This window comes from Saccopteryx leptura, chromosome 6 (assembly GCF_036850995.1).
Source record: "Saccopteryx leptura isolate mSacLep1 chromosome 6, mSacLep1_pri_phased_curated, whole genome shotgun sequence".
Classification (NCBI taxonomy): Eukaryota; Metazoa; Chordata; class Mammalia; order Chiroptera; family Emballonuridae; genus Saccopteryx; species Saccopteryx leptura.
In genome coordinates this window covers 62636693-62917230 of record NC_089508.1, presented here as the reverse complement: position 1 = coordinate 62917230, position 280538 = coordinate 62636693, and the positions used below count along the sequence as shown (strand labels likewise).

Sequence of the window (280538 nt, the reverse complement as noted above, 5' to 3'; positions counted from 1 at the left end):
CTCTCTCTCTTATTATTTTTTTTCTTTTTTCCTTTCCTTTTCCCCTTTTTCTTATTTCTTCCTTTCTATTAGTTTCTTTTTTTCTCCTTTTACTTTTCCTCTCATTCAATCCTCAATCATGAACAAATTATTTAATTTGGGATTCAAGTTTTTTTGTGGCATTTTGGGTGCATTTTACTTTGCTTTTTAACTCATTAACATTCCTCCCAACCCAGGATCTCCATTCTAAATTTAGTCTTTGCTCCACTTAATACAAGAGTTCTTTTCCCCTTTTTCCTGTTTTCCTCTTATCCCTCTCATTATATCTCTTAGTCAACCATCACTAACAAGCAAATCATTTTATACTTCACCAAAATTTTTTCCTTTTTTGCATTTTGTGGGTTCCTACTTCCTTTTTTGCCCCTTGAACACTTCCTCCCAACTCAGGCCCTCTGTTATAGGCAGTTTTTGTTCCATTTAGCATAATATAATTCACAGTTCATCACAATATTTTCCTAAGGAGGAGGGGAGAAGAGGGAAAGAGAAGAAAGAAAAGGGGAGGGAAATAATAAATTATTATTGGGGGGGTTTCAAATTTTTTTCATTTTTTTACTTTTTTTCTTTATTAATTCTCATTAGTGCTATCAATAAGACCACCCTCAGATGCCATTAAGAAAAAGGAAATTGAATATCATGGATACAAAAGATAGAGAAGTAACACAGATAGAAGTGGAAAAATGTATGGAGAAAAAATTTAATATATTGGAAACCTTGGAGCTAAATGACAGAGAATTTAAAATAGAAATCCTAAAAATACTCAGAGATATACAAGAAAACACAGAAAGGCAATTTAGGGAGCTCAGAAAACAACTCAACAAACACAAAGAATATATTACCAAGGAAATTGTAACTATAAAAACAAATCAAACAGAGATGAAAAACTCAATTCATGAACTAAAAAATGAGGTAACAAGCTTAGCTAATAGAACAGGCCAGATAGAAGGTAGGATTAGTGACATAGAAGACAAGCAACTTGAAGCACAACATAGAGAAGAAGAGAGAGACTCAAAAATTTTAAAAAATGAGAAAGCCCTACAGGAATTGTCACTCCATCAAAAAGAATAACATAAGAATAATAGGTATATCAGAGGGAGAAGAGAGAGAAAATGGAGTGGAGAATTTATTCAAACAAATAATAGACGAGAATTTCCTAAGCCTGTGGAAAGAACTAAAGCCTCAAATTCAAGAAGCAAACAGAACACTGAGTTTTCTTAACCACAACAAACCTACTCCAAGGCTCACCCATAATGAAAATGGCACAAACCAATGACAAAGAAAAAATTCTCAAGGCAGACAGGGAAAAGAAGAATACAACATATAAAGGAAGGCCTATTAGATGATCATCAGATTTTTCAGCAGAAACTCTACAAGCTAGAAGAACCCAATATTTAAAGCCCTGAAAGAGAGGAACTTTCAGCCAAGACTACTATACCCATCAAAGCTATCCTTCAAGTATGAAGGAGAAATAGAAACATTCACAAATACAGAAAAGATGAGAGAATTTATCATCAGAAAACCCCCACTCCAGGTAATACTAAAGGGGGTTTTCCAACCAGATCCAAAAAACAAAACAAAACAAAACCACAAGTAAAAGCTCCACCAAGAACACAATAAAACCAAATTTAAACTGTGACAACAAAAGCAAAAAAAAGGGGGAAGGACGGAGATTAACAGTAGCAAAGGACGATGAAGTGCAGAAACACTCATAAGATAGGGTACTACAATGAATATGGTAGGTACCTTTTTCATTACTTAATGGTAACCACACTTGAAAAAACCACCACAGAAGCACATGACTTAAAAAAGGTAGCAACAGAGGAAAGAAGGATGGAATACAAACAAAAAAAAACAAATGATAGAAAAACAAAAGAGAAGAATCAAACAAGACACAAAACTAACAGAAAGCAATTTATAAAATGGCAATAGGGAACTCACAAGTGTCAATAATTACACTAAATGTAAATGGATTAAACTCACCAATAAAAAGAAACAGAGTAGCAGAATGGATTAAAAAAGAAAATCCAACTGTATGCTGCCTACAAGAAACACATCTAAGCAACAAGGATAAAAACAAATTCAAAGTGAAAGGTTGGAAAACAATACTCCAAGCAAATAACATCCAAAAAAAAGCAGGTGTAGCAATACTCATATCTAATAATGTTGACTACAAGACAGAAAAAGTACTCAGAGACAAAAATGGTAATTTCATAATGATTAAGGGGATGCTGAATCAAGAAGACATAACAATCCTTAAAATATATGCACCAAACCAAGGAGCACCAAAATATATAAGACAGCTACTTATTGACCTAAAAACAAAAACTGACAAAAATACAATCATACTTGGAGAACTTAATACACTGCTGATGGCTCTAGATCGGTCATCCAAACAGAGAATCAATAAAGATATGTTGGCCTTAAACGAAACACTAGAGCACCTGGATATGATAGACATCTACAGGACACTTCATCCCAAAGCAACAGAGTATACATTTTTCTCTAATGTACATGGAACATTCTTAAGAATTGACCAAATGTTGGGCCACAAAAATAACATCAGCAAATTCAGAAAAATTGAAATTGTACCAAGCATATTTTCTGATCATAAAGTCTTAAAACTGGAATTCAACTGCAAAAAAGAGGGGAAAAAACCCACAAAAATGTGGAAACTAAAAAACATACTTTTAAAAAATGAATGAGTCAAAAAATAAATAAGCGCAGAGATCAAAAGATATATACAGACAAATGAAAATGACAATAACATACGACATATCAGAATCTCTGGGATGCAGCAAAAGTAGTAATCAGAGGGAAGTTCATATCACTTCAGGCCTATATGAACAAACAAGAGAGAACCCAAGTGAACCACTTAACTTCACACCTTAAGGAACTAGAAAAAGAAGAACAAAGACAACCCAAAACCAGCCAAAGAAAGGAAATAATAAAAATCAGAGTAGAAATAAATGAAATAGAGAACAAAAAAATTATAGAAAAAAATTAATAAAACAAGGAACTGGTTCTTTGAAAAGATCAACAAAATTGACAAACCCTTGGCAAGACTCACCAAGGAAAAAAGAGAAAGGGCTCATATAAACAAAATCCAAAATGAAAGAGGAGAAATCACCACAGACATCATAGATATACAAAGAATTATTGTAGAATACTACGAAAAACTATATGCCACCAAATTCAACAATCTAGAAGAAATGGATAAATTCCTAGAACAATACAACCTTCCTGGACTGAGTCATGAAGAAGCAGAAAGCCTAAACAGACCAATTAGCAGGGAGGAAATAGAAAAAACTATTAAAAACCTCCCCCAAAATAAAAGTCCAGACCCAGATGGTTATACTAGTGAATTCTATCAAACATTCAAAGTAGACTTGGTTCCTATTCTACTCAAAGTCTTCCAAAAAATTGAAGAAGAAGCAATACTTCCAAACACATTTTATGAGGCCAACATAACCCTCATACCGAAACCTGGCAAGGATGGCACAAAAAAAGAAAACTACAGACCAATATCTCTAATGAATACAGATTCTAAAATACTAAACAAAATACTGGCAAACCGAATACAACAACATATTAAAAAAATAACACATCATGATCAAGTGGGATTCATCCCAGAATCTCAAGGATGGTTCAACATACATAAAACGGTTAACGTAATACACCATATCAACAAAACAAAGAACAAAAACCACATGATCTTATCAATAGATGCAGAAAATGCATTTGATAAAATACAACACAACTTTATGTTTAAGACACTCAACAAAATGGGTATAGAAGGAAAATATCTCAACATGATAAAGGCCATATATGATAAACCATCAGCCAACATCATATTAAATGGCATAAAACTGAGGACTTTCTACCTTAAATCAGGAACAAGACAGGGTTGTCCACTCTCTCCACTCTTATTTAACGTGGTGCTAGAAGTTCTGGCCAGAGCAATCAGACAAGAGAAAGAAATAAAAGGCATCCATATCGGAAAAGAAGAAGTAAAGGTATCACTTTTTGCAGATGATATGATCCTATACATCAAAAACCCCAAAGACTCCACAAAAAGATTACTAGAAACAATAAACCAATACAGTAAGGTCATAGGATACAAAATTAACATACAAAAATCCATAGCCTTTCTATATGCCAACAATGAAATATTAGAAAACGAACTCAAAAAAATAATCCTCTTCTTGATTGCAACAACAACAACAAAAAATACCTAGGAATAAACATAACAAAGAATGTAAAGGACCTATATAACAACAACTACAAAGCATTGTTAAGGGAAATCAAAAAAGATACAATGAGATGGAAAAATATTCCTTGTTTGTGGATAGGAAGAATAAATATAATCAAAATGGCCATATTACCCAAAGCAATATATAAATTTAATGCAATTCCCATCAAAATTCCTATGACATTCTTTAAACAAATGGAACAAAAAATCATCAGATTTATATGGAACTATAAAAAACTCCAAATAGCCAAAGCAATCCTAAGGAAAAGGAATGAAGCTGGGGGCATTACAATACCTGACTTCAAACTATATTATAGGGCCACAACAATCAAAACAGCATGGTATTGGCAGAAAAATAGACACTCAGACCAATGGAACAGAATAGAAAGTCCAGAAATAAAACCACATATATGGTCAAATAATTTTTGATAAAGGGGCCAACAACACACAATGGAGAAAAGAAAGCCTCTTCAACAAATGGTGCTGGGAAAACTGGAAAGTCACATGCAAAAGAATGAAACTTGACTACAGCTTGTCCCCTTGTACGAAAATTAATTCAAAATGGATCAGAGACCTAAATATAAGACCTGAAACTATAAAGTACTTAGAAGAAGACATAGGTACTAAACTCATGGACCTGGGTTTTAAAGAGCATTTTATGAATTTGACTCCAAAGGCAAGAGAAGTGAAGGCAAAGATAAATGAATGGGACTACATCAGACTAAAAAGTTTTTGCTCAGCAAGAGAAACTGACAACAAAATAAACAGACAGCCAACTAAATGGGAAATATATTTTCAAACAACAGCTCAGATAAGGGCCTAATATCCAAAATTTACAAAGAACTCATAAAGCTCAACAACAAACAAACAATCCAATAAAAAAAATGGGAAGAGGACATGAACAGACACTTCTCCCAGGAAGAGATACAAATGGCCAACAGATATATGAAAAGATGCTCATCTTCATTAGTTATTAGGAAATGCAAATCAAAACTGCAATGAGATACCACCTCACACCTGTTAGATTAGCTATTATCAACAAGACAGGTAATAGCAAATGCTGGAGAGGCTGTGGAGAAAAAGAACCCTCATTCACTGTTGGTGGGACTGTAAAGTAGTACAACCATTATGGAAGAAAGTATGGTGGTTCCTAAAAAAATTGAAAATGGAACTACCTTATGACCCAGCAATCCCTCTACTGGGTATATACCCCCAAAACTCAGAGACATTGATATGTAAAGACACATGTAGCCCCATGTTCATTGCAGCATTGTTCACAGTGGCCAAGGCATGGAAACAACCAAAAAGTCCTTCAATAGAAGATTGAATAAAGAAGATGTGGCACATATACACTATGGAATACTACTTAGCCATAAGAAATAATGACATCAGATCATTTACAACAAAATGATGGGATCTTGATAACATTATACGGAGTGAAATAAGTAAATCAGAAAAAAACAAGAACTACATGATTCCATACATTGCTGGGACATAAAAATGAGACTCAGAGACATGGACAAGAATGTGGTGGTTACTGGGGGTGGGGGGTGCCGGAGGGATGGAGGGAGAAGGGAAAGGGGAGGGGGGGCACAAAGAAAACTAGATAGAGGGTGATGGAGGACAATCTGACTTTGGGTGATGGGTATGCAAAATAGTTGAATGACAAGATAACCTGGACATGTTTTCTTTGAATATATGTACCCTGATTTATTGATGTCACCCTATTAACATTAATAAAAATTTATTTATTAAAAAATGAAAATTTTAATGTATGTAGATGTTATATGATATATATAACAATTATAACATAAAACAAGGAGGATAAAGGGAAATATGGTGGTAAGCTTTTGCATTCTACTTTAAGTGCTAGGATATTTATTCTACAAAAAAATGTTAAAAGTTAGGTATACAAAGTGTATGGCTACTCTGAAAAACAGTTTTTTAGCTTCTTATAAAGTAAACATGATTTAGCAATCATTTACCTAGGTGTTTACCCAAGAGAAATGAAAATAGGGTCACATAAAAATATGTACATGAATGTTTATACCAACTCTATGCATAAACACCAAACAAGAAACAACTCCAAAGTTCTTTAATGAGTAAATGAATAAAAAATTTTGATTTATTCACATAATGGATTACTACTCAGAAATAAAAAGAAATGAACTATTAATATATGCAGCAACTTACATGAATCTAATAAGCATTATGCTGAGTTTAACAAGCCAGTCCCAAAGAATACATATTCTACTTATATGATTCTCAAAAAGACAAAACTATAGTAACAGAGACCATACTAGTGGTTTTAATACAACAAAAATTAAAGAACTGAAAGAAGAAACAGATGAATCAGTGAGATTTTAACTCACATTATACCATAAGCAATTAAACAAGGAGACAAACATAATCAATTATGACATAAAAGACTTGAAATATAAAATTAAGAAAATTGACCTAATGGACATATATAGAACACTGTAGAATTATATAAATACATCTATACATACATATACATATACATATATGTATATATCTTTCAATGTATATGAAACATGAACCAAAATTGATAATATACTCATAAAGAAAATTTCAGCACATTTCAATGGTTCAAATCGTTCAGAGTGTATGCAGAGTGTATTCTCTAATATACCATTCAATAAAGATACCTCCACATACCCAGAATGGATAAAATTAAAGGTACTGAGCACAGCAAGCGTTGGGGACAATTTGGAACTGACAACCTCATATATTGCTGATTAGAATATAAAACAATGTAGCCCCTTTGGTAAGGGTTTACAAAGTTTGGCAATTTCCTAGAGAATTAAACATATACTTACCATATACTATGGAGGTATATGTCCATAGAAATATTTGCATACAATGTTCACAGCAGCTCATAATAGCTAAAAACTAAAAACAGTCTATATTGGTTTTCTGTGCTGAATAACAAATTACTAAAAATTCAGTACCTTAAAATAGGTATTTTATTAAATTTATTTTTGAACAAGTACTTCATTAACAAAGTTTAAAATGCTAACGGTATATAAGGATATAAAGTGTAAAGTCTTCATCACACCCTAGACTCTCAGGCGTCTAATTTCCCTTCTTCCTGCAGTCCTTGTTCAAAGAGCTGTTTTACGCATATAAAGCAAATCCGTGTGTGCGCGATGCGCATGCGCACTCAGGCGCAGTTATGTGTTTAAATGAGTACAACAGGAGAGTACATAACCAAAGTTATCATCATTGGCTACTTTGGGTTCATCAGGTAGGGGGAAAACGGAGACATGAAGAAGATCAGTTAACATGAATTTACTCAGAGTTTGAGAAAAACAGAGTAGAGCAGGAGCAAATATTTGAACACATAGTGTCTGAGAATGTTCCAGAAAGTCACTTCACAGATTCAAAAACCTTAATGAATCATTCAATATAATTAACAGAAATCCATACCAAAACAGTTGTGAATCCACAGATCACAAAAGACTAAAGATCTTAGAGATCCAGAGAGAGAGAGAGATGGCAGTTAGACGGGCAGCTGAATTAGCAGCAAACGTAGAAGTCATAAGAAAGCAAATTATTATTTCACCCTAACCCTGACCAAAATTAAATGGGTCTTTAAAATGTTGGGGGGAAAAATGAGTGTTCAATCTATAATTCTAAACTCAGAAAATTACTTCCCATAACAAGGATTAAAATAAAAACATTTTGATCAACAAAAACTGACAATCTGACATCAGAAACGTCCCCACTTAAGAGCATCATAAAGAATGTACTCAGGCAGAAGGAGAGTGAACCTGGTTAGACATTTGAAATACAAGAAGGAATAAAAAAGAAGAAACTAGTAAATATTACAATAAATCTGAGTGACCCTGACTGATGTTACTTTCTCTCATGGGAAATTTTTAGAGGCCTAGAATGAAAGTGGACGTCTTCTAAAGAAAATTAGTTCTACCCTGGCCAGTTGACCCAGTGGTAGAGCTTTGGCCTAGTGTGTGGATGTCCTGGGTTCAATTACCGGTCAGGGCACACAGAAGAAGCAACCATCTGCTTCTTCACCCTTCCCTCTCTCTTCTCTCTCTCTCTCTCTTTCTTCCCCTTCTGAAGTCATGGCTTGGTTGAAGCAAGTTGGCTCCCAGGTGATGAGGATGCCTCCATGGCCTTGCCTCAGGCACTAAAATAGCTCGGTTGCCAAACAACAGAGCAAAGACCCCAGATGTGCAGAGCATGGCACCAAAGGGGGCTTGCTGGGTGGAACCCGGTTGGGGTGCATACAGGAGTTTGTTTCTGCCTCCCTGTTTCTCAATTAAGAAAACAACAACAACCTTGACAGGCGGAGACACAGTGGATAGAGCATTGGACTGGGACGTAGAGGACCAAGGTTCGAAGCCACAAAGTCACCGGCTTGAGTGCAGGCTCAATCGGCTTGAGTGGGGGTTCACCAGCTTGAGCACGGGGTCGCTGGCTTGAGCGTGGGATCATAGACATGACCCCATGATCGCTGGCTTGAGCCCAAGGTCGCTGGCTTGAGCAAGGGGTCACTTGCTCTGATGCAGCCCCCCCCCCCAAGTCAAGGCACATATGAGAAAGCAATCAATGAACAACTAAGCTGTTGCAACAAAGAACTGATGCTTCTCATCTCTCTCCCTTCCTGCCTGTCTGTCCCTATCTGCCCCCCCATCACACACACACACACAAAGAAAACAACTCAAATAATTTATTTAAAAAAAAAAAATTAGTTCTATCAAGCATTGAGAGGCACTACTTATCAAGTAGTTAAAACAAAGCAAAAGATTGAGCACATTACAATTGTAGGAGCCTATAATTAGTCAGGGTTTACCAGAGAAACAGAACCAATTGGATATATGTATGTGTGTGTGTGTGTGTATATATTTACATGAAACGTGTATACACACGCACACACACATATACAGTGGTGGGATTCAGCCAGTTTGCAATATTTTGGCAGAACCAATACCTCATTTTTCATGATCTACAAACCTGTTGTTAAGATGGCACTTGTAATCAGGGTTCTCTCCAAGGTGGATGCCTGGGCAGCCGCTCAATGTGGAATCACAAATTTACATTCCTTACTCTTTTTTAACGTTCATCTATGCAACAGTGTATTCTAAGCACCCTTAGTAATGCTCATTCTGCCCACAAGTGAAAAGAATTGCAAGTGAGGATGTCAATCAAAAAACAATATAGAGCCTGACCTGTGGTGGCGCAGTGGATAAGGCATCGACCTGGAATGCTGAGGTTGCCAGTTTGAAACCCTGAGCTTGCCCAGTCAAGGCACATAGGGAAAGTTGATGCTTCCTGCTCCTCCCCCACTTCTTTCTTTCTCTCTGTCTCTCTCCTGTCTAAAATAAATAAAGTCTTAAAAAAATATATATGGAAATATCTTTTATTATTCTTTGTCAGGTATTAATATTTTTTCACTAGTATATTAAAACTTTCTTATAACATAATCTAATTTTGTGTCCTCTTTCATTGTTCTTATTTAAGTATTAAATACATGAAATTATAAACTACCTTTCTGTATATTGTTTTTTTATACTTAAAACAGTCATTAGGGCAGAGAACCAGTTTTTATATTACTTGAATCCCACCACTCTCATATATATATGAGAAAGAGATTTATTATAAGAATTGGCTCATGTGGTTATGGAAGCCGAGAAGTCCCATGATCTCGTGTAAGCAAGCTGGAGAATCGGGAAAGCCCATGATAAAATCCATTTCAATCCCCAAAGCCTGAGAATCTATGCACTGGTGGTGTAAGCCCCTACCTGAGTCAGAAATTCCTAAAGCCAGGAGCACGTATGTCCAAGGTCAGGATAATGGATGTCTCAGCTCATGCAGAGAAACCAAATTCACCTCTCTGCCTTTTTTTTCTATTCAGGCTCTCAAGGGATGAGATGATGCCCACCCACTTTGAGGAGGGCTATCTCCTTTACTCTGTTCACCAATACAAATGCTAATCCCTTCCAGAAATCCTCATATATACACCCAGAAATGATGTTTTACTAACTATCTGGGCATCCCTTACCTCAGTCAAGTTGACAACACAAAATTAACCATCACAGGGCCCAATAAACACTTACTGAATAAATGAATATTAAAATTAGTTTAAATATTAAAATTATTAGTTTCAAGTGGAAGCTAAAAACTGGCTTGTCAGTCATCTCTGGTTGGCAAACTTTGTATAGCTGACAACATACTGACCAAGGTAAAAACACCTGGACAAACAAACAAACGCAACTCCAGGAGACTAAACTCCAGAAGTGATCCTGGTTTCAAGTGTAAACTACAGCTTCCTCGCAGAGTTGCTGCCTTCCAAGGGGCTTGTATTCTTCCATAGGCCATTGATATTAAAGCGCTTTTACATCCTTGCTTGGGATTAGGTTAAAAGTAATTGATTAACTTCCTTAATATATTAAAGATACATGCTATAATTTCTGGAGTGGCGAGCAGGAGGCTACTAAAATTTTTCTTTTCATATGTAACAGGGGAAAAGCACCACTATTGTGGCAGAGGTCTTTGTGTGAAAACAGTTGCAACCACTACCAAATAAAGCCATCATGAAATTTCCTTTTTTGGTCTCAAACAAAGGCTTTTAAATACTGAATTGTCAACATGTTTTTGCTTTGTTCACTCATTTTTGCCCAACCTTTAAAAATCAGTAGATTTTGTATCCAAATCTGAGCTTTTCATTTCTGGTTGGCAGTAGTGGATACAACTGAGCAGCAGAAGTCCCCTTTAGAAATGAGTATATGGTTTCAAGTGGAATTTAAGTGTTTTTAGTCCTTGTTTGGGAAAAAGGTAAATAAAATTAACTTAAGATTTAAGTAAACTAAATACTACATTGTATAATTCCTAGGGGTACCCAATAAAAATTTTTTTTAAAAGACTACAGAGTATTTAACTGCCAACACCAATAATATAAAAATAGATGAGAAAAAAAGATACTTATAAAGAAGACAAGAAAGAAGATAAAAATATAGAAAAGGCAAGAGAAACAATGCTCAAAATTGGTAGTTAAGCATAAATATCGTGGACTAAGTGCTATAATTTAAAAACAAAGACTGCCTGACCAGGCAGTGGCGCAGTGGATGGAGCGTCAGACTAGGATGCTGAGGACCCAGGTTCGAGACCCCGAGGTCGCCAGCTTGAGCGCGGGCTCATCTGGTTTGAGCAAAAGCTCACCAGCGTGGACCCAAGGTCGCTGGCTCAAGCAGGGGTTACTCGGTCTGCTGAAGGCCCGTGGTTAGGGCACATATGAGAAAGCAATCGATGAACAACTAAGGTGTTGCAATGTGCAACGAAAAACTAATGATTGATGCTTCTCATCTCTCCATTCCTGTCTGTCTGTCCCTGTCTATCCCTCATTCTGTCTCTGTTAAAATAAATAAATAAATAGCCCTGGCCAGTTGGCTCAGCGGTAGAGCGTCGGCCTAGCGTGCGGAGGACCCGGGTTCGATTCCCGGCCAGGGCACACAGGAGAAGCACCCATTTGCTTCTCCACCCCTCTGCCGCGCCTTCCTCTCTGTCTCTCTCTTCCCCTTCCGCAGCCAAGGCTCCATTGGAGCAAAGATGGCCCGGGCGCTGGGGATGGCTCTGTGGCCTCTGCCTCAGGCGCTAGAGTGGCTCTGGTCACAACATGGCAACGCCTAGGATGGGCAGAGCATCGCCCCCTGGTGGGCAGAGCATCGCCCCTGGTGGGCGTGCTGGGTGGATCCCGGTCGGGCGCATGCGGGAGTCTGTCTGACGGTCTCTCCCTGTTTCCAGCTTCAGAAAAATGCAAAAAAGGAGATGACATCAGAGTAATGGCGGGGTAGGAAGCGATACCGATAAATCTCCCCCAAAACTCAACAAGATCTTCAACCAGAAACAGAAAAACCTATACTTGGAGCCTCCAGATGCTTCGCAATACACCCAAAGGTATGGTCGAGAGAAAAATTGGCTAAATATATAACCAAATCCCGAAGGAAATAGGGAGTAAGAAATGCTCCGCCTTCCTCACTAACCTAAACAGGGCGGCTTTCTCTGGTAACTGTGAATATAGAAACTGAGGCGGGCAAAGGGGGTGAATAGATTCAGGCCGTGGCACAAATGGCCGAACCAGGCTGTGGCACGGAGATCCAAGCCAAGGAAAAACTGATCCTGTGGCAACCCGGGCAATACAAGCTAACACTCGCGCCAAACCCAAACAAAGAAAGACAAGCAGGGCAGCCATTTTACCCGGTCTCCTGGTCGGCATGCGCGCAGTTAGTGGGCGAGAGATTTCTTCCTAGGCCCCGGGAGTGGGTGCCCGTGTTGCCCCACGGAGAGGTAGGGTCAGAGGCCTTTCTGTGGGCCGAGGGCAGAGTCTCTGGGCAGCCCCAGCGCCCTAGGAAAGCCACGCACGGGAGTGAGTGAGAACTAATTCCAACGGTGGAGATTTTCCGTGCTGGAGGGGGTTTCACTCAGAGGGAAACGCGGCTGGCCTCATATCCTGGTTTGCACGCGCAGATAGTGAATGAGAGATTCCTCCGAGTGCCTCGGCAGTGTGCGCCCGTGTTATCGCACAGAGGGGCAGAGTCAGGGGCCTTTGTGTGGGCCAAAGTGGAATCTCGGGCCGCCCCAGCGCCTTGCAAAAGCCGCGCACGGGGACGGAGCGAGACTCAATTCCAACGCTGCAACTTTTCCCTGCGGTTGAGGGTTTCACTCAGAGCGTGAGACTGCTGGCCGGATATCCTGGTCTGCGCGCGCAGCCAGTGAGTGAGAGTTTCCTCCAAGCGCCCCGGAAGTGGGCGCCTGCCTGTGTTACTGGACAGAGTGGCAGAGCCAGAGGTCTTTGAGTGGGTGGAAACCCCGCCTGATTATGCTAACAGCTCTGACTGACTGAGTCTTACCCAGAGCCCAGTGCTGAGTGGAAATAGAGTGGGGAGTTGCCAGCTCTTTGAGCCTCTTACTATCCAGGCAGAGGCAGCAGCAACCCCATAGCTGGATTATCAGGCTACTAACTGAGGAAGGAAAGACTAGGAGAAAGGCTCCAGGAACACGGACTCTCTCACTGTCGGAGCCTATAAATGCTAATGAGCCTTGACTGCCAACGAGACTAAAGCACAATACATGACATTGCCATAGAGACTTATCAACTGCAAACCTCTACCTGAGCGTGCCAAAGGGGCAGAACCCGGGGTACAGAGTGACCGACCAGGAAGAGGGAGAGAAAAGAAAAAGCAAGAAGATAACCTCTCAAAATCAAGAATAATCTGCAGACTTTATAACCTATCCCATTTTATTATATTTGTTCGTTTGTTTCTCTTATCTTCATTCTTGATACTTTTTTTCCTCCTCCAATTTGGCCGATTAACTCTCTGCCGGTCTTACTCTCTCCTCTCCTTGAACTACACTACCCATAAGTGTTACTTCTCCCATTATCTTTTCTCTTCTCTTCCTTTCTCTCTATGAGGGTTGCACTCCAAAACCCTTAACTCTATCTCTCTCTCTCTCTCCTTTCTTTTTTCTTCTTTTAGTGGATCCCTCTTTTTTTCTCTCTCTCTCTTTTTTTTCTCCCTCTATATTAGTTTCTTCCTTTCTCCTTTACATCTCCTCTCATTCAAACCTCAATAACAAACAAATTATCTTATCTGGGACTCAAACTTATGTTTGTGGCATTTTGGGGAGTTTTTACTTCACCTTTTTAACTCACTAGCAGTGCTCCCATCCCTGGCTCTCCATTTTATCTAGTTCTTGTTCCACTAAATACAATAGTAATTTTTTAATTTGTCCCCCCATTTTTCCGTTTTCCTCTTATTCCTCTCATCATAACTCTTAGACAACCAACACCTAAAAGCAAATCATTTTATTCTTGACCCAAATTTTTTCCTTATTTGCTTTTTGTGGGTCCATACGCTCTTTTTTTTTTTCTTTTCTTTTCTTTTTTTTTTCTTTTTTCTTTTCTTTTTTTTTTTTGCCCCTTTATTACTTTTCCCCAATTCAGGCCCTCCATCACAGGCATTGTTTGTTATAATTCACAGTTCACCACAAGATTTTCTCAAGAAAGAGGGGAGAGGAGAGGAGAGGAAAAAAGGAGGGGGGAATAATTTCCTTTTTGAAAAATTTTTATTTTATTTTATTTTTCTTTATTTCATTATTAATTTTTTTTTAAAAAAAAACAACTCTTTTAGATTTTTAATTTTTTTAATTATTTTTTTAAACTTTTTATTCTTTATTAAATCTCATTAATACTATCAACAAAACCACCCTCAGATGCCATTAAGGAAGAGAAAGTCGAATATCATGGATACAAAAGAAAGAGAGGTAACACAGCTAGATGAGGAAAAATCTATGGAGAAAAAATTTAATATATTGGAAAACTTGGAGCTAAATGACAGAGAATTCAAGATAGAAATCCTAAAAATCCTCTGAGATATACAAGAAAACACAGAAAGGCAATTTAGGGAGCTCAGAAAACAACTCAATGAACACAAAGAATATATGTCCAAGGAAATTGAAATTATAAAAACAAATCAAACAGAGATGAAAAACTCAATTCACGAGCTGAAAAACGAAGTAACAAGCTTAGCTAATAGAACAGGTCAGATAGAAGAGAGGATTAGTGAAATAGAAGACAAGCAACTTGAGGCACAACAGAGAGAAGAAGAAAGAGACTCAAAAATTAAAAAAAATGAGATAGCCCTACAAGAATTATCTGACTCCATCAAAAAGAATAACATAAGAATAATAGGTATATCAGAGGGAGAAGAGAGAGAAAATGGAATGGAGAACATACTCAAACAAATAATAGATGAGAACTTCCCAAGCCTGTGGAAAGAACTAAAGCCTCAAGTTCAAGAAGCAAACAGAACTCCGAGTTTTCTTAACCCCAACAAACCTACTCCAAGGCATATCATAATGAAATTGACACAAACCAACGGCAAAGAAAAAATTCTCAAGGCAGCCAGGGAAAAGAAGAATACAACATATAAAGGAAGGCCCATTAGATTATCATCAGATTTCTCAGCAGAAACTCTACAAGCTAGAAGAGAGTGGACCCCAATATTTAAAGTCCTGAAAGAGAGGAACTTTCAGCCACGAATACTATACCCATCAAAGCTATCCTTCAAATATGAAGGAGAAATAAAAACATTCACAGATACAGAAAAGATGAGGGAATTTATCATCAGAAAACCCCCACTCCAGGAATTACTAAAGGGGGTTCTCCAATCAGATACAAAGAACAAAAAAAAAAAACAGAGCCACAAGTAAAAGCTCCAAGAAGAACACAATAAAACCAAATTTAAACTGTGACAACAACAAAAAGAATGAGGGGGAGAAGATGGAGATTAACAGTAGCAAAGGACGATGGAGTGCAAAAGTACTCACAAAATAGTTCGCTACAATGAACAGGGTAGGGACCCTTTTCATTACTCAAAGGTAACCACCATTGAAAAAACCTACCACAGAAGCACATGAGATAAAAAAGATAGCAACAGAGGAAAGATGTATGGAATACAACCAAATAAAAACAAAAGATAGAAAAACGAAAGAGAAGGATCAAACAAGACACAAAACTAACAGAAAGCAAGATATAAAATGGCAATAGGGAACTCACAAGTATCAATAATTACACTAAATGTAAATGGATTAAACTCACCAATAAAAAGGCACAGAATAGCAGAATGGATTAAAAAAGAAAATCCAGCCTGACCTGTGGTGGCGCAGTGGATAAAGCATCAACCTGGAAATGCTGAGGTCGCTGGTTCGAAACCCTGGGCTTGCCTGGTCAAGGCACATATGGGAGTTGATGCTTCCATCTCCTCCCCCCTTCTCTCTCTCTGTCTCTCCTCTCTAAAAATGAATAAATAAATAAAAAAATTAAAAAAAAAAAAAGAAAATCCAACTGTATGCTGCCTACAGGAAACTCATCTAAGTAACAAGGATAAAAACAAATTCAAAGTGAAAGGCTGGAAAACAATACTCCAAGCAAATAACATCCAAAAAAAAGCAGGTGTAGCAATACTCATATCGGATAATGCTGACTACAAGACAGGAAAAGTACTCAGAGACAAAAATGGCCATTTCATAATGGCTAAGGGGACACTGAATCAAGAAGACATAACAATTCTTAATATATATGCACCAAACCAAGGAGCACCAAAATATATAAGACAGCTACTTATTGACCTTAAAACAAAAACTGACAAAAACACAATCATACTTGGAGACCTCAATACACCGCTGACGGCTCTAGATCGGTCATCCAAACAGAGAATCAACAAAGACATAGTGGCCTTAAACAAAACACTAGAGCACCTGGATATGATAGACATCTACAGGACATTTCATCCCAAAGTGACTGAGTATACATTTTTCTCCAGTGTACACGGATCATTCTCAAGAATTGACCATATGTTGGGCCACAAAAACAACATCAGCAAATTCAGAAAAATTGAAGTTGTACCAAGCATATTTTCTGATCATAAAGCCTTGAAACTAGAATTCAACTGCAAAAAAGAGGAAAAAAATCCCACAAAAATGTGGAAACTAAACAACATACTTTTAAAAAATGAATGGGTCAAAGAAGAAATAAGTGCAGAGATCAAAAGATATATACAGACTAATGAAAATGACAATACGACATATCAGAATCTATGGGATGCAGCAAAAGCAGTGATAAGAGGGAAGTTCATATCACTTCAGGCATATATGAACAAACAAGAGAGAGCCCAAGTGAACCACTTAACTTCCCACCTTAAGGAACTAGAAAAAGAAGAACAAAGACAACCCAAAACCAGCCGAAGAAAGGAGATAATAAAAATCAGAGCAGAAATAAATGAATTAGAGAACAGAAAAACTATAGAAAAAATTAATAGAACAAGGAGCTGGTTCTTTGAAAAGATCAACAAAATTGACAAACCCTTGGCAAGACTTACCAAGGAAAAAAGAGAAAGAACTCATATAAACAAAATCCAAAATGAAAGAGGAGAAATCACCACGGACACCGTAGATATACAAAGAATTATTGTAGAATACTATGAAAAACTTTATGCCACTAAATTCAACAACCTAGAAGAAATGGATAAATTTCTAGAACAATACAACCTTCCTAGACTGAGTCAAGAAGAAGCAGAAAGCCTAAACAGACCTATCAGTAGAGAAGAAATAGAAAAAACCATTAAAAACCTCCCCAAAAATAAAAGTCCAGGCCCTGACGGCTATACAAGCGAATTTTATCAAACATTCAAAGAAGACTTGGTTCCTATTCTACTCAAAGTCTTCCAAAAAATTGAAGAAGAAGCAATACTTCCAAACACATTTTATGAGGCCAACATAACCCTCATACCAAAACCAGGCAAGGATGGCACAAAGAAAGAAAACTACAGACCAATATCTCTAATGAATACAGATGCCAAAATACTAAACAAAATACTAGCAAATCGAATACAACAACATATTAAAAAAATAATACATCATGATCAAGTGGGATTCATCCCAGAATCTCAAGGATGGTTCAACATACGTAAAACGGTTAACGTAATACACCATATCAACAAAACAAAGAACAAAAACCACATGATCTTATCAATAGACGCAGAAAAGGCTTTCGATAAAATACAACACAATTTTATGTTTAAGACTCTCAACAAAATGGGTATAGAAGGAAAATATCTCAACATGATAAAGGCCATATATGATAAACCATCAGCTAACATCATATTAAATGGCACTAAACTGAAGGCTTTCCCCCTTAAATCAGGAACAAGACAAGGTTGTCCACTCTCTCCACTCTTATTTAATGTGGTACTAGAGGTTCTAGCTAGAGCAATCAGACAAGACAAAGAAATAAAAGGCATCCATATCGGAAAAGAAGAAGTAAAGGTATCACTTTTTGCAGATGATATGATCCTATACATCGAAAACCCCAAAGAATCCACAAAAAAACTACTAGAAACAATAAGCCAATACAGTAAGGTCGCAGGATACAAAATTAACATACAGAAGTCAATAGCCTTTCTATATGCCAACAATGAAACAACTGAGAAGGAACTCAAAAGAATAATCCCCTTCACGATTGCAACAAAAAAAATAAAATACTTAGGAATAAACATAACAAAGAATATAAAGGACTTATATAATGAAAACTATAAACCATTGTTAAGGGAAATCAAAAAAGATATAATGAGATGGAAGAATATACCTTGTTCTTGGCTAGGAAGAATAAATATAATCAAGATGGCTATATTACCCAAAGCAATATACAAATTTAATGCAATTCCCATCAAACTTCCAATGACGTTTTTTAAAGAAATAGAGCAAAAAATCATCAATTTTATATGGAACTATAAAAAACCCCAAATAGCCAAAGCAATCCTAAAGAAAAAGAATGAAGCTGGGGGCATTACAATACCTGACTTCAAACTATATTATAGGGCCACGACAATCAAAACAACATGGTATTGGCAGAAAAATAGACAATCAGACCAATGGAACAGAATAGAAAGTCCAGAAATAAAACCACATATATATAGTCAAATAATTTTTGATAAAGGGGCCAACAACACACAATGGAGAAAAGAAAGCCTCTTCAATAAATGGTGCTGGGAAAACTGGAAAGCCACATGCAAAAGAATGAAACTGGACTACAGTCTCTCCCCCTGTACAAAAATTAACTCAAAATGGATCAAAGATCTAAACATAAGACCTGAAACAATTAAGTACATAGAAGAAGACATAGGTACTCAACTCATGGACCTTGGTTTTAAAGAGCATTTTATGAATTTGACTCCACAGGCAAGAGAAGTGAAGGCAAAAATTAATGAATGGGACTACATCAGACTAAGAAGTTTTTGCTCAGCAAGAGAAACTGATAACAAAATAAACAGAAAGCCAACTAAATGGGAAATGATCTTTTCAAACAACAGCTCAGATAAGGGCCTAATATCCAAAATATACAAAGAACTCATAAAACTCAACAACTAACAAACAAACAATCCAATAAAAAAGTGGGAAGAGGATATGAATAGACACTTCTCCCAGGGAGAAATACAAATGGCCAACAGATATATGAAAAGATGCTCATCTTCTTTAGCTATTAGAGAAATGCAAATCAAAACGGCAATGAGATACCACCTCACACCTGTTCGATTAGCTGTTATTAGCAAGACAGGTAATAGCAAATGTTGGAGAGGCTGTGGAGAAAAAGGAACCCTCATACACTGTTGGTGGGAATGTAAAGTAGTACAACCATTATGGAAGAAAGTATGGTGGTTCCTCAAAAAACTGAAAATAGAACTACCTTATGACCCAGCAATCCCTCTATTGGGTATATATCCCAAAAACTCAGAAACATTGATACGTAAAGACACATGCAGCCCCATGTTTATTGCAGCATTGTTCACAGTGGCCAGGACATGGAAACAACCAAAAAGCCCATCAATAGATGACTGGATAAAGAAGATGTGGCACATATACACTATGGAATACTACTCAGCCATAAGAAATGATGACATCGGAACATTTACAGCAAAATGGTGGGATCTTGATAACATGATACAAAGCGAAATAAGTAAATCAGAAAAAACCAGGAACTGTATTATTCCATACGTAGGTGGGACATAATAGTGAAACTAAGAGACATTGATAAGAGTGTGGTGGTTATGGGGGGAGGGGGGAATGGGAGAGGGAAAGGGGGTGGGGAGGGGCACAAAGAAAACAAGATAGAAGGTGACAGAGGACAATCTGACTTTGGGTGGTGGGTATGCAACATAATTGAACGACAAGATAACCTGGACTTGTTGATCTTTGAATATATGTATCCTGATTTATTGATGTCACCCCATTAAAAAAATAAAATTATTAAAAAAAAAAGAAAAATGCAAAAAATAAATAAATAAATAAATAAAAATAAAAACAAAGACTGTCTAGCTGGATTTGAAGAATATATGTATATACCACAGAAAGGTTAAAAAAAAATAGTGAAAAACTATGTATCATGTGAATACTAACCAAAATAAACTTTTTACAACTTCGTCAAACAAAATAAATTTTAAGCAACACTGTAGATAAAGAGGGTCACTATAAAATAAGGCTTAATTTACCAGGAAAATAAACTGAAAACTTTCCAACTTTAATGTGAGATTATATTACATGCATACAAATATAATCTCACATTAAAGTTGGAAAAACTGCCTGACCAGGTGGTGGCGCAGTGAATAGAGCGTCAGACTGGGATGTGGAAGGACCCAGGTTCGAGACCCCGAGGTTGCCAGCTTGAGCGCGGGCTCATCTGGCTTGAGCCAAAAAAAGCTCACCAGCTTGGACCCAAGGTCGCTGGCTCGAGCAAGGGGTTACTGCTCGGTCTGCTGAAGGCCCACGGTCAAGGCACATATGAGAAAGCAATCAATGAACAACTAAGGAGTCCCTACGAAAAACTGATGATTGATGCTTCTCATCTCTCTCCGTTCCTGTCTGTCTGTCCCTATCTATCTCTCTCTCTGACTCTCTCTCTGTCCCTGTAAAAATAAATAAATAAATAAAATTTAAAGTTGGAAAAACTTTCAGCTATAAAGAGACAGATCCATCATAGTCAGAGATTTTAAAACATTTCACTAACTGATAAACCAAGAAGGAAAAAAATTAGTAAGGCTACAGATTTAAACACAGTTAAATAATTTGATCTTAGGTGTATCTTTTGCATATAGGACTTTTAGTATTTCTTATAGTACAGGTCTCCTGGTGATAAATTCAGAAAAAGGTTTGGCCATTGTTTTTGAAAATCATTTTTACTGGGAATATAATTCTAGGTTGGCAGTTTTGGCTTTCAGTACTTTTAAGGAAATCTTATATCATCCTTATCTTTTTTCCTTTGTATGTGGATATGTCTTTTATCTGGATGCTTAAATTTTTCTCTTTATTACTGCTTTTGAGCAAGTTGATTGTTGTTTTTTATTCATATATCTTTATACCTAGAGTTTGTTGTGTTTCTTGGATCTGTAGGTTTATGGTTTCCAAGTTTGGAAAACATTAGGCGTCTTGAGATTGTCCCATAACTCACTAAATGTGTAGTTTCCGTTACTGTCCTCAAATTCACTAATCCTTTCTTCTGTGTCTGATCTGCCATTAATCCAATCAGCATAAATTTTATCCCAGATATTGTTCATTTCTAAAGTTCAATCTAGCCTGACCAGGCGGTGGTGCAGTGGATAGAGCGTCGGACTGGGATGCAGAGGACCCAGGGTCGAGACCCCGAGGTCGCCAGCTTGAGCGTCGGCTCATCTGGTTTGAGCAAAAGTCTACCAGCGTAAATCCAAGGTCGCTGGGTCCAACAAGGGGTTACTCGGTCTGCTGAAGACCCGCGGTCAAGGCACATGTGAGAAAGCAATCAATGAACAACTAAGGTGTTGCAAGCTCAATGAAAAACTAATGATTGATGCTTCTCATCTCTCTCCGTTCCTGTCTGTCTGTCCCTGTCTATCCTTCGCTCTGACTCACTCTCTGTCTCTGTAATAAATAAATAAATAAATAAATAAATAAAGTTCAATCTAGGTTTTTTTCCCAATATCTTCTTAACCTTTTGAAGATAGTCATATAAACTGTTTTAATGTCCTGTCCTATTCTGAAATGTGTCAATTCTGCATTAAGTTCTGACCAGCTATTTTCCTCATTGTGGTCATGTTTTCCAGCCTCTTTGTATGCTTTGTAATCTTTTCTTGGTTGCCAGACACTGTGCATTTTACCTTTGTGGGTACTTGATGTTTTTGTATTCCTATGTATCTTTCTAAGTTTTTTTCTGGTATACAGTACACTAATGTGGAAATGACTCTTTCAGGTCCTCTTTTATGATTTGTTAGTTGGGTAGGGAGCAGAGTTCGGCCGAGAGCTAATTTTCCCATACTACTGAGTTAAGACCTTCCTGAGTTCTCTATGCAATGCACCATGAATTACAAGTTTCTTTCATTTTAGCTGATAGGAATAGGCACTGTTTCTGTCCCTGTTTAAAGTTCTAGGCACTATTTCCCCTAATTATTTCAGATTGTTCTGTCCATAGTCCCAGGTAGTTTTACATACAATGCAGTACTCTGCTAAATACTCCAAATCTCTCTGCGCACTCTCCTCTCTGGGACTTGGTCCTATAATCTCTGAGTCCCTAGCTCTCCCCAAATTCTCAGCTCTGCCTCCTTACCATGGGAATCTCCCAGTTTTTTGCCTCAGTTCCCATTCCCTGTGCTGCCTACTGCTTGGAAGCTCTCAAGGCAATAAGCTGAAGCAATCATAGGGCTCACCTCATTTGTTTTCTGTTTCTCATGGATCACTGTCTTTCATTCCTGATGTTATTGTCTGGAAAACCATTGTTACATATTGCTTTTGTTTGTTTGGGGCGGGGTGTGATTCCAGTCCTTCCTACTCCTGATTGGCCAGAAGTGAAAGTCCTGTAACTATTTTTCAAATTATGCAGTAAAACAATTCTTAAAATTGCTAGGGGAACTAATATGAAATTAATATACAAGATAATAGCTTGCACAGTAAAATAAATACTGAGTTAGACCTTAAAAGGTTAAAAAATTCTGAGATAGGTCCCCAGGCACTGGCATAAGAAGATTTTCAAGATGTTATTATCAGTCAGGATAGGTGAGAATTACATCATAGTAACCACCCTCAAATCTCAATGATGCAAAGCAACAAACACTTCTCACTCTTTATAAGCCTTCTGCAAATTAGAATGGTGATCCTTCTGTTCATTGTAGTTATAACACCATCTCAAGTGTTGCTAGGAAACTAATGAGAGAAAAAATAAGAAGCTAGGTCTGAAGTTGGCAGTTCATTGCCCCAGTTCAGAAGTGACACATGTCATATTTCCCTACAATTCACAGGCCAGACCAGTGGTGGGATTCACCTCCTTCACACCAGTTCAGTAGAACTGATACCTCATTTTTTGTTGAGTTTGGCGAACCGGTTTTTAAAATGGCACTTGTAATCAGGGTTCTCTCTAAGGTGGGTTCCTGGGAAGCCACCCAATGTGGAAACCACAAATTCACATTCCTTACTTCTTTTTTTAATGTTTATTGATTTTAGAGAGAGGGGGAGAGCAGGAAAGAGACAGGAACATCTGTTCCTGTATATGCTCTGACTGGGGATCGAACCGGCAAGCTCTGTGTGTGGGGATGATGCTCTAACCACCCCTGAGCTATCCAGCCAGGGCTCCTTACTCTTTTTTTAATGTTCATCAGTGCAATAACTATTCTAAGCGTCCGTAGTAATGTTCATTCCATCGATAGGTAAAAAAAATTTGACGGAACTATGCTTGTAATATTTACTTATTCATTTCATAAAACTCATTATATCTATAATGAAATGCTACATTTTAATTCCCTCGTGTTTGTTACTTCAGTAAACAAACATATAAAGAAAAAAGTGTCAAATAATCATAAGGTGACAAGCTGTCATTGGAAATATCTTAAGTTTTATGTACCTCTTGTATTGTTCTTATTTAAGTATTAAATGCATGAAATAATAAACTATCTTTTGGTATATCATTTTTTTATACTTAAAATGGTCATTAGGTTGTTAAATTATTGGAATTCCACCACTAGGCCTGACTATGACAAGGCCCCACCCAACCAGGAAGTATATAATCCTGTTATGTACCTGTTATGGGAGAACCATAATTATAAACTGAGTATCTAATGACTATCACAGACTACTCTTCTGGTCAATAGTTATTTAACGTACCCTCCTTTTTACAGTCAAATACACTCTTTCTTCACTGAGGAGAGATAACTCAAAAGTCCCATTAAGTCAATGGCACCAGTATCTCCCTCTAGTTCCTAAATCAGGGGATAATATGCGCTAGTCTCCACTAGCTCTGTTGAACTAAAAAGCTCTCTGTCCACATATAGATAGAAAACCGTAATAACTCTTATTCAGAAAGGGAAAGATGGGAGACACACAGTCAGTTACCAGCTCAAAAAAATTATCTGCTACAAAGACCCTCAACTCTGGTGGTACATAAATCCCTTGATTAGACCTGATTCTGCTTGCTGGGAGGAGATCCCTAATCAATTACTGTCAAAAGTATTAATACCCACATCCAGGAGGCCCTTCCTTTTTTTATCCTTCTTGACTACATTTGAGGCGGACATTGGGAAATACATTCTATTTGGGGACCAACCTTCTCAACCTGGCATCTAATACAGAAAGTTGGGGGGCCTAAGGGTCATTAAAAAATCTTGGAAGTCAAGAATTTTTAATCCAAGCTCATGGTTTGATAGTACAACTCTCAAACATTATAATTCTTATTTATATTATTTTAGTTAGCATTGAGCCAATAGTCACACCCACAATTTTAAAATCATGCTCCTCCCAGTTCCTCCCCACACGTAACTGGAGTACCTTGAACCCATCAAGGCATTGGCAGAGCACTGACACTTCAGCACTATTTCCTAAGTCATTTTGTCTAAACAGATTTACTGGGCATTGGCATTTCCCATTCCTGACAGATATTACTATTTAAGATGTGGGAATGAGGAATCAAAATATCTGGGAAATCTCAGGAATTCCCAAATTATACAGAATCATTATGTATTTATAACACTATACTTCATGAATTTTTAAACAGCTATAACCACAATAAACACCTAATCATTTTTCTATTACCTTAGTTTAGAAATTTTGCTAAAAAAGATGGTTTTAGTTTGAACAAGATTATATTTTTTAATTTATAGGGGTAACACTGGTTAATTAATTATATAAGTTTCAAGTGTACAGTTCTATAATACATGATCTGTATATTGCATTGTGTACCACCACTCAAGTGCAAATTATCTTCCATCACTACATATTTGGCTACCATGTTATTGGAGTTTGTTTTATATCCACGTATGTGTGAAATTATAGGGTTCTTAGCATTTCCTGACTTATTTAGTATGATAGTCTTATGATCCATCTATGTTGTTGCAAATGGCATTATTTAATCTTTTCTAATGCCTGAGTAGTATTGCATTGTATACTTGTACCACATCTTCTTTATCCAAACATTTATCGAAAGACATTTTGGTTGTTTCCATGTCTTGGCCCCCTGAATATTGCTGCAAAAACATAAGGGTGTATATTATCATTGAAAATAAATGTTGTCAACTTTTTTTGGATAACCAGAAAAAGGATTGCTGGGTCATATGGTAACTCTATTATTCATTTTTGGAGGAACCTCTCCAGTGTTTTCCATTGTGGCTGTACTATTTTACATTCCCACCAGCAGTAACAAGGGTGCCTTTTTCTCCACAACCTCTCCAAAATTTATTACTTGTCTTGTTGATGATAATAGCCATTCTAAAGGAGGTGGTATCTCACTTTAGTTTTTATTTGCATTTCCCTATTGGCTAGTAAAGTTGCACATTTTTTTCATGTATCTGTTCGCTATTTGTATGTCTTCTTGGGAGAAGTGTTAGGTCCTCTGCCTATTTTTTAATTGGTGTTGAATTGTATGAGTTCTTTATGTATTTTGGAAATTAAACCCTTATCAGAGCTGTTGTTTGAAAATATCTTCTCCCATTTGGTTGACTGCCTTTCCGCTTTGTTGGTGGTTTCTTTTGCTGTGCAGGAGCTTTTGTGGTTGATATAGTCCCATTCATTTATTCTTGCCTTTACTTCCCTTGCCTTTGGGATCAAATTCATAGTCTTCTCTAAGATCAAGGTCTGTAAATTTAAGATGATACATTCCTGTATCTGATAAAGATGTCTGTTAACAGAAAACATTCTACGAAGGAACATTAACATGTGCCAAATAAAAGTCATCTTAAAAATGGGAAGTACCACAAATATTTGTTTAAAAAGTTATTCTTAAAATGAAATTTAAAGTCACACAATGCATTAATGGTCCTATAGTCTTTATTTTGTAACAAATATTTCAGACACAGAAAATCCTCTCATTTTTGCATTAGTAAAATACTCAGGACTGTCAAAAGTCCTCTTTGAGTTTGCACTAAGTAACATGTGGCTTCAAAGAAACTCTTCCTTTATTAATGATAAAAATATTTTGTTAGTTTGCCCTGATTTTGGCTTCATAGTTTTGAAACGTTTGCTAAAGATTAGATTAGTTTCTGATTTCATTTCAGGATTTCCACGTTTACTTCTTTCCTTTGCATTTCTTGTTCAAGTATTTGCAAAGAACAGTAGCCTTTGGCAAATAATCATACACTGGGAAATGCAAAGAAATTTATTTGATAGTATTTGAATATAGCAGATCTCCCCTTAACTGAGGACACATTCCAAGACCTTCATAGTACCAAACTCCATATATTATAGTACAGGGGTCTTCAGGTTACGATACAGTTCCATTCCTATGACAGTGAAGTAACCTGAATTTTGGTGTAAATTGAAACACACCCTAGCGTTAAGTCATTTACCTAGCCTAACACAGTTGTAAAATCATAATCTAGAACAGTGGTAGTCAACCTGGTCCCTACCGCCCGCTAGTGGGTGTTCCAGCTTTCATGGTGGGCGGTAGCGGAGCAACCAAAGTATAAATAGAAAGATAGATTTAACTATAGTAAGTTGTTTTATAAAGATTTATTCTGCCAAACTTAGCAAAAATCCGACATAAAGTACTTGGTAATTATTATATGCTTTAATTTGCTGTAACTCTGCTTTATAAATTTTATAAAGTTACTTCCCTACTTTATAAATTACCATTACTGTGGAACCGGTGGGCGGTTAGAAAATTTTACTACTAACAGATACAAAAGTGGGTGGTAGGTATAAAAAGATTGACTACCCCGATCTAGAACATAAAAACACAACTAAGCCACAGAAAAAGGTAAAGAACATAAATACACTGTACTGTATACACTGCATTGTGTATTCTGCTGCATGCAAACAAAATATATAGTTCACCCACCTAGTCCATTAAGTATGATGCTAATGGCATAAGCTGAAACACGTCTCAATTTTTTAAAGCTTTTATGGGAGTGAGCATCATAAACTTGAAACATCTTATGTCAAGACAGTCATAACCCAAGAGCCCTCTACTGCTTTTCCTATACATAAACTTTTCACTTAAAAGAAACATTTTATGGGTTCTTTTTAGCATATCCAAATTGCCAACATCCCTATTTTTGTGCTTTGGTAAGGTGACCAATCATCCTCCTTTAGGGAGTACAGTCCTTCTTGTGTAAGTTCCGTCCTCCCTTGAAAAGTATCATCCTACATGTCCTCCTTTTTGATATTGGAAGACTAATCTGTAAATGTCCATATTCAATTGATGCAAAGTTGATCCATTGCGTGTGATGTGATGTATTTGTATCTAAATGAGTATTTTCTTACAATTATTAAAAATTAATAGGCATGTAAGCATAATTCCAATATAAAATATTGTTTTTATTATGCATTTATCATATTATAGTATATCATTGTTGCAATGAATAAGATGTTTCTTTTATTTATGATATTGTTTTCTTCAATTTATTTTTGTCCTTTTCACTGTAAAAAAGTTGGTCACCTTAGCTTTGGGGCTATTATTAAGTAAAATAAGGGTGACTTGACTACAAGCACTAGGCTACTGCAATAGTCAATCTGATAACTGAGATGACTACTAAGTGACTAACGGGCAGATACTCTGGACAAAGGGATGATTCGTGTCTGGATAGGACAGAGCAAGATGGCATGAGATTTCATCATACTACTGAAGATAGTATGCAATTTAAAACAAATTATTTCTGAAATTTTCCCTTTAATATATTTGGGTTGCTATTGATCGCAGGTAACTTTAGCTGCATGTAAGGGGTATTACATTTGGATCTCCAATGAAGAACAGCACCACACAGAATCACAAGTCAAAATGGCCAATTTAAGAGATTCTTTTGCTTCCACATACTATTATTATTATTTTGGAACACCACTGGAAGGCTTTATATAAACTATAATATTCTAACACTTTTACTTACAAGAATGACTTACTTTTAGAAGCAGACAGTTACATGAACATTCACTTATAACATGGCAATACGTACAAGACTATCAAATAAATTGATTACTAAGCTTTAATTCTCACCAGAATTACCTTTTCCTGTTTCACCAATTTCTTGACAGATTTGTCTTGAGATTTGGAAAAATATATACATTTCCCAAGAAATTCTGTTAAGGAATTCCACATAAAAACACCATTAGACATTTAACCTAACTTAATTAGAATTTAAACAATTAGTGTTGATGACTGTATTCTTGATTAAATTAAGCTTAGTTACTTAAAGGCTTTTTTTTTTTATTGGTCATTAAGAAGTTGTTGCCTCTTCCAACCTGCAATTACCTGAATTTCTGGAGCTTTTCTATTCACTTTTGTTCATATTTGCAATCCTACAATTTCTTTTCTTTAAAAAAAAGAACAACTATTTTTTTCATTTTAGAGAGGGGAGGGGAGGGCAGGAAGGATCAACTCCCATATGTGCCTTGACCAGGCAAGCCTGGGGTTTCGAACCAGTGATCTCAGCATTCCAGGTCAATACTTGATCACTGCACCACCACATGTCAGGCACTATTTCTCATTTGAATTCATCTGAATTCACTTTTTTTTCTTAAAATATTGTCAAATGCAGCTAATTTGTAAACAAAACATGCTATTACCATTTTGTTATCCAAACTTCCAAGATACAACTTTATTAAGTATATTGTTTGTCTTCCAATTACTGCAGGCGAGTTTACCAAGTCTTTCACCACAGCAGACTGTGGATCACACCAGGTAGCCTCGTCATGTCTCCAAAGCCAGTGCAATATAGTTTTATTTTTTATTTTATTTTTATATCAGCATTCTACTTTTAGGATTAATTCCAGCATCAGGATAGACTAGATTCTGATGTAGAAACAAAAATTTCCTAACTGCAATAACTTAAAACAAAAATGTTTATTTTTCCCTCAGGCTACATGTTCATGTGAATAAACATGGAGGTTCTGATCATACTCAGAAATTCAGCCTGTCAGAGCAATCACAACTTCAAATATAACAAGTCACCATGCCAGAGGGAAATAGTCTCCAAACCAAAAGTCACTGTCACTCACTCTCACCGACTGGGAAGTAGTCATATGGTCTCACACTAGAAATATTTGATGAGTAACAGAAATAAAAATTAATTTTTTTTAAGCAAGAGAGAGAGAGAGAGGAAGAGAGAGCATGCAAAAGAACTCAGGGACAGACAAGAAGGGACAGAGATGAGAAGCATCAATTCTTTGTTGTGGCACCTTTGTTGTTCATTGATTGCTTTTTCCTATGTGCCTTGACGGGGGGGTGGGGAGGGGCGGCTCCAGTTGAGCCAATGAGCCCTTGCTCAAGCCAGTGACCTTGGGCTCAAGCCAGTGATGTTAGGTGTCAAGCCAGCTAGTTTTGGGTAAAGTCAGCGACCATGGGGTCATGTCACTGATCCCCTACTCAAGCCAGATGAGCCCATGCTCAAGCTGGCAACCTTGGGGTTTTGAACCTGGGTCCTCAGTGTCTCAGGCCAACACTCTATCCACTGCATCATTGCCTGGTCAGGCCACGATTTTGTTTTTTTAAATGTTGATTTTGTTTGAAGAGTCAAAGAAAATAAAACTAGAGAAATAAACACCTAACTCTTAGGAATTCATTTGGGACAATAATCTTTCCATAAGTATTATGAGGGCCAAAATTGATCACTTCTGAGTTTCACTGTAGCGTTTTTGTTTATTTATTTATTTATTTATTTATTTATCTTACAGAGGCAGAGATAGACAGGGACAGACAGACAGGAATGGAGAGAGATGAGAAGCATCAATCATCAGTTTCTCGTTGCGTGTTGTGACTTCTTAGTTGTTCATTGATTGCTTTCTCACATGTGCCTTGACCGTGGGCCTTCAGCAGACCAAGTAACCCCCTGCTGGAGCCAGTGACCTTGGGTCCAAGCTGGTGAGCTCTTTGCTCAAGCCAGATGAGCCCGCGCTCAAGCTGGTGACCTCGGGGGTCTCAAACCTGGGTCCTTCCGCACCCCCGTCCGACGCTCTATCCACTGCACCACCACCTGGTCAGGCTTTTGTTTATTTTTTAAAAAATATTTATTGATTTTAATGAGAGGGAAAAAGGGAGAGAGGGCAGGGGGACGATGACATTGATCTGTTCTGTATATGCCCTGACCAGGGATCAAACAGGCAACGACTGTGCTTTGGTATGATGCACTAACCAATCAAGTTATCCAGCTAGGGCTCTTCTCTGTAGTGTTTATAATACTGAAAATAAAAGAAGTTATAAAATTATGATAGGCTCACATGAAAATAAAGGAGAGCGTTCACACTTTTTCTTAAAGTGCCAGATTGTACGTCTTAAAGCTTGCGGGCCAGATGGTATCTGTAGCACACAACAGTACTGCTGTAGTGCAAAAGCTAAAACATATAAACAAATGACATGGCTGTTTTCTAATACAATTTTGTCTAGAAAAAGGTAGCCGACTGTGGGTCATATTTTGCTAGCCCTTGATCTAGAACAATTAAAAATGTTTTTAAGGCTGTGGGTAAAAAACATTTTAAAAGTTTAAAACTATAGTTTATAGTTACCAAATTCTCCACAAATGGCAAGTTTTACTTTAATATTTAGAAAGGGGATCCATTTTAAAGAAGAGGTTGGTGAACAAAATTAAAAACAAACAAGCAAACATAAATGCCCTAAAATAGCCAGGCAATCTTGTGAAAAAAGCAAAAAGCTGGAGGTATCACGTCCCTGATTTCAAATTGTATCACAAAGCTTTAGTAATGAAGACAGTATGGCACTGGCATAAAAACAGACATACTGATCAATGGGACAGAATAGAGCCAAAAAATAAACCCATTCATATATTGCCGATTAATTTCTGACAAATGAGCCAAAAATAGACAAATAGGGAAAGGATACTCCCTTTAATAAATGGTATTAGAAAAATTAGACAGTTGGCCCTGGCTAGTTCGCTAAGTGGTAGAGTGTTGGTCCAGTGTTTGGAAGTCCCAGGTTTGATTTCTGGTCAAGGCATACAGGAAAAGTAAGTGCCCATATGCTTCTCCACACACCCTGTCTCGCTTCTCTCTCTCTCCCTCTCCTGCAGCCATGGCTCGATTGGAGCGAATTGGCCCTGGTCACTGAGGATGGATCCATGGCCTTCATCTCAGGTGCTAAAAAGAGCTTGGTTACTAGAGGAATAGAGCAATGCCCCAGATGGGCAGAGCATTGCCCCACAGTGGGTTTCCCAGGTGGATCCCTGTTGGGGCGCATGCGAAAGTCTGTCTCTGCTTCCCCTCTTCTCACTGAATTTAAAAAGAAACAAACAAACAAAAAAACCAAACAACCATATGCAAAAGAATAAAACTGGACCAGTATCTTACACCATACACAAATATTAACTCAAAATGCATTAAAGATTTAATGTAAAACCTGAAGCCATAAGAAGAAATCACAGGTGGTAAGTTCCTTGGCATTGATTTTTGTGACGATATTTTTCTATTTGAAACCAAAAGCAAAGGCAACAAAAGCAAAAATTAACAAATGGGATTATATCAAACCAAAGAGCTTCTGCACAGCCAAGGAAACCATAAAAAAAAATGAAAAGGCAATCTACTGAATGGGAAAAGACATTTGCAAACCATATATCTGATAAGGGATATCCAAAATATGTCAAGAACTCACATAACTCAAAAGCAAAAGACAACAAAACAACACTCAAACATTCCAATTAAAAAATGGGGAGGATCTGAAGAGATTTTTTTCCAAAGAAGACACACAGATAGCCAACAGGTACATGAAAAAATGCTCAACATCACAAACCATCATCATAGAAATGCAAATTAAAACCACAATATCACCCCACACCTGTTAGGAATGAATATTATCAAAAAAGACAGAAGTCACAAGTGCGAAGAAAAGGGAACCCTTGTGCTCTATTTGGGGAAATGTAAATTAATGCAGCCACTATGGAAAACAGTATGAAGGTTCCTCAAAAAAAATTAAAAATAGAGCTACTATATGATCTAACAATTCCAATTCTGGGTATTTCTCTGAAAAAAAACAATGAAAACACTAAAACTTGAGAAGATATATTCACCCCCGTGTTCACTGCAGGATATTTACAATAACCAAGGTATGGAACAATCTAGGTATCCATTGATGAACAGCTAAAGAAAATGTACACACACAGGAATATTATTCACCCATCACAAAAAGTGAAATCTTGTCATTTGTGACAACATGAATAGATCTTGAGGGCATTATGCTAAGTGAAATAAATCAAACAGGGAAATAAAGACCATATGATCTCACTTATATGTGAGATCTAAATGAAAAAAAAAAACACAACAAAATTGCTGAATTCATGCATATAGAGAACAGACTGCTGCCTGCCTAATGTGAGAGCTGAGGGGTGAGTGAAATGGGTGATGGGGTCAAAAAGTACATATTTCCAGTTATAAAATGAGTAAGTGCCCTGGCCGATTGGCTCAGTGGTAGAGCATCACCAACCATGTGGAAGTCTCAGGTTCAATTCTGGGCCAGGGCACACAGGAAAAGCACCTATCTGCTTCTCCACCCTTTCCCTCTCCTTTCTATCTCTCTTCTCTTCCCACAGCCAAGGCTCTACTAGAGCAAAGTTGGTCCCGGCACTCAGGATGGCTCCATGACCTCAGCCTCAGGTGCTAGAATGGCTCCAGTTGCAACAAGCAATGCCCCAGATGGGCAGAGCACCGCCCCCAGTGGGCTTTCTGGGTGGATCCTGGTCCGGCACATGTGGGAGTCTGTCTCTCTGCCTCCCAGCTTCTCACTTCAGAGAAGTACAAAAAAAAAAGGTAAGTCATGGGATGTAAAAACCCTGGTGACTATAGTTGATAATACTGTATTGCATACAGAGGCAAATTAAGATCAGCGGAGGCCCCGGGCACAGATGAAAATATTGGGCCCCATAAAAAAAAAGAGACAGGAAAAATAAAAATACATGTTAACCATATTCTTAAATAAATAAAAAATATTATGTACTATTAATGTTAAAATATGAAACCAAACTTGGTGTCATTAGAAAAAAGTGTAAAGTTGGGGTTTTGTGAGGCCCTTCAGAAGTCGGGGCCCAGGGCACATGCCTGGTGCACCTGCTGTTAAATCTGCCTCTGAATACATAAAGTAACAAAAAGAGTAGATCTTGAAAGTTATAAGAAAAGAAATTTGTAACCACGTATTATGTTGGTGCTAAGCAGACTTATTGTGGTGGTGATTTGCAATATATACAAATACCAAATCATTACACTGTATACCTGAAATTAACAACAACAAAAAAGGATGTATTAGGTGAGTAGTGCAGTCAATTTTTCCGTTCTGTCTTTGGAAAAGTCACGTGATCCCCGATGTACAGGGGCCATTTTCTGAAAACCAAAATCCACGGTAACTTCTATGATCAGCAATTATTCAAGCTATTAACATCTGTAGCTACAGCTTCATCATTTATAGTTTGATCCAGTAATCTTCATGACAACACCTTACGTAATCAAAGAAGACTAAATAATGCTTATTCTTTTAAATAATGAAGGTGATTTTATAACACATTAACAAGCAATTAAAAGTTGCCTTCAGCTAACTGTAAAATTAACTTCAGCCCTTGATGTTGTCACTGCAAATGTGTTTAATTTCTTACAAGATGATCTTTGTGAACTATCTTTCAATTTATAGCTTTTAAGTTGAAAATTAAACATCACTTAAAAATTTGACTATTCATTTTGTCTACATGGATCTGCATATGTTCCTCATTTATAAAAAAAATTTTTTTAAATAAGTGCTTCATTTATTTGCTGAAAAAATAAGACTTAATGTTATAATAATCTAGTAAAAATAGAACACTTGTAATCCTTTATGGTGCCTATATACATCATACAAGAGTCCTATTTCACTAAAGTCAGTAGGAATGATTGGTATTGAAGTAAAAATTTGATGGAACAAAAATGACATTACCAAAGCCTACAAAAATGTAATGATGTTAAAACTTCTATAATTATTATGTAAAGCATGTATTTAAATTACATGCTGTCTTTCCTAGTAATAAAATGATTAACCCTTCTTGAGGTAAAATCCCTCAGTTCCTATTAATAAAATGATCACTACTAGGTCCTTTCCTTTAGTTTAAGAAGTCCTCCATTCCATACACATAAAACCACTGTATAAATAATAAAAACAAACTATATTTGTACCATCAATGGGAGAGTTATTTGCAAAAAAAAAAAAAATTAATTTAAAAAGCAACGTTCAATATAAATGCCAAAAACTACGGATATTATAGAAAACAGTAACTTTAGAATCAGAGCAAAATGAGTTCAAATCTTGGCTTTGTAATCTTAGGCAAATAATTGCTCAGTTATTTTATTTCCTCATCTTTTTACTTACAGGGAAAACAAGGTAACTCATATTTTGCCAGTTCCTTAAAAAAATATTTAGAATGGTTCTTTAAAATTTTGTAAGGTGAAACAATTCCAATTTCCTCCCTAAAACATTGGAGAGATGCAAAGAAGAAGAAATAACACAAATAAATGTGGCATTCAGATTTTCAATGTAAATTAAAAGTACATATCACAACATCAATATAATCAAACTAATGTCACTGAACTGCATTTAGTCTATCATACTTCCAGCACTAGATAACAGGGAACCATAATATATTAAGGCACTAGTCATTAGTTAATTCTTAGACTAATAAATAGTCTACTAAAGTGCATTACTGGCTTTCATAGGCACATCAAGGGAATCTAAGCACACTAAAGCAGGCATAGGCAAACTATGTATCATGGGCCAAATCCAGCCAACATCCTATCTTCATAAATAAAGTTTTACTGAAATACAAACAGGCTATTATTAACATCATCATCTATAGCTGCTTTCGTTCTACAAAGACTTGAATAATTGTGACCACATGGTCCCACAACAGAAAAAGTTTACAGACCACTGTTCTAAAGCACTGCTACTAAAGCTTTGGTTTGCATACCAGAACTGTTTTTTTCCTGATCAGAAATGAGATAAGGATATTGTGTGAAAACATAAACCATGTGACCAAGTAAATGTCTATTTCAACTACACTTTTGTTTTCCTTGCCAGATTTTCTCAATGAAGGACTTAGTCTGGTATAGGTCCTTTTCTCATAGTGGATAGGTATAAACAGTTTATTGATCAGCTACTTTGAATACCATTACTCTAAAGCAGGGGTCCTCAAACTGTGGTCCCCTGAGGCCATTTATCCAGCCCCCCGCTGCACTTCTGGAAGGGGCACCTCTTTCATTGGTGCTCCTGGAGTACTGTATGTGGCGGCGCTGCAAAGTGTGGTGTCGCTCACGTACAGTACTACTTCCAGTGACGTGGGACACACATGTCACGGCTCCGGAAGCACGTCATATCACTTGTTACGACTAGCAGTGACAAATATGGAACCAGACATTGACCATCTCATTAGCTAAAAGCAGGCCCATAGTTCCCATTGAAATACTGGTCAGTTTGTTGATTTAAATTTACTTGTTCTGTATTTTAAATATTGTATTTGTTCCCGTTTTGTTTTTTTACTTTAAAATAAGATATGTGCAGTGTGCATAGGGATTTGTTCATAGTTTTTTTTATAGTTGGGCCCTCCAACGGTCTGAGAGACAGTGAACTGGCCCCCTGTGTAAAAAGTTTGGGGACCCCTGCTCTAAAGGAATACAGAGACAAAAGAAGGAACAACCCCAAAGCTCAAAAAGGATTAGTTTCACTTGGGAGACGTGGCACAGTGCTCTAGGAGTTTGTAGCATAGGCTTGGCAACTAACTGAGTGAGATTCAGAAAGTGGTCCTTACATACACATTTTTTTTACTCCCTGCACTTTTAAAATTTAAGTTACTCCCCAAATTTTTTCTCCTCTATAGATTTATGTTTCAACAAGGTGAAGATGACAACAAATAGTCTCCCTATCTTTTCTTGGGCGCAGGAAAGATGAAAATATTTGCCCCCACTCCCCAAATATTCAAGAAAATAAATTGACAATATATTTAGCCTATTTATTCTCTTTAATTTACTGAGAATATAGAAAACTATAATATTAAATTACATTTCTCTTGAGTGGAAGAACTTAGAAAACAAATCTATTCTCTGTAAATATTAGCATTATTTCCTCCTATATTTTAAGTACTAATTTAAAATACCATATTTTTCGCTCCATAAGATGCACTCCCCCCCCCCCCCAAGTGGAGGGAAAATGCCCGTGCGTCTTATGGAGCAAAAAATACGTTATTTTATTAAATATTTTAATACACCATTTGGTTCAGAATATTTTTTTTCTTATTTTCCTCCTTAAAACCCTAAGTGTGTTTTATGGTCAGGTGCGCCTTATGGAGCGAAAAATATGGTATATCATATATCAAAACTAAAGAATACAGAATAAAATCCTACCACTAACTTTATATATAAACATGAAATTTCCTTGAACAGGCATACAGTTTCTAAAGGTGCCAAAGGCAATCTGACTGAAGCAGTTTTCTGAAAAAGATAATTATTCAGAGACATATTTTTATTGCAAATATTTACTCAAAAACTACTATATACAGCAGAATTTTAATAGATATTTAAAACATTTAATATTCAGTGAAGCAAAAGAATTCAAAGTACATTTTAAGAAGTAAAAATGTAGCATTTTAAATAAAAATTTATTAGTACTTTAAAGCAAACTACTATTATTCATATTAACTTCTAGAATTGTAAATTTCTAGATGATAAAAAACAACTGAAAAATCAATTTAGCAGCCATCTTATGGATAAATTAGACTAAATATCCCAAACCAAATTTTTACATCACTGCTTTAGGTCCCATTTGAAGTTTGTATTTTACAATTAAAGAAAAAGTAACTTAAACATGGCTGAATTCATGCCAGGACATGTTTTCAATTTACTGCTTTACAATATCTACATTGTACAATACTTTGGTTTGGTTTCCAGACCATTTTTATGGATCTATTTCTAAAGATCATTAAAACAATATTAAAAGTATAACAGCTACAGGAGTTTCAACAATGGGTTTCTACTTTATACAACTAATACATCAAGGGATTTTTGCACAGCTCACACTGACAAAAAACACAAATATAGATTTATATTTTAGTATTTCACTTTCACTGAAAGTTTAATTAAGGAAAGCTTACAGTCTGGCAGGCTAACATCTGTACGGAGGTACAAAGATTCAAATATTCTGTTTGCATGCTTCACACTGTCTGGAATGTTATATTATATCCAAAATTAAGTTTATGTTCATCCAAATTCTCAAAAGATTTATAAATTTCACACTCTAATCATTTACCAGCATCATGCCCAAAATACCACTTTCATTAACAATGCCAATTAGCCTTTATTTTAAATCAATTATTCCCAAAATGTACATGGTTTCCACATTTCTTCCTTTGAGAAGCATATATAGGCAATAAGGATTTTTAGCTTAGGACTGATAGAAGTTTCAATACTTTATAAATATAAGTAATATTTAAATAATCAATTCATATTGGTAACCAAATTCCATTTCCTTGAGAACTGTTAGATAAAGCTTTTCTATTGTAAACTTAACTTTCATTAAAATACTATTTGTGTTTTAAAACCTCTAATCATGCTATTATTGATCCGACTTCTATCATAACCTAGGTCCTAGGATGAACATACAGATAAGGTGTATGAATGACCTCCCTCATATTTTTCTATTTCTGAACTCTGTAACAGACCTATTGAGCTCACCTGATAGCACTGTCTCAAATGCTCTTATTGTTGGTACACTGAAACTGAGAATGACTTAATTAACTTCAACTTCTTTCTTTTTATCTGCTAGGTCTACTGTTGTCTCTGTCGTGCTAGGGTTGTTTTCTCCAGGACCATCATCTGTTTGTTCAGATACTACTTCATCAGACTTGGCTGAAGGATCTCCACTACCTTTCTGAAGAATTTCTGTAGTTTCATACTCAAGTACCTCTGATGGAGTCAAAGGTTCCAGATGAATACTGCCTTGCTCACTAACATCAGAACTAACTGATTCAGGTTCATCTCTTTTTCTCAAAAACTGATCAATGCTAACGTCACAAGATGTTAACCGCAAATCTTTAATATTTTTCGAAGAAAACCTAGCTTCACTGGAGTTTTGATCTTTAATCTGATCACCTGAAATTATGCTTTCTGAAATTTGGCACATCTTCAACTCTGTTTCCTCACAAATGGGTTCTATTTGTTTCTCCTTTTCCACTTTGTCTTCACCAATGTTTGAATCATAATTGAAGATATTCTTTGAGCCGGTTTCCTTGTTTTCAAGACAGGTATCATTTTCCTTATCTGAAACTGTTATGCTTTCTTTATTTTCTGTTGCTGAAGAGCCTTCAAATGAATTTGCATCACATCCATTTTTTTCTTCTGCTGAAGAAGCTTTATCATGTTTACTGAAAAAATAAAGTCATTTATTATCTATTCCTTCATAATACAATGTTTTTGAACATTATCAAAATAAAGACAGGCTCTAAAATTTTTTTAAAAATCAAGGCTCACTTGTCCTTTCATAAAGGGGAAAAATCCAGATCCATAGTCCTTGCCATGGTGTTACAATTTAGGACAGAGCCATTTTCTTAGGAGAGAGAATAAAAAAACAACAGTCACGTGTTAAAAGTAGAGCTATCAACTGGCTTTAGTCCTGGTTATCATTTTTATCTGTTAACATCCTTACCTGTTTTTAGTTAAAATTTAAGCACTTTTATTAATTTCTGAGAGTACCTCAATAAGGAATAAATATATATTGGAAAAACAATTTTTCTTTTTTTGATTTAGATATTCTCTTAAGGTTACAGTATCTTTTCCTACCCAAAATCAGATAAGCATTCACAAACATTTCTCTAACATTTAACAGCTTAATTTAAGAAAACATAAAAATAGACCTGAAAAGCCCTGGCCGGTTGGCTCAGTGGTAGAGCGTTGGCTTGGCGTGCAGGAGTCCCGGGTTCGATTCCCAGCCAGGGCACACAGAAGGGCCCATCTGCTTCTCCACCCCTCCTCCTCTCCTTCCTCTCTGTCTCTCGCTACCCCTCCCGCAGCCAAGGCTCCACTGGAGCAAAGTTGGCCCCGGGCGCTGAGGATGGCTCTGTGGCCTCTGCCTCAGGCGCTAGAATGGCCCTGGTTGCAACAGAGCAACACCCCAGTTGGGCAGAGTATCGCCCCCTGGTGGGCATGTGGGGGGGGATCTTGGTCAGGTGCATAAGGGAGTCTGTCTGACTGCCTCCCCATTTCCAACTTCAGGAAAAAAAGAAAATAAACCTGAAAAATATATGTAAACATTCCTGCATCTATACATAGATGTGTGTTTGTATATGTACACATTTATGAGTGTTTGTCTATATGTTTACTCTTATCCTGATGAGTTAATAAAAACTATTTAGTGCAGTGGTTCTCAACCTGTGGGTCCCGACCCTGGCGGGGGTCGAACGACCAAAACACAGGGGTCGCCTAAAGCCATCGGAGATAAGTATTTTTCCGATACATAACAGGTTGAGAACCGCTGATTTAGTGAATAATAAAACAATAAGATTTCTAAAAGGATCTCTACCCTTTATCTAAGTGTAACAATGCTTATTTTAGCAAAAACAAATTTAATAACATGTCTTTTTTTTAATAATAACGTGTCTTATTTCTTACATTAATCTACCTGAAATTTATATTTTTTCCTAATGAACTGACAAATATCAAACCATGGTATCAAATATTTATCATTTAATAAATTATATTTATAAGGCCATTTCTCTACTATGCATTTTGTTCTTATATGTCTTTATGACTCTTCTTGAGCCAATACCAGTCTTAACAGTTGTAGATTAACTATCTACTTCATTATCTAATAGAGCAAATGACCTACAATATACTACTCTGCTCCCTAAATTTAATCATTTAAAAATGTAAAGGCTATTTGTACAAGGATGTTCATCAAAACAATATTCTAATAACAGATACAGAAATAACCTAATACCTAACAGGGCAATCATTAAATAAATTATGGTATTAATAGAAAAATATGAATCTTAAACTCTGTCAGTTTCCAAACTAAATTCCATTGGAATTTTGAACTAAATGTTCATTAAACTCATAAATTAGTTTGGAAAATGGCCCATCATGCAAGTTAATATAGTATTTTCATCTCAATAAATTTTTGTTTTTCATTTAGACCTTACACATTTCTCATTTTTGTTAATATTGTGAATTAACTCTTTTGTCCATTATATTTCATAATCACATGTTATTGGTATACAGAAAATATTCTTAGCTCATTTTCTTGGATCTTATAGGTCAATTACATCATCTGAAAAAAATCTATTGTCCTCATTTAAATTTGTATAGTTGTTATTTTTGTTCAGCTTTTATTGGGCTAACTACAATTTACAGAAAATGTTAAATAATATAGAAATGACTTGTCTGCTTTTTCTCTTTAGCTGAATTTTGGTAAACGCTTCCCATCACCTCCAGAGTTCTAGAAAAAATGTTTGGTGAAGAAAGGGCCAGGTAATTTTTACAGTTAAGTCTAAGAACACCTTCATAAGGCCTTATTCCATCATTTTCTTTTTAAAGGCAACAGATTAGTTACTCTCATCAGATTAACAAGCAACATACTGTAAAATATATACAGAATAAAGACAGAAATGGGAAAATCAGTTAATTTAAAAGGCAAAATAAAATTATGCATTTTAAAAAAATGTTCTAATTAGAATGTTGAAATTCTTTTACTAAAAAATTGTGAAATGTCTTGTACTCTTTAGTGTTCTACCTGAGCATTATATTTTTAAAAACCAATTCCTAAATTTTGAAACTTCTAAGTTGAAATATGACATAAGTAGCTTTATAGCTCTTTGAAAATACTTTTTAATAAAAAGATCTTAGGAAGGAGACTTGACTTGGGATGGTGAACACACAATACAGTGTAGACGTGATATGTTGTGGAATTGTTCACCTGAAATCTGTATAATTTTGTTAACCAGTGTCACCCAATAAACTAAAAAAAAAAAAGCCCTAAATAGTTAAGATTTTTAAATTACCTACTTGCAATAATTGTCCCCATGTTGTAATCTGTAGCAATTTGTAACTTCACTTAATAGGGCAATTAAAATCTGCCAAATTTTTACTTACTAGTAAGTACTTTAAAATTTTTGAACAAATTTATACTCTACATGTATACAAGTATTTCAAAACTAAGGATCTATATAGTCTAATCTTGCATTAAAGTTTCAAAATTTTATTCTAATTAAATGCCATTACTAAAACAATACCATATACAAACATTTTAATAGACCTTTACTGATTAATCAAGAGATTCAGTTCTTCCTTATTATTTACCTTTCAGAATCTGATGTTTCTCTTTCTGCTTCAGCCATATTAGGTCTTGCAATTTCCTGAAATGATTAATAATAATTTTCATTTATATTCATGAACAAGCTTAAACTACTTTTATTGCACTAAACTTTCCAGATAAAAGGAATTTAAGGGTACAATCTTATATACCAAGGAACTAGAAAAACAATGTGTATGTATGTATTAGAATATTTCTCATTATCAAAAGTATAATTTAAAAAAATTTTTTTAAAGAAACCCATAAGAAATTCTTCGTACTACAAGTTTCTGAATCAAGGTCATGAAACAGTTATCCAGTTATAAGAATACCTGCTTTCCTTAGACTGTTTCAAATATGGGCCATAATTACAATCACAGTTCCTTGAACAACACGGGTTTGAACTGTGCGGATCCGTTTACATGCAGGTTTTCTTCAATAAATATACAGTTGGCACTCTGTATCCCTGGGTTTCACTTCCGCAGATTCAACTGACCTTGGATCAAAAACAGTATTTTCAATCTGTGGTTGGGAATCCACAGATGTGGAAGGCCGACAGTATGCAATGCTCTACACCATTTACATAAGGGACATGAGCATCCATGGACGTTGGTATCCACTGAGGGGGAGTGAGTCTGGAACCAACCCACTGCAGATACCAAGGAACAACTGTACTACATTTAAGTTTGGGATATGGCAAAAGTTACACATGAATTTTCAACTGTGTGGGGTTCGGTGCTCTTAACCCACAGGTTGTTCAGGGGTCAACTTTAGTTGAGTAAGAAAACTAGTTGAACAGAAATTTGAACAAATTTCATTTAGTCTTTTTTATACAAACATATTAAGTACAGACACTTAAAAACATTTCTGAAATTATCATTTCATATTTGGAGTCATGATAAACCTTTCCATACTTGAAGTAATATTAAATTATAAATTAAATATTTTGCTTATTTCAAATCTTTTATGGGGCGGAAAGAATACAATAAAACCAAAAGTTAGTGTAACATTTTATAATAACTAATTATTAAGCACATATGAATCACATAGTATGTTAGGAATTTTACATTAACTATCTCATTTAATTCTCGTATTAGATATCATAAACTCCATTTTTACAAATGAAAAATAAGACTGCATAGGTTAAGAACCTAAAGCAGATGCCATTAATAAGTGGTGAAGATTCAAATCTAAATCCAACTCTTAGCTACTACAGTAATTGACTCAAGCCTGTAAAATTCATAGTTTATTAATCAAATATATTTATTTCTTCCCTCTCCCAAAACCCTGCTAAAATGAGGACAAAGAAACAAAACATTTTCACACATAGAGATCAAGAAAACACCAAAGGAGACTTATTGTCAAAGAGATTTCAACAAATTTTTAAATGAAAGTGGCTGGAGGAGCGGAAACTGTCTTCATAATGTGGTGGCAGTTACAACAAAACATCTGAGAGTGTGAAGTGTAAGAAGACAATCAGTTTGTCCAGGCCACCCAAGAAATCTAGTATTTGGAGGAATTCAGTACTATATTAGTACCTAAAATCTAAAACTGAAACACAAAGACTGCTGAGAAATCTAAATGTTTTTTCTACAACTCACACATCCAGATACCTATCCTTACCCTACCACAAAAGCTAAAGGTTAACTCTGAGCTGGAGGCAATATAAACTTGTAAACACCAGGTAGAGCAAAAGGTAGGTATGAGGTACTGAGAGAAAACAAACAAATAAAAGTAAAAAGCCATAAACTGAGTAAAGGGGCCCACAGTCCCTCTTCCAGCATGGATCCCAGAATGCCAGCAGCCAGGGTAATCACTCTGCATCCTGCCACCCCCAACTGTAATCTAGAAGATTTCCTCTTTGGAGAAAAACACCAGCCCCAAAGAAAAGACTTCCCATAATGATTTTGAAAGTATACACCCCACCAAAGAATCAGTCAGCTGAGCTCCTAATTTTCTTATGTTAAAGTCTAAACAATTCCCATGCAGACTATGTAGGGTGGAAAACACAGAAGCCAATCTTTACATACACAAATCTGTGTCAGCAGTTGTTCAAGTGTGGTTCACAGACACATGGGGTCTCCAAAACATTTTCAGGGGCACATGAGGTTAAAACAAAAGCAGTGGTGGATAACAATGCTGGCATCTTCACGTGAATGAAGAGAGTGGCACCATAAAACTGTACTAGAAATCATTGTATTACTTACCAGTATACATCAGCAGTAAATTTTATTATATACTATATAATTTTACTATGTATCAATCCTTGCAATTATATCTTTTTAATATTCTGTGTGATGAAGTAGGATACATGCATAAAGCACTGCTATTGTTGAAACTGCTTGGGTCTCTGATTGAGCTATGAGCTTAAAGCTAGCCACATATTTTTCCATTTAACATCATTTTTATATTAAAAAATGATTGTCAAACTATGGGTATTTTGACTTTGCTATTTAGTAGACATTTTCTTAAAAATTGACAAAGAAAGCCTGTCACACCAAAGAAAACAACTGACAACATTTGTTGCCAATAATAAAATTAAAGCAAAAATTAAATTTTAGGCCCTGACCAGTTGACTCAGTGGTAGAATGTCAGCCTGGCATGTGGATGTCCCAGTCAGGGCACACAGGAGAAGCAACCATCTGCTTCTCCATTCCTCCCCCTCCCCCTTTTCTCTCTCTCTCTTCCCCTCCTGCAGCCATGGCTCCATTGATTCGAGAGCATCAGCCTGGGCACTAAAAATAACTTGGTTGCGGGCATGGATCCCAGATGGTCAGAGCATCAGCTCCAGATGGGGGTTGCCAGGTAGATCCTAGTCGGGGCGCATGTGGGAGTCTATCTCCCCTCCTTTACTCAGAAAAGAAGAAAAAAAATTTAAAAATTTAAATTTTAGGAAAATTTGTGCCCACCACTGATGAGATTAACAATAATCTTAATGGACATAATTACTTCATATGATAAGATGCCAACACTTGGAAGATTTAAGTAATTCAGTGAACCATATTTTCCAAATGACCAATACCTGACATGAACATGGATAAAAGATTCAATCAAAATCTAAGACAGATTAATAGATTTTAATGTAACAAAGTACAAAATATTTAGCTATATGGAGTCAGATTCCATATTGCAATAAATCTTTTGCAAGAAATCATATTGCAAAAAAACTTCTAGTTGTCTACTTTTGATATAATATCAAAGGAGAATAATCAGAATTATCTGAAAAGATGTTTAAAGTACTGGATGAGGCTGGATATTCTTGTACTTCACCGAAAACAACATTATCACAACAGACTGAATAGAGAAATATGAGATTTAGTTTTCTTCTATTTAACTTGACATTAAAGAGACATGCAAAAGTAGAAAGCAATGTCATTCTTTTAAGTTTGCTCTGGTAAATATTTACTTTTTAGAAAATATTTATGCCCTGGCTGGTTGGCTCAGTGGTAGAGCATCGGCCTGGCGTGCAGGAGACCCAGGTTCGCTTCCCAGCCAGGGCACACAGGAGAAGCGCCCATCTGCTTCTCCACCCCTCCCCCTCTCCTTCCTCTCTGTCTCTCTCTTCCCCTCCCGCAGCCAAGGCTCCATTGGAGCAGAGTTGGCCCAGGCGCTGTGGATGCCTCTGTGGCCTCTGCCTCAGGCACTAGAATGGTGCTGGCCACAACAGAAAGACGCCCCAGATGGGCAGAGCATCGCCCCCTGGTGGGCTTGCTAGGTGGATCCTGGTCGGGCGCATGCGGGAGTCTGACTGCCTCCCCGTTTCCAACTTCAGAAAAATACAAAAAACAAAAAAATTAAAAAGAAAATATTTATGTTAAATTATGGGGTTTGTTGTTTCATAATATTTTTTAAATTTCACAATTTTAATTTCTAATATGACAAATTTCAAATAGTGCCATCTCGAGTTCTAAGTGCACAACTTTTATGGCTATGCAAAACAGTCCTTGTCCCCATCAAAAACCATAGGGTTTTCAATGAACTCTTCAATGTTACCTTTCTCTAATACATAAGGATCACAACACAACTGAAGACATCCTTTAAAACTAGAAAGATCAAAATCAACAAAAAGAAATAAAACAAGAGCTTGGAGACAACAGAGACATTACTGGGAACAAAAGAAAAACACATATAGTATATAATTAATACATATCTAATATCCCCAGAAAGGTATGAGTTGTTACTATATCCATTAAACAAGGGGGGAGGAAAAAAAAAACTATGAAAGAATCGAAGAATAAAAAACTTTAAAGCTCTTCAAATAAATATATGACACTAAAATAATTAATTTTAGAAAACTGAACTAAAAAGACAAACAATTTAAGGCAAAAAGAAAATATACAGTTGGAGTTGATGTAAGAAGTACAGTATCAGATCAAACAGAAGTTTCCAAAAAGAGAGAGAGAACAGAGAAAATGACAGTAAAATTTTACCAAATAAATAATACAGAAAAACTTACCCCCAAACAGAAATATCCCAGTTGCAAAGGCTTATCTAATGCCTATCATAATGAACGATAAAAGGATGATGGGTGATCACTAAGAAATTTCAAAACACCAGAGATAATCATTAAAGTGGTCAGAAAGAACTAAATAACCTGTACACAAAGAAACTAGAGCAAAAATGGTATCAGACTCACCAAAAACAAGACTTTTAGAACTGCATTGTAAAATTGTTTTCTATATACTTCAGCCAAATTATCTGCAAGTCAACAGTTTCAAGTACACAAGAAGTGAAAAAAGATATACCCCTTTTGATCGAAATAAGGAGTAAATATGGAAAGAAGAAGTCATGGTTCAGAAAACAGGACATCCAAGACAAGAAAGCTAAAAAAATCCTCACACAAAATAAAATAAGGTATAGAGAAGAAAAAGATGTAATACATTTCCTGAGTATGGAATAGACTCAAAAATTGTGATGTAACTATGTTGAGATTAGCGCTATGCCAAGCCATAATACATCCTGAAGTACAATAGTATACAATTTTTAAGTTTTCATGAAGTACAATTTGACTTTTTTTTTTTGGTTATCTGTACCTTTGGTGTGAATGCAAAAAACTCCTGCAATATCCAATGTTGTTAAGCCCTATGTTTTCCTCTTAATCTTATTTATTTAGGTCTTACACTTAGGTACTTGATTAAGTTCATACATGGTTTCAAGTATCCAAATTAATTCTTTTGTATGTGAATAGCCAGTTTTCCTAGCACTGTTTGTTTAAAAATTGGTGGTGGTTCCCTAGTCAAAAATCACTTGACCATATATGTGACAGTTTATTTCTGGGCTCTTTATTTAATTCCATTGGTCTGTGTGTCTGTTTATGTCAGTCAATACCACACTGTTTTGACTATTATCACTTTGTATTAAGCTTTGAAACCAGAAAGTGTACCAGTTTTCTTTTTCTAACTTGTTTTGGCTATTTGAGGTCTCTTGAGTTTCCATGTAAATTTTAAGAAGAGTTTTACTATTTCTGCAAAACATATTCCATAAGTTTTAGTAAGTTATATTTTGTTTTCATTCTTATCTAAGTAAGTATTTTATAATTTCCTTTGTGATTTCTTCTTTGACCCACTGGTTGTTTCATTTCTACAATCTCATAAATTTTCCAGTTTTCCTTTTGTTGTTGATCTTTTTTTTTTTTTTTTAAAGTAAGAGGAGGGGAGATAATGAGGCAGGCTCCTCCATGTGCCCCGACCAGGATCCATGCTGCTGCCCTGTCTTAGGCCAATGCTCAAGTACTGAGCTATTTTTAGTACCTGATGCTGACACACTCAGACCAACTGAGCTATCCTCAGCTTCTGGGGCTGACACGCGAAACTAGATATCTAGCCTCTGGCTGTGGGAGGGGAAGAGGGAGAGAAGCAAGGAGGGGAGCAGATGGTCACTTCTCCTGTGTATCCTGACTAGGAATATAGAACCTGGGACATCCATTTGCTGGGCCAACGCTCTCTCCACTGAGCCACTGGCGAAGGCTGTTGATTTCTAATTTTATCCTGAGGTGGTTGGAGAAGACAGTTTGCATGATCTTTTAACATTTTTAAATGTATTGAGACTTCATTTGTGGCTTAACTTTTATGTTCTACTCTGGAAAATGTCCCGTGTACACTTGAGAGAAATGTGTATTCTGTTGTTGCTGGGTAGAATGTCCTGTGTCTGTCCTAACTGATTTACTGTGTTAATATCCTATTTTCTTTATTTATACTTCATTGTTCTGTCCATTACTATTAGTTGGGCTTTGAAGTTTCCAACTATTATTGTAGAACAGTATTATTTGTCCCTTCAACTCTGTTTTCACTCAATATATACATTATAATATACATTAAAATCTTTAAATCTGGAAATACAAACCAGTTATATATATATAATATATACACACTTCATATATACTGACTGTTTATATTTGTCACATATATATATCTTCTTGCTGTATTGACCTTTTATTAATACAGGGGTGGGCAAAAGTAGGTTTACGATGTTCAGTATGCAAAAATTTATTCTTGTATTGTTATTATTGTGTTATTTATATAACTGTAAACCTACATTTGTGCTCCCATGTAATGTCCTTTTTCTTGTAAAATTTCTCTGATTTAACATCTATTTGGTCTAACAGTAGTAAAGCTACCCCTGCTCTTTTCAGTTACTATTCACAGAGACTTTTTTATTTGCTCACTTTCAAGTTTTGTCTTTGGATCTCAAATGAGTTTCCTGTAGAAAGCATGCAGTTGGGTCATGTTTTTTTTCCCAACCTCAGTCTTTTAATTGGAGACTTTAACCATTAACATTTAAATTAATTACTGAAAAGGGACTTACTTCTATCATTGTACTATTTGTTTTCTATCTGCCTTAGAGTTTTTTGTATTACTGAATTCTTTTGTGGTTAGTCGATTTTTTTTTTGTAGTGAAATGTTTAAATTTCTTTCTCATTTTCCTTTGGGCATACTGTATAGCAATTTTCTTTGTGGTTACCATGGGATTACATTTAACATCATAATGTTATTACATTCTATTCTGAACTTATACTAGCTTACCTTCAATAACATACAAAAACTCTGCTGCTTTTATTTTAAAGCTCCATCCCCACCCCTTTCAATTGGTGATATCACAAACTTATAGCTTTATACACTGTGTGCCTCAAAACATAGACTAATAATTCCTTTAAATGTATTAGTCTCATAAATTATGTAGAAAAGAATATTGGAGATACAAACCAAAGTTATAGTAAAACTAGCTTTGACACTAGTAATTTTTTTCTTTAAATGTATTTGTATCTTAATCATGTAGAAAACAAAAAATAGTTAAAAACCATTGTTACAATAATACTAGCTTTTATAATTGCCCATGTATTTACCTTTATGGACATGTGTATTTCTCCACATAGGTTTGAGTTAAAGTGGAGTGTTCCTTCCTTTCAATTTGCAATCTCTCCCTTGAGCATTTCTTGCAGGGCAGGCCTAGGTATCACAAACTCCCTCAGGTTCTGTTTATGTGAGACTGTCTTAATTTCTCTCATTTCTCTCGCCAAAAATAGGATTCTTATTATTTTTTTAAATTACTCTGAATATATTGACCTACTGCCTTCTGACTTCCAATGTTTCTGATGAGAAATCTGCTGAAAATCTTATTTAGGATCACTTGTATGTGATGATCCACTTTTCTCTGGCTGCTTTCAAGATTCTTTAACTTTGGAAAGTTTGATTATAATGTACCTCTGCGTGGGGCTCTGAATTCACCTTACTTGAAGTTGGATATTTACATTCATTTCTTTTATCAACTATGGGAAATTTTCAGTCATTTCTTCAAATACGCTCTTGACCCATTTCTCTCTCTCTCTCCTCCCTATGAGCATCCGATGATGTATATATTGGTCAGCTTGATGGTGTCTCACAGCTCCCTTAGGCTTTGTTCATATTTCTTCTGTTTTCTTTCTGTTCCTCAAACTTAATAATTTGCATTGTCCTACCTTCAAGTTCACTGTTTCTCTCTCCACTTTTTTTTAAAATTGTTTATTTTATTGGGTTTAGAGAGAGGCAGGGAGAGAGCAAAAGAATAATAGGAACGTTGATCTGTTTCTGTATGTGCCTTGACTGGAGATCAATCGGGCAACCTCTGCTCTTTTGGGATGATGCTCTAACCAATTGAGCTATCTGGCCAGGGCTGAGTCTTTCTTCTGTCTGCTTAAATTTGCCTTTGAATCCCTCTAGTAAAATTTTCATTTTCAGTTATAGTACTTTTCAGCTCCAGAATTATTTTCTAGCTTCCTTTAAGGTTCTCCCTTTATTGAGATTTCCATTTTGTTCACATTGTTCTCTTGACTTTCCCCACATATTCCTCTAATTCTTTAGGCACCTTTAAGACAGCTGTTCTCATTTCTTTGTCTAGTGTATCTGTCATTATGTCTTTTTCAGGAAAAACTTCTATAGGATTTTTTCCCCTTTGAATGGGCTGTACTTGCCTGTTTGTATGCATTGTGACTTTTTTGTTGAACACCAGAATTTGAATATAATAATGTGGTAACTGTGGGAATCAGATTCCCCTATTACACAACATTTGCTGTTGTTAGTATTTATTGTTTTGTTGTTGTTGTTATAAGCTGTCTCCATCCATAGGATGAGCCTCAGGTGTAACACTAAGGTCTTCTCAGGTCCTGGGTATATGCGATCACTTTTTAATTTTAACCATTTATACAATAGTTCTTGAATGTTTTAATCTTTAATGTCTTATTCCTGAAAGGGTAAAAAGCAAAAGATAAAGAGGGGGAGGAGCACTGTTATTTATTTAATTAATTTTTTTACAGAGACAGAGAGAGAGTCAGAGAGAGGGACAGAAGGGACAGACAGACAGGAATAGAGAGAGATGAGAAGCATCAATCATCAGTTTTTCGTTGCGACACATTAGTTGTTCATTGATTGCATTCTCATATGTGCCTTGACTGCAGGCCTTCAGCAGACTGAATAACCCCTTGCTCGAGCCAGCGACCTTGGGTCCAAGCTGGTGAGCTTTGCTCAAACCAGATGAGCCCGTGTTCAAACTGGCGACCTCGAGGTCTTGAACCTGGGTCCTCTGCATGCCAGTCCGATGCTCTATCCACTGTGCCACTGCCTGGTCAAGCGGAGAACTGGTTTTTAAAATCCCCCTTGAAATCATTCCAGCTGGAGAGCCAGTGGAATGCAACAATAGGGAGGTGCAAAAACAACACCTGTCTACCTCTTGGTTTGCAATTCTGTGATAAGCAACTATCAGTGATAGACCACAGGTCCCCATATAGTTGTAATACTGGGTCCTTAGTGCCCCCCTGAACTCCCATATGCAGTGGGCAAGATGCTCAGGGACATTGGTGCACAGCTGCCTGCCATGTGGCTAGGGATGGACAATGAGTATCTGCTACAGTGCTAAATGCTTAAACTGACCAAAATTAATGACAATGTACTATCCAAGACTTTCCCTGCAAGTTGTAAGCCTTCAACACATTCTACAGAGTTCCAAAAATAATTAAATTTCCCAGATTTTGCTGATGCAATTATTGCCTGGGTGAGAAGACAGATTCCTGGTGCTTTCTACTCTGCCATCTTCCCAGAACCCTAGGAAAAGGTTATTAGTTAAAACTTTGAAAAGGACCTATATAATGAAAACGACAAGGCATTGTTAAGGGAAATTGAAAAAGATACAATGAAATGGAAAAATATTCCTTTTTCCTTGATAGGAAGAATAAATTTAGTCAAAATGACTATATTACCCAAAGCGATATACAAATTTAATGCAATTCCAATGAGATTTTTTAAATAAATGGAACAAAAAATCATCAGATTTATATGGAACTATAAAAAACCCCGAATAGCCAAAGAAATCCTAAGGAAAAAAGAACGAAGCTGGGGGCATTACAATACCTGACTTCAAATTGTATTATAGGGCCACGACAATCAAAACAGCATGGTATTGGCAGAAAAATAGACACTCAGACCAATGGAACAGAATAAAAAGCCCAGAAATTAAACCACATGTATATGGTCAAATAATTTTTGATAAAGGGGCCAACAACACACAATGGAGAAAAAAAGCCTCTTCAACAAATGGTGCTGAGAAAACTGGAAAGCCACATGTAAAATAATGAAACTCGACTACAGTTTGTCCCCTTGTACTAAAATTAACTCAAAATGGATCAAAGACCTAAATATAAGACCTGAAACAATAAATTACATAGAAGAAAATATAGGTACTGAACTCATGGACCTTGGTTATAAAGAGCACTTTATGAGTTTGACTCCAAAGGCAAGGGAAGTGAAGGCAAAGATAAATGAATTGAACTACATTAGACTAAGAAGTTTTTGCACAGCAAAAGAAACTGACAACAAAACAGACAGCCAACTAAATGGGAGATGATATTTTCAAATAACAGCTCAGGTAAGGGCCTAATATCCAAAATATACAAAGAACTCATAAAACTCAACAACAAATAAACAATCCAATAAAAAAATGGAAAGAGGAGATGAAAAGACACTTTTCCCAGGAAGAAATACAAATGGCCAACAGATATATGAAAAGATGCTCATCTTCATTATCTATTGGAGAAATGCAAATTAAAACTACAATGAGATACCACCTCACACCTGTTAGATTAGCTATTATCAACAAGACAGGAGATAACAAATGTTGGAAAGGCTGTGGAGAAAAAGGAACCCTTATCCACTATTGGTGGGAATGTAAAGTAATACAACCATTATGGAGAAAGTATGGTGGTTCCTCAAAAAATTAAAAATAGAGCTACCATATGACCCAGCAATCCCTCTACTGGGTATATACCCCCAAAACTCAAAAACATTGCTACATAAAGACAGATGCAGCCCCATGTTCATTGCAGCATTATTCACAGTGGCCAAGACATGGACACAACCAAAAAGCCCTTCAATAGATGACTGAATAAAGAAGATGTGGTACATATATACTATAGAATACTACTCAGCCATAAGAAATGATGACATTGGATCATTTACAACAAAATCGATAGATCTTGATAACATTATACTGAGTGAAATAAGTAAATCAGAAAAAACTAAGAACTATATAATTCCATACATAGGTGGGACATAAAAAAAGAGACTCAGAGACACGGACAAAAGTGTGGTGGTTACCAGGAGCGGGGGAGGGGGCGGAACAAAGAGGGAGGGGGTGAAAGGAGGGAAGAGGCACAAAGTAAACCAGATAGAAGGTGATGGAAAGACAATTTGACTTTGGGTGATGGGTATGCAACATAATCAAATGTCAAAATAACCTGGAGATGTTTTCTCTGAACATATGTAACCTGATTTATCAGTCACCCCATTAAAATTAAGAAAAAAATTTTTGAAAAGTATATTGAATTCACAAGAGTAGTTTAACTCCTAACATTTTATATCAGAATTTATTATCACTTTACTTCTCTGGCTTTAATGGGACCAAACACATCAATAACACTTTCAACATCTAATTCTCTCTTTATCTTGTTTTCATTTTTAAATAATTTTAAATTAACTTCAGATTACTGACACTTCTTTTGCAGGGTGTTACTGTGGCTGGTATTATTTTAAAATTCTGAATACCATTTTGTTAATCAGTTTTAGAACACTCAAATATGATGCTTATTATATATTGCAATCTTTGATACTGTATTTATATGTTAATATTTAACAATTTCAACTCTTCTAGTCCATGAGCATGAAATATCTGTCCATTTATTTGTGTGTTCTTCAATTTCTTTCATTATGTCTTATATATAGTTCTTGTGTATGTGGCAAATTTTATTCCTAGGTATTTTATTCTTTTTTGATGCAACTGTAAATAAAATGGCTTTCTTCATTTCTCTTTCTGATAGTTCATTATAAAAAAACAAATTTTTGTATATTGATTTTGATTTTAAAAATATTTCAATTTTTAAAATGTATCATGATAAATATAAAATTTTATGATCACAAATTCTGGTCAAATCTTTCCAATCTTTGAAATCACTCTTTGAGTTGCAAATATTGAACCCTGTTGTATTATTCCTTAAAAGTATGAACAGGAAACAAAATAAAAACATGGATTCCTAGTAAAAAATACTTTTTCAGAAAAATCTGACATCTGATCATATTTCATTAATGAAAGGTCAAAAAAGGAGTTGTGAAAAGTAGGGTTATGGTTGTTTATATGGAAAAAGATATGCAGGTTATGATTATTACAATAGCTTTATCAGCTCAGAAAGAATGTCACAATGTAACTAAACCTTTTTGCCCATTCCTGTAAGTTAACAATTTGTATTACCTTCATATTCTTAATAATAGTGTAAAAAGCCACAAAAACATGTTTATGTAATTAAGTGAAACATTCATTTTTGTTTAGCAGTATTTGGACTGCAGCTATAAACAATGAAAACAACTTGTCAACTTCCCTCATAACTGAACAGGGACCATCAGAAAAAATGGCAAATTAGACACTAGCATTTTACATGCAACCCCCAAATGTGCATGACTCGCATGGTCAAACAAGTAGTAATGGGTTTGATCTCATCTTTAAATTCTGATATTATGTTCACCATGGATAATTTTTCATTAATTTTGATTGTTTAAATGTTAAATAAAAATATTATTTATCTGATAATTGCAATTTTGGGGACCCTTAAATTTTGTACCAGAGGTGAGGGACTGACTCACTTGCATTATTCTAATTCCGTCCCTGTCTAGAATGCTGGTGGTAGGGCATAAAGGAAAGCAGGAATAATGGTCTAGTAAATTCTTAATTATGAAAAGTCAGTTGCCTGACCAGACCCTGGTGCAGTGGATAGAGCATTGGCCTGGGATGCTGAGGACTCAGGTTTAAAAGCCCGGATCACTAGCTTAAGCGCGGGCTCATCGGGCTTGAGCATAGGGTCGCTGGTTTAAGCGTGGGATCAGAGATATGACCCCCTGGTTGCTAGCTTACTCAAGAATCATTGGCTCTGCTGGAGCCCCCCAGTCAAGGCACTTAAGAGAAAGCAATCAATTAACAACTAAAGTGCTGCAACAAGTTGATGCTTCTCACTCATCTTTCTTCCTTCCTTTTTGTCTGTCCCTCCCTCTATCTCTCATGCTTAAAAAAAAATCAAGAAAGAAAGAAAAAGAGAGAGAGAGAGAGAAAGAAAAAGAGAGAAAGAAAGAAAAAAAAGACAGAAAGGAAAAGAGTCATAGTGTTAAACAAATGACAACTCAAAAAAAAAATATGACATTATTTAGAAATATGGAAATAAATATTAGATCAAATTGCTAAAAGAGCTGAAAATGGGTCCTGGCTGGTTGGCTCAGTGGCAGAGCAACGGCTGGCATGTGGATGTCCCAGGTTCAATTCCCAGTCAGGGCATACAGGAGAGGCAACCATCTGCTTCTCTACCCCTTCCTCTCCTCTCTCTCTCTCATGGCTTGATTAGTTCCAGCAAGTTGGCCCCTGGGTGTTGAGGATAGCTCAGTTAGTGGCATTTGCCTCAGGTACTAAAAATCACTTCATTGCAGAGCAATGGAGCAATGGCCCCAGGCAGGCTAAGCATTGCCCTATAGGGGGCTTGCTGGTGGATCCAGGTCAGGGCCCATGAAGTCTGTCTTTGTTCCTCTCATAAAAAAAAAAAACCCTGTAAATGGCTGCTTCTAAAGAGATTTTTGGGCCGTGGCTAGTTGGCTCAGTGGTAGAGCATCAGCCAGGATATGAATGTCCTGGGTTCAATTCATGGCCAGTATACACAGGAGAAGTGACCATCTGCTTCTCTACTCTCACCCTCCTTTCCCTCTCTCTCTTCTCCTCCTGCAGACATGGCTTGATTGGTTCCACTAAGCTGGCCCCCAGCACTGAAAACAGCTCTGCAGCCTCTGCCTCAGGTGCTAAAAATAGCTCAGCTGTAGAGCAATGGCCCAAGATGGGCAGAAAATCCCCAGTATGGGATTTGCTGGGTGAATCCCTGTCAAGGCACATGGGGGAGGTTGTTTTTCTGTCCCCTCTCCTCTCACTCAAAAAAATAAAAGGTTTTTGAAAAAGGGTGAGGCAGATGAACAACTGGTTTTATGCTAAACATTCCAGCACATTTTAACTTTTAATTTGATAAAAAATAAAAAAATTTACAAATTCTGAATTCTCAAGTGTCTGAAAAACTTACAATTTAAAACTAAAAAAGCCCCTTAAAAACAAAAACAATAATACTAGAATTTCTTTTTTTTTTTTTTTCATTTTTCTGAAGCTGGAAACGGGGAGAGACAGTCAGACAGACTCCCGCATGCGCCCGACCGGGATCCACCCGGCACGCCCACCAGGGGCGACGCTCTGCCCACCAGGGGGCGATGCTCTGCCCATCCTGGGCGTCGCCATATTGCGACCAGAGCCACTCTAGCGCCTGGGGCAGAGGCCACAGAGCCATCCCCAGCGCCCGGGCCATCTTTGCTCCAATGGAGCCTTGGCTGCGGGAGGGGAAGAGAGAGACAGAGAGGAAAGTGCGGCGGAGGGGTGGAGAAGCAAATGGGCGCTTCTCCTGTGTGCCCTGGCCGGGAATCAAACCCGGGTCCTCCGCACGCTAGGCTGACGCTCTACCGCTGAGCCAACCGGCCAGGGCCTACTAGAATTTCTTTATGGAGAATCAATCCCAGAATAGAAGTAAGAACTAGAGCTAATTTGTCATTTCCTTAATAAAATAACAGGAATTCCTATTCTGCATATTTAGGTGTATGTCTGAATTGAGAAACAAATATTAACAAAATGAGAGAAAAATAATAAAGTCACCCTGAAGGGACTACTGGTATACCTACTATACCTGAAATACTTAGAATATGGTACTTATTTTTACTGGATTACAATTCTCTCATGTCTAATTGTCCTACTAGATGCTGACCACTTTAAGGATAAAGAAATAATATTATTGTCTTTGTTTCCAAATATGAAGATTCCTGGAATGTCCTATCAAGTGTTTCTAATAGCTAAGGAAGGAAGCAAAAAATAAGAAAGGCATCTGTACCTATCTCTTCTTTCTTATCTCCTACTTAGTTAAAATGAAACCAACCATCAGACTGGAGCAGATGAATCATGATGTACATAGTGAAGAAATAAAAGCAGTGTAATATGGCAATATACAGAGTAGCAGAAAAGGGTCTATTTTAGAAGCCAGTGTATAATATCAATTCCAAATACTACCTAGTATATAAAAAATGCATTTTTAAAGAGAAAATGGAAAACTAAACCAATTAAAGTGATAACAGTAAACTAATACTGAGGCATGACAATATTGATTCCACTATAATGCACCTGATAAAAATCTTGAAGATTAACTCAAACTACCCACCACATCACATGCGTACTTAAACACCTGGATCTACTCCAGGGCCTATCCATATCACATATACACTTCAAAGAAAACCTGGACCAACAATGCTCAATATGACCATTCAATATGGCGTCCTTTAACTCTATGTATAGCCTGCTAAATTTTTAACAAGGCTACTTCTCTTTTAACAAAAAATAAATTTAAGAAATTTGTTTCTGTACAAAATGGTTGGTTTCACTTGACACAGATGAAACGGCAATAAAAAGATAGAATTCAACGATCTCTTCTAGTCAAGTATAAATGCCTCAGGAAACAATCAATGGATGATGTTATAAAATTATGGATTCATAAATTTTCTTCATGTTTATGGCTTTCTTTTTATTGATTGATTTTAGAGTGAGAGAGGAAGAGAGGGAGAAACAGAGAGAAAAAGAGAAACACTAATTTATTGTTCTATTTAGCTGTGCATCCATTGGTTTCTTCTTGTATATGTCCTGAGCAGGGATAGAACCCACAACCCTGGCATATTGAGACAATGCTCTAACCAAATGAGCTACCTAGCCAAGGTCTGTTCATGGCTTAACATAGTGGAAAAAAAGGGAGGTAAACCCTGTTACCCCTGGGCATAGGGATTGACTACGGCTGGGGGATGGAAGGAAAAAAATCCTATTTTCAAGACCCAGAGACACTGAGCCATCTTAAGATGATGCTAAACCAGAACAAGAGATTATCACCCCATTGGCATACTCAACACCGACCTAGCAAACATCAAATAATAAGAGCAATACTGTTAAAAGAAAGGCACGAGTATATATATATATATATGGAGAGAGAGAGAGAGAGAGAGAGAGAGAGAGAGACATCCTCTGAAGCTTAGTATCACAGGAAAAGACTAAAGCTGAGTGTGGAGCAAGGACTTTAAGAAAAAAGCCTCCAGCAATATAACTCCCACCCTAATCACGTATAAATACTAGAGAAGAATTAAAACTCATGGTACATTGAAGGTAGCCACTGCAACAGGAAAATTAAAATCTAGGTCATCTCACTATTACATGGACCCAAGCACCACATTAATGACCTAATATAAGAATAAGTATACCCATTTTCATATATATCGTAAATACTTTTGAGTCCTACATATGTCTCACTTTCAAACAAATATAACAACACAAAACAAGAGTGAGGGAAAGGCATCATCAGGAGACAAAGAAATTGGCAGAGCCAGATAGATATGACCCAGCTGTTGGAACTATCAGGTAGAAAATTTTAAATTACTAAGACTAATGTGTTAAATGTTTTGGTAGAAAAAGGAGGACAAGCCCTGGCAGTTGGCTCAGTGGTAGAGCACTGATCTGGTGTATGGACACTTCAGGTTCAATTCCCAGTCAGGGCACACAGGAGAAGCAACTACCTGCTTCTCTTTCTATTCCTCCCCTACCTTTTCTCCCTCTTCCTGAGAGCTGATGATGATGGCTTGGTTCTCCTCCAAAGCTAAACATAGCTTGACTAGTTTGACTGACTCGAGCATCAGCCCCAGGCATGGTTGGGTCTGGGTGCATGTGGAAGTCTGTCTCACTATCTCCCAACTCTCACTTTAAAAAAAAAGAAGAAAAAGAAAGAAGGAAGAAGGAGGAAGGAAGAAGGAGGAAAAAGGAGGAAGAAGGGAGGAAAGAGGAAGAAGGAAGGAGGAGGAGGAGAAGGAAGAGGAGGAGAAGAAGAGAAGAAGGAAAAGGAGGAGGAGAAGGAGAAGAAGAAGAAAAAAAAAAGAAAAAGGACAACATGCATGACCAGAATGGGAATTTAACAGAGGGTCAGAAACTGTAATAATCAATGCAAATGCTAGAAAAAACAAACAAAAAAACAAACCACAATGACAGCGATGAAAAATGCCTTTGATGAGCTCATTAGTAGACCTAACACAACTGAAATTAAATCAATAGTTTAACAGATAGAAATTACCCAAATCGAATACAAAGAAAAAAAATGTGTGTGTGTGTGTGTGTGTTTTGAGGCGTGGGGAGTGGAAACCATAAGGGGCATCTAAGGACAGAAACTAACATCAAATGATATAACACATGTAAAATTAGAACCCCAGAAATAGAAGATACAAAACAGCTCAATGAACACCAATCAGGATAAACACAAAAAGCAAACAATTACAAAAATAAACATATAAATAGACAAATGAACAAACCAAACTTAGACATATCACATTCAAACTAATGAAGACTAAACACAAAATAAAGATAAAATATTGAGGGCAACCAAAGAAAAATGATGTATTATATACATACATAGAAACAAAAATCGAAATTACAGTAAGATATCTCATTAGAAAATATGCAAGCGAAGAGACAATAAAATGACTTCTTTAAAAACATGCTGAAAGAAATAAAACTCTCAACCCTTTATACTCATAAAAATCTTTCAAAAATGAAAAATAAATTTTAATTAAAAAAAGCATGGAAGAAATAATTTGCAATAGATCTGTAATGAAATATAGCAAATAAAGTTAAGTATAATACTAGTAAAAAAAAAAAGCTACATAAAGAAATGAAGAATATTGGAAATGGGCCTGACGAGGCAGTGGCGCAGTGGATAGAGCATTGGAATGGAACTCGGACGAGCCAGGTTCGTAACCCTGAGGTCACTGGTTTGAGCACAAGGTTGCTGGCTTGAGCAAGGGGTCACTCACTCTGCTGTAGTCCCCCGCTCAAGGCACATACGAGAAAGTAATCAATGAACACCTGAGGTGGTACAACGAAGAATTGATGCTTCTTATCTCCTCTCTCCCTTCCTGTCTGTCTGTCCCTAGCTGTCCCTCTCTCTGTCAAGAAAAAAAAAAAGAATACTGGAAATGGTAAACATGAAGGTAAATATAGTATTATTTTTAAAAATTAATAGCTCTAAAAAATAACTGACTAAAGCAAAAAAAATTACACTGTATTTTATCTTTATAAGTTAAAGTATATGACAATAGAAAACCCCCCACAAAATATACCACTATCAGGAATGAAAGAGTATTAATCACTGCAGAACCTACAGACATTTAAAAAATAAGGGAGTAAATACTATAAATAACTCTATACACATAAATTCAACATCTCAGATTAAATATACCAATTCCTTAAAAACCACAAACTACCAAAACTCAAGAATAAAAAGATAACCAAAATATCCCATATGTATTAAATAAATTTATCTGTACTTAAAAACCTTTCAAACAAAAGAGAATTTTCCATGGTATACTAAAAAGCCACTTGGAAGAAAACTGCTATTTTTGCCTAGACTTTACTTATTCATTGTACAAGACAGAAATGCTGTTCAAAAGCTAAATGCTGAACCCACCTCACTTTCATTACACTCAGGAAAAAACCCTAAATAATATTAATATTCAAAACATTAATACCAAGAAGCAAGTACTTACGCAAAATTATTTCTAACTTCAGAAATTAGTTTTTCATTTATTACACTTCCCAGTAACACTTACTTATATGATAAACCTAAGTATTACAGTCACAATACCTGTTTACGGTAACTAAAGCATAGTTACTATATATCCAAAATATTTCCATTTGAAATATCAGTTAAATCTTTGACAGTCTCAATTTCCCAGAAAATTATATCATATAGAAAGATTAATTTTCCAATGTACCAAATGTCTGAGGTTTTATTGATTTCAGAATTTTTAAATCATAAATTTATTTTCATTACTCACTTGAACTAAATAACAGGCAAGTGAAATAGGTAATGTCTTTGCCAAAAAAAAAAAAAAAAATCACCTTTCAGTTTTACTTAGGATAAGGTATTTTAAATATATCTCATGAAAATAAAGAACAAAATCTCAATTTTTCCTGATAATATGCCAATAGTTGCCACTGATGTATGCACATCAAATTGTTTTTTAAAAAACCATGCCAACAATATTTTCTAATGTATAAACCCTTTTAAATTTTAATTTAATTTAATTTTTTAGTCACAGGAGGAGAGGCTGAGAAACAGACTCTTGCATGTATCCTGACCAGGATCCACCCAGCAAGTCCCCTAGGGCAGTGGTCCCCAACCTTATTTGGGCCACGGACGGGTTTAATGTCAGAAAATATTTTCACGGACCGGCCTTTAGGATGGGACAGATAAATGCACAAAATAAAATTATGCGACCGGCGTAAAAACTGTGGTATTTTTAAATATAATTGTTGAACTTACAAGACAAGCGTCAAGAGTGAGTCTTAGACAGATGTAACAGGGAATCTGGTCATTTTTTAAAAATAAAACATCGTTCAGACTTAAATATAAATAAAACGGAAATAATGTAAGTTATTTATTCTTTCTCTGCAGACCGGTACCAAATGGCCCACGGACCAGTACTGGTCCGTGGCCCGGGGGTTGGGGATCACTGCACTAGGGGCCATTGCTCTGTTGCTCAGCAATGGAGCAATTTTTTAGTGCTTGAGGTGGAGGCCACAAGCCACTCTCAGCACCCGAGGCCAGCTTACTCAAACCAATCAAACTATGGCTGCAGAACAGGAAGAGAGAGAGAGAGAGAGAGAGAGAGAGAGAGAGAGAGAGAGAAGGGGTGGGGGAGCAGTGGAGAAGCAGATGAATGCTTCTCCTGTGTTCCCTGACTAGAAATCAAACCTAGGACATCTACACGCCAGGCCAATGCTCTACCACTGAGCCAACCAGCCAGGGCCAAGTATAAACCTTTAAGGTATAAAATAAAACAAAATTTACCTCAAGCACAGATTTTGGTTCCTTGGTGGGAGCTTCATTTCTTAATCTTGAAAACAAAATAAGTATTGAATACTTTATAAACACAATGGAAAAATATGAAAATTCTTTTTGTATGCTCAAAATAATTAAAATATAAATCTAACAATTGTACAATTTATACTATAATAGAAAATGACCTCTGTAAATATTTTAAGAAAAAAATGTATATTAAAAACATAAGCAGGTTCAATAAATGTGTTAAACAAATAGACATGTATTTCCTTCTCTAAAAACATGAGCACTTAAGAAATGTTCTCTATGCTAGCACAATTTAAAATAAATGACATAACACATCAGTAAAATAGTTTGAAAAGTTTTACTTTATAAAAAATAAAAGTAGGCTATATGGTATATATATATATACTGATGCATATCATATATATATATATATATATATATATGATATGCATCAGTATTAACTATTACAGGACTTAAAAAGTGAGAGAATATATTCTACCTATGGTGAAATTAAATAAAACACCATTTCAATACTTCTTACAATTAACATACTCTAGAGTTGATAAAAATCATAAAATTTAGAATTTTGGTGGATATGTTATCTTAAAAACCTTTATAAGCATAGCTCAAATATTAACTATAAAATTTTAAACTTCTTAGTTTCTAAAACTATACTAATTGTAACATATTACATTAATAAAAGCAAATGCCATCTATAAAATCTTTTAAAACAATCGATTCCATATAACAATAAGCTTTTCTTTTTCCAAGAATTTGTTTCAGAAACTGCTGATGAATAAATATTATTAGCTGTTATTACATATTAAACTCAATTTTAATCTGCATAATCTAGGTGCTTCTACCTGATGTGAAATGCCATTTACATAGTTCAATGTTTCATTACTTTATAAAGGTTTAATAACTATACTTAAGTATTAATACATTTAACATTAACAACTATACTGACTTAGATTTCATGAACACAACTGAAGACATCTAGTAGAATAGGATGTCAACCATGCTCAAATCTACTTACACAGTTAGTATCTGAAACATGGAATTGGCAAACACCTACCTTCTTTATCCATTCTGAGGGTAAATTTTAAAAATTAGGACTAAAATGCTAATGCGATGCTAAATATCATATTAATAATAATTTTACTTATATTTATATATATTTATATATCATATTAAATATAATTTTACTTATAAGTAATAAATTACTTATATTAATTATTACATGAAATTAAAATTTAAAATAGACCCAGTCCTTTTTTGCACAACCACTACATTAGTAATATATTAAAATAATTAGAACTAATTTACAAAACAAATTTAAATGAATAAACTTGCCCCCCAAAATAACAAAATGCCAAATGCCAATAGTTTCTGATTAAAGATTTGTAATTCTTTCGAGTATTTAATTGTGAAGAATAATATTCATAAAGATAAAATAGCATCAAGTGTACAGTACAAGTTCAATGCTTTAATGATTTTATATGGGAAAATAATCATTTTAAGAATAACATGCATAGAGTAGAAAGAAACCACGAAAATTAGTTTGATTAAACAAAAAGTAGATACTAGATTAATAACGTTTTGAAATAAAAATTTAAATTACAATTTACTTTTATTTCTAAGCATTTAATAAACTCAGTTTGTAAAACAGAAACAAACAGGTCACAAAGTAGTATTAAAGTATTTTATAAAAGCTTTCTCTGCCCTGGCCGGTTTGCTCAGTGGTAGAGCGTCGGCCTGGCGTGCAAAGGTCCCGGGTTCGATTTCCGGCCAGGGCACACAGGAGAGGCGCCCATCTGCCTCTCCACCCCTCTCCCTCTCCTACCTCTCTGTCTCTCTCTTCCCCTCCCGCAGCGAGGCTCCATTGGAGCAAAGATGGCCCAGGCGCTGGGGATGGCTCCTTGGCCTCTGCCCCAGACGCTGGAGTGGCTCTGGTCAGGGCAGAGCGTCGCCCCCTGGTGGGTGTGCCAGGTGGATCCCGGTCGGGCGCATGCGGGAGTCTGTCTGACTGTCTCTCCCCGTTTCCAGCTTCAGAAAAATACAAAAAAAAAAAAAAAAAAAAAGCTTTTTCTTTTTCTTTACTGTTGAAAACATCAAAAATCTTGTATTATTGGCCCTGGCCGGTTGGCTCAGTGGTAGAGCGTCTGCCTGGCGTGCAGGAGTCCTGGGTTCGATTCCCGGCCAGGGCACACAGAAGCGCCCATCTGCTTCTCTACCCCTCCCCCTCTCCTTCCTCTCTGTCTCTTTCTTCCTCTCCCGCAGCCAAGGCTCCACTGGAGCAAAGTTGGCCTGGGTGCTGAGGATGGCTCCATGGCCTCTGCCTCAGGTGCTAGAATGGCTCTGGTTGCAACAGAGCAACACCCCAGATGGGCAGAGCATCGCCCCCTGGTGGGCATGCCGGATGGATCCTGGTCGGGCGCATGCAGGAGTCTGTCTGACTGCCTCTCCGTTTCCAACTTCAAAAAATACAAAAAAATAAAAATAAATAAAAAATAAATCTTGTATTATTATAAAAGAAATACCATGCATTAAACCATTTTCGCATATGGCTATTTTAATAAAGTGGTTTTATGTAACAAAATGAAAGCTATTAAGCATGTGCTACTATTATCGCATTTCAGCTAGGGAAACTGAGTCATGATATCTCTGCAGGGGAGGTTGGTAACAAAGGTTTTTATTACTCTTCATTTTTCTGGATAAGAAACTGATATATGAGAACAAATAAATTATTGAAATAACTAGCATTGAGGCCTACCAAAAGTGGGATGTCAATTTTGTTTGGGTTTTAACCATGCTGGTAATTTGTTTAAAGAACAAAATTGTAACAACCAGTGAAAACATTTAGAAGAACAAATCTGAAGAAAAAAATTAGAAAAGCACGCTATATAAAATTTCATTATCACATCCATCACTAATATGTAGACTACATTTTTGTAACTACAAAAGCATACTTTAAAATTAGCAAACTATAATATACTATGAATACATCTTTAACACTTTAAAAAATTTTTTTTAAAATGTTTTTACCTGTAATTCTTATTCATTAAAGATACCTGCTGAAATAGTCATCATTTGAGATATTCAACTGCTTGGTAGAAGACTGAAATTTGCTAAGCTCAAAGTTCTGAGCAAATTACCTTTACATAATTTCACTTTTTACCTGTGAATGTCGCAATAGTGTTTTTTATAGAAAAACATAGTATAGCATTTAAAACAAACACTATTTAAGATTTTAACATAAAGAGAAGAGAAAGATTGGCTGATGATCAATTTCAACAACAAACCACCAGGGATCAAGATTGCAAGTATGTAATATTTCTTCTTTATATATATCTGCTAAAACAGATCTTTCTGATATACCATATTTCCCTATGTATAAGGTGCACCTAAAATTTAGGGTCTAAAAACTGGATGTTTTATAAAGTGGTTGTAGATTTTTTACTTGCATTTCCCATTTTAGTGCTTGTTTTTGTAATGATTGTTGTAGATGAATAAAACTTGAGTTCAATAACTTTATGTAATACTATGTTTTTTTCAAATTTTCAGCCCCAAAATTAAGGTGCATCTCATACATGGAAGCATCTTATACATGGGGAAATACAGTAGTTCTCAAGGACAGTCATTTTGCTCTGAAATTTAAAATGAAGTAAATGTCCCTATTTGCATTTTTCTGCAGGTCAAGATGTCCAATTCAAAGCTACATATAAAATTAATATTCTGGGTCAATTACTTTATTGCTCATGATTGAAAAACACTCTGCATGGTGAAAGATTGTTCAAATAAGCTTTAAGTTCCAAAGATATCTAAGAAAACCTCAATAGTTTTGTCATTGATGATAAAGGCTGATAAGTGGCAATCACCCTGAGCACAAGTGAATTCAACTAAGATCATTGGATCTATAATCTTTAAACAACATCATGGACTGGCTCAAAATTACCGGAGAACTGGCATTGGCCTGTGGACCTGCAGTTGAAAAACACTGCATTTAGTGTGTTCTTTTGTGAAGTGCCATTGACACTATAAACATACCATGGGATGGGGTTGGGAGGAGAAGCTATAAGAGGAATTATGTTCATATTCATTTCAGCCAATTCATATTCTCTCTTTCCAATAAAAAAGTCAAATATTTCAATGATTTTCAAAAATTAATCTTCAATTCAAAAATATTTGTATGTATACCATAAAAAAGCTGGAAAGAGGCTGTACAATAAACCAGTAGTAAAGTCAACCAGTCCTCAATGCCCCCAACTCAGACATTCAGGATTAAATTTAAGATAATCATCATACTAATAAGTAAAACATCTATTACACCACTTCTGATCATTTGTTCTGAGAGATATTAATAAATATTATGTGTGGAAAGGGTAACTGAGCTAAACATTTACCAGGTAGCACATACATCAGGTAGTGGGCTAAGCCTTCCAGTCCAAAGTTAAGAGACTTTTTTCAAGAAGTTCACTGGCACCTGACCGGATGGTGGCACAGTGGATGGCACATCCACCTGGGAGGCTGAGGACCCAGGTTCAAAACCCCAGGGTTGCCAGCTGGAGTGCAGGTTCACCAGCTTCAGAGTGGGGTTGCTGGCTTGAGTGTGGGATCACAAACATAACCCCATGGTCACTGGCTTGAGCCCAAAGGTTGCTGGCTAGAGCCCAAAGGTTGCTGGCTTGAGCAAGAGGTCACTCAATGGATCACCTGGAGCCTCCTGGTCAAAGCACATATGGGAAAGCAATCGATAAACAACCAAAATGCTGCAACTACAAGCTGACGCTTCTCATCTCTCTCCCTTCCTGTTTCTCTCTTGCTAAAAATAAAATAAAACAAAATAAATAAAATAAAAAGAAGTTCACTATCAAGGAAACATATCGAAATAAATGTTTAGAGAACTGTAAAAAGTGCTAGAAAAGGGACATCTATGTGAAGTGGCTGTATAAGAAAGCAGTAAGCCACCATGAAGGTGAAAGAGGCAAGGAAGCAGTGAAAACACTACAGTGAATCTGTTCTGCACCAAGAACAAGAGTTAGCAAACAGGGGAAGGGGATTCAAGACAAAACAAAGGCATTCAGACCTGCCTGGTCTTGTATATCCCATCCTTAGGCACCATTCCAATCATCACTTCTATACAACCCCCAAATCATCATCCAGAGCATGATCCCTTCAAAGTAAAATAGATAATATTATCTTAGATATTCACGAGCCCGAAAAATCCCATATTCAAGAACCTATTTAACTTGTGTTTCCTAAACTTATCTGACCATGGAAATTTATTTCCTCCAGATAATTTATAAATTACTGACATTCATTCTATAAAACAGAATTTGGAAAACACTGACCTAGTTACCTTATTTTATAGAAATGTAAGAGAATTATTTTTATAGGAGTATATGTAGAGAATTAAATGTACTGAGGAATAATGTACATGATTTAATTTTCTCAGGTCAAAAAGTGCCTTTGTTTCCACTACTGGGATATGTGGCATTCTGAATTCATCTTTTCAAAAGAACAAATTATGACATGAAGTATAACCAATATTGAGTAACAAAATCTCAGAACTCTAGAACAAGTCGGCACTCATGTTTACAAATAGGGAAGCAAGGCTCCAAGGACACCACCACTCCCTTGGTTTCCTCTTACTCATCTTCAGTTTCCTTTGACAATTCCTCCTCCTTCTCTCCCTAACTTTTTATTATCAGGTTCCCCAGAATTCAGTCTGTGGATCTTGCCCCCCCCCCCTCTACTGTATCCCTTGAAGATCTCATATAGTCCCACAACTTTTTCTCTTGAACTTTTTATTTTGGGGCAGTTGTATATGCACTTAAAGGTTTAAGAAAAAAGACAGATTCTGTGTACCATCTGACCAGTTCCCCTGAGAATAGCATCTTACAAAATCATAGTACAATATCATAACCAGGATAATGCCAGGGATTCAATACATTGATCTTATTCAGATTTCAGCTTTACTTGTATCTTCTGACATTTAAAAATACTAAATGATCTTTATAGCCTAGAACACTCCTCTAAACTCCTAACAATATCTGTACTTGAATTTCTAATAAGCATCTCAAACTAAAACGTAAAATAAACACTTTTCTGTGTTTAAGGTTTTAATGTTAACTGTGGGTTCTACTGAGGTATAAAATACTCCCCTATTCAAAATCTTCTAATGAAGATTTTATCTCAGGATAAAAGCCAAATGCCTTACAATGCTCTATAAGGTCTCATACACGTGGCCCACATTACTGTGCAGGCTTTATCTTCTACTTGTCTCCTTGTTCAATCAATCGCAATCAAACTAGTCTCTGCAGTTTCTCCTTCAGGTCTTCACCCATGTATCATCTCTCAGTGAGGCCTTCCCTGACCACTGCATTTTAAATGGGAGCCTACAAATTCTCACACTGTACTCCTTATCCCCCCTTCCCTAACTTCATTTTTCTCCATAGTATTGAGCACTATCTAACTGCTATATCTTTTAATTACATTTTATTCTTTATCTTTCACCACTGAAAGGTAAGCTTCATGAGGACTAAGATTTCAGTCCATTTCTCTAGCACCTAGAACAGAGCCAGGCACAAAGTAGTGGCTCAAGAAATATTCATGGAATAAATAAATGAGGACCAAAGATGTGGGGTGTTTTACCCAAATGTGACAAAATAGGGCAATAATCCATGTCTCCGTAGTTCAGGAGTCATTTTTTCTAATGGCAATGGACTCAAACTGACCCAATCTCACTTTTTATTCAGTGGTCATCAAAAGCATACATGCATGAAATAGCAATTTCTGATCAGGTGAATAAGGTCTTTAGAATAACTTGATCAGACTCAAGCTAAAACTTATCACCACCAAATTAAAATTCAACAAACTCTACAATAAGTAAGTTTTATACTAAGCACCTTAAGTGTTTTATTTAAACCAAATTAAAAGAAGTCATAGAAGACAGAACTGTAAAATTTGAAACTAGAAAATGAACTTGATAATACTACAAAATAAAGTCCTATAGAAAAACACAAAGCAGTACTTCTATACGGTAATATCAAGAATGTATTTTATCCTATTTTTGGACTATACCCAAGGAAGAAGAAAGATCTGTAAACAAAAATGGAACTTATGTTAACAATGGAAAGATGCTGTTTATGGGCAAAATTATAAAATGTTTTTAAAAAGCAAAGATAGTGAATGATAAAACTTTCCCAGAGATAGATAATAAAGACTACAATATCACTAAGTTCACCAATAAACCACTTTCAGAGCTTTTCAAAAATCATTAATTTACAGTAGAAATTACTTTGAAAGTTTAAAACTAATGGATTAAATTTTTTAAATAGGAATTGTAAGTAATACATTACTTAAGTAGTCATCAAATTGGCTTTCAATCTGTTTCAAAGTAAAATAGCTCTCAATTTAGAGTAAAAAAAAAAAAAGGACTGAGTCATACATTCAGAATCTGCCTATCTTTATAGCAACTAAGATCACAAAAGGTGTTTTGCTTGTCTTTAAAATTCAAGAAAGAGGCATAGTATAAATAGTGACCTTTCAATTGTGTCACAGAGAAAAAATGTTAAGTAAATGTTATTTACTAAGCAGACTTAGCTGTTACTCAGTGGGCCAAATAATAAGGCTCTCCTAAAACAAAGTAATGTACTTATGTATGTAATAAAATCTATGGTAATCATATAAAATTATTTATTAATAAATAATTTCTGAGGCATTTAATTAATATAATTTTTAATGAAGAAAATAGTAATTCAAAATTGTTTAGTAGATCTAACTAAAACAAGTGTCGATTTTTAAAAATATACAGGTATATTTGAAAAAAATATATATGAAAGAAACAAATGCATTACTGGTTCCCATTCTTTTTTTTTTTAACATTAACTTTACCCAAAAAAACTACATTAATGGCTAACTAGATACTATGTGTTAGTCAAACAAATATGGAGCTTTAAAACTTGTTTTAAGATCTGCAAAAGTTTTTATTATTTCTTTACACTTTAGAACTTATAATTATTAAGATAATGTTAATCATAGTCCTAAAACAAGACAGAGGATATAATAATGTCTAATGATCAACACAGCCAAATTAAAAAGCTCTAAGTAGGCAGCTATAGAGAATCTGTAGAGAATTAGAAATCTTTTGGAATTCTTAATAAAACAAAGCAAACACTAAACAGTTTTAAAGAAAAGAATGGAAAAGTAGACAACAAAATCAGTAAATTTGGAGAACGTAAAACCAACTCTCAAAATTAAATTATTAAAAGTAAAAAATCCAAGAATCAATATTGTTGAAAAACTACAGAATTAGAACTGAGTAATATATTATAAATGACAGTAAAAACAACTGCAATTTTGGAGCGTAATTGTAGAAACCTGTTGTTCCAAGGACATGAAAATTACCACGGTTCCCTAACAACTAGTTTTCATATTTCCTGAACTTAATTCACGCTAAAGGAAGAGCAAAGTGACTAAACTTCAACTTGGATGTGAAGCATTGATTTGATGGTCTTTTTTTGGCCAGAAGTGACCCACAAGCTTAAGATCAAGGGCCAAAGTCCCCAATGGAAAGCTGTGCTCAATTTAGTGGGCTTTGAGACCATCTCTGGCTAATTAGCATCAACCTTATGGGAGGCCAGCCACGAAGTAAGGGAGTCTCCCCAAGATCTGATTTCTTGAGACCACAACATAGAAACAGGTCCCAGTGTCAAATTATTCACATTCCTTGGAAAGAGAGAACAGGCATCAGTTGTGTCCATCGAAGAGGGACACTGTCCAGGTGTACACTGGACATTTTTTGAAATCTCTGGACTGCTTCTGCATCTGAAAAATAAGAAAAATAGCACAATGACAGACAACGAATGAGAAAAAAGACAAAAATTGGGCCTAAACACTTAAGACTTAAAAAAATTAAGAAAGCAGACAAAACAGATAGACAAACAGCCATATCATTTGGAATGTATAAGTATGAAGGGCAAGTATAGCAAAGAAAAACATAAATTATTTCAAGCAAAGTAAGAAATGACTATAGCAACAAAAGTTATTTTCCAAGGAGCCAACTGGAGAAAACAACGTATGTTAAGATATGTCAACCTGACACAAAGATAAGGTGGAATAAGTACCTAGTCCCATTTGAAGTTGAAAAAAAACTGAATAATGAGAGCTAGTGTCATGAACTTGGCTGCTTAACTGCCTTTGTGTAAGAAAACATCTCAGAACTTTGAACTTAGGAAATTCCAACTTGTCTTGCACCAGGTCACGAGCTCCATAGAGCAGGAACCTATTTCAACAAGCAGCTTTAAAGAAAACAAAACAAAATACTTTAATATTTTTCATTTCTATTAATGATATATTTTAAAATGCAAGAGTACTAAAATCCATCAAAGTAAAATTCACTGAATAAAAATTAGACTTACTCAGAAAGACGTTCAGAAGTTGGGATACAAATAGAAACTGAAATTAGAAAAAAAAAGTTTTATATTTAAAACAGCATACAAATTATGATGAGTGAGGATAATAATTTCATAAAGAACTCATATTGTGGCTGACCAAAAATAATGAAATAGAGTAAGTACAAAAAATCCAAAGTAACACAATTATATATATATATACGTACCTTTATCTATTACAACTTGGCAAGTATGCATCTCATGCTGACTCAAGTGCATAGCCATATTATCTAAGCCAGAAACATCAGCTAGGAAATCACAATTAAGGCACACTAGAGTAATGCCCCTATAAAAAAAAAAAATAGTATAAAAGAAAAAGTTTTTTTTATCCTTTGTGAAAATCCACATACAAATTCAATGATTATTTTTCCATGATTTTTTGTGTCAAACAGTCAATCCCATTTTGCTATATAAAGTTGGTATAACACAAAATGATTCTCTAGAAAATGGAATAGCCACATCCAAATTATGTTATCATTTATTTACTGAAACTGTTCTTTTTATAAACTTTTACTTCTCAAGTCCAGTTGCTAAAAGCTAGTAGGAGTCAAGAGACCTAAAGCCCAGTGTTGGCTTCCCTCAAAACTTGTGTTAATTCCGTAAGGCACAATCTACCTGTGCTTCTACCCATCTGCAATGCAATGGTATAGTATTCATTCACTCAATATATATTTACTAAGGCTGTCTTTAACATACTATACTACTATTGTATTGTACTATATTGTGAATATAAATGAAAAAAATACAGTTTGTGCTCTAACAAAGCTTACTATCTAGTATTTTATTTAGGTAAAAAAATAGAAATGTTAAGGCTTTAAATACATAGATCATATTATTTTGATTAATTCAATTCTCATCACAACCATACAAGGTTGGTATTATTCTTACTTAATACTGAATTAAAGTAATTATTAATTCACTACTGAAGTCCAAAGCTTGAGTTCCTCAACATCCCTACACTGTCAACTGGTCCACTTGCTGGGGCCTAAACTCTCATTTCCTTACTAAACACTGAGTGCTGTAGTTCTTAAAAGAAATATGCAACGATTATAGATTTTTGAAATGCCTAGGAAACAATTCCCACAGTCATCAATAGTCTTTGTAGCACCTGACCAGGTGGTGGCGCAGTGGACAGAACATTGGACTGGAACGCAGAGGACCCAGGTTCAAAACCCCAAGGTCACTAGCTTAAGTGCGGGCTCATCTGGTTTGAGCAAGGCTCTCCAGCTTGAGCCCAAGGTCGCTGGTTTGAGCAAGGTGTTCCTCAGCCTGCTGCAGCCTCCTGGTCAAGGCACATATAAGAAAGCAATCAATGGCCTGACCAAAGGGTGGCGCAGTGGATAGAGTGTTGGACTGGGATGCCGAGAACCCAGGTTCGAGACCCCAAGGTCGCCAGCTTGAGCGTGGGCTCATCTGGTTTGAGCAAAAGCTCACCAGCTTGGACCCAAGGTCGCTGGCCTGAGCAAGCGGTTACTCGGTCTGCTGAAGGCCTGCAGTAAAGGCACATATGAGAAAGCAATCAATGAACAACTAAGGTGTCGCAATGAAAAACTGATAATTGATGCTTCTCATCTCTCTCCCTTTCTGTCTGTCTGACCCTCTCTGTCCCTCTCTCTGTCTCTGTAGCAAAACAACAACAACAACAAACTCTTTGCTGCATTCAGGCATAGATTGTATAGTCATTAGCTCAAACTGTGTAGCATTAGCTATTTAAAATATTTAAACATAATTGGCATATTATACTGACCTTAAGATTCTCATTAAAAATGTATTTCAACTTTGATTTTTAGTTAAAATGTATTTTAAAATATTATTAAACCTGTAAAAGTGTGTAAATGTTTCAGAAAACTTATCCCCTATATGCTTAATTTATTGTATTATATTTGTAAGAGTTAAGAACTTGGGAGCTTGTTGGGTCAAGCATCTGGATACTGTTAAAAAGAACGGAAAATATAGCCTGAGCAGGCAATGGCACAGTGGATAAAGTGTCAGTCAGGGACACTGAGAACCCAGGTTAGAAACCCTGAGGTTACCAGCTTGAGCATGGGGTCACTGGTTTGAGTGTGGGATCTTAGACATGACCCCATGGTTGCTGGCTTGAGCAAGGGGTCACTATCTTGGCTGGAACCCCCAGGTCAAGGCACATATGAGAAAGCAATCAATGAACAACTAAGGTGCCGCAAATATGAGTTGATGCTTCTCATCTCTCTCTCTCTTCCTATCTGTCTGTCCCTGTCTGTCTCTCTCACAGAAGCAACAAACCAATATATATACAATGTATAAATGATGTTGTTTAAACAAACATGTACTGCAAGTAAGACTTTGAAAAACTTAAGTCTGTTCAACTGAAATGAACTTTATCAAACATTAAAGGCCCTACGGAAAGTGATCAGTAAAATGTACTTGATTTCTTAATGGAATGTTTTTAAGTTAAAACTTAAAAGCTAAGGGAAAGTCAAGATTTAAAAACTTATGCCTAACTATATAGTCTTTTCTATTAACAAACTGCCCTTTCAGACTAAAAGTAGTCTCAATGGTAAAATAGTAGCTAGCTAAGTGCTTGTTCTACTGGATATAGTTCATTGGACCAGGGTGGAATTCTTAAATCAAGCCTTTTCTAAACCGAGTTTTGTAATTGGGATTTTAATAAAATTTTAAAAAGGCTGGGAATACTGTATGGGTCATTAAGAGAGTGCTAGTTTGCAGAGAAAGAATAAACCCAAGTCTAAAGAAAATAATAAAGATAAGATCATTCTGCCTCTGTGAGAGGCAGAATGAGAGAGAAGCCTTGTCAATAACTGAAGTCTTACTGTTTCTCTTATTTGTTCTGGCTGTACCTCCTCCTTTTAATGGTCCATGAGATTCTCTAGAATCCTGCTAATATATTATTTTTGCTTAGGTAAAATAAATAAATAAATCATGTAATGCTAATAGTGTTGTCAATTTAACAAAACATAAATACAATTTTGAAATTCACCACACATTTTACTAATATATAAATACAAACAAGTAACATACCATACACTGACTTCTTCCCTGAAGCTCTAGACTAATAGTTTGCTGTGCATTTATACCTAGATGTTACATTGGCACATCAAAACTGACCATACAATTAAAATCATGCATTTCCCCCCCAAATCAACTTCTGACTATCTTATGATGCCATTATTTCTTTTAACAATAAAGCTCAAACTAGAGTTATCTCTGTATCTTCTTCCTTAAAATAATCACTATGTTAAGCATTTTATAATATTAATTTGTTGAGTACTTAATTCTGTTCCAGGATAATATCATCATCTTTAAACATATCATCTTAATCTAAATCTTACAACCAACCCAAAAAATAGGTGCTATAATTCATCACCTTTTTATAGAAAACAGTTAGCTTAGTATTCTACCAAAGACATAGAGATAGTAAAGGTCAGGAACAGGTTTTAAATTGAGCAGTTTGTTTCCAGAGCCCATATCCTTAAAGATAATGCAATACCTCCTCACCATTTTAAGGCAAGTCCTTACTAAATCATTCAAAACTATCACAAAAATCCTAATCTACAGGATTCATGCATCTATGACTCACTCTAACATTGAAGGTGAGAAGGGTACCTTCAATTCAACCTTTCTTCAGTATCACCTGATGCTATATAAAACAGCAAAAATTCTCCAGTGCCCTCTAAATCATACCCAAACTCCTTAGCCTTATTTTCAATGCTTTCATTGGCTCTAAGCTTAAAACTACAGTATTGCCCCAGACTTCAAACTTACTATGTGAACTTCATGCCCCATTCATTTACTACTACTATTTATTTTGTCTGCATACCTTCTACTTTTTACTTCTGCAACTTTATTCATGCTATTTCTTCCAACTTGAATGCTAATGTGCCTCTTCTATCAGTATAAACAACATTCAGCCTTTAAAGCAAAGTTAACTAACACGTATCCAGACCATTCCAAGTAATCTCTCTCCCCTTTGAAGTAAATAACTCTTAGTGCACTTATTAAAATCTTTCTTGCAGTATTAGTTATTTATGTTCACCTGTATCTTCCACCCAATAAACTGTACATTCCCTGAAGACTGGTTCTAAAACTTCATCACTTTCTCTTTACAGGAGCTGTACATCAGACATGATAGATGCATAATAAAGAGCTTAAGAATAAATATTCTATACCAATAAAGGACTAATTACAAAAATTATTGTTCTATACAACTGTAAGTACGCTATATTCCATTATCAGAAATTGACTAATTTTTCCCAATTTTCAATTTGCTACCTGTTCAAAATGAGAAAAAAAAATCCTAGATCTTTAAAATACTATGGTTCATTTAAAAACAGAACACGGCCCTGGCCAGTTGTCTCAGCCCAGCATGCGGACATTCCAGGTTCGATTCCAAGTTGGGGCACACAAAAAAAGTGACCACTTGCTTTTCTCCCCACTTCATTTCCCCTACTCTCTTTCCCCCTCCCACAGCCAGTGGCTTGATTGGTTTGAGCATCAGCCCCAGTGCTGAGGATAGCTCAGCTGATCTGAGCGTCAGCCTCAGGTGCTAAAAATAGCTCAGTTGATTCAAGCATCGGCCCCAGACAGGGGTTGCTGGGTGAATCCTAGTTGGGGCACATGCGGGAGTCTGTCTCATTGTCTCCCCTTGTCTCAAAGCAAAAGATAAAATATATAAGATAAAATATATATACAGAACATACAACTAAGCTTGATATTGTGAATGTAAAACCTTTTTAATGCACTCTTTTAATTCTGAAAAAATTTTTCAGTAAAGGCAATATCTAATATAGCTTAATCTATTTCATTGAATTCAGTAAATGTTTTCAAATTAGCACTGAAATACTTTTAAATTGAAACAAATTTTATTTCCCTGTGAGCCACTGGTCCAACATCATAGATGGGACCTACTGTCCACGTAAATAATTTTCACTATATACTTTAATTTATTCAACAAATATTTACTGAGTGTATTAATTATAGTCTGGCATAGAGAAAAGTCCAAACCACACAGATTCTAGGGAGAGGACACAGAAAATGAACAAAAAAGTAAAGCATACAGTATATCAGATGATGAAAGATGATCTAGAGAAAAATTAAGCAAAAAAAGGAGATGCCAGAGTGAAGTGTAGAGGAGAGGGTACAATTCTAAGTTTTGTTCTCATTTTACAACCTGAATGCAGGATGTCTTCACCTTGACACCACTTGTCACCAATGAAACACATTTAGCAATAGAATATAGGCTAGTCATACCTCTGAGGATATAATAGATGGCACTATGTAATACCCAATAGCAATCGTTTAAATTTCCAAATTGGATATCCCAGTATCAGGTTAAAAAAGTTATAATAAACTACAATCAGTTACCACTTCACTCCCATTAAGATAGCTATATAATCAAAGAGATAATAACAAATGTAGATAAAGATGTGAAGAAACTGAAACCCTCATACACAGCTGATAGGAATGTAAAATATTTGAGGTACTTTTAAAAAATGTCTGGCAGGCCCTCAAAGGCGCAACAACTACTATATAACTCAGCTATTTCAATCTCAGATATATACTAGATAAATGAAAAGGCATGCCCAGACAAAAAGTTGATACAGAAATGTTCACAGCAGCATTATTTATAATGGCCTCAAAGTTAAAATAAACTAAATAGATAAACAAACTATGGTATAGCCAAACAATGGAATATTAAGCAAAAAATAAAAAATAAAATGAAGTATTGATATACAGTACAACACAGATGAACGTGGAAAACATGCTAAATGAAAGAAGCCAATCAAAAAAGATCACATATAACATTCCATTTATATGAAATGTCTCGAATGGGCAAATCTATAGAGGCAGATTAGTGGTAACTCAGGGAAAGGCGGGGTTGGAAGGAAATGGGGATGACCATAATGGGTAGTTTCTTGTTGGGATGATGAAAATGTTCTAATATTAACTGTGGTGATGGCTGCACAATTTGGTGAATATACTAAAAACTATTAATTGTACAACTTAAGTGTTTGAACTGCATGGTATATGAACTCTATCTCATTAAGGTTATTATATAAAAAAATTTAAGTCATACAATTTTTCAATAGAAAGAATAAAAATAATCAACTAATTACCTGAGAGTTTCTGACTGCTTCTTAAAAATACAAAACCTTTTACTTGGACGGTTACTGTGAAAGCTGGAGAGACAAAACAGACTTTATTAATTTTACTCTATAGTAGTAGTATTAATTTATGCTATATTTCAAGTCTATACTTACATTTCTAGTTTTGAGTAAAAGATCATGATATAAATAAAATGTCTGTCATCCCTGTGCAACTCAATATTTTACCTTATATTCAACTTTATTTATTTTCCAATAACACAAATTTCCCTAAACATATGCTTATATGAAAAGTACCCTTGGCCCTGGCCGGTTGGTTCAGTGGTAGAGCGTCGGCCTGGTGTGCGGAAGTCCCGGGTTCAATTCCCGGCCAGGGCACAAAGTAGAGGCGCCCATCTGCTTCTCCATCCCTCCCCCTCTCCTTCCTCTCTGTCTCTCTCTTCTCCTCCCGCAGCCAAGGCTCTATTGGAGCAAAAGATGGCCCAGGCGCTGGGGATGGCTCTGTGGCCTCTGCCCCAGGCGCTAGAGTGGCTCTGGTCTCAACGGAGCGACGCCCCGGATGGGCAGAGCATGCCCCCTGGTGGGCGTGCCGGGTGGATTCCCCCGTCGGGTGCATGTGGGAGTCTGTCTGACTGCCTCCCCGTTTCCAGCTTCAGAAAAATACAAAATACAAAAAAAAAAAAAAAAAAGAAAAGTACCCTCATCATTACACAAAAGGAATTATTCAAGGCTTTTTAAACAGTAAAACACAAATTAATTTTTAATATAGTAAAATCTGAAAGTAATTTTAGTTTTTTGCTAATATTTTTGCTATAATATGAATAGTTATCAAGAATAATTATTTTTTAAATCGTTTTCCAATCTTAACATGCTCATTTTGGGAGAAGGGCTGAAGTGACCTTGGAAGTAAACAGTACTCCACCTAGATACCATTTATAAATCAAACATTTAGAGATTTCTTTGTAATTATTCATATAGGCATAAAAAAAAAATTAAGAACTCATGAACTAAAACAATGCTTCCCGTAAGCACAGAACAGAAAACCACTAACCAAGCTTTGTAACCAATTACAGCTTTTATATATCTTTTAAATCTGGTAAAGAAAGCTTCCCTGTACTAGAAAGACAGGATTAGTCTAACACAATGCAACTAAAAGTAGAGTCATGGATTTAAGATCACAACACCTGGGAGCTCATTTAGAAATGCAGTCTTGTATGTCCCCACAAACCTACTGAATTAATTTCTGACAGTGGGGCCCAAAAATGCCTTTTAACAAGTTTTCTCAGTAATTCTTATGCAAGCTAAAACTAGAGAAGCAGTAGCCGTAGTCTGCACTGACAGATCCCACCTGACCCACTCACCCCTGTAGCCAACTACCAAGTCACACTCACATACACGGTAACACTACAGAATATACACATGCATGAGAAAAGAAATATAATCCCAGAAGATATCCTCAGAAGATTTCTAATAGTAATTTCTTCAATCTAGGGATAATTACTATTAAAGAGTTTACAAATTCAAGACATTACAAAAATATTTAAATAGTATTTTTAGAAGAAAACATTATGGGGGTTGGTAAATACTAAAATTATATGCAAAAATTTGTGCACACTACTGAGTTTCCTCAGAGGAATGAGTTCAAAATTCTATCTGCCAAAGAATGTAAAGTAATTTTCAAACCCTGGCTGGTTAGCTGTCCATTAAGAGCATCATCCCAAAATGACAAGGTTGTGGGTTCAACCCTCAGTCAGGGCACATATGGGAAGCAACCAAAGAATGCATGACTGAATGGAACAGTTCCACTCCCTTCTCTCTGCCTTCCTCTCTCACTCTAAAACTCAGTAAATTCAGCCCTGGTCAGATAGTTGGAGCATTGTTGTGGAGCACAAAGGTTGCCAGTTTAATTCCCCAGTAAGGGCACACACAGGAACAGCTCGATGTTCCAGTCTCTCAAAAAAAGGGTTATTTTAAAAAATATATTTCTCTTATTCAAACTAAAACAAATAGACTGTTTTGGTTTACTTGTCTATTTAGTAAGAGAGGAAAATTAACACATTTTAGGGCCTTTATGATGTCTTCTACTTCTGTATAACTTCTGCCTTATTAAAACTTTGTTATTTTTAAAATTTCAGTTGTCCGAATCTAGTTTTGATTTTCCTATCTATAAAAAAAGACACGGTCTCTTTATTTGTACTAATTATATAAATTGCCTACTTATAGTTTTGTGTGTTATAGGGATGAATCTCTAGCTAACAAATTAAAATTACCCTTCCACTTTCAATTAGATCTGCATAAAGTTAATAACAATATGGAAATAAATCTAAAGAGAAAAAAGGTCAGAATTTTTATTACAATATAGTAAAAATAATGTTAAAATCTAGGTTTTAAAAATTCGCCACCTCATTATAGGACTATATAATTTCATTAAGTTATTCTTTAAAAATAGGTAAATTTTATTGTGTATTAATTATGCCTTAATAAGACTACAGGTAAGAAACCCCTTTTGACTGTATTTTCTTTCTTTTTTATTTCCTCTTTTTTTTTAATTCAGTGAGAGGAGGGGAGGCAGAAACAGACTCCCGGTATTTACCCAGACTGGGATTCACCCAGTAAGCTCACTAGGGGGCAATGCTCTGCCCATCTGGGACATTGCTCCATTGCTCAGCAACTGAGCTCTTCTTAGCGCCTGAGGCAGAGGCCATGGAGCCACTGTCAGCACTCAGGGCCAATTCACTCCAATCAAGCTATGGCTGCAGAAGAGAGAGAGAATTGAGAGGGGGAGGGGTGGAGAAGCAGATGGGCACTTCTCCTCTGTGCCTTGACCAGGAATCAAACCAGGGACATCCACACACAGGGTCGATGCTCTACCACTGAGTCAACCGGCCAGGGCTGACTATATTTTCTTAATAATCTTGATTCAATATAAGTAACAACTTTTATTTCCAAAGAAATATAAAAGAAACAATTTCTTAAAAATCCAACAATACTGATGATATGCCTACTGTATTTAAGATGCTAGACTAGAGGTTAAAGATACAATAGGAAAGAAGGTAAACTTGTCTGCCTCAGACTTTGGGGTTGGGAGCAGGGGGTAAAGAGTCAAACAGCAGCTGGCACAGAATAAATGCCTAATAAATATTATTAAATGAGTGAATATATATTAATAAATTATCAAAAGATAAACACCAATAATGACACATAATATATTTTGTGGTTTCAAGTTGATAAGAGAAGAAGCCAGGTACCAGTTAGTTCATTTAAGAACATTTCTACTGCCTCACTCTAGGCAAAGCAGAGCAAAGCAGAGATGAAAATAACAGTTGAAAGAATTGAAAAAGTAGTTAAAGTTAGATAGTGAAAGATCCTACATTCTTCAGAAAATTTGAGCTTCATCCTGTTAATGTTATTAATTGAGGAATAATACCGGTATTATACAGTAATTTGTTTGGATTTTTATATTTTTATTTATTTATTTATTTATTTTGTGACAGATAGAAGGACAGATAGGGACAGACAGACAGGAAGAGAGAGAGATGAGAAGCATCAATTCTTTGTTCAAACCAGCAACCATGGAGTCGTGTCTATGATCCCACGCTCAAGCCAGCGATCCAGTGCTCACCCAGGGGCCTCAGGGTTTTGAACCTGGGTCCTCTGCGTCCCAGTCCGATGCTCTATCTACTGTGCCACTGCCTGGCCAGTGGATTTTTTTTTTAGGAGACTTCTATTACTACCTAAAGCTATAAGCAAGTAAGGTACAATATAACCACAAACCCAAATAATGTTCCTCTTTAAAAAAAAATCATTTAAAAATTACATGTTTAATGATACTCTTCTTTGAAAATCTTATTCCAAAAATCCTCCAATTTCATCAGAATTTTTGAATATTCTCTTTTGAAATTTTATTTCGAGTCTTTTATAATTACAACAAATAATGACTACCATCTGCTGTTTGTAATTTAATAGGTGACATAGTGAATACAAAGAGCTCCTTCTTTCAAGGAGATGTACAGATACAAATACCATATTTTTTGCTCTGTAAGATACACCTTTCCCCCCCAAAAGTGGAGGGGGAAATGCCGTGGCTTATGCAGTGAACGTTCATTTTTTTTAGCTGCTGCAGGCTCCCGGACAACTAGAAGAGTATTTGAACATTAAAGTCTCTTCTCGTTTGTAAATAACAGTGCTAATGGTTGTTAACACTGCTGTTGAGTTTACATTGTTGAAATATTATTGTGGTATATTTCATTAAATATTTTAACACATCATTTGGTTCAGAATATTTTTTTTTCTTATTTTCCTCCTTAAAACCCTAGGTGATCTTATGGTCAGGTGTGTGTCTCATGGAGCGAAAAATACAGTAACTACAATAAAAGAATTGTTGAATGGTATACAATTCAAAGTAAGGAATGATCCTTGTGAGTGGTTGTGGTGATCAAACACATCAAAGGTTAACTGAAAGGATGGTCAAAGACATTCCAGAGACTAACAAAAAATAAGAAAAACCACGGTCAAAATGAATACGTGAGAAGAGTAGTCAATTTATGGAGATAGGAGTCTTTATAGAATGAGAAAGATTTGGCATCATAAGGGAAAAGACCAATTAAGAGTACAGAGGTGGTATGGATAGGGATTAAAGGTACTCATCCTTTGGAGAAAATGAAACTTCTATACATACAGAACTCAAGCTTATAAGAAGAATCCAAACTGGACAGAGGTATTGGTGGGCCATTCAATGGGAAGTACCACAGGCAGACACTGCTAAAGTAGAGAAAAAGGAAAGGGTATATCACACTAAGAGTGGCAATGGAAGTTTCAGCTCCCTATGAAACTAATAATGAGTAAGAGCTTAGTGTGTGTGATGACAATGAAATGCAGGGTTGGGGTTCAATGGGAATTGGGACAAGGGTGTGGAGGTAATCAGGCTAACTGGAAATGCCTTAGAATAGAATGGATTTGGAGATTGGATAGAAAAGTGGGATACCCATGAGAAATGACAACAGGAAGGGTAAGAGAACACAATGTATTTTCTAATATGATCCCCTGTAAATTAAGGTCAGAATTAAAGCACCATTTTTGGCAGCAGCACTGCTGTCACAAAATAAGAGACATTCCACACAGAAGTACCCTGGGAGAAAGAATGGGGCCTGGTTTTGAGGAAATGAAATATTGGTGTAGACCACAGCAGTAGTTGGGAGGCAGAGTGGCAGAATGCAGAGGGTGGGATGTCAGGAAGCCATGCAAAGTAGCAGATGAAGAGAACTTCATGAGGTTAAGAAACTTAGGACAGTAAATTATTTCCAGCTGGTATGCCACAGTCATACAAATGATGCCCTCAAAGAATATCTGTGTGGTAGTTGTGTGAATTCTGAAGATTATATAATGTTTGGCTTGTTGGTGTTCCTTTTAGATGCCAGTGAATCAAAGGTAAAAATATCTATAAAATAATTAGAAATATACAATTGGATCTCAAGAAAACTAGATTGAAATGGGAAGATTTAAAGCTGAAAGGTAAAAGTGACAGTGGTTATCAATAAAGAAAATGTAAAGAGTTAAGAAATGTTGAAAAAAGGGCAATGAAATAGAGGAACAGCCAAACGGGAAGAAAAAACATATTGGTAACAGTTTAATAGAAGCTGAGGAGAAGTTACAAAAGTGACTGACCACAATGTGAAAAACTCAGAAGTCATGAAATAATCATATTAAAAAGTGAATAAACTGTCAAAAGTACATGACATAATCTTTAAAGGGGCAGGAGGGACTGACAATCAAATTTAAGGTTAAAGAAATAAATCTTAAGTAAGCTAGTAACAAAACACTTTTTACAAATGTATAACAGTAAGAGAAAGACAAGGAATAAAAAAAGTAGGCAGTAGGGATAAATCTCTCTCATCTTTAAGAAAATAACTGAAAATATCTGTAAGAAAAGGAACCTGGTTGAAATAAGAGATGAAGTAGCAAGTTAACTGAATAAGGTTGGGTTATGGAAGAACTAGAGATAAAGAACAGGGTTAACTTTGTAGAAGTGAAACATCACTGATTTCTGATATTAATGTGTGAATGAAAGGTCACAGGAAAGAAATTGATGTTGAAAAAGACTGACTAGGCCTGACCAGGCAGTGGTGTAGTGAATGGAATGTCAGACTAAGATGCAGAGAACCCAGGTTTGAAACCCTGAGGTCGCCAGCTTGAGCAGGCCCTCACCATCTTGAGCGTGGGGTCACTGGCTTGAGCATGGGATCATAAACATGACCCCATGGTTTCTGGCTTGAGCCTAAGGTTGCTGGCTTGAGCAAGGGGTCACTTGCTCTGCTGTAACCCCTGGTCAAGGTACATTGAGAAAGCAATCAATGAATAACTAAGGTGCCGCAACGAAGAATTGATGCTTCTCATCTCTCTCCCTTCCTGTCTGTCTGTCCCTCTCTGTCTCTGTTGCAAAAAGAAAAAAAAAAAAGACTGATGAGACCCTGGCCAGTCGGCTCAGCAGTAGAGCATCAACCCAGCGTGTGGAAGTCCAGGGTTCAATTCCTGGTCAGGACACACAGGAGAAGTGACCATCTGCTTCTCCACTCCCCCCTCTCTACCTTCTCATTTTGCTCTCTCTCTTCCCCTCCCACAGCCATGGCTTGATTGGTTCAAGTGCATCAGCCTGACTGCTGAGGATGGCTCCCTGGAGCCTCTGCCTCAGGTGCTAATAGCTCCGTTGCAAGCATGGGCCCCAGATGGGCAGAGCATTGGCTCCAGTTGAGGGTGAGGGAGTATTGCAGGGTGAATCATGGTCAAGGTGCATGTGGAAGTCTATTTCCCCTCCTCTCACTTGGAAAACAACAACAACAACAAAAAGATTGATTTAAAGGATGACCTCCCAACTGAATAATTAGGCCAGTTAAAAAGTAACATTAAAATAAAACCTTTAGCATATTAAAAATGGCTTAAATAGATATTGTACATAAAAATAAAAAAGTACTGCCTAACTGGTGGTAGCACAGGGGACAGAGCATCAACCCGGGACAATGAGGTCCCCAGTTTGAAACCCCAAAGTTGCCAGCTTGCATGTGGCGTCACCATATTGAGCTTGGGACTGGTTTGAGTGTGGGATCATCAACATGATCCCAAGGCCGCTGGCTTGAGCCTGAAGGTTACTGGCTTGAGTAAGGGGCCACTGTATCAGCATGAGCCCCACTCATGTAAAGTACGTATTAAAAGCAATCAATGAACAACCCAAGTGAAGCAACTACAAGTTGACACTTCTCATCTCTCTCCTCCCCCCTTTCCTGTCTCTCTCTCAAAAAATAAATAAATAAAACTACTTAAAAAAATATAACACAATTGAAGTTAAAGATCATGAAGTCAGAGCTAGAACTGATTATATCAAGCACTGTTCAGTCTACAGCTGAACATGGTTTGGAAGAGGAAGACATTCAAGTCTCACATTAGCCTTTGCACCAGGTGAGCATGACTAAAGGTATAAAGAATTCTAGAACAAAAATAAAGAAGCAATCAAAACAGATGACCAAGGATGAATTTGACTATAAAGCTAGAAGAGTGATGTTGGACTTTGGAAAATGGAGTCAAAGCCCTAAAAATGATGGGAAAATTGGAATTCAAAAGAAATAAATAGAGTATATGATGAAATTAAAATGGTATGGGGTAAGAAGGTGGGATACAGTAACTTAAAAGTTGATATGAAGTGCTGGCACTAAAGAACTTAGGGCACCATAAGGTTAGGCTAGTCAGTCAATAGGTGGATAAAAACTGGGAGAGAGATGCTGTAGCATCAAGAAAGGTGAACTGCCAGTTTGATCCCTGGTCGTCGTCCCCCCCCCTCACATCTGGGAGGGAGTGAGTGAGGGAGGAAGAAAGAATCCTTGAAAGGAGTAGCTGGTAATGACCAGCAAGTAACATAAAGGTCATATTATGATCTATGAGAAAATCACTTCTATTATTCTTTAATTCTAACTTAAAAAAAAAAAAATGAAACAACCTCACTTTGAATAATCAACCTAATTAGTTTATATCTGAACAATTGTTTTTTACTATTTTTTAAGAAATTAACATATTTATTTTTTTACAACTTTATTGAAGTCTACTTCATACACCGTAAAATTTAGAATATTTTTTTTAATTGAATTTATTAGTGTAACACTGGTTAACAAAATTATGCAGGTTTCAGGTGCATAATTGTATAACACATCATCTATACACTGTATTAATATTTTTAAAATATAAAAATCCATGCTGAAAAATCTTCTGAGATTCATACAAATGAAAGTAATGAGTTGTGTGAAGGCTTTCTCTGCATAAATAGTAAGTACTCAAATACTCTAAGTTGAGTAAATTAATGAAAAACACTCCAATAATTGCATTGTAACTAAAACAGTCTCTCATTTTACTGACTGAATGCAACGACAGTTTGATACATAAGTGGATAGAAGGATTACAAAGAGAGAGAGAGAAGGAGAAAGGGAGGGAAGGAGAGCAAGAAAAAGAGATTCAATAAAGTTCTTAACACCACTAAAAATCCTGGCGTCTCTCAAAGTAACCTCCTTAAAGAGACTAACACTCATGAGATTACATGTATTTGTTTGGTAAATATATTTTAAACATATAAATTTTTATCTTTAAAAATAACCAATTTTGAAGTCTACAGGAAAAAAATTCCCATAGAAAATCTATTTCTCTAACAAACCTAATTTTATTGATCCAAATGTTCTCACAATTTCAAGTTATAGTAATTTTATGAGTTACTATGCCAGGCATCATTCTAGAAATTCTCTACTGCTAAGTATATATGTTTAGCTCCTTGAAGAGATAAACTCTGGCTTCCAATAGGATAACTGTTTTCAAAAACCAAACTTGCTGAATTATAACTCAATTGGTAATTACAGATGTTTAACTCATCTTACCTCATCATATGATTTACATAGGCTTTGCTACAGCTAGTGTTGTATCCGCAAAAACTACAGTGGACGTAAGTAGGAAAGTGATTTGCAAAATCTTTTATTTCAGAACAACACTCAATGCACTTGTGAACTCCCCGACGAAACCTTATGGAGATATAAAAAAAATGATAAAAATATTTTTTAAAACAAAAATAATAAGGAAGAGCCTTATTAATATTCTGTTAATTAAAGCCAAGCTATTTAAATTAACATATTTAAACACACACTTATAACTTGAAAATTACCAATGAACAAAAGAATAAGTAAACAATCTAACATCAGTTAATGCTTGTCACTGAAATTAAATTGAACCAATTCAAATGTCATAAGATATAAGTACAACATGTAATAATACCAGTGTCAGAGATGAATATTATAGGAAAAACATAATAAAGTACTTGCTCAACAACAGCTGTAAAAAAAATACTTTTATTGTTTGGCCTTTACGCCATAAGTGATAGCATATAAATGTATTACAGAGTTGTGTAATAGGGTACATTTCTATTAAGAAAAGGTTTTATTTTATTATCTTTATTATTTTTTATTATTGTGTTTAAGATTAAATTAGTATTATATATCAGGAATAAAAGATTACCTTAAGTTCCTCAATGCTGTATTGACTTTACTTTTTCTATTGCTACTAGCCAAAGTGCTTTGTTTTTTTTGCATATTAGATATTTTTGATTTGAATTTAGATTTACTTCCATTAGGCTTACTGGCATTAGATTTACTTGCATTGGATTTAGTTGTATTAAGTTTACTTGTGTTAGATTTTGTGGGATTTTTAGCAGGTATACTTTTTGTCCTTGGAGGTGAGACCTGAAGGATAGAAGTGTTTGTACTAATGGAAGGTGCGGTTGAAGATCCTGATTGAAGAGGTCCAACTGAAGCTCGGATAGTAACCTACAAAAATAAAAATAGTTTTAACTTCAGAAAATTAATCCTTGTATTAGTATTAAAATATCACCATCTAACAAAAAATTAAATATCAACTATTTGAAAAGAGTACACAAAACTACAATTCGATATGTCTTCCATTTATTTTAAATGTTTAAATGAAAGTAAATTTGATATTTATCTACTCATAACATTATATTTTGTATTGATATCATTTATGTTATTAATGGAATTAAGAATTATATTAATATTAAAGAATACATTCCATAGATATTTTTATGCTCCAATATTACTAAAAAAAAAAAAAAAGCTCATATAGAGATCAAATTTAATCTCAAAGCCTGAAAAATAATTCTAGAAAAGACTGCATTTAAATTAAATTACTCTTTGCCATGTATTACCCAGTGTAAAGGTGACCTCCTCTTTCCAGGGGGTCATTTGGCAGATTTATGTTTACAAAGGTTATAGGATTACATGAATTCAATATACTTCATGGAGTTTTTAATATTTGGAATTTCCTTAAAGAGCATTAATATAAAGCTTATAATTTAGTATTCAAAAAATATATTAATTGGTTGACAATGGAAAACACAAAACCCTAACAACATTCTCGTTAATCATGTGACTATTCTCCTCCCATGCCTATTATGAGGATCTCCTGTAAAACATGTTTTGGTATCATACAAAAGCATTGGCCTAGATATCAAAAATACATGAGGTTAAATTTCATACTACTCCTTCCTAATAGACACGGGGCCTAGAATAAGTAACTTTTCCTAAGCTTCTTTATATGGGGCAATACCAGCCTTGTCTACCTGACCTGATTGCTGAATGAATTAAATAATAGAACCTACAAAAAAACATATTGAAATCCTAATATTAAGGTGCTATAAAAACATTTAGTATCGTTATTATTATTACTGCTATGATCATTAATAAGAAAAAATATGAGAGGACTGCACCGCTTACATTCATGTTATGCATGTCTAGTCCCAGCCTGGAATGAATAGACTGCAGGGAAGGATGCTGGATAGCTTCTCTTGCTCTAGGTCTTCAGAGCATGACTATATTGTTTAGTTAATTCAAATAACAGACACCCCACATTCAAAGGTAAGTACTCAAAGCCAAATATAAATGTTTGGGGGATTATTTCACTTAGGATTATCCATGCCTCTGTTTCCCTCCACTGGAACAAATATTCAAGAGCTGACTGTATATAAAGAAGTCAGAAAAAACAGAGGTATATAAGTCAAAAAGGGAACGGTAAATTGTAATCATCAGTATGCAGTCAGATATGTATTTGCTCACTTAAAACATAATGCTATCCAGCAACAGAACTTGCTTCTCTCAGAGCCAACTCACTAATAACAACTTCAAAAAACATGTAAGTACCTATGACATTCAAAGCACTATACCAGGTGCTGAAGACACAAAGATAAATCATGTTTCCTGATCTCAAAGTTTAGCAGATAAAACCAAGATATACACTGCCAACAAGAATAACTCAAAAATAGGGTATATAATATTGACACAACCCACTGATCCAGGGAACATAATATCTAGTAGCACTTTTTACAAAGAAGTACCATTCTAGCATAGCACACACCAACAAACAAACAATGTTTAGAAGGATTCATCTCAACATAAGAAATACAGAACTTGAAATCAGAATATTAATAAAAATCAAAAATAATTTTTTAAAGTATAATATCCAATAGATCAAACCAGGTAGGAACTCATTTATAATTATATCAAATGTTAAAATACAACATATTTGAACTCACTTTTGTTCCAGGAGGTAATCCCTCTAGCTGTTTAGGTTTTATAAATGTTCGATGATGCTGAGTCTTGTGATCCATTTTCTCTTTGCATGTCAAAAATTGAAGTCTGCATTTTGTACAACGATGTATTCCTTTTTTCTGTTTCAGAAATAAAATAATTTCTACAATCACAAATTCTATGTCCTGAAACTGCTCTGATTTAATTTAAATGATACCTAAATAATTTTTAAATAGTATTTCATATCTATCATAAATATTAGCAAAGCATTAGTTCATATTTTTTAAAACACTCTTTGCATTAGAATTTGGATTTCATAAATGTCTGTTACTGTACAGAAATTGAACAAGAAAGTTATAGCAATAGGTTCTAATGAAAATCCTCTCAATAGTGGTACGGAAGCTCCTTTAATTATAATTTTAAAGTATTTCAACAAAGGATATTGTGAAAATGAACTTATACTACATTTTTATCCTAGAAAGAAAGAAATCCTTTTTAATTTTTGCTCTTTCCAATTGGTAAAAAGTTGATGAAAGAAATTCAGATATCCCAGACATTTCCAAGAAAGTTGTTACAGAAAGGCTTGTATAAAGCAGTGCTGTCTAATAAAACTTTCTGCAATAACAAAAATGTTCTAGAGCTGCACTGTCCAGTACAGTAGCCACTAGGCAAATGTGGTTCCTGAGTATCTGAAATGTGCCAAGTATATCTGAAAAACCAGATTTTTACTTTCTTTAATTTTAATTTATTTAATTTTAAAGTCACACATGATTAGAGGCTGCTATATTGAACAATGTGGATATGAAGAGATAAATCAAAACAACTATTCCCAACATATTTACTGACTGAGACACCATGACTGAGTCCCTTCTCAAACCCAATCCTGTCATTATCCTACAGATGGGAAAAAGGACCCCAGAAAAATCTCAATTATTTTCCCATAGCTAGTTAGTTTTGCCAGAATACTGATCCAGTGTTCTTCCTACTACATAATATCAATCATAATCTTTACTCTAATGAATTGAAAATTATGTCTGTACATAAAGTTATATATAGTACATATATACAAATACCTACACATAAACTTAAAGTAAATATAAAAGAATGTTTCCTCTAAAGTTGTAATCTGCAAGAAAAATCATTATTCCCATTTAAATACAATTAATGATTTATAAAATTCAAATAAGGAATTATACTAGGAAGTACTTGTCACAGTTACTGATACATAGCAGGAATTTCATAAATTCTTTACAAAGTCCAAAGCAATCTACAAATATAGTGTGTTTGTATTACTGTTCTAGCTGCATCTTAAGACTATTTTAGAAATGTGGTACACTAGGTTATATAATAGGTACAGGCAATTTAAACAAATTCACTTATATTTGGCTCAAAGAAAAGAAGGAAAAAGAAAACTTGGCCAAGAAACAGGTACCAAGACAACATGTCAGAAAGAGAGTTCTCCAGAATCCAGTTCTCAGAAATCTTTTCTTTATCTATAATCACTCCTTAGGTTACCTCATCCAGTTTCATGGCTTTAGTACCATTGAGCCAACTGCTTATTTGATATCATTATTTTACATCTCAAATCAACATAGATAAGCCTGACCAGGCAGTGGCGCAGTGGATAGAGTGTCGGACTGAGACGTGGAGGACAGAGGTTTGAGACCCCGAGGTCGCCAGCTTGAGCACAGGCTCATCTGGTTTGAGCAAAAGCTCACCAGCTTGGACCAAAGGTCACTGGCTTGAGCAAAAGGTTACTCGGTCTGCTATAGCCCCATGGTCAAGGCACATATGAGAAAGCAATCAATGAACAACTAAGGTGTCGCAATAAAAAACTGATGTTTGATGCTTCTCATCTCTCTCCATTCCTGTCTGTCTGTCCCTATCTATCCTTCTCTCTGACTCTCTCTGTAAAAAAAAAAAAAAAAAAAAATCAACATGGATAAAACTGAATCCTGAACTTCTTCCCTATATCTCTGTCCCCAAAATTTGTTCTTTCCTCAGTCTTCCCCATATGACAGTATAGGAACACTCCATTCTTGAAAGTATATGAAAACTCCATTCTTAGGACAAAACCTTGGTCACTCTCTCTCACACCCAATACCCAACCCATTATCAAAACCTGTTGGCTTCACCTTCAAGAACTTTGATAATCTTCCCACTTCCCACTACCTCCAAAGCACTGCTCCCATAATGGTCCAAGCCACTCACTTGGGCTATTATAATAACCTCCTATCTACTCCCTGTCATATTCTTCCTTCCTATAGTCTATTCTTCCCATAGTTGCCAATGGTATTAAAACATGGCAGACCTTTCACATGCTTATAATGCTCTGAGGGCTTTCTAAAATCCTGATTCTGGTTTACAAGGTTCTACATGAACTGGCCTGCATTCTACTACTATAATCTTACCTCCTACTATTCCCCTTAGTTTACTCTGCTCTGGACACAACTGGCCTCTTTTGTGAGTGCCCCAGGTACACACTCACTTCACTGCCTATACAGGATTACCTCTCCCAGATCTCCACATGGCTTACTCCTTCAAAGATGCCCGTTTTTGATTACTCTATATATGAAACAGCAACCTTGACCGAGGACGCTGATGTCCCAAGTTGCTGGCTTGAGAGCAGGCTCACCAGCTTGAGCACAGGGTCGCCGGCTTGAGCATGGATCACAGATGTGATTCCACGTCATACACTAGTTTGAGCCCAAAGGTTGCTGGCTTAAAGCCCAGGGTTGCTCCCTCAAGCAACGGGTCACTGGCTCCGCTTGAGCTCTCCTTTCAAGGCATGTATGAGAAGCAATCAATGAACAAGTACAGTGCCACAACTATGAGTTGATGCTTCTCAACTCTCTCCCTTCCTGTCTGTCTCTCTTTCTCTCTCAAAATAAAAAAAATTAAAAGTAAATAAAACAGCAACCACTCATCTACTCCCAACATCACCCCAAGCCTTGGTACACCGTCTTCCACAGTAACGATCACTAGCTAGCAATATACGTGCAAATATAAACACTCATATATTCATTATCCTTCTCCACTATAATACAAATTCCAATGGGTACAAACTTTGTTTTGTTCACTGCTATAAAATACCAAAAACAGCCCCTGGCACATAGCAAGGCAACAAATAAATATTTGTTACATAAATGGACAGTGAGTTAGAATGCAAGAGAGTGACAGAGAAAATGCTATGTGCAGCAGGTAAAATTTAACTAATTTAAAATATCTGACATTCCATTCAATAAACATTTGTCTAGAGCCCTGAGACAGAATACATTAGCCTATTATTCCCTTAGTTGGACACAAGTCTTGAACATCTCTCTTGTGCATATATGCATTTCAGTGTGCTAAGGCTGATAAAGATACTATACGTATTTTAATAATGTGATGTTCAACAAAGGAAATAGTGACCATCCCAAGAGCAGATAAATATTTAATTGTCTATGTTGAACCATTTTTTCTATTTTTTTTTTTGTTTAGTGAGAGGAGGGGAAGCAAAGAGAGATCCAAACAGCAAACCCACTAGGGGATGATGCTCTCTGCCCAGCTGGGGCCATTGCTCCATTGCTCAGCAACCAAGCCATATTTTTTTAGTGCCTGAGGTGGAGGCCGAGGAGCCATTCTCAGTGCCTGAGGCCAACTTGCTGGAGCCAATCAAGCCATGGCTGGGGGAGGGAGAGAGGGAAGGAGAGAGGAGAGAGGGAGTGAGGGAGAGAAAGGGAGGGGAGGGGTGGAGAAGCAGATGGTCACTTCTCCTGTGTGCCCTGGCCAGGAATCAAACTTGGGACATCCACAAGCCAGGCCAACACTCTACCACTGAGCCAAACAGCCAGGGCCCACTTTCACTATCTTAAAAGTCATACAAACTGGGATGTTAGCTCTAAAATCACGCAAGACTTAATAATAGAACCTCTTTGAAAAAAAGTTACAACCAAAATCTTCAAAGACATTAAATGAGCCAGAGTCAACTATTTTTATTGTCAAATACTGCAGTAATAATGTGGCATCTCAATTATAAGGTTATAATCTTGCTCAGCTAAGGTTTTCCAGTCTTGTAAATAATTACATAACTTGCATTACCTTGAAGGATGCCTAATTATCCTTCCTTAACAGATTTTCCCCTCTCTATTGTGAGCTTTCTACCTCTTAGGTACTTCAAACAAACAAATAAGGAAACTGGGAACCCAAGGCAAGTGATGACAGAAAATTTAGGTATAAAAACTGATAATAAATCACACAGCCCACATAGAGAGACCACACATTTCTTTCATAATTATCATTATTCCCACATCTACATCGAGCTTAGTAAAGCATATGGAAAAAATTATGTGAAAATACCCATAATGAAATAGAAATACTGTCTTATATCTCATTTTCCCTTTCAAAATTAAAGGCCAAAGTTGAAATATAGAGTACCAAGAATAGTATTTCCTAAACTGCTCCTCAAGAAAAGTTAATAGGTATTCACCAAATAAAAGATTCAGTGGCCAAATAAGTTTGGGGAAAAATATATACTTATATCCCTAACTTGGGAATTTACAATATATCAGCATATTAAAAGTTCTAAGTCTTGTTTTAGAAAAAACAGAGAAAACTGTTTAATTTTGTAAATCTAGGCATTACCAAATTTAATTACCAGTAATAATTTTGGGGAAAAACATCTATAAACACCTGATGGGGCAATGTTAAGGAAACCTAGAACAGAAAGATCTTGAGAGAATTTCTCAAGGATGGGTAGTACTCCAGTCACAACATAGCTTATTTCAAATCCATTTGGAAATCCTAATTTTAGGATCATTCTCAATTAAAAAATGTAAGTCAATTTTATGATTATTGATTATCTAATGACTGTAACTAAAAGCAAAGTGAGCAACCAATACTGAATAAATTGGTATGCCAATTTAATCAATGATAAAAATTTGTAATGAGCTGACTAGTGAGGTTTAAAAACTTGGTTACATAATCATTCAGAAGACTTCTGGATTTGGCAAAGGCACAGGTGCTCTTTCAAACACCAAAAAGCAGATTCAGTGTTGCATCTAAGTGTTCAGCCCAAACAAAGGATGGTTTAATTGCTTCAGGAAAAGAACTCCTAAGCAAAAAATCAGAATTCAAGAGAAGGGTATAAGCACAAATGCTAGATCCTAAAAATTATGTAAGAGAAATAGCAGAAGCCATCCACAAAACGAGTCATGACCTAAATATTATATAATTCTTTAGCGGTGTTCATATATCCAGCAATAAGTATTATTTTGTTTCCTTTATCACTTGCAGCTATAAAAGACAACTCTTGGTCAATGGTGACATGTCTTCTCATAATAAGAGGGCTAGAAAGTATAAATAAAGTAGTAAATAATTACATAACTTGCAATGCCTTGAAGGATGCCTAATCCTGACCAGTGTAGTGGCACACTGAATAGAGCATCAGCCTGGGATGCTGAGGACCCAGGTTTGAAACACTGAGGTCGCTGGCTTGAATGTGGGCTTGGGCATGGGATCGGACATGACCCAATGGTCACTGCCTTGAGTGGGGTGACTGGCTCAGCTGGAGCCCCCCAGTCAAGTCACATATAAGAAAGCAATCAATGAACAACTAAGGTGCCACAACAAAGAATTGATGCTTCTCATGCCTCTCTCGTCTCTCTATCCCTGTCTCTCCCTCTCTCTCTCTCTCACTAAAAAAAATTTTTAAAAAGGAGAAAAATAAGATATGAGTCTCCAATAATTCCTTTCTTTCTTTCTTTTTAATGTTTATTTTGTTGATTTTTGGAGAGACAGAAAGGGAGAGAGAGAGACAGGAAGGAACACTGATCTATTCCTGTATGTGCCCTGACCAGGGATTGACCCAAAAACCTATGTGCTTCAGGACAAGGCTCTAACTAACCAAACTATCCAGCCAGGGCCCAATCATTTCTTTGTCAGTTCAATCATATTTTCCCCTGCTTCTGTTAACTACCTTCAAAATTCCAAACCACCCCTAGAACTGTCTGATCTTTTAGATATTCCACTCACCTTCCCTTTCTTTCTTCAATTCTTAGGTTTCTTATTTCTAGCTATCTTTTAGAATTTTCAGTTATGAGCTACATCATCACTAGAAAGGAAGCAAGAAAAAGTTGACATTTCACAAGTAATTCAGCACTAACTGCAAATTAGTAGTGCCACTTGGAACAACGTTGCTTCCCTTGTAGAACAAACCTAACCAATGTTTCTAAATCATAATCTATCTTTTCACTAAAACAACATGAACAAATAAGAACTGATAATCTTACCTGATGCTTCATATAATGATGCATATAGGGTGTTGCAATTTTAATAACTTTGAGGCAAAATGGACATAGCAAGTTCTTAGTGTTTTCATGGGATGCTCTAAAATGAGTTTCTACATCAGAAAATGATGACGATCTATAATTGCAAACCTACAAATAAAAAGAATGTTTATCTCAAAACTTAATATAATATATAATTACAAAATAACAATAACATTATTTACTAGCAATTCAGCTATGAAACCTACATAAGCACTAAAGATAATCTTTGAGAAAAGTTATCTCCCAAAGTGTAAGGATAGTTCCCAAAATATAACTAGGTATCTTTTTTTGATTAGATCTTTTTACCTATCACCCTATATCCTGACCTGAATTTTCAAGCTATTACACCGCTTGTCCTATAAAGGATTTTTTTTTTTGCTACATAAAACAGCATCTTTTAGCTTATAAGTGATCTCCAGGGCTATGGCAATGGCAACTTATTTTTCTCTTGCTTTCCTAGTCTTTCAAATTCTGGGAAAATATCAGTTCCCAAAGCATTTGGTTGGCACCTCTATATCCAAAATCATATGAGAAAGATCTTTAGAGAACTTCTCAAGGATGGATAGTACCCCAGTCACAACATAGTTTATTTCAAATCCACTTGGATTTGAAATGTCATATTTCCCTCATATACCTTTTTCCCACAGGACTTTTCTTTGTCCAATAAACACATGGGTACACAATGGCTTGTAGGCCAATTCCAACTCTCTACTGAGTCTACATACAATGCATGAATTATGTCACAGGACTGTCTACTAGCAAATCATTTACAAGAGGGATTTTAATTTTAGTAACCAATTTTATCCAAATGATTAGAAAAATAAAAGGATATATTTTATTAAATATGAAAATTATATGAAATTTAAATTTCAGTGTCCATAAATAAAGCTTTACTCAAACACAGTCACATTCACTCATCTGCTTATTGTCTGCGGTTGCCTTTGTGCCATAATGGCAGAACTGATTAGTTGCAACAGAGACCATAAGACCCTTAAAGCCTGGACATTTACTGTTTGGCCCTTTATAGAAAATCTTGCTGACTCCTGGCCTAATAGGTTTAAATCTTGTAATCAAAACAATAGAAAAAAAACACTAAGTACATATTAAAATATGTATATACCTGACAAATATATGGCATTTCACCCGGTTTATGATTGTCCTTCATATGTTGTAAAAGAATATGCTCTGTTTCAAATGATAATTCACAGATTTTGCAAATGGCTAAAAGTGTGGGGAGGAAAGACATTACATCATTTCAAGATATACATACACAGATATACATCAAATCATTATGTTGTACACCTGAAACTAATCTAATGTTTTATGTCAATTATATTTCAAAATTTTTAATTTTTAAAATAAAGTACCTCTGGAGGCAAACATATATAATTCATTTTATGCATCTATAACAGTAATAATAATAATAATAGCAGAATTGGTGGTAGTGAATAGTTTACAGTTGACTATGTTCGAAGCACTTTACTTACATTAACTCAATTCCTATAACATTATGAAGCCAGTATTTCAATTATTCCCATTACTGAAATATTAAGAGTAACTTGCCTGAGATCACATAGCTATTTTAAGAGGTTGAGCTGGGATTTGAACCCATGTGCTCTAGTTCCAAAAATCCATGATTTTAAACTTCCATTGTAGTTACTTCTCTTACACAAGTTTAAATAAAGGGCACTGATTTCGTATTTGAAAAGTATAATCTGAGGCTTCTAATTTAGCCTCCCACATATAATGCTCAGGTTATTTACCTTAATTATTTACAAGAGAAACTTTAATTTTTGTAACTATTTAAAAGTTTATATTATTTAAAATGTAACTTTTTCCATTAAATTCTAAAGTCTTTTTCTTATTCTTTTATTTTCTTTTTTTCCCCCTTATTCTTATTTTTCTAACAGGCCTACATTTTCTTCGAATTAGTATTGCCAAAATCAATGATAGTGGATACTTAAATGAAATTGAGACTTACTAGAAAATTCATGGGGTGTGTGCGTGCTCTCGATGTGACACTGCAGCTGGAATGGTGTGGGAAACTGACGGTAGCAGTGCTGGCAGGTGGTGTGGTTTTCCCAGCTCTCACTGCTCTGCTTCTCAAGTTCCAAATGGTGTTTCATGTGGTTCATAAACCTATAAATGAATGTCAACAGGTGCAAAATTCAGATTTAAAAATAAAAATCTCACAAATAAGTATCTGAATCTTAGAATATAAATGTATTACTCAAAATAAAATATCAAAAGCCTTAAATTCCTCTAGAAAGGTGTGCACTTTAAATAGTCACTTTATTAAGTGACTAAATAAACACCTTTTCTTCTTTCATGTTGGTTTTTAATATCCTTTAATATAATTCATCTGAAATATCAGTAATTTGCTCTAACTCTTAATAACTTCATATTAATAAAATGTTTTCTTACGGTAAAACAGTAAGCTTCTTTTCTACACATAAAATACTACTTACATTTTCAAGTAAAACACTAGAGGAAGGAAACCCTACCACCAGAAGCAGCTAGAGAGTCATAAGAGTAATCTTTCAAGGCCATGAAGACATACAATAGATTCCAGCAGCTAAAAGACAAATTACTGGTGTTTTTCCTTGTGTCTTGGTTTCTAAATGCATGTAATAGCAATTTTAATGCCTACAATTACAAGAATCTTTTGTTTTATTTAATAATACTAGTTTACTGTTAGCACAGACTGTTCATTTTAACTTGCAGACTGTGCTCTTTGTTGGCAATGTACATTTTTCAGTTTTACATTCTGCTATTTCAGCTTCCCTAAAAGGGTTCTTATGAGCAGGAATATTGACCTTCAACAGCAGAGAGTGCAATATAGATGGGAATACCTATTAAAAAAAAAGCTTACTGAAGTTTTTTGCTGTATTTGAAAGTAAAGTTATTCAATCAAAATAACAATTTTTAGACTAGGGCAGCTATTAACAAATGATTCACTTTGAGTCCCTAAAAGAAGTAATCTTAAAATGAAGATTGATAATGTTATCAATCTGGATAGTAATCATCATGAAGGGCATAACATTTATCTTTTTCACACCTCCATAATACTACTTCTCTTTAGAATAGGTTATGACACACCTTAAAATATCTTTGTGTCCTCCTTTGGTTTTCACACCAGCTCTACACACACCTATATATAGAAAATCCTAGTCTTAGCTAAACATTTACATATAGAGAAAAGGTCACAAGCCATTAAAATTTCAGCTTACAACTTTAAGCAATTAAAGTATATCAATATAGAATAATCTCTTAACTAGCAAGCTTTCTCACCATTATTATGAGCCCCGCATCAGGAGCTCATACTACTTAAAACAACAGATGGAAATAAGGGAAACAAACAAACAAACAAAAACCCTAAACTTCCTGCAAGGATGTTCACAGAATAAAATAAATCTAAGTGTTTTTGGTGACACTCTATGTAAGGGAAAAAAAATACCACCCCACAATATATTCATAGGGCAGAGAGTAGAAACCTGTATCAGTTTTTTATTACTTTTGACAAATATCATTTTGCTTTTCCATTTTCTACTATTAAGATAAAATGTTACTTAACATATATAACTTCTTTGATTAGGAAGTGTTTCATTAAGGTTATAGTTATCAGTATTTCAAAAAACACTCTATTCCTGGATGTTATCAAATCTCACTGCTTAAATGTCTATATATTCTGGTATTCTAGAAATATATAACTAGTCTTCTGAAAAAGTAACAATAAGAGAAATGCTCTATTTTCATGTTTAATACTAAATAGGCTAATCTTAAAGGAAAAGCAAAAAACACTTGCTCAAATAACTCCTAACATAATATACATAATATTTAGATATAACAAGGAACTAAGTAAACCATATTTCCATGCAATTTACTTTATTTACTAACATAATTTTTCTGGGATATTTTACACTTAAAATGGTAAGAAAGCCCTGGCCGGCTAGCTCAGTGGTAGGGCATCAGCCCGGCGTGTGGAAGTCCCAGGTTCGATTCCTGACCAGGAAACATAGGAGAAGCGCCCATCTGCTTCTCTACCCTTGCTCCTCTTATTTCTCTCTGTCTCTCTCTTCCCCTCCCACAGCCAAGGCTCCACTAGAGCAAGAAGTTGGCCTGGGCACTGAGGATGGCTCCATGGCCTCCACCTCAGGCACTAGAATGGCTCTGGTCGTAAGGAAGCAATGCCCCAGATGGGCAGAGCATTGCCCCTTAGTGAGCATGCAGGGTTGATCATATGGGAATCTGTCTCTCTGCCTCCCTGCTTCTCACTTCAGAAAAATGCAAAAACAAAGGTAAGAATATGAAAATATGTGACAAAGTTCTATTGCAGTATTGTTTCAGTATTATATCACTTAAGTACTGTAAATTTTCTGTAAAACTACTAGGACCATTATGTACTGATGTCTGTTAAAGTTTGATAAAAGGAGATAAATGTGAAAACTCATGAAATAATACATGTGAAAGAATGTTGAAAACCTAAAATACTCCCATAAACAAAGCATTAATAATTGCTATAGAAGTATAGCACAGTGTATTTCAGTATTCTTCTCTATGTTTTTTTTTGAGCCCAAGAGGATCTCACAGGAAAATAAAATACTGGGCTCAGAAGTAACCTACTGATGCCTAAATGTTAATTACAAATAATAGTTATCAAGAATAAACATAAAAGGCATACATATATGTTTATTTACATACACACATACATACACCCCTTATACTATTTACAACTTACTTTGAAATGCACACACACAAAAAAGTAGTTTGAAAAAAAGATGAATATTTGATAAAGTACAGTAAAATGCTAATGGGAGAATCAAGATGATAACTATATAGGTGTCCATTGTAAAAATTTAAAAACATTGCTGAAAGTTTAAAAATATTTTACAATAAAATTATGGAAAAATAACCTTACCTAATATACACTGCTCAAAAATTAGGCTGTCAGGGAACATGCAGATATTCTAGTACTTTCAGCCTTTTGTATAGTGCATTTTCACCAATGAAATAAAAGTTGGTTTTGCATCTCATTTGCATTACTGAACAAATTTCTTTGACTTGTTTGCTTTTCTGATGTTATTGTTTAATTTAAAAAAATCAAATACTTCTTTATTGCTTCATACTCATGTTAAAATATCCCCTAATTTTTGTGAGCAGTATACATGTAAAGCTATATAACCAATGAAAAATATCAATCAATATATCTTTTTACTTTGTTCTTGTTATTAACTCATTTATAAGACAGTCACTAGTTTGCTATATAACAAAGATTACAAATTAGTTCCTAAAACTTAAAGCATACATGTATAAAATCTTCAAAATTCCACTAGAAATTAAATCTCTACTTTTAAAAAGGCTTATGTTTTAAAATAAAGCAGACATTCCTCCTAGAACTGATAGTTCTCTAAAGAACATTTTCTTCTTTAGAAGGAAAAAGTGGATGGAAGAAGAAGAGGGTAAAGAGGGGATAAATTATGATGGAAGAAGGCGTGGGTGGTGAACACACAATGCAGTAACAGATGATGTATTATAGAATTGTACACCTGAAACATATAATTTTATTAATCAACATCACCCCAATAAAACTCAATTTAAAAAAGATCACTTTTCTTGCAAGATAAATGTTCTAAAAATTATAAGTATTAGGCTCTGGCCAGTGGATAGAGCATTGGCCCAATATATGGACTTCTCAGGTTCGATTACTAGACAAACAGGAGAAGCAACCATCTGCTTCTCCCCTTTCTCTCTCTCTTCCCCTCCCAAAGGTAATAAATGGCTCGATTGGTTCGAGGGTGGCCCCAGGAGCTGAGGATAGCTCTGTTGGTGTGTATCAAGTCTCTGGCACTAAAAATAGCTCAGTATTCAAGCACTGGCCCTAGATGGGGTTGCCTAGTGAATCCCAGTAAGGGCACATGCAGAAGTCTGCCTCACTATCTCCTTTCCTCTCACCTTAAAAAAAAAAAAGTATAAGTATCAACTAAAAAATTTGAGCATTAAATAAATTAGCATGGAGAAGGTCAAACTGGACAAAACATAAAGTGCTTTGTGACAGCATGAATGGATCTGGTGAGCATTACGCTAAGGGAAATAAGCCTAACAGAAAAAGACAAGTACCATGTGATTTCACTCATATGTGCAATCTAACGAACAAAATGAACTTACAAGTGAAGTAGAGACAGACTCATAGAGAACAGCTATTGGGGAGGGGGAGTTGGGCGGTGAGGTGGGAGGATTGAGCAAAAAAAGAAAAAAATTAGAGAAAAACTTCATGGACACAGACAATACTGTGGTGACTGCTGGGGTGATAGGTGATGGGGAAAGGTGGAGGAAGGTAAAAATAGATGGGGTGATAGATGGTGATGAACAGAGACTTGACTTAGGGTGGTAAACACACAGTACAGTATGCATATAGTGTGAAATTGTGTATCTGAAACCTGTATAATTTTGTTAGCCAGTGTCACCCCAATAAGTTCAATAAAAATAAAAAGAGAAAGAAGTGGTTCTATTTTTTTTTTTTTTTTTAGTGAGAGGAGGGGAGACAGAGACAGACTCACTTGTATCCCCGATGGGGATCCACCCAGCAAGCCCACTAGGAGGCAATGCTTTGCCCATCTGGGGCTGTTGCTCAGCAACTGAGCCACTTTTTTAGCACCTGAGGAAAAGGTCACATAGCCATCTTCAGTACCAGAGGCCAATTCGCTCAAACCAATCAAGCCATGGCTGTGGGACAGGGAAAGAGGGAGAGGGGTGGAGAAACAGATGGTTTCTCCAGGACATTCACACGCCAGGCTGACACTCTACCACTGAGCCAACCAGCCAGGGCAAAAAGAAGTGGTACTTGTAAAGAAAAATAAAACTCAAAAGCAGCTAAAAATAATGATCTTCAGGAAAATTCCTTGATCAATATAGAAAAAAGAAATTAATTTTGCTTTATTTGAAATAATGCTCATCCTTTCTAAAGTTATCTTAAAGAAATACAAGTAAATCCAGGAGTCAACTCTAAAATACAAGGACAAAAGCTTTTCAGTAAGAGAATCTGCCTTTGTTCTTAATAGAAAGTGTTAAATCTAGATTGGCAAGAGAAATGCAAGTTAAACAGACACCATTTATATCTGCATTTCAATTTTCAAACAGAAATAAAAATAAGCACTTACATACCTAATATTATTTTTAAGAATTTTCAAACAACTGAAGCATTTAAAGGTTGTATGAGTCTTCTGTTCTTCCTGGACATCTCCTTCATGTTTTCCATAATAAAAGTCATTAACTAACATGATCAATTTTCCTTTCTCTGAATCATTAGTATTATTTGTATTTGCTGCACTTGAAAAGTTTGTTTTAGCTGTTTTAGCTGCTCCGAAAAAAATAATTTTCAAGTCTGGACAGCAGTGCTGAAAGAGAAAAAATAGAAGCCTTATTTATCCTTTAAAAAAAAAAACCAGTTACCAAAATATGATTCTGTATTTCTATCTAAAGCCAGACCATGTAAAACTATGCTTGGTAATATATCTGTAAAAATATTCACCAAAAGTTTGTGGCACATATACATAAATTTAAAGACTTCAACCAATATACATCTATCATCCTAATAAACAAAAAGAAAAATCTTAAAATCAGGACTTGGTTATTGATATAAAAGTTATTTCCTTACAATTTACCATTTCAGATGTGTCTTATTAATAATAATTTAAATGCTTAAATTTACTAAATTAAACTAAAAATCATTCACTTTAGATCCATGTCAAGATATAGAAATGTAGTTTTATGTGTCATGTATATGTTAATTATCAAGTGACATAATAAATTTCATAATATCTGGTGACACTGGACATTGAGCACAGCTAACCTGCCATTCTTCATACTAAAAATGTATGGAAAACAAAGAAAGAAGCAACAATTATGTCTTGAAAACTTCAACAGTTATGTTTTGATATCCAGAATGGTTAAATATTTGAAGAAAAAATTTAGTTCCTCATGAGCAAAATCAAGATGCTACATAAACTGGTTATCATGCAGAACACTTTCAAACATGAGTTTCTTTTTCCCCAACAAGGTATAACTAATTCATTTATTTCCACAATTTTTAGTTGTAGAATTTCTCCATGGCAGTTTTTCTCAAAGGGCAATGCAAGGAAGTCCAGAAGTGTTTGTCAAAATGCTTATTCCTAGGCCCTCTCAGACCAATTAACCACAATGTTGAAAGACAAGCCCAGAAATCTAAGCTTTTTAATAGTCACCCAAGTAATTCTTTCACAACATAAACCAACTGACTTAAACTCTTCCTAAATGTGTTATTAGTAAATTAGCAGCAACATCAGAAAGTCTGAAATTCTAAAAGTCTATTTCATTTCTAAAATAACAACATGCACTTCCTCTCCTGTCACACTGAAATATTAGATCACTAGTGAAACTTTCTGTGTCACATTGGGAAACTGGGCCTTTGATCCAAAACAGACCTGTAATATTTCCTTCAATTGCACTTATTTTGTTCACTTGTCATTTTTGAAACCTAGAAGAAAAAAATCAACCCCCCCATCACCAAAAATCTAAAATAGATCAAAAGAGAGGAGAAAGCCCTGGCCGGTTGGCTCAGTGGTAGAGCGTCGGCCTGGCGTGCAGAGGTCCCGGGTTCGATTACCCGCCAGGGCACACAGGAGAAGCGCCCATCTGCTTCTCCACCTCTCCCCCTCTCCTTCCTCTCTGTCTCTCTCTTCCCCTCCCGCAGCGAGGCTCCACTGGAGCAAAGATGGCCCGGGCGCTGGGGATGGCTCCTTGGCCTCTGCCCCAGGCGCTAGAGTGGCTCTGGTCGCAACAGAGCGACGCCCCGGAGGGGCAGAGCATCGCCCCCTGGTGGGCGTGCCGGGTGGATCCCGGTCGGGCACATGAGGGAGTCTGTCTGTCTGCCTCCCCGTTTCCAGCTTCAGAAAAATAAAAAAAAATTTTTAAAAAGGCAAGAAAATGTAAAATTCTGACAAAAAACGCTGTGGAGCAGATAGATGCCTGCAAATGATTACAGGCCAAATATTTGCCACAATCTGTAAAATCTTTTAAAGCAATTTTGTCTATTTGGAAGATCACAAAGCAAGTAGAGATGGCAAGACAAAAAGAAGACATATAAAAGGGTGGCAAAATAGAAAAAGATCAAATGAGAAATAAAGACAAATTAGAATAGAATACAGTCGTGAACAGACACTGGAAACTAAAATAAAATAAAAGATATGGCCTAATAATGAGAAAACTATAATTTAAATGTTAAAAGGGTTAGGGGAAAAAGAATGCCTACCAGGGTGGTACAACAGATAAGAGTGTCGACCTGGGATGCTGAAGTCCCAGGTTCAAAACCTCGAAGTCACTGGCTAGAGCACAGGCTCACAAGTGTGAGCGTAGATCACTGACATCATCACATGGTGGGTGGTTTGAGCAAGGGATCACTGGCTCAGCTTGAGCCCCTCTACCCCATCAAGGCGCATATGAGAAGCAATTAACTAAAGTAATGCAACTATGAGTTGATGCTTCTCATCTCTCTCCCTGTCTGTCTCTCTTTTTAAAAAAAAAAGGATTAGAAAGAAAATGACCGAATATGCCAAACAAAGGACATCAAACAAATATACTGGACAATATCCTCCTTCCATACCCCTCCAAAAAAAGCAAAACAACATTATAAATATTTAAAAATACAAATCAAGAAAACTGCACTTAAAATAGGATAGACACCAGTCTACAAGTTGAAAGAATAAGTTGTATGTCTGAAAAGACTGACCCCAAATTCCCAGCACCATGTTACAGCTTACTAAAAAATTATTAGTCTTCCAAAATAAAAAATCCTATGAACAGCCAGGCCAAAACATCCAATCACTTATGAAAAACAAAGTAATTCAGGCTTATGCCAGATTTCTCAACAGCAATATTCAATACTATAAAAAAAAAAGCAGCACGATCAAGATCTTTAGAGTGGAATCCAACTTACTTAATATCGGGTCAAATTGTTTTTCAAGATTGAACCTACAATCAAACTGTTTTGAACATGAAAGAACTCACGAATGCTGTTCCCTGAACCTTCATCAGGAAATTACTAGAGAATGAACTTCAACCAAAGTACTAGAAATAACCAAAGAAACCATGACAAAAAGACTGGTGGAGAACATTGAATACATTTACTGTAAACAAAGGATTAAGACAAATGTGGAAATCAGGTTAAAAAATTGAATGCGAATGTTATATAAACTGAAAATGGAAAAATGATACATCCAATACATTAAGATTGGGAGGGGGTAAAAGAATAATGAATATGAGGTAGAGAGAGTTCAGAGAGTATCACATATATACTAGCAGCACATTAAGGAATATCATTTAAAATTGTCAAATGAAGTAGTATAGGTATGAGCCTTTTTAATAGTACAAATGTAAACAGGTCAAATCATGAAGGAGAGGTGAAGTAAGGATAGACAGATTAAGAATAGAAAATGTAATATTATTTTAAACAATTTTAACAGTAGAGAATGGCCAAAGGAATGGATGACTACTAGAATTACATTAACATGAAAATTAGAAGGATAGGCCCTGGCTAATTCACTCAGTAGTAGAGTATCAACCCAGCTTGTGGAAGTCCCCAGTTCAATTCCTAGTCAGGGCACACAAAAGAAGTGACCATCTGCTTCTCTTCTCATCACCCTTCCCATTCTCTCTCTTTTTCTTCTCCTCCCACAGCCATGGCTTGATTGATTCAAGCACATTAGCCCCAGGTGCTAAGAATTGCTCTGTGGAGCCTCCACCTCAGGCACTAAAAATAGCTCGGTTGCGAGCATGGCCCCAGATGGGGATTGCCAGGTGGATCCTGATCCGGGTATGTGTGGGAGTCTGTCTCTCTCTATCTCCCCTCCTCTCAAATTAAAAAAAAAAATTAGAAGGATAAACAAGAAACAAAAAAACAACTTCCCTGAAAATCGCACACACACACACACACACACACACACACACACACACACACACAGCAACCACATAGTGAGATTGTTTTTAAAAGATAGGATAACAAAAAATTGTGATAAAACCAAGACCAAATAAATTTATCATATCAATGACTATGTTTAATAAATAAATTTAACTCAACTACTAAAACAAATGATTCTTATACAGGATCGCAAAAGAAAAAACAAATCTGCTGAAAGCAAGAGACATTTTTATAACAAAGTGATTCAGAAGTGTCCAAAATAAAAGGATAAACAAAGAATATACCAGGCAAATGGAACTCCTAAGAAAACAAGGACTGTGAACCTAAAAGCTATTAAACATTACAACAAAAAAGGACATTTTAGAAACATGCTAAAAGATGCATTTACAACAGTTATAAGAGTTAGATTTCACATTGCAAACAACATTTTTTAAATGGAAGTACAATATATCAAAAACAGGCATCCCTAAACTATAGCCTGTGGGCCGCATGTGGCCCCCTGAGGCCATTTATCCGGCCCCCGCCACACTTTCGGAAGGGGCACCTCTTTCATTGGTGGTCAGTGAGAGGAGCACTGTATGTGGCGGCCCTCCAACAGTCTGAGGGACAGTGAACTGGCCCCCTGTTTAAAAAGTTTGGGTACCCCTGATCAAAAATGTAGATGTACTGGCCCTGGCCGGTTGGCTCAGTGGTAGAGCGTCGGCCTGGCATGCGGGGGACCCGGGTTCGATTCCCATCAGGGCACATAGGAGAAGCGCCCATTTGCTTCTCCACCCCCCCCTTCCTCTCTGTCTCTCTCTTCCCCTCCCACAGCCGAGGCTCCATTGGAGCAAGGATGGCCCGGGTGCTGGGGATGGCTCCTTGGCCTCTGCCCCAGGCGCTGGAGTGGCTCTGGTCGCAGCAGAGCGACGCCCGGGAGGGGCAGAGCATCGCCCCCTGGTGGGCAGAGCATCCCCCTGGTGGGCGTGCCAGGTGGTTCCCGGTGGTGGTTCCCGGTGGGGCGCATGCGGGAGTCTGTCTGACTGTCTCTCCCCGTTTCCAGCTTCAGAAAGATACAAAAAAAAAAAAAAAAGTAGATGTACTGAAATAAGGTATTTCTCAATCCATGACTGATCAAGTAGACAAAAAATAAGATAGAAATCTAAATAATGTCATTAATAAAAGCTAGATTTGGTTGATAAAATATCAAATTTCATACCCCCCAAAAATACACACCATACCTATTTTCAAGTTTCTATGTAACATTAACTAGCCCATACATTTTTTTTAATTTATTGATTTTAACCAGAGAGGAAGGGAGAGACAGAGAGAGAGAGAAACAGAAACACAGATCTGTTCCTGCATGTGCCCTGACCAACGCTCGAACTGGCAATTTCTGTGCTTCGGATCAATGCTCTAACTAACCAAGCTATCCAGCCAGAGTACCCATACATTTTTCAAACAGAAAACAAAAAGTTATTTGTGAGAATTTGGACTTTTTACCATTAAAGTCTGAATGTCATTTATGCCAAATAACTGACTATAAAAAAGGAGGAAAAAATGCCTACCTCAAAGAATTTTCTAAGGATTAAATAATATATTTAAGCCTTAGTAGTCTGGCACATGGTCTCAGATAAATAAACTGTACTATACAATACCTGACATATGTTTTAGATATTCATTTAAAAAACATTATTTCTGTGGTACAGTCATCTACTTACCTGTAACAGCAAAAAACATTTACAAATAATCTAAAACTCATCTTTTCAAAGTGGAAATTATTATAATACTAAAACTTTAACTGATATATAAAATGCATACGCCAGAAGGTAAAAACTCTATATAATTTTAAATTTCCCTGTCCTATGGTAAATCTATGATATAAGCACATGTTGATAAATTATTCATATTAGAGTCAACTTAGTTCAATAATATGTCAGAGATCTTCTGATATCATTATCTACTATAGAACGTTATCCTTTTAAAAATGCTGCATAGGGTTCTATATATAGATATATTATAAAGTTTTAATTGTTTCTAATATAATAGTCACAAATAATGTTACATTTTGGATGTAAAGCTACATTTGGGAGGACAACTGCCAGTTTCCCCAGGTACAGAAATATATATATATATATATATATATATATATATATATATATACACACACATATATATTTTATGCTACAATTTGTATACAAGATAGAAAAAAAAATAAAAACAGTAGTGATTACCCATATATGCAGAAAGAAAATCGGCAGGATACAAAATAAACTAATAAAAATTAATTTCTTTGAGTATCATACTGGCAACCAGGTACATAAAAGAGAGGGGTATGATTTTTCATTTGTATGCCTTTGTACACATTCTTATTTTGAGCCATATAACTGTATTACCTACTCAACTAATTAACTAAAGAAATTAACACTTGGCCCTGGCTGGTTAGCTCAGTCAGAGTGTCGTCCAGAAACACCAAGGTTGTGTGTTCGATCCTTGGTCAGGGCACATACAGGATGACCAATGAATTCAGAACTAAGTAGAACAACAAATGAATGCTTCTCCCTCTCTCTCTCTCCTTTCCTTTCTATCTCACTAAAAATCAATCAATAAAAAAATTAAAGAAATTTAATTCTTTCTTTTTTTATCTCCGTCCAAAATGCAAAACCTTAAAAAATCAGGTATCTCATCAAAACATTATATAGATAGGAAAATTAAAAGCACATGTACAAGTTGATTCTCATATAAGAACAAAAGCACAAAATACAGACATCAAAAACTACCTTTGAAAATTTCTTAAAGTCTAATTTTAAGAGCTTCTTGTACTATTAATAGCTCAAATTATTTTGCAACAATTACACAAACTATATTCTGAACTGAGTTAAAACAATTATCTCATATGAAAGCTCCAGCATTTGGACGTTATACATGAGTATTAAAATTAAATGTAAAACTCAAAATTTTATTTGTGTATTGTGACATGCATGTATATTTAGCATGGATACAAAAATAAAATAACTAAAGAAACTATTACATTACATAAAATAGTAAACCTATTAAAATGCCTGTTTTTTAAAAAGTCTGAAGCATGGCATAATCTAGTAAATAAAAATAATCTGATTAATGCATTGTTTCACTTAAATGTAAAATATAATAAGCATACATTATAATATACATAAACTTATTTTTTAAATTTAATAGTTCAGAAGGAATTTTAAAATCCTATATGAAAGGGAAGGGGCACAAAGAAAACCAGATAGAAGATGACAGAAGACAATTTGACTTTGGGTGATGGGAATGCAGCATAATCAAATGTCAAAATAACCTGGAGATGTTTTCTCTGAACATATGTACCCTGATTTATTAATGTCTCCTCATTAAAATTAATTTTAAAAATCCTATATGAAGATAATCATTGTGAATATAAATTTTTACTTGTTACATGGAAATGCCAATATGAGATTTGTCTAAATATCTGAATCATTATTTACTAAAACCCAGCAATATTTTCAGAGATTTGCAAACCTTTAAAAAATCAAAGTTTGAAAAAGGTTTACCGTCATGTGATTTTTCCAAGTATCCACAAGATTGAAATGAATATTGCACTTTGGACAAGCTTTTGGAAGAGGTGTTCCATTTTTAGATTGATTTGATGAGCTATTTGTACCTAAAATAAATCCAAAACATATGATTCAAAATTTATCATTTTTTAACTTTAAATAACCACTAATAGTTTGTAAGTTTACTATAATTCCTAAATTGTATGTGTAAATTTCTTTTCCATATGCCACTTTACTTACCTTTTGATGGTACAGCCTGGGGAGACGCCGCTGGAAGAGATCTCGCTGAAGGAAGTACAGCCAAGGAATTTGCTCCAGAAACACCTTCACTGGGTTTAGGCTTTTTTGGATTAACACTGTTTACTTCAGAAGCAGAAGGACGTTTAGATAAAAACGAACTTTCGTTCATACCTATAATTTAAACAATGGGAAAATATTTTTATTTATATAAATATATAATTATAGTAAACTTACAATCTAAAATAAATAGTTTAGACTGTTGCTTACAACTAAAAATAATGAAAGGTATTATAAAAATACTAAATTGAAGGTATTATAATTATTATATTACAAATGACAATAAATAATAAAATTTGATGTATAAAAATCATATAAACATCTTTTATAAACTATATATACTCAAATACTTCATAAAATAATCTTTCTATGCAAGAAAATATTAAATATGGCATTGAATAAATATATAAACAGCTATGATGAAAAACAGCCAAACCAAATTATCTCAAGCAAAAAAAAAAAATTAAAGCACAGAGAATGCACTGAACTAGGTTCCTAAAAAAAAAAAATCTTTAGATGGCTAAGTGCATTAAAATTTATTAAATATATATATTTATTTACTCTAAAAATATAGACACTCTTACTCCAAGAAGTTTCAAGAATTTAGAGTTTTTCTGGGAATAAAGTCCATGTGTTTTGTAAAAGCAGACTTAAGACAACTATTTTTTCCTCCTTGTTTCTTTTGGTTCCTACTTATTTTAAAAACTAGATTTTCCTGGATGTGGACTTTTCCTGGACTCCTGCTCCTTGTGACAGCTCCTAACAGACTGAACTGGGGTTGGGTTGCATTTTTCAGGGATTTGGCATGGTGTTGGGGCCAACTTGGACTTGGTGAACATGTTAAGGACACTATTCTTTTATGGATTCTTGCTGTATTGGCCAAGAGTTTGCTTAAAGGCTTTAATCACTGTGAAAAAAAACAAAAACAGAAGACTGGATAAAGAAGATGTGGCACATATACACCATGGTATACTATTCAGCCATAAGAAATGATGACATCGGATCACTTACAACAAAATGGTGGGATCTTGATAACACTATACGGAGTGAAATAAGTAAATCAGAAAAAAACAAGAACTGCAGGATTCCATACATTGGTGGGACATAAAAAAGAGACTAAGAGACATGGACAAGAGTGTGGTGGTACAGGGGGCGGGGGGAGGGAAGGAGGGAGAGGGAGAGGGGATGGGGGAGGGGCACAAAGAAAACTAGATAGAAGGTGACGGAGGACAATCTGACTCTGGGTGATGGGTATGCAACATAATTGATTGACAAGATAACCTGGACATGTTTTCTTTGAATATATGTACCGATTTATTGATGTCACCCCATTAAAATAAAAATTTATTTATTAAAAAAAAAAACTAGATTTTTACAAGTGTCACAAGTAACACCCAAAAAAGTCATTATCAACTAAGTAATTTCTAAACAGAAAAACATTTAGACACTAATATTACTATTAAAAAATTGGTGTAGGTTTGATAAATTCTCTACATTGATTTGTTTGAAAATAATAAAAACAATCCTCAAAATCTTGTATCTCTATTTAGTCAAATATTTGAAATATAGGCCCTGGCAGGTTGGCTCAGCGGTAGAGCATCAGCCTGGCGTGCAGGGGACCCGGGTTCGATTCCCGGCCAGGGCACATAGGAGAAGCGCCCATTTGCTTCTCCACCCCCCCCCCTTCCTCTCTGTCTCTCTCTTCCCCTCCTGCAGCCGGGGCTCCATTGGAGCAAAGATGGCCCGGGCGCTGGGGATGGCTCCATGGCCTCTGCCCAGGGCGCTAGAGTGGCTCTGGTCGCGGCAGAGCGACGCCCCGGAGGGGCAGAGCATTGCCCCCTGGTGGGCAGAGCATCGCCCCCTGGTGGGCGTGCCGGGTGGATCCCAGTCGGGCGCATGCGGGAGTCTGTCTGACTGTCTCTCCCCGTTTCCAGCTTCAGAAAAATACAAAAAAAAAAAAAAAGGTATTTGAAATATACCAAAATTGCTAATATACAAAGCATAACTGCCTTGATTACAAGGAATTTGATTAGATAAAAGTTTTTCATAGCATACTAATTTATTTTAGGTTAATGAAGAACTTTGTTATAGTATACAATCAAAGAACGCTAACTCTTCAATAGGGAAATTTCACTTCTCCTTCAGTGGGTATTTACTGAGTACTGACTATATACATACTTATTACAACCACTTTATATTAGCACTCTATAATCATATTTTACTATCATATGTAAATCATTAAGTGAATAGAAAGACACTAAACTAATTAAAAAATCAACTATAATAATATGCTTTTTATACTAGTCATCATAGAAGGTAATTAATATTTAAGAGAATTTAAATTATCAGAGGACTTTTCTAACTTACAGAAATTATTTTCACATTTTCCAGACTATGTTTATTGCAAGTGAGAACAATTTCAAAGAAAGTCAATTAGCCTACTTAATTAAAATAATTAAAAATTACCCAAGAAAGGCACTGAAGATTAGCACAATTCCACTTTACTCCATAAAAAAATTAACAGGAAGACAAGGACTTCAAAACAGAAAGTCAATTCCATATGCATATCATCAAGTTTCCTTCTACAATTTTTTGAAAAAGTACTAAAACCAACCTGCTATAGAAAGTGTTGCTCCCCCTTGGTAATGTGATAATCCTGTATCCTGGGTCAAGTCAAACAGTAACTCTGTAGAATTATTAGATGCAACTCGTGATGAGTTTGTTATATAACCCTGTTAAAATATTCCAAAGGAATATTATTTATTCAATACAGTGTAATTATTTTGTTTCATAAACTTTTATAGAAGTAAATTTAATTGTATGCAATATTATAAGAATAATCTTTGATGACTCCATTACTAATAATTTATAAAACACAAAGGTAATTATTACTATCTGCCAAAATCATTATCTACTAAATCTGAAAGCAAACTTAGAAGTAGCTTATTCCTGACTAATTAAAATGGGGGGCAAGTTTCTATAATTTTTTCAAGGTAAAAAATATATAAACCCACTTTAAATCAACAAGATTAATATACTTTAGAGAGCCACTAAAAATTCAGTATTCTCATTGAATAGCAAATAAAAGAACTTAAACTCTTTGGGTAAATGCAAGGAAAATAGAGAAAAACATACTGATATAAATACATATTTAAATTTTTCTACACTTCCATAAACTCCACAGCAAAATATCATGGCAGACAAACTAGGAATCAATCTTCAGTATTCAATATCAAAGTTAGGGATGACTATATCGCACTGTATGAGTTTTAGAATCATCTTTATTGGAAAAATTTATAAGCCAAGGGTCAAAAAGAGATACAATGGGTCTCCCACTCTTCCCACCATCCCACAGAAAGCCATGCTAGGCCAGGGAATCTCGCGCCTCATAGGGCAAATATGAAAGCTGCCTGATTGGCAAGGTGAACAAATAAGAAAGCCAAGCAGACAGAGTTTAGAATAGAAGCTTTTTATAGAAATGACCTAGACCAGCTGATGACTGTAGGGCTCAAGGGAAGTTTCAGCCCTTCCATCAGGATGGTCAGAGCTAGCAGAATGATCTCAAAGAGAGTAAAAAGAAATGAATCATAATGAGGTCAAGTATAAGGTACTATATAAATTTACATTAACACGCATATGCTTAGTATAAATAATTATGAAAAGTATGGTCAATATAATTTAGGGATATATACTTCCACACTGATACACACAAAACATATTCCAATACTATTTATAAAAGACCATCATTGAGAATAAGTTCTCAAGAGTAACTTCTGGATAATTCTATATATCATATTATATAACATGCAAAAGCTTTAAGATTAACAATTCTTAAAAATCAAAAGGGAAAAAGTCTAAGAGAAAAATGGACAAAGGACATAAATTGAGACACTTCAAAAGCAAAATAAAAATGACCAATACATACAAAAAATACTTTTTTCCAACTACTAGCCAAAGAAATGCAAATAAAGGCAATGGCAATTTTTAACTACTGACCTGACATTCTGTTAAAGATGGTAATATCTAAAACAAAATAAATGGTCACTCCTCTTAAAAGTATCAAGGTCATGAAAGACAAAGAATCAGTATAGTATATAAGGAGACTGAGAAGAAATAACTGCAATAAACACTTATGAAAAATGACATTAATGGAAATATCTGGTAAAACTCAAACTAGGTCTGCAGTTTAGTTAATGTTACCTAATTATGTTAGCATTAGGGTAAACTGGGTTGGGGTACTGGAACTCTTTCTCTCTCTCTACTACCTGATTATAGTGAGACACTAGCATTAGGATAAACTGAGTTAAGGATATTATAGCTCGCTCGCTCTCCCTCCTATGGAACTCTTTGTATTATTTTTCCTGTAAGTCCTATATTCATTCGAAATCAAGTTAACATTTAAAAATTAAAGAGTAATAATAACATTCACTATTGGCAAAGTACAGTTTATGATGTGATACAACTTTCCTGCATGAAAACTCTGGCAGTAACTATCAAAGGCTTTGTATAAATTCAGAACCTTTGATCCAATCATCCCACTTTAAAAATTTATGGTAAAAGTAAAATGTTTAATAGAGAACTTTCAATAGCAAAGAAATTAAAATCTGTATGTCCAACAATTAAATAAAATAAATTAAATAGGAAACTATCTGAAATCACTAAGATCATATTTTTTAGAAGAATCCAAAGAATATTCAAAGTAGAATGTTCAATGAGCAGAGGAACATGTATTTGTATACAGCATATGGTTCTGAATTCATGTACTCTATACAGTCTAAAGGGGAAAAAAAATCAAAATATACTATGTACTCTTCTCTGTATCTTTCCAAACTTTCCTCTCAAAAATGTACATTATTTTAAAGTTGAAACATAAAGTTTTTGTTTTGTGCTAATAAATTGAGAAATAATTAAATTTTAAGAATTTTGTTTTGCTACTAACTTTTCTGTTGACATGGGTTAAGAAATTAGAAAAAACAAATGAGTGAAAAGTCAAAGGTACAAAATTCCAGTCATAAAGTCAGTCAGTTACAGGGATGTAATGTACAGTATGGTGTCTACAGTTCAAAATAACATAGTGCATATTTGAAAGTTGCTTAAGTATTAAAATTTCCTCTTTTTTTTCTCTTTTTTTTAGTGAGGAGATGTAGAGACAGGCTCCCACATGCACCTCGACCGGTATCCACCCAGTAAGCCCACTAGGGGGCAATGCTCTGCCTATCTGGGGCCATTGTTCTATCTCTCAGCAACAGAGCTAATTTTTTTAGGGCCTGAGGTGGAAGCCTTTGAGCCATCACCAGCGCCTGAGGCCAACTCACTGGAGCCAATCAAGCCATGGCTGCAGGAAGGGAAGAGGGGGGGAGCGAGGGGAAGCAGATGGTCGCTTCTCCTGTGTGCCCTGACTGGGATTCAAACCCAGGACATCCACAAGCAGGGCTGATGCTCTACCACTGAACCAACTGGCCAGGGCTGATATGAAAATTTCTTATCAAAAAGAAAAAAATTTCACCTAGCCTATAGCGGCACAGTGGATGAAACATCAATCTGGAATGCTGAGGTCACCAGTTCAAAACTTTGTGCTTGCCTGTCAAGGCACATATGATAAGCAATCAACGAACAACTAAAGTGAAGCAACTAGGAGTTGATACTTCACATTTCCCACACCACCCTCCTCTCTGCAAAATCAATACATAAAATCTTTTTCAAATATTAAAAGAAAAAGAAAAAATTGTCAGACGTATGGCAACTTGTGTTCACTAGGGTTTACTGTAGTGATCATTTTGCAATATATATACTGTACAACTACTATATCTTTGTGTTGTACACCTGTAATCCATAATGTTATATCAGTTGTATCTCAATAAAAATTAAACAATTTAATTAAAAGAGAAAGAGATGAAATTTCCTTACTACCTCCTGTACAAATTACAGATCTGTAACTAAATAAATGATGGCTGCTTAAAACAAAATTGTTATGGAAGCAGATACTGGAGTAATTCAAACCACTCCTGGTATTTGAGGACTAGTACGAAGATCTGAGCCTGCATTTGAGCCTTAACATGTAGTATAAAAAAAGCTGAATAATGCTGTATGACTTCATTGTTACCAGGAACAATCTTAGTTCAGGATAAATATTTTCTCCAAATATTTGCCCTTCAAAAAATGGGAAATAGCCCTGGCCGGTTGGCTCAGCGGTAGAGCGTCGGCCTAGCGTGCGGAGGACCCGGGTTCGATTCCTGGCCAGGGCACACAGGAGAAGCGCCCATTTGCTTCTCCACCCCTCCGCCGCGCTTTCCTCTCTGTCTCTCTCTTCCCCTCCCGCAGCCAAGGCTCCATTGGAGCAAAGATGGCCCGGGCGCTGGGGATGGCTCTGTGGCCTCTGCCCCAGGCGCTAGAGTGGCTCTGGTCGCAACATGGCGACGCCCAGGATGGGCAGAGCATCGCCCCCTGGTGGGCAGAGCGTCGCCCCATGGTGGGCATGCCGGGTGGATCCTGGTCGGGCGCATGCGGGAGTCTGACTGTCTCTCCCTGTTTCCAGCTTCAGAAAAATGAAAAAAAAAAAAAACCAACAAAAAATGGGAAATATCCTGACCTGTGGTGGCGCAGTGGATAAAGCGTCGACCTGGAAATGCTGAGGTCGCCGGTTCGAAACCCTGGGCTTGCCTGGTCAAGACACATATGGGAGTTGATGCTTCCAGCTCCTCCCCCCCCCTCTCTGTCTCTCCTCTCTCTGTCTCTCCTCTCTCTCTCTCTCTCTCTCTCTCCCTCTCCTCTCTAAAATGAATTTTTTTTAAAAAATTTTTAAAAAGGGAAATATCCATTTGCATTTTCCAAAATAGTATTTTATTTTATTATTATTATTATTTTTTTTTTTTTGTATTTTTCTGAAGCTGGAAATGGGGAGAGACAGTCAGACTCCCGCATGCGCCCGACCACCGGGATCCACCCGGCACGCCCACCAGGGGCGATGCTCTGCCCACCAGGGGGCGTCGCTCTGCCGCGACCAGAGCCACTCTAGCGCCCGGGGCAGAGGCCATGGAGCCATCCCCAGTGCCCGGGCCATCTTTGCTCCAATGGAGCCTTGGCTGCGGGAGGAGAAGAGAGAGACAGAGAGGAAGGGGGGGGGGGGGGGGAGAAGCAAATGGGCGCTTCTCCTATGTGCCCTGGCCGGGAATCGAACCCGGATCCCCCGCACGCCAGGCGGACGCTCTACCGCTGAGCCAACCGGCCAGGGCCCAAAATAGTATTTTAACAGAAATATAAAGTTAATACAGACAACACTTTCCTAAGAAACAACTCTGGCTAATTACCATAATTTCAGAGACCAGGTACATGCTATTCAAAGGTAACTGGTAAAAATAATTCTGCAACAGGGAATTTTAACGTCCTATAAAGCAGTTTAGAAAGATTTCAATTACAACAGTAAGGCATTAGACGGGGATTCAGGAGACCTGCACATTTATTTAACTACGTAACCTGGGGCTAGTCACTTCTGATCTTCAAGTTATTCACTTTTCAAACTTAAATGTACTTACATTTTAAATATGCTTGCACTACCACAGTACATGTATGTTTCAAATGTACATGCACTTCACGGTACATATGTGAATTAAATCAAATAGTTGTCTCAACAACACTAATAAAGAACAAGTATTATACCCCAATTCCATAAATTTATAGACTGGGTGTAGTTATGAAAGGGTCTCAACTTAGTCCCAACTTATTATTGGTGGAACTGTATAATTTATTAAAAACAATAGCTTCTAAAATTCAGAGTAAATTCCCTTAAATTGAATGCTCAATTCATTCCAGAATATATCTGTTATTCGTTGACTGTACACTCTCCCATCACCTGGAGAGTTTAAAATGTATCGTTTCAGGACCTACCAAGACCAATAGGCAAAATGTCTCCTTTAAAACACCCCCAAGATTGATGGCCCTGGCTGGTGGCTTAGTAGCTAGAGCGTTAGCCTAGTGTACGGAAGTCCCAGGTTCAATTCCCAGTCAGGGCACACAGGAGAAGCAACTATCCCCTTTTCTGCTCCCCCCCCCTCCCCGCCCCTTCTTTCTCTCTTCCTGTCCTGCAGCAAACGACCCAATTAGTTCAAGCATAGTTCTGGGCACTGAGGCACATCAGCCTCAGACACTAAAAATAGCTCAGTTAGAGCATCAGCCCCTAACGGGGTAGCCAGATACAGCCCAGTTGGGGAACATGCAGGAGTCTGTCTCACTATCTCTGCTTCCCTCACTTAAAACAAACAAACAAAAACTCTCAAGATTAAGAAACACCAGTTGAGGTGCATTGCTTAAAAACTATACCCATAAAAATAAAAACACTGCAATTCAGAAAGCTCTAGTTTCTAAATTTTATAACACCAAAGATACCACCTCTCACTTAATTTTTTTTCTGTGTCCAATGCTAGAAAGATTTTTTTCTCTATCAACCTGAGTTAAATAATAAAGTTTCTTTTTCTGGATTTCTGTCCTCCAAATGCCAAACAACTTAAAATAAGAATTAGAAACCACTGACATAACTTGACTCCAATTAATAGCTAAGAATCTTTATACTTTGGGCAACTTTCTATCTTCTGTAACATTAGATATAGCTTATGGAACCTTAAATCCAAGCCTGAGAGCCAGTGCTCTGGGTGAAATCTCTCATTTTAGAAATGAAGAAAATGAGGGTCAGAGAAGTTTTCTTCCTTTTCATTTTTATGTAAATTAAAATTAAATTTAATAACTCTTCTATGAAAAATACCACCCCAAAATATAAATTTCTAGTGCTAACAGGTAGATTACCTTATAGTAATATGATATAATATACAGGAAAAAATAAGTTATTCATATTAAAATTATTTGGATTCAATTCTGGTTTTAAACCTTATTATTTGCCAGAAAATTAAGTGCTTGGTAGTTATTTCCTTTACTGTCAAAATAAAATAGAAAATTTACTATTTTTCTAATGCTAATGTCAAATAGCCTATTACAAACATGGAGGAAAAAAACAACACTGAGTAAATCTGATTCTACGCTACTAAAAAATAATCTTTACAGTTTGGATAATCTTTTGTTTTAGTATTCTTAACTCCTTGGTTTCAGGACATTTAAAAATTACCGAAGACCCAAGAATTTTTATTTAGGTGGAATACAGATAGCTATTGATATTTACCATGTTAAAAATTAGAAGAGACATTTTTTAAAGTTATTAATTTTAAATGAAAATAAACCCAATATAGATTAACATGGGTAATTTTTATGAAGAATGACTATCTTGCAAACACAAAAAATTAAAGAATTGTATTGCTTTACATTTCTACAAATCTCTTTAATACCAAATAGTCAAAAACTGCTATAGTTTCATATCTGCTTCTGCTTTTAATCTGTAAGGAAATTTGTTTTGGTTGAAAAATATCAAGAAAATCTGGCTTTATAAATACATATAGTAGAAAAGAGGAGTACTTTAATAGCAATTTAGGATAACTGTGAATATACTTCTTTGATACTACACCAAAATTCAACAGTTGGTATTTTCTTAAAGGTTTATTGGAATGTAGACTCTTACTCCTTATCACTAAATTTGTACTTTATTACATTAAAATATATTAGTTTGCCCTGGCCGGTTGGCTCAGTGGTAGAGCGTCGGCCTGGCATGCAGGAATCCCAGGTTCAATTCCCGGCCAGGGCACACAGGAGAAGCGCCCATCTGCTTCTCTACCCCTCCCCCTCTTCTTCCTCTCTGTCTCTCTTCCCTCCCCCCCCCAGCCAAGGCTCCACTGGAGCAAAGTTGGCCCAAGCACTGAAGATGGCTCTGTGGCCTCTGCCTCAGGCACTAGAATGGCTCTGGTTGCAACAGAGCGATGCCCCAGATGGGCAGAGCATCACCCCCTGGTGGGCATGCCGGGTGGATTCCGGTCGGGTGCATGCGGGAGTCTGTCTGACTGCCTCCCCATTTCCAACTTCAGAAAAATACTAAATAAATAAATAAATAAAAATATATTAGTTTATCTTATACTTTGAATGGATCTGTCTTTCATGGATGATTTTGTAACATCATGAATTGGTTATATGGAAAATACTAGTTTCTTTGAATTATGCACATGTTCCAAATCTTGACAGAGTTCATTACACAATATCAAAAAAATCATAATTATTAATACTACAACCCATGAGAAAAATCTTTTAAGTACTAGGAAGCTAGTCACAAAATCATGGTGACAGATACAAGTTTTCAAAATTAGAATTTTTGCTTGAAAGCTCAAATTTTACCATTTACAAGAAATACTATCAGTTGTTTTCCTTTAAGGGACAGGTGCCCTTTTCAATTTTGTGGAAATGTTTGCCAAATAACCAAGATTAAATGACTCACTGTGTGTGGTGGACAGACTCAAAAGAGGCCTCCATGACTCCACCCTCTGGTATTCATGTCCTGTGTGATTCCCTTCGAGTGTGGGCAAGATATGTATCCTGCTTCTAACCAAAATACAGCAAAGGTGACAGGATATACATGATCTTGTGTATATGATTACATTACATAAGATTTTAATGCCACCTTGTTAAGGATTCTCTTTCTCTTGCAGGCTTTGAGGAAGCAAAAAGCCATGTTGGGAAGACCCACCTGAAAAGGAGTCAGCCAGAAGTCAGTAAAATACTGAGACTCTCAGTATGACAACCCGTAAGAAATTGAATGCTGCCAATACCATGAGAACTTGGAAGCAGATACCCAGCCGAGCTTCAGATGAGACTGCAGCAACCTCAGAGCCCACACCTTGACTGTAGCCTTGTGAGATCTTGAAGCAGAGAATCCAGCTAAACCATGACCTGACTCCTAACCCATAAAACTGTGAGATAAGAAATGTGTGTGGTTTTAAACCACGTTTGTGGTAACATTGAAACTCAGAAACAAATAATACACCATGGTTTGTCAGTCATTCTTTCAAGTAAAATGGTCTTCTATTTTTGAAAAGTGGGTAGTTTAGTTCACAATTCAATGCACAAGTGTTTCTTCTAAAGATATACCATACTTCTGACACAGACGTGCTTTACACATACTACCAATTTTTAATATATTTTTAAAAGATACATATTCAGAAGTAGAGTTAACAAAATTAGTAACATTTTAATAGTTCCTCAAAGAAATTGAGTATGATTGTAATATTTTTTATTGTGAGTTCATGGTGGTAACTAATACAAAACTACTAGTACAGCTTGGTATCAGCAGTGTCTTGAGGCGCCAGCAGTTTACCCACCATTACTTTTGCACTATCAGTGCAAATGTCAACATGGTGAAAAGGTCAAGCTGTATCTTTATTGTTATGACAATAGTGCTGACTCTCAAACCCATAAAAGAATCTCAAGGGAAAGTCCTGGAGCCTGAAAACTGCATTTTGAAAACTGTCATACTAAGTCAATGCTCCCATTCCTCTTTAAGTATACATTTATATACAACATCTACGTATGTATGTATGTATGCAAGGATATATGAACTATGGGTTAGTCCGAAATGAAATTCCAAATCTATCATTGCCAGCTGTGTAACACTGAGTGAATTATTCAACCTCTGTGAACCTCAGGCTCCTCAAATATAAAATAGGGATAATAACAGTGCCTGCTTCACAGGGACATTTTAAGAATTAGATTAATTTATATATAGATAGCATTTAACACATAGCCTTACACATATTAACAGATCAATACATACTGAATATTACCATTAACTTACTTTTTGTTGAGTTTTTCAGACTATAAAGGTACATTTTCAGAGTAAAAAGCTATGATAGCCTCTCAATATTTTTGCAATCAAGGACTAACAACACTAGGCCCGGGCCGGTTGGCTCAGCCGTAGAGCGTCGGCCGGGTGTGTGGAAGTCCCAGGTTTGATTCCCAGTCAGGGCACACAGGAGAAGTGCCCCTCTCCTTCTCCACCCTCTCTATTCCTCTCTATTCTCTCTCCTCCCCTCCCACAGCCAAGGCTCCACTGAAGCAAAGTTGGCCCGGGAGCTGAGGATGGCTCCATGGCCTCCACCTAAGGTGCTAGAATGGCTCCAGTTGCGACAGAGCAATGCCCCAGATGGGCAGATGCCCTGGTGGGCATACCGGGTAGATCCCGATCAGGCGCATGCAGGAGTCTGTCTGACTGCCTCCCAGCTTCTAACTTCAGAAAAAAACAACAACAAAAAAAAACAGCTAACAACACTTGGCCCAGTTTATAATCTTAAACAGTTTGCCATTAGCCATTATGCAATATTCATTACTGATTCTACTTTTATTCATGTTTTGATAGCATACTTTTTAATACTGTACCTGTTCAACTTAAGCATATTACCTGATTTAGGAACAGGTTGGGTAATTAGTTCTTACAATTATTATTTTGGATAGTGGTTGAGCTATCATAAAGATGGTGACATTTTCTGATGCTGATTAAGCTTCTATTGAATGACTACACATGACAGTCCAGAATTTTACCTGGGTATTATTTACATTGATAAATATATTGAATGTATGCCTGAACTTACAGAAACACTTACAGGTTTAGACAAAGGCTGAACAACAACAGAACTATCTGAAGATCTAGATTCAGGATGAAAATTTACTGGCGAGGCAGCCACTGGATTTGATGTTGGATTCATGTAGTGCTGACTTGTAGGCTTGAATGCAGCAGTAATACCTGTATTCCAAAATCACACAATATATTGAATATAATTCTATATAATCAATGATAAAATACTTCATGTTAAAATTAAAATACTGAAATAATAATACTGTACCTCGACTGAGTGCGCCATTCTTTATTCCCCTTGAATATGAGCTGGGGTTTACTCTATTCAAAATATCTAGAAAAATTATATTTATTTTAAAATTCATTTGTTTGCATGAAACATATATTCAAGGTAATAGAAAACATGAATTGAAAATAGATTCCTGGAAGGAATATATAAGTTATCACTGATGTAAAAATACATTTAATTTTAAACACACACATATATTTTTCTAGTAAAGAAACAGGATTACTAGCTTTAATTATTTCATAGAACTAAAACAACCTTTCACTGTAACTCAAAACCCAAATGCCAGAAGTAAAAGACTGATAAATCTGGCAACATATAAGTCAAACCTTCTCCATGGCAAAGAAGTAGTCTACCTAATTAGTAAAACTTTTCCAAAAATGCACACATATAAAACCTATAATTGAAGTCTTTCTTTAGTGATAGTAGGGCTGTATATAGACTCAGGTTCCTATCACTCAAAAGTAAACCCTTTTCCAATCTCCATATCTCACTCACATCCCTAAATGCCTTGAAGTATTCTGATGAGAGATCTCACTGGATTAACTGCACCATTACTCATGAGTTCTGAAAAACAAATTATCAGACTACAGACTACAATGAACCTGCAATTTACCAGAGTGTTTTATAACTTAAGTAGTTTTGAATCTACCATTATACCAGAACCCAAAGTGAGCCTAATATCACTTTGAGGATTAGTATAAAGTTCCTAATTCTTGCATGCATGTGAACTCTGGAACTACTAGGGTACTCAATTACCAAACTAAAATTTGGAAGAACGAGACTTGCCTAAAATTGTTGGTCAGAAAAATGTAAAAGCACAAACACACCAAATATCATTAAAATTTCCTTTTCTCCCCTCATAATAAAAAGGAACTGAATCCCGCAAAATCTATAAAGTAAAGGGCTACACAAAAGTGGGGTTATTTTCTGACAACAGCAATGCAGTGTTCTATATCTAAGCACTAGAGATGTCTTATAAAAAAAAATTATTCCAACAACTTAACACCATTTTCATTCAGAAATTCACAATTAAGCATTTACTAAACCATCAAAAAACTATTACAGTCCTGGCCAGTTGGTTCAGCAGTAGAGCATCGTCCTGTCATGTCGAAGTCCCTGGTTTGATTCCCAGTCAGGGCACACAAGAGAAGTGACCATCTGCTTCTCCACCCCCCCCTATCTATCTCTCTTTTTTTCTCTCTCTCTCTTCCCCTCCCACAGCTATGACTCAAATGATTCAAGCAAGTTGGTCCCAGGTGCTGAGGATGGCTCCATGGCTTCACCTTAGTTGCTGAAATAGCTCGATTGCCAAGCAATGGAACTGTGGCCTCAGACGGGCAGAGCACCGTCCTGTAGGGGCTTGCCAGGTGGATCCTGGTCGGGGCACATGTGGGAGTCTCTCTCTCTGCCTCGCTGCCTGCCCCACTCTTACTTAATAAAAAACCAACCATCAAAAACAAAAAAAGAGCTATTACTTAACCCTTTAAGTAGTACGAACATTCATGTACATCCTCAAGCCTCCTGACCATCCAGAGTATGACTGTACACGTATATCTTTAAACTTTGAGCTGGAGGTACACCAGAATTGCATGAAATAAAAAAATTTTTATTTTAAAAATGCGTAAGACGCCTGACCAGGCGGTGGAGCAGTGGATAGAGCGTCGGACTGGGATGCGAAGGACCCAGGTTCGAGACCCCAAGGTCGCCAGCTCGAGCGCGGGCTCATCTGGCTTGAGCAAGAAGCTCACCAGCTTGGACACAACGTCACTGGCTCCAGCAAGGGATTACTTGGTCTGCTGAAGGCCCACAGTCAAGGCACATATGAGAAAGCAATCAATGAACAACTAAGGTGTCGCAACAAAAAACTGATGATTGATGCCTCTCATCTCTCTCCATTCCTATCTGTCTGTCCCTGTCTATCCCCTCTCTCTGACTCTCTCCCAGTTGCTGTAAAAAAAAAATGTGTAAGACAACATTAAAAAAAGGCAAATGTATGTTCTTCTTGTTTCCATAAATTGGTTATCAAACAAAAATGATTTTAAGTTAATAAAACTGTAACTAGAACTAATATCTTTTGGAATAAAACTCACTCCCGAGGGTCAGCAAGCATGAAAGAAACTCACTACTCAAAGGGTTAAGTACTTTTTGATGGCTGTATTCTACAAAACCAAGGTTTTTACCCTCCTTTCTCACAGTTCTATATAAGCATTCATATTCCTGTTACCATATTCTATGGCATACACATAACCAACAATACAATCTTTTAAATTCTGATATTAACAGTTCAGAAAAGCCCACACCAGGTGGTGGCACTGTGAACAGAGCATTGACCCGGGATGCTAAGGACCAGATTGAAACCCTGAGGTCACTGGCCTGAGTGTGGGTTCATCTTGCTTGAGCACAGACTCATCTGGATTGAGCACAGTCTCACCAACTTGAGCACAGGGTTGCCAGCGGAGCGGGGATCATAGACACGACCCCATGGTCACTGGCTTGAGCCCAAAGCTGCTTGCTTGAGCAAGGGGTCCCTGGCTTGGCTGGAGCCACCCCCCACCTCTATCAAGGCATGTATGAGAAAGCAATCAATGAAAACCTAAAGTGCCACAATTATAAGTTGATGTTTCTCATCTCTCTCCCTTCCTGTCGGTCAGTCTGTTTCTGTCTCACTTAAAAATAAAAATTCAGAAAAATTCTACTGGGGTCAATTTCTTTTTGACATAATTATTTTAAAACTAATATGTACTGGCCCTGGCTGGTTAGCTCAGTGGTAGAGCGTCAGCCTGGCGTGCAGGAGTCCTGGGTTCGATTCCCAGCCAGGGCACATAGGAGAAGTGCCCATCTGCTTCTCCACCCCTCCCCCTCTCCTTCCTCTCTGTCTCTCTCTTCCCCTCCCACAGCCAAGGCTCCACTGGAGCAAAGTTGGTCCGGGCGCTGAGGATGGCTCTGTGGCCTCTGCCTCAGGCGCTAGAATGGCTCTGGTTCAACAGAGCGAAGCCCCAGATGGGCAGAGCATCGCCCCCTGGTGGGCGTGCTGGGTGGATCCTGGTCAGGCGCTTGCGGGAGTCTGTCTGCCTGCCTCCCCGTTTCCAACTTCAGAAAAATACAAAAAAAAAACAAAAAACTAATATGTACTGTTCTAGTTGAACATTGTTAAATCATCTACAATCAGTATAAATTCAACTTGAATCTTAACTGTCATGTTTTCAATAAGAGAATTTCAATAACAAATTTGTAATATGGTGATACTGCAGCATAAAATTACAAACAATAGTAATATAGACTAGAAACAATAATTAAAGAGAACATATCATTATGTTCCACTATCATTAAAAAGCATTATTCAATTTATAATCAAAATGGCACTCCACTTAAATCCTCCATGAGAGATTATCAATCTGCCAGAGGAAACAGTATTGAGAATTCAATTGGTTAAGTTACTCTCCCTCTGATAAAACTGAATAAAAGTGCTGTTACAAGCTTAGGGGCAATAGAAGAATAAAACAAGTTTTTCCAAAAATTTAAAAGGAATCTCTTCATCACTTTTAAACACTGTCTTGCTAAGAAAACCTAAATCTTGTAAATTATTTATCTGCACTTTTATATATTTGTTTGAGCAAACATTTTAATGGGCATCATTGCTCTTTGCTTTAACATTGTAATAATGCCAATTCCAATTATTCTAACAGAAATCTAGTATCTACAAAGATATCAAAGTCTTCTGCTAAAAAGCCATAAAGATTTCAGTTTTAACTGCTAAGCCATCCAAGTATAGGTGTGTATTAGCTGTAGACAATGCCCTGAGACTTCATGAATACAAATGCAAGTTGGTAGAAAATGTGTGGGGTCAGAAGCATGGGTTGGCATACAGGCCAGAGACTGTGCAATCATTCATTGCCTTTACATTTTGTAGCTATGAACAGATGACACTGCAATGAGGCAGTTGTCTGAATTTGAGAACCCCTATCTGAGAGTAACACAAACTTATTTAGTACATGCTAATGTTATAAATAAAGTATTCTAAACCATTCTAAATCATTTTTTTCTCTACCTCTGAGTTTAAGTGACCAAAAAAAAAAAAGACGAATGAATATATGAATGGGATATTTGGCTCCATTAAAAATCATGATTTCTGCCTGACCTGGGGTGGCGCAGTGGATAGAGCGTCAACCTGGAAATGCTGAGATCGCTGGTTCGAAGCCCTGGGCTTGCCTGGTCAAGGCACATATGGGAGTTGATGCTTCCAGCTCCTCCCCCCCTTCTCTCTCTCTGTCTCTTCTCTCTCTCTGTCTCTCTGTCTCTCCCTCTCCTCTCTAAAATGAATAAATTAAAATAAAAAAAAAAATCATGATTTCTAATAACAAAAGACCTCCAATGTCAACAGCTAATCTTAGTTCATTTCTTTTTCTCAGATCTGTTTTTCACCTCTTACCTCCTTCCTCAAGTACCTAATCACATCTTCACCCTGTTTCTAAAATTCTTACCTATATCCCACCCAATCTTTCATCCCCAACTCTTTAGAGAGAAACAAGGACATAAGTACCTGTAACACAGTTCATAATTTTTTCCATTAGAAACAGTATCTTATAAAACTTGGCTTCACAAAAGTAAATACTTACTTGAAATTGCTGGTTTTGAACTTGCTATCTCTCCAACAAAGATTGGCTCATCATCATCATCATCCTCAACCTCTTTTATTTTCTTCTGCCAGGGTTCCAACTCTTCTTCTTCACATTCCATAAAGAGTTCTGCCATTTTTGATTTATCTAATTTCCAAAAGAAAAGTAAACCTTATTTTCAAAAAGAAAAATACATATTTGTAATATATAACATATTTAAGATCTAATTTAATCATCTTAATGGCAATTTCTGAATTGATATTTGTAATTAGTAAATGGTAGTAACAATGAAAAGCTCAGAACTCACTCTCTTAGAAGGTAGGTAACTAGATAGATAGGTAGGTATAGAGATAGACAGAAAATGGCTGACAGTAGTTATTTACAGAGGATAGAAAATTTGAGTACAAAGTAAGTTTCAATCATATACCTAGAATATGATTATATCTACTAAAATTATTTCACTTAGACCCTGGCCAGTTGGCTCGGTGGTAGAGTGTAGGCCCAGCGTGTGGAAGTCTAGGGTTCAATTCCTGTTCAGGGTACACAAGAAAAGCGACCATCAGTTTCTCTACCCCTTCCCTTCCCCGTTCTCTCTTTCTCTCTCGCTCTCTCTCCCCCTCCCACACCCATGGCTCATCTGAGCAAGTTGGCCCCAAGAACTGAGGATGGCATCATGGCCTCACCTCAGGTACTGAAATAGCTCGGCTGCCAAGCAATGGAACAACAGCCCCAGATGGGGTGCCCATAGGGGGCCTGCTGGGTAGATCCCAGTGGAAACAGAAGCAGGAGTCTGTCTCTCTATCTCTCTGCCTCTCACTTAATAAAAAGGAAAAAAAAATTTCACTTAACCATTATCTGGTGAAAAAGGTACAGTATTAACAAAAAGGAGATAAACTAAGAATAAGAGACAATACTAGGGCTGCCCTCTGGCAACACACATTTCCCACCCACCTCTTTTCTTCACCCCTCCGGCACATTCCCTTTATCTCTCTTTTCTCCTAAACTCCAAGGGCTCTTCTGTTGTGTCTATAACTTGTTTCCTGAACCCATTTCTTCTCCAGCTCACTTTTTCTACCTCTATGACTTTCTAAGTAAACTTTTGGTTATTGTTAGGAGCAGGAGGAGAGGTTGCGGATATACCAGAAAAACTGAACCAAATTCAGAAATGACCGGCACAGAACAAAGCAGGAATCAGGTGTTGGGTGAAAATAAGGGAACAAAATGAGGCTTAATCATTCAGAGCAAATTTCTCACCTGAAGATACAGACCAAAGAAACATCCTATATGTTCTAACCAAACAGAGAACTCCCAGGAAGCATTTTAGTGCTTACTCTTAAATATGGATGGTCTTTCACTCCAAAATCAATACAACAGATTTTTATAAAACTAAGCAAATAAAACATGAATATTATTAATTACTAGATAAAACAAAAGCAAGGAGAAAAAATACAGTAAATATGTCTCTCCACTATGCTATTCTATGTATATTATCATATTAATAGCATATTACTGTGCACATCAGTGAACACTATTATGGTAATCATAATCAAAACAATAAATATTGCTTTAATCAAATGCTGAGGTATTACATAACATGAAAGGAAGGGTAGCTATAAGAAAGCAAAAATCAGCCCCCGCTGGGTGGCTCTGCAAATAAAGCATCCAGCCAGCACACCAGAGGTCACAGGTCAGACCCCCCCCCCACCCGCCACCATCAGGGCATGTGTGAGAAGCAATCAATGAGTGCACAACTAAATGAAACAACTAAGTGAAGCAACGAGTTAATGTTTTCTCCCCCCCCCCCCCCCACCAAACCAATGGAAAAAAAAGTTTTAAAAGCAAAAATGGCCTGACCTGTGGTGGTACAGTGGATAAAGCATCGACTTGGAATGCTGAGGTCACCAGTTCAAAACCCTGTGCAGCCTGATTAAGGCACACGCGAGAAACAACTGCTAAAAGTTGATGCTTCCCTTTCTTCCCACCCCAAATCAATAAATAATACCTTTTTGAAAAAAAAAAGCAATAATCATCATAAGAACATTCTTTTAAAAAATGGTTAAAAATATTACACAACAGACAGAACACATATATATGCTCATCTGCATTAAAGCCACTCTTCAAGAAATTATGGTTAAGCCATTGCAAGCCTTTTCAAACTGTTTGACTTTTTAAACTATATAAATATCATATATTACTTTAAGCTAAGATAGAAGCATAAAGAGAAGGAGGGGGAAGGAAAAGAAAATACTTTAGTTTAGGCCCTAAACTAAAGTTAACAGCAGAGGAGATAGATATAAGTGGTACTTAACTAGATGTATGAAATGAGTTGATAGAAGACTACCAAAGAAAAAGAATACTTCCAGGGTTCAGCCTTAGATAATAGTATTTTTAAGTTACTATTTAAATATAATCATTTCTGAAGGTAATTTTTTATTTTATTAAAGTAATGCCACTATTTTTAACTCAAAGTTAAGACAATGTTCTACTACGGTCTTAAAAGATACTAAGTGAGCCTGCACGATGGTGGCACAGTAGATAGAGCATTGACCTGGGATGCTGAGGTCCCTAGTTCAAAACCCTGATGTTGCTGGCCTGAGCACAGTTTCACCAGCCTGAACCCGGAGCCACTGGCTTGAGCACAGGATCATCAACATGATCCCAAGGTAGCTGACTTGAAGCCCAAATTGCTGGCTTGAGCCCTGCAGGTATCACTGGCGTGGCTGGACCTCTCAGTCAAGGCACGCATAAGAAACAATCAGTGAACAACTAAAGTGCAGCAACAATAAGTTGATGCTTCTCATCTCTCCCTTTCTCTCCCTCTTTAAAAAAAAAAAACAAAAGAACACTAAGTAAAACAATACCTTGAGGATACAATAAAAAGGAAATAAATACCTTATCAAATGAGGTGCTAAAATTTTATAATTATTTCTTCATCCCCAAAATTTTTTTTTAAAAAACACAAAACTTTTCTCTCTGGAAAAGAGAATAGGCAGTGGTTGTCAGGGGCTAAGAATGGTAGGGGGGTTAGCTATAAAGTGAAAAGAGAACATTTGGGGGGGGCTGTTTTATACCTGTTTGGTGGTGCTGGTTACATGGCTGTATGCATGTCAAAACTTGAAGAAGCCCTGGCCGGTTGGCTCAGTGGTAGAGTGTCGGCCTGGTGTGCAGAAGTCCCGGGTTTGATTCCCGGCCAGGGCACACAGGAGAAGCGCCCATCTGCTTCTCCACCCCTCCCCCTCTCCTTTCTCTCTCTCTCTCTCTCTTCCCCTCCCGCAGACAAGGCTCCATTGGAGCAAAGTTGGCCCAGGCACTGAGGATGGCTCTGTGGCCTCTGCCTCAGGTGCTAGAATGGCTCTGGTTGCAACAGAGCGACACCCCAGATGGGCAGAGCATTGCCCCCTGGTGGGCATGCCAGGTGGATCCCGGTCAGGCGCATGCGGGAATCTGTCTGCCTCCCCAATTCCAACTTCAGAAAAATACAACAAACAAACAAACAAACAAAAAACCTTGAAGAAATGTATAATAAAAAAAGGGTAAATGGCACTGTATGAGAATTATACCTTAATTTTTAAAACAACTAGTCTCTCTTCCTTGTCCAGAAAAAAAAAATTCCCTGCTTTAAAATGGTCACAAATCATTTCTTGACTTACCATTATTTAAATGGTTAGTAGTCCACCTATGAAAAAAGGCCTTCTCATTTTCACAAATGTCACAAACATAATGAACTGACCCCCTTTTTCCTAAACTATATTAATACGGTTATTATATATATTAACTTTATTATATAAAGTTCTTCAAGTCAAATGATTAAAAATATTATTATACGTCCAAGGCCAAAAACTGAGCTCCTTGAGAATATATTTCCTGCTCCACTACACTTAGGCATTGTATATATTAAGTAGTATATAATAATCTATGGACTAGGAAACTAGACAAAGTAAGGCAATGCCTAATTTTTTAAAAAATTAGAAAAACTTTGTATACTGATAAAAATTTCATTTATTTCCAGTTGGTATTCATTATGGGCTGAATTGTATTCCTCCAAAATTCACGTTTTGGAAGTTCTCAATGCCAGTATCTCACAATGTGAATATCTCTGAAGACAGGGTCTTTATAGAGGTAATTAGTTAAAATGAGATTACTAAAGTGAGAGCTAATCCAGCATGACTGGTGTCCTTAAAAATAGAAATCAGGACACATATACATGTAGAGAGGTAAGACCATATGAAAACATAGGAAGCACATGGCCATCTATAAGCCAAGAAGAGAGGCCTGGAACAGATCTTCCTTCATGACCTCAAAAGAACCAACCCTACCAGCACCTCGATCTTCTAGCCTCCAGAATTGTGAGAAAATAAATTTCTATTTTTTAAGCTATCCAGTCTATGGTACTTTGTTATGGCAGCCCTACCAAACTAATACAGAAGACAGTGGATGATGGACTTCCTCCATTTTAATAGGACATGCCATTGTCAAATACTACAGTAGTTCCCATAGGTATTAACATTTCAAGACCTCCAGTGTATGCCTGAAACCAAGGACAGTACCAAACTCAATACATAGAGTGAGGCAAAAGTAGGTTTACAGTTGTTCATATGGAAATAGTATAATTAGTAAATAATAATACAAGAATAAACTTTGTGTTTCACATACTCACAACTCTAAACCTACTTTTGCCCCACCCTGTATACTGTTTTTTTCCTACATATATTTATGATAAAGTTTAATTTATAAATTAAAGTAAGAGATTAACAACTAATAAAATAGAAGTGACAATATAGTATAATAAAAGTTATATAAATTTCATCTTTCATATTGTACTGTATTCACCCTTCTACTTGTAACATACTACAATGCCTACATGATAAAATGAAGTGAGGTGAGTGATGCAGGCATTGTGACAGCATTAGGCTACTATAAGGGTTACTTGAACACAAGCACTGCAAAACGTCAACAGTGGATTAATAACTGAGATAGCTACTTAAGTGACTAATGGACAAGTAGCATTATGCAGAATGGACCACTGGACAAAGGGATGATTCTCCCAGGGTGGGATAGAGCAAGACAATTCGATCATGCTACTCAAAAATGCATTCAATTTAAAACTTATGAATTGCTTATTTCTGGAATTTTCTATTTATATTTTCAGACTGTGGTTGACTACAGGTGATTGAAACCACACAAAGTGAAACCCCAAAGAAGGAGCAACTACTGTATATCCAGGCTATATTGTTAGAAAACAAAAAAATTTAAGACACATAATAATAGCTTTATGATTTTTTTGAAATAATTATTCTTTTGTCTAAGCATAGGAGAAACACATGTGATTCTGTATATCAAACTGATAACAGTTATCAGTGAGCTTAGGGAGAAAACACTTATCTACTTTACTCACTTTTTAAATTTCCATTATTTGTTTTTATGTAAGCATCTGTTACTTAAACAATTCTAAGATTTTATCTTTAAGGAAATGTGCCTACCTCTCATCCTCTCTCCTCAAACAAAGTTATCAATACATAAGTCACCTCACGTATAATAGTATCAGTGTGACAGCTATAATTACTTTTTGGCTGAAAAGTGTTGTTGCCCATCAAGTTGAAGAGCTGACTCTTTGTAAATTGTCATCTTAGTACTAAGACATGACATCAGTCAATTTTATGAGTCACTTCATGTAATGCCAAATATTGAAACACAAAAGTGGGAGGAAATTCAGAAATTCTTGGCTCTAATTTTGATACCCAAACTCACCATGTGACTCCAGACAATACAGCAAGTTATATCTCAGTTTTCCTTCCTATAAAATAAAATACATATGTAAGAGTGAATGTCATTAAATTGAATATATACATATTTAATCTCTTTTCTTTTAGAAAGCTCAATTTTTAAGTTTGCTATGCTTGACATATACATATAACTCACATAATTGGTTCATTCCTGAATGAACCCAAATCTAGTAAGTAAAATGATCATTCCAATAAGCACTTACTGCTTAAATAAGTCTGAATTATTAAATTATGTCTTAGTGCATTCTTTTGTAAAAATGAGGAATCACTTCATAATGTATTAAGTCTGAATTTTCAAATGTTAAGTGGTATTAATCCTTGATTGTCACTTATTCTTATTTCAGATATAAATAAAATTATTTCCATGAGAACACATAATTTCACATAAATTTTAGTTTATATATTTCTGGTTTTTATCAAAAAACTTATTTAAAAAAGAAAATTAGTTGGATATATTATATCATATATGAATTCATTCAAAAAATAAACTATTCTAGCCCTGGCCAGTTTGCTCAGTGGTAGAGCATCAGTGTGCATGTGGAAGTCTCAGGTTCGATTCCCCTCCAGGACACACAGGAGAAGCACTCATCTGCTTCTCTACCCTTTTCCCTCTCTTTCTGTCTTTCTCTTCCAGTCCCGCAGCCATTAGAGCAAAGTTGGCCCAGGCACCGAGGATGGCTCCATGGCCTCCACCTCAGGCACTAGAATGACTTTGGTTGCAACAGAGCAACGCCCGAGATAGACAGAGCATCACCTCCTAGCGGGCATGCCGGGTGGATCCCAGTCAGGCACATGCAGGAGTTTGTCTCTGTGCCTCTCTGCCTTCTTAGTTCAGAAAAATACAAAAAAAAAAAAATAAGTAAGCTATTTTTTGCCTTTCATATGCAAGGTAATGTGCTAAGTTTAGTGGGAAAAAACAAAGATCAGTAAGTCATATTCCTTGCTCTCAGAAATACACAGTCTAGTATGTCTATAATTCTTTGGGCTTGAAAAACTGTTAGAATAAACATCATTTAAAAACACACTTGAATTGCTTTATTTTTTTTTTTTTTGTATTTTTCTGAAGTTGGAAACGGGGAGGCAGTCAGACAAACTCCCACATATGCCCGACCGGGATCCACCCAGCATGCCCACCAGGGGGCGATGCTCCGCCTATCTGGGGTGTTGCTCTGCTGCAACCAGAGCCATTCTAGTGCCTGAGGCAGAGGCCATGGAGCCATCCTCAGCGCCCTGGCTAACTTTGCTCTGATGGAGCCTCGGCTGCAGGAGGGGAAGAGAGAGACAGAGAGGAAGGAGAGGGGGAGAGGTGGAGAAGCAGATGGGTGCTTCTCCTGTGTGCCCTGGCCGGGAATCAAGCCCGGGACTCCTGCACACCAGGCCAACGCTCTAACACTGAGCCAACCGGCCAGGGCGAATTGCTTTATTAAAAACAAGAATGTATTTCCTGGATTAATACACACACAAAATCATAACTTCAAGTTTTCCACTTTTTCATTTCCAAGTTATTTGGCATGAACTGAAATAGTCCACAGGGGAAAAACATTATTTTAACTTCAAAAGTAATTGCTATAAATGTTTGAGCTATACCATCACCAGAGACTCTAGCACCTATTATTGCTGCCTATTAATCTAACTTTTTTCTTTAATTCAACTTATTGGGGTGGCATTGGTTAACATAACTATACAGGTTTCAGGTGCCCAATTCTACAACGTATCTCTATACTATACACCACATTGTGTATTCACCATCACCCTCAAGTCAAGTCTTTTCCATCACCCCCAAGTCAAGTCTTGTCCTTCACCATTTATCCTCCCTACACCCTCTTTCATCCCACTCTAACCCTAGCAGTTACCACACTGTTATCTGCGTCATGAATAGAGAGAACATTTAAGATAACCTACTTCAAAAGCTTTAGGACTATAGCAGCTCCTTAGGGACCCTAAATTAATATACTTACAAACACACTAAAAACTTGGAAATCCTCAGATGCAATTAGAACCATAATTTCACCCTACAGCTGCATTGTAATAGAGTAGCCACTAGCCACATGTGATTATTTAAGTTTAAATTAATTAAAATTTAAAATTCAGTTTCACTAGCCACATTTCAAATGCTCAAAGCCACATATGGAGGATGACTACTGTACTAGACAGTGAGGTACAGAATATTTCTACTGGACAATGATGGTTTAAAGAATCACTGCATATTTCATCCTACTTACTAACAAGTTTCATGGATTCCTTTGATATCTAGCCACTGGAATATGCCAAAACCATCACTATTCAAACTTCTTGCCCTGGCCGAACAGTTCTCAATTGGCTGAAGCATCGTTTCAAAGCACAGAGGTTGCTGGTTCAATCCTTGGTCAGGGCACATACAAGAACAGCTTGATGTTCCTTTCTGACTCCCTGCCTCTCTCTCTAAAAAAACCTTTTTCTTAAGTTAAAAAAAAAGAGAACTTCTTAAAAGTCACCATTTCAGAATTTTGGTGGGAAGACATGAAATTCTACTAAGAATTAAATCAGCCGCCATTTGACCTGTGGTGGCGCAGCGGGATAAAGCGTCGACTGGAACAAACACTGAGGTTGCCGGTTCGAAACCTTGGGCTTGCCTGGTCAAGGCACATATGGGAGTTGATGCTTCCTGCTCCTCCCCCTTCTCTCTCTCTCTCTCTCCCCCCTCTCTCTAAAAATCAATAAATAAAATATTTTAAATCAGCTGCCATTTGAAGTGGATTATCCAGGAAATATATGCAGTGGGAATCTCAAAGTTCTAAAGGAGTTCTGGCTCCAAAATAGCCAGAAAAAGAGAACACTACTTCAGCTACTGACTTGGATAGAAATTTCATGCCTATGATTTATTTTTTAATTTATTTATTTACAGGAGGAGGGGAAAGGAGAGAGGGGCAGAGAAAAAGAGAGCAAGGAAGAGAGGGAGAAGGGGGGAGATAAGAGAGAGAGACAGAGAGACAAAGACAAACATCAATTTGTTGTTTCACTTATTTATGCATTCATTGGTTGATTCTTGTATGTACCCTTACTGGATGGAACCCACAACCTTGGCGTTTGGGGACAACACCCTAACCAACTGAGCTACCCACCAAGTCTTATGCTCATGTTTAATACACCCGTTTCTTTAAAGAAAAAAAATTCCGAATAATTGACTTTTTAATCAAAGACTTTTTAATTCATTCACTTTGAGACTGCTACCGTAAATAATTGATTCCTATTTTATATTTTTTCAGTTATGTATCTAAATATTTTAAATAATATTTCTATTAAAAAGTTTTTTAAGCCCTGGCCGGTTGGCTCAGCGGTAGAGCGTCCGCCTGGCGTGCGGGTGACCCGGGTTCGATTCCTGGCCAGGGCACATAGGAGAAGCGCCCATTTGCTTCTCCACCCCCACCCCCTCCTTCCTCTCTGTCTCTCTCTTCCCCTCCTGCAGCCAAGGCTCCATTGGAACAAAGATGGCCCGGGCGCTGGGGATGGCTCCTTGGCCTCTGCCCCAGGCGCTAGAGTGGCTCTGGTCACGGCAGAGCGACACCCCAGAGGGGCAGAACATCGCCCCCTGGTGGGCAGAGCATCGCCCCTGGTGGGCGTACCGGGTGGATCCCGGTCGGGTGCATGCGGGAGTCTGTCTGTCTCTCCCCATTTCCAGCTTCAGGAAAAAAAAAAAAAAAAAAAAATTTTTAAATAAAAATGTGAGTCTAAATTTTAATTGCTTGAAAAAATTACTTTTATCCATCAATAATCCAGATGCAATGTCACTGTGCTAAATAATAGAGGTAATACATTTGATCTAGTACATAGTGAACACTATAGCACAGGAGCACAGGTGTGCTATGTACTATATTCCTATTTGCTCTCTGATGAGAAAATATTAAACAATTCTACAAACTACTATCAAATCAGAACATGAAAAAGAACAGTAAGCTAGTAGCCAGAAGAACCAAGTCACAGATAAATCACTGCCACAAATTTTAGTCAAGTCATTTTACAAAGTGGGTCTAAGCCAGGGGTCTCAAACGCAACTCAGCATGTGGGCCACAGAGCAATATCACAGCCGTTCGGCGGGCCGCACTAGGTCTACAAAAGGCAACTGTTATGCAACACTTTTCTCACTGCAGTTGAAAACAAAAAAAAAAATCAGTACAACAAGCACAATCGTACATGCAGTTTACTCAGTGTCACAAAACGACCAGAAACTGTAGTTCGCATCACAACTGCTGTTAACTAAGCTAATATCTAGCTAGGATGCTAGAGAAATGAAAAATACAAGTAGGCCCCTAGGCTTACTTAATTTTATCCAAAATATTTTGAACTTTGTGGATTAGTCTGCGGGCCGCACAAAATTGTTCGGCGGGCCGCGAGTTTGAGACCCCTGGTCTAAGCTCTTAGTTCAAATGAATGACCCCTACAGTTCAATTCAGCTCTATACTTTATATTTCACTGTTAACTGCATAATTGATTTTTTTTACATTGTAAGCAACTGTATTATTTTTTAAAAATACCAAATAGATCTGTGAACAGTTTAACATGGTAATTACAAGATTTCAACCAACTTCCAATATTTCCATACATAGTGGCCTCTAATTGTGCTCCATAAACTGTATATTTTAAACATTTATTAACCATAAACAGGAAAACTTACTAAAGAATAAATACCAGATTCAAATTCTGACAACCACTTACTAGCTGTATGACCCTGCACAAGTTAGTTAATCTCTGTGTCTTGCATTACCATATATGTATATATATATATATATATATATATATATATTTTTTTTTTTTTTTTTTTTTTTTTTGGGGGAGAAAGAGAGAAGGAGAGGGACAGACAGGAAGGGAGAGATATGAGAAGCATCACCTCGTAGTTGTGGCATGGTAGTTGTTCACTGATTGCTTCTCATATGTGCCTTGATGGTGGGGAGGGCGCTACAGCCAAGCCAGTTACCCCTTGCTCAAACCAGAGACCTTGGGCTCAAGCCAGCGACCACAGGATCATGTCTAGGATCCCATGCTCAAGCTGGTGAGCCTGTGCATAAGATGGTGATCCTGGGATTTCAAACCTGGGACTTCAGCATCCCAGATTGATGCTCTATCCATTACTCCACCACGGGTCAGGCACTATATATACCTTATATCACAGTTATAATGAAGACTATATGACATACATAAAGCATAAGCTCAGTGCCTGGCACTGAGAGAAATCACTCAATAAATCTTAACTATTTTTTCCTCTGAGCTCAATTCCATTTTAAAGAACTCTTAGAACAGATTACAACTTTGTTATTATAATGGAATTTATAAGCTATCAGCTGAGCATTGAGAAATCATTTGGTTATATAAGGTCTTCCTTACAGTCATATTTGTCACAATGAAAGATTAGTTTCTGGAATGTGGCTATCAAATCTATCTTTGGCATATTTTCATGGTTTTAAAAAAGCATTTATAAACTAGTTAAAAAAACACATAACAAAAATATTTCAAGCCCTCATGTAGACATAATATACCCACAATTTATCAACATGGTTAAATTATATATACATGGTTAAAATACATTTTAATCTCATAAAATTAAGTACCTAATTCAATACTACCAACATATAAATGCATAAAAATAACATTTAAAGTGTTTATAGTATTTTCATTTTAAAAAAAGTGCTTTCATTCCACATACATTCTCATGTTTCAATTTCTAAAAAAAAATCCTTTTTAAAAATGAGTAGGTGGTAAGTAGAATACAGCCGCGAATGTGAAGAATCCAGTAAATGCTTAACTTTTCCATCTCTTCACAGACTGTAAAAGTTGGAATTATTCAATGAAATAATCCAAGAACCACATTATAATCTTTGTTTTTTTTTCTCATCATAAAAATAATGTTTTAATTGGAGGTTGCACTCCTAACCAACAAGCTGGCAACACCAAAACCAGGTATGATTAACTTAACATAAAAGGGAAAATACAAGACAAGAAAGTAATATATTTATATTAATTTCAAATAGTAAAATCTTATATTCAAAATAAGTGTAGCATATAAAAATAAAATTCAACCTATTTAAATTTAGCCTAAAATTAACATGCTAGCCAAAAGAAACTTTTAACAATTTTGCTTATATTCTTAGAAGTTTTTTTAGTGGAATGATCTGGATGACACAGGGTCATTTAAACACTGTCCAGAAAAGTTTGATGTGTTTCTTTTTTCCTCTCTCATATTTCCCAAGAAACCAGGCATTCATATAATTTCACTAACATTGAAGCTTTATGGTGTTTCATTTCATAAACAGTTTCTTTTTCTATAATTTACTGATTTGAAAGCGAGAGAGACAGAGGAAGAGAGAGAGGGGGGATAGGGAAGGGAACATTAAATTGTTGTTCCACTTATGTATGCATTCATTGGTTGATTCTTATATATACTCTGTCTTGGAATTGAACCTGCAACCATGGCGCACCTAGAGAGTGCTCTAACCCAGCTAGGGCCTAAACAATTCTTTAGTCTTTGTCATTAGGGTGGCATATTGAAATAAAGGTCTATAATTTTAGAAATCAAAGCCCAAATAAATAAAGCTATAAGGATTCAAAGTGGGTTCTTAACTGTAAATAACAATATATTTCCAACCCTAGTTTTGTGATCTCGAGAATTTCCAAATATCGCCTGACCAGGTGGTGGTGCAGTGGATAGAGCGTTGGACTGGGATGAGGAGGACCCAGGTTCGAGACCCCGAGGTCACCAGCTTGAGCGCAGGCTCATCTGGTTAGAGCAAAGCTCACCAGCTTGGACCCTAGGTCTCTGGCTCAAGCAAGGGGTTACTCGGTCTGTTGAAGGCCCACGGTCAAGGCACATATGAGAAGGCAATCAATGAACAACTAAGGTGTCACAACAAAAAACTAATGATTGATGCTTCTCATCTCTCTCCATTCCTGTCTGTCTGTCTCCATCTGTTCTTCTCTTTGATTCTCTCTCTCTCTGTCTCTGTAAAAAAACAAAACAAAAATAAACTTAAAAAAAAAATTTCCAACTATCTCAAGGAGATACTATAAAATTAACTTTAATTTACTATTCATTATCTAAAAGCACACAATCTTTTGAGGAAGTCTTTTTTTTTTTTTTTAGAGCGAGAGAGGGAGAAAAGAAAGTGAGAACAGGACAGATAGGAAGGGAGAGAGATGAGAAGCATCAACTCGTAGTTGTTATCACCTTAGTTGTTCTTTGCTTCCCATACATGTACTGACCGGGGAGCTCAAGTCGAGCCAGTGACCCCTTGCACAAGGGAGTAACCTTGGGCTTCAAGCCAGCAACCTTTGGGCTCAAGCCAGCAACCATGGGGTCATGTCTATGATCCTATGCTGAAGCCATCAACCCATACTGTTCAAGTCAGATGAGCCTGCACTAAAGCCAGCAACCTCAGGGTTTTGAACCTGGGTCCTCAGTGTCCCAGGCCAACAATGTATCCACTACTCCACTGCCTGGTCAGGCGAGGAGAAAATCATTTTAAAAACACCAATTTTATATAATCTTAGTATCTATCACTGATTGATTTCATCATGGAAATTAATTTTAACGGGATTCCAAAAGCAGAGAATGCTGGTGCCGACTTTCACATAATAAAACAAATCATACAAATGGAAACCTTACACCAGGGGTCCCCAAACTTTTTACACAGGGGGCCAGTTCACTGTCCCTCAGACCACTGGAGGGCCCGACTATAAAAAAAACTATGAACAAATCCCTATGCACACTGCACATATCTTATTTTAAAGAAAAAACCAAAATGGGAACAAATACAATATTTAAAATAAAGAACAAGTAAATTTAAATCAACAAACTGACCAGTATTTCAATGGAAACTATGGGCCTGCTTTTGGCTAATGAGATGGTCAACAGCCCCCCCTCAGGGGGCTGCATGTGGCCCGCAGGCCGTAGTTTGGGGACCTCTGCCTTACACCCTAAGCAATAAGCCCACATATATTTGAAAGACAGACCCACACTAAAATTTGATAAAATTTAGGTCTTTGAATGTGAAATTTCATAAAGGAATTAACTTATTAAAATTTTTATTTACAAACATTAAGTAGATCAGTAGCTCCTATTATGCCAGTTATTTTTAAGAATGCTCTATTGTTAGAAAACTAAAAAGTTGGTTTTTAGAATAAGTTCAGTTGTTACTGTTAAACACCAGACATATTCTTGAAAAGGGCACATTTCAACCACACAAAATGTACAATAGAAACAAAAGATCACTAGCAGCCAAAATACTACAAAGTATCAAGAAATCATAGAAACTTTAAATATCTCACTCAATGTCTGAAAGAATCTAACTTTTTAAGTAGAACGCTTCTGAAGTTAGTCACTCCAAGAAAAGGAGAGAGAGACCCAAAAAAGGAAAAATATGAATGTACAGTTTTACTTTTTAAATAAGGAAGACTATAGATATACAGTTTTTATTTAATATAATTTTAGATTTTATTTACTCACTTTTGAGAGGAGAGGGCAAGAAAGAAGGGGGGAAGAGCAGGAAGCATCTACTCCTGCATATGCCTTGACCGGGCAAGCCCAGGAACAGTTTTATTTTTTAAGTAAGGGAGAATATTGATATACATAGTTTTATTTTTTAAATAAACCAAAAACTTTAAATGTCATTTTTTAAAAAGATTATATATTCAGGAATCTTAACAGGCAAACAGAGAAGAAGGGCTGGCACTCAGTCTTGAAAAAAGTGGCCTACAATTGAGATCAGAACTAGGACAGAGAAAATCCAGGTCTTGAACAAGTTGCCCTAGCTATTTCCAAGAATAAGGCTCAATTCTCATGTCCACCACTCTTACAAAAAAAAACTTCTTTCTCTGAAGGTGAGTATTCAAAGAATTACCACTTTAATTTTCTGAAATCAGGAGAAATCCAGATGAATTCCTTAAAGTCTGAAGGGGATCAGAATATGCCACCCCATGGCCATGACTGTAACTAATGATGTTTCTACAACCAAAAACTGTTTTGTGGTTTATGGAGAATAAAATTAACTACTAAAAAAAAAAGAATATGCCCACCCCAAAATGTCACTTTGGCATAAGGATTGTTTTGAGCTAAAGGCAATTAAGAAACAGAAAACACAGAAAGAGCTCTCTGCCCTCCCCCTGTTTCTAACAGCAGGACAAAATATTTCCTGTTGTGAGGTTTCCCCCCTTCCCCTCTCCCATCATACCAGGAGGAAAAACTACCATTATCACTGGAAACAGAATGTCAGCACCAAGATGGGTCTGCACAAACAAACCTCACTAAAATAACCCTTATCTTCCATTCATTTCCCTTATATTAAGGTGACCAACTTTTTTATAATTAAAAGGAGGACAAAAATAAATTGAAGAAAACAATATCTTAAAAGAAACATTTTATTCATTGCAACTATAATACACTATAATATGATAAAGGTATAAAAACTTTTGTAATATTTTACACTGTAATTATGCTCACATGCCTATTAATTTTTAATAATAATTGTAAGAAAAAAGTATTCATTTAGATACAAATATGTCACATCATACGCAATGGATCGACTGCATCGATCGATCGAATACAAACATTTACAGAGTAGTCTTCCAATATCAAAAAGGAGGACGTGTAGGAGGACACTTTTCGAGGGAGGACGAAATTTACAAAAGAAGGACTAGCCTCCCTAAAGGACAATTGGTCACTGTTGGGCAGATAAAATGTATTATGCTCACTTTGTTAAAAATAGGCGCTGCCCAGGTGATATTAATGTGTGTTGAGAATTGTTGTAGCCTGAGGCTTGGTTTTGGGATTAAGCCTGTCCCACCCTTTTTGGTGTGAGGTGGTACAATCCTATCATGCCTCAGAGAAGTGACTTTGTATTAGAGACTTCCCTATTATGTATATTGGATTAAGGGTTTGGATTTCTACACTATAAAAGGGAGGCAGAACGGGACTCGGGCTCTTGGTTCCTGAGGTTAGCATGAGAGAGCAGAGAGAATAGAGCCAGCAGCGGGAGGAGACCACGTGGGGAAGGCCAGGAAAAGCAGCCAAGATGGCGGAGTGCGGAGTGAGATGCCAGTTTGTGTAGAGTTTGTATCTGGGATAAGGAAGGAGATGGGGAACTGAGGAGAATAAGGCTGGTGAGCTAGAAACCTTTGATTCTAGGAAACTCGGATAAATCAGTAGCTTTGTGAGCACTGAATGTGACTGGGTTTTGGAGCCCAGTGTGTATTTTTACTTGCCCGCCGGGTATAAACTAGATTAAAGACTATGGCCCACCAGTTTTTGGCTCCATGGTTTCTTTACCGACTGTCCGAATCCAATGCGAACCTGCACGGGCCGGGAGGCTGCTTTGATAGTGGCCCTGGCCTTGACTGCTGGCTTTACAGTCACCTTACTTATATGTATGTTTACCTGTTGTCCCAGTAGAGTTCAAGCTCTACCTCGATCAGGATCCCTAATTTGACTTCCCCATGCAGTGGGACACTCCTGCTGGCAGCCTCTTTGAGACTATTGTTGAGGTGGCTACGAGGATTCGATTTATCAGTGTCAACACTAACTGCCACCAGAGGAAAGGCATGAGATCGATACATAAAGTTAGTTGCAAGAATCACACAGGTAATTTATTACTCACAAATCCCTTTGGAATGCCTGGGTACAGCTTAAGGGGGCCTCGTCAGCATGCTCCTCTGGGCTATCTTTGGTCAGAGCTCAGAGCTGCGTGGAGACAGTTCACATTCACATTGGAATCTGGGCAACTACCTCAGCAGGGGAGCCCTCAGCTTTAGTATCTTTTCTGGCCAAAGCCTTCTAACAGGTGTCAATCTGCGGGATTATCACTTCAAACTACCTTTTTGGGAGTTCCTCACAGGGAGCCCTTTTTATGTTAATCTACTGAAATGTTACATCAAGCCACTTTTAAGATGTTCTTAGGGAAGCTTCTTGTTTATGTTAATTTTTTTTTGGTTTTTTTTTTTTTTTTTTCATTTTTTCTGAAGCTGGAAACAGGGAGAGACAGTCAGACAGACTCCCGCATGCGCCCAACCGGGATCCACCCGCCCACCATGGGGCGACGCTCTGCCCACCAGGGGGAGATGCTCTGCCCATCCTGGGCGTCGCGATGTTGCGACCAGAGCCACTCTAGCACCTGAGGCAGCGGCCACAGAGCCATCCCCAGTGCCCGGGCCATCTTTGCTCCAATGGAGCCTTGGCTGCGGGAGGGGAAGAGAGAGACAGAGAGGAAGGCGCGGCGGAGGGGTGGAGAAGCAAATGGGCACTTCTCCTGTGTGCCCTGGCCGGGAATTGAACCCGGGTCCTCCTCACGCTAGGCCGACGCTCTACCGCTGAGCCAACCGGCCAGGGCCATTTATGTTAATTTTAAGAGTTATAACATCAAGCCACTTCTTATCTGTGTATAACTTCACACCCACACTAACTGGGCCCTGCTCAAAAGTTAGACTGTTTATCATACTTGTACACACTATATTAATTCCTATCCAGGCAGCATAACTTTAATTTCCCTAATTGATTTTAATATTCTTAATTACTTTTATATATCTTCCATGTTTTTCTATATTTCTATATGTTTAATTACTATAACATTGTATTATTACAACACCTTCCTTGAAATTACTACTCCTTAGAAGTCCAAACCCCTAAATTCTGTCCTCTCTACAAATTTATCATCCTTTGTTAAAATGGTATACATAAACTCCAGCGCCTAAGCTTACCTTGTATCTTCATTTTTCTATGTAGACCTTCATGAACATAAAAACTAAAATACTAATATCAAATAAACTTTATACCTTTTCTCCTGTTAATTTACAGGTCCTAGGCACTTTATGTAAGAGAATAAAGGAAAGGAGATTTTCAGAGGGCAAAACAATCCTCCATGTTCGTGAGCTCAATCAGATTTCCTAAAAACAATAAAAACGCTTCATAATATAAACAAGACTTAAAAAATAAATAACACTCAATCATTTTCTATCTAACACAAGGCAGTCCTCAACACTGCACAGGATGTGAAAAAAGTTCCTACCTCACCCTGGCCAGATAGCTCAATTGGTTAGAGCATCATCCCAAAGCACAGATTTGCTGGTTCAATCCCCAGTCGGGACACATAAAGAAGCAGATGTTCCTGTCTCTCTCCTAGTCTCTCCCTTCCTCTAAAATTATTGTTTATTCTCTCCCTTCCTTTAAAATTTTTTTGGCTCTCTCTAAAAGTCAATAAAATAAACATTTTTTTAATCTTAAAAAAAAAAAGCCCTGGCCGGTTGGCTCAGCGGTAGAGCGTCGGCCTGGCATGCGGGGGACCGGGGTTCAATTCCCGGCCAGGGCACATAGGAGAAGCGCCCATTTGCTTCTCCACCCCCCCTCCTTCCTCTCTGTCTCTCTCTTCCCCTCCCGCAGCCAAGGCTCCATTGGAGCAAAGATGGCCCGGGCGCTGGGGATGGCTCCTTGGTCTCTGCCCCAGGCGCTAGAGTGGCTCTGGTCGTGGCAGAGCATCGCCCCCTGATGGGCAGAGCATCGCCTCTGGTGGGCGTGCCGGGTGGATCCCGGTCGGGCACATGCCGGAGTCTGTCTGTCTCTCCCCGTTTCCAGCTTCAGAAAAATACAAAAAAAAACAAAACAAAAAAAAAAAAAAAAAAAAGAGTCCCTAACTCAAGAAATCCTCTAGTAGGAGGATTATGATAAACACGTGTCATATAGAACAACAGGGCACGACAGGTGTAAAAATAAAACTATAAGTGTTACTCTACAGCAGAGGTTTTTGACAAGGTGTTGGAAGAAACCATAGAAATAAGAAATATGCAAAATTCTGTGCACATTTGTACATTTTCTGGGAGTATCAAATTCTCATACAGGTCTATGAACCAAAAAGGCTAAGAATTTCTCGGTCAGAGAGTTAAAAAAAAAAATCACATCTAGCCGTGGTTGGCAAACTCATTAGTCAACAGAGCCAAATATCAACAGTACAACGATTGAAATTTCTTTTGAGAGCCAAATTTTTTAAACTTAAACTATATAGGTAGGTACATTGTTATTAACTTAATTAGGGTGCTCCTAAATTGGCCGAAGAGCCGCACTCAAGGGGCCAAAGAGCCACAGTTTGCTGACCACTGAAGGGAAATATGGATATATTCTACATGAAAGAAACACACATTAATCCTTAAAGGAATTCTTTTTGTTAGTTTTTTTTAAGTAAAAATGTTCACTAAGAATGATTCAAATATACAAAAGTATATGGAGTAAAAAGTATGAATTCTTGCCCACTGACATCACTGCTTCCCAAAATGAGACATAACGAACTGTTTAACTCAGTGGTTCTCAACCTGTGGGTCGCGACCCCGGCGGGGGTCGAACGACCAAAACACAGGGGTCACCTAACGCCATCGGAAAATACATATTTATTATACAATACATTTTTAAATAAAATATATTTCCGATGGCGTTAGGCGACCCCTGTGTTTTGGTCGTTCGACCCCCGCTGGGTCGCGATCCACAGGTTGAGAACCACTGGTTTAACTGAACTTAACCTTTCTCAAGACTGAAACTGGTTTAATGTCAGAATGCTCTATCAGCCTAATTTCTGGAAGTGAAACTTCCAGGGAAGTTATAGAGGGCAAAACTGTGGGGGTTCAGAACAAGCTACTCCAAGATGAGTCTCTATGAATGGCAGATTATTTTGAGCTAATGGCAACTTTAGCTGCAGGCTCAAAGAAACATCTGTCCCTCCCTTTACCTGGAAGAATTTGGAACTAAAGGCCTACCTAGCCCATAAGAGATTATCAGAGATAATTTCTTCTAACCTATCTGTAAGTGCAATGCAAACTTCTATTTACTAAATGTCTGTCTGTTCTTCTTATCCTGCAGTGACCCTTTGAAGCCCCCAAGGTGCATCATTACCTCATCCCTAGCTCATGCCTTAGGTACTTCAGTTTCCCTTTCTATCTCTGAACCTCTCCTGCATGTAGGGTTCTCTGACTCATATATGTAAAATTCCTATACATATTTATGTATTAAATTTGGTTATTTTCTCTTAATAAAAATTAAAAGTATGAATCTTTATTCCCTCTCCTGGCCTACCCCCAATCCTGCTCATCTGAGTTTGGTGTGTGATACAATGGATAATAATAGTGATTGAAGATACAGTAAGGGTTAAATTAAGGGATAAAAAGAGTATCCCAATGCCTTATATGTCTTAACAAAGGGCAATATTCATAGCAATGTTTGGCAAAGACCAAACTGTGTACAGATTAAATTTACAGATAAGCAAATAGCATAGTGTGTGTTAAATAACAAACTAGGCTTTCAAAAGATCTCAACAAGTTAGAATGAATGAATGGGAAAATCTAAAATTTTGTATTTGCTCAAAAAAACAAAATTTAAAAAATATAAATTGAAGATGTACTACTTATCAGTTTTGGTTACCAGTGATCCAATGAGTCAGAAGGTCAATCATTTAAAAAGAATATTAAATAAAATATGTACTATGTGTGAGACAGGAATACAATGATCATAAATTAAGATACAGGTCTTGCACTCATGAAGCTTACACTGTAGAGACAGGGACAAACACTCATACAAAGAGATGTATACTGACGATAGTAAGTTTATGAAGGCAATGGACATGAAATTTAAAAACTCACAGAGTAAGGAAATTAGATTTAGCTAAATAATCAAAACTGGTTTCCTTAAGAAAGTAATGACTAAGTTGTTATTTGAAGAATAAGTTGGAGCCTGACCTGTGGTGGTACAGTGGATAAAGTGTTGACTAGGTGGCCAGTTCAAGGCCCTGGGCTTGCCCAGTCAAGGCACATAGGAGAGAAGCAACTACTATGAGCTGATACTTCCCACTCCTCCCCTCACTTTTCTCCTCTATCTAAAATAATGCCTGACCTGCAGTGGCGCAGTAGGTAAAGCTTCGACCTGGAAGGCTGAGATCACCGGTTCGAAACCCCGGGCTTGCCTGGTCAAGGCACATATCGGAGTTGATGCTTTCTGCTCCTCCCTTCTCTCTCTCTCTCTGACCCCTCTCTCTAAAAAATGAATTAATAAAATCTAAAAACAAATAAATAAATAAGATAGTTGGAGTTACCTAGGAAAATAGGAAAGGGAAGAAAGCAATCCAGGCAGGAACAGCATGTATAAAATATCTACGGCACAACAAATATGACAAACTACAAAGAAACCAATCTGGAAAAGAGAAGCAAGGGGTTAGTTATATGGTAGGAGGTAAGATAGGACTCAAAGCTGTACCTTGGAGACCACATTAAGAAACTTTGTCCTTATCCTAAACAGCAATGGAAAGCCACTAAATAGATTTTAAGTAAAACTCATAACAAAGTTTGAGTCTAAAATCAAAGAGATGGTGGTTTTATTCTATTCTGTTCTAATCAATCCCTATTTGGAATATTATGTATGAATAATAAAAAAACCTAACTCAACTGGCCTACGCAAACACATACTGGCACATTTATAGAACTATTGTAGCTACAGACATAATTTTTTAAAAGATTTTATTTATTCATTTTAGAAAGGGGGGATAAAAGGGGGGAGCAGGAAGCATCAAGTCCCGTATGTGCCTTGACCAGGTAAGACCAAGGTTTTGAACCGGCAACCTCAGTGTCCCAGGTCGATGCTTTATCCACTGTGCCACCACAGGTCAGGGACTACAGACATAATTTAAATAATGCTAGGCAAATCTGGTTTTTCCCTCTCTGTTGGCAGGGCTTCACTTCCTCTAAGTTGATTATATACTCAGAAAGGGTTTCCCATTGTGAATGACTAGCAACTTCAATTTAGCACCTTAAGAGTTTCAAGTTCAGGACAGTAAGAGGACCAGCTCTGATTGCTGTTGATTGACTTAGCTAAAGGCATATGTTTCCCTAAGCCAAACACTATTGCTAAGGGATTGTGACAGGTTTAATGCTAGATCACATACTACATCTGGAACCAGAGGTAGAGACTCAACCAAAACAAATAAACAAACAAAACAAACAAACAAGATAAGGGGGATAGGTCCCCAAAGGAAAACCAAAACATGTTACCAGGTAAGGGTGAATGAATGTTGGGTAGCAAAAACAACAAATGTCCACTATAAATAAAAATTAGAGCTGTGTCTAGTTCAAAGGACTAAAGATATAACCTAGGAAACATGAGGTGTATGGCCAGTCGCCTGGCCTGTACAGGTTCGCACTTGATTCAGAAAGATGGTAATGAAACAACCGGAGCTAAGAACTGGTGGGCCATTACCTTTAATCCTAGCTTACACCCGGCAGGCAAGAAATACACACAGTGGGAAAATACTTCCCTTTCCATTCAGGGCTCCCAAAGCCACTGACTTATCCGAGTTTCTTAAAATCAAAGGTTTCTACCTCACCAGCCCTATTCACCTCTGTTCCCTATCTCCTTTTCTCTGCACAAACTGGCTTCTCCTTCAGCACTCTGCCATCTTGGCTGCTTCTCCTCTCCTCCACGTGGCCTTTCTCTACTCTCCTCTAGCATAGGCTCCTCTGTCCCATTTTATATATAAATCAAAACCTTTAATCCAATATACAAACAAGGAAGTCTCTGATACAAAGCTACTTATCTGAGGCATCAATTGTGATTCCTCATAAGAGTGTACCACCCCCTATCATGCAACAGTCAAGGTTGTAGGAAAAAGCTTAGCCTTAAAACTAAGCCTTAGGCTATAAGGACCCTGCCTGCTTACTGCCTGTCCCCCACATCCAATGCAAACTATAAGCGAGCAAACATATAATTATATATCATATTTGCAAACTTATTTGACCCACACGAGGCTATAGGACAAGGGTGGTAGAATAAAAGCTGTTTACAGATACTTTCACGTTTGTAATGAGAAAGAAGCAAAGAGGGTGATGTTCTTTGTGGCTCAAGTGATAATAACAACAATACTAGTAATACTTACTTTGAATAAACTAGAGAATTTCACTCCTAATGCTGAGCTTCAACATAACTACTTAACTCATTATATATATTACTCTAAGTAATAAATTATAAAATATAACAATTATCATTAGCTAACATTAATTAAATGCATAATTTTATCTAATCCTTTGTAAAGCCAGTAGCCAGGGCCACCATCACAGCAGCTTGGCACATGCAGGTTCGCATTGGATTGGGACAGTCGGTAAAGAAACAATGGAGCCAAAAACTGATGAGCCATCATTTTTAATCCTAGCTTGCACCCGGCGGGCAAGTAAAAAACACACACTGGGCTCCAAAACCCACTCACATTCAGTGCTCACAAAGCTACTGACTTATCCGAGTTTTCTAGAATCAAAGGTTTCTAGCTCACCAGACTTATTCACCTCTGTTCCCCATCTCCTTCCTTCTCCCTGCACAAACTCTGCACAAACTGGCTTCTCACTCAACACTCCGCTATCTTGGCTGCTTCTCCTGGCCTCTTCTACGTGGCCTTTCTCTGCTCTCTGCTCTCTAATGCTAATCTCAGGAACCAAGAGAGCAAGCTCCTGTTCTGCCCCATTTTATAGTGTAGATTCATAACCTTTAATCCAATATACAAAATAGGGAAGTTTCTAATACAAAGTCACTTATCTGGGGCATGATGGGATTGCACCACCCCACATCAAGAAGAGTGGGAAAGGCTTAATCCTAAAACCAAGCCCCAGGCTACAAGGATCCTGCCTGCCCACAGCCCACAGAGACACACATTAATAGCACCTGGGCAACAGCCTCCATGTGGGCAGCGTCATCTTTAACAAAGTGAGCATAATACATTTTATCTGCCCAACATCCTCAAAAAGCTCTATGAGGTTGACACTATTATTATGCCCACATTACATAAGTACCTTGTAAGTACCTTGCTTTACAGCAAGAATTCAAACCCAAGCACTTCAAAGGCCAGAAATTTCAGCCACATGCAGTTTGTCTGCACCAGGAACATGACCAAGATTACAGAAAGACAGATTTCATCTTAATACTATAAGAACAAAACTATTAGCAGTTAAAATATCAGTAAAGCCTGACCTGTGGTGGCGCAGTGGATAAAGCGTCGACCTGGAAATGCTGAGGTCGCCGGTTCGAAACCCTGGGCTTGCCTGGTCAAGGCACATATGGGAGTTGATGCTTCCAGCTCCTCCCCCCTTCTCTCTCTCTCTCTCTCTCTCGTCTCTCTCTCTCCTTTCTAAAAAATGAATAAATAAAAATTAAAAAATAAAATAAAATATCAGTAAATAAGATAAATGCAAGATGTAATAGATCACTAAACAGGGAAAAAAGATCATTTTCAAGTGTTACAGGAATGCAGGAAGTGACTCCCAGAGGACAAAAGAAGCTCAACTTGCTAAAGGAAAGGGGATTTATTTAGCCTGCTGTTGGACTTGGCCAATGCTTTTTTCTCTATTGATATAGCCGCAGAGAGTCAAGACCAATTTGCCTTCAGTTGGGAAGGGAGACAATGGACCTTTACAGTGTTACCCCAGGGCTATTTGCATAGCCCCACCTTGTGCCATGGGCTGGTGGCTGCTGACCTGGCTAAATGGAAACAGCCAGAGGTAGTCCGCATGTACCATTATATTGATGATATTATGCTAACTAGTGATTCTCTTTCAGAATTGGAGCAAGCAGTCCCTACCCTGCTATCCCATTTGAAAGCATGTGGCTGGGCAGTTAACAAGAACAAATTATAAGGACCTGGGTTATCTGTTAAATTCTTGGGAGTTGTCTGGTCAGGTAAGACAAAAGTTATCCCTGACGCAGTTATAGATAAGATTCAAGCATACCCCGTGCCCACTACGGTATAACAGTTACAGGAATTCTTAGGTTTGTTGGGGTATTGGCGAGCATTTATACCGCATTTGGCTCAGTTACTACGCCCCTTGTACAACCTTATTCGAAAGGGGGTTCGCTGGGATTGGACTGAGCAGGCGCAAGGTTCATTTGCAGCTGCTAAGAGAGCTGTCAAGGTGGCACAGGCCTTGAATGTGTTTGATCCTGCCAGGCCCTGTGAGCTGGATGTTCATGTAACCTCGGAGGGGTTTGGATGGGGCTTGGGGCAGCGGACAGAGCGCCTACGGCAACCTATTGGATTTTGGTCCCAATTGTGGAAAGGTGCTGAAGTTCGTTACTCATTAGTAGAGAAGCAGCTGGCAGCTGTGTATGCTGCCCTCCTGGCTACTGAGAGTATTACAACCACAACACCAGTTACAGTCAAAACAACATACCCTATAGCTGGATGGGTGAGAGATTGGGCAACTAAACCACGTAGTGGTATGGCCCAAATGTCTACCCTGGCCAAGTGGGGTGCCTATCTGCAACAACGCTGTGCTCTTAGCACCAGCCCATTGAGGGCAGAACTGCAGGAAGTCTTGGGTCCAGTCACCTATGCGACCTTAGAGTCAGGTGCAACTGGGGCTCAGGAGGCAGAACCTGAGGTCAGTCCCTACCAGGAGGGGCGGGTGTCCATCCCCGAAGATGCCTGGTATACTGATGGTTCCAACAGGGGCCAACCTGCCAAATGGACGGCTATCGCCTTCCATCCGGCCACTGAGACTATTTGGATGGACACGGGTACAGGCCAAAGCAGCCAATGGGCAGAATTAAGAGCTGTTTGGCTAGTTGCCCATAATGAACCTTCACCTCTGGTGATCTGTACTGACAGTTGGGCTGTCTATCGTGGACTGACCCTTTGGATTGCTACTTGGCACATTAACCAGTGGATGGTAATGCACCGTCCATTATGGGGTCAGGCCATGTGGCAGGACTTATGGGAAATAGGACACCAGAAGCAGGTGACAGTATATCATGTCACAGGGCATGCCCCTCTAGCCCATCCTGGAATGATGAGGCAGATACGTTGGCAAGGGTGCGATGGTTGGAGACTGCACCTGCAGGTGATGTGGCACAGTGGCTCCACCGGCGCCTGCTCCATGCAGGACAGAAAACTATGTGGGCTACGGTTAAGGCTTGGAACTTGCCTGTGTCCTATGCAGAGGTACTTGCAGCCTGTGAGCAATGTGCAGTATGTTCCAAGGAACACCCTCGGAGACCACTGGTGTCACCTGGACAGATCCAGAGGGGTCATGTCCCACTGACACAATGGCAGATAGACATCATTGGACCCTTACCAAAGTCAGAAGGGTACCAGTATGCAGTCACTTGTGTAGATACTGCCACCGGGCTGCTTGCTGCTTACCCCGCTCGTAACCCTGACCAGAGGGCAGTCATACAGGCTCTGGACCGCCTGAGTGCTGCATTCGGGCGACCGCTGGTCCTTGAAAGTGACAATGGTACCCACTTCACTGGTTCAACGGTGAGGCAATGGGCTCAAAAGCTAGGGGTGGACTGGAAGTACCATGTTCCCTACCACCCCCAGGCTGCTGGTATCATTGAGCGTTATAATGGACTCTTAAAGCAGAGACTGCGACAGGAGGGGGGCACCGGCTCTCTTACTGGATGGACACGCCGCTTATGGACAGTACTTCGGATTTTGAATGAGCGACCTCGACGGGGAAGCCCAGCTCCAGTAGAGGCCCTCCTGCATCGGACAGCTGCCCCTATTCAGTTGCAGATACGCATCAAGGACATTTTACTCAAGCCAGGTTTCGGACAGCAGGGCAACGTGCTCTTGCCTGCTCCAACAGCCCTTCTTAAAGGACAACGGCTTGAATGGACTTGGCCCTGGACTGTACAGGCCCCCCATCTGAGATGGGTGGCCTTGTTGGCACCATGGGGAAAGGGGTTAGAGGTGGACCTCCAGTTAACTCCTTGGGCAACCAGCACCTGGCCACCTAAGGTAGAAGTGTATTATCCCTTGAGTGCTCAAGGGGACAGCATTTTGAAGGGCACCTTTGTAATTTCTTTATGGCCAATAATGAGTTCCCCTATTTTACTACACATAGAACCAGGAGATGCTGGTGTATTGGCCAATAAGGTTTGGTATGCCCGCTCAGGGCGGCCTCTGGTGCCAGCTACAGTGCCGTCTGCAGACAAAACTCTGGCCTGTATTCTGCCAGAGGGAAAAGATTTGTCTCTTGGTGCCACTGACAGCTCTCTCATTTCGCCCATAGTTTTTGATCTGTTAATCCTATTGCTGAAGTTGGTACTATTTCTGTTTATGCAATGTATCCTACTCCTTGCACAGTGACCATCATGGAAGATGCCTGTGGTTTTAGATTGTAAAGCGAGCAAAAGAGGTGGAATGTTGGTCAAATAAGTTTGTAAATATGATATATATGTTTGCTCGCTTGTGACTTATATTGGGTGTGGGGGACAGGCTATAAGCAAGCCAGGTCGTTGTAGCCTAAGGTTTGGTTTTGGGACTAAGCTTTTCCCCACACCCTTGACTGATTGTATGATCTGGGTGGTGCACTCTCATGAGGAATCTAATTATGCCTTGGATAAGTGACTTTGTATCGGAGACTTCCTTGTTTGTATATTGGATTAAGGGATTTTGGTTTTCTACACTATAAAGTGGGACAGACCAGGAGCTTGGACACACAGTTCCTGCTATCACAATTGCAGGGGCTTCCCTGATCCCTTGCCCTTCATGGGAAGAGCTGGTTTTCTGCTTTTCCCTTGTCTTCTTTTGTGGTTTGCCTGTCTTGGTGAGACACCAATAAATAGGATGGTCCCCCATCCTCTTACTCCGCCATTTCTTTATCGTCTGCCCGAATCCAATGGGAACCTGCATGTGAATGGCCACGATGGCGGCTCCTGGCCTTACACCTGCAAAGCAACATGGCCTAATAGGCTTCAAAACACAAGCTCCCTGAAGTCAGATTTCTTATATCTTTTTTTTTTAATATTTTATTTATTGATTTTTTAGAGAGAGAGAGGAGTGAGAGAGAGAGACAGAGAGAGAGAGAAGGGGGAGGAGCAGGAAGTATCAACTCCCATATGTGCCTTGACCAGGCAAGCCCAAGGTTTCGAACCGGCGACCTCAGTGTTCCAGGTCGACGCTTTACCCCACTGTGCCACCACAGGTCAGGCCAGATTTCTTATATCTTATACACCTTTTCAGTGTTCATGCACAGGGTGCGTGATTCCTTTGTCTGAAAACATACGTAACCCTTGTAACCCTCGTGTCTCAGGAGGGTAGGGGACATAAGGGAAGTTTCAAACCATTTGTCTTCACTATTTACAAATCTTGTTTTTCTTGTTTTGTGCTGAAAGTTGTCCTAGGAAGCTGATAAGGGAACTGTAATTAAACTTGCTAACTCAGTCATTCTTGCAAGCATTTTCCCTCCTCACAAGATCCCCAAGGATCCTTCTAAACCTGATACTGTAAACATAAAATGCTAGCATAGGTATGTAAATTTTTGGTTAGAATGAAAGAAGGGGGATTTGTTATTATTTCAGTTAAACAAACTTGTCCTAAATGAGAATGTTGAACTATGAAACTTCATTTTGGAATTATCAATGAAATATTTTGGCAACCAGCCTACTATACCTAAGTATTTTCTAGAAACTTTCAAGTACAATGTAAAGAACAAAGCAGGTGAGTTGAAGCTCAACACTGAAGATGAAACTCTTGAGTTTATTTAAAGCAAGTAAATTCCTGCAAAAAAAAAAGTAATAGGTAATGATTTTAAATAAAAAATAGTGTGGCCAGCAGTCGCCGCCATCGTGGCCATTCACATGCAGGTTCTCATGGTATCTGGGTAGACAGTAAAAAAACCGTGGAGCCAAAAAAGGGTGGGCCATTATGTTTATTCAAGTCTCCCACTGGCCCACGAGCAAACACACTGGAAACACCTCCCCTTCATTCAGGGCTCCCAAAGATACTGACACATTCTCCGGCTCCACAACCAGGAAAATCTTCTCCAGTTTCTCTCAGGATCAAAGGCCCCACCAGTCTTCCTCAGCTGTGGTTCCCCATCTACGCACCCTCACTTTCCTTGCCAACAATGCTTCTTCCTCAGCACTCTGCATTTTCTCTGCCCTCACTCTGCAAACATGGCTTCTTTCCTTCTCTCCCCTTCTCCTCTTTCCTTTCAAAATTTTCTGACAGAAAACCTCTCCTCCAGCAAACATTAGCAAAACAATGGCCCCTCCCAAGCAGGAAGGCAATCTGCAACTTCACAGACCACAAATACCTGGTGCTGCCCAACTCCCAATGCAAACTGTAAGCCAGCAAACATAAAAATCATATTTTACAAACTTATCTAACCAGCAAATAGAAACTACCTTTTTTTTTAGAGGGGGTGGCAGGGAGAGAGAGAAAGGCACATTGAGCTGCTCCTGTATGTGCCAACCAGGAAATTTAACTGGCAACCTCCACACCCAAGAATGATGCTCCAACCATGACAGATATCTGGCCAGGACTTAATTTCTTTTTATTTATTGTTTCAGAGAGACAGAGAAAGAAAGAGAGAAGGAGGGTGTAAAGCCACGGCCACCATCAGAGCTGCCTGGTCTGTGCAGGTTTGCATTTGATTCAGACAGACGGTAATGAAACAACAGAGCCAAGAACTGGTGGGCCATTACCTTTAATCCTAGCTCACACCTGGTGAGCAAGTAAATACACACAGTGGGAAAACACTTCCCTTTCCATTCAGGGCTCCCAAAGCCACTGACTCATCTGAGTATTCCTAGAATCAGTTTCTACCTCACCAGTCCTTATTCACCTCTGTTCCCCATCTCCTCTTTGCACAAACTCTGCATAAACTGGCTTCTCCTTCAGCACTCCGCCATCTTGGCTGCCTCTCCTCTGCAATGCTGATGGCAGGAACCGAGCGAGAGAGAGCCCCCAGTCTGCTTCATTTTAGAGTGTAGAAAATTAAAGCCTTTAAGCCAATATACAAATAAGGAAGTCTCTGATACAAAGCCACTTATCTGAGGCATAAATGGGATTCCTCATAAGAGTGTACCATCCCACATCAAGCAACAGTCAAGTGTGTGGGGAAAAGCTTAGTTTTGAGATGGTCTTAGTATTAAAAGGGTGGGAAAGGCTTAGTCTTAAAACTAAACCTTAGGCTATAAGGGCTTTGCCAGCTTATAGCCTGTCTCCCACACCCAGTGCAAACTATAAGTGAGAAAACATATATATCATATTTACAAACTTATTTGACTAACAGAGGGGATGGGAGAAAGCATTCATTTGTTGTTCCACTCAGTTGTGCATTCATTGGACCAGGTGTCCCCAAACTACAGCCGGCAGGCCACATGCAGCCCCCTGAGGCCATTTATCTGGCCCCCCTGCCATACTTCCGGAAAGGGGCACCTCTTTCATTGGTGGTCAGTTAGAGGAGCACTGTATGTGGCGGCCCTCCAACGGTCTGAGGGACAGTGAACTGGCCCCCTGTGTAAAAAGTTTGGGGACCCCTGCATTGGATGTTTCCCATGTGTGCCCTGACTGGGGATCAAACCTGCAACCTTGTCATTTCTGGAAAACGCTCTTAACCAACTGAGCTAACTAGCCAGGGCTAGAAACTACATTTTAATAAACTTGTTTGATGGTTTAATTCAGAACTCCCAATATCAGGATGTACTTCACAGACACTGATTCACAGCCAATATATCAAATATTAAATCTTTATGATAAATCAACTTTTTAGAATTTTAACATGTTTGTTAACGTGAAATTTTTAAAGCTAATATTAATGAGAATAAAGCCTGTGCAGATAGATACTTTTTTAGTGCCTTTCTTACTATAAACTACTGATGGGTTAATTTAATACATGAGAACACAATTTTTTTTAATCTTCTGCATAAATTATACCTGGAAATAACACAGTAAGGAGAAGAGAATAATATATGTATATATTTGTTACCAATTATGTCTGTATTATGAAAGATAAAATAGTTTGTCAGCTGTCACTGTTGTTTTCTTGTAACACAATATGGGATAAAGTGTAGCAAAATAATCTCCATAATAAAAAGGAAGTCTGTGCTTCAGCAAATTGCTTAAATCTACAAATCAGTCAAATCAGCGTCTACTTAACAGAAACCCTTTTTTCACAACAGGGATGAGGAATCTTTCCTAGCACCACCTCCACTTCAGCCAAGTAAAACCCCCTGCTGATCTGGATTCAGACTGCAGATCTTTCACTGGACATACCACTGTCAGGCAAAACAGCTGAGTACAGCAGGGTGGCCACTGTATATTCCTCAGCACAGAATTCTGCTAAAGGTATCCATCTGAAACCCCAACAACCCTCCCTAGCCAAATCAAATTACCGTTTCTTCATTTTCATTTTCCTTATCTTGAATCTATTTAAACACAATTTCTTAAAATATATTCCTCAGTAATTTTCTGTACACCAACAGACTGGTTTTCTACCCACCTTCCCCTTTTTACCTCTACAGATTCTCCATATTCTCTTCTTCCTTAAATAATGTTGTAAGGCCAGGGGCAGCTGCCATGTAAGGCCATGCATATGCAGGTGGAGCCAAAAAATGCTGGGCCATTCCTTTATTAAAGTCTCGCACCAGGCAATGAGCAAACACGCTGGGCTCCCAAAGCCACTAACACATTCTCCGGTTCCACAACCAGGAGAATCTTCTCTGGTTTCTCCTAGAATCAAAGGCCCCACCAGTCTTAGCGGAGCTGGCAAAGCCCCTCACCTCTGGTTCCCCATCTGCACACTTTCTCTTTCCCTGCCAAACTGGCTTCTCCCTCAGCACTCTGCATTCTCTCTGCTCTCACACTGCAAACATAGGCTTCTCTCTCTGCCTCTTCTCCTTCTCTCCTTTCCAAAACTTTCCTGCACAAAACCTCTCCTCCAGCAAACATTAGCAAGACAATAGCCCTTCCCAAGCAGGAAGGTAATTTGCAATTTCACAGACCACATATACCTGGTGGTGCCCAGCCTCCAATGCAAACTATAAGCAAGCAAACATAAAAATCGTATTTTACAAACTTATTTGACCAACAAATGTAAAATCAAGTTTTCCATAAAGTTTAGACCTCAGCCCTACACAAATTGCTTCCTAAAAGACAAATCTAAAATTCCATAGTCTTACCTGTGAGGTTGGTGGGCAATGGAGGAAGGTCACCTGAGGAACCAGACCCAGGAACTTAGGCTAGAACTGCCCACACCCATGCACGCCAAAAGAAACTTCCCAGGAATCCTTTGGAAAAGAGCAACCGTCTGCCAGCCAATGAAATTTCGCCACGTCATATTACCTCGACCACCTTAATGACCCCTTGAATTTCCCCCACGCGACTTCTCTGGCCCCTGGCCCCCAGACCAGAGAACCTCATCAGGTGGGATGCGCTGTACTAAATAAAGCTTTTGCTTATTCATACTTCGTGGCTACGCCCTTCCTTCTTCCTCGCCGGGGAAAAATACCTTACATTTGGTGCCAAAACCTGGGAGGAGTTGAAGCCCACTAGGACCGCTCCTCTCCCCTTCCCTTCTGAGGAAGAACCAGGATCTCCAACTTTCCACCCACTTCAGCACACAGTGCGGTAAGACCCCTGCCTCCAGCTTCCCCTTAGTTCTTTCTGCCGAGACTCCCTGTCCGTAATCGCAGCTGTGTCAGGGATCTTTTTTCTGTTCCAAGTGCATCTGCCTGTGAAGACATCCCGGGCACATCCACTCTACCTAACCGTCCGGTGGCCAGAGGCTGAGTTGCAGGATACCAATTCTCATCTGTGACCACTCTGAGGACTGAGCAGCCATAGAGGCACAGGAATCTAAACCTGATCCCAAAACACTCCTGGAGTGCCTTATCCGAAATCTCTCCCTCCCTAAAGAAGAGGAAACTGTTCTTCTTTGCTGTGGCCAGGCCACAGAACCCACTGGATAATCAAACCATGTGGCCTCCTGAAGAGACTTTCAATTTTAACACCCTCATCAATTTAACTATGGCTAAATAACTGGGAAATGGTTGGAGATCCCTTACATTCAGGGCTTCTAGTATTTGCACTCCCGTCCTAATCTCTGTGCCACCTGCTACATGGCGCTGGCCCATTTTGGCCAGAGAAACCTCCACTCCTTATTTTAACTCCTTCATCTACCCCTTTGAGGAACTCTCCCCCTCCTGCCCGACCACTGGGGGCGCCCCTCTCTCAGGGACCCCTCTCTGATCCCTCTGCAGACCTCTTTCACTGGGGTCTATTCCCTCCAGAAAATCCCCTCCCCTGCTGGCCAGGGGCCCCTCCCTTCTCCACTGTGTTCTTAAGCCCCTCCTCCGTCAGGCCACCCTCTGCTCTGTCATTGGCCCTCACACCAGTTTGTAGGGCTCCTGATCTCATGGCCCAACCCCGATCTTCTTGCAGGAAGGTCTGGCCCTATCCTGCCTCTGGCTCCAGCGTTTCCAGCCGGATCTGGGTGCCAGGCTCCCCAGGAGCCCCCCTCCTCTTATTCTCACCCCCAAACCCCTATCCGAGACCTGTGAACATGGCATTTAGTTTTTAATGGTCGCAGCTAGTAGAAAAAGGCCGAGGCTGTTCGCCAGGCCCACATGCAGCAGAAGGTAACGCTCCAAACCCAGATTCTTGTGGCAGCCCTAAGGCCGGCAGAACAACAGGGGCAAGGCACAAGAGGTGCCCAACCCAAATCCGGGCCACAAAGAGGATCCCCACCGGGAGTTTGCTTTAAGTGTGGCAAGGAGGGTCACTGGTCCCAGCAGTGCCCACTAAGCCCTGCCCTGACTGCAAGCAGCCTGGTCACTGGCAGAGCAATTGCCCCTTTTGGGCAACAGACTCATCCTCAGCACCTCTACATGGAGACCAAGCCAGCCAGGTGGGCCCACCACTCGAACTCCTAGGCCTCATGGACGACTGACATGGCCGGGACTCAAAGATCCCCATCACCTTCACAGAGCCATGGGTAATGCTACAGAAGCGGGTAAGTCCATCTCATTTCTTGTGGACACAAGGGCTACCTTCTCTGTTTTGCCATCACACGCTGGACCTCTAGTTCCCTCACAGGTCTCAGTTATGCGAATAGATGGGACCCCTTCTTTTCCTCTTCTCACACCACCCATGACATGCAGTTTGGACGGAATCCCCTTTTTCGCACTCCTTCAGATTCTTTCTTTCCTCGACCTAATAATTAGGCTTCTTTTGACACTGAATTCCCCATTTTTCTCTCTTAGCCAAACCCCCCTCCTCTTGCCACCTACCTCCCCTTTCTGTATTTACTCCGCCATCTTCTTAGGGAACACGAGGACAGGACCCTTCCTTCCATAGGGGTCCAGATGAAGCACACCCAGCAGTCCCCCTCCAACCAGGGTTTTTCTGAGAAAGCTCCAGCCTGGCTCCCTACAGCCCAGATGGACGGGACCCCATATGGTAATACTGACTACTACTACTGCAGCCAAACTCCTAGGACAAACACCTTGCTGTCATGTCTTTCGCCTCAAGCTTGCCCCCATGCAAGACCACTGGCAGTCGGAACCACTGGGCCCTACCCGTCTCCGGCTCACCAAAAGGTTGGGCCCTGCAGATCCCCTATTGCTCCTGTCCCATCCACCAGAAACCTGCCGCCAGAATGAGCTAAAGCAAGGAGCAATGCTGTTCAATGAGACTAGCGTAATGGAAGAAAACATCAATCTCCTCAACCGTCTGTGAGAGAAACTGAGCAAGGATCTCTCCTCCTACAACCTGCTTAACTCCTGGTGGCAGCCACCCATTCTCACCTGGACTGCCCCTATCCCAGGTCCTCTTCTAATTATCAGCATATTACTCATATTTGCTCCTCTTTTTTTTAATTCTAACAGGACCGCATCTGTGAAGTTTCTCGAGTCACGATCAAACAGATGTTCCTACACCCATGTGACTCCCCTCAAAGCCACCACCTTCTGACCTCCCTTCCCCACAGTGCCACTAACGAGCAGGAAGTAGCCAGACAAACAGCGGCACCCCTAACTAACATAAAAGGTTGGAATGTGAGGTCAGTGGGCAATGAAGGAAGGTCACCTGAGGAACCAAACCCAGGAACTTTGGCTAGAACCACCCACACCCATACGCGCCAAAAGAAACTTCCCTGGAGTCCTTTGGAAAAGAGCGTCTGCCAGCCAATGAAATTTCGCCATGTCATATTAACTCGACCACCCTGAACGATCCTTTAAATATCCCCCATGCGGATTTCCTCATGCGACCTCTCTGGCCTCTGGCCCCCGGACCAGAGAACCTCTTTGGGCAGGATGCACTGTACTAAAGTAAAGCTTTTGCTTATCCACACTTCATGGCTACGCCCTTCCTTCTTCCTCGGCGGGGGAAAAATACCTTATATTACCTATCAGTTCTCAGTAGTGGCCTATAAAATCATCAAATATTAAACTCTAACATTAAACTCTCAACTATTTATAAGTCCTTCATCTCTTAACTGCTGAAGACTGCTATATGGATACTTAAACTCATCTCAAATTCAGTATTTCCAGAGTGAACACAACTTCCCCCCCAAATAAGCTCTACTGCATTATTCATAAATGTTATTGAATTGTACACTTTAAAAGAGTGACTTTTATGTTAATCTTACCTTAACTTAAAAAAATTAGCTCTACACTAGCACTTTTTCTACATATGAAACTGTCATCCTTCCAATCATGTTCTTCGAGTTCTCTTCAATGCCTTTCATTTTTAAAAATAAATTTCTTATTGAGAATATCTCCTTCTTTCACTCATCATACCTAATCAATTCCCCAGTTTTATAGTCTTCCTTCAAATTATCTCCCATAACTACCTGTGACTTCTCATTCACTAAGTACTTGTTCAGTCCCTTACCTCACACCTATAGTAAGAGATTTTACATTATAAAATTCAGTTTATACCTGGTCTTTCAGCATCCAGATCTATCTGCTTTCACTCATGCAATACTGAACCACCAAATTAACAATTTCCTAAAATAATGCTTTCTTTGTGTCACCAATTCCAAACTCTTCAATAACTCCTCACCAACCCATGTAGAGCTGTATTATCCTCGTGCCAGAGTTTCCAGAATGCAGTGAGGTTCAGAGTAGCTCAAAAGCTCTAGATTGCACCCTGGCCAGTTGGCTCAGTGGTAGAGCGTCGGCCTGGCGTGCAGAAGTCCCGGGTTCGATTCCCGGCCAGGGCACACAGCAGAAGCGCCCATCTGCTTCTCCACCCCTCCCTGCTTCTCCACCCCTCCCCCTCTCCTTCCTCTCTGTCTCTCTCTTCCCCTCCCGCAGCGAGGCTCCATTGGAGCAAAGATGGCCCAGATGCTGGGGATGGCTCCTTGGCCTCTGCCCCAGGCGCCAGAGTGGCTCTGGTCGCACAGAGCGACGCCAGGGAGGGGCAGAGCCGGGCAGAGCGTCCCCCCTGGTGGGCGTGCTGGGTGGATCCCGGTCGGGCGCATGCGGGAGTCTGACTGTCTCTCCCCGTTTCCAGCTTCAGAAAAATACAAAAAAAAAAAAAAAAGAAAAAAAAAGCTCTAGATTGCAATCTTGTGAGGTTGAATTTTCCCCACTTCAACAGAACAATGTAGTACAACAGATTGAATGCAGAAACAAATGAGAATCTAGCTGTCTTCATTAAGACAGATGTTAAGGAGATTGAAAAAAATGTAAATGTCACTCCTCTCCAAATTTTTTGTTTTGGAAAATACACTTGTTTTTCATAAAAACATTTATATTAATATTCAATGGGTTTATTATAGTCATTTTAAAGTAAATTAATATATATTTGTTAAATTTCTTGGATTGGCGTTGTAGACTTCAAGGTGAAGAGTCCACGCTTAGAAATTAATCCAACCACATATTTCAGAGGGGCAGGTTTAATATTTCTTCAGTATGACACTGCCTGAATGACAGTGGTTGGTGCTGCCAGGATACAAGGCTAGTCCTGCACTATCTAGCCCCAAAAGAACTCGTAGTCCAAATGAGGTTGAAATGAGAGAAGACCAAGGCATCACGTCTTACAAAATGAATATCAAGAATCTGGCACTCAGTATTACAATAAATGAAACGAACTTTTTCTGAGACTTAATTTTCTCATTTATAAAATATGAATAATGATATCCACCATCTCAAAGAAGTATTTGTTTTGATGATGAAATATAATTGTGAATACACTTTCTAATGCATTTTACAATAAAAGATTAGACTCTCTTGTGTTACAACTTCTCAAGTGGACACAAATACTAACAATGTAGTATCAAAAAAGTAGCAACAATTTTTCTTTCCTATTTTTTTAAATTTATTGATTTGAGAGAGAGAAACATGAATTGTTTTTCCACTTATTTATGCCTTCACTGATTCTTTTATGTGCCCTGACCTGGGATGGAACCCACAACCTTGGTATATGGGGACAACACTCCTAACCAACTGAAAACCCAGCCAGGGTCTGTCAATTTTCTATTTATATTTTTCTATTCATTCTTTTTTTTAAGAGAGGAGGGGAGGAGGGGCGATAGTGAGACAGACTCCTGCAGGTGAGATCCACTCAGCAACCCCTGCTGGAGGCTAAATGCTCCAATCAACTGAACTATTGTTAGCACCTGAGGCTGATGCTGGGACCTTCTGGCTGCAGAAGGGGAAGAGGAGAAAAGAGAGGAAGGGAAAGAGAAGCAGATGGTCGCTTCGCATGTGTGCCCTGACCAGGAATCAAACCAGTGACGTCCATACACCAGGCCAACGCTCTATCCACTGAGCCAGCCAGCCAGGGCCATTTTTCTATTCAATAAAGTTGGAAGATATATTATGTATTTTCCCCCCCTTAACTTAAAAAAAAAGCCATTTCCATGTTTTACTTTGTTTATGTGGGTCTGTCTCTCAGCAGTCAACAATCCTATAGCATTGAAAATCAGATAATCTACACCTTAAATAAGAAAAGCAAACTGAGTAAACAAAGCTGGAGATAGGGATTAGAATATACTCAAAACTGCCAGACCCCTTTCAAAGGCTCTCCACCCTCTTAAGGTTTTGCATCTCCAACTTGCCAAAGGTAAACACCCACAAAAAAGGAAAACACAGGGTTAGAGCCTAAAAGCAAGGATCAACTAATGTTCTTTTCTTTGGTTAACAACACTCAACTGAAAGGCATTCAAGTAGTGTCATACTGAAGAAATATTAAACCTGGCCCCCCAAAAAAGTGTGTTGATTAACTTCTAAGGATGGAATATTCACCTTTGAGTCCTTAAAACTCAATCTAAGAAATTTAACATACATATTAATTTGCTTTAAAATAACTAAAATAAACCCATTGAATATTAATGTTTTTATGAAAAATAACTATATTTTCCAAATCAAAAAAATTAGAGAATGCCATTATTCTAGATTTTTCCAAATCTCATTAACATCTGTCTTAATTAAAACAGCTATATTCTCTTTTTTTTTCTTTTTTTTTGTATTTTTCTGAAGCTGGAAACGGGGAGACAGTCAGACTCCCACATGTGCCCGACCGGGATCCACCCGGCACACCCACCAGGGGTGATGCTCTGCCCACCAGGGGGCGATGCTCTGCCCCTCTGGGGCAGCTCTGCCGCAACCAGAGCCACTCTAGCGCCTGGGGCAGAGGTCAAGGAGCCATCCCCAGCGCCCGGGCCATCTTTGCTCCAATGGAGCCTTGGCTGCGGGAGGGGAAGAGAGAGACAGAGGGGAAGGGGGGGAGGTGGAGAAGCAAATAGGCGCTTCTCCTATGTGCCCTGGCCGGGAATCGAACCCGGGACTTCTGCACGCCAGGCCGATGCTCTACCGCTGAGCCAACCGGCCAGGGCCAAGACAGCTATATTCTCTTATTTGCTTTTGCATTCAATCTGTTGCACTACACTGTTCTATGAAGAAAATTCAACCTCACAAGATTGGAAGGTGGTAAAGAGAAAAACTTGTAGAACCCTTGAAAGTGTCTCAAGTCCCTAGACCACAATTAAAGAACTGATACACTAAATAAACTAAGTCAAAACCTGTTTAAAATTTAGGACTGACCCTGGTTGGTTGGCTCAGTGGATAGAGAATCAATCAGCCTGGCGTGTGGACATCTGGAATTTAATCCCTGGTCAGGGCATGTGTAAGAAGCAACCATCTGATTCTTCTCCCCTCCCTCTCCCCCTCTCAAAGTCCAGGCACCAAGATAGCTCCGTTGGTCCAAGCATCCACCTCAGGCACTGAGGATAGTTCAGTTGATTTGAGCATTGGCCCCAGACAGGCATTGCCAGATGGATTCCAGTTCAGGAGCATGCAGGAGGGAGTCTGTCTATTTCTGGTCCTCTCACTTAAATAAATAAAATAACTTTTTTTTAAAGCAGGGCTATATTAAAATAGTGGCTATATTGGCTAGTCAAAAAATTTGGCTTGCCTGACCTGTGGTGGCGCAGTGGATAAAGTGTTGACCTGGAAAGGCTGAGGTCCCTGGTTCGAAACCCTGAGCTCGCCTGGTCAAGGCACATATGGGAGTTGATGCTTCCTGCTCCTCCCCTCCTCTCTCTCTCTCTCTCCCTCTCTCTCCCCTCTAAAATGAATGAAATAAAATAAAAAAAATTATAAAAATAAATTTGATTATACCAACCCAAAGATTAAAGTAATAATATCAAACTGTTAGGAAATATTCAATTAATGAGCACAACACTAAGAAAAAGTATTTATTAAGCAGTAATTATGTATAAAGCATTCTGTTTAAAAACACAAAGAAGAAAGCCAATAACAGAAATCACTAAACCAGAAAAACAGAAATGTTCACAATGAAAATAATTTAAATAAAAAATATTTTTGGTTTAATCGAGTTCACCAAAAAGCATAAATATTATACCCTGATCCTACAGGGTTCCAATTAATCATTTTTAACTACGGAGAATCTCTAAGGTAAAGTTTGGAAAGGGGGGGATGGTAATAACCAAAAAATTTTGAAATGGAAACCTCATAGATTAACTTTTTTTTTTAAGGTAAGAGGAGGGGAGATAGTGAGGCTGACTCCCATATGCACCCCGACATGAATACGCCCAGCAACCCTGTCTGGGACCAATGTTCGAGTACCAAGCCATTTTTTAACACCTGAGGCTGACATGGTTGGACCAACCTAGCCATCCTCAGTGTCCGAGGCCATGCTTGAACCAATCCAGCCACTGGCTGTGGGGGAGGAAGAGGGAGAAATGGGGAAGACGTACAGAGGAGGGGAGAAGTAGTTGGTAGCTTCTCATGTGTGCCCTAACCAGGGACTGAATCTCGGGATCCATACACCAGACAGAGGCTCTACCCACTGAATAACTTTCTAAGTACTACCTGCATTCATTAGAGATGGGAATATAAAAAGCTGACAAACCTATCACAATAGAAGGAGAGGCAGACTAGCTTAATATGAGTGTTGTCCAAATTAACTATTAACCTTCAGTATACTATCAAAGTCCATAGAAAGTTTTAGTTTTTATTTTCTTTCTTGACCAGTTCTAGTTCTCAGATTTGACAGTTTATGACTTTAACTGTTTTGCAAAGATCTTCAAACAGCAAGAATATATTACTTTTAAGTATAATAAAACTCATTTTATCTTTTTTTGTGTATGTGACAGAGACAGAGAGAGGGGCAGATGGGGACAGACAGGAAGGGAGATGAGAAACATCAGTTCTTTGTGGCACTTTAATTGTTCACTGACTGCTTCCTCATATGTGCCTTGATGGGGAGAGGGGGTGGCTACAGCAGAGCTAGTGACCCTTGCTTAAGCTAGCAATCTTGGGCTCAAGCCAGTGACCTTGGGCTTCAAGCCAGTGACCTTTAGCCTCAAGACAGCTACCATGGGGTCATGTCTATGATCCAATGCTCAAGCCAGCAACCCCATGCTCAAGCTGGTGACCTCAGGGTTTCGAACCTGGGTCCTTTGTGTCCCAGTCTGAAACTCTATCCACTGCACCACCGTCTGGTCAGGCAAAACTCATTTTATATTACAATTACTATGAGTCTACAGAATCATTTTATAAATCTAAGACATGTTATAAGATCTTAGTGATTTCAGTATTCCTACATGTTGAAATATTCTGTGAATTCCATCATCCCAGATTTCACCATTGTACATCAATTATTCCCAACTATGCTTTAAAAAAAAACAAAACAGGATGTATTTGCTGGGACACTTGAATCCATGTAAACTCAGTAAATTAAAATCAATTAAAAAAAAACCCTAACGTAATAAGAAAGCAGAAGAATGATTTAGTTGTCTAGAAGGATAATCCAAGAGTGAAATAAATCAGCACTAATACATTATCCTTCAGTTCTTTATCTTTTGTTCAGTTTACTGTTTTGCACAAAATTCTATATCACCTTTAAAAAAGGTAGAGAAGACTGAAGACATCATCTTTGTGGTCTGTGTTAGGAAGAAAAAATTTTATTTTACCCTTTTAGGCTGCAGTAGCTGGGGGCCAATGACTTAAACTAACAAAAGATAGAAAAAGCACACAATTTTTACTAATGTTTACATACATAAGACTTTACTGAAAGGAAGTAAAACTCAAGCAGTTAAACTCGAGGGTTTATATATGATTTTAACAAAGAAAATGAGATCTGGACTTTGAGAGACAATAAATCAAAGAGAAGTAAACTAGGAAATATATAAAGGAACTAATGAAAATAAGAGTTATTTTAGCTAGGTCTGTTTATGCAAACATCTTAGTAACAATTCTTCATCTCTCTTTCCTTTCTAATATGGAGGAAAGGAAGGAAGGATATAGCACAAAAAGAAATTTATGCCCTATTTTGGCAGACAATGGGCGAGCAGAAAACTTCCTACATCTGTTGATTCTCAACTGCCTTCTGTTCAATATAATCCTATGTTAAAGTGGCACATTTTTGGATGGTATATCCTGATCCTCTTCATCCACTCTGTTTTCACTGAATAAAGAACTCAGAACTTTTTATTTTCAACCCATAATAGAACAATAGAAAAGTGACAGAGAAGACATTTCACAATTACTAGAAGAACCTAAGTATCAGGCAAAGATCAATGACAAGCACTTCAGACTCTAATGGCAAATCTGGGAAATCTCAGACTGAGTCTTCAGATAAGATATCCATGATAAATTTTCTCAAACTCAACAATGAACAAACAATATGTTTCTAAAAACTAAAAGGAGGCCCTGGCTGGTTGGCTCAGGGGTAGAGAGCATCGGCCCACCATGTGGATGTCCCAGGTTTGATTCCCAGGCAGGGGACACAGGAGAAGTGACCGTGTGCTTCTCCCCCTTTTCTCACTCTCTGCCCCTCCCACAGCTCTGGCTCAAGTGGTTCTAATGCACTGGCCCACTAAGAATGGCCTCATGGAGCTTCTATGCCTCAGGTGTTGAAAATAGCTTAGTTGTAACCATGGCCCAAGATGGGCAGAGCATCACCTCTAAGTGAGATTGCGGTGGATCCCCAGTGGGGTGCATGCGAGAGTCTGTCTACCTCCCCTCCTCTCACTTGGAAAAGAAGAAAAAAATAAAGTCCAGAAGGCAATATCTGCCTTTAAAAAAAAAACAAAGAAAACCTAAAAGTAAATAGATATTCTCATTTAGCAGGAAGAACGTCACCATGCAATATTTTTACAAGAATTCAGACCATGCTCTTTTGCTAAAAGAATATGTGACAGTCTTCATTTATCCTTCATGTTTGTGTGCTAATATTCAACTTAATACAGTTCATAAGTGGACAAGTGTTGAGCGCAGGTGTATACAATGGTGACTAAAAGGAACGAGATGAAACAGAAATCTTTAAAAGTCATTGGAATGATTATTCTAATTGGTGCCGACAAATTTAAAACTGAAAATATCTTGCAGTTATGAAGATATCTACCCTCTTCAACAAAATTATGAACCATAAAGGTTTCAAAAAATTCAAGTATTGTATTGGCAATGTACAAGCAAAATGAAAACCCAAAAGGAATAAGTTTGAACTTAATAGGAAAGTATTTAACACTTCAAATCATTATTTACAAGATAAATATGGTCCAGGTTCATGACGATGTTTCAGGTACATACCTTCAAAATCTGGAAAATATCCAGTGGACAAGTGACAATAAAAAAATCATAGAATTGGAAGATGCAGAGCTACAGAGATTCAGAAAAGGGTGAAAGCCAAGTCAAGAGTATTACAAAAATTACAAGAAGTAACTGAAGAGTATTAAAATTCTGTCAGAAATAGAACTTGTGACAAAATTTTTATAAATTTACAATTGGCTTAATATTATCCAGCAAGAAATTTTCCTTTGTTTGTTGGTAGTAACAGGTGGAACAGGATTGAATTGTGAAATCTCACAAGTGGAAATCAAGAGAAGTCAATTGCACATGACTGTATTTCAAACATACCTGATGAGTCTTACTGTTCTAAGAAAAACCAGTTATTCTTCTTAAGGCATTTTCAAGCATCAATGAATTAAAAAAAACCTGAATATATTAACAGGAAGATAGCTGTAATATAAAAAAACTAAAGGAAAGGTAGATATACTCAGTAAGAGAGTCATAACCTGTACTTGCAAAAGAATGACTTCAAGATAATGGCCTATGATTGATATTAGTGCAGAGAATGCTTTCATTGTATGAGGAATTATAAACCGGTAAGTAACATAGAAGAATATTTCTCTTACAACTAAACAACTTATAGTAATTACCTTAGAGAATTTTGTCTCACCCTCTAACCAGAATGCTCCTTCACAAAGGTCTCAAAGTAGAAAAAATAAAGGAAGATGTACTCTGTGTGGATACAAAAAGTAATAATAATAAAAAAGTGCTACAATTGTAATAAGAATGTCTGCCAAAAGTATGCAAATGTGACACATATTCATTGTGGTGGTGATGTGTAATTAGATGCATAAGATGTATTTTTTGTTTTTTATTTCTTTAGGTATATACAAAGAGATTTGCTACGTTTAAATTCTTATTAAAAGCTTTAATAAGATGTCTGACATTATTCTTTTATTTTTCTCTAAATCATATGAAATAAATTATATAATACATAATTATAGGAAATAATTTAAAATGAAATAATTCCTTTCAGCCTGACCAGGCAGTGGTGCAGTGGATAGAGCATCGGACTGGGATGCGGAAGGACCCAGGTTCGAGACCCCAAGGTCACCAGCTTGACAGCAGGCTCATCTGGTTTGAGCAAAATCTCACCAGTTTGGACCCAAGGTTGCTGGCTTGAGCAAGGGGTTATTGTAAAGCCAGGAGCCATGGCCAGGGCTACTATCACAGCAGCCTTCTGGCCCATGCAGGTTCGCATTGGATTGGGACAGTCAGTAAAGAAACAACGGAGCCAAGAACTGATGGGCCTTCGTCTTTAATTCTAGCTTGCACCTGGCGGGCAAGTAAAAAATACACACTGGGCTCCAAAACCCACTCACATTCAGTGCTCACAAAGCTACTGATTTATCCGAGTTTCCTAGAATCAAAGGTTTCTAGCTCACCAGACTTATTCACCTCTGTTCCCCATCTCCTTCCTTCTCCCTGCACAAACTCTGCACAAACTGGCTTCTCACTCAACACTCCGCCATCTTGGCTGCTTCTCCTGGCCTACTCCACGTGGCCTCCTTCTCTGCTCTCTGCTCTGCTCTCTCCTCTAATGATAATCTCAGGAACCAAGAGAGCAAGCTCCCGTTCTGCCCCCATTTTATAGTGTAGCTTCACAACCTTTAATCCAATATACAAAATAGGGTTGTCTCTAATACAAAGTCACTTCTCTGAGGCATGATTGGATTGTACCGCCCCACATCAAAAAGGGTGGGAAAGGCTTAATCCCAATACCAAGCCCCAGGCTACAAGGATTCTCAACACATATTAATATCACCTGGGCGACGGCCTCACGTGGGCAGCACCATCTTTAACAAAGTGAGCATAATATATTTTATCTGCCCAACAGTTACTCAGTCTGCTGAAGGCCCGCAGTCAAGGCACATATGAGAAAGCAATCAATGAACAACTAAGGTGTCACAATGCGCAACGAAAAACTGATGATTGATGCTTCTCATCTCTCCGTTCCTGTCTGTCTGTCCGTCTATCCCTCTCTCTGACTCTGTCTCTGTTAAAAAAAAAAAAAAAAAGGGGGCCCTGGCCAGTTGGCTCAGTGGTAGAGCGTCAGCCTGGCATGCAGGAGTCCCAGGTTCAATTCTCGGCCAGGGCACACAGGAAAAGCGCCCATCTGCTTCTCCACCCCTCCCCCTCTCCTTCCTCTCTGTCTCCCCCCCCCCCCCCCAGCAGCCAAGGCTCCAATGGAGCAAGGTTGGCCCGGGCACTGAGAATGGCTCCATGGCCTCTGTCTCAGGCACTAGAATGACTCTGGTTGCAACAGAGCAATGCCCCAGATGGGCAGAGCATCGTCCCCTGGTGGGCATGCCGGGTGGATCCCAGTCAGGCGCATGTGGGAGTCTGTCTGACTGCCTCCCCATTTCCAACTTCAGAAAAATACAAAAAAAAAGAAATAGATCCTTTCAAGCTGAATGGTAACTAGCAATAACTATCTTTCTTGGACTAATGAGAGTTAAAAAGAATCCTTAGAAGTGCTTTATAGAAATGAATAAAAATTCCAAACAAACATTTCTGATAGTTACCAAGTAAATCAAGTAATTATTTATATCTTTAAAACAACTTAACTGAAAAATCAAGTATTTTTAGTTCACTGAAATAGAAAAAAAAAGACAAACTGTTCGGGATTATATTATCAATTAGTGAATATGTCAAGTATTTTTCATCTTTTGTTACTTTTGCTGCCTGACCTGTGGTGGCGCAGTGGATAAAGCGTCGATCTGGAAGTGCTGAGGTCGCCGGTTTGAAACCCTGGGCTTGCCTGGTCAAGGCACATACGGGAGATGATGCTTCCAGCTCCTCCCCCCTTCTCTCTCTTTGTCCTCTGTCTCTCCCTCTCCTCTCTAAAATGAATAAATAAAAAAATTAAAAAAAAAAAAAAAAGAGTTACTTTTGCTGGCTCTGGCAGGGTCCTCGGTTGGTCAGAGTGATTCATCAAGACTCTGGGTTCGATCCTGGGCCAGGACATATACAAGAATCAACTAATGAATGCACAAATAAATGGAATAACAAATTGTATTTTTCTCTTTCTCTCTCTATAAAATCAATAAATTAAAAAAAATTAGAAATGCAACTTTAAGAAAATAAAAAAACAAACTATGCCATCAATAAATTTTAACTTCCTGTCACCTACAACTCTGGTTTACCTTCTAGTTATAAAAATTGCTTTTCCAGCCCTGGCTGGTTGGCTCAGTGGTAGAGTGTTGGCCTGGAGGGCAGGAGTTCCGGGTTCGATTCCCAGCCAGGGCACACAGAAGAAGCGCTCATCTGCTTCTCCACCCCTCCCCCTCTCCTTCCTCTCTTTCTCTTCCCCTCCCACAGCCAAGGCTCCACTGGAGCAAGGTTGGCCCGGGCGCTGAAGATGGCTCTGTGACCTCTGCCTCAGGCGCTAGAATGGCTCTGGTTGCAACATAGCAATGCCCCAGATGGTCAGAGCATCACCCCTGATGGGCGTGCCAGGTGGTCCCAGTCGGGCGCATGCGGGAGTCTGTCTGACTGCCTCCCCGTTTCCAACTTCAGGAAAATACAAAAAAATAATAATAATAAAAATTTTTTAAATTTTTTTTTAAATTTGCTTTTCCATTTAGGTATATCCCCTGCTCAATTCATATAGAACCTTGACATGGTTCTAAAAGTTCTCTTGAATAAAGAAAACAAATGCAACAGAAAAGGATACTAAATTACTCCTCCCCTCTACTAAAAATAAAAACAATGCTGAGTAGTTCAACAATGGACCTAAGAAGCAGGAATGGACTAGACACCCTAACTGGAAAGAATGGGTTGAAGTGAAGATGTTGAGACTTGTAGTTGCCAACATCAAACCATCTCACAGCTTTTTTTATCTCCGCTCATAACTAGTTCTATAAGGACCCTAAACACATTTTCAAAAGAGAGTCTTTCTGACACCTACTTTCTGTCTCTTCACCCCTAATCACTCGAGGTTCTAAGGTAACAGTTCCAAGTTACCTAAACTAGATCAGTTAGCCCTATCCTCCAAAATTGCTCCTCTCCTTCATCCCAAAACACCCATTTCCTAAAGTACTACCAGTATGTCATATCAAATCACTGTAGATAAATTCATACCAAATAGTAAAGCCAAAATATCACCCCACAGATTACAGAGGCTCCTCAATTTACAATGGGGTTACGTTGCAATAAACTCATCATAAATTTTAAAACTCAAAGTCAAAAACACATTTCATACACCTAACCTATCAAACTTCTTAGTTTAAGCCTAGTTTACCTTAAATGTGTTCAGAACACTTAGGCCACTAGGCTATCATCCAAAAGACTCGAACATCGCTCAATATCTAAACTATGTCACAAGCTGTGCTTGCTTCCAGGAACTAAAATAGATTGCAGAAAACAAAATGTGGACACCAAGCCCAACACTCAAAATGACGATGGGGCATTGGGAGCAAAAAGAACTGTGTGCAAAAGGATCAACTACAACAGAATAACACACGCCTAAAATAATTTAATCACTCCACATCACACCCTGTAAATATAGAAGGCTCCGCCCCAGAGGGGAAGAAGGTGCCCTTAGAGCGTAAGCTCACCCTTTTCCATTCCTAGATCAAAAAATTTCTGCTCTGCTTTAGGGAACGCAGTCTATTGGCACAAACTGGACCCTGGTTTAGGTCCCTGACCAAGATTGCTGGGTAATGCTTAGATACACTTACAGTTGGGTAAAATCATCTGACTGCTGCTATCCAGCATTATGAGAAAATATCATACCACCTATCACTAACCCAGGAAAAGATCAAAATTTGAAATTCAATTTCTACTGAATGTACATTGTTTTTGCACCATGGTAAAGTCGAAAAATCATAAGTTAAAGCACCCTACATCTGGGACTATCAGTACTTGCTAATTGTAAAAGGAAATCCTTACAATCAAGAGGCTATCTATCACCACCTTATATAAGAGATCAAATTTAAGATTGCTAATAGGATAACACTACTAGTTTATGTGTCTTCTGATGTATAATGTGAAATACACTGTATGACTTATGAAGTACTCCTGCCAAAAATATTAAGCCTGAGCTATATTCAATGAATACAGGAGATCAAAGGTACAATGTAAACCCCAAAAAGAAACTGTCAATAAATACAAAATGTGGATTGTTCTACAAGATCACTGGCCTAGTCTCTTCAAAAGGTCAATTTCATCACAAATAAAAAAAAAGGAGGGAACAACACCAAATTAAAAGAAACTAACACGAATGTATTGTATGCTTGGATACTGGTTCCAAAATAAATGATTAAAAAGGCCATTTGGAAGACCATGAGAAAAATGTGAAAACTACATACATATATTAGACTGTAGGGATTATATTCTTAACTTTAAATGTGATTGTGATATTGTGATTATATAGAAAACTGGCCTTACTCTTATGATACACAGACTGACACGATACAGTGCTTTGGTGTGAATCGTCATATCTGCAATGGGTTTTGAGAATGCTCACCAAAAAAGAATGTGCAATAGGTGTGGCAAAATGGTAACTATTAGAACTATGGTGTAGGTATGTGTTCAAACACACTATTAAACTTCTCAATGTCTGGAGGAAAAAATTACATGAAAAATTAAAGAAAAGGCTGAAAGGTTCAGAAATAAATTCTTAAAAGAGACAATTGCATCGTATTTCTTAAATTTTGTAGGTGAGCCCTCTTGCTGCTTCTAATTCACCTCACTGTCTTAAAAACTAAAACACTATTGCCTGACCAGGCGGTGGGGTGGCACAGTGGATAGAGCGTCGAACTAGGATGCAGAGGAGCCAGGTTCGAGATCTCCAGGTCACCAACTTGAGTGCAGGCTAATCTGGCTTGAGCAAAAAGCTCACCAGCTTGGACCCAAGGTTGCTGGCTCGAGCAAGGGGTTACTCGGTCTGCTGAAGGCCCGCAGTCAAGGCACATATGAGAAAGCAATCAATGAACTACTAAGGTGTCGCAACGAAAAACTGATAATTGATGCTTCTCACCTCTCTTGGTTCTGTCTGTCCTTATCTATCCTTGTCTCTGACTCACTCTCTGTCCCTGTAAAAACAAACAAACAAAAAAAAACAAAAAAACCCTAAAACACTATTTAGTGAACTGAGCACTGAATGGGGAAGCAGAGGCCTCAGGTCCTAGAAAAGGCTCTATCCCTTTCCAGCCATGACCTCATGAAAGAACTCTCCCGGAGGCTCTTTCAAAACAGTTCTAACTCCACAGACCCCTGGAAAAAGGCGGTTCTGAGGTACAAATCAGCGGCTATCAAGGACAGATTCAAATGCAAGACACACTCAAAAGGGTAGGGGCACTGATGTTTTTACAACATCCAGAGCACATAGCCCTCACTGGATTCTCTAAGCAAATCTGGGCCTTCACAGGCATGGTGAGTCTCTGCTGGGGGACAGTCTGAGCTGGCTCCCCCCCAACGCAGGGCACCCCGCAAATGCACAGCTGCGGCTTTTGTACTTTAAAACTCTCCTACGTTTCCATTTCCTGTTTAATGGCACTAAAAGATGTCAAATTCAAAAGAGACAAGAGTCCAAACCTGAAAACCATAAATAAATGTCTTAAAGTTCACAGAATTTTTTTTTAAAAAAACCAACAGATCTCAGCAAACAAAGAGGGCCCCTTGCACGAAGGCCTCCCGTGCTTCCAGAAGCGGGACCGCTTTGATGTTTCTCCTCCCTGGCAGATTGCTCTTGAAAGCGTTAAAATGTTCCATCTCTAGAGCAGGATGACACCTCAACGTGAGATCATTGTTTCCGTCTCACGAAGTGAGGCCTGCACGCTCAGTGCGCAGATCGTGTCTGCCCAGTCCACGTTTCCCCTCGGGGCCCTGCTCCGCAGACAATAAAGCGGGACGTCTACGGCCGAGCAGGGAGGTCCCTCCGACAGGAATGAGTGTGCGCGGCAGGTGAGCCGCCGCCGCCGTGGGGGTGGGGAGACCCGGGCCCCGGGGTCTCCGGCGCCAGCACGTCGGGCAGCGCCTGCGGTTTCTGCCCACGACGGCGGCGGCTCCGGGGCGGGCTGCCGTGAGAGGAGCAAGGGTGTCTGCCAAACACCAGCTCGAAATGCACGGAAGGCCGGCCAAAGGGAGCGGGCCCCGGAGAGCAAAGCCCAGATCGGGCGGGGGCAAACAGGCGCACCGGCCTTGGGACGAGAGGAAGGGGAGGCGGAGAAAGAGACGCAGGACCCGGTGGCGGCCTGCGCGGCCTCGGCCGACCGCCCGGAGCCTGCTGCCGCGTCGCGCCGGGATGCCTCCCACGCCGGGGCCGACGCAAGATGGCGGGCCGGCCGCGGCCGCGCAGCCGGTCCCCTTCCCCGCTCCCTGGGCGCTCTCGGCAACCTGCGCCGGCCTCGACACCCCTTGCCCAGCGCCCCCGGAATGAGGCGGCGCAGGCCGCGCGGGAGGACCTCTGCCTGCTGCAGCGCGGGGCGGGCGGGGGCGGGGGGCGCTTACCGTGAACGGAGCGGATCGGCCTGACTGGGGCCCTGAGGAGGAGGAGAAAGAGGAGGAGGAAAAGGAGGAGCACGAAGAACTACACGGCGGCTACGGCGGCGGTTCCCATTGCGGAGCAGGCAGTTGAGCCGCGAGGAGGTGGGGCGGGGGGTTCCCGAGGAGCCCGCGCACTGCCTCCTGGGTAGGCTCCGGGTCAGTCTCCGCGCGTCCGGGCTCCCTTTCTTCTCGCAGATCCGGAGACGGGTTGGGCATGTGCGCAGCGTCTCAGGCCCTCGAAGGCCGAAGCGCCCCGCCACGCGCCGGCGGCGAGCGAGGACCTGGACCGGGGACCGGAGCGACTGTGGGCGCCTGCCTGCCTGCCAGCCCGCCAGCCAGCTCGGGTTAGCGCTCCTGAAACCCGGGCAGCACCGAATCTGAGGACGTGGACGCCCGAGTTGCGGGGCCTCCCCACGTGTAACAAGCTAATTCTCCACAGGCTTGGAAAGGAAGAATGTCTAAGAGGCTCCACTAACAAGTAGCACTGCGCCTCAGAGGTGAAGACATATCAGATGAGAAAAAGAAGTGAAGTCAGGTGTTCTTTCAGTAATTGGCTAATTTTGCCAAATCTGTTTCAAACAGATGATTTTGCTGGTGTCTCCTTTAATTCCCAGCTCAGCTCAGCCACATGGATGTAATAACAAAAAGTTAAGATAAATGCGTTTACAAAAACACTTGCCAAGATACTATTGCTTGAACAAATACTTTTTAAAAATTATTATATTCTGACCTGTAAGGAAAGTTGCCTCTCCCAGTTACCCCTATGATATCAATGGCCATTAGTGGTCCAGCTCTTAAGAATGACCTCTATTTGAAATCTTGCCTCTTCTTAGATCCTTAACATACTATCTCTACACACAACATTGAATTGCTGAATCCTACTATTCTTCCTGCCTATTTGAATTAGTTTCTTCTTCATTCTGACTACTCCAAGCTCTTCGCTGTTTATCATAGTTGCTTCCTTACCGACTACCATTCCCAGGTCAATCTTCCCCAAAGGCCACTTGCATCAATTGCCCCTAGAGGCCTGGTAGGGCTACAAATAACCCTAACCACTTCTCAAATAGGCCAAGGATAGCCTACCTTGCTTTCCCTTTCTTGCCTTGCGAATAAGCTTCATAGGAAAAGACACAGAATAAGCGAAATAACAAATATGGAAAGCTAAAATTTCAAAAATTTTGGTGACCACTCAAGTCATATTTGAAATATAGCTCCTAATGGTTAACAAAGACTGTGTGAGCATGACAGTGAACTTAAGATTTCACTTTATAGTCTAGAGCCTAGACCTCAATTTGTAGAGACAGAAACTTATATTAGCCCCCAAAACTAGTTTAAGTCTAGGAGGATGACTCATGCTAACTGTATGGCCAGTAGCCATGGCCACTATCAGAGCCGTCTGGCCCATGCAGGTTCACATTAGATTTGGACAGACTGTAATGAAACAACAGAGCCAAGAACTGGTGGGCCATTACCTTGAATCCTAGCTTGCACCTGGCGGTCAAGAAATACACACAACAGGAAAACACTTCTCTTTCCATTCAGGACTCCCAAAGCCACTGACTGATCTTAAGTATTTCTAGAAGCAAGGGCCCCACCAGCCTTATTCATCTGTTCCCCATCTCCTTCTCTCTGCACAAACTGGCACTCCACCATCTTGGCTGCCTCTCCTCTGCAATGCTGATGGCAGGATCTGAGCGAGCAAGAGCCCCCCGGTCTACTTCATTTTAGAGCGAAGAAAATTAAAGCCTTTAAGCCCATATACAAATAAGGAAGTCTCTGATACAAAGCCACTTATCTGAGGCATAAATAGGATTCCTCATAAGAGTGCACCACCCCCCATCATGCAAGGGAGTGGGGAAAAGCTTAGTTTTGAGAAGATCTTAGTATTAGAAGGATTTTGAAACGATCTTAGTATTAAAAGGGTGGGAAAGGTTTAGTCTTAAAACTAAGCCTTAGGCTATAAGGACCTTGCCAGCTTATAGCCTGTCTCCCACACCCAGTGCAAACTATAAGCGAGCAAACATGTATATCATATTTACACACAATTTGACTAACACTAACCAAACTTATTAAAGACCAATAAACCAAAATGCCAATATATTCCCCCCCTTTTTTTCACGAAAAACATAACTGCATGAATACCAGAAAACTATGTTCATTACATTTTCACTCAAAAGGAACTTACATGAGAAGCCAAATTACAGAAATGGGCAAAAGTAGGTTTGCAGTTGTTTATATGAGAAATAATACAAGAATAAATTCTGTTTCATGCACTCACAACTGTGAGCCTACCTTGACCCATTCCTGCATAAAGGATGTCTGGTAAGTATGAAATCAACACACAGGAAAAATTTGGTTGATTTGACTACTCCATCCTTGAAGTTCGTCCCTTAGCTTCTAAAATACAACTATGTTGTTCCTTTTGATTTACTGTTGTTCACACCTTCCCATCATTTTTTTTTTTTTTGTATTTTTCTGAAGCTAGAAACGGGGAGGCAGTCAGACAGACTCCCGCATGCGCCCGACCGGGATCCACCCGGCACGCCCACCAGGGGGCGATGCTCTGCCCATCTGGGACGTCACTCTGTTGCATCCAGAGCCATTCTAGTGCCTGAGGCAGAGGCCATGGAACCATCCCCAGCGCCTAGGCCATCTTTGCTCCAATGGAGCCTTGGCTGTGGGAGGGGAAGAGAGAGACAGAGAGGAAGGAGAGGGGGAGGGGTGGAGAAGCAGATGGGCGCTTCTCCTGTGTGCCCTGGCCAGGAATCGAACCTGGGACTTCTGCACACCAGGCCGACACTCTACCACTGAGCCAACCAGCCAAGGCCTCTTCCCATCATTTTTTAAGAACTCTTCCTCTGACTTGTATTTTCTCCTCATAATACCATTCTTTTCTGTTTGTTTGTTTGTTTGTTTTTGTATTTTTCCAAAGTTAGAAGCAGGGAGGCAGTCAGACTCCCGCATGCGCCTGGCAGAGATCCACCCGGCATGCCCACCAGGGGGCGATGCTCTATCTGGGTCGTTGCTCCTTTGAGGCTGGAGCCATTCTAGCGCCTGAAGTGGAGGCAATGGAGAATTCTTTTTAAGTGACATAGTGCTCCGCACTGTTCCCTGACTATAATAGATATAGGTGATGTTTGGCAAATAAGTTTGTAAAATGTGTTTTTTAAGTTTGCTTTTATATTTTGCATTGGCCTGGGCAGCGCTATATGTATGTAGTCTGTGAAAGTTTGTGGTGCTTGCCCCTCAGGGCGATAGATTGCAAATTGCAGGTTACCTTCCTGCTTGGGAGGGGCCATTGTATTGCTAATGTTTGCTGGAGAAGGGATTTTTCCCCAGCCTGGGTTTTTGCAGGAGAAGGAGTGCAGATGTGAAACTGGCGCTTGGGCATTGGGAGCTTTGCTGAGGCTGGTGCGGACCTTTAATTCCAGGAGGAGCCAGAGAAGATTTTCCGGATTGTAGAACTGGAGGAACTATCAGAATAACCCTTTCCTCTCATTGAACCCGTTTTTGTTTCAGAAGCCAGTGAGAATGAAGCACAGGATTCTGAATACTGGAAGAACTACAAACTTTTTGTTGTTGTTACCAAAGAGAGCCAACTGGGAATAAGGCTAACATGTGGTGGAGGGAGAGCTGGGCAAATCAATCATAGGGAAAGGAAGTCAATCCCTGAGGGATAAACTTTCAAGTCAAACCCAACCTGAACCCCTGCTACCTCTAGACTTTATTATATGAGCCAGTAAATTCCCTTTCTGTTTTTATGCTGAGGGAGTCCAGAAGACACTGTAGCATAAAAATTATTTTTAGCTGAAGGCGTTTAAATTCCTGAAATCCCTTATCTGCCTTAAATTTGGCAGGACTTCCCTGCAAAAAAACCCACTAAATTATCATAAATCTCTTCCCAGGGGGCAACCAGGAAAGCGATTCTTATCACTAGAGACAGTGAAAATTGTCACCACACCTAAACAGACATTGTCACAAAACTATCTTATCTCCAATCTATACTCCTAAGGGCCCATTTATCTTGCTGAAAGTTACTTGTTTTCCCAAAAGTTTCGACTTTCCCCATCTACCTTCTAAGAAGTGCATTGTTTTCACATATGTCATTTTATCCCTACTTTCATCTACTGAAAGGATATAAAACCCTCAAATTCTAACCATCCATTTCTAAGTCACATTTCTTTGGGAACTCCCCTGCATAGTATGTGATTAAAATGTGTTTGCTCTTGCTAGCCTGCCTTTTGTCGGTTTGATTCACAGGCCCTGCAAAACTAAATTGTTGTAGTAATATTGTTGTAAAGTACCAAAAAGCAAAGAATTGATGTTTGTTTTTTAATAAATTTTTACTTTAATGGGGTGACATCAATAAATCAGGGTACATACATTCAAAGAAAACATTTCCAGGTTATCTTGTCATTTAGTTCTGTTGCATACCCATCACCCCAAAGAATTGATGTTGATGTTCTGGGAGGAAAGGTCAGGCTTTCCTGTCCCGTCCCTTCTTTGGGGAGGGGAGGGAGAAGAATGTAGAGATTTCTGCCTTACAGGAACAATGGGTCATTTAGTTTTAAATCTAAAATAAAGGTAAACCTAGAAACCTTTTTCAATGGGAGGCAGAATTTACATACCACTTCGCATTGATTGTAGTTCCTCCCACTTCCTGGAACCTTGAGAGTAAAATACCTCTAGGCTAGTAAGGGAAGAGGAACCCTGAAAGATTTGTGAGTGTCTTTGATTGTGTTACCTTGAAAGTCTTAATGTTTCGCGCCCTGGCCAGTTGGCTCACTGGTAGAGCGTCGGCCTGGCGTGCGGAAGTCCCGAGTTCGATTCCCAGCCAGGGCGCACAGGAGAAGCACCCATCTGCTTCTCCACCCCTCCCCCTCTCCTTCCTCTCTGTCTTTCTCTTCCCCTCCCGCAGCCAAGGCTCCATTGGAGCAAAGATGGCCCGGGCGCTGGGGATGGCTCCATGGCCTCTGCCTCAGGCACTAGAGTGGCTCTGGTCTCAACAGAGCAACGCCCCAGATGGGCAGAGCATCGCTCCCTGGTGGGCGTGCCAGGTGGATCCCGGACAGGCGCATGCAGGAGTCTGTCTGACTGCCTCCCCTGTTTTCAGCTTCAGAAAAATACAAAAAATAAAAAGAAGTCTTAATGTTTCTGTGTATCCCCTAGACCAGTGGTCCCCAACCCCCGGGCCGCAGACCAGTACCGGTCCATGGACCATTTAGTACCGGTCCTTACATTATTTCCATTTTATTTATATTTAAGTCTGAATGATGTTTTATTTTTTTTATTTTTTATTTTTATTTTTTGTATTTTTCTGAAGCTGGAAATGGGGAGAGACAGTCAGACAGACTCCCGCATGTGCCCGACCGGGATCCACCCGGCACGCCCACCAGGGGGCGACGCTCTGCCCACCAGGGGGCGATGCTCTGCCCCTCCGGGGCGTCGCTCTGTTGCGACCAGAGCCACTCTAGCGCCTGGGGCAGAGGCCAAGGAGCCATCCCCAGCGCCCGGGCCATCCTTGCTCCAATGGAGCCTCGCTGCGGGAGGGGAAGAGAGAGACAGAGAGGAAGGAGAGAGGGAGGGGTGGAGAAGCAGATGGGCGCTTCTCCTGTGTGCCCTGGCCGGGAATCGAACCCGGGACCTCTGCACACCAGGGCGACGCTCTACCGCTGAGCCAACCGGCCAGGGCTGATGTTTTATTTTTTTTAAATGACCTGATTCCCTCTTACATCCGTCTAAGACAGGGGTCCCCAAACTACGGCCCGCGGGCCACATGCGGCCCCCTGAGGCCATTTATCCGGCCCTCGCCACACTTCTGGAAGGAGCACCTCTTTCATTGGTGGTCAGTGAGAGGACCTAGTTCCCATGGAAATACTGGTCAGTTTGTTGATTTAAATTTACTTGTTCTTTATTTTAAATATTGTATTTGTTCCCGTTTTGGTTTTTTACTTTAAAATAAGATATGTGCAGTGTGCATAGGGATTTGTTCATAGTTGTTTTTTTTATAGTCCAGCCCTCCAACGGTCTGAGGGACAGTGAACTGGCCCCCTGTGTAAAAAGTTTGGGGACCCCTGGACTAAAACTCACTCTTGACGCTTGTCTGGATCGCGTGATACATTTATCCGTTCCACCCTAAAGGTCCTTGAAAATATTTTCTGACATTAAACTGGTCCGTGGCCCAAAAAAGTGGGGGACCACTGCCCTAGACCAATGATCCCCAACCCCCAGGCCGCGGACCAATACCGGTCTGTGGGCCATTTGGTACCCATCCGCAGAGAAAGAATAAATAACTTACATTATTTTCGTTTTATTTATATTTAAGTCTGAAAGATGTTTTATTTTTTAAAAATGACCAGATTCCCTCTGTTACATCCATCTAAGACTCACTCTTGATGCTTGTCTTGTAAGTTCGACAATTATATTTAAAATACCACAGTTTTTACGCCGGTCGCATAATTTTATTTTGTGCATTTATCCATCCTATCCTAAAGGCCGGTCTGTGAAAAATATTTTCTGACATTAAACCAGTTCGTGGCCCAAAAAAGGTTGGGGACCACTGCCCTAGACGAATGTTATAATCTTGTTAATGATTGTGCCATAATGTCATGCTCTCCCTCGCCAGCATGTGGTCAAGGGTATATAAGCAGCCCCTGGACTATTTTGGGGACTGCACGATTTGGGCCTGCAGATGCCCCGTGTCAGCCATATGTGGCCAGCATATTAAAATTTCCTCCTTTAATAAAACTTCAAAACTTATCTGGACTGCCTGTCTCTACGTGGACTCAATGAAGTGAGGTACTGTGCCTTTCAGAATCTGGGGTGCAGTACTTTATAACAATATAAGGTTATAGTATTTAAATATGTAGAAATATAGAAAAATATGGAAAATATATAAAAGCAATTAAGGTATAATATTAAACTGAATTAAAGAAATTAAATAAAGTTATTGTATGGCCAGTAGCCACAGCCACAATCACAGACACCTGGCCCATGCAGGTTCGCATTAGATTCGGACAGACAGTAATGAAACAATGGAGCCAAGAACTAGTGGGCCATTAGCTTTAATCCGAGCTTGTACCCAGCGGGCAAGAAATATATACATACAATGGGAAAACACATCCCTTTCCATTCAGGGCTCCAAAAGCCACTGACTTATCTGAGTTTCTTAGAATCAAAGGTTTCTACCTCACCAGCCTTATTTACCTCTGGCCCCCATCTCCTTCTCTCTGCACAACTTTGCACAAATTGGCTTCTCCTTCAGCTCTCCGCCATTTTGGCTGCTTCTCCTCTCCTCCATGTGGTCTTTCTCTGCTCTCCTCCAGCATGGGCTCCTCTGCCCCATTTTATAGTGTAGAAATCAAAACCTTTAATCCAATATACAAACAAGGAAGTCTCTGATACAAAGTCACTTGTCTGAGGCATAATGGGATTCCTCATGAGAGTGCACCACCCCACATCAAAAAGGGTGGGAAAGAGTCCCAAAACCAAGCCCCAGACTACAAGGATCCTGCCTGCCCACAGCCTGCCCCCAACATTCATTAATATAAACACAGGCATCCCAAGCAAGAAGGCCACCATCGCAGCCGCCTGGTCCATGCAGGTTCGCATTGAATTCTGTTGGGCAGATAAAATATGTATTATGCTCACTTTGTTAAAGTGGCACTGCCCACGTGGAGGCCGTTGCCCAGGTGGTATTAATGTGTGTTGAGAATCCTTGTAGCCTGGGGCTTGGTTTTGGGATTAAGCCTTTCCCACCCTTTTTGATGTGGGGTGGTACAATCCAATCATGCCTCAGAGAAGTGACTTTGTATTAGAGACTTCCCTATTTTGTATATTGGATTAGAGGTTGTGAAGCTACAATATAAAATGGGGGCAGAACGAGAGTTTGCTCTCTTGGTTCCTGGGATGATTAGCATGAGAGAGCAGAGGGAGCAGAGCAGAGAGCAGGAAGAGGCCATGTGGCCAGGAGAAGCAGCCAAGATGGCGGAGTGCTGAGTGAGATGCCAGTTTGCGCAGAGTTTGTATCTGGGATAAGGAAGGAGATGGGGAACTGAGGAGAATAAGGCTGGTGAGCTAGAAACCTTTGATTCTAGGAAACTCGGATAAGTCAGTGGCTTTGTGAGCACTGAATGTGAGTGGGTTTTGGAGCCCAGTGAGTGTTTTTACTTGCCCGCCGGGTGCAAGCTAGGATTAAAGACTATGGCCCACCAGTTTGTGGCTCTGTTGTTTCTTTACCAACTGTCCGAATCCAATGCGAACCTGCATGGGCCGGGCTGCTCTGATGGTGGCCCTGGCCTTGGCTGCTGGCTTTACAAATTCGAACAGTCGGTAAAGAAACAACAGACCCAAAAACTGGTTGGCCATCATCTTTAATCCTAGCTTGCACCCGGCGGGCAAGTAAAAACACACCCTGGGCTCCAAAACCCACTCACATTCAGGGCTCCCAAAGCTACTGACTTATCTGAGTTTCCTAGAATCAAAGGTTTCTAGCTCACCAGACTTATTCACCTCTGTTCCCCATCTCCTTCCTTCTCCCTGTACAAACTCTGCACAAACTGGCTTCTCACTCAGCACTCCACCATCTTGGCTGCTTCTCCTGGCCTCCTCCATGTGGCCTTTCTCTGCTCTCCTCTCTAATGCTAATCTCAGGAACCAAGAGAGAGCAAGCTCCCATTCTGCCCCCATTTTATAGTGTAGAAATCAAAACCTTTAACCCAATATACAAAATAGGGAAGTCTCTAATACAAAGTCACTTATCTGGGGCATGATGGGATTGCACCACCCCACATCAAGAAGGTTGGGAAAGGCTTAGTCCTAAAATGAAGCCCCAGGCTACAAGGATCCTGCCTGCTCACAGCCCACCCCAATAAACATGAATATCACCTGGGCGATGAGCTTCCATGTGGGCAGCACCATCTTTAACAAACTGAGCATAATACATTTTATCTGCTCAACAGCAGTTCCTTGCAGGGACCCCTTTTTACATTAATTTACTGAAATGTTACATCAAGCCACTTTTAAGATGTTCCTAGGGAAGCTTCTTGTTTATGTTAACTTACAGAATTATGACATCAAGCCACTTCTTATCTATGTATAACTTTACATACACACTAACTGGGCCCTGCTCAAAAGTCAGAGTCTGTTTATCATACTTGTACACAGTATATTAATTCCTATCCAGACAGCATAACTGTTGGTCAAATAAGTTTATAAATATGACATGTGTTTGCTCACTTATAGTTTGCATTGGGTGTGGGGGACAGGCTGTAAGCAGGCATGGTCCTTATAGCTTAAGGCTTAGTTTTAAGACTAGGCCCTTTCCACCCTTTTAATCCTAAAATCTCAACACTAAGCTTTCCCCACACCCTTGACTGTTGCATGATGTGGGGTGGTGCACTCTCATGAGGAATCCCATTATGCCTCAGATAAGTGACTTTGTATCAGAGACTTTCTTGTTTGTATATTGGATTAAAAGGTTTTGATTTCTACACTATAAAATGGGGGCAAACCGGGAGCTTGCTCTCTCGGTTCCTGAGATTAGCATTAGAGGAGAGAGCAGAGAAAGGACAGCAGAGAAAGGCCATGTGGAGGAGAGGAGAAGCAGCCAAGATGGCGGAGTGCTAAAGGAAAAGCCAGTTTGTGCAGAGAGAAGGAGATGGGGAACAGAAATGAATAGGGCTGGTGAGGTAGAAACCTTTAATTCTAGGAATACACTGATGAGTCAGTAGCTTTGGGAGCTCTGAATGAAAAGGGAAGTGTTTTCCCACTGTGTGTATTCCTCGCCTGCCAGGTGCGAGCTAGGATTAAAGGTAATGGCCCACCAGTTCTTTGCTCCGTTGTTTCATTACCGTCTGTCCGAATCAAACCTGAACCTTCATGGGCCAGGCAACTGTGTTGGTAGCCACAGCGATTGGCCTTACAGAAGGCATAGGCCAGAAAAGGTACTAAAGCTGAGGGGTCCCCTGCTGCGGTAGTTGCCCTGACTCCAAAGTTGACGTGGACTATCTCCACACCTCTCTAACCAAAGTCAGCCGAGAGGAGCACGCTGGTGGGGCACCCTTAAGCTGTACCCAGGCACGCCAAAAGGATTTGTAATAAACTGCCTATGTGATTCTTGCATCTTACTTGTGCGTGGTCATGTCTTTCCTTCGTGGCAGTTAGTGTTGGACTGATAAATAGAATCCTCCTAGCCGCCTCAAGAGTAGTCTCAAAGAGGCTGCCAGCCCTGCTGATAAGCAGGAGTGCCCTACTGCACAGGGAAGTTGAATCAGGGACGCTTGATCAACATAGAGACTTTACTGGGACAACAATCTAAGAGGGTGGAGGAAAAGATTTTCCTTCCTGACAGAGCCAGTTTGAGTTGGGTTTTCTTTTACCTGCAACTGAAGTTAAGTGTGGTGGAGACAATAACAAATATTCACCATCTTATTTTCTTCTTGTGTACCTAGAAAACCCATTTTTCCTAGCTCCCTTCTACATAGGGCCACATGGCCATTTCTGGCCAGTGGAATGAAGACAGAAGCAGTAATTGCCCAATTGAAGCCTCGCCCTTAAAACTTTCAGGATTTTGGAATTCCTTTTTGTTGTTTACACATTAGTCTTCCAGATACAGAACAATCTGAGGAGCTAAGGGATGGCAGCAGCATGAGATGGAAGGACCTTGGGACTGAATAATTGCATGAGCACAGCCACCACACTCATTGGACTAATTAGACCAAAACAAACCTTTATTGAGTTATGACCCTGAGATCTGAGGGTTGTTATGTTAAATAAGAAACGTCCAAACCTGTAGAAAAATTTTATAAGAGCTTATTTGAGCCAAGCTGACATATGTGGGGAGAAAAATCTCAAATACTCCAGAGAATAATGAAGTTTTTCAGCTTCATTTATGCATTTGAAGTTTAGGAGGGAATATGGAGGATTACATGGAGGTAGGAAAAAGCAGGCAGAGATTGGATTATAGGACAGGTACCAAGATTGTGGAGGGTGGTTATTTTAAAGATATTTTAACCTAGATGCACAGAAACAATGGACAGGGCTTGCTTAAGCCAAAGATGAACCTTTTACTAAAGAAGTTATATGCCTGGAGGGTGACCCACCATGAGCTGCCCAGTTAGGAATTTATGATCAGATCATCCTGTGTAGGGTCGGTAGCCACCACCATCGTGGCAATGCAGGTTCTCATTGAATTTGGACAGATGGTAAAGAAACAGTGGAGCCAAAAAAAAGTGGGCCATTCCTTTATTAAAATCTTGTACTGGCCTACAAGCAAACAGGCAGGGAAAACATTTCCTTTTCATGCAGGACTCCCAAAGCCCTGACACATTCTCTGGTTCCACAACCAGGAGAATCTTCTCAGGTTTCTCCTAGAATCAAAGGTTCCCACAAGCCTCAGTAGGGCTCTCAAAGCCCCTCAGTTCTGATTCCCCATCTGTACACCTTCTGCTCTTCTCTGCAATCATGGCTCCTCTTCAGCACTCTGCATTCTCTCTGCTTTCTCTGAAACAGTCTGGAGGCAGTCAAAATCCCTCCCCCAGCAAACATTAGAAAAACAATGGCCCTTCCCAAGCAGAAAGGTATTTTGCAATTTCACAGACCGCATATACCTGCCGCTGCCCAGACCCCAATATCAACTATAAGCAAGCAAACATAAAAATCATATTTTACAAACTTATTTGACCAACTGTGAAATCATAGACATGATTCCATGGCTGGCTTGAGCCCAAAGGCCACTGGCTTGAGCCCAAAGGTCACTGGCTTGAAGCCCAATGTCGCTGGCTTAAGTCCAAGATTGCTCGCTTAAGCAAGTGGTCACTCACTCTGCAGGAGCCTCCCAGTCAAGGCCCATGTGAGAATGTAATCAATGGACAACTAAGATGCAGCAACAAAGAATTGATGTTTCTTATCTCTCTCGCTTTCTATCTGTTCCTGTCTCTCTCTCTCTCTCTCTCTCTCTCTCTCTCTCTCATAATAAATAAATAAATAAATAGCCTGACCTGTGGTGGCGCAGTGGATAGAACATTGACCTGGAGCACTGAGGTTGGTGGTTTGGAACTCTGGACTCTCTTTCTTTCAAAAATCAATAAATAAAATTTAAATAAACAAATAAACAAACACATAAATAAATAAATGGCTTTGAGCAAAAAAAGCCCCAGTAGTATTTGAAAAATGACTCAGCCCTTAGGAAAAAATCAGATTACACATGTTGTATCACAAAGCAACTGTTGTTTCAGATAGCCTCAAAGTAGCACTTATTATTTCCCCCAGCTTTATTGATGTATAACTGACCAATAAAATTTTTTACATTTAAAATGTACACCAGGATGATTTCAAATATATACCATTATAAAATGATTACTAGAATCAGGTTAATTAACACATCCATCACCTCACATAGTTACTCTGTGTGTGTGTGTGGGGGGGGGAGCTTAAAATCTCTCAGAGAATTTCAAGTATGAGATACTATATTATACTGTGCATTAGATCCTCAGAATTTAGTCATCTTATAATTGAAATCTTATATCCCTTGACCAGCATCTCCCCAAAGTAAGAGCTATTAAATTGAGAGAGCAATTTTTTTTTTTTTTTGTATTTTTCTGAAGCTGGAAACGGGGAGAGACAGTCAGACTCCCACATGTGCCCGACCGGGATCCACCCGGCATGCCCACCAGGGGCGACGCTCTGCCCACCAGGGGGCGATGCTCTGCCCACCAGGGGCGATGCTCTGCCCCTCCGGGGCGTCGCTCTGCCGCGACCAGAGCCACTCTAGCGCCTGGGGCAGAGGCCAAAGAGCCATCCCCAGCGCCAAGGCCATCTTTGCTCCAATGGACCCTTGGTTGAGGGAGGGGAAGAGAGAGACAGAGAGGAAGGGGGGGGGGCGGAGAAGCAAATGGGCGCTTCTCCTATGTGCCCTGGCCGGGAATCGAACCCGGGTCCCCGCACGCCAGGCCGACGCTCTACCGCTGAGCCAACCGGCCAAGGCGAGAGAGCAATTTGATTGAGAAAGAAATAAGACAGCTTTTGGAACTCCCTGCGGAAGGAATATTGTTGGTGCTTCTAGCATATTCTTGGACATTTATCCACCATTTTTGGATGCTACCTTTGCACCAAGGTTCACTGTGCATTTACATCCAACAGTCAGGATCTACAGCTCTTTCTCACAGTACTGCACTTGGGCTATTGGGGCCGCTTTGCCTACCTTCACAGAGACTGAAAGTACCTGGGAATTTATGTGCCCTTAGGGCCAGCTCTTAACCAAGGACTGCTAAATAGTAGTGTAAAAGCCCGAAATCCCCTAATTTAGGTGCACAAAGTTTGGGGGCATAATTTGCATTCCAGAATTCCCCTGTAGGGTCAGGCTGAAGCTACCATCTGGGTTTTGCCTAAAGTTGCATCCTTGCTTATGTGCATATTAATAAGGTGACCAACTTTTTTTTTTTTTTTACAGAAACAAGAGTCAAAGAGATTTTTTTTACAGAGACATACATAGTCAGAGAGAGGGATAGATAGGGACAGACAGACAAGAAGGGAGAGAGATGAGAAGCATCAATCATCAGTTTTTTGTTGCGACACCTTAGTTGTTCATTGATTGTTTTCTCTTATGTGCCTTGACCGTGGGCTTTCAGCAGACCGACTAACCCCTTGCTCGAGCCAGCGACCTTGGGTCCAAGCTGGTGACTTTGCTCAAACTAGATGAGCCCGCATTCAAACTGGCGACCTCGGGGTCTCGAACCTGGGTCTTCCGCATTTCAGTCCGACGCTCTATCCATTGCGCCACCACCTGGTCAGGCCCAACTTTTTTATAATGAAAAGGAGGACAAAGATAAATTGAAGAAAACAATATGGTAAATAAAAGAAACATTGTATTCATTGCAACAATGTTGGGCAGATAAAATATATTATGCTCACTTTATTAAAGATGGCGCTGCCCATGTGGAAGCCAGTCACTGAGGTGGTATTAGTTGCCCTTCTTCTTGGGATGGATGTCATTATATTAATGTGTGTTGGGGGCATGCTGTAAGCAGGCAGGATCCTTATAGCCTAAGGCTTACTTTTAAGACTAAGACTTTCCTATCCTTTTTGATGTGGGGTGGTGCACTCTCATGAGGAATCCCATTATGCCTCAGAGACTTCCTTGTTTGTATATTGGATTAAAGGTTTTGATTTCTACACTAGAAAGTGGGGCAGACCGGGAGCTTGCTCTCTCTCGGTTCCTGAGATTAGCATTAGAGGAGAGAGCAGAGAGGAGAGCAGAGAGAGGCCATGTGGAGGAGGCCAGGAGAAGCAGCCAAGATGGTGGAGTGCTGAAGGAGAAGTCAGTTTGAGCAGAGTTTGTGCAGAGAGAAGAAAATGGGGAACAGAGGTGAATAAGGTTAGTGAGCTAGAAACTTTTGATTCTAGGAAACTCAGATAAGTCAGTAGCTTTGTGAGCACTGAATGAGTGGGTTTTGGAGCCCAGCATGTGTTTTTACTTGCCCACCGGGTGCAAGCTAGAATTAAAGGTAATGGCCCACCAGTTCTTGGCTCCGTTGTTTTATTACCGTTTGTCTGAATCTAATGCAAACCTGCATGGGCCAGGCGGCTGTGATGATGGCCGTGCCTACTGGCTTTACAAAAAATAATACACTATAATATGATAAATTTGTAAAACTTTATATTGTAATAATGCTTACATGCCTATTAATTTTTAATAATAATTGTAAGAAAAAGTACTCATTTAGATCATATTATCTAATTGAGTACTTTTCCATTGAATGAATACTATTTGTCAATGTATCATCTTGTAACAATATATTGGAAATATCTAAAGAAGAAAAATTTATTTTTATTTTTATAAATTTATTATTAATTTTAATGGGGTGACATTGATAAATCAGGGTACATATGTTCAGAGAAAACATCTCCAGGTTATTTTGACATTTGATTATGTTGCATACCCATCACCCAAAGTCAAATTGTCTTCCGTCACCTTCTATCTGGTTTTCTTTGTGCCCCTCCCCTCCCCCCTCGCCTCCCCCTCCTCCCCGTAACCACCACCCTCTTGTCCATAAGAAATATTCTTCATATTAAATTTTACAGCAAATACTGCAGCTAGAGTATCAACATTCAATCTCGATTTCTCACTTGTCCAAAAATCATTAGCAATTGAAAAAACTCTTTCAACTGCTGCATTAGTTCCAGGGCAGCACAATGTAAATTGAACAAGGATAAATAAATTTTTACATGAAATGTGTTCATTTTTTAAATGACTCAATATTTCTACCCATCTTTTATCAATTTCGATGTGTTCATTTTCCCATTGCATTAATTTTTTAGAATTTAAATATACATTCAGTCTTCTGATTTCTTCAAAGAGACAATTGTCTATTTTGATGTCTGGCATTTGAGATAAAAACTCAAGACAAGATTCAATATCTGTCCAATATACTTGCGATGAAGTAAAAAAACATTGAAAACTGTTATTTCCCATGATGTTTGTTTTAAACCATTCTTGGATATATTGAAAACATGTCTGGTAAAAATTCTGCACTTCTTTTTTTTTTATTTTTATTTTTTATTTTAGTTTTTTACAGAGACAGAGAAAGAGTCAGAGTGAGGGATAGACAGGGACAGACAGATAGGAACAGAGAGATGAGAAGCATCAATCATTAGTTTTTCGTTGTGCATTGCGACACCTTTGTTGTTCATTGATTGCTTTCTCATATGTGCCTTGACCGTGGGCCTTCAGCAGACCGAGTAACCCCTTGCTTGAGCCAGCGACCTTGGGTCCAAGCTGGTGAATTTTTGCTCAAACCAGATGAGCCCACGCTCAAGCTGGCAACCTCGGGGTCTCAAACCTGGGTCTTCTGCATCCCAGTCCGATGCTCTATCCACTGCGCCACCGCCTGGTCAGGCTAAAATTCTGCACTTCTTTGATAAACTTTTCTGTTATGCCCAGGTTTTATTTCTCTAAGTCTGAGAATTTTCTTTTTATAATTAAAGGAAGAAATTTTTCTTCAAAACGAGATTTATATAGAAAGATCAAATCATTCAAAATAAGACTAACTTCTGTAGCTGAAATGTGTTCATCTTCAATCTTTTGAATCATTTTGTGAAAAATAGATGTTTGATTATGTACAAAATACATTAATATCTCAGATATTTTATTATTGAAAAACGACTCCAGGATTTTAGGACATTTGTCTAAACTTAAAAAATATGAATGGAGAGGCTCAAATAATTGTAGAACACACTCTATAGCAGGTGTTAGAGCAAGCCATCTAACTTTTGAATATCCTAAAAGTTTTTGTATTCAACATTTGCTTCTTCATAAAATTGTTTTAAAGTAGCAACATGAACAGTAAAATGACTAAAATGCAAATAAATTGTAGTTATTATTACTTCTACATCAATTGACATGGCACATGATGCTGTGTTGATTGCATTTGACAAAATATGTGCATTACAACCTATTAGTATTTTCTTTTGGAGTAACTCTTGTAATTTTACATACACACTATTCACCCCTTTGTGTCTTCACCCACCAAAATTTGTATTTGTATTATCAGCCGTTAGTGCAACAACTTTGGATTTCAAATTGTTTTCATTTATTATTCTGTATAGAAGGTTTGACAAAATTTCAGAAGTTTCACCCTCAATGGATCCTAAATTTAAAATCTTTATTTGAATGCCCTTGGTAACATTAAAATATCTTACTATTATTGGATACAATTTAATTTCATTATGATTTGATGCATCAGATAAAATCGTTACAAATGCTGCAGTTTCCAAGTTCTCTGTAAGTATTTTGTCACAGTAATTTCAAAATACTGATTTCAAAATAGCCTCGCATTTTGTCCTGGCATATGAAAATTTTGCATTGTAAAACTTTTTCAATAATTTAGTTGTACAATCCATACTACGAAAACTTTGTGAGTTATGGTATGAAATGCAAATGTTCCCTCCATTGAAGCCAACTGTTTTTCATCTTCAGAATAATTTGAAGTTTTTAAGAAGACTTGTTACTTTACAACAGGAAGCTGATGCATCTAATGATTGCTTATGTTTGTTGGTGGTCAAGTATTTTGTTATCGCTGGTCTGCCCCCAACTGCAATACAAAATTCTCTGCTGCAAATATTGCAGAAAACAATGGTATCTTTCTCTGATATGAGGAATGGAAATTCCTTTTTCAATTTATTGTTGAAATGGCATTTTCCCTTTTTTGATTTTTTCACCCCTTAAATGAAATTTAAAATTAAAAATAAAATATAGAGCTACACGAATGATATAAGCACATTAGGAACTGAAAATGTTACATCATGGTAGGTGAATTTTCTGGAAGCTAAATTAACAAAACTAAATATCAAACAAAACCACTAATTTAGCCTGGCCGGGCAGTGGCGCAGAGGATAGAGTGTCGGTCTAGGATGCGGAGGACCCAGGTTCGAGACCCCGAGGTCGCCAGCTTGAGCGCGGGTTCATCTGGTTTGAGCAAAGCTCACTGACTTGGACCCAAGGCCCCTGGTTTAAGCAAGGGGTCACTTGCACTCGGTCTGCTATAGCTCCGCGGTCAAGGCACATATGAGAGACCAACCGATGAACAACTAAGGTGTCGCAACAAAAAGCTGATGATTGATGCTTTTCATCTCTCTCCGTTCCTGTCTGTCTGTCCCTAGCTATCCCTCTCTCTGACTCTCCCTCTGTCTCTGTAAATAAATAAATAAAAACTCTTTGAAAAAAACCACCACTAATTTGGAGTGATATTCGGGTGTATTTATCATTTTCTAATTAAAAAAAGTCTGTTTTATGCAACTATTTAATCAAAATGCGTTATTAATAGATATGGTTTGAGGTTAGATTTCCACTTTAAAACTCAAATTTAGGAAAAATACTTGTAAATAAAATTATATGTATTTGGAAATTATTTTTTTTAGATGACACAGATAACTATTTATTTATTTATTTAATTTTTTTACAGAGACAGAGAGAGAGAGTCAGAGAGAGGAACAGATAGGGACAGACAGGAACGGAGAGAGATGAGAAGCATCAATCATTAGTTTTTCGTTGCGACACCTTAGTTGTTCATTGATTCTTTCTCATATGTGCCTTGGCCGTGGGCCTTCAGCAGACCAAGTAACCCCTTGCTCAAGCCAGCAACCTTGGGTCCAAGCTGGTGAGCTTTGCTCAAACCAGATGAGCCCGCGCTCAAGCTGGCAATCTTGGGGTCTTGAACCTGGGTCTACCGCATTTCAGTCCGACGCTCTATCTACTGCGCCACCGCCTGGTCAGGCCGTATTTGGAAATTATTAAATAGATAATTAATTAATAAAACATGAATTATGCTTACCTGTCTATGATTGAATATTCACTGAGAAATAAATAATTGTAAGTCTACAATGTTGTACATGCCATGTTGTGTTTCAGTAAGAAGTACATAAAGCCATTTGCAAGCTCAGTATATCACGCGCTCTCTCAAGGTCTCTCGTGCGGAGCACATGTGTCTGTCTCATAATTGTGTTTCGCCACACTGTACTGATCCTTGACGAACCGTCATGTCAAATACAAATACACACATCACTCTCAATGGATTGAGTCTGCATCAATCGAATATGGACGTTTACAGATTAGTCTTCCAATATCACAAAGGAAGACATGTAAGATGACACTTTTTGGAGGACAGAACTTACAAAAGAAGGACTTTCCTCCCTAAAGGAGGATGATTGGTCACCTTAGGAATATTGAATTGACTGGAAACAAATTGATCAGATGCCTACCATACATTTGAAGGAATTGTATTGTCAAAGCAACCATGAACTTAATCTAAAATAACCTTTAAATGTTCAAGCTGTGAAAGCATCTCTAGTTGATCCCCAGCCTCCTCAAATGTGAAAGCTAAAAAATCTCCAAGGTGCGCAAACTCTCATTCAGATGTGACTATAAAAAATTATAGAAAAAGAAAACTTCCAAAGGGGCAGAGTCTGAGAACATGGAAAGAGAGTGTGTTATGGTTAATTTATGTGTCAACTTTACCGGGCTAAGGGATGGCCAGATAGCTGGTAAAACATTTCTAAGTGTGTCTGTGAAGGTATTTCCAGAAAAGATTAACATTTGAATCAACAGACTACGTAAAGAAGATTGCCTTCACCAATGAGGGTGGGCATCATCAATCTGTTGAAAGCCTGAAGAACAAAAGAGGCAAAGCAAAAGTGAGTTGGTTCTCTCTGCTTGAGCTGGGAGATCTACTTTCTCTTGCCCTGAGATACCAATGCTTCTGTTTCTTGGACCTTTGGCCTTAGACCAGTATTTATACCATCAACTCTCTTGTTCTCAGTCTTCAGATTTGTACTGAATTATACCACTGGCTTTCCTGGTTTTCCAGTTATAGCTAGCTAGAGATGATAGATGATAGATAGATAGATAGATAGATAGATAGATAGATAGATAGATGATAGATAGATAGATAGATAATAGAAAGATTTATTACATATAACAGATAAATATAGAGAAGTTTATAATATATATTCTATTAATATTGTCAATATATTATATAGATAGATTTCTGTGTCTCATTTTTCTCCTTTCCTAACAAGCATGTATTGTACAGTTATTCTTCACTTCTACCATTGTATATTGGGTGTAAGTTTGGTGGGAGAAGTAAATTGGTTGTCATTGTAGTTCAGAGGACACCAGACCAAGAACATCTAGATTTGACAGAGAGATTTATGCACCATCTGGGATTTTAAACTAGATATAATGACTTAATGGGCCTTTGGCTATATTATTTGGAGATGGAATACTACTGTAATGGAGGAGGGAAAGTTAATATTTGGGACCAGACGGGTAGACTGAGGCAGAGAAATTGCTTAATTTCCTCCTTTGAACAGTTCCCATTCCTTTTACATTCAAGAGGCAGTGTATAACTGATTCTTGTCAGTGGAATATCATCAGAAGCAATGTATATGAATGCCACTTGAAAGTGTGGTTCAGAGACCATTGTCATTCTATGACTTGTTTCGGGTCCATAACAAGGTAAGTATAGCAAATCAAAATGTCTAGAAACTTTTATAGAAATTTGACATTCTAACATCTTTATTGTCTTTTACAAAAGTAATACTCTGCAACAGATTGAAAAGTGTTCTATTTTTATTTATTTTTTTATAGGCCAGGGGACAGAGCGAATGCAGTCCCTCACTGCCACAAATTATGCAGTTGAGTTTCCCACATTAGGGGATATTGCAGAGGTCAGCACATCTGGAGTATAATGGATAAGCCTCGCACCAGAATCATGGTTACCTCCCCTGCCAGTTAAGTACTGGAAGGTTTTTTGTTTGTTTGGTTGGTTGGGTTTTTTTGTTTTTCATTTTTCTGAAGCTGGAAACAGGGAGGCAGTCACACAGACTCCTGCATGTGCCCAACCGGGATCCACCCAGCATGCCCACCAGGGGGCGATGCTCTGCCCATCTGGGGCGTCGCTCTGTTGTAACCAGAGCCATTCTAGCACCTGAGGCAGAGGCCACAGAGCCATCCTCAGCGCCCGGGCCATCTTTGCTCCAATGGAGCCCTGGCTGCGGGAGGGGAAGAGAGAGACAGAGAGGAAGGAGAGGGGGAGGGGTGGAGAAGCAGATGGGTGCTTCTCCTGTGTGCCCTGGCCGGGAATCGAATCCGGGACTTCTGCACGCCAGGCCGACGCTCTACCGCAGAGCCAACCGGCCAAGGCCAAGGTTTTTTTTTTAAGTGGTCCTTTTCTACAGGTAGTTTGGGAAGCCTTATTCAAATGTCTGAACTGGCCTCTAAAACTTCAACATTCTTTCGAGATCTTTTGGTTCTTCAGTTGGCCAGGTGCAGAGGATCTACCGGGGTATTTTGAAGTCCTAGAAGATGTTGGAGGTATTGGGTAGAAGTAACCTGGGGTTTCCGAATGATGATGGAACAGAAATACCTCCCTACCAAATATATCAATCTACACTAGTCTATGAGGTAAGGAAGAAATAAACCTTAAAATGTTAAGTCACTGAGATTTGGGGGTTATTTATTTATTTATTATTTTTTTTTGTATTTTTCCGAAGCTGGAAACTGGGAGAGACAGTCAGACAGACTCCCGCATGCGCCCGACCGGGATCCACCCGGCACGCCCACCAGGGGCAACGCTCTGCCCACCGGGGGGCGATGCTCTGCCCCTCTGGGGCGTAGCTCTGTCGATACCAGAGCCACTCTAGCGCCTGGGGCAGAGGCCACGGAGCCATCCCCAGCGCCCGGGCCATCGTTGCTCCAATGGAGCCTCGCTGCGGGAGGGGAAGAGAGAGACAGAGAGGAAGGAGAGGGGGCGGGGTGGAGAAGCAGATGGGCGCATCTCCTGTGTGCCCTGGCCAGGAATCGAACCCGGGACCCCTGCATGCCAGGCTGACGCTCTACCACTGAGCCAACCGGCCAGGGCCTGGGGGTTATTTATTTAAGTAGCTAGTCTTACTTACTTAAATATATTGTTACTGAATTTTCCTATGACATTGACTTTAGCCTCTATACTCATGATTCCTGAATTTATATCTTCAGAGTACATCCCTCTCTGTAGCTTTAGAGCCATATATCTGATCATATACTCAGTAATCCCACTTGATGTACCACAGGGCCTAAAAAGTCAACATTTCTAAACCTTCATCCATTATACTCTCACTTTTTTCCTTCTCTATACCATTTTGTTGAACCATATCACCATGCCTTGGATTATCCAACTGTGAAACTGAGGCATAACCTTCTGCTTCTCCTTCTATAGTGCCCATCACAACCAGTCAACCCTGTATCAAGTTCTAAAGATTCTCCATTTTTTACATCTTCTTAACCCACCCTCATGCTCCTTCATATGGTATATTAACACTATGGATTGGCTGTTTCAGTCTCCATTCCACTTTCCTTCTAATTTGAGATGATGGAAAGTTAAAAACTATATTCTCCATAAAGCCTTGTCATAAGAGTTCTAGATGTAGTTGGTTCTGCCAATTTGATGTACTTGCTCTAAATCTGGAAGATAAAAGTAAGGTAGAAGCTGTCTGCTGTTATAGTAGCTACTCTTGGCAAGCACAGTGACAAAGATGTGAGCATCAGAGTCATGCAGTAGCTGAGTTCTGGTATCTATCTATTCACCAGCTCTACAGACAAAAGAGGCAACTGAGGCACCAACAATGGAAGCAGCAGCTTTCTGAACCCTGGATCTCAGCTATAAAATCATAGCAGTCCCTTGATTTCAATTCCTCCAGCCCTTCCACTTAATATTTATTTTCCTGTATTATTACCTGTCTTAAATAACTAGCGTAGTTGTTATTTCCTACATACAATCTGAGCAATTAACATGACATACACGGCTTTTCATGATCTATCCTCCATTTGTCTCACCAACCTAATCTCATGACACTCTCTCCCACTGTCATTCCGACACATCCATCCGCATACATTGTAGTTGAGCCATGCTGAACTACTTTCAGATCTTCAAATGTGACATGTGTTTCTTTAATGATGTTACCCTTCTTAGAAGTTCTAACTCCTATTTATTCTTTTAAGATTCAACTTGAACCTTACCAACTTTGGCAAGCCTTTATCTCTGCCCTCATCTACGGGCTTGTAGTTGAAATTTCTCTCTCTTTCTCTCTCTCTCTCTCTCTCTCTTTTTTTTTTTTTTTTTTTAACCACATAACGTTCTTTGGGGCAGAGGCTTCCACTTCTGTAAAAACTGGAAATGCCAGATACCTGCTTTCCCACCTCCTTTGTAGTTAGAATGTGCACATGATCTAGGATCTACCAAGAAGACATTAGCTCCAGATTATGAATGAAAAGCTAATGGCATGAAAAAGTCTTTTTGTTGTTGTTGTTGTTTGGGGGTGGGGGTTGGAGGCATAACTGACAATCTGTAGCAGTAGAGAAGGCACCTTAACCAGTTTCTAGAGACAATGGTGCCAGTAGTTGTAGCAACAGTAATGTAGGCAGTGTGAGCTCGAGTTTCTGTGGTACTGGCAATAACAACAGTGTCCTCCCCAGCATAGTTCTGTGTGATTTTGGAAGTTATTACTGGCTGCATGGTCTCTAAGAGGTTTTTAAGCCTTCCAAGAGACTGTATAGGCTACCCAAGAACTCCTAAATAAAATTCCTTTTCTGCTTAAATAAGCCAGAGTCTATTTCTATTTCTATTGCTTACAAAACCAAGAACTTTGATATATATAATACTCTGCTTGCTCTTTCCCATTGCACTTCACATGTGTGAGTTTGAATTATTGTTCAGCAAATATTCCCTCCTGTATACTACAGGTATACTTTCCTGCCCTATTTGTGTTGGGCTTGATCATAAGTTTTGCTTTGGCCAATGAGATGTCAGTATTTGTAATTCATACAGAGGCTTGGGGGGAGGGGTGGAACTTAAAATATGCTTGTATGTTTGAGCTCTCTCTCCTGTACTCCAGCGAGGAGAAGAGCATACCGCAGGTGGCTGTTGATTATTCAGCCTGGGCCCCAGAGTGAGACACAAGAAGCAAACCACATATTTCAAGCAGCCATTGATTCAAAGACAAGGCACACCTGGAGCCACCCTGAACCCAATCTTCATTGTCAGGCTCAGAACCTGGAGCCCAGAGTCTCCCACAGACCTATGAGCAAGGGAATAAACTTGCTATTTTAAGTCACTGCATTCCTTTTCACTTTTTAAAATTAAGGTAGAATTGACATAAACATTATATTAGTTTCAGGTGTACCATATAATGATTCAGTATTTGTATATGTTGCAAAATGCTCACCACAGTAGGGCTAGTTAACATATGCCATCATATATAGCACAAAAAATTTTTTTCTTGTGATGAGAGCTCTTGAGATTTTTTTCTCTTACCAACTTTCAAATATGCAATCCAGTATTATTAACTATAGTCACCATGCTATATATTTCACTCTTATAACTTCTGTAGTTTATAACTGGAAATTTGTATCTTTTGACTCCCTTCCCCTATTTTGCCCTACCCTTTGCCTCTGCCAACCACCAATCTGTTCTCTGTTTCAATAAGTTTAGTTTATTTTAATGTTTTTTAAAATTGATTTTCAGATGGGGGTGGATAGAGATAGAGAAAAACATCAATTTGTTCCCTTCATCCATGAATTCATTAGTTGATTTTTTTTTTTTTTTTTTTTGTATTTTTCTGAAGTTGGAAACAGGGAGGCAGTCAGACAGACTCTCGCATGTGTCCCACTAGGATCCACTCGGCATGCCCACCAGGGGGCGATGCTCTGCCCATCTGGGGCGTTGCTCTGCTGCAACCAGGGTCATTTTAGCGCCTGAGGCAGAGGCCATGGAGCCATCCTCAGTGCCCAGGCCAACTTTGCTCCAATGGAGCCCTGGCTGCGGGAGGGGGAAGAGAGAGACAGAGAGGAAGGAGAGGGGGAGGGGTGGAGAAGCAGATGGGCGCTTCTCCTGAGTGCCTTGGCCGGGAATCGAACCCGGGACTCCTGCACGCCAGGCCGATGCTCTACCACTGAGCCAACCGGCCAGAGCCTACATCCTCAAATTTTATCCCTACCTGATTGATGGTGGCACAGTGGTTAGAGTATCAACCTGAGATGCTGAGGATGCAGGTTCGAAACACCAATGTCACTGGCTTGAGCACAGGCTCACCAGCTTGAGCGTGGGATGGCCGGCTTGAGCATGGGATCATAGACGTGAACTCATGGTCACTGGCTTGAGCCCAAAGGTCACTGGCTTGAAGCCCAAGGTTGCTGGCTTGAGCCTAAGGTCACTGACTTGCGCAAGGGGTCACTGATTCAGCTGGATCCCCCATCAAGGCACGTATGAGAAGCAATCAAGGAACAACTAAAGTGACACAACTATGAGTTAATACTTCTCATCTCTCTCCCTTTCTGTCTGTCTCTCTCGCTTAAAAAAAAGTTTCATCTCTGTTGTCACAATTTTATTCCTTTTTATGTCTAAATAATATTTCATTACATATATATTACATATGTAATTAAAATGTCTTTACCCATTCATCTGACAACAGACACTTAGGTGGTTTTCATTTCTTGGTTTTTATCAATAATGCTGCAATAAACATGAGGATGCATATATCTTTCTGAGCTAGGTTTTTTTATTTGTCTTTATTTTTTAAATTTGAGAGGATGGATGAGCAGAAAAGAGGGAGAGAGACAAACATCAATTTGTTCCAATTTTTTTTTTTTTTTTTTCTGAAGCTGGAAACAGGGAGAGATAGTCAGACAGACTCCCGCATGCGCCCGACCGGGATCCACCCGGCACGCCCACCATGGGGCGACGCTCTGCCCACCAGGGGGCGATGCTCTGCCCATCCTGGGCGTCGCCATGTTGCGACCAGAGCCACTCTAGCACCTGGGGCGGAGGCCACAGAGCCATCCCCAGCGCCCGGGCCATCTTTGCTCCAATGGAGCCTTGGCTGCGGGAGGGGAAGAGAGAGACAGAGAGGAAGGTGCGGCGGAGGGGTGGAGAAGCAAATGGGCGCTTCTCCTGTGTGCCCTGGCCGGGAATCGAACCCGGGTCCTCCACACGCTAGGCCGACGCTCTACCGCTGAGCCAACCGGCCAGGGCTGTTGTTCCAATTTTTTAATGCATTCATTGGTTGATACTTAAAGTGCCTTGACCCAGGATAAAACCTGCAACCTGGGTTTTTTGAGACAACTCTCTAACCAACTGAGCTACCTGACCAGGGCTAGTTAGTTTTGTTTTCTTTCGAGAGATACCCAGAAGTAGAATTTCTGGATCATATGGTAGTTCTATTTGTAATTTTTTGAGGAATCTCCATACTGTTTTCCACAGTGGCTGCACTAAATTACATTCCCACCTGCACAATAGTTCCTTTTTCTCCCCATTCTCAACAATTATTTTTGTCTTTTAAAAAAAATTGTAATTGATTTTAGAGAGAAAGAAAGAGAAAGAGAGAGAAAGAAACATCAATTTGTTGTTCCACTTATTTATGCATTCATTGTTTTATTTTTGTATGTGTCCTGACTGAGGACTGAATTCACAGCTGTGGTGTATAGGGACAACATGCTAACCAACTGAGCTACCCTGCTAGAGTATTTCTTGTCTTTTTGACAATAGCAATTTTGACAGGTGTGAGGTGATATCTCATTGTAGTTTTGATTTAGTTTTCCCTGAAGATCAGTGATATCAAAAATCTTTGTGTTGGCTTTCTGTATGTATTCTTTAGAAAAACTGTCTATGCAGATTCTTTGGCCATATTTAATTGGATTGTTTGGGGAGTTCGTTATTGAGTTATATAAATTCTCATATATATTTGGATATATACAGTTATCAGATATATTTCTTTCTCTTGCCTGATTGTTCTGGCTAAATATTTCAGAACTATGTTGAATAAGAGTGGAGAGAGTGGGAAACTTTGTCTTGTTTCTGATTTTAGAAGAAAAACTTTCAGTTTTTCACCATTTAGTATGATATTGGCTGATGGTTTGTCATACATGGCCTTTATTATGTTGAGGTACTTTCCTTCTATATCCATTTTATTGAGTGTTTCAAACATAAAAGGTTGTTGTATCTTATCAAATGCCCTTCTTCTGCATCTATTGATTGGGTCATATGATTATTGTCCTTTGCTTTGTTGATGCGGTGTATTACATTAAACGATTTACGTATGTTGAAGAACATTTCGTTATTAAAGGGTTTCCTTCTTCAGTCAAAATTTAGAGAGATTGATTAGATTAAGCTGGGCTGAATAATTACATGGCAATCAACCATTTTTTCCCAAGACTACTCTCTTTTTATCTTACTTGGAATTTTGCCCACTCCTCATTGAGATTGATACACAAGAAGAGCTCATAATAAATATGTTCAATGAATTTTATTTCAGCTTTCTTTCCAAAACTCCTTAGTTCTTTATTTACACACAAACTCTTTCTCTAATTTTATAGGAAGTTGTTACTTCCATTATGTGTGGATTCTACTAGTTTCATTTGCAAATATTAAGCTAATATTTTTTGTTTTCAAATTTGGGCTTATTTGGTGTTTTCTTAGTCTCACTTCCATTCACCAAATACCTAAGCCACAGCTAAGACAATAAAAATTTATTAAAAGAATTTGAGCCTGGCCTGACCAGGCAGTGGCGCAGTGGATAGAGCATTGGACTGGGATACAGAGGACCCAGGTTCGAGACCCCGAGGTTGCCAGATTGAGCACAGGCTCATCTGGTTTGAGCAAAAAGCCCACCAGCTTGAACCCAAGGTCGCTGGCTCAAGCAAGGGGTTACTCGGTCTGCTGAAGGCCCGCGGTCAAGGCACATATGAGAAAGCAATCAATGAACAACTAAGGTGTCGCAACCCGCAATGAAAAACTAATTATTGATGCTTCTCATCTCTCTCTGTTCCTGTCTGTCTGTCCCTGTCTATCCCTCTCTTTCTCTGAAAACAACAACAACAACAAAACAAAACAAACAAAAAAAAGAATTTTAACCTGACCTGTGGTGGCACAGTAGATAGGGTGTCAACCTGGAACACTGAAGTTGCTGGTTCAAAACCCTGGTCTTGCCTGATCAAGGCACATACGAGAAACACTATGAGTTGATGCATCCTGCTTTTCCCCTCCACCTTTCCCTCTTTCTCTGTCTCCTCTCTCTAAAGTCAATATACAAAATCTTTTAAAAAAAGAAAAATGAATTTGACATTTGTTAGATTAATAGTTTCCTGAGTATATAAAATTTTGATGCAATCATTTTGACTAGAAGCATTTTAGTAGAGACTGAAATAGAAAATTCATACTTTTTATTTTGAGAAAAATCTACAAAGTGATTGTTCTCAACCCATTTCTAAGCCTCATTGCTTAGGCCCTCAATTGGAGTAGTGATCAGGAATGTGATAAGGCTCAGAGATGAACTGAATATAAGGAATGGGGTATAAACAACAAAAAGAGTTCACATTTTCTCACGACCATGACCATTTTGATGATTCTGTAACAACTGCATCAAAGTGGCTGTGTCAAAAAGCAGATATGTATATTTCCTGTCTCCATGTCTCAGTCTCTAAGCCCTAAAGCAGTGATAGGGTACTAGATCATACAGACAGATATATTTATCTTATTATTGTAAGTGATAATATTTGTAAGTAAGTACATAGAATAAGTGGTGGGATTCAAATAATAACAACCAGTTCTTCCCTAATGACTGTTTTAAGTATAAAAAATACAATATACCAAAAGTTTGTTCATTATGTCATGTACTTAATACTTAAATAAGAATAAAAAAGGTACACAAAACTAGATTATGTTATGTTATAAGAGTTTTAAAATATTGAAAAAATATTAAGTAATACCTGACAAAAAAACAATAAAACTGTTATTTAAGATATTTTCAATGACAGCTTGTCACCCCCGGTTTTTTGGCACCTTTTCTCTTTACGTTATATGTTTATTTACTGAAGTAACAAATGTGAGCAAATTATATGTAGTATTTCATCAAAGGTATAATAAGTTTTATGGAATGAATAAATAAATATTACAAGCACAAGTTCTGTTAATTTTTTTTCACCTATGGACAGAATGAACTTTGCTATGAGCTCTTAGAATACGCTGTTGCACAGATGAACATTAGAAACGAGTAAGGAATGTAAATTTGTGATTTCTACGTTGAGCAGCTGCCCAGGCACCCACCTTAGAGAGAACTCTGATTACAAGTGCTATTTTAACAACTAGATCACTGAATTCAACAAAAAATTAGGCACCGGTTCTGCTGAACCAGTTTAAACTGGCTGAATGCCACCACTGCATGGAACTATGTACTATAACCCATAAATTTGTTGATTGAGTACACCTGAGCATTTACTCATCAAAAAAATTCAAAACATTTAGTAATATACATAATCAAGAGCTTGCAGGTGGTGAATAAATGGAGATTTCTGGAGATGGGCTCAGAGAAGACATGGACGCTCTGTGCCCTATGCATCTCTTCCATCTGGCTATTCTTCAGTTATATCCCATTTGTTGTTACATCCTTTAATCTAAAAAACCAGTCATCTAGTTTTTTGTGCATCCTTTAGAGTTTTCAACATACATGATCATGTAATCTAAAATTAGATTATTTTACTTTTTCTTTTCCAATCTGGATATCTTTTCTTTATTTTTTGCCTAATGGATTTGGCTAGAATTTCAAGTACAGTGTTCAATAAAAGTAATGAAAGTGAGCATCTCTGCTTTGTTCCTGATTTCAAAAGACAATCTTTAGCCTGATCTGTGGTGGCGCAGTGGATAAAGCATTGACCTGGAATGCTGAGATTGCTGGTTCAAAACCCTGGGCTTCCTGACCAGGTGGTGGTGCAGTGGATAGAGCGTTGGACTGGGATGCCGAGGACCAAGGTTTGAGACCCTGAGGTCGCCAGCTTGAGCACAGGCTCATCTGGTTTGAGCAAAAGCTCATCAGCTTGGACCCAAGGTCACTGGCTCAAGCAAGGGGTCAGGGTCACTCAGTCTGCTGAAGGCCCGCGGTCAAGGCACATATGAGAAAGCAGTCAATGAACAACTAAGGTGTCACAATGTGCAACAAGAAACTAATGATTGATGCTTCTCATGTCTCCGTTCCTGTCTGTCTGTACTGTCTATCCCTCTCTCTGAAAAAAAAAAAAACAAAGAAAAAAAATTAAAAACAAAAAAACTCTGGGCTTGCCGGGTCAAGGCACATATAGGAGTTGATGCTTCCTGCTCCTCCCTCATTCTCTGTTTCTCTTTCTCCTCTCTCAAGAAAATGAATAAATAAAAAAAATCAAAGAAAAATCTTTAAGTTTTTCACCATTGAGTATCATGTTCACTGTGGGTTTTTCATATATGACCTTTGTTATAATTTGAGACAAATGAAGAAGAAAACAACCTACCAAAATTTATAGGATACAGCGTAAGCAGTACTAATGTGGAACAAATTCCTACTTAAATAAGCAAAGTAACTTTATACGTCATGAAACTAGAAAAAGAAAAAATAATCATCCCAAAGTTAGCAAAAGCAATGAAATAAAGATTAGAGCAGAAATAAATTAAGTGCAGAATAGAAACACAATAGGAAAAATCAATAAAACTCAGTTCTTTTGAAATAATAAACAAATTTAAAAACTCTTTGCTCATTTAATAAGAAAGAGAGAGAGAAGACATATAAACAAAATTCAACTGAAAGAAGAGACATTACAACTAATGCCATGGAAATACAAAGGGTTATAAGTGACCACTATGAATAGTTATATGCCAATAAATTGGATATCTAGAAGAAATTGATAAATTTCTAGAAACACAACCTACCAAACTGAATCAGGGAGAAACGAAATATCTGAACAAACCAATAATGAGTAAGGAGATTGAATCAGTAATAAAAATCTTTCGAATAAAAAAAGGCATACCAGATGGCTTCACTGGTTAATTCTTTTGAACATTTAAAAAATTAACACCAATTCTTTTTTTGTGTGTGTGTGTGTGACAGAAACAGAGAAAGAGAGAGAGAGAGAGAGAGGCAGACAGACAGACAGACAGACAGGAAGAAAAAGATGAGAAGCATCAATTCTTCATTGTAGCACCTTAGTTGTTCATTGATTGCTTTCTCATATGTGCCTTGACTGGGAAGCTACAGCAGAGCAAGTGGCCCCCTTGCTCAATCCAGTGACATTGGGCTCAAGCCAGTGAACTTGGGCTTCAAGCCAGCGACCTTTGGGCTCAAGCCAGCGACCATGGGGTCCTGTCTATGATCTTATGCTCAAGCCAGCGACTCCGCACTCAAGATGGTGAGCTGTGCTCAAGTCAGATGAGCCCACTCAAAGCCAGCAACCTCGAGGTTTCAAACCTGGGTCCAATGCTCTATTCACTGTGCCACTGCCTAGTCAGGCTAACACCAATTCTTTTTTTTTTTTTTCTGAAGCTGGAAACGGGGAGAGACAGTCAGACAGACTCCCGCATGCGCCCGACGGGGATCCACCTGGCACGCCCACCAGGGGCGACGCTCTGTCCACCAGGGGGGATGTCTGCCCCTCCGGGTGTTGCTCTTTTGCGACCAGAGCCACTCTAGCGCCTGGGGCAGAGGCCAAAGAGCCATCCCCAGCGCCCGGGCCATCTCTGCTCCGATGGAGCCTCGCTGTGGGAGGGGAAGAGAGAGACAGAGAGGAAGGAGAGGGGGAGGGGTGGAGAAGCAGATGGGCGCTTCTCCTGTGTGCCCTGGCCGGGAATTGAACCCGGGACTTCTGCACGCCAGGCCAACGCTCTACCACTGAGCCAACCGGCCAGGGCCTTAACACCAATTCTTAAACTCTTCAAAAAAGCTGAAGAAGAGGGAACATTTTCAAACTTATTTATTTATTTATTTTTATTGATTGAGGGGTTTTTTTTGTTTGTATTTTTTCTGAAGCTGGAAACGGGAGGCAGTCAGACAGACTCCTGTATGTGCCCGATCGGGATCCACCTGGCACGCCCACCAGGGGGGCGATGCCCTGCCCATCCGGTGCATCGCTCTGTTGCGACCAGAGCCACTCTAGCGCCTGAGGCAGAGGCCACAGAAAGAAAAAAGTAAAATGATCCCCAAAGCAGATGGGTGCTTCTCCTGTGTGCCCTGGCTGGGAAGCGAACCCTGGACTCCTGCACACCAGGCCAACGCTCTACCACTGAGCCAACGGGCCAGGGCTTGAGTTTTTTTTTTGTTTTTTGTTTGGGGTTTTTTTTGTATTTTTCTGAAGCTGGAAACCAGGAGAGACAGTCAGAGAGACTTCCGCATGCGCCCCACCGGGATCCACCCGGCACGCCCACCAGGGGGCGACCAGAGCCTCTTCAGCGCCTGGGACAGAGGCCAAGGAGCCATCCCCAGCGCCCGGGCCATCTCTGCTCCGATGGAGCCTCGCTGCAGGAGGGGAAGAGAGAGACAGAGAGGAAGGAGAGGGGGAGGGGTGGAGAAGCAGATGGGCACTTCTCCTGTGTGCCCTGGCCGGGAATCGAACCCGGGACTTCTGCACGCCAGGCCAACGCTCTACCACTGAGCCAACCGGCCAGGGCCTTGATTGAGTTTTGAAAGAGATCCCAGGGTTTCAAACTGACAACTTCAATGCTCCAGGTCAATACTTTATCCACTGTACCACCACAGGTCAGGCTATTTATTTACTTTTAGAAAGAGAGAAAGAGAGAGAGACAGGGACAAACAGAAAGGGAGAGATATGAGAAGCATCAATTCTTCGTTGCGGCATCTTAGTTGTTCACTGATTGATTTCTCATATGTTTTGACCAGGGTGGGGGGGCTACAGCAGACCGAGTAACCCCTTGCTCAAGCCAGTGACCTTGGGCTCAAGCTGTTGAGCCTTGCTCAAACCAGATGAATCCACGCTCAAGCTAGAGACCTTGGGGTTTCAAACCTGGGTCCTCCATGTTCCAGTCCAATGCTCTATCTACTGCACCACTGCCTGGTCAGGATCAGGTCACTCATTCTTAATGTTTAGAAATGCTACTGATTTTCTATTTTACAACTTTACTGAGTTGATTGATTTGATCTAACAGTTTTTTTTTCATGGAGTATTTAAGATTTTCTCTATATAAAATCATGCCATGTGCAAACAGATCATTTTACTTTTTTCTTTCCAATTAAGATAACTTTTATTTATTTTTCTTGCCAAATTGCTCTGGCTAAGACTACTAGTACTATGTTGACTAGGAGTGGTGAAGATGGGCACCCTTATCTTATTCCTTATCTTAGAAGGAAAGCTTTCAATTTTTCACCTTTGAGTATTATGTGAGCTTTGGGTTTGTCATATGTGGAATTCATTATGCTGAGTTATGCTCCTTTTATGCCCAATTTCTTGAGAGTTTTTAACCATAAATGGATGTTGAATTTTGTTACTGCTCTTTTGGCATCTATTGAGATTATCTTATTATTTTTATTCTTCATTCTATTAATGTGGTATATCACATTTATTGATTTATGTATGTTGAACCATCCTACCATCTTAGGGGTAAATCTCATTTGATAATTGTATACGATCCTTTTAATATGTTGTTGAACTCAGTTTTCTAATATTTTGTTGAGAATTTTTACATCTGTATTCATAAGGGATATTGTCCTGTAGCCTTTTTTTCCCCTTGTAGTTTCCATATCTTGTTTTGATATTAGTGTAAGGCTAGCTTCATGAAATGAGTCTGAGAGTGTTCACACCACTTTACTTTTTTGGAAGAGTTTGAAGGTTGGCATTATTTTTTTCTTTAAATATTTGGTAAAAATAATCGGTAAACCCATCTGATCCATGGTTTTTTTTGTTGTTGGAACTTTTTTTTAAAAAAATATTTAATTTATTGATTTCAGAGAGAGGAAGGTAGAGAGAGAGAAAGTTAGGAACATCCATCTGTTCCTATGTGTGCCTTGACCAGAGAAAGAACTGGCAACCTCTGTGCTTTGGGATGATGCTCTAATCGAGCTATCTGGCCTGGGCTGTTGGAACATTTTTGATTACTGATTCAATCTCTTTTCTCATTATTGGTCTGTTCAGACTTTTATTTAACCATGTTTTTTTTTTTTAATTTATTCATTTTAAAGAGAGAGAGAAAGAGAGAAGGGTGGAGGAACAGGAAACATCAATTCCTATATGTGCCTTGACCAGGCAAGCCCAGGGTTTCAAACTAGTGACCTCAGCATTCCAGGTCATAGCTTTATCCACTGCACTTCCTCAGATCAGGCTCATGATTCAGTCTTGATTGTATGTTTCTAGAAATTTATCCATTACTTCTAGACAAATTATATGACAAATTTGTTGTCATATAATTGTTCATAGTAATTTCTTGTGATCTTTTTTTTATTGTGGTATTAGTTATAATGTCTCTTTTTATTTAAAAGTTTATATATGGGTCCTCTATTTTTCTTAGTCTAGCTAAACAACTGTCAATTTTGTTAATATTTTTAAAAAACCAATTCTTAGTTTTGCTATTCATTTTTATTGTTTTCCTGTTCTCTATTTCCTGGTCTTCTATTTTTGTTCTAACGTTTATTATTTTCTGTCTTCTGCTACTTTGAACTTAGTTTGTTTTTTTTCTATTTCCTTGAGGTGTAAAATTAGAGTGTTTATTTTAGATTTTTCTTTTTTTTTGATGTGTTCATTTTCCACTATAAACTTCTTCCCTCTTAGAACTGCTTTTGTTTCATACCATAAGTTCTGATATGTTGTGTTTCCATTTCCATTTGTCTTAACATATTTTTTCTTTCCCTTTGACTTCTTCTTTGACCCATTGTTTGTTTGGGGGCATGTAATTTTCATGTATTTGTAAATTTTTAGCTTTTATCTTGTTATTGATTTTTGCTTATAGCATTGTGGTCAGAAAATATACTTAGTATGATTTCAATCTTCTTAAATTTGCTGTCTTGTTTTGTGGCCTAACCTACGATATAATCCTAGAGAAAGATCTTTGTGTTTTTGAGAAGAATGTATATTCTGCTATTGGATAAAATATTTTGTATGTTTGTTACTCTATTTTATCTGTACTGTTGTTCAAATACAATGTTTCCTTATTAATTATCTGTCTAATCTATCCACTGTTGATAGTGGGGTATTAAAGTCCTCAACTACTATTGTAGTGCTGTTTATTTCTCTTTTTAGTTCTGTTAGTATTTGCTTTGTATATCCTGTGCTCTGATGTTGAGTGCATATTTAAATGATTAGTGTTTTTGAATGTATCTACGCAATGCTTTGTTTAAAAAAAAAGTACATAAAGATACAAACAATATGGAAAAATCAAATAAGTTAAACATAAGAAAATAAGTCCAAAGGAAGTGAAGGTTAGAAAAGTTTCATGTCCTAATGCAAAAAGTAAATCCATTTCTTAAGAAAGCAAATCTATGTTTGAATTAAAACCAGAAAATAATTTCTCCATTTGATCATCATAGGCACTATTCTGTGTATGGTATGCCTTAATCCGGGAGTAGATTTCAGTGTAACCAGAGAAATGGATGAATTATAAATCCCTTAAGTAGTCCTTCTTAGTGTTTCTTTCATCTGAGTTTAAAAAAAAAAAGTAAGTAGCTCTGAATTTGAGATTAACACCCCCTCTCCCCCAAGAAATACCTGGAATACAGCTATTCATTGTCACTAATTCGGTACAGAGATTTATGTTTTAATAATTAGCAGAGCTGGGGGTAGCATTGACATTTTCTAGAGAATATTAAAACATGCAAAATACTGCCTGTATAGAAAGTCACTCCACCTGGTACTTGGAGTTGCGCTAAAAAAAAAAAAAAGACTAAAAATAATCATGAGATTATTTTCAGAAAGTAATTTGTGTTCACTCTAAACCACAAACAAATGGGTAACTAGAATCTTACACAATAAAGTATGATGCCATAATTTTGGTCTGGAAAATGTTAAATACCACCACCACAGTTTGCCATTAAAATATTTTTATACTAAAATATCCATAGACCAGTGATCCCCAACCTTTTTTGGGCCACGGACCGGTTTAATGTCAGAAAATATTTTCACGGACCGGCCTTTAGGGTGGGACAGATAAATGTATCACGTGACAGACACAAGTGTCAAGAGTGAGTCTTAGACGGATGTAACAGAGGGAATCTGGTCATTTTTTAAAAATAAAACATTGTTCAGACATAAATATAAATAAAACGGAAATAATGTAAGTTCTTTATTCTTTCTCTGCGGACCGTACCAAATGGCCTACGGACCGGTACTGGTCTGCAGCCCGGGGGTTGGGGACCACTGCCATAGACCATTAAGATGTGAGTACTGTTAATTTCTTTTTATTTAAGATTTTATTTATTGATTTTACAGAGGAGGAGAGCAAAAAATATCAACTCATAGCTGTTCATGTTAGTTGTTCATTGATTGCTTGTCATATGTGCCTTGACTGGGCAAACACAAAGTTTCAAACTGGCAGCCTCAGCATTCCTAGTAGAAAATCTATCCACTGCACCATCACAGGACAGGCAGTACTCTTTTTTATTTTATTTTATTTTTATTTTGTTTACAGGGACAGAGAGAGAGTCAGAGAGAGGGATAGATAGGGACAGACAGACAGGAACGGAGAAAGGTGAGAAGCATCAATCATCATTGCAACACCTTAGTTGTTCATTGACTGCTTTCTCACATGTGCCTTGACCACGGGCCTTCAGCTGACCGAGTAACCCCCTTGCTCGAGCCAGCGACCTTGAGTCCAAGCCGGTGAGCTTTTTGCTCAAGCCAGATGAACCCGTGCTCAAGCCGGCAACCTCGGGGTCTTGAACCTGGGTTCTCCGCATCCCAGTCCGATGCTCTATCCACTGTGCCACCGCCTGGTCAGGCAGTACTCTTAATTTCTTTTTTTTTTTTTTTTCCATTTTTTTCTGAAGCTGGAAACAGGGAGAGACAGTCAGACAGACTCCCGCATGCGCCCGACCGGGATCCACCCGGCACGCCCACCAGGGGCGATGCTCTGCCCACCAGGGGGCGATGCTCTGCCCATCCTGGGCGTCGCCATGTTGCGACCAGAGCCACTCTAGCGCCTGAGGCAGAGGCCACAGAGCCATCCCCAGCGCCCGGGCTAACTTTTTTTTTTTTTTTTTTTGCTCCAATGGAGCCTTGGCTGCGGGAGGGGAAGGGAGAGACAGAGAGGAAAGCGGGGCGGAGGGGTGGAGAAGCAAATGGGCGCTTCTCCTGTGTGCCCTGACCGGGAATCGAGCCCGGGTCCTCTGCACGCTAGGCCGATGCTCTACCGCTGAGCCAACCTGGCCAGGGCAGTACTCTTAATTTCTTACTATGGAATAGCCCACCTGAAACTTGCCTGCTTTTTTTTTTTTTTTTTTTTTTACAAAGACAGAGAGAGAGTCAGAGAGAGTGACAGACAGGAACGGAGAGATGAGAAGCATCAATCATTAGTTTTTTGTTGCGCATTGCGACACCTTAGTTGTTCATTGATTACTTTCTCATATGTGCCTTTTTTTTTTTTTTTATTCATTTTTCGAGAGGAGAGAGAGACAGAGAGAGAGAAGGAGGGAGGAGCTGGAAGCATCAACTCCCATATGTGCCTTGACCAGGCAAGCCCAGGGTTTTGAACCGGCGACCTCAGCATTTCCAGGTTGACGCTTTATCCACTGCGCCACCACAGGTCAGGCTCATATGTGCCTTGACCGCGGGCCTTCAGCAGACCGAGTGACCCCTTGCTCGAGCCAATGACCTTGAGTCCAAGCTAGTGAGCTTTTCTCAGAAGCAGATGAGTCTGTGCTCAAGCTGATGACCTCGGGGTCTCGAACCTGGATGCTCTGCATCCCAGTCCGATGCTCTATCCACTGTACCACCGCCTGGTCAGGCTGACACTTGCCCGCTTTCTAAATATTAGTTTAAGATGGCTAGAGTTACAACTTACCAACTATGAAAGTAGCATTTTAAATGACATATCTGGTAAGCAACATGAAAGTGAAACTTCTAATTTTCATAGCACAAAGGAAGTAGTATTTTAAAAATGGAATAGCCTATGCTGCAAATATTTGAGAGCTATAGTGAGATGGCAAGTCATTTAAAGTGAGGTTCTCCATCAGATCTGAAACATACTTGATCATTATTTCTTCAAGCATTGCCTCTGTTCCATTTTCTTCTACTGCTCCTTTTGGAACTCTAATTAAATAAATATTAGCTCTCCTGATCTCAACTCCATGTTTCCTAACTTTTCTTCCTTATTTATCATCGTTTTGTCTATCTGTGCAACATAATTACTTTTAAAAATATGTTCTAATTTTCTGTTACATTTATCCACTCATCCTTAACATTCATATATTGGGTTCATTTCTGTACAATATTATTGTCTTTTTTTGAAATCTGATTACACTCCCTTTTTGGAATATTCTGATATTTTAAATTTGTTTTTATTTTTTTTAAATATAAAATTCCAGGACTTAAAAATAATTTCTATCTGATCATTTGAATATTTGTTATTTTTGTTTCTGTAGTTTTCCTCATGAGCTCTTTTCTCTTCTGTGTGTGTGTGTGTGTGTGTGTGTGTGTGTGTGCGTGCGCGCACATGCTTTACTGTGCACTGTGTATTGTCCTTAAAATATTACATGAAAGGATTCTTTAAGGTCTGTAATGAATGTACCTTCTTTCAGAGAGGATTTTCTTCTATCATTTTACAACCAAATTATCCAAGTTCATGGCTTCATGTTCCCTGGACCATGTAAATCCAGGTCTGTCATGCTTGGGGAGGGTTAGCCCACAGTCATAACCTCTGAGAGTTCTTTTTCTTTTCTTTACACATCTGTTCTTCTCAGTACCAAGGCAACTTTCCCTTCACTCCCCTGGTTTTGAGAGGGTATATATTTCAGGTTGCTTTTTACTTCAGTGTCATTTGTTAAGTTCCTACCTTGGGCAGGCCCTGGATGTCAACTTCTGATTCCTCCATGCATGAGACTGCTAAAACCTAAGCCCAGGTGTGCCAAATTCAACAAGTTCCCTCAGAGTAAAAATAGCATTAGTTCTCTGCTTATCTGTCCAGAATCTAGTGGTTTCTTAAATTTTGGCTCATAATTTTCTTACTACCTTCACAGCTCTTCTACGCTTCTAAGGAAAATAATAATAATTTTTTCCAAGATTTTTAGGGTTGTTTTTTTCAGGAGGATTGAGAATAGAAATAGAGTACATAACTTTAAAAGGAAGAGAAGTTTTCTTTTCTTCTAGTATAAGTGTCTGGTTTTCAGCATAATGCTAGCCTCATAGAGTTGGGAAGTATTCCCTCCTCTTCATTTTTTGGGGAAGAGTTTGAGTAAAATTGGTAATAATTATCTTTTTTACATGCTTAGTAGAATTCATGAGGGAAGTTTTCTGGGCCTGTATTTTCCTTTGTGGGATAGCTTTTAATTATAAATTAGATTTCTTCTTTCTTTCTTTCTTTCTTTCTTTCTTTCTTTCTTTCTTTCTTTCTTTCTTTCTTTTTCTTTTTGAGAGAGAGAGAGAAACATGAACTCATTGTTCCACTTAGTTATGACTTTGATTGCTTCTCATATGTACCTTGACTGTGGCTTGAACCAGCAACCTTGGGGTCAAGCCAGTGACCTCCATGCTCTGGTGCAATGCTCTATCCACTGTACCACCAGCCAGGGCTAAAATCAATATTTTTGCTAGATGTACATATATTTAGGTTATCTCTTTCTTCTAGGATGAGCTTTGGCAGTTTCTGTCTTTTAAGGACTCTATTTCATCTAAGTTATCAGAGTTAAAGGCACCAAGTTGTTCATAGTGTTCTTTTTATTCTAACATCTTAAGAATCTGTATTGGTGTCTCTTCTCTTATTCTAGATAGTGTTAATTTGTGTCTTCTTTCTCTTTTTTTTTTTTCTTTTCTAATCAGTCTGGCTAGAGGTTTAATAATTCTTTATTTTCCAAAAATCTTTTCATGGATTTCTACTATTGTTTTCCCATTTTCTATTACACTGATTTTTGTTATGGTTTGTATTATTTCCTTTCTTCTGCTTATTTTGGGTTTGTCTTTCTTTTTTTCCAGTTTCTAATGATAAAAGCTGAGATTACTGAATTGAGACCCTCCTTATTTTCTAACATAGGCATTTTATGCAATAAATTTCTAAGTATTGATTTAGCTGTGTCTAATAAATTTGATTTGTTATGTTTTCATTTTCATTCAAATCAAATCCTTCTTGATTTTTTTTTGATTCATAACTTATTTAGAAGTGTGACAGTTTCCAAATATTTGAGGGTTACCCACATGTCATTAATTTCTCATTCTTTTGGATAGTTTTTTTAGTTAATAGACTTTATTTATTTATTTTAAGTGAGAAAAGGGGAGATAGTGAGACAGACTCCTGCCTGCACTCTAACCAGGATCCATCCAGCAACCTCTGTCTGTGGCTGATACTTGAATCAACCAAACTATTTTTAGCACCTGAGACTGATTGATGCACTGGGACCAACTAAGCCATCTTCAGCACCCAGGGCAATGCTTAAACCAATTGAGCCACTGGCTGTGGGAGGGAAAGAGGGGGAGAAGGGGGAAAGGAAGGGGAAGAGAAGCAGATGGTTGTTTCTCTTGTGTGCCCTGACTGGGAATCGAACCCAGGACGTCCATTCACTGGGCCAACACTCTAGCCACTGAACAAACTGGCCAAGGTTGACTTTATTTTTTTAAAACAGTTTTAGGTTTTCAGAAATATTAAGCAGGAATTACAGAGTTCCCATATACCCCTGCTCTTCCTCACTCTACCCAGTTTCACCTATTATTAACATCTTGCATTAATATGATACATGTGTTGCATTGTCTTCAGTTTACATTTGGGTTCATTCTGTGTTGTACAGGTCTAGGGGTTTTGACAAATGGATAATATTATGTACCAATTATTATAGTATTATACAGGACAGTTTCACTGCTCTAAAAATTCCCTGTGTTGCATCTATTGATTCCTTACCTCTTCCCCACCCCAAACCATTTGCAACCACTGATATTTTTATTGTCTCTATAGTTTTTTCTTTTCTGGAATATCATATATTAATAGTTGGAATCGTAGAAGGTGTAGTGGCTTGTTACCAATATTTATTTAAGACTCCTCCATGTCTTTTCATAGCTTCATAGATCACTTCTTATTGCTGAATAATATTCTATTTTCTAGATGTACCACAATTTGTTTATTCATTCACCATTCATTTGGTTGCCTCTAGTTTTTGGCAACTCTAATTAAAGCTGCTATAAACATTCATGTTCAGGCTTTTGTGTGGACAAGATTTTAAATCATTTGGTTAAATACCTAGACACTAAGAAATTGATTTATTTATCCAAGGTCATATAGTTAGGGGGTAACATAACTAGAATTTGAACTCAAACAATTTGATCCAGCTCTGTACCCTTAACCACTATGCTAAACTGCCTTTTAACATGTGAGACAAAACAAGTAAACATAGTAAAGGAGGATTTCACAGATTATGAGGTGACTAAAAGTTGGGTAAATAGAAGTAGAAAGAAAGTTTTATGTTGGGTATGGTGAAATGCTATTTGAAAAAGTATAGTGTGAGATAGTGATGATGGTTGCACAGTAAATTGAATTGCTTAATGCCAATGAATTGTAAACCTAAAAAGAGTTAAAATTGTAAATTTTTTTTTTTTGTATTTTTCTGAAGCTGGAAATGGGGAGAGACAGTCAGACAGACTCCCGCATGCGCCCGACCGGGATCCACCCGGCACGCCCACCAGGGGCGATGCTCTGCCCACCAGGGAGCGATGCTCTGCCCCTCCGGGGCGTCGCTCTGCCGCGACCAGAGCCACTCTAGCGCCTGGGGCAGAGGCCAAGGAACCATCCCTAGCGCCCGGGCCACCTTTGCTCCAATGGAGCCTTGGCTGCGGGAGGGGAAGAGAGAGACAGAGAGGAAGGAGAGGGGGAGGGGTGGAGAAGCAGATGGGTGCTTCTCCTGTGTGCCCTGGCCGGGAATCGAACCCGGGACTTCTGCACGCCAGGCCGACGCTCTACCGCTGAGCCAACCGGCCAGGGCAAAATTGTAAATTTTATGTTATGTGTATTTTATTGAAAGTTTTAAAAAGTATAGTATACATGTTGGTTCATAGGTGTGGGAGTAATTAATTTAAATGAAGTTAAAATTTTGAGAGTAAAGGGCAATAAAGTTGGATAAGTTTAGAACAAAATCAGTGTGAACTTTTAATTATAGTATAAGTTATTGAGGAATCATTGAAAATTTTGGGTGATGTAACAGACATAAAATCTGAAACTTAAAAGTGTTAAGGTGTGATATATGAGAAATTTATTGAAGTGGAGGCAAGGCTAGAGACAGAGCCAACTCAACTTAGCCTAGGTATGTTCTAGTGTGCATTCTCATTTCCTCCAAAAGTGGCTGTATAAAATATATACTATCAACCCCATTCCATAGTCAGTGAAGCTAAGGTTTATTCACATTCATAGAACCACTATATAGTAAAAATACAGTAATTTGAAACCAGATCTCTTCACTTCAGATCCAGTGGGATTCATGGATAGCACAAGTGACATGGATTTAGGAGTCAATAGACCTGTGTTTCAATCCTGGCGTTGTCTTTCTATCTACGTGATGCTAGGAAGATTATTTAGTTTGTCTGAGTCTCAGTTTTCTCATTTTTAAAAATGTGATAAAAATATCCATCTCCTAAGGATTAAATTCTATGTATATAAAGTGATAAGCCCAGTACAGAGCAACCAGTAAGTGAACATTAGTTGTTCATTAACTTTTTTTTTCCAGTGAAAGGAAGGGAGGCAGAGAAACAGATTCCCACATGCACCCCAACTGAAATCCACTCAGCAGACCCACTAGGGGGCAATGTTCTGCCCATCGGGGGCATTGCTCTGTTGCTCAGCAACCAAGCTCTTCTTAGCTGCTGAGGCAAGGCTATGGAGCTATCCTTAGCACCCGGGGCCAACTCACTCCAATTAAGCCATGCTTACAGGAGATGAAGAGAGAGAGAGAGAGAGAGAAACAAGAGGGGGAGGGGTGGAAAAGCAGATGGGTACCTCTCTTGTGTGTCCTGACTGGGAATCGAACCTGGGACTTCCACATGCCGGACCAATACCCTACCACTGAGCCAACTGGCCAGGGCCAATTGTTCATTATCTTTCTTCCTACTTAATTTCTGATGTTTTTCTGACATTTTTAATAGTATATATATAAAGCATAATTTAAATAATTATGCTTTAAATAATTTGTTAATTGTCTAATGATATTTATAACTTTTTATTTGTAAATTTAGGTCTTGCATTGAGCAATGATACATTTTCTCACATTAATCTCTTTCAGATAGTAAAATACATTTTACTAATTAAAGGCACACAATTTTAACGAAAAATTGTGAACATAGTTTGGAAACTCATGTACATATTTATTTAACACCATTTCATATCGTTAAGAAGGCTTTTGGAAACTTATTTAGAAAGCTGAAAAGTCCTTGAATACCAAGTGGTTTAACAGGAATTTTTTAATGAGTTAAGTGTAAATGAATCAAAAACACATGAATTCTATTTTCTATAAATAACACATGAATTTGAAAATTGAAAATGTATTTGGAAAAAATGTCTTCTTTGTACTATTGAATTAAAATTCTTGAAAAATAATGTCCCCCAAATAAGACAAGCTCCATTTGGATTCTAAAAGTACTGCTAGTTAAAATTCTCTCCATTTGGAAAGAAAATATTGACCACACATATCTTATGTGTCGCTTTTGTTGAGATAAAATTACTTTAGGATGGTTTCCAAGCCTACATCTGATGAGATTTTTTTGGCTATTTCCATTTTCATAATGGGTAGACTTAAATCATTTTTTTTTTGGATAAAAGAAAAAGCAATTGTTTTCATCAATGTAAATTATTTATATGGGAGCAATTCTAGGATCTTAGACGTGAGTATAGTGGGGAGGGAGTGAGTAGAGGAATGTTGGCAAAATGTGGCACCACCATTTCCCAAGAAGAGTAGTTTATTTTGTCAGAAAGTCAGGAAACTAATCAGCTAAATTTGCATCAAAATATTAAAACCTTTCACTAACAATTGTTGCCAAATACTTTAGTAACATTCTGTCTATAACTTCCTCTCTCTCTCTCTCTCTCTCTCTCTCTCTGTCTCTCCCCCAAGGTGAAGATAGTACACATTTGAGATCCAGATGAGATAATCATAATTTTAATATTATAGTTCTTCTGGATGAAACCATCCAATGTTTTTTTGGGGGTATTTAGAAGTTTTGCCCTTGCTGGTTGGCTCAGTGGTAGGGTGTTGGCAGGCGTGTGGATGTCTCAGGTTCGATTCCAGTCAGGGCACACAGGAGAAGTGACCATCTGTTCTACTCCTTTTGCTCCCTCCCTTTTCTCCCTCTTACCCTCCAGAAGCCAATGGCTCAATTGATTCGAGTGGCCTAGGCACTGAGAATAGCTGAGTTGGTTCAGCATGTCAGCCTCATGCACTAAAAATAGCTCAGCACTTGATCATTGGCCCCAGACAGTGTTACCAGGTAGATCCTGGTTGGGGCACATGTGGGAGTCTGCCTTACTATGTCCCCTCCACTCACCTAAAAAAAAAAAATTCTGTGCTTCAAAGAACACTATCAAGAAAGTATAAAGACAAATCACAAAATAAGAGAAAAATTTTCAAATCAGATTTCTGATAAAGCATATCTATCTAAAATATATAAAGAACTATTATACTTGATAATAAAAAAATAAGTAATCCAACTTAAAAGTTGGCAAAGGATCTGACTAGGCATTTTTTTCAAAGAAGATGTACAAATGGCCAATAAACATATGAAAAGGTGCTAAAGTCATTAGTCATCAGAGAAATGCAAATCCAAACCACAATGAGAACCACTTCATAACTATTAGGATGGCTATAATAAAAAATACAGGTAACAATTGCATTTCCTATCAAAATTCCAATAGCATTTTCCACAGAACTAGAACAAATAACTAAAAATGGTATGAAATCACAAAAGGTCTTGAATAGCAAAAACAATCTTGAGAAAGAAGAATAAAGCTGGAGGTGTCATATCACCTAATTTAAGACTATATTCCAAAACTATAGTAATAAGAACAATAGGATATTGGCATAAAAACAGACACACAGGCTAACAGAACAGAATAGAGAGCCCAGAAATAAACTTATGCATACAGGGTGGGGCCAAAGTAGGCTTACAGTTGTTGATACGGAAAATAATATAATAATAAATAAATAATAATACAAGAATAAACTGGGCCTTGGCCGGTTGGCTCAATGATAGAGTGTTGGCCTGCCATGTGGAAGTCCTGGGTTCAATTCCTGGCCAGGGCACACAGGAGAAGTGCCATCTGCTTCTCTACCCTTCCCCCTCTCCTTCCTCTCTATCTCTCTCTTCCCTTCCCACAGCCAAGGCTCCATGGAGCAAAGTTGGCTCCAGCCCTGCAGATGGCTCCATGGCCTCCACCTCAGGCGCTAGAATGGCTCCAGTTGCAGCGGAGCAATGCCCCAATGGGCCGAGCATTGCCCCCTAGTGGGCATGCCAGGTGGATCCTGGTCAAGTGCATGTGAGAGTCTGTCTGCCACCCCCCCACTTCTCACTTTGGAAAAATAAACACACACACACACACACACACACACACACACACGAATAAACTGTTTCAAATACTTGCAACTGTAAACCTACTTTGGCCCAAACCTGTATTTTAGGTGCACAACATTATCTGATATTTGTGTAACTAATAGTGATCACCATTGTAAACCTAGTTACCATCCATCCCGTACAATTAATCCCTTTCATCCATTTGCCCTTGTCTCGTCTGGTAACTGCCTATCTGTTGCCTGTATCTGTGAGTGTTTTTTGTTTTGTTTAATTTGTTAACTTTTTTTTGGTTTTTAGATTTCATATATATGTGATGTCATACTTATTCTAACTTATTTCACTCAGCATAATACCATCAAGGCCCATCCATGTTTTTGTAAATAGCAAGATTTCTTCCTTTTTTAGTGGCTGAGTAGTAGTCTATTGTACGTATTTATAGATATATGTGCAATTAATTTATGACAAAGGAGCCAAGTCCATCCAGTGGAAAAAAGGACTGTTTCTTCAATTAATGGTGTTGGGAAAACTAGACTGTCATGTGTAAAAGAAGAATAAAAAGAATCTTATACCATACACAAAAATTAACTCAAAAATGGATTAAATACTTGAATGTAAAATCTGAAATCATAAAACTTATAGAAGAAATCACAGGCAGTAAAGTCCTTGACCTCAGACTTAGCAATGTCTTTGCAGATAAGACTCTAAAGTCAAGGGAAACAAAAAAATAAAAATAAACAAATGGGACTATATCAAACTAAAAGCTTCTGCACAGTGAAGGAAACCATAGACAAAATGAAAATACAACCTACCAAACGGGAGAAGATATTTGCAAAGGGTTATATGCAAATATATTTTATATATTTTGTTAATTCCGAAAATATATAAAGAACTCACACAAATCAATAACAAAAAACCAAACAATCTAATTTAAAAATTGGCAGAGAATCTGAATAGACATTTTCCCAAAGAAGCCATACAGATGACCAATCTGCATATGAAAAGATGTTCAACATCACTAGTTTCGAGATTCTTCAAAAAGTTAAGACTAGAACAATCATATGACCCAGCTATTTCACTTCTGGGTATTTATGTGAAGAATATAAAAACAGTAATCTGAAAAGATATATTCAGTCTGTATATTCATTACAGCATTATTTACAATAACCAAAATATGGAAACAACCTAAGTGCCCATCAATGAATAAGTGGCTAAAGAAGATGTGATATATAATAGTATATATAATGTTCACCTATTTTACCACAATAAAAACTTTTAAATAAAAACTCAAAAGCCTGGCCAATAGTAACACAATGAATAGAGTATTGACCCAGAACACTGAGGTTGCTAGTTCAAAAACAGGTTGCTGGTTTGAGTGTAGGTTCCTGGCTTTAGTGCAGGGTCACTGACTCGACTTGAGCCTGAGCTCACTGTTTAGATCCCCGGTCAAGACAGGTATAAGAAGAAATCAATGCACAACTAAATTGAAGCAACGTATTAATGCTCTTCTGTCTCTCTCCATCCCCCCCCAAAAAAACCTTCATAAAATATAGATAATAAATATGTGTTGGCAAGGATGTGGATACATTGGATCCCTTTTACACTGTTGGTGGGAATGCAAAATCGTGTAGTTTCTTTTTTTTTTTTTTTTTACAGAGACAGAGATAGAGTCAGAGAGAGGGATAGACAGACAGGAACAGAGAGAGATGAGATGCATCAATCATCAGTTTTTCGTTGCGACACCTTAGTTCAGGGGTCCCCAAACTACAGCCCACGGGCTGCATGCGGCCCCCTGAGGCCATTTATCCAGCCCTCGCTGCACTTCCGGAAGGGGCACCTCTTTCATTGGTGGTCATTGGTGGTGCATCCACATCCTGTGCTCCTGGAGTACTGTATGTGGTGGCACCGCAAAGCGCAGCGTCGCTCACATACAGTACTACTTCCGGTGACGCGACATGCATGCGTCACGCATGGCTCTGGAAGCACGTCATATCCCTTGTTACGGCTAGCAGTGACAAATATAGAACCGACATTGACCATCTCATTAGCCAAAAGCAGGCCCATAGTTCTCATTGAAATACTGGTCAGTTTTTGTTTTTGTTTTGTTTTGTTTTTGTATTTTTCCGAAGCTAGAAATGGGGAGGCAGTCAGACAGGCTCCCGCATGCGCCCGACCGGGATCCACCCGGCATGCCCACCAGGGGGTGATGCTCTGCCCATCTGGGGCGTCGCTCTGCTGCAACCAGAGCCATTCTAGCGCCTGAGACAGAGGCCATGGAGCCATCCTCAGCGCCCGGGCCAACTCTGCTCCAATGGAGCCTTGGCTGCGGGAGGGGAAGAGAGAGACAGAGAGGAAGGAGAGGGGGAGGGGTGGAGAAGCAGATGGGCGCTTCTCCTGTGAGCCCTGGCCGGGAATCGAACCCGGGACTCCTGCATGCCAGGCCGACGCTCTACCACTGAGCCAACCTGCCAGGGCCCAGTTTGTTGATTTAAAGTTACTTGTTCTTTATTTTAAATATTGTATTTGTTCCCGTTTTGTTTTCTTACTTTAAAATAAGATATGTGCAGTGTGCATAGGGATTTGTTCATAGTTTTTTTTTATAGTCCGGCCCTCCAACAGTCTGAGGGACAGTGAACTGGCCTCCTGTGTAAAAAGTTTGGGGACTCCTGCCTTAGTTGTTCATTGATTGCTTTCTCATATGTGCCTTGACTGTGGGCCTTCAGCAGACCAAGTAACCCCTTGTTCAAGCCAGCGACGTTGGATCCAAGCTGGTGAGCTTTTTGCTCAAACCAGATGAGGCCACACTCAAGCTGGCGACCTCGGGGTCTCAAACCGGGGTCCTCCGCGTCCCAGTCTGATGCTTTATCCACTGCGCCACCACCTGGTCAGGCAAAATCATGTAGTTTTTAAAAAACAATCTGATCACTATTCAAAAGTTTAAACATAGAGTTACCATATGGGTATGTGTCTCATTGGTTCCACTACTAAATATATATCCACGAAAAATAAAAACGTGTGTCCATACAAACACTTGTACATGAATGTTCATAGCAGTACTATTTACTATAGCCAAAACAGTAGAAAAAACCTAAATGTCTATCAACTGAAAGAATGGATATATAAAATGTGGTATAACCATGCAATGGAATATTATTTCACAATAAAAAGAAATGAAGTAATGATACATGCTAAAACATTGGATAAACCTTGAAAACACTGTATTACGTTAAGTGAAAGAAGCCAATAACAAAGGATCACATATTTCATGATTCCATTTATATGAAATGTCTAAAATAGGCAAACTCATAGAAGCAGAAAGTAGAGTAGTTGCTGAGAGCTGGTATGGCTGAGAAAAAATGGGATAGGAGTTACTGCTGAAAGATAGAGGGTGTCTTTTGAAGGTTTGAGAAAATTCTGAAATTCATTCTGTTGCTTGATGCATAATTCTGTAAATATACTAAAGGCAACTGAATTGTACACTTTCTAAGTGGGTGAACTGTGTGATATGTGAATTACATCTCAAGGCTCTTCTCCTTCCTTGCAAGAAAGGACCAGAAACCACTGATAAGTAGAAATACTGAGTGATTTTTACATTTAGCATATTTTTAGTTAACCTATGCCTAAACTACTGTATGTATGTGCGTTGGATTTTAGGTTACAATGTTGAGAAAAAGAAGGTAGATGAGCTCTAAAGGTCTGACTATACTTGTCTTTCTTTCCTCTTTTTTGCATTTTGTTTTGTATTTCTATATGCTAGGTAGACTATAAAACTAACTTTAACATTAATTATATGTTAATTCACCTCACATATATTTTTTAACTATCATATGTCGAACACTTTTATTTTTTTATTTTTCCCGTTTTTATTTTTGAGAGAGAGAGAGAGAGAGTGGAGGGGAGAGAGATGAGAAACATCTACTCTTAGTTGCATCACTTTAGTTGTTCACTGATTGCTTCTCACATGTGCCTTGACTGAGGGGCTCCAGCTGAACCAGTCACCCTTTGTTCAAGCCAGTGAATTTGGGGTCAAGCTGGTGGGCTGGCACTCAAGCCAGTGACCTTGGAGTTTCCAACCTGAGACCTTAGTGTCCTAAGTCAAGGCTCTATCCTCTGCGCCATCACTGGTTGGGCAACCAGACATTGTTTTTGGTGCTAGAAATGTTAGAAGCGAACAGGACAACTTCCCTCCTGTCAGCTTATGTTCCAGTAAGTGGAATAGAGTGTGGTTGGCAGGAGGAAAGTCCTCTTCAAGGAAGTGATATTTGACCAGAGACCTAGATAACATAAAAATGAAGAGAAAGAGAGTATCAGGTATAGGATGCAGAAATAAAGGCCCTGAGTTGGGAGGAAGCTTAGTATATCAGAGCACTTATTCTCCAACCTGAGCGTGGATTGGAATCAACTGAAGAGCTTGTTCAGACAGATTGCTGGCTTCACATACAGAGTGTCTAATTCAATTAGCCTAAAATGGGGCTTAAGAATTTGCATTTCTAGAAGTTCCCAAGTGATACTGATGGTGCTGGTCTGAGGGACATACTTTGAGAATCATGATGGTAGAACAGCAAAGAAACTAATTTGGTTGGAGAAATTTGAGTAATTGAAAGAATGGTAGGCAATAGTCTGTCAAAGTCAGCTTATACTAGTCACAAGATATGACACTGTGCATCTTTTCCTAACTTTGTATTCAGTGATGTTACGTTATTATCTCAATATCAGCCATAGTAAGAGTTTGTCCCAGAACTCAGCAAATGCAACAAATCAAGGATCCCACTACTGGTGGTAGGGGTGAAGTCAAAGATACATGTAGGTGTCAGAACTTGAAGTGTTTTGTTTTTTGTGACAAAGAATTTGGACCTAAGTATAATAGCAATGAAAAGCCTTTGAAGAGTTATAAGCAAAGGAGAAAGGAGAGACACAGGCTGATGTTTTGGGTTTTACTTTAATTAAATTTATGAGCATAACATTGATTAATAAAATTACACAGGTTTCAAATGTACAGTTCTCTAATATGTAGTCTGTATATTTCATTGTGTGTTCACCACCCCAAGTCAAGTCTCTCTCCATCATTATCTATCCCTCTCTACCCTTCTTCACAACTCTTCACCCTCCTTTTCCTCCTGCAATCCCCATGCTTGTCTGTGTCTATAAATGTATTTTTCTTTGCTTACTCCTTTCACTAACAAACAAAATGGAAACAGACTTATAGATACAAAAAACAGACTGACAGCTGTCAGAGCAAATGGGGGTTGAGAGACTGATACAAAAAGGTGGCCTAACATGTTTTAAACAGAACATCTGGCTGCTGACTGAAGGTATATTATAGACAGTAAGGTTGCACCCTCCAAATTTAATTTCTCCTTCTTCTTCTTATATACAATTAGCTGTTCAGCTAAAGGCTACATTTCTCAGCCTTCCGTGCAGCTGCAAGTAGGTAGATGCCCAAGTTTATGCCAATGGAATGTCAGTCAAGTAATGTGTGAAAATTTTAAATCACTAGATAAAGAAGAAATCCTTGACCTGAGTGTTCACTCTTTTCCCTCCTGAAAGTCAGAATCCATTCCATCCCAATGGAATGTCAGTCAAGTAATGTGTGAAAATTTTAAATCACTAGATAAAGAAGAAATCCTTGACCTGAGTGTTCACTCTTTTCCCTCCTGAAAGTCAGAAACCATGCCTACATAACAATGCCTAGCAGCTAACTCAGCAAATGACACTATCCACAGAAACGGAGAAGCAATGACTAACAAGTGACCCTGGTCTCTGAACCACTGTAAAAGCAGAGCTCCCCACCCAGCTGTCAGAGAGGAAGAAAAGTTTTTCTTTAAGCAACCAGCCACACTGTTGTTGAGCCTCTTTGTTACAGTAGCCCAGTCTACTAATAGCAGCAGATATTACAGTGGAAGCACGGGGAAGATTCAGAAGACTATTATAACAGCCCAGTCAAGAGATGACAGTGCCTTGAATTAGGGTGTGTGCCAGCTGGGCCTGTTTGCTCTAGACCTATTGCTCTCCCATCCCTTCTGCTGGCTGATCCCTACATTCTGCTTTTACAGAGTTCAATGTCATCTGGCTTCTAGGTGGCTGAAGGCGCTGTTTGGTGATGGAACGGCAGGAATGCGGGAAGCCAGGCCATTTCTCTCTCTGTGTCTCTGTCTCCGCTCTCTCAGTTTCTCAGACTCTGCCTCAGGCAGCACCTCCGTCAGGAATGGAATGGCTCTGCTCCTGTCATATGGTAATAGCACCAAGGATCCAGCGTCCTCTGATGTCGTGACCCCTCTGTCTTTTGTCCTTCCAGCCTGGGCTTGGAACCAGCTTCCTAAGGTTGTTCATCTCTGGGTTGCCTTAGCAGACCATTTGGCTTCTCACTTCTTATCCCAGTTGGGTAACAACTCCCTACATTAAATCCCCCGTTATAAGTAATTTCTGTTTTCCTGAGTGAGCCTGAACTAGTACAGGGGCTGGTGGTGGATTGGTGTGAAGTGTTGGAATCGGGGCATATTTTGAAGTAGAAATGACAGGGTTGATGAGGGCCTGATATGGGATATGAGGGGAGAGTTTCAAGTTCAAAACAAGACGTTTCCCTGCAATCTCCTCACTAAACTGTTTCTCAGTCTTCCCCAACTCAGAAAATTACACCATCGTTTACTTAGTCTCAGAACAAAAACCTAGGCCTCATCTTTTATTCATTGGATTCTCTACCCAGTCCATCATAAAGTTTATCCCAGCTTTTGTGATATATGGGGATTTGTCTGTAATTAAAGAACCTAGGTACACCTCATCACACCTAATGAAAAACTTTGACTGGAAATAAAGCCAAATTCAGACATTAATACTAATGTTAAAAATTCCAGTGAACTTTACAATGACTGCATTTTGAGAAAGAAACCAGATTCTAGACAGCCTGGCCCCCTGAACCACAGCCAAGACAGCTCTAAGGAGGGTGGGGAAGTACAACAACCCAGGTTTTGTTATGTTTGTTGGGAAACCAGAGCATTTTGGGGTAGTCTGGAATACGGGAGCTAAAGCATGTTTGGGAAATGCTAAGAAAGTTAAAAGTGATCATCAGTTACAAGGGCTGAGACTCAAAATATGTCTTTTTTTCCTTTGATCAGAGACTACTGAGGATAAAGACAATTTCTGGGACAAAGAAAGACTTCCCTTACGTATTAACTGTGTGACCTAGAACAATGTTAAACTCTGTAAGAGTCGGTCTGCTAATATATCAAACACAGGGAAAGCATTACCTGCCTTGCAGGATTATTTTGAGTATTCAGTCATGTGATAGGATTTAGAGCACAGCACATAGTAGGCAGCCAAATTCATTTTTCTTCCCTTCCCTTCTACTACCCCCATGCAGGTAATATTTTAGAGTAGATCAACCATAACTCTGTAATTTAGTATACTTTCAGTTAATAATGGTTGATCTTGCACACATGTGGTCCCCAGACCAAAAGCAAGCTGTGGTTTGAGTCATAATTAAGATAAAATGTTTTCATTGCAGAAATTCATTGCCAACTTGTTTAAGTTTGTGGAGAAAATATTTGTGGGTAGGGTACAAAACTTTCGTGAAGAAAGGCAAACATTGTTATTGTCTATGTAAAATGCAAGACTCGCCATTACAAATAAAAGGACCACGATCTCATAAGAAGTGTCTCATAAGCATCATTGTTTCGTTTCTCTTGATTTACTGAACTGTATAAAAAAGTGGCAATATATACTGTAGATGACAAATTTACTTGCATCTTAATAAAGTAAGCTTTCTGGGATTTTGTTTTGTTTTTGTTTTTGCCTTTTAAAATAAGCTTTTTAAAAACACTTTATATATTTGATTTTAAAGTATTTTTTTAAAAAAATATTTTTTTATTTATTCATTTTAGAGAGGAGAGAGAGAGAGAGAGAGAGGAGGGGGGAGGAGCAGGAAGCATCAACTCCCATATGTGCCTTGACCAGGCAAGCCCAGGGATTCGAACTGGCGACCTCTGTGTTTCCAGGTTAATGCTTTATCCACTGCACCACCACAGGTCAGGCTGATTTTAAAGTATTCTTATATAAAAACCTTAATTCTCCAATTTATGAAGCCATTCTAGACAAAGTCTACCTGAAAAAAACCCAAAACAATGAGGACACAGTGGTTTTGTTTTATTTATTCTATTTTCTGACATTTAAAAAAAATTTTATAGTAATGTGTGCATTAATTTTTGTTCTCAAAGAAGTTCTGCCCTGGCCGGTTGGCTCAGCGGTAGAGCGTCGGCCTAGCGTGTGGAGGACCCAGGTTCGATTCCCGGCCAGGGCACATAGGAGAAGCACCCATTTGCTTCTCCACCCCTCCGCCGCGCCTTCCTCTCTGTCTCTCTCTTCCCCTCCCGCAGCCAAGGCTCCATTGGAGCAAAGATGGCCCGGGCGCTGGGGATGGCTCTGTGGCCTCTGCCCCAGGCGCTAGAGTGGCTCTGGTCGCAACATGGCGACGCCCAGGATGGGCAGAGCATCGCCCCCTGGTGGGCAGAGCGTCGCCCCATGGTGGGCGTGCCGGGTGGATCCCGGTCGGGCACATGCGGGAGTCTGTCTGACTGTCTCTCCCTGTTTCCAGCTTCAGAAAAAAAAAAAATGCAAAGAAAAAAAAAAAAAAAAAGAAGTTCCAAAATACTAAACATGGTGATTGTAAAATTACTGGATTCTTTTTATTCAAAGGGGTGGCCTGCTCTGTTTATAGCCAAATGAAATGAAAAAATTAAAATTATTTACTTTTTCACGTGTCTATAATGGTTAATTTTATGCGTCAACTTGGCTAGGCCATATTACCCAGATATTTGGTCAAACACAAGTCTAGCAGTCACTTAGAAAGTTTTTTTTTTTTTTTTTTTTTTTTTTTTTTGTATTTTTCTGAAGCTGGAAACTGGGAGGCAGTCAGACTCCCGCATGCGCCCGACTGGGATCCACCCGGCATGCCCACCAGGGGGCGATGCTCTGCCCATCCGGGCGTCGCTCTGCCGTGACCAGAGCCACTCTAGCGCCTGGGGCAGAGGCCACGGAGCCATCCCCAGCGCCCAGGCCATCCTTTGCTCCAAGGAAGCCTCAGCTGCGGGAGGGGAAGAGAGAGACAGAGAGGAAGGAGAGGGGGAGGGGTGGAGAAGCATGTGGACGCTTCTCCTGTGTGCCCTGGCCGGGAATTGAACCTGGGACTTCCGCACGCCAGGCCGACGCTCTACCACTGAGCCAACCGGCCAGGGCCGAAAATATTTTTTAGATGAGATTAAATTTTAAATCAGTAGACTGAGTAAAGCAGATTACTCTTAACAATGTGAGTGAGCCTTCTCCAGTCAGTTGAAAGCCTTACGAGAAAAAGACTGAGATTCCCCAAGAAAAACACTAAACCAATGTTTTTCTTTTCTTTTTTGTGACAGAGATAGAGAGAGAGACAGAGAGAAGGGCAGATAGAGACAGGCAGGAAGGGAGAGAGATGAGAAGCATCAGTTCCTCATTGAGGCTTCTTAGTCTCCTTAGTTGTTTATTGATTGCCTTCTCATATGTGCCTTGACCCAGGGGGCTACAGCAGAGCAAGTGACCCCTTGCTCAAGCCAGCAACGTTGGGCTTCAAGCCAGTGACCTTGGTCTCAAACCAGTGACTTTGGGCTTTAAGCCAGTGACCTTGGACTCAAGCCAGAGACCATGGGCTCATGTCTATGATCCCATGCTTAAGCCAGCTACCCTGCGCTCAAGCTGGAGAGCCCCTACTCAAGCCCAATGAGCCTGCGCTCAAACCAGTGACCTCGAGGTCTCAAACCTGGATCCTCCATGTCCCAGTTAAACGATCTATCCACTTTACCACTGTACCACTGCCTGGTCAGGCTAAACCAGTGTTTTTCAATCACTGGTCTGTGGACTAGACTGCCAGAGATTTCAGTACAGATCTGTGAAAGAAATACACCCTGATGTTATAAGATGATTAGACCCAACGATCTTAGTCGAATTTGCTTATGCTCAGGGTGATTTCTGCCTTAGTGGTCCCCAAAATAATTCTCCTATTTTCACTGATCCCCACGTGTAAAAAGGCTGAAAACTATTGCACTAAACCAAGCATCAAAATTGTGAAAACATTTTGCCAGATAAAACATTTTTAGAACTTGCAACAATTTCTATTTTATTATTAATTTTCCATTGATATTCTATATCACCATTGAGTAAGGGGTCACTGGCTCAGTTTGAGCACCCCCCCACCCCAATCAAGGCATGTATGAGAAGCAATCAATGAACAACTAAAAATGACACAACTATGAGTTGATGCTTCTCATCTCCCTTCCTTCCTATCTCTCTCTCTCAAAAAAAGAAATGCCACCACACTTTTTTTTTACAAAGACTATTATCACAAAAATTTCACCGATACAAAAATTTTCTGATTTTCCTTTTTTAAAGGCTTAATTGAGATATAATACCATACAAGTCACCCATTTAATATATACAATTCAGTGATTTTTCGTGTATTCACAGAGTTGTGCAGCCATCATTACAATCAATTAAAACATTGTCATTGCTCCAAAAAGAACCCTTGTAGCCTTTTTCTTTCTTTTTAGCAAGAGAGAGAAAGAGAAACAGGAAGGGAGAGAGATGAGAAGCATCAACTCATGGTTGCAGCACCTTAGTTGTTCATTGCTTTCTGATATGTGCTTTGACCAGGGGGCTCCAGCTAATGCTAATGACCCCTTGCTTAAGCCAATGACTTTGGGCTCAAGTCAGCAACCATGGGGTCATGCTCCCATGATCCCATGCTCAAGCCAGTATCCCTGCGCTCAAGCTGGTGAGCCTGCACTCAAGCCAGCAACCTCAAGATTTTGAACCTGGGTCCTCAGCGTCCCAGGCCAACCCTCTAGCCACTGCGCTACCACTGGTCAGGCACGAACATTGTATCCATTAGCAGTCACTCACATCCTGCTTCCCACTGTTTAACTCAGAGGAACATTAATTCACCTTCTGGCTCTATGGATTTGCCTATTCTGACATCCTATATAAATGAAAGCACACAATATGTGCTTATTTTTGACTGGCTACTTTCACTTAACATAATGCTTTCAAGGTTCACCCATGTTTCAGCATGTATCAGTGCTTCATTTCTTTTTATTGCAAAATGACATTCTATTGTGTGGCTATACTATATTTATCCAATCCATTAGTTAATGGACATTTGTTATTTCCACTTTTTGGTTATTATCATTCTCTCTCTTTTTTTTTTTTTTTGTATTTTTCTGAAGCTGGAAACAGGGAGAGACAGACAGACTCCCGCATGCACCTGACTGGGATCCACCCAGCCCAGCACGCCCACCAGGGGGCGACGCTCTGCCCACCAGGGGGCGATGCTCTGCCCCTCTGGGGCATCGCTCTGTTGCGACCAGAGCCACTCTAGCGCCTGGGGCAGAGGCCAAGGAGCCATCCTCAGCGCCCGGTCCATCTTTGCTCCAATGGAGCCTCGGCTGCAGGAGGGGAAGAGAGAGACAAAGAGGAAGGAGAGGGGGAGGGGTGGAGAAACAAATGGGTGCCTCTCCTGTGTGCCCTGGCCGGGAATCGAACCCGAGACTTCTGCACGCCAGGCCAATGCTCTACCACTGAGCCAACCGGCCAGGGCATCATTCTCTTTTTCTTGATCTTAATGGTAAAATGTGATATAACTAAAAGACAAGAAGAAAAAATGTGTTGATTCCTGGAAATGTTCTCAGGTGAATGATCATTTAATTAATGAGTTCTCAGAAAACACTATTCAGTACGGACATGATTCCCATTAACTAGTCATTTCCAAAGCCATAACTATTAATAAAATGCCTTTCAAAATACCTTCTTATTGCAAGTATTTATGCCTAAGTGCTTCTGTTTATGGGACAAGTAGTTGAAATGACTGTCTTGGCAGCATAACCCTAGTTGTATAAGCCAAGGGATTAAGAGTACTTTTGAGAAGGAGAAACAATGTGTTCTCTTTGGCTTTGGAAATGATGGTAAATTTTACACAATGTATAGATGATTATATCATACCCTTGTAAGAGTGCGATCAATACAGCTTTTCTTTGAAGAGATAGTTTTTAATTCACAAAATATTTTTTACATTAGAATTTCTGCTGAGCTTAGATTATATTGAGTGTCCACATTTCCCTTTTAATTTACTTATATGAATAAATTTCTAAAAATGAAATGACTGCCTGACCAGGTGGTGGCACAGTGGATAGAGCATTGGACTGGGATGCAGAGGGCCCAGTTTCAAAACCCCAGGGCCACCAGCTTGAGTGTGGGCTCATCTGGTTTGAGCAAGGCTCACCAGCTTGAGTCCAAGGTTGTTGGCTTGAGCAAGGGGTTACTCAGTCTGCTGTAGCCCCCAGTCAAGACACATATGAGAAAGCAATCAATGAACAACTAAGGTGCTGCAACAAAGAATTGATGCTTCTCATCTCTCTCCCTTCCTGTCTGTCTGTCCTTATCTGTCCCTCTCTCTGTCTCTGTCACCAAATAAATAAATAAATAAATAAATATGAAATGACTGGAAAATTCTGACCCTGAGCAACAACTATCCATGCCTGCCTGGTACAGTAAAGCTTAAATCTAACCTCATTATCACTCTTTATATAATGTAAGTGCTGTTGATATTGCAAAATCCCAAGGTGGTGCTCTTTTTAATTACCCTTAAACTAGCTGGTATGACCAGTACTACTTCACAGACTATAAAAAGAACAGAGGCTAGGCTTACACAGAGCAGAAGCATGCTCTAAAAAAAATGCTAAAGACAACCAGACTTAGTGTGGAATACAAGACTTAAAAATTTCATAAAGGAAGGAGAGCCAGAATTTACTTACAGTCATTTAAAAAGATTTTTGCCTTCTCACCAGGAAGTACTTACATACTAAACTTTTGGTTTGGTTTGCCCACTGGTATGTTTACTGTAGTCTTCTTTTATCTGCTACGGATACATCCAAGACCCCCAGTGGATGTCTGAAACTGCAGATAGTACTGACCCTTATGTATACTGTATTTTCCTATACATAAATAGCTATGATAAACTTTAAACTACTCTTGTACTTTGGAGCCATTATTAAATAAAGTAAGAATTGCTTGAACACATGTTCTGTGATACTGTGATGGTCTATCTGACAACCAAGACAGCTTCTAAGTGACTAATTATATAGCACGGAGACGCTGGACAAAGGGATGATTCACATCCTGGGTGGACAGAGCAGGTCAGCAGGAGATTTCATCATGGTAGTGGAAATGGCATGCAATTTAAGATTTGTGAATTGTTGTGTGTTTTTTTATAAACTTATTTTCTTTTTCTTTTTTTTAAATTTTTTAAAATTCATTTTAGAGAGGAGAGGGAGAGACAGAAAGAGAGAGAGAGAGAGGAGAAACAGAGAGAGAGAAGGGGGGGAGGAGCAGGAAGCATCAACTCCCATATGTGCCTTGACCAGGCAAATCCAGGGTTTCGAACCGGCAACCTCAGCATTTATGAATTGTTTATTTCTGGAATTTCCATTTAATATTTTCAGACTGCCATTGACTGCAGGTAACCGAACCCGTGGAAAGTGAAACCTCCGATAAGGGCGACTACTGTATATCATTGAACTATTAATAAAATGTGAGTAACAACTTGACTTGCACTCCTCTTACACAGGGCCAGCTAGATCAGATTGTTAGTGGGCAGTGTTTGTCTTGGTGTTCAATATTTATCTTGGGTGTTCCTTCATTTCCATTTCCTCTGTTTCCTTTCTCAGTGTTCCTCTAGAAAACTTATTTAAAGTGATATACACAAAGATGGTAATAATAACTTACTTATTTTCAAGGAAATATAGGCATTTTAGTAGAGTGCATAGTAGGCCCTGGCCAGTTAGCTCAGTTGGTTAAGAGTGTCATCCAGAAATGACAAGGTTGTGGGTTTGATCCCCAGTCAGGGCACATACAGGAGCAGCTCTCAACTCGATAATCTTGTCTCTCTCTCTCCCTGCCTCTCTCTTTCTCAAAAAAAAAAAAAAGCACAATAATACAAAGGAATAAATTGTTACTGATGAAATTTTACATATGCCCATAAATCAGAGTTATATTTCAGGGCCTTCTTGAAACCACAATATTTTTTTTTTTCACAGAAAAGCAAGCAGTGCTGTAGATGCACAAACATACAAAAATTGCAGAACTGTATACTGAGTATGTTTAGCTGAAGGAAGGCGTGTTCTTAGATTATAATCCCAGTAACAGCCAGGAACAATTATTTTCCTTCAATTTGTGGGAAGGGTTGGGTGATGGAAGAGACATTGATTGTTTTGATTGTAGAATCAGAGGACATGGAGATGTTGCATGTAACATACACAACTAGGAAAGGACCAGTTCAGGCCTCTTTCTGTGAGTGGTACTGCTTCCTGTTCTGCAAGCCCATCATGAATGCTCTTGATGGCAGCTGTCAACTGGGTCTCCTTGGTTCAAGTATCCATAATATTACTGGAAAGGGTTTTCTAACTTGCAGGTTTAAACATCTACTTGAGAGTGACTTATCCTAAACTATGGAAGAATAAGATACAGATTTCCAGTTTGGAAAATAGTAAATTGGCATTTCCTCCTTATCCTCTAAGAAATCACCCAAAAGAAGAATGAGAAACAGAAATGCAAACTAGGGACATCAAAAATACAACTGAATTACAGAAAAACCATCATTCAGAACTGCCTGAAATCTAGCTGAACAGAAGTCCCACAAGTAAGGATATAAAAAGGAAGCCACTTTGAGACTGATAGGAGGGGCAGAGACACGGAATGGGCTGGTTTCACATCCACGTGTGGCAGATAAAAATCAGGAGGACTGTCTCAGCTGTGGAGGTCCCCTCTGAAGTATGAAGGTCCCAGTCCTACACCAGGCCCCAGAACCCAGGGTTCCAGTACTGGGAAGAGAAGTACCGATACCTTCTGGCTGTAAAAACCAACAGGGATTGCAACTGAGTGTGACAGAGGGCACACAGAAGAATCAACCAGTGAATGCATAAATAAGTGAAACGACAAATTGATGTTTCTCTCTCTCTCCCTTCCTCTTTCTCTAAAATTAATAAGTAAATTTTTTAAAAATAAAAATAAAAAACCACCTAAGATCTATATACATTAAAAAAGAGAAAAAAGGGAGAAAGAAAACAAACATAAATAAACAATGACTGAAGCAGTATTTCCATGAAACAGATGAAAATTTTGACCAAATATTTTGCCATAAATTTAAACCGTTAAAAAACAATTCATTTATAAAACAGGAGCCCATATATACATACAACATATTTAAAATACTTAAAAAGGTAGTTCTATTCTTAATTTTTTGAGGAACCACCATACTTTCTTCTAATGGTTGTACTAATTTGCATTCCCACCAGCAGTGAATGTGGGTTCCTTTTTCTCCACAGCCTCTCAATACTTGTTATTACCTGTCTTGTTGATAATAGCCAATCTAACAGGTGTGAAGTGGTATCTCATTGTAGTTTTGATTTGCATTTATTGATAGCTAGTGAAAATGAGCATCTTTTCATATATATGTTGGCCATTTGTATGTCCTCTTGGGAGAAGTGTCTGTTCAGGTCCTCTCCCCTTTTTTTGATTGGTTTGCTAGCTTGTTTGTTGCTGAGCTCTGTGAGTTCTTTATGTATTTTGGATATTAACCCCTTATCAGAGCTGTTGTTTGCAAATATCATCTCTCATTTTGTTGGCTATTTGTTTTGTTTTCAGTTTCTTTTTTTTTTTTTTTTGTATTTTTCTGAAGCTGGAAACGGGGAGGCAGTCTGACAGACTCCCACATGCGCCCGACCGGGATCCACCCGGCATGCCCACCAGGGGGCGATGCTCTGCCCCTCCGGGACGTCGCTCTGTCGCGACCAGAGCCACTCTAGCGCCTGGGGCAGAGGCCAAGGAGCCATCCCCAGCGCCCGGGCCATCTTTTGCTCCAATGGAGCCTCGGCTGCGGGACGGGAAGAGAGAGACAGAGAGGAAGAAGAGGGGGAGGGGTGGAGAAGCAGATGGGCGCCTCTCCTGTGTGCCCTGGCCGGGAATCGAACCTGGGACTTCCGCACGCCAGGCCGATGCTCTACCACTGCGCCAACCGGCCAGGGCCTTGTTTTCAGTTTCTTTTGCTGTTCAAGAAGCTTTTTAGTTTGATATAGTTCCTTTCATTTATTTTTGCCTTTACTTCCCTTGTCTTTGGGGTCAAATTCATAAATTGTTCTCTGCAGCCAAGGTCCATGAATTAGTGTCTATGTTTTCTTCTAAGTAATCTATTCTTTAAGATCTTATATCTAGGTCATCGATCCATTTTTGAATTGATTTTTGTGCAGGGGGACGAACTGTAGTCAAGTTTCATTCTTTTGCATGTGGCTTTCTAATTTTCCCAGCACCATTTATTGAAGAAACTTTCTTTTCTCCATTGTGTGTTTTTGGCTCCTTTGTTGAAGATGATTTGTCCATATATATGTGGTTTTATTTCTGGGCTCTCAGTTCTGTTCCATTGGTCTATGTGTTTATTTTTCTGCCAATACCATGCTGTTTTGATTATCATGGCTCTGTAATATAATTTGAAGTCAGGTGTTGTAATACCTCCAACTTTGTTCTTTTTTCTCAGAAGTGCTTTGACTAGTTGATGTTTTTTATGGTTCCATACAAACCTGGTGATTTTTTGTTCCATTTCTTTAAAAAATGAAGTTGGAATTTTGATGGAAATAGCATTAAATTTGTATATTCCTTTTGGTAATATGACCATTTTAACTATGTTGATTCTTCTAATCTATGAACATGGAATATTTTTCCATTTTATTGTGTCTTTTTCAATTTCCTTTTATCATGCTTTGTATTCTGCTCACAAAAATTAGAGGATATTTTATCATTTCATGTTCATTCTGAAATATCCTCTAATTTTTGTGAGCAGTATCATTTTCAATATATAGATCCTTTACATGCTTTGTTAAGTTTATTTCTAGGTATTTTTATTTCTTTGTTGTTGTTGCAACTGTAAAAGGAATTATTTTTTGAGTGCATTTTCCAAAGTTTCATTGTTGACATATATGAAAGCAATAGACTTCTGTATATTGAGTTTGTATCTTGTGACCTTACTGTATTGGTTTATTGTTTCTATTAGTCTTTCTGTGGGTCTTTGGGGTTTTCTATATATATTTTTTTACAGGGACAGAGAGAGAGTCAGAGAGAGGGATAGATAGGGACAGACTGGAATGGAGAGAGATGAGAAGCATCAATCATCAGTTTTTCGTTGCGACACCTTAGTTGTTCATTGATTGCTTTCTCATACGTGCCTTGACCATGGGCCTTCAGCAAACCGAGTAACCCCTTGCTCGAGCCAGCAACCTTGGGCTCAAGCTGGTGAGCTTTTTGCTCAAGCCAGATGAACCCGCGCTCAAGCTGGCGAATTCAGGGTCTCGAACCTGGGTCCTCCACATCCCAGTCTGACGCTCTATCCACTGCACCACCACCTGGTCAGGCTGGGGTTTTCTATATAAAGGATCATGTCATCTGCAAAAAGTGAAACCTTTACTTCTTATTTTCCAGTCTGTATGCCTTTTATTTTTTTCTCTTGTTTGATCACTCTGGTTAAAACTTCCAGCACTGTGTTGAAAAGGAATGGAGTGAGTGGACAATCTTGTCTTGTTTTTTGATTTTAGAGGAAAAACTTCCAGTTTTTCACCACTTAGTATGATATTAGCTTATGGTTTGTCATATGTGATCTTTATTATGTTGAGGTATTTTCCTTCTATACCCATTTTATTGAGTGTTTTAAACATAATGGAACTACAATATGACCCAGCAATCCCTCTACTGGGTATCTACTCCAAGAACTAAAAAACATTGGTACATAAAAACACATGCACTGCTATGTTCATTTTAGCATTATTCACAGTGACCAAGACATGGAAACAACCAAAGTGTCCCTCGATGTAAGATTAAATAAAGAAGATGTGGTATATACAATGGAATAACTCAGCCATGAGAAATGATGGCATAGGGTCATTTACGACAACATGCATGGACCTTGAGAACATTATACTGAGTGAAATAAGTAAATCAGAAAAGGCTAAAAATTGTATGATTTCACACATAGGTGGGATACAAAGCTGAGGCTCATGGACATAGATAAGAGTGAAGTAGTTACCAGGGGGAGGGAGACATAGGTGAGGGGGAGGAGGAGGGAGTGAGGGGAAGGGTGTAAAGGACAAATATAAGGTGATGGAAAATGATTTGACTTTGGGTGATGGGTATGCAACATAATTGACTATTCAAATGGGTATACAACATAATTGACTATTCAAATGATGTAGTGATGTTTGCCTAAAATCTATGTTATCAATGTCACCCTGTTGAATTTAAGTTTCTAAATTAAAAAAAGAAAAAAGAGAAAAAGAAAAAAATACTTAAAAAGGCAGGAAGAAAACAATCAATAAAACCAAAAGCTGGTTCTTTGAATAAAGTCAGTAAAATTGTTAAGTCCCCTAGCTCAGTTAACTAAGAAAAAGAGAGAGAGGACACAAATTACTAATATCAGGAATGAAAGGGGACATCACTTCAGATCTCAGGAAAAATTGGTACATAATGGTGAACACAGACATATCTTAATAGAATTATAGAACTTAGAAGATAAAGAAAAATCCTTTGGACAATCAGGCAAAAACAATGAGTTATCTATGAAAGGTTAAAACAAAACAGGCTGACAGCAGATTTCTCCAAAGCAATATGCAAATCTAGAAAACTGGAAAAATGCCTTTTATATCCTCAGTGAAAGAAAGTGTGACCCAATAAATTTAAATAGTCTAAATTGTTATTAAAATATAAAGGTAACAAATAATTTTTTTTTAAGAATCATGAGCTTTGGAAATAATGGGAAAATTTTTGCAATTCATATCACAAAGTGCCATTTTTTAAATCTATAAAAGAATCTTATTTTTTAAACTAAAAACAGCAACCATATGCTAACAATTTTGAAAATTTAGACAACATGGAAACATTTTTTTTAATAATATATGTACCTTGTGAGATGTAACTGAAGAAGAAATTAAAAGTTTAAATAGTCCTGCAACTATAAAAGATATTGAAGCAGCTTAAAAAATAAAACTTCCAATAAAGATGAGATTAGATAATATGAGTAGTTATTAAGCTATATTTTTCTGGAGATCAGGTAGAAAGATCAGTACTAATACATGTCAATATGTTTAGATAGAATGTCTAAAATAAAACAATCTATTATAAAAACTGACAATAAATAAACAAACAAACAAACAAATAAAACCTTGACTATGTATATCAACAAAAGCTACTGCTAGTCTGAAAGGCCCACTGGCAACTCGCCCTGCGGAGCTGCTCACATGCTGATGTGCTCTGGCTGTTGCCTGGGACAGAGGCTGCCCTGTCAGACAAGTCATAAACCACTATTTCTCTCTCTCTCTCTTTTTTTTAAATACTTGTTTAGATTTTATTTATTGATTTTTGGAGAGAAGAGGAGAGAGAAAGAGGGAGAGTGAGAAAGAGGGGGAGAGAAGCAGGAAGCATCTAATTACAGTAGTTGCTTGATAGATGTGCCTTGACCAGGCAAGCCCAGGGATTTGAACTGGCAACCTCAGCATTCAAGGTTGATGCTTTATCCACTGCACCACCACAGATCAAGTCACTATTTCTTACTTCTTCTAGGAAGGAGAATACTTTTGTAGGTGGCATTTGTGAAAAGAAGACCATTGTAAAGTTACGGGTGTGTGTGTGTGTGTGTGTGTGTGAAAGTACTATTACCAAAGATTTTGATTTGTTTTTGGCTTATGAGAAAGGGAAACGTATCTCACTTTCCCCATTACCAGTATATACTGCATATATTTTCAAAGCTTATCCCCATTTTATTTTCAACAGGGTCAATCATTTATTAGATAGAATTTTTAGGATACAGGGTGAAGTTTAATGGCTGAAGTTTAGCAGCACAAAGAGAGCTCAAGCCCATTTCTACACATAAGTATCAACACTGCAAAAAGTAACTTCACTGAACCACTTGAACATTCAACAAGAATTTCAACTGCTAACCAAGACACAAGCCAGAGGCACAAGTTGTTCAAATTGAATATGTACCAACTACCAACCATTCTCTCAGTATGGCCAGCGGCTCCAATTTCTTTTTGGCCTAAAGTAAAGTGAACTGAATAAAAATAAATTAACAACAACCACAAAAACCCTATAGCTAAACCAATAACTGAAGATAAAAGGGCAGAAGATATGAATGGTATACATAAAGGAAAATATAAATGATTCTAAAACATATATGAAAAGATCTTTACCCTCATTCTTAATGAGAAAGGCTAATAAAAATTACACTGAAATATCATGGTTAACCCATCAAATCAGAAAAGATCACAAAGCGGGGTAACACTGTAGTAGTGAGAGTGTTAAAGATGCATTTCATATATTACCAACAGGAACTTAAGTTAATACAACCTCTAGGTAGGGCAATTTAGCAATACTCATCAAAATTACAAGCACACATACTTTCAGAATTAATAATTCTACCTCTAGGAATCTATCCTGTAGATTACTCACACATGTACAAAATGACCTGTGTACAAGACAAGTCATTACAGCATTATTTATAATCGTAAAAGACTGGAAACAACTTAATGTCCATTTATGTAGAGCTGGTCAAATAAATTATGATGCATCCATTCAATGGAATGCCACGCTGCTGATGAAGATGGGTAAATTTATTATTGATATGGTATAGTTTTCAAGATATAGTTTAGTTTAAAAAAAACAAGCATCAGAGTATATAGAACATTATCATTTGTATCAAAACTATATGCACATTTGTTCATATATTCATTGAAGAAAGTATAAGATGTTGGTAATACTTTTACCTCTAAGACAGAAACTACATGTCTGGATAGGAGAGTTAAAAAGAACTTATTCTGTGGTCTGACCTGTGGTGGGGCAGTGGATAAGACATCCACCTGGAATGCTGATGTCGCTGATTTGAAACCCTGGGCTCACCCGGTCACGGCATATATGCTGCCTGCTCCTCCACCTCTTTCTCTCTCTCTCTCTCTCTCTCTCTCTCTCTCTCTGTCTCTACTCTAAAAATATGAATACAGAAAAGAACTTATTGTATGTATACTCTTGTACTTTTAGAATTTTGGAACGTGAATTCATACCTATTTACACACACATACACACGACTGTAATGTGTGATTCTGTAGTCTACATATAATATCTTTTCTAGAGAATTTGTGAATCCTCTTAGCCATGAGTGGCTGAGAGAGGGGCACTGTGTGGCCTCTTTAACCAACTCACTTTGGGGTTATTTACTACTTTTTTCTGAGTCTTATTTATATTTCTCTGACATCCTGAGTAAGAATAGTGCTTCCTTAAAGCAAGTCTTTCAAGATGCAAATAATTCTCATGCTTATTAACATACAAACACTCAAAAAATTTATACTTTAAACAATAGTCTTCATTAGACTCTAACCATATGTTTTTTAATTGCATTGAACTTAAAGTTTCTATTTGTTTTAGAGTCTGCCAAATTAGGAATACTTTCCTTCTCTCATATTTTAATTCTATAACAATGAAAAATTCAGGACTATTAAAAATAGAAACTGATCAAAAATGATTAATATGCCCTTTTGTTTTCTTTTAAATCCAATATCCAAACAGTAATTATATTTAACCATATTTTTTCAACTCTTGCTTGAAGGTGGAAACTTCAGTTGTTCCAGCAGTCCAGGGTTCTGAGTTTATGTGACTTGCTCATGACTAGAAATGGACTATAAGGAGGGTATCAGAAACCTACAGATAATCCTTGCAGGCTATTTCTAGGTTATTGCTCTAGTAAGTTGGAGGGATATCTTAACTCCTTACATTTAATATATATATATATATATATATATATATATATATATATATATATATATATATATATATATATATATATCAGGGGTCCCCAAACTACGGCCTGCGGGCCACATGCAGCCCCCTGAGGCCATTTATTCGGCCCCCACATTTCCGGAAGGGGCACCTCTTTCATTGGTGGTCAGTGAGAGGAGCACAGGATGCAGATGCAAAGCACGGCGTCGCTCACGTACAGTACTACTTCCGATGACACGGGACGCATGCGTCACGGCTCCGGAAGCACATCATATCACTTGTTACGGCTAGCAGTGACAAATATGGAACCAGACATTGACCATTTCATTAGCCAAAAGCAGGCCCATAGTTCCCATTGAAATACTGGTCAATTTGTTGATTTAAATTTACTTGTTCTTTATTTTAAATATTGTATTTGTTCCCGTTTTGTTTTTTTTACTTTAAAATAAGATATGTGCAGCGTGCATAGGGATTTGTTCATAGTTTTTTTTATAGTTGGGCCCTCCAACAGTCTGAGAGACAGTGAACTGGCCCCCTGTATAAAAAGTTTGGGGACCCCTGATATACATATAATCTTTCATGAAGTAGAAATTGTAGCCTTTAATGAAATTTACTTACAATCTCCCGATGTCCTGTTAAGCCTTCACCAATGACAGAGTCCCATTAGACCTATCCATGCTAAACCATTATATATATATATATATATATTTTTTTTACAGAGACAGAGAGTCAGAGAGAGGGATAGACAGGGACAGAGATGAGAAGCATCAATCATCACTTTTTTGTTGGGACACCTTAGTTGTTCATTGATTGCTTTCTCATATGTGCCTTGACTGCGGGCCTTCAGCAGACCAAGTAACCCCTTGCTTGAGCCAGGAATCTTGGGTCCACGCTGGTGAGCTTTTGCTCAAACCAGATGAGCCCATGCTCAAGCTGGCAACCTTAGGGTCTCGAACCTGGGTCCTTCTGCATCCCAGTCCGACGCTCTATCCACTGTGCCACCGCCTGGTCAGACCCATTATAATATTAGTGTCCCTCTTTCCATAGCTTCTGCCTGAAAAATTTCAGGCTCCACTGGAGATTTTCACAATAACACCCTCTCATCGCTTTCCAATACCCTTTCTCTAAAATGCTACTTGGAACTTTGTAAGTGGAATGGTTTCTTTGCCTCTGTGTGGCAAGTTTCTGCTTTTTACAATCCTTGTCTGCTTCTTTGTTGACACTTTCCTCTCTCAGCTTCTAGCTAAAAGAGTAACTTCCAGATCACATTGAGTTTGATAAAGGATTAAACACTGTAAAGAAGTAACGGAATCTATGTTGTATCCTGTGTAACACTATTAAACACTCTATTCCACTTGGCTGTTTCCATCTGTGGTTTTGTAATTAAACTGTTTTAAGTGTGCTCATGTTCTACAATGTAGCCATCTGTTCTTTGAGTGTATTGTTTTCCACCTTGATCAAACGCCTTTAAATCCATATCTGCATTTTTTTTATGAAAAAAAATGTACTTGCTATTATCCATTATTGACTTAAAAATTTACTCAGTGCAGGGTGGTGAGATAGAGTGAGTGATGTTTCTCTTATCCCTAAACTAACGTTTGGGAAAGCCTCATCACCTTTTTAACCAATCTAAAGTACTAGAAAGATCTATGTCATTTTAAACATAAATATGGTCTCAGTTTGGAGATTAGACTATTCATATTCAGAAATAATTGCATTCTTAACTTTATTTAATATCCATACTTGCACTTTTCTAAAGCTGGGAAAAGAAGTATATATTTTAGTAGCCTTTTCTGATAATTGTGATATGATTCTTTGACACTATGCCAAAACTCGACAATTAATAGTTTTGTAAATATTCGTTACAATATGGAATCTGAAACCATATAAATGAACATTCATACTGTTATATTATAGTTCATTTACTTATATTGAACTCTGAATGGATCTTTAACTCATACATGATTTTAAAAATCATTCATTGATTATTTGGAGAATATGACTTTACTGAGTTATATAGGTTTCCCAAATTTGACGTATTTCAAGTCACATCAGTTTCCATCGTCATAAGTCTCATCAGAAAACTCTTTAATTATTATGAAGCTGTCAAGTTCACATTGGTAGATGCAAGTTTTCCAAAATTCTATCTTTCATTGAAATCTCAAATTTTTAAAAAATGAAAAACAGGTTTTATGAGTGTAGATTTCTATAAGGTAGAAGTAATGTACTGTACACTTACATGCCCGTGTTTCTGACCCAAGCTAAGGGGCTGGAAAAAGAAACTTTGAATAGTCCCAAGAGAATTTGGGAAACTAGAGCAATGATGAAACCTAAGATTTCTCAGAAATAGTTTTAAGTGAAGATACTCCTAACTGGAAGTTGATATCGATGTCTCTGCCTCTCCCTTCCTCTCTCTAGTATCAATTAATAACAACAACAACAAAATAGGACAAATATTCTCTCAATTACCTAGATTCAAAGTGCTTTTCTGTGGGTTTATCAGCATGAGTCCAAACCTCACAAAGCACCTTCCAAAATTGGGTTCCCCAAGTGTTACAGTTGGCAGTCCAATAGACTAGATACATGGGTCATGTGAATAAAAAAATCAAGGGCTAGACACTGAGACATCCCCTTGTGTCCCACAACTGGAAGAATTAGTAGTTGAACTTTAAGTAGTTTTCCGCTTCTTGGCAGATGGCTGTTCAAATACATCTTATACCCCAGCTGCCTTTTGTTTAAAGAACTTCGTGTTCTGGGCACTCTCTTGACCCCATGCTGAGTCAGAGGAGGTGGTGTCCTGATCCACAAGGTGGGTGTATTTGGTACGACCAGAGCGCCAAAGTTCTTGACTTGCATGACTTTGGGAAGAATGGTTTTGTTGAAATGATCCTCTAGGGTAGGTGCACTGAAATCTCTCTTGTATACTTCTTCATCCTCATCCATGAAGAAGGCACCCCGGTGATAATACTTCTGTAAGAATTTGTATTTGCCCTTAACAGCTTTGTTGGTAATAACTTTGCCATTCGCCCGAAGCTCAGCTCGCCTCTCTTCCTCAGTTAAGTTTCGCATACGTTCGATTTCTGCCTTCACTTCTCAAGCGCTTCTCTATCTTCTCTCTCCCTCTTGATTCTCTTTAGCTCTCGAACTTTCCATGCCTCATATTCTTCCTCATCATTTTCATCGTCAGTGTTCAGTGCATCCAGTGCAGCCAGGGACCGCTTGTTTCCCTCCAGCTCTGTCTTGGTCTCTTCTACAATCCGGAGTGTGGACTTGCGCCTCTCCTCAGCCATGCGTTTGGCCTCCTGCTCCAGCTCCTTCTGTTTCAGTGCTTCAGCTTCACGTTCTTGAACTGTTACTCGATCCTTCTTTTGAATGAAGACTGGCTTAAGACGAGGCTCCATCTCACCTTCACTGTCTGTGTACTCTTCGGACTCGGACTCGGATTCTGATTCCTCCCCAGACCGTCCTTCATCTTCCACGTCCATGACTTCCATCTCTTCATTTTTTCTCTCCTGCGCTCGCTGACGCATCATGCCACGCCGCCGCTCTATTTCCTCATCATCAATTTCTTCCTCTTCCTCACTGCTGTCTTCTGGTTCCATGCGCCAAGCATCTCCTTCTACTTCTGAGTCACTTTCTCCTACCACTTCAGGTTCCACTATTTTCCGATGTCGAGCCAACCTCTCTTCCACATCTTCACTAATACGGTTCTGCAAACGCCGGAGCCGAGGGTCGCTGGATGAATCCTCTCTCTGTTCTCAGGTTCTGCTTCTTGTTCTTTGGCTTTCTTAATGAACTGGAATTCTTCATCCTCCTCGCCTGAGGACTCCATAGGGGCATAGTCTGGCCTCTTTCCAGATACATAACGTTTTACCTTCATTTTTTCCATCGAAAGCTCGCTTTTCTCATTGCGAACAGGGACGGCACCAGCCGTGGACTGAAGGGGCGGTTGTTGCATGAGTGCGCTTGGGACCGACATGTTCATGGCCGCAGCGATACTCCCGAAACTTCACTGATTCCAAATAGTAAACAGCTACAATGTCGAAGAATAGAAAATCCTTTTGTGGTCCTAGAAATACTAGACGATGCAGCGCGACTCGAAATCTCAAATTTTATTAATTGGCAACAAATACCTTCAGCTGTGTTCCTTTAAATGATAGGCTCACTTTATTCATTTTTGAGAAAATGTCCATTGTAAATGCAATCTGAGCCTGACCAGGCGGTGGCGCAGTGGATAAAGCGTCGGACTGGGAGGCGGAGGACCCAGGTTCGAAACTCCGAGGTCACCTGCTTGACTAAGCGCGGGCTCATCTGGTTTGAGCAAAGCTCACCAGCTTGGACCAAAGGTTGCTGGCTCGAGCAAGGGGTTATTCAGTCTGCTGAAGGCCCACCGTCAAGGCACATATGAGAAAGCAATCAATGAACAACTAAGGTGTCACAACATAAATGCAATCTGATTAATCATAGTTTGTCTATTAGTTGTTCTTTTGAATAAAAATGGTATTGCATGAAAAAATCTACTAATTCAGCTCACAACTCAAATAACTACATAAATGTTTTTCCTCCGAACAGAATGGCATTTTGAAGTAAACAGCTCTCCCAAGATCACAGATCAAAATCTTCATCTCCATTTTGAAAACTTCACTTTTTTGTTTTTTGCAACTTGATTTTTCTCTGTTATTTCAAGGGAGAAGGCACAATCCTAAACTTTGGCAACTACAGCCAAATTTACTGCTAAGGCCATAGCTACACAACAAAAGTCCCTAGATTTTCTTGCTAAGGTGATTTTTAGATAATAGAATTGCTTTAGATTATTAATTGGTTGAACAAGGAAGAGTCTGTATCATAGCAAATACCTTCTGCTGTACCTGGATCAACATCTCTGGTATTGTAGCAAACACATGAAATTAACAAACTAGGTGCTTGGCTAAAACAGAGAAGTGCCCCTCTGGGTATGTATGTTGGTTTATTTGATACCTGCTGGTCTGGTTCATGGGAGCCTTGGCTAAGGGATATATATACTGTAGTCTCTTAGTCTTATCATCTTCATAGTCATCATTATAATATCCCAAATGTTATCGCAAAGGTCTTATATGCCTGTTCACAGACATCAGATGATCTCACTGCTTTTGGAGAAATAGAAACAAGGTGAACTGCCAAAACAATTTTTCCACAGATATGACATTACAACCTATGAATTTCTCGTTGAGACAAGAGCAGCTTAACTCTGATGGTGACTAAAAGTGGCACTGATACCCAACTTTTGGTCAGTTTCTCAAGCATGAGAGGATTACCAAGAGGGGAAATTGTTAAATTAATTAAACAAGGAGGCCATTAGCCAGAGGTGGTTCTAATGCCACACTGGCCTTTGTAAGCAAACCAAAATATAAGCCTGTAAAGGCCTCAAGGTTATGAAATGAAAACACTTGGCCTGAACTGTGGTGGTGCAGTGGATAAAGCGTCCACCTGGACTGCTGAGGTCGCCAGTTCGAAACTCTGGGCTTGCCTGGTCAAGGCACATATAGAAGTTGATGCTTTCTGCTCCTCCCCCACTTCTCTCTCCTCTCTCCCTCTCCCTCTCCCTCTCTCTCTCTAAAATGAATAAATAAGTAAATAAATAATTTTTAAAAATCACCATTTAAAAAAATAAAAGAAATGAAAACATTAAGTGACATTATAAAAATGGTGCTGTGAGGACACGGACCAAAAAATCTCCCCAAAATTTCAACAAGTTCATCAACCAGAGACAGAAAAATATATCCTTGGAGCATCCAAGAGTTCCACACCCTGAAGGCGAAGGTAGGATCGAGCGAAAAATTGGCTAAATATATGATCAACCCTGAGGGAAATAAGTCAGACAAAGAAACTCTCTGCCTTCCTCACTAACCTGAGAAAAGGCTGCTTTCACTTGGAACTGAGAGTCGGGAGGAGCTAGGGGTGTGGAGGTAGCTGGGCTGCGGTGTGGACATGCGTTCAAGCTGAGGAAAGAGTGTGCCTGTGGTGAATCAGCCCACGCAAGCAAATGCTCGTGCACCACGCCCAGAGCATCCCAGCCACCAGCCCGCGCTGTGCGAGTGACCACCTAAGCCCTGGGCCACGGGCAGCCCAGCCTCCCGCAAGCCTTGCACCCTGCGAGCAGCCCAACAGCCCGCGCACGCGGGGAGCAACCACCAGCGTGCGAGTAATCACCGGTGCTATGAGCAGCAGCTGCCAGTGGTGCACGGGGAGTGTGCCAAAGTGAACTTCCCTACACCCAAGGCTCTCTAGGCGGGCGGGGCACCTCACCCAGCCATTCAAGCTAACAATCAAGAATTGGGGGAGGGGCATGCATGTAGCTTGCAGTTCATTCTGGAGAAATTCCTCAGATCCAATCACTGAAATTAGCTTAACCCACAGGCTGCTCACCTCCCAACTGACCTATGTGGCTCTAATTAACAAGATCTCTCTCAGTCCAGCTATCTAAGACAAGAGGTGTGATATTTTTTAGTGCCTCTTGCTAAAGGGGTGGGGGAAACTTCTGATTGGCAGAGCTTTCATACTCAGGGATATATGCTAAAAAGAGGGACTTGGCAGTGTTAAGATCTCCTGTACTGCAGGCAGTGACTAGTGCATCTTCTTCCCAGCCAAAACAGGCTACAAAGTGTGGAAAGCCTGGGGACAGTGGTCCCACAGAGTGCTAGGTGTGCTGAACAGGCCTGGAAGCTCAGAGAAAGTCACCTTGAGAGCAATTGGCTCCCAGCTCTGCCTGATTACGCTGGCTGCTCTGACTGCCAGAGCCTTACCCAGAGCCCTGCATTAAGTGGGGATAGAGTGGGGATTTGCCAGCTCTCTAAGCCTCTTACTCCCCAGGCAGAGGCAGCGGCAGCCTCATAGCTGGATCATCAGGTTGCTAATCCAGGAAGGAGAGACTAGGAGAGAGTCTCCGGGAAAATGGACTCTCTCATTGTTGGAGCCTGCAAATGCTAACAAGCCTTGACTACAATGAGACTGAAGCCAAATATATGACATTACCGTAAAGCAGGGGTCCCCAAACTATGGCCCGCGGGCCACATGCGGCCCCCTGAGGCCATTTATCCGGCCCCCACCGCACTTCCGGAAGGGGCACCTCTTTCATTGGTGGTCAGTGAGAGGAGCATAGTTCCCATTGAAATACTGGTCAGTTGGTTGATTTAAATTTACTTGTTCTTTATTTTAAATATTGTATTTGTTCCCATTTTGGTTTTTTTTACTTTAAAATAAGATCTGTGCAGTGTGCATAGGGATTTGTTCATAGTTTTTTTATAGTCTGGCCCTCCAATGGTCTGAGGGACAGTGAACTGGCCCCCTGTGTAAAAAGTTTGGGGACCCCTGCCATAAAGTCTCATCAACTGCAAATCCCTACCTAAGCGTGCCACAGGGGCAAAGCCTGGGGTACAGAGTCACCGACCAGGAAGAGGGAGAGGAAAGAAAAGGGAAGAAGAAGTTAACCTCTCAAATTCAAGAAAAATCCACAGACTTTATAATTTGTTCCACTATTTTTTTGTTTGTTTGTTTCTTTCATCTTCTTGCCTTTATTAGTATTATTTCTATTTATTCCACCTTGGTCCTTTTATTCTCTACCCATCTTACTCTTTCCTTTTCTTGAACTACACTACCCATAAGTGTTTCATTTTATTTCTTTTCTTCTTCCTTACTCTCCATGAGGGTTACACTCCAAAACCCTTAACTCTCTCTCTCTCTCACTTTTTGAAGGAACTATAAAAAACCCCAAATAGCCGAAGCAATCCTAAGGAAAAAGAATGAAGCTGGGACATTACAATACCTGACTTCAAACTATATTATAGGGCCACAACAATCAAAACAGCATGGTATTGGCAGAAAAATAGACACTCAGACCAATGGAATAGAATAGAAAACCCAGAAATAAAACCACATATATATGGTCAAATAATTTTTGATAAAGGGGCCAACAACACACAATGGAGAAAAAATAGCCTCTTCAACAAATGGTGCTGGGAAAACTGGAAAGCCACATGCAAAAGAATGAAACTCGACTACAGCTTGTCCCCTTGTATGAAAATTAATTCAAAATGGATCAAAGACCTAAATATAAGACCTGAAACAATAAAGTACATAGAAGAAGACATAGGTACTAAACTCATGGAACTGGGTTTTAAAGAGCATTTTATGAATTTGACTCCAAAGGCAAGAGAAGTGAAGGCAAAGATAAATGAATGGGACTACATCAGACTAAAAAGTTTTTGCTCAGCAAGAGAAACTGACAACAAAATAAACAGACAGCCAACTAAATGGGAAATGATATTTTCAAACAACAGCTCAGATAAGGGCCTAATACCCGAAATTTACAAAGACTTATAAAACTCAACAACAAACAAACAAACAATCCAATAAAAAAATGGAAAGAGGACATGAACAGACACTTTTCCCAGGAAGAAATACAAATGGCCAACAGATATATGAAGAGATGCTCATCTTCATTAGTTATTAGAGAAATGCAAATCAAAAACTACAATGCGATACCACCTCACATCTGTTAGATTAGCTATTATCAACAAGACAGGTAATAGCAAATGCTGGAGAGGCTGTGGAGAAAAAGGAACCCTCATTCACTGTTGGTGGGAATGTAAAGTAGTGCAACCATTATGGAAGAAAGTATGGTGGTTCCTCAAAAAACTGAAAGTAGAACTTACCTTATGACCCAGCAAACCCTCTACTGGGTATATACCCCCAAAACTCAGAAACATTGATACGTAAAGACACATGTAGCCCCATGTTCATTGCAGCATTGTTCACAGTGGCCAAGACATGGAAACAACCAAAAAGCCCTTCAATAAAAGACTGGATAAAGAAGATGTGGCACATATACACTATGGAATACTACTCAGCCATAAGAAATGATGATATCAGATCATTTACAGCAAAATGGTGGGATCTTGATAACATTATACGGAGTGAAATAAGTAAATCAGAAAAAACCAAGAACTACATGATTCCATACATAGGTAGGACATAAAAACGAGACTAAGAGACATGGACAAGAGTGTGGTGGTTACCGGGGGTGGGGGGAGGGGGGATGCGGGAGGGAAGGAGGAGAGGGGGAGGGGAGAGGGGCACAAAGAAAACTAGATAAAAGGTGACGGAGGACAATCTGACTTTGGATGATGGGTATGCAACATAATTGAATGACAAGATAATCTTGACATGTTTTCTTTGAATATATGTACCCTGATTTATTGATGTCACTCCATTAACATTAATAAAAATTTATAAAAAAAAATGAAAACACTAAGGAACACTCAATCAAAACAGCCAACTATGTTTTACACACTAAACAACCAATAATTTCCTTACTTTGCTTTTGCCTTTTTTTTAAGTCTCACCCCAAGCTCCTGACAGTGGAGTGTTTGTAACTACTTCTGATTTGGCATTACCTGATTTCAATGAATTTTTGCTCATATAAACTCTTAAAATAAAAAAAGAAAAACCTGGCAGCAAGGAGGAGATCCTTGTTAAGAAGATGAATTGAGGGAAATAAGGCAACTATGTATATCTATATTCAGAAATAATCATGTCTTTACTTCATCTAATGTCCATACCTGCTTTTGATACAAGCATCAGTATACACATGCCATATTAGTTTCCTGTTGCTACTATAACAAATTACAGCAACTTAGTGGCTTAAAACAATACCAACTTATTATCTTACAATTCTGTAGGTCAAACGTCCAAAAATGGGTATCACTGGGTTAATCAAAGTGTTAGGAAGGCTCTGTTCCTTTCTGGAGGCCCTAAGGATGTGTCTGTATTCTTGCCTTTTCCAGCTTCTGAGGGTGCGTGTGTTCCTTGGCTCATGGCATCTCCCCCATCTTCAAAACCTGTAATATCACACCTCTCTGATTGGACTTCCGTCAGCACATCTCTGTCTGACCGCAGGTGGGATAGTGTCTTCGATTTTAAGGATTCATGATTAGATTGCACCCACCTTAATAATCCAGGATAATTCCCCATCTCAAGGTTTGTAGCCTAATCACATCTGCAAAGTCCCTATACCATTCATTCAAGCCAGCATCATCTCTTTGCCTGGATTGTTGAAATAGCCTTCGATCTGGTCTCCATTGTTCTCATCTTGCCCACAACAGAGAAGTATCCTCACAGCAAAATCAAAAGTTGTGTTTTGTACAATTTAAGTTTGCTATATGGGTTAGACAATCAAGAGGATTTTGAGTAGTTGTCTAGTACATAGATGAATCTTCAGTCTGGAATTCATGGAGAGATTTTGAATGGAGATATAAAATTAAGAGACATGACCATATAGAAAACTAAAGAAAAGATAAGCAAAGGATGGAGTATAGCTGGCAAAGAGGCTGAGAACTGACTCCTGGGGCTTTTCAACAAGGAGCAAATTAGTAAAGACTCCTAGTCAACCAGTGAGTAGAGGAGGAAGGCTAGGAGCTGTGGCTTTCGCGAAGTCAAATGAAGAAAGTATTTTAGAAAAGATAAATTAATAAGCCGTGTCAAACACTGATTAAATATTGAGCAACATGAGGACTGAATATGAGGACTGCCAATGGATTTGGAAAGACGAAAAAGTAGTGATTTCAACAGGAGAGCTCAACAAAAGTAAATTCCAATGCCTGATTGAAGTGTGTGGCATCCGTGGAAACATATCACTCAGATCTGCGCTGCCAGGAGCATAGTTGATGGGCGGCCCCTGCTGCAGTCCTGAACATCCACCACATATGCATAACAGGTGAGAAAAACAAAGTTCAAAGAACTTAAGTGAACTTCCAGGATTTCCATGATTGGGAAAGAGTAGAACTGAAAGTTAAAACTTTGTCTGCTGATTCCAACTCCAGTATTCATTTTATCACCACTCTCTTCCAGCACCAGAGGCTGGACAGAGGGTAAAAAGAACAGGGTGGGCAGGAGATGATCACACCAGGGTTGAATATCAGTGCAGGGGAGAATTGAGTTCATATTCAGGAGCCCCGGTGTATACAATAGACAGAATAATAGCTAAAAACGAAACAGAATCCCAGACATTCTATTGGTCTTATATCATTCTGAAGATACTAGCCAGTCAATGTAAAATTTAAGTGTCTGGCCAACAAAACACATACTGGGATACATTCAGACCAGAACAAAAAGGCTCAAAGCTGCCTGACCAGGCGGTGGCGCAGTGGATAGAGCATCGGACTGGGATGTGGAAGACCCAGGTTCGAGACCCCGAGGTCACCGGCTTGAGCGCGGGCTCATCTGGCTTGAACAAAAGCCCACCAGTGTGAACCCAAGGTCGCTGGCTCCAGCGAGGGTTTACTCGGTCTGCTGAAGGCCGGCGGTCAAGGCACATATGAGAGAGCAATCAATGAACAACTAAGGTGTTGCAACGCGCCATGAAAAACTAATGATTGATGCTTCTCATCTCTCTTCATTCCTGTCTGTCTGTCCCTGTCTATCCCTCTCTCTGGCTCATTCTCTGTCTCTGTAAAAAATAAATAAAATAAAATAAAATTAAAAAACTTTCTAAAAAAAAGGCTCAAAGCTGACGGTAGGAGGAAATAGAAGATACAAGCATTTTTATAGGTTGCCACAATTAGGCTATAGTTTGAAAGGGCATCATTAAGGATTCTGAGTTAGCAGGGATGTAGGCGTGTTAGAATTCAAAGATAATTTTAAGGTTCCTGTCATAGGAGACCAAATGGATGCACTCAAACAAGAATATTAACAGAGGAGCAGGGTGAGGTGGAAAGGTTGTGATAGAGTCAGATAACTAACTTCTCTTGACATCTGCTGATGTTTGGGATGGGGGAAGATTCCTCTCTTGATCTAACAGGACAACACATAACTGGTTTAATGAAGTGGTAGAACTGGTGTCATTTCTATAAGTTATAGAAAGGAGAAGGACAAAGGAGAGGAGGCTTACATAGTTCCTGGGGATCAGGAAGGAACAGGTATTTAATTTTTATTTCTGAATTCCTTGATTACAATGGTGAATAATACATCTTCTCCTGATTTGCTTAAGTTTTAGAATGTTCAATTTTTATGTTCTTCTTTTGCAAAAATAATTTTTGCTTTTTTCATTATAGAAACACAAATAGCAATAGTTAGTTCTCACTTCACAACACACGGCCTTCCTGTACATAAAAGCCAGTCAATTCAACCAAGTCATTCCTCTCCCTCCCTTCTTATCTTTCTCCTCTTATCTCTTTTCCTTTCCTCCTCTCATTCCCCTCTTCTTTCTCTGTCTCCGCCCCTCTCCCCCTCTTATAAACATGCTCTAAAATCTATTTTGGCCCCATAGTTTCTTTATAAACTCTAACTTTCTCATGACTGAAAGTAGAATCAGTCATCATGTATGTATATTAAAGAAAGAGAGAGAAAAAAACTCAAGATTCACCATAAAAGAACAATTTGACCTTGGTGATTAGAGACAGGGAACAATTGAGAGGAAGGTGACCTATGTAACCTAGATGTCCACAGCTTTGTCTGGAGTCTCATTGGTGTTTCATGTTTCAGAGCTCTTGGTAGAATATATGAAGGATGACCAAGAGAGAAGAACTAAAATAAATAAAATATGTGTGCAAATAAGCATCCTTTTGTTCATATTATTCACTAATCATATAAATATTTTCTCTCCCCCAGATCTCATCTCTGCTCCCCAAATGTTATTAAAACCCCCTTACCCTCCAAACAAAAGAAATCTTCAAGTCATACAGGCAATCCCTACCTTTTGACACTCTCTATATCTGACTACTGCAATCATCTTAGGCTTCTTCTTTAGATTTTATGCAGTATACATTCTTACTTTGTAAACACTTAATTTATTCAACAGTGAATAAATCATTTTCCATTTAATTCCTTAGTGTTCTGGATAAACTTTTTCCTACAGAATGCTAGACAAGGGCAGAGTATTATTTATCTCTGAAATCTATCACAGGAGAGAATCCCCCAGAAATGTAAGGTGGATGGATAGATAAATGAGTAGAAAAATAAATGAACTACTTTCCATTTATCCTTCATTCTCTACCTATTGGTGCCTTACCTCAAATGATCCCTCTTTCATGATGTCATTCTTGAATTTATCCTCTAGATATCCCTCAGTTATTCAAACTTTTTTTAAAAATTTTTATTTATTTATTTATTTCAGAGACAGAAGGAGAGTCCGAGAGAGAGATAGATAGGGACAGACAAACAGGAATGGAAAGAGATGAGAAGCATCAATCATCAGTTTTTCGTTGCGACACCTTCGTTGTTCATTGATTGCTTTCTCATATGTGCCTTGACCATGGGCCTTCAGCAGACTGAATAACCCCTTGCTCGCGACCTTGGGTCCAAGCTGGTGAGCTTTTTGCTCACACCAGATGAGCCTGCGCTCAAGCTGGCGACCTCGGGGTCTCAAACCTGGGTCCTTCCGCATCCCAGTTCGACACTCTATCCACAGCGCCACCGCCTGGTCAGGCTATTCGAACTTTTAAAGGCTTTGTTTCCTGAGACACTGATATTATCCCATCTTGTATGTTTGCTTTACTATCTTGTGTTTTGAGTTTGTTTTAGTCTTCCATGAAAATGGCCTTTTGTCTCATTCATCTTTCTATTTCCTGTTGTACCTAGCACAGAGCTTACACACAGTAGATGATCATTATTTATCATTAAATACTTTTAATGGGGGGGAATATCATTAAATATTTTAATATAATTTAAACCAGAATAATCTGATTTTCATTAAATGCTTGCAAGATAGGTAGAACTGATATTATTGTCCCCATTTTACTGATTAAGAGACTGAGGTTTAGAGAAGTTAATAATGATCATCACTCAACTGGCCACGGTCACCCAAGTAGCAAAACCTGGCCAGCAGGAGAGCACAGGACTAAAGAAGAACCAGCTTTTACCAGGACCTTTTCCTGACTCACTATGCATTTAACAGATCTGCTTTTAAACAACCTTTAAAAAGAACATGCTGGGTCATAAAAATGAAAAACTTCTGCATGTAGGAATACAATAAGGTCTTTAAATATATTTGCCTGCTTTGATCTTTACTCTAGCAGGGCATATGTCATATTTTCCTTTTAACCAGTATACATCCATCACCATACACCATCTTACCCAGATGTCTTATGTCTAAAATCTGTTCTTATGTTCTAATGTCACCATTGCCCACCTTGTCAAGGCCCTGTTGCCTTAGAATTACATAATGGCTGAGCTCCTTTAATTGCTCTTTCCACCATATGGGTCACGCACTCCACCTGCCAGTTAATTTTCCACCACAATGCTAACAAATCTTTCAAAAAGACCATTGTTTAAATACTGCCAATACTACCCCTAGTACTTTTAATGGCTATCCTCTGATTTCAGAATGAGATCAAACTCTTCAGCCTGAAATTTAATCTTCTCACAGCCTTGCCACCAATCTCATTTCCAGCCTTTTCTGATACCACTCCACAAAGAAGCTTCCATTCTTCAAGCTCAGATTCTCCACAGATGACACATGTGTTTCCTTCTTCCCTTCTTAGTCATGTCATTACTCTTACTTAAAATGTCTTCTCCTTTCTTCACCTTTTATCTAAATGTTAACCTATCTTTAAAGCACAGCTCAAAAGCTATATCCCCTCTGAAGTTTTACCATATGCATCATCCTTTGGTAATTATTCTTTCCTCTGAATTCCTTTTGCATTTTCTATATGCTACTTGACTATCTTATAAAAGACAATATTCACTGATAAATCTTCAACTCATCCCAAATTAAAACCCAGTTCCCATTAAACTAAAACTAAAACCCTTTACCCATTAAACAATAGTTATCCATTTACCCTTCCCTTAGCCACTGTTTTCTAAAAATCTCTTGTATTTATAACATGCATTATGGTTGAGAAACTCTGATTTATAGATTAGTATACCCATCTTCAGCTCTAGCCTGCAGTACCACTGAGTCTTAAAAATCATTGTTGGCTCTACTGTGCCAAAGGTGGAGGCATTCTATGGTATTTTGTGAGCAGTTTTCCTCAATTTTTTCAGTGGGGCAGTTGCCTGTGTACCTGGCACCTCAAGTTTCTGGTGTTATCCAGATTTCTCTGTCTCTGTCTCTCTCTCTCTCTCTCTCTCTCTCTCTCTCTGTCTCATTTTTTTTGGCATTCACAGAAGTGAGAGACTCAAGCTCTGTTTTCCAGTTTACTCGCTGGATCTTGTCCCTTCTTTGGTAAGGTTTGGTCCTCAACATGTTAAGCTTTGCTTTAAAAAAAATCTGAAAAAATAATTTCTAGAACGACTTGGATTTGCATTTTTTTAAGGGAGGGGGAAGAGAGAGAGAGATAAGCATCAACTTATTCCATTTAGTTATGCAGCCATTGATTGCTTTTCATATGTGCTTTGATGGGGGCTCAAACCAGAGACCTCAGGTTGAGCTGGTGACCCCAGGATCAAACCTGTGACCCAAGCACCCAGGGATGATACTCTATCCACAGCACCACCAACCAGGGCATAAATTTACATCTTAACGGTCACTCTCTGCAGTACATTTCTTTCTGAAGTGGATGAAGCTTTTTTCCCCCTGCTAGTAGTCATTCTACATCATTCCTTGCCCACAGGGTGTCAAGTGGCTGGATATGAATGTAAAGAAACTGTATAGGGCTGAACATTTTAGAAGGCACTACATTTTTGATAGTGGGAAAAGTGAACAAATCTTACACTTCTATTTCAGAATGAAGCACTTCTATTTCAGAATGATGAACTGGTTCTTAATTTTTTTAGTTGCTGAAATATTTATAATGCACAATTTTATTCAATGTTCTTCTATCATAATATATAACTTGATGTGAATAAGGAGAAATACAGAGGGGTAAAATTAGACTTACTTAAAATTTTGAAAGCATGGTGCTGAAGCCTACTATCATTCATGTTTGAAATTAAGGCAACAGCATTTGTGAAGGGAAAGTAGAGAACAAAAAAGAGTGATGAACAAGGTGCTATCATTTTGACATTTTATCACTCATTTATTTATTAGGTGTCTGTTACTATGTCCATACTAGATACAAAGAGGGGTTCAAATATTAAAGTACAATGTCCGACCTTCAGGCACTTACTATCTAATATGGAAGAGACAAAACAAGCAGTTAACAAAGTAAAATTAAATTTTAAAAAAGTGATATGAGAAAGGTAGGACTCAAGATTAAAAGGAAGGCCCTGGCCAGTTGGCTCAGTGGTAGAGTGTTAGCTTGGCATGTGGATGTCCTGGCTTATTCTTGGTCAGGGCACACAGGAGAAGCGTCCATCTGCTTCTCCACACCTCCTTCTCTCACTTCTCTCTCTCTCTCTCTTTCTCTCTTGCTCTCTTCCTCTCTTGCAGTTGTGTCTTGATTGAAGCAAATTAGCTCTGGGTGCTGAGGATGGCTCCATGGCCTTGCCTAAGGCACTATGAAAAGCTCGGTTGCTGAGCAATGGAACAAGGGCCCCAGATGAGCAGAGCATCACCCCCTAGTAGGCTTGCTGGGTGCATCCCCATTGGGGTACATGCGGGAGTCTGTCTCTCTACCTCCCTTCCTCTCACTGAATAAAAATAAAAAGAGAAAAAAGAAGATCCATGCCGATTGTGTTAATCAGGAGAGACTTAGTGTTAGAAAAATTTGAGCAAAGTCCCTTATAGCAGATAAGAGTTAAATATGTCATTAACATAGGAAAGTTGGTCCAAGGTTCAGGCATAGTGTTAACAAAAGAATAGATAGAGTCTGGCTAGGACACAATTACTTGAGTAAATAAGTAAAGACGAGCACAGATCGGGAAGGGTTTGTCACTAGACTATAGGGAACTATTAATATTTCTATCCAGATGAGTGTTATAATTAGAGTTGTGTTTCATTCAAGTAGATGAATTTGACCATGATGGGTTGGTTGAATTGTAATGAGGAAGATTAGACACAGGGATACTGCAACACTAGACTGCCTTTTAAAGTTCGCATACTGACTCTTACATGAATGACAGTTTGATAGAATTGAAAAATCACTAGACTTGAAGTCAGAAAGCTTTCTCTGGCTATGGCTCTTACTAGCTGTGACCTTGGACATATACCCTCAGTTTCTTTTTTCAAGTGAAATTAATACCTATCTTTCAGAATTACTTTGCTATGACACAGAAGGCAATATTATATCACATTTGCATTTGGGAGAATAAAATTACAATCAGGAAATTCACAGGTACTTTGGGTTCTCAAGACAGTTTATTCAATACTCATTTAAGCCATATTTATTGAGCTTCTGTGTGGGTCTGTGTGCAGGAAGATGCGAAGTAGCTACAACTCAGAACTGCTCGGGAAAAGTTCATAGTCTAATACTAGAGCCATACCTATACACAGACAATTTTAAAGGTTTATGATAAGAGCTTATACAAAGCATTATGGGAACATGAAAGAAGGCATAATCATCTAATTTTGCAGAGGAAATGTAGAGCTTCACAAGGAAGCAATCCCTTCAGATGAATCTTGGAGTGCTATAGTCCATCTGCTTCCCAAGTGGAAGGAGAACATACGAGGCAGAGGAAATAGGGTGTAAAAATATAAAGAAGAAAGGGATTGCATTTAGCTGCAATCCCTTTATTAAACTGAAAATAAAAAAAACAACAGTGGTTTAAACACAGGGGAAATTTATTTATTTTTCCTTCATACGAGGAAATCGAGCAGTTGTTGGCACTGGTTCAGTGACTCAAGGATGTTAGGTCCTCAGTCTTTGATATTATTTTGCCCTCTATTCCAAAGGAAGTTGAGAAATGAAGACTTTCTTTTTTTGGGGGGGGAGAGACAGAGAGTCAGAGGGAAGGACAGATAGGGACAGACAGACAGGAAGGGAGAGAGATGAGAAACATCAATTCTTCATTGCAGTTCCTTAGTTGTTCATTGATTGATTTCTCATATGTGCCTTGACCGGAGGGCTATAGCAGACCAAGTGACCCCTTGCTCACTGAACCAACGACCTTGGGCTCAAGCTGGTGAGCTTTGCTCAAACCAGATGAGCTCATGCTCAAGCTGGCGACCTCGGGGTCTCAAACCTGGGTCCTCCACATCCCAGTCTGACGCTCTATTCACTGCGCCACCACCTGGTCAGGCTGAAGACCTTCTTATATTTATTTATTTTATCTTTTTTTAAGCTGGGCACAAAATTACCCCAACAAAATCAAAATTCTGTTAAAATGGAGGAAAGGGGTGACCATAGAGACTAATGGTCTTTGCTATACATTTTTCAGAAATTGCAAGTGGTGTAGCTGGATGATGGCACGTCAGAGAGGACTGATAGACAAAGCTGGAGAAGCACGCTGAACTAAACCAAGGGAAAAACTAAAAGTTTATTTGTACAATTTTTTTTTCCACGGGAAAGTATATCCAAAGTTCCTGGATAAGATACTAGGAACATGCTCCTGGTTATAGCCACAGCACTAGGAAAGTTCTTTATTCCCATCACATTTTTGCCAGTCAATAGATCAGAAACCTCCCAAATCCTACAAATGTCGCCAAGGGCAGGGTTCCAGCAGGAAATACTGGTTGTTTTGCATATGCTGCAGAAGATTAATTTTTCTCCCATGCTTTGTTAACGACAAAAGTCACCGCTGCCAATAATATTTTTGTTTTGTTTTGTTTTGTCCCTTTATTCTTTCCCTTTTTGTGTTTGGAATTTACACCAGTGTGTGGCCCAGTGACTTCATTTCTCCTCCTTGTTAATGAGCTTTCAGCAAGATTCCACTTCCCTGACTGATAGCCAAGCAGAGTCACATCTAGGCTCCAGGGCTTTGGAGATTTAATTTTGTTTTTATATTTTTCAACTTTCCATCACTCTGTCACATTGTTGCGAGTCTTCTTCCCCTCTTCCGGGAAGCTTTGGGCAGTTACTCCTTTAGCATGCTCCCCGTCTCCCTTTTGACTCCTTCCTTCCCTGGGCACACGTATCCTTTCTCGCTTAAGGAAAGGTCAGGAAAGTGGTTAGTGACCTGTAGGGTTAAATACTTTCTAATATCTGACTAAACCCTTCCTACTACCAAATTAAACTCATATCCTATAGTGTTGATATAAAATAATGCTTTGATGTTTCTTTTTCTCATCTCAAATGTAATCCCTGTTTATTTGTAAAATAAACTTGAAAAATACAAATCAATCAAAAAAGAACCGGAACTCATCCATAATCCAACCATCCAAGAATATCCACTATTAACACTTTGGTACATGTTCTTTCTTTTCACTCCTTTTGTTACGCATACAGATTGTGTATATTTTTTGTCAGTTACATCCTGTACATGTTACTTTGAACTCACAAACTCTTCCCTCAATGTGCACACATATTTTCCTTCTCTTGAAGTGATAGAACACTTTTCACTAAATCATCACTTAGTGTTTACATTAATATGATATCAATGAGGGGGATTCCAGTCAAGAAGGTGGCAAAAGTAAATGCAGTACTTACATCCTTCCCCAACCACATCGAAATCACAACTAACCTACAGAAAAGCCATTATTCAGAAATGCCTAAAATCTAGCTAAACAGAAGCCTTACAATTAAGGATATGAAAAAGAAGCTACATGAAGACTGGTAGGAGGGGTGGAGACATAGAATAGGCTGGCTTATATTCATGTAGGAGATAAAAATCAGGAGAACTATCTCAGCTGTGGAGGTCCCACCCGAGGAGTGAGGGGTTCTAGCCCCATACCCCAGACCCCCAGCCTGGGGTTCCAGTTACAGGAAGATAAGTCCCTATAAATTCTGGCTGTAAAAACCAGTGAGGATTGTGGCTGAGTGAGATAGAAGCTGCTGGAGTGCCACATGTTCCTCTTAATAGACCATGCAAAGACTAGGACTCACTTGCTCTGAGCTCTCGCACTGGGACAGCAGCTCCAAAGGCACCAGGGTCATACAAACAGGAACTGAATTGTTTGGCATTCTCATGAGAGGTAGAGGGGGGCAACTTTCTCCCAGACAGAAGTCCTGGCAGATGCCATTGTTCCCTTGCTGAGCTCTCCCCACACAGAGCCAGCATCAACCTGGCTATCACTGTTCACCCAGCCTTGTTGATTCCCTGACACCCTGTCCCACCATTTTGTAGGCTGTTTCCAGTGGCTTTTCCATATAAATGGCCTGTCTGGGCTGGTGCTTCAGATTTTCCTAAAATCTCTCAAACAAGCAGCATCTGGCCTTGTGGTTCCCTGTACCTCTCATTAAGTGGCCCCAGGCCAGGCTCCAGTGGCAGCCAGCCTTGGTTCATAGCTTTAGCCTCTTCTGGGCACGTCCAAAGCCCAGCACAAGTAGCAACCATCTACAGATTGCTTTAGCACATGTCAAGCGACCCTGGGGAGAATACAGGAAGCAGCTAACCTTGGTCTGCACCTCCTGGGAGGCCCCAGAGCCAGAGCACCTGGTGCACAGCATCAGGCCATATCCAACCACATCAGACGCACCACCCAACCACTTCCACAGGTGACATACTCAAGGGGCAGATTCAGCGGGCACCAGGGCCTTGCAGAAGTAAGTCCTACTCTGTGGAGTAGGCCCCAGCATAGCTGATCCTCCATGGTGGTCACAGCCAATCCTAGCAGCTAATTAGCCTGAAAGTAAATCCCTCCCATTGATATGCCAACAGAAAACAAGTTTCAATTACAACAGCAGGGTGGACACAGCCCACACAAGGAGTACACCTGGAGCACCAACCTGGGTGAACAGGGAAGCTATGCCACTGAATGGTATGGGACAGCTACTACTACATTATGCCATACTGCCAAGCCTGGCAGATGTAACAGCTCTACCTAATACACACAAACAAACACAGGGAGGTTGCTAAAATGAAGAGACAAAGAAACATGTCCCAAATGAAAGAACAGAACAAAACTCCAGAAAAAGAACTAAACAAAATGGAGATGAGCAATCTATCAGATGCAGAGTTCAAACCACTGGTTATAAGGATGCTTAATAAATTTAGAGGAAGACTAGATGAACTTAGTGAAAACTTTGACAAAGAGCTAGAAAACAAAAACAGGAGATAGAAAACATAAAAAGGACTCAGAAATGAAGACTATATCAACTGAAATGAAGAATACATTACAAGAAATCAACAATGGAGTAGATGAGGCCGAGACTCAAACCAGATATTTGGAAGCTAAGAGAGCAGAAAACACCCAATTAGAACTGCAAAAAGTAAAAAGAACCCCAAAATGAGGATAGTATAAGGAGCCTTTAGGACAACTTCAAGCATACCAATGTTTGCATCATGGGGTGCCAGAAGGAGGAGAGAGTAAGAAATTGAAAACCTATGTGAGCCCTGGCCGGTTGGCTCAGCGGTAGAGCATCGGCCTAGCGTGCGGAGGACCCGGGTTCGATTCCTGGCCAGGGCACACAGGAGAAGCGCCCATTTGCTTCTCCACCCCTCCGCCGCGCTTTCCTCTCTGTCTCTCTCTTCCCCTCTCGCAGCCAAGGCTCCATTGGAGCAAAGATGGCTCGGGCGCTGGGGATGGCTCCTTGGCCTCTGCCCCAGGCGCTAGAGTGGCTCTGGTCGCAATATGGCGACGCCCAGGATGGGCAGAGCATCGCCCCCTGGTGGGCAGAGCGCCGCCCCATGGTGGGCGTGCCGGGTGGATCCCGGTCGGGCGCATGCGGGAGTCTGTCTGACTGTCTCTCCCTGTTTCCAGCTTCAGAAAAATGAAAAAAAAAAAAAAAAAAAAAAAAAAAAAAGAAAACCTATGTGAAAAAATTTTGACAGAAAACTCCTTAACCTGGTGAAGGAAATAGATATACAGGTGCAGGAAATTCAGACAGTCCCCAAAGAGGCCTATTCCAAGACATGTCAAATTAAAAGTCCAAAGGTTAAAGACAAAGAGAAAATCTTAAAAACAGCAAAAGAAAAGCAGTTAGTTATCTACAATAAATCTCCCTTCAGACTATCAGCTGATTTATCAACAGAATCTTGCAGGCCAGAGCAAATTGGCAAATAATATGCAAAGTGATGAAAAACAAGTACCTACAACCAAGATTCTTCTACCCAGCAAAGCTATCATTTAAAATCTAAGGACAGATAAAGAGCTTCAGAAACAAGAAAAAACTAAAGAAGTTCATTGCCACCAAACAAGTATTACAGAAAGGGTTAAAGGGCCTGACTGGTGATGATACAGTGGATAGAGCATTGACCTGCGATGCTGAGGTCCCTGGTTCAAAAGCCCGGGGTCACCGGCTTAAGCATGGGATCATTGAAATGATCTCATGATTGCTGGTTTAAAACCCAAGGTCACTGGCTTGAGCCCGAGGTCAACTGTCTTGAACAAGGCATCACTGGTTCGGCTGGAGCCCCCTGGTCAAGGCATATATGAGAAGCAGTTAATGAACAACTAAAATGCTGCAACTATGAGTTGATGCTTCTCATTTCCCTCCTTTCCTATCTCTCTCTTTCTCTCTCTCTCTCTCTCTCTCTCTCTCTCTCTCTCTCTCTCTCTCTTTTTTGTATTTTTCTGAAGCTGGAAACGGGGAGGCAGTCAGACAGACTCCTGCATGCGCCCGACCGGGATCCACCTGGCACGCCCACCAGGGGGCGATGCTCTGCCCATCCAGGCATTGCTCTGTTGCAACCAGAGCCACTCTAGCGCCTGAGGCAGAGGCCATGGAGCCATCCCCAGTGCCCTGGCCATCTTTGCTCCAATGGAGCCTTGGCTGCGGGAGGGGAAGAGAGAGACAGAGAGGAAGGAGAGGGGGAGGGGTGGAGAAGCAAATGGGCACCTCTCCTGTGTGCCCTGGCTGGGAATCGAACCCGGGACTCCTGCACGCCAGGCCGACACTCTACCACTGAGCCAACCAGCCAGGGACTCTCTTTCTCTCTTTTGCTTAAAAAAAGAAGTTAAAGGGTCTAGTTTAAGAAGAAAGAAAAAAGATTAAAAAATTGGCAATAAATACATATCTCTCAAAAATTACTTGAAATGGAAACAAATTAAATGCTCCAATCAAAAGACATATGGAGGATGAATGGATAACAAATCAAGACCCTTACATAGGCTGTCTATAAGAGACTCACTTCATATCAAAAAACACATGCAGGCTAAAAGTAAAGGGATGAAAAAAGATATTTCATGAAAATGAAAATTAACAAACAAACAAAAACCTGGAGTAGTAATACTTATCAAAATGAACTTTAAAGCAAAGTCTATAACAAGAGACAAAGAAGGACCCAACAATTCTACTTCTGCGTATTTATCCATAGAAAGCCAAAACACTAAATCAAAAAGACGTATGCACCTATATGTTTATTGGAGCATCATTTACAATAGCTGGGATATGGAAGCAACCGAAATGTCCATCAAAAGTTGAATGGATAAAGAAGTGGTGCATATATGTAATGGGATATGACTCAGCCATAAAAAAGAATGAAGTCTTGCCATCTGCAACAACATGGACAAAGAGGGTATTGTGTTGAGTAAAATAAGTTAGACAGAGGAAGACAAATGCCATGTTTTCACTTATAACTGAAATCAGCAAAACAAAATAAATGAACAAACATAGACAGACTCATAGACACAGAGAACATTTTGATAGTTGCCAGATGGGGTAATGGCTGAAAAAGGTGAAGGGATTAAAGAATTAATTACACCTTGTTCCCTGGCGTGCATTCAATAGTCATGAGGATGTAAAGTACAACATAAGAACTATAGTCAATAATATTGTAATAATTGTATGGTGCCAGATGAGTATGAAATTTATTGAGTGATCACTTAGTAAGTTATATGTCTAACACTGGGTTGTACATGTGAAACTAATATAATATTGTATGTCAACTGTAATTGAAAGCTAAAAATTATTTCAGGTAAAAAATAATTATACCAATGATGTGAATATACTTAACACCACTGAACTGTATACTTAAAAATGGTTAAAATGGTAATTTTTAAAAAATATTTATTTATTCATTTTAGAGAGGAGAGAAAGAGGGAGAGAGAGAGAGAGAGAGAGAGAGGAGAGAGAAGGGGGGAGGAGCTGGAAGCATCAACTCCCATATGTGCCTTGACCAGGCAAGCCCAGGGTTTCGAACCGGTGACCTCAGCATTTCCAGGTCGATGCTTTATCCACTGAACCACCACAGGTCAGGCAAAATGGTAAATTTTATGTTTTGTATATTATACTACAAATTAAAAAAACACAAGCTGTAAAAAACAAATGATATCAACATTGTTCACAATTAGTTATTTAATATACTATATACTGCATTTCACTTCGGGCACAACTTTATCTCTTTTAGAAAGTCAGTAATTGCCTGTGTTTTCTTTACTATTTGCCTAGTATCTATGGAATGGATCTCAACCCTTCCAAGAGAATTACAAAACCTAAAACAATACCAATACATCAGTTGTTTTTGTTTGTTTGTTTGTATTCCTATTTTCTTCCTTTCTTTTCTTTCTATCTTTTTTTCTTTTGCAATATCCTGCTTAAAGTCCTCCATAATCTTACTCCTATGCAAACTGGAGGCTGAATCTAACTTTGTTTCAATCTTGGAAAGTCCTTTCACCTCGATTCTATCTTGGATTTCTTTATTCCTGAACCCCAATACCTTTTTCTTGCTTTAAAGCCTCATTGATAAAGGATACTTGAATAACTTCCTGGAAAAACTTTGCACATAAGCTGAATTTTTTATGCTCATAAATAACTGAAAATCTTTTATTATAAACTTCCTTTACTTGGTTGGTAGTTTGTCTGGGTAAAGAATTCAACATTGCAAATACTTTTTCCTCAAAAATTTGAAGGCCTTGTTCCACTGTTTCTGACTTCCAGGATTGCTGTTGACATATCTGCCATTCTGATTCTTTTTTTTAGCGCCTGGGGCAAAGGCCAAGGAGCCATCCCCAGCGCCCGGGCCATCTTTGCTCCAATGGAGCCTTAGCTGCGGGAAGGGAAGAGAGAGACAGAGAGGAAGGCGGGGGTGGGGGTGGAGAAGCAAATGGGCGCTTCTCCTATGTGCCCTGGCTGGGAATCGAACCCAGGTCCCCCGCACGCCAGGCCGACGCTCTACCACTGAGCCAACCGGCCAGGGCGCCATTCTGGTTCTTAAAAATTTGCATGTTATCTGCCTGACCTGCGGTGGTGCAGTGAATAAAGCGTCGACCTGGAAATGCTGAGGTCGCTGGTTCAAAACCCTAGGCTTGCCTGGTCAAGGCACATATGGGAGTTGATGTTTCCTGCTCCTCCTCTCTCTCTCTCTCTCTCTCTCTCTCTCTCTCTCTCTCTCTCCTTTAAAATGAATAAATAAATAAATTTTAAAAAACCCTTTGTATGTTATCTGGTTTATGTGTTTTTCAATCTTAAAAAAATTGTTTTTATGTCTTGGGCAGAAGTAGAGTAAGGTCAGTTGAGGCCTTGGGTGCAGAAGAAAATACTGGGCCTCTTACATTAGAAAAAAAAGTGTAAAGTTGGGGTTTTGCAGGGCCCTTCAGAAGTCAGGCCCAGGGCACATGCCCTGAGTGTCCACCATTAAATCTGCCTCTGGTCTGGGGATTTTTTTCTGGGTAAATTTTGCATTTCTGTGATCTTTGCTGATCTCCATTTTATCTTTGGTTTCTTATTTTGGAACTTCTGTTATTCAGATATTGTCTTTCTTGGGCTGATGTTCTTATCTCCTTGTGTTTTCTTTCCTCTTTTCTTTCTTTGGATCTGTTGTTATTTTCAATAAATAGAAACCATATCATTTCATTTGTTGCAATGAGTGATAAATTGGAGGCAATCACTTATGAGGATCCCAGAAAGCTTTTTCATCTACCAATTAACTGAAGGATAAGCATTTTCATCACCCAAGACTTTGGTTAACTTTTTCTTTTGCTCTCTGTTCTCCAACCCCCTTCAGTCTGCTGCTTTCAGAATGGAACTCTGGGCCCTGGCCAGTTGGCTCAGTGGATCGAGGGTCAGCCTAACCTGTGGACATCCTGGGTTTGATCCCTAGTTGGGGCACACATGAGAAGAAACCATCTACTTCTCTTCCCTTCTGTATCCCCTTTCTCTCCCTCTTCTCCTCCCACAGCCAGTGGCTCAAATGGTTTGGGTGTCAGCCCTAGGCACTGAGGATAGTTTGTTTGGTCTGAGCATCGGCCCCAGATGAAGGTTGCCAAGTGGATCCCAGTCAGGTAGCATGTGGTAATCTGTCTCTTTATCTCCCCCTCCTCTCACTTAAAAAAATAAAATAAAATAAAAATATAAAAGAATGAAATCTGCCTTCAAATCTTATCCTAGGTGAGAGGCTTGTCTATCAGCTACCCTTAATAAGGAAATGGAGATCCCTAACTTAACTGAGGGACCTGGACATATTTTCTTTGATCTCCACTTCATCCCAAGGCCCATGAATATTTTCTTTAAAAAGCTGCAAATGAATAAAGAAGGACAGAGACAGGAGATGGCCACCAGCAGAGGGCAAAGAGGATGGCTCCCACAGCACTAATGGACTGCAGGCCTCTCAAAGGCAAAAGAAGAGTAACTCTTACATAGCTGTAGGGAGTATATACCTTCAATTTCTTCTGTTAACATGGACCACAGGGCAATAATCTGGATGGCAAATGTCACCATGATGAAGGCATGCAGGAACCAGGGCAGGCATGAGGCAAGGCAGGCAGAAGCAATGATAGTCATGTTCAAGGACAGTGTGCTGGACACAGTGGCAGCATTGGCACTGTGGTCAAAGAAGATGAGGTGGCCTAAAAGCATGAAGACTGATGTGGCATAGATGGTGCCAGTGCTGACAGACTGTCGGCGTCTTCAGTACTGGGCAAAACTATATGTGAGAGCGATAAAGTCAGCCTACTGGGTGTGCCGCTCTTCCTCAGTCCTTCACCTCCATCAAGGAGATTAAAAATAAAAAGCATAGCCAATCAGGGAAAGTGGGTCCCAAAAAAGCAGTGGGGGCCAGAAGACCTTGTTCATATGCTACCAGCTGACCATAAAAACACAAACATTACATAGCTTCTGGATGACTACACGGGACTCAAATACCACAGCTCAGTATTAATGTTTTACAGCACAGATTTTTTTTTAATATTACATTTTGACATATTAATTTTTTAAATTTTATATTACTTATTTTAGAGAGAGAGAGAGAGAGGAAGAGAAAGAGAAAAAGAGAGAGAAACATTGATTTGCGTTCCACTTATTTATGCATTCATTGGTTGATTTCTGCACGTGACCTGACTTGGGGATGGAACCTGTAACCTTGGTGTGTCAGGATGACACTCTAGCCAACTGAGCTACCCAGCCAGGGTCCTTAGCACATATTTTTTTCCAAAAGCTCTTCTATGAACCGTTGCTCCACGTAGTTGTCAGGAATGGCTGACTCTGATCTTTGCCACGTTAATTACAGGTTAGAAACACATTCTTCTTTCCCTCCAGTTCAGGACAGTTCAATTTCCCTTAAGTCCACATGGTTCTTGTTCTTTATAAAGTTTTGAAATTAAGTCCTCTCTGGAAATTCTATGCTGTATTGTGGTTGATATTTGCCAACCTTCCTTGTCTTTCAAAGGCAGCAATGCAGACTATGCCTGCAATAGATGAGTTTCTTCTCCGAGGCAGGACAATTCAGCCAAGTTCCAGCCTGGTGGCTGGGAGGGGATCGGGAGGGGCGGCTGCCCACCTCCCTTCTCCTCTTTTCCATTGCTGGCTTTTTGTATTGTTTTCTGAGGATTTCCTCTACTATATTCCAACACTTCTATTGAACTTTTCCAGGCTGTTTATTATCCATACAGGTTACTTTTTTTTCCTTTCTTTCTTTTTTTCTTTTTTAGATTTATTTTAAATAAAAGGGAATTCTTATGTGCGTTATGGAAACTGAAACTACTAGTGACTTAACAGAAAAATTTCTTCTCTAATTGTTTCTGAATTGTGTGTGATTTTTATTTTTTTACTTTTTATTTTTTTTGTAATTTATTTATTTTGGTCTCTTTGCTGGAAGTATTCCTCAAATATCTAGTAATTTTCTTGGTTTATATCTAAGGAATCAGTAAGAAACTGATTTGATTAGAAGCTCTGTGGGCCTGAATCATCCTTGTTGAATGACGAATTCTCTGCTGTAGAAGAAATAGAACTGCAGAACCTAACTGCAAGTCCTTTCTCTTAAACTGATCAATTTTATTACAGGAGGATCCTCCATTCTCTTGTTTATGGAACAAGTTATGGGCTGACTACCAGCCTATTATGTAGCCTTACACACACAGACACACATACACACACATACACATTTTTTTTATATATGAGACCTTACGATGCCTGTTTTCTACAATGTGTTTTAATCTACCAATATATCCAAGATCTCTTCCCATGTCTGTGTGCATAGGAATGCATAGGAATATAAAATGGATGCCCAGAATTTCATATTATATATGAGCCATAATTTACTTAAATTGTTTCTAATTGATGGGCATTTAGGTATTTTTTTTCTATAACAACATTGCAATTCTGTCTTTATCTTTCTGTATTTGTGCAAGAATATCTATACAATCAAGTTTTTGAAGTGTAATGGTTGGATCAAAGGCTGTAAATATTTAAAATTTTTATCAATCTTGCCTCAATATTATCAAACTATTCTCCAAGAAGTTTATACCAATTCATATTACTCCCAAGGGTATATAAGAGTAACCTGCTTACTTATATTTTTGACAATTCTGGGTCTCATTAAACTTTTTCAATTTGGCATTTCAACAAGATTTTTGAATATATATCTAATTTCAGTTATAACATACATTTCTTTAATTAGTAAGGTTGAATACATTTTACTATTTTATTAGCCATTTGCATTTATCTTAATATAAACTTTTTCTCTGAATTCTGTTACATTTTTCAATTGGGTTATTAGTCTTTTCTTATTGAGTTGTTCAGTTTTTCTGTATGTTGAAGAAATTAGGCCTTTGCATATTATTTACTTCATTTGACTTTTTAAACTTTCTAGTTTTATTTTTTGATTGAAATTTTAAATTATATGTTATTTTTACTTTATGGCTTTGGATTTAAGTGAATCTTTGAAAAACTTTCCTTACTCTGAGATGATAAAAAATATTTTCACTATGTTTTATCAAGTGTTTCATTCTGGTTTCTATTATATTGAGGCATCATACTTTATTTAAGCAATCCTCTATTATTAGACCTTTATGCTGTTTCCCATTTTCTGAAGGCCATGTCTTCTTGTTTTGTCTTGTACTCTTAAGAAACTGAAAAACAATAAGTCAACGTATTGTTTATAGAGGTTTTATGTAAATATGTAGAAGTTTTTCTTCTCCGGTTTTAATAATCTCAACTCATTTAACCACATTTCATTTCATTTTTGGAGGGTTCATTTTTGTTAATCGACTCTCAAATCCTGCCTGCCATTTCACATGTACATGGAAATGCCAGTGCCCAAACTTGGCACAACTTTAAGGGTGTGAGCAGTTCTAAGTTTAGCAGAGGGATGATTTCCCAGCTCTTGCATGTCATATTCCTATTAATATATTCCACTATCACAGTTAGCTTTATAAAAACAGCCACACTATATTGCTGACTCATTCTCAGCTGGTGGTCCCAGGCTATCAAATTCGTAAGACTAGTAATAATGTCTAAGTGTTAGGTTAAATATATATTTAAAAAAAGGATTCCAAAAGATACTGAAATTTTGGAACACTGGGCTGAAATATGAAACTTAGGAAGAAACAAAAAATTTTACATTTAATGTAAAAAAATAAAAAGACCTGAATACAGGATAGGGTTGATTTCACTTAACACTTAAACACTGGGACATTTTGGTTTACTGTACACTTAATATTAGCAACAATGTGAAACAGTTGCCAAAAAGTTTAATGCATTTCTGACAGGAAAAGAAATTGATCTCTGACTGTTCTCAGCCTCTCCTCTACCCTCTTCAGTCAAGGAAAGTTCTTTCTTGGATAGGTCAGTTCCTTGGCCTTTTTAAGAGATTCATGGAGTGGGTGAGAGGAAAGAAGTTTGATTGATCTATTGGAAAAGTTGGAGAGATGCCGAAGATGAGAGGAAGCACTAAGAAAGACAAAGCCAAAAAGTGCTGGCTAAGACAGAGAGTTTGGGAAGTTTATAAAAGAGAAAAGAGAAAGAAATTGGATTAGCTGCTGTGTTGTGGCAAGGGAGAGTTTTTTTAGATGAAGAAAGACGTTTTAAAGGAAGTGTTGTCATGTGTTATGAATATCGAGTCACTTTGTGTGTGTTCGAAGAGACTTAAGTAAAATTGAAACATATTTCTATTTATTTTTAGATGTCTAAATATGTGTCTTTGGATGGAACTTTGAGCTGAGAAAATACCACAGAATATCTGAACTGTATACGGTTTACAAAATCTTATGTTGCAATAACAGAATGATGGTGTTCACCATAATAAAGATGACAATCAAGTCATTTGGTCATCTTCAGCCCTTGGGTATCATATTTTTACAAGCCCTGGGTATCACATTTTTCTAGGGCTGCCATAACTAAGTGCCACAGAATGGTGGCTTAAACAACAGAAATTTATTTTCCCAGAATTCTGAAGTCTAGAAGTCCAAGATCAAGGGGTTGACAAGATTGTTTTCCATTGAGTTATCTTTCCTTGGTTCGTAGATGGCCATCTCCCAATATCTTCACATGGTCTGCCTTCTGTGTACATCTATGTATGTGGTATTACCTCTTTTTATGAGACCAGTCCTATTTAATTAAAGCAACTGTAATTGACTCACTTTAACTTAAATACCTCTTGAAGACCCTATTTCAAAATATAATCATATTCTGAGGTATTGGAGATGAAGACTTCAGCGAGGATATGCAATTCAGACCAAATCATAATACTGGAAAATTTGATCTTTATTCTCAGTTTTAGATCCCTTTGAATTTTATTGTTGGTCTTTTAGGACCCTTACCCAAGCTCTTACAATTTATAAACAGAATAGTCTCAACTTTTTCATAAAATTACACTGGGAAACAAAATTTTTGTTGCATCCACAAAAACACTTGTTCTTACCTAATTCAAGTGTGCTGATCTCAGATCTGACATTAGTTTTTCTCTGTAAGCTACAGCTTTTTTGCAATTCAAGATTTTAGCTTTTTATCTTATTGTAAAATTTTCAACATTTAGTTTAACATAATGAAGTAGAATGTCTTCTTGGGCATCATCTTTGTGAAAATATAATAATTTATATAATGCAGTAAATACACTAATACACTAAAAGATATGATTGCATCAGAATTTGTCTACAATTTCAAAATAGAACATATTAAAACACTTATTTTAATCATAAAATTTGTGCAAAACTTATTTAAATTCTATTCAGGCAAAAATTTGCGTTTGTAGCTCTTGTGTTTGTGTACTTGTTGAGGACAATCTCGTTTGATCTCCAGCAGTAGTCTGCTCATCACTAACAGCTCCAAGATTTTCGGGAAACTTATTAAGGTGACTGTTCAGGAAGTGAAGCTTAACGCTCATGTTACATCCAATGTCGCGGAAAACCAACAGAATCCTTTGATCCAGAAGTTCATAGTTTTCTGCTTTTTTGTTGCCAAGGAAGTTCTTTGTAACTGCCACAAAAGACTGCCATGCTGCTTTTTCCTCCTTATTCATCTTCCTGGAAAATTCTTTATCATGTATGAATTTGAGGTCCATCGAATACACCTGCTTTTATCTTCTTGAAAAACAAGGCAGGAAAAGCAGAAATAATATGTTGAAAGCATTCACTTTCTCTATTCAAAGCCTGAACAAACTGCTTCATTAAGCCAATTTTGATGTGAAGTAGGAGGAAAATGATCCTGTTTCCATTAACTATAGGTTCATTCACAATATTTTGCATCCCTACTTCCAGAGCTTCACGTTTCGGCCACTCCTTCTGTGTCCAGTGTTTCTCCCGAGCTCGGCTGTCCCACAAACACAGAAAGCAAGGATACGTCGTGAAACTTCTCTGTTGTCTTAGCAGGAAATTTACCATTTTAAGATCTACACAAATGATCCAGTTATGCTCCTCATACTTCAGTAAGTCAAGGACAATTTTTATGTCATTATAATCTTCTCGCAGATGAGTTGAATAACCAATTGGAACTGCTGCATAAACATTACCGTTGTGTAGGAGAACACATTTCAGACTCCATTTAGAGCTGTCAAGAAATAGCCACCATTCTGTTGGACTGTAAGTGGGAACACCTATCTGGCTAAGAAGACTACTGATATCATGACAGTAAACAAAGTGTTTGTCTTCGGAAAAAAAGTTCACAAAAATTTGTTCACGCTTTCTGAAATGGGATACTGTAGCTGACTGGTGAAGTACATTGTTTTCTTGAAGCCTAGAGACTAATAACTCAGCTGCTTTCTTTGATAGGCCTAAATTTCTTACTAAGTCATTCAATTCGGGTTGGCTAAACTGCTGAGGGATTAATGACTGCTTGGCATCAGAAGAAGACCCTTCAGATTCTACAACCATTTCCTCATACATCTTATCAAAATACACTTGATCACCATGTTCACTTTCTTCATCCTTAGAAGAAATAAAACCATTAAAAATTGAAACCAGGAGTGTCTGAGAGTGTGAGATAGGTCGTATTGCTGAAGGAATATTAGGATATGCGATCATATGCCGTTTTTTCTTGCCAATGCCCTTTGTATGGATCAGACAGAAATAATAGTCACTGCTGTGGTCCTTAGGTTCACGCCAAACCATGGGAATATCAAAAGGCATTCCTTTGCGTTTTCCTTTTGTCCAGTCATGAAGCATTTCCTCACAATTATGACACACAATATGAGGAGCCCAATTCTTGTTTTGATCACAAGGGGAACTTGAAAATAGGCAATATATGCACATGTCACAAATGATGAAATATTGCGCCTTTGACGTTGAAGTGTGTAACAGCCACATATATAACAGAAGGTATCAGGACTAATCTTACATTTATGCCTACTTGAAGAAGCCATGATTCAATCTTAAAACAAAATAAGAGGGTGTTTTTATCAGATAATTATTTTTTACATTTAAAAACAACTCCAATTATATAACAGTGATGTTTGTAAAACATTAATTGTCTTGTGGTTATGTTCAATCCAAGAGTCGTTGCCCTTTAACTCCAATTTAAAAACCAATGCATGCCATTAATTGTAACAAAAAGAAATTAAAATCGCATAAAAACTAGAGCATGCACCAAAAAACGGATTTCAAATTTGGAATCAGCGATTCAGAAATATATAGAAAAAGTTCTAAAACCTCATGCAACAGGAAAAAAAAATTGTTCCCCAGTGTTATCTTTAAAATTAGTAAATTTGCCTGGCTGATATTGATGCATATTATTTCTATCCCACTCAAAAGTATTTAGAATCTGGTAATTTGTTAGATATGTACAAAATTGTACATAAATTGGTCCTTTGCATTTTGTATATATAATATACAAATATACACACATAAAAGAAAGGAAATAATTTTCTTTACTGCAAAATGAAGCAAACAGATTAGAACATCTATAAATTCTCTTCCAGTTCAAAAATCCTACAATTCTGGTTCAAGGACAATCAAAATATAATGCATTGTTAAATATAATTGTAAAATATTAGATATGTGTTTTAAATAATGGGCATGCAGGAAAGGCAGAGATCAAGTTAGGAATTATAAAAGGCTTTCTTAAAATTTGAATGGACAATCTAAAATACCTCAGGGGAAAATCCTTTAAGTCTGATTGCTAAACTAAAGTTAGGCCTCCAGAATCATAACTCATACTGATGGCAGTTCAGAGTCCCAGTTTCATATTGTTTCTGTAACCACTATTTTCTCTCATAGTTGTACGTGCTTCAAAACTGAGGACAGTTGACCATTTACACTCATGCCTTGCTGTACATTTCATATATCTTTAAAGCTGCATGGGAAAATATACTATATTTCCCATATCCTTTACTTGATATTTTATTTTAAAGTTTTTTTTCAGAAATAAATAAATGTACTGATAATCAGAATTAACTGATTATCCATATATTTAGGCATAGAAAAATAGACAGTAAACTTCTGCAGTACACAGATAAGTATCTGAGTTTGACAGTGTTTTATACATTATATTTACTCATATTGTCCAAGCTCATGAAGAAATCTATTCATATACTTTTCAAAAAGCCAAGATTACCTACTAGATCTGCCAATTCCTAAAATTAGTTTTTTAAAATACCTTGTACAAGTCAGAAAATATGGCTCATCTTTTTGAAGGTTGAAGACAGGCTAATATTTGGCTTTTCTTTAAAAAAATAAGATAAGGGCCAAGTATCAGGCAAGAGTTGTGAAAATGTAGCAGTGATACTCAGCGGTTGGCTTTCTATGGTGGATTATTACACTATGAAAGCCTTTCATATTCTATTGAGGCTCATTTCTAACATCAAGTTAAAATCACTTTAGCATGAACAATTTTTAAATAAAACATTTTTTGAGGGTAGAAAAGAACCATATTGGATTTTATCTGGTTATTAAATTCAAAGAGTGCTTTGTATCAAGAAAGTGGATATTGTGCCCAACATTATTAACATATTCTATTTAGAAAAATGACATTGTTATTCATATGAAAACAGATGTTGGTCTAGATAAAGTTAAATGCCTTCACAAGCTCAACATGTGTACATGAAATTACAGAAATTAATTATAGTTCAAGCAAGGACTTGACTGCTCTTCTGCTTTAAAGGGAGTATTTGAGTTACCTACTGCTGTGTAATAAACCATCCCCCAAAAAAATAAAGTCACCTTTTTTGCAAAACAAAGTTTGGCAAACTTTTTCTGTACGGGCCCAAATAGATATTTTTAGACTTTGTAGATTGCAGAATCCCTGTCACAACTTCTCAAACTACTGCTTTAACTCAAAAGCAACCATAGACAATAGGTTAAAAAAAAAAGTGTGTCTATGTTTCAATAAAACTTTATTTACAAAGAGACAATGAGCGAGATTTATCTCATAGGTCATAGTTTATAGACTCCTGGTTCATGAAGGTATATAATTCTATGGATTGGTATTTTGGATAGGGCTCTCAATGGGGATGACTTGCCTTTGCTCTCCTTGGTTGGCAGGGTTGACACATGTCTGTTGGCATATTGGCTGGGGACAGAATGGTCATGAATGGTCTTACTTAGAAGTCTGGCAGTTGACTGTGGCTGTTGGCTGGGCACCTCAAATGGCCTCCACATTGGCCTCTGCAGTAGGATAGCTTGGGAATTCTCACATGGCAGCTGCCATCAAGACTTCTTGAGGCCTTAGCCAGGAAGCCTGACAATGTCACTTCATATTCTGTTGGTCAAAGTCACAAGGCGAGCCCATATTCAACAGACTCTACCTTTTGCTGGGAGGAGCTGCAGAGAATTAGTGGCCATTTTAAGTTTACTACAAGGAGTAAACTCTGTCAAAACAGAGTGTTTATGTTCCTGTAAGACTTTTACCAACAACATTCTGACTTTGAAAAGCCTGTCAGCCCTGGCTGGTTGCTCAGTGGTAGAGCATCAACCTGGCGTGTGGACATCTCAGGTTCAATTTCCAGTCAAGCACATGGGAGAGTTGACCATCTGCTTTTCCCTTCGCCCCCTTCTCTCTCTCTTCCTCTCTCTCTTTCTCTTTCCCTTCTGCAGCCAAAGGCTTAATTGATTTGAGCATGTTGGCCCCTGGTGCTGAGGATGGCTTTGTGGAGCCTCTGCCTCAGGCACAAAAATAGCTTGGTTGCCAGTGGCCCCAGATGGGAAAAGCATTGGCCCCAGATGGGGGTTGCCAGGTGGATCCCAGTCAGGGAGCATGCAAGAGCCTGTCCCACTCCCTCTCCTACTCTTGAAAGAGGAGAAACCAGAAGAATGCAGGAGAGGAGGGTCTGCAATGTCTGTGATCTTAGGCTCAAGCCAGTGATCTCAGCATTTTTTGGACTGAAGGAGGGAGGGCTGATTGAGAAAGTTTAAAAAGTAATAAACCATAACTGTGGTTCTTGTTATCAGTTCCCTGAAATAAAACTTGCAGCACCAGCAAGAAGAATGGGTTATGTGAATAGTCAAGGACAAATGGTTCGAATCTCTTCTGTTACCACTTCCCCTCTTTGAGATACAAAAGTCACATAAGTCTGCAAACAAAGAAGTCAAAGAAATCAGGCACTTATCATGTGAAAGCTAAAGCTGTAAAGGTATATAAGATGTAAGAAATCTAACTTTTGGGAGGCTTGTGTCTTTGGTGTTACTAGCCCCATTGCTCTGCTAGCTGCTAATAAATTCTCCTTCCTTCATTAATTAAGTTGTCTGAGTGTCTTATCCTCCATTGGGGTT

General features: G+C 38.7%; 1 protein-coding gene and 3 pseudogenes across 5 annotated transcripts; all 4 read right to left on the bottom strand.

Moving 5' to 3' along the window:
• Nucleotides 1-37338: 37338 nt before the first annotated feature.
• On the bottom strand, nucleotides 37339-178056 carry ZNF280D (zinc finger protein 280D). Of its 5 annotated transcripts, XM_066388246.1 has the most exons (22): nucleotides 177376-178053; nucleotides 175904-175958; nucleotides 133030-133075; nucleotides 127282-127428; nucleotides 122645-122710; nucleotides 122405-122544; nucleotides 112498-112615; nucleotides 109827-109997; nucleotides 109584-109693; nucleotides 102261-102493; nucleotides 97081-97238; nucleotides 96220-96320; nucleotides 95061-95207; nucleotides 88797-88931; nucleotides 86711-87018; nucleotides 86080-86220; nucleotides 77186-77248; nucleotides 71240-71358; nucleotides 71040-71076; nucleotides 61621-61666; nucleotides 41618-41673; nucleotides 37339-38688 (listed from the first exon to the last, which is right to left on the bottom strand). In XM_066388246.1, exons 4-22 carry the CDS (start codon nucleotides 127415-127417, stop codon nucleotides 38055-38057), a joined length of 2919 nt encoding a protein of 972 aa, XP_066244343.1. In that variant the 5' UTR covers nucleotides 127418-127428; nucleotides 133030-133075; nucleotides 175904-175958; nucleotides 177376-178053; the 3' UTR covers nucleotides 37339-38054. The 5 variants fall into 5 exon arrangements, with proteins under 5 accessions (XP_066244343.1, XP_066244341.1, XP_066244342.1 ...); XM_066388244.1 differs by lacking the exon at nucleotides 175904-175958 and having other exon boundaries at nucleotides 177376-178052; XM_066388245.1 differs by lacking the exons at nucleotides 175904-175958; nucleotides 177376-178053 and adding an exon at nucleotides 170511-170592.
• A 19500-nt stretch (nucleotides 178057-197556) lies between these two features.
• Nucleotides 197557-197706, bottom strand: LOC136377690 (U1 spliceosomal RNA; annotated as a pseudogene).
• Nucleotides 197707-246965: 49259 nt separating this feature from the next.
• Nucleotides 246966-248364, bottom strand: LOC136376664 (microfibrillar-associated protein 1A-like; annotated as a pseudogene).
• A 22201-nt stretch (nucleotides 248365-270565) lies between these two features.
• On the bottom strand, nucleotides 270566-275899 carry LOC136377075 (phosphatidylinositol N-acetylglucosaminyltransferase subunit C-like; annotated as a pseudogene).
• Between the last annotated feature and the right edge of the window lie 4639 nt (nucleotides 275900-280538).

Coding starts and splice junctions, on each gene's coding strand:
- ZNF280D (XM_066388246.1), bottom strand. CDS start 127,417: ATGGCAGAACTCTTTATGGAATGTGAAGAAGAAGAGTTGGAACCCTGG. Junction 109,694..109,826: donor CCAGGCTGTACCATCAAAAG/GTAAGTAAAGTG, acceptor GATTTATTTTAG/GTACAAATAGCTCATCAAAT. Junction 87,019..88,796: donor GATTACCTCCTGGAACAAAA/GTGAGTTCAAAT, acceptor TTATTTTTGTAG/GTTACTATCCGAGCTTCAGT.